The following is a 247,969-nucleotide window of genomic DNA, read 5'->3' as shown; positions in this document are numbered from 1 at the left end:
AGGGTGATGAATTTCCTCCTCCTGGTGATCAAAACCTCTCTGTGGCGACGGTTATAGCTGGGAAATTCCCTGCTGGTAACGCTAGCCTCTTCCAAGGGCTTCTCTCATGGACAAGAAAGTGGCTTCATTGACTCTGAGCTGCTGCTCCTCAATATTCAAGAAGATGCTTCTGTGATTCGAAAGTGGTTTGTTTGGGTTTTTTTTTTTTCCCTGGAAGCTGGGGAAAAGACAACAGCCCTGCAGCACTGCCTGCCTCCCCTTGTTCCCCAACAATTCCATCTCTTATGGCCAACAGTGTCCCCTGGATTTTCTGCTTGTTGTTCAGGTTTGCTCTTCAGCTGGGGCTGAGCAGCAGAAACAATTGGGTATTTTAAATAAATCCCCCTGGGAAGCGCTGCTGCTTCCCCTCATGGCGTTAGGGGCAGGGGCAGAGGGGAGCACCCAAAGGAGCAGCTGCCCTGCCAGCACCCACGGCTCGTAAGCTGCTCTTTGGGAGCTGCCAGCACCATCCTGTGCTCCACGCAAACCCCTGAATTACCTTTCGTGACTCCCATCTTCTGGATGCAGAGCATCTCCTTTAAACCACCCCCACCAAAAACCACACCAAAAGCCAACCACGAAGCCTGGATTCTTTTATAAACCACCCCAAACCTCCCTCCGCCAGGCCTCTGAGACGCAGAAGGGGGCGGCATCCCAAAATCTTGACGCTGGCGATGGACTTTGTGGCAGGGTGGATGGCACGATGCGACTCAGCAGTGATTCCTCTGGGGATGGCCACCGCAGATAGCACGTCGATGGGACGCAGCCCAGCTGCTGGATCTCATCTCTTTGCCCTCCATCTCCCCCTCCGATGGCTCCAACCATCTTCCCTTCCAGGAAAACTTCTAGAATACATCGCTCTGCATTTCCATGGCAACTGGCACGCGACCAGCGGTGCCGTCTCCGCTGCTGCGTCCCTATTCCTGGCGCCGCAGAGAAGATGCTCGTGTGACAGAGGAGACAACCCAGGGAGGGTGAGAAGGAGATCACCACCACCCCCCGGCCATGCCACCAACGGCAAAGGGATGCTCTGAGGATCTTTAACAAAGAACATCTTTCTCCTCGGGCATGCCCAGGCAGCCTCAGCAGATTTAAGCAGCACATGAGGCTCTAGGAAATGTCTGCCAAAAGGGGCTTTTTTTTTTTTTTTTTTTTTTTAATTACCGGGCACGAGGGAGGAATTGCTGGCTGGAATTTCAGAGGCCGGGCACGGTGGGAGGTCGGGATGGATGGCTATCTCGCCCCAGGTTTTATGTTGCTGTACATCACCATATTCTCCAGGTGCTCAGCTAGTGATAACAGCTCATCCTGGCCCTTAAAATGTACAGATCGCTTCTCTTTGCTTTTTTATTGAAAGCAGCTGAGCTTTGGGGTAAAATCCCTCCCATTTGGCTGCTACCTGCAGTTTAGCCGAGGGGAGTGACAGCCTGGGAGTGCCTGCATACGGGGACGGCAGAGCGGCTTGCCAAAGCGGAGAGGTCGCCGCAGCGCCTGCGATGGCATCGCCTCGCCTCCTAAAAATAGGCTAGAATCAGAAATAATCTCATCTCCGGCTCCCCCCGGCCCCCCGAATAATAAAATCGAGCCCAATGCTAAAGGCAAAGCACTAACGCTGCGAGCTCTCGGAGAAGCTGGCGGAGAGCAGAAGTGGCATCGCTGTTCTCTCCTTCATCACACGTCCTAATCACAATATTTTTAGCATGTGCTTTTGCATGCGTCGGGCAGGGGCAGGAGGGTTAATTTGGCTCAGTATAAGCACAGGGATGAGGCCAGGGCTGTCAGGAACACAATGATTTGGCTGTAATCAAGTAATAAAGCAGGAAGGAACAATTTTCTCAACTTCTATCTAAATTCACATCTTTTTCTAAGAGTCTGTCTGCCTCGATGTATTGACTGGGAAGCTGCAAACACTCCTAAGCAAGCTTGCCTTCCAGTTTGAATGAAATGATTCACTGAGCCCCAAATAAGTCTTTCTCCACTCATTCTCACACTGGTTTTAATCATCTCTAAAAAAAAATAAATGTATATTTTTAAACAAAGCACTCTTCAAACCAAATTATTGGATGTTTCTTTAGAAAAAGCCTGAAGCAAAACATTTAGACTTTTATTTTTCAGTTTCCAGGGGGCTTGGACAGGAGCTCGAGCTCTGAAACGAGCCCTGAATGTCGTTAGGCTTTATCCTCATCAGGCTGAGGGACATCTCATTCCCCACCGTGGATGAAAACCGAGAGGGTTGTTTGTCTTCTCTAGGCCCCTTCTGCCCAGGCAGGTTTCGTTAGGGCAAGCAGAGGCTCGCGCAGCACCCAGCAGCCTCGGGGCTCCAGCTTCGCAAGTGATACGGCGGAGGTGTGCCGGATGAGACGCAAACAAATGTGGGTCAGTGTCGTCAATCCGAAAGAGAGCCGCCTTGCCATCAGATAAAGGCGTTCATTAACAAACCATTGGAATAAAACCCCTTTCAAGGACAGGGAAGAAAAGCTCAGCTGGCTGGAGAGGGAGGAGGGCGTTTTCTTGCCCAGGGAAAGCAAGAAACCCTCGAGGTTGCTTCGCCTCCACCCATCCCTCCCGCCCCGAGCACCAAGCTGGTTTCGAGACCCAGTTTCTCAGTGCCCACAGGGATTACTGGGAACTGGTGTCAACCCTGGGGATGGGCAAGGGGCTTCCTCAAGAGGCTCGGAGTTAAAAGGGCTGTTGGTGCATCCACCGGTGCGAATTAAGTGAAGCGGGCAAGGAGGTTGCAGAGAGCCTGTTACAGAGGTTGGAGCTAAATCCATGTTCCCTGCAGCCCTTCTGCAAACCGTGCCCGTGAACCATGCTCAATTACTTACCTCTCTGATTGCAAAGAGGGACACACACACACACCTGGCCCGGTGCCTGCTCGGAGATGAATTTATCCGACAGCTTTTCATTTGTGAGTGTTATTTGCTTCCTTGACCAGCTTGCTGCACCTTTTCAGGAAAGTTTCCAAGAATCCAGAGAGACGCTCTCCAGAATCATTAATCAGAGCAGCATGAAGATTTATTAACTCTCCTCTCCATGAAATAAACCCAACAGCCTCCGAAGTCGGCTTTCTATGCCATCAATTCTTCCCAAGTAAATTTAAAGGCTGTCACTGTCAGCTGCTAATGAAGGCAAATCCATCTATCAGGTTGTGATTTGTTGCTTGTGGTTACAGTATCGTGATCTCGACTCATATCCAAAACACGAGAGTGAAATGATAGCAGTCCTTTTTTTTTTTGCCATTAGTGTTAATTATGTTAATAAAACTTAATGATATTCATGCCAAAGGTTGGAAGCGCGTGGAAATTCATGGAACTCTTCAAATTAACTGCTCTGGTCTCTTGGCATATAATTAGGAAAACTATTAAATATAGTATGGCATGTAAATTAATACAAGTTATATCTATTATATAGTTCAGCTATGAGAGGAGCAGAATTTGCCATCTCACTTGCAGGAATCCGGCTGCCTAACCCAGGTAGGAATGGGAAAAGTCTGCCTCTAAAATATACATCCTAGAGTGCATTTTTTACCCCAACATACCACGAGAGAACGCTGATTTTACCTACTCTTAAAAATGTCTTAAGCTGCATCTTGCAGCCAGTTGCTACAGATTGCCAGAACCTGGAAGGATGTACCAAGGGAATATGAGTGCAGATGGACACTCCCTTGTACCTTCCTCTAGGCATCCATCAGTGGCCACTGTCAAGGGACGAAGTACGTGGCTAGACTGGTCTCCAGCTTGACTTGGAGAAACCAACCCTATGTTCCTGCTCCAGGACATCATCCCGTCGCGATGGTGCAGGAGGAAGGATATCCCCTGCTGTTTTGTGACAGTCCAGCATCCCCTGCTGAGCTTTTACGATCGGCAGCATCTGGGCATCACCCAGTTTGGCAATGGGTTTGAGTCCTGTTTGTTCCTGTGAAGACAATAATTCTCCAATCCAAGGTTTGTCCTTCAGGGAACAACGTGGACTACTGTGACTCAGCATGCGTTGAGGGGAATAACTTGGCTGCATCAGGTCTGGCTATATTTGCACACAAAGACACAGCTGGGTCAAGACTTCCCACATGAGCCCAGTATGGGGAAGAGTTGATGCATCCCCTCTCAATCAGGCTCACAGCAGAGCTTCCAGCACATGGTACAAGCCAGAGAACCTCCTTCTAGAGCAACCTGGAAATTTATGTGTGCCAGTGGCTTTTTGGGCCATACATCACCTTTTTATGAGGATCAGCTGGAGCTGGGAACAGCTTATTAAATAACGTGGTGAGGAAGACATATACAAGCATTAGTCTGATCTGGAGAGTGAGGGACAGGGGTTGAAACCTTCCTATAAACATATGAATTATCATGATGCCACACTCATGTAGCCTGAGAGTCAGAAATAGGAAGTATCTCCAGACAGTTTCACAGGATTTCTCCGAGGGTGTTCATGCCTTTGATTTCAGTTCATCCCTGAAGTTAACAGAAGGGTCTTTTCATTCCCTTAGATCTGGGGGAAGAGGGATTCGAGCAACGCTGAACATCCCACCTTGATGCAGGAGCCTGCAGGATGAGGCCATCATGGAGAGCTTCTCGCATCATGGAGAGCTTCCCACATCCTGGGCTCTGAATATTCTATTTGCCCACTGGTTGTGCTCCTGATGGATCTCCCCTGACTCATTGGCTTGCATCCACCTTTGCCTCCACTCCCTGCTCATTCCTGTCACCCAGAAGGGCTTCACATTTGTCAGCAGCAGGGTGGGGAGATGGACAGACAGAAGGAGACAGCAGCTGTCAGTCCTGTGCACTCACAAATTTACATCAGTAAATACTCCTGTGGTCTCTGTCAAGAAGCTGCAGGGATCAGAGTGTTCCATTTAACGGTGGCCCCAGGACGCTCCCTACTGTGAAGGTTCAGATGATGAACAAGTCTCCTCTTGTCTTAACTCTCTAGTTTAGCCTTCAGCTCTCTCCTTGGCCTCCAAGCTTTCCTCAATGCTCACTCTGTTCCCACCATCCCCTGAGGCGGGTGATGCCAGCTGGGACTAGCTGATGGCAGCTCATTCACGTGGAAGTCCACCTCAGTTAATGACTACAGCCGTTAGCATCAGTCACACAGTTTACACCAAGCTAGAAATAAGCGCAGCAGTTGAGAAGTCACTAGTGATCTAAAATCGGGAAGTAACATGGTGGTTTGCGGGCAGTCACTAGGGGAGTGTCACAAAGCACACACAGGTTGTCTTGGAGCAGGGACATCCCACGCACAGTCTATGGGACACATCCAACCATCCTAATCAACTCATCCAATGCTTTGGGCTCTGTGGCACCCCTTATTCCTGCAGCCTGTGTGCATCCAGCACGGGACCAAACATAACCCTGCTATGGGACAGGTTTGCAGCCAGCTGTTCATCCAGGACTCTCCTCTCTTTGCAGAGGACTTGGCCAAGAGCTGCAAAGAATCAAACAAACCCTACATGAAAGCGCTAGTAGAAAACAACGGCGTGCCTCCTTCCTCAGTGCCCAGAGCTCTGCTGGCCGGAGGCAGGGGGAATCCTGCGTTCCTCCAAAGGGATGGAGCAGGGCTTAGCCCACTCTGGCTCACTGACAAATACAAACAAATATAACTGGCACGAAGCACAAACTGCCTGCCAGGACAGTGCAACGTCTCCATAGAAACCCCCCGACAAGAGAACCTGACGCTAATTTAACAACGGCAGGAATAATGCTGTAGCCTGTTGATGTTGTAAACTTCCTCATCTGAGCCCTCTCTCTTTTTGTTGCTTTTTTTTTTTTTTTTAATGGAAAGTGGGATGTAATTGCAGGAGACAATGCTGGATGCAGGGCAAGGGATGGACACAGCGTTCCTGGTGTTGTGACAGCTAGTGGTGACAGATGCATGCTTCGCTCGCACGGATTTCTCCTTCGCTGTTCCAGTTCACAACTAAAAATAAGCAGAAGGAGCTGAGTCTGCTTCAAGGAATTGTGGGGCAATTTTTCTGGATAAATAAAAATAAAAAGTGGTGTTCCTGAGTGGAGACGATTCTAAAGCTAGATGACCTCCTTCAGTGCTAGCCCTCCGCCCAGGAAAAATCACCAAATCAATGAGTTCCTGTGAAAAATAAACATTCTCTTCCCATACAGCCAGGAAAAATACCCAGACATGAAGATGCGGTCAGAACTGTGGACCCAAAGCATTCAGGAAACACAAAGGTGACTCCCCAGATTGCTAGATCATGGTTTCTTCTTCTTTTTTTTTTTTTTTTTTTTACATTTGCTGTCTGCTTTCCGGTCTTGAGGCAGTGCTCACATTTGTCTCTGACCACTGTGATTGCAAGAAACTAGGTTAGACAGTACCGACATACCTGACTGAGGTTATATTTTAACAGGGAAATCCTTTGGAAGTCCTGAATCTGATCTCTCTCACTCTCGGGGTCCATCCCAGCTCCATATCAAGGCGAGCCCTGGGCATGCACCGACCTAATCCTCTCCTCTTCTTCATCCCCTCAGCCTGGGGACACCAGAAAGGACACTGAGCTGCAGTGAGCTCTGACTGTTCAGTTTAGGTGTTGGAGGGGGATCAGGATCCCATGTCAAAAAAAATAATAATCCAGCAAGTTCATAGTGGGGCACTTTGAATTGTGACCTGGAATTAGCAGCTTTTCCTACCAGCTGAATAGTGAGATTTGAGCTCCCCATCAAACATTTAATTGCCTCGAGTTAGCTGGGGTGCCTCCCTCTCCCAGCAGGTTAGGTCCCCACTCCCTCTGCAACTTTTCAGCCTCTGCTAATTAGGCAAGGTTTACTTTGTGCCTTGATCATGCCTCGGCTCCCTGATGGGAAAAGACCTGGTTGAACATCATCCCTCCATGCCCTGGTCACGCATAGAGAGGAAACGGATGTAGATGCTCCCCAGCCATGGGGTTACCCAGTCTGACTGGCTGAGGCTCGGGGACTCCAGAGACGACTAAAACACACCAGAGAGTTAAACATGCAGGGGAACTTGGGCACCGAGGCCAGCTCGTTAATAAACACCTCACTCTTTGAACGAGGGGGGAATTCCTGCAAGCTGCCTCCTGGGAACGGTCCCTGGCCCAGCTCCCAACCTCTGCTAACGCAGAGAGGAGCCAAAACCGGGAGGATGTATTTGATCGTTGTTTCCTGTGTTAATAAAACCCAGCAGAGGGAAAGAGCAGAGCTACAGCCCCGCACTCCCTTTGAGACCAGGCTGGGAAATGTTATGGCTTACTGTAATGTGGAGAGGACGAGGCGGTTGCCTGGTGGGCCCAAAGGCTGGGGGTGGATTTGCCATCATAACAGTAACGACCTGAGGCAGAGGAATGCTGCAAAATTGAATTCATTAATGCTTAAGAAGTGTTTCAGAAGGGCCTATGAGGTGAAAATCCTCTGCCCAAGGTCGTGCATGCCACCAGTCACCCGCAGAGCTCTAACTAAAAGGAGTTGAGACCTGGCTTCTGCAGGAACCTGCTGGTGGGAGTTTCGCTGTTGACTTCAGGGACAACATTTCTGGTAGGTTTCTGCAATACCTCGGACTTTACACACACAGAGATATTTGATGCTATATACAGTTGTTTGCTTTGTGACTGCTTGGTCTGAATTCTCCTCTCCAATTAAATAAATAAAGCTGATTCTCAGGAAATACCCATTTCCTGATCTGTCCTAGGCATATTCCAACTGTCCTCAGGGTCTGGATGTGATCACAAGTATTACTCTCAGCTCTGAAACACAATCAGTTTTGCTACAGAACATAGTAATATTTTCTATTTCAACTTCCACATGGCATTTTCTCTTTTTTTCCCCCTCTTTTTAGGCTTCAGATTCAAACAGTGATAGTAAAAGGTCTAAAAACCACAAAGCACTGGAAGCTCAAAGGTTTCCGAGGAAGAAACCTGTCTGTTGTTTCCAGGAGATGAAATGAGGCCACATTTCATTGGGGCTGCTGTGACTTACCCGCGGTGAAACACTCTGAAGGTGTATTAAATCAGAGATGGTGGGTCGGCACTTTCTCCTCGTTCTCTTTAGTGATTGTAACCTCTCATTACTCCAGCCTCCTCTGCAGTCCCGGAATAAGGTGATTAATAACATTTGCTACTTCTCCGATGTGTTAAATAAAATACCGCGCTGTTTTGCAAATGTCAGGCTCTTGCCTGAACTGAGCCTGGAATGTTTGTTTCTGACTGTCAGGTTTCACTTCCCCTTTTGTCATGTTTAAGTCCATGAAAAACAGGCATTACATTTCGATTTCCACTGAATCACAGGGCCAAGCCAGTCACAGGAGCCAACCAATTGACACTAACCAAGGAGCTGACTCATGAAATTGGCTGGCATTGAATTACTTTCCAGAGAAGACTAAAAGCTGAGGCTTTAACTCCCCAGCGATGTTCAAAATCCAATTGTGCTCTTTTGCCAGAACGTCTGTATTCGCTTTTCATTATCACCCCCAGCACTTGTTATATCAGGATAATTTGGAACGAAAATTCGGCAACACGTACATTAAGTGCTTCCAATCCTGTTATTCCGCCATTCACACAGATATTTCCTTCAGCGATGCAAACGCTATCTGCATGCACAGCACAAGACCTCGGAGAACAGATTGTCCCAAACTGGGAATGCCAGAAGTAAGGTTGCCTGTCCGGTCCTTTGCGGGATGACACCAGACTATGTCAAAAGTGGTACAGCATGCCTTGAGGTCCTGATCCCCAAATGATCTACCTCAAGGGCAAGGCTACAGCGAGGTGTACATCCTTCCTACTTCATCCACTTAAGCTGTTCACTCCTGGAGAAGGACTGAGCTGCTCAAACATCTGGAGTCATTTGAGGTGTCCCCTGACATCTCCAGAAATGATGGATGGTCCGCAGAAGACCTGTGCCCTCCTGGAGCAGCAGGTGGAGCTCAAGCAGGGCACCTTGTCATGACACCAAATGCCAAGGTTTAAGCCCCTGATTCCTGCTCCAGTCTCTTCTATTACCTACTCCGTTTCTGCCCAGCTCATCTTCCCTCTCTCTTTCCTTTCTCCCAATCTCCCTACCCTCTTGGTCCTCCTGTATGAGAGACATGTACCTCACCCCTCCATGTTGCCTTGGGAAGAGGCAGACAGCCTCCCGTTATTCATGTCAGCTCTTGCCCATATCACACTTGTCAAGAAAGTTGCCTTGAGCTCCTGTGTTCCTAACATGTGTCCCACGTACTGTAGGAGCAGGCAGCAGAGCACATGCTGTTCACACTTACAAGCTGTGGAGAGCTGAGACAGACCCAACCACATTCACAGAACACGCCTGCAAATTTGCCATAGATCTCACTGAACACAAGGAAAAAAGCCAGATGTTCCAAAGGTGTTTACCTAAGCATGTTCAGGTGGATTTCCCTGGGATAGGTATCTCCTTGATCGTTTTATAACACATTTTATAGCACTTCAAAATATTTTCTAATCTGGCAAAACAACATCTTTTTCTCCTCCCCTCATTCCTAAAAACCACAGAACTGTTTTATCTGAAACTTTACACAAAATCTCGTCTGGAGAGAGACATTTGTCCCAGAAAATTCTTGTCTGAACAATTACAGTTTGGCAAAAGTTCTGAGCAAAGGAAAGCAGACGTTGGAAATGGGAAAAGCCAGGCTGCCTTAATGCGCAGAGCAGCTGGAGCAAGCACAACCAGCAACGGACTCTATACGTTATTTACAGTGACAGATTCTTTAGCATTGCATCCATGAAATAAACTTCATTTTAAACATTTGGCTTCTGTAACGGCAAGACCATCCTCGTCAAAACGTTGTAACACAAGTGCACTTACTCCTTGTCTGCACTGTGTGGAGTCTTGCCTCTTGCTTCTTCATGGTTGCCCTGCTCCAAGGTCAAAAACATGGATATTGTGGCCTTTATGACTGAACTCTATTTAAGCAGTGAATGAAGCCAAAAAGCAGGTGTCTTCTCTTTCTGAGGAGGTGGGATTCCAGGGTCTTCTAGAGATCTGTGGTTAGCCATGGCAGGCTTTGTTTTGCAATAGAAAATCTTGAACTTGAGCTGCATGGATTTTCAAAGGAGCTTCTAAAACCTTAGTAGAGTGGATGACGAATATGTAAGCCAAGGGCATCTTGCTTCACAGATGGAAAGATACAGAAATCATGCTGATAAAATTACTGAAAACTGTAACACACCCACAACACACAGGCTACCATATTTTTTCTGCACACAAATTCCGGGTGATCCTGTAGCCAAAAACGGCAACTAGAAAAGCAACCTGAGGGGACGCAATTCCTCCATATAACTTTGCGTCCAAGAATAATGATATGTGTCAGTTCTGTGGATATGTGCTGAACCAGCCAGAATGATTCAGAACGGTTGGCAAAACGGAAGCGTTAGTCACTGCGAAAGATCAAGAAGTTAGTGTTGGCATATCGTGGGCATGTCAAGGAGAAATGAAAACCAAATAGGGAAAAGGGTAATGTAATGGAAGAGAAGCTGAGAAGGAGATGGAGGTGGAAAGGGTAACTTCTCAAGTCAAGAATACTCTGGAAGATGAGAGTAGTGCTGGTACAGGTAGGTCATGGATGGCACACCGTGGTAGCCTGTGTTTGAGCTCAGAGGAAGGGTATCTCTGACAAAGGCAAGCTGGCAACGAGGAATGCAGCTTGCTCAAGGCATCAAGTGCCCTCAGATGGGTTACCCTGCATCCTCAGCCCAGCATTGCTGAATTTAAACCCATGGGCAGGCACTGCCCTCTTAGATCTGACAGGCAACCGTAGGTCACCAAATTCTCTGCGCCAGATGCTGAAGCAGGCTCAAAAGTAGCCTTATGCACGCCAAGATCTCCCACCTCTTCTTTCTCACTGTGGGCTGTAGCTTGGGCTGAATGTCTGTTCCAGCTTGGGATGAGCCCTCTTCGGGATATCTGTTGAGGAGGCAGCTGGCTATTTGGCCTCATACTCTGCTTGGAGAGCATGAACTGGAACACGGTCCTTCCCAAAGGTGCAGAGGCTCTCTTTCTGGAGAGGGGTTTGCCCAATGCCTACCTAACACTAAGCATAGACTTATGTGCTGGCTGCAGATGGGAGAGAGCGAGCTACAGTGGGGCATGGAGTGTTGCTTGCCTTCTTTGCCAGACAGGTTTAACTTGAGTGTAATACTGGGAAAGCAAGGCCTCCACACATGGTGAGCTTTGCCCACAGAGTGTGATGAACCGTGTAAGCGAACAAGGTGGACAGTGATAAGTAGAACCAGTGAAGCCTGATGTCCTACAGAGCTGTGGCTCTTGATTGAGCCCCCTGCTTTCTTGTAAGGCTCTAATTAACAGCCTCTATAAAAATCCTTCCATGCTTGGGACATCCACAACATTTGGTTGAAGCTGCCCAATGGTTATCAGCCGGTTATTACTTTACTCCTTTAAAATTAGGAAGATGAACAGACAGACGGGTGCATCCACAATCACCTAAGCCTTGTTTCCAAGGAAGCCAGGCTCATAGATATCTGAGATAGCTCGAGGAATTAGGACGGACATCTTACACCTCTCAAGTGTTGATTCATAAACCCCCACACTAGGAGTGACCTGCCAGACAAGAGTCAACATCATGCTTTCTTGGCAACAGGCTCTGACAATGCGCGCGTGTGTGAAATACTAGCCTGGCAACATCCGAACAGGCATGAAAGGGAATAAAACACACTTTTTAAATCCACCACCATTTTAGATCGGTTTCTATACTGAAAGGAGCTGGGGAGAGCAAGAAAAGGTTGAGGTAGCATAGACAAAGTGATTCACCAGGAAAGTGAGGGTCAATAGGTGGGGACAGACTACACATTAATCTCTGTGCTGGGCTTTCAGGGATATAAATGAGGAGCTGATGATCCTCTGCAACATAAGTGGATGTGTGACCCCTCCTATGGCTCCATTGTGGGTTTGCATTTTGTCTTTGCAAATAAAAATTACAGCTTAAAACTTAAGAAAGAGCACGCTGTAGATATTTGGTTCAGCAAGCAGAATTCGCAGTGGGCTATTACAAATTTGGGTGGGTTTCTTTTAAGTAAGTAGATGAAGTTCTATGCTGGTATAAACAGGCTTTATGCCTGCGGCCCCACATGCACCTGATCTGCTCAGATCACAGAATCATAGAATCACAGAATGGTCAGGGTTGGAAGGAACCTCTGGAAATCATCTGGTCCACACCCCTGCTAGAGCAGGGTCACCTACAGCAGGTCACACAGGATTGCGTCCAGGCAGGTTTTGAATGTCTCCAGGGAAGGAGACCCCACACCTCCCTGGGCAGCCTGTTCCAGGGCTCTGCCACCCTTAATGGAAAGAAGTTTTTCCTCGTGTTGAGGCAGAACCTCCTGTGCTCCAGTTTGTGCCCATTGCCCCTTGTCCTGTCACTGAGCACCACTGAGAAGAGCCTGGCCCCATCCTCTTGACACCCACCCTTTAGATATTTATAAGCGTTGACAAGGTCCCCTCTCAGCCTTCTCTTCTCCAGGCTAAAGAGCCCCAGGTCTCTCAGCCTTTCCTCATAGGAGAGATGCTCCAGTCCTCTCATCTTCGTAGCCCTCCGCTGGACTCTCTCCAGTAGCTCCCTGTTCCTCTTAAACTGGGGAGCCCAGAACTGGACACAGTACTCCAGACGTGGCCTCACCAGGGCAGAGTAGAGGGGGACAACCTCCCTTGACCTGCTGGCCTAAAGAAGAGCACAGCAAATATAAGCAACAATTTTAGAGCATGTGAACTGCTCCTCAGGCTCCATTGCCTGATCTCCGTGGACGACATGGGAGCCTGGATCCCTGCATTCACGTGTAGACAAGTTAAATTGGGTCATCCTGTGTGCCTGTTTTCTGTCAGCTTAGATCAACTGACTTGGAGTTGCGTTTCTGTAGCTCGAAGCCCAAGGGGAAGCAATTCTTTGTTGGACTACTGCCAGGACCCAAACAACAATATCAATGATAATAACTAAAAAAAAAAGGACTGATCCAGATCACACCATATATTCTAAGTCATCACAGGGAGTCCAAAGGCCTGCAAGTGAGAATTTACAGGACTTGTCTTCAATGGATGGCAGTAACAGAGAATTGGTTGTCTAAGCACTCACCTCAGCACCAGTTGCATTTTTCTTGTCCACTCTGGAAGACAGCAGTGGGCAGGAAGGTTATCTAGAACCCAGGGATGTGCACAAAGAGACCCCTCTCTTTTCCTGGGTTGATTACAGATTTATTACCCAGCACTTCTTCCCAGTTGCCAGCACTGTCTTTAGACACAGACAAAGTAGGTGGTTACTTAGAGCAGCAGAAGCTGAGCTTCAAGCAAGAGGAAGACCATCACAGCAGCGACCCCAGCTCTGCCCAGCTTATGCTGGCTCAAGCCAGCAGAGAGTCCCCCTCAGGGACTGCTGGATCTGCAGTCTGAATGAAGTTATGCTGGCAAGAGGTGCTCCAAAGCCTCCTGCCTGCTTGTCTGACCTTGCTCCATGCCTGCATCTCTGCAGTCCGCGGAGGGGAACTAGCTCGTTCAGAGCAAACTGAATTTTGCCTGCAGCGCTGCGAAGCCTGTAGCCAGCTCTGCCAACTTCTCTGCCTGTGGAATGAGGGAGTGATGATAGCGATATTCAATGTGAATTCCCACCTGCCTCACACGGCTGTTTTGGGCTTTAAATAATACTCACAAACTGCTTAAAAAGCCACATATAGGAGCTGTTATGTAAGCACAAGTTATTATTATTAAAAAAACATTATGAGCGAGTTATTAGACTGACAGATGGAATTATCAGCGGAATTCTATTTTTATCAATCATCTTTCATTTCATTTCATCTCATCTTTCTTTTATCACCCTTCAGCTCTAGGCTGGCAGTCCTAACACAGCCTAAACAGACAGCGTTATTGAACGTTGCATCACCCGATGGCTCTCAATGGCACAGATGAGTAAGCGAGCTCTTCCCAGGCAGCAAAGAGACCATGTTGTAAAACTAACCAGGATCCATCTGTGGGTTGAAACGAGCACAAATGATTTCGAACCGCCGATTGCTGAGACTTGAATATCATTTCCCTCCCCAAGGCTGGCTCTCAGCTTAGGCAAAGCAAGTGGCTGCCACCCTCACGGGGAGCTGTGGGCTGCGAGAAGGAAACCTGCCAATGGGAAACATTTACTATTCCCCAGCAGTAATTGTTCTTCATTAGAACGGGCGAACTGCTGTGACGGCAAAGGCTAATTTTCTCTCTTATCTTCTCGAGATGTTGGGAAGTCAATGGCACTGTCACATAAAATCTCCTTCCAGAGAGCTACCAATCAGTGCGCGTCTTCAAGGCAGGCTTGTGTACAATGGGAAGCAGCACAGATAAGGCTCCAAGTCCTTGTGCTCTGCTCTATCCTCCATGAGAACCTGTTGTGACCTGTCGCAATGAGGAGCTGGGGGCAGGAGTTGTGAGGATGATTAGGAAGAGCTCACAACTGCTCTCATGATGGGAACTGCAGAGGAAGCTACTTCCAGTAAGTCAGTGGTGAAGCAAAGGTTCATGGGACTCTTCAACAGCCAAAGCCCCCAAAGAGATGCCTGTCCCCACCACAGCGCAGTTTTAGTAATTACTTCTTGTCTCAGTCTTTGGTGGGTAACTCTGTAGACCAAAGGTCTCCTTCCTCCACTTGGACAGTGCCTAGCACTTTGCTCCTGTCTGGGGCTTTTACTATGGCAAGACAGAAATATTTCTTTTTATTATTAGACTTCCTCGGAGTGAATCTGTATCCAGAATCTGAAAAGTTTCCAGGGTATATATCAAGACTGAAAAAAAAGGGGGCCCACGCAGAAAACATCTACTGATAACATAATTCTGTTCAAGGAAATCCTGTTTCCTTCTTGACTGTAGTGGGAATGACCAACTGGGACAACTGGATCCTATTATACACACACTTCGGACTATGTTGCTTTCATACTACTCTCCCCCTGCCCAACCACTCCACCCGTGAAAACATTCATGTATCTGTTATTTGCTACACGTTTTCTTTTAATTGCTCCATTTAATTTATGTTGCTATTACATTCTAAAATAGATAAGCTGCTTGGCAGCATGTATTCCTAAAATAATCAAGTTCATTAATATGATTAAGAGCAAAATCTTTTACTGCTTCTGGTACTCAATATTACACTGAAGAATGAGCATTTAAATAGACAGTTTCTCATGCAGGTCTCTTATTTTTACAAAGTATAAAAACTCAGTTAATTTTAAAGGTTTCTATCCAAAAATAGTAGTGTACTGTACTTTAATAGTAAAGTAATAAAACCCCCCACCCTTCCATGAAGTAAGAAAGAAACAAAATGTTAAGCATTGTAAGTTCCCAGACGTTCATTGTATGACTAATGCTGCAACGATGATTTTCAACCAGTTAGAAACCAAGAAATAAGGACACTCTATAACATCGAACTGTGAGAAGAAGATGATCACGTAGTGAACATGGGGTGACGGTTTATAGTTTGTAGGATTTTAGTTACTGGGCTAAATTTAAAATCTTTAATTTGCTTAAATTAAAATTGCTCAGTCTGGTTACATCCTTTTCTTAGCCAAGTCTGAAAATGAACTACAGTTGCACGTTATTAGTCTTATTTTGGAGGTTTATAATTCTGACATAAGTAATTTAAGGACCATCGGACAGTTAAAACCGAGGAAGTCTCCTGTTACCCCTGAAGAGGGTTTGGGGAGGTCAAGTCTTGTACAAATTCAAGGCCTCTATTCTTTCTCATGACCGTTGAAGGCTAGGCACCCACTGCTGGGGGCTCAATAAACTAAACTATTATTTTATTGAACGTTTATCATTAAAGTGTCTTTGAGCCCTTCTCACAGACAAGGGGCACACTGTACCATGCGCTGCACAGACACAGAAATAAAAAGGACAGTCTCTGTCTTGCAAAGGCTACGGTCTAAGGATAAGGCAAGGTACAACAGATGGAAACAGACAGATGGAGGCAAGCAAGAAAACAATGATACACTGTCAGCCAGCATGACGGGAAGTCAGCTCAGCACCCCAGTAGTCTGTTAGGCAGCTTTTTGCAGGAATTGCAGCAAAACGCGGGGAGTGGCGTGGGAAAGAGCACGAAGGTTCTTGTCTGCACGCCAGCAAGGAGATAACGAAGGCTGGCACCGCTGGCAGAGCGAGCTGGCTTCCTGATGCTGATGAAAGGTAAGGGATGCGCCGAGAGTAAGTAAAAAAGGCTTTGAAAATGAAGAGCAAGCCTTCGAGGTGGAGGCAACAGAGAGGAGGGAGACAGAGGACGCAGGGCATTGGAAGCACAGTGTTAGGTTTTGCAGCCACCTCTTGGGTAAGTACCGGTGGGGTTAGGGTGTGATGTCCAGAGCAGGGGATATCACAGCATTTGGGATGGGAGATGGCTGGCTGCAGGTGACTGCATCTCAGAGCCTTCAGATAGAAAGAGTCAGAGACATTTAGACAGCTTGAGTGAAGGGACTAAGAGGAAGACCCAAGTCAAAGATGGGGCCCAACTGAACAGTCTCAGTGGCAGTCTGCTAGGAAAAGTAGAGGAGGGCTGGCAGAGCTTGAATTGACATCCAGAATATGAGGATACCAACCTCAGGCTGGGCTTCTGCTCCAGGCTGAGGAGGGCAGGCGGAGTAAAGGGCTGGACCTGCGAGTTGCTGACACAGAGGGAGTACCTGGGTTTGCGTCTGTGAGATTCTTCTAGAGGAGATGTAACAGGGAGACCACACAGCACACAGCACATAGAGCCCCGTGAGACCTACGCAGAGAGCCCGGGGCGAGAAGAGAAATATTCTCAAAAGTTCATGTTGAAGGATCCACTGGAGAAACAGGGAGATGCCAGAGAAGGACAAGATTTCAAGAAGTTCAGTGTCACTTCTGGAATTGACTGACAGGTTAGGAAAGGTGAGGATGAAATATTGGTTTTGAGATTTAACTTTAAAGAAGTCACAAGGGACTTTGGAATGAGCATTTCTTAGGCACTGAAAAGGATGAACACTGGAAGAATCCAAGATAGGTTTGGTATGTCCGTCCTTGGAGACATTCAGAAATTCCCTGGACAAAGACCTGAGCAACCTGATCTAGTCAGACCTGCTAATTGCCTTCCAGTCCTGAACTATTCTGTGACTCTGTGGCAGCAATTGATCAGTGCGTTCAATGAGGTTAGAAGTGGAGAGAGAAGGCAAGGTGGGGCAGGAAGGGAGGTGGCCAATGGGTTTCAGAGTGAAGGTTTTTGGAGATGGTAGAACCTAAAGCATGATTTGTACTGTGAGAAGAAATTAGTAGTCAAGAACGATGGTGTAAGGACAGAGTAGGGGATGGGATAAAAGTGACTGCAAAGGAGACAGCATGAGATATTTGAGGCATGCGTGGTGTTGATCAAGAAGCTCCTACATTGGTGGCCATGGAGGAGAAGAATGAAAGGCAGATGGAGGTCAGGGAAGCAGAGGTAGGGAAGGGTCACAAGATACGTTGTCCATAAACTCTTAGGAGTATTAGGCAAGGTCCTGTCCTTGGAAAGAAGCAGAGCAAAGAAGAAAGTGAACCTCAAGGAGTGAACCATGCAAGCGTGTATCAGTCAGGTAGCAGAACTCGAGATTGAGTGAATCCATTCAAAAGAATGAATATATAATGGATGAAGTCACCCTTGCTCTTCATTGTTGCGATTCATCAGACCAAAGATAGATTTTCATAGCACAGATAGCTCCATTTGAGCAAGTCACCCTGAGTTCTCTTTAAAGTTGAGAACAGAAACTTTGAGGGCATGCTTCATCTCATCCTAAAATAGAGATCTAAAACAGATCAGCTGACTCATGCCCTAAAAGAGTATGATTTTTCCCCACAGATTCTAAAAGGGAGCTTACACACCTGAGTTCAGATTACAAATTTGTACTGTAGGAATATAACTTTAGGTAACTGCCATGCTGCCTGTCCACCCCAAACACTCTGTAGTCTGAACACGGGAGCGGAGAACTGGTCTCAGGGATGAGCTAGGACTGGGTAACCTTGCAGCGGGACAAAAGGGCAGAAGGGTCAAATGCAGAAGAGACTGAAGGGTGGAGACAAGAGAGCGGTGAGCTGGCTGAGCACAGAAGACAATTAATTCATACTGGTCATCTGGATGTCATGGAAGAACTGACTGTGGGTTTACGGTCAACGCTGAAAGACAGCAGGTTGCTTCAGATACTGCCATCAGAGAAAACACATCTCAAGAGTACCGAGTGTGTGGCTCCTCTCGAGAGTGAGAAAGTTGACTAAGAGTTGCAAGTACAAGCCTGGGGCTCCTGAAACAGGAGCATGTGAACACGTGAACACCTGCATCTGAATGAGGTGTCTGAGCTCCCTTTACGGTCAATTAAAATCTGAGGATCAATTCTGTTGCCCAAACACAGGCATCTAGTGCTACTTGAGATGCCCAGTGGTATCACATCTCCATTTCCCTAAGGGCACAGGTCTCCCATAGGTCTGGTGTCGGATTTAGCAACTCTGCTAAATGTCTTAGGCACTCTGCTACATCTCAGGTGGCACTAGGTAGGTAACAAGAGTTGAGCCCAGTGAAGTGTAGGAGTGATTCAGCTGACCATAGAGTACACAGCCACATTTCGGCAGGTGAATGCCTCAGGAATCACTAAAAGCTGCTATTGCAGAAGGGTAAGGGACTTCCCCTGCTCCCCAGCTCCAGGCAGATGTGGAAGTACCTTGGACTGAACTAGGTGCTCTTTTTAGGCAACTGGATCCCATCCTGCATTGCCACCAATTGTAAAGGTGTTTAAACACACAATCCACATGTAGAAACACTGTGTAGAGACTTAAACTCAGGTTAAAGTCATCTGTCAGCTGAACCTCATCCTTGGTCTGTAATTCAGATACCCTGAGCATCAAGGCACGAGGGCACTGGTGTGGCGGATGGACTCAGGAGTCTGCTACTGAAGAAGACAGATTGAAAACTTAAATAGACTCCTCAACATTTCAAGCATAAACAGACGTCTTGGCTTCCACAGGCACAGCCTCAGAGCCCTGATGCTACTGCAGATTTTACCTGGAAGATCAATCTGAAGGACTAGGTAGCCCTGGCACAACCAGGGCCGAAGTGCCTAAAAGCCACCAGTACCATTAGCAGAGACAAATGGATTTCTGGCAGTCCCATGCAGCACCGAAAGCGAGGTCTGAACGGGCGACAGAGTGCAAATGATTCCGCTGTCAGAGCAGAAGCACGCTGATGGGATGGCACAGACAGAAAGTGTACTGCAGGAGCTATTCTGAACCTGCGGGTAAAATAAAGACTCTGATTTCCAGAACTGCCAGTTTGTCATTTTTCATCTCCACTAAATTCACTTACTTATTTTCTTGTTTAAACTTAGCACATAACTCAAAGAACGCAACGTTTTAGCTTGACAAGTGGTTTATCCAGGCAGCTGATTTACCAATTCAAAGGCTACTCCCTACAGACTCCTACCAGAAATGTAAGCGTTCAGTTGTAAACCTCTGATTTAATTAAAGAAAGACTTAGCCTTCCAAACATTATCGCAGCTGGAAAATCCATAATTAGCTGTACATTTTTCCGAAGGAACTTTCCCCCGATTTGCCTGAAACCTGGGGAAGGGCTCCATACATCTATCATAATTTCCTACCGCTTTCAGCTCAGGCATTAGAGACGCTGTGTGGGCAGATTTAATAGGTTCTTTCTCGCTTCCTGGTGAGGAGAAGGATTGCATAAGATGTGAGTCAAGACACCAGTCCTGAATCTGTGACTGCGATACTTGCAGGAGCTGCACTGTCTGCGTGCCGGTTGGGATGCCAATAAACAGCAGACTCTGCAGCAGCGACACCAGCCTGCTTTGGGTCACTGGAGACAGGTTCTCCTTTTGCTCTCCTTTTGCTTGAAACTGGGGGCTCAGCGTTACCCGCTCTTTGAGAGGAAGGCGTTGGGGTTCCTTTTCTCATCCCAGCTTACCCTTTCACATTCCTAATTGCATCCTAAGCTTTCTGAGCCCTAAGATAAAGCTTTCTGTGGTGACAAGTCTTCTTAATCACTCTTAGGTTCCCTGTTTATTCCCAGTAGCCTCTTTGAGGTTGTTTTTCATCTGGGTCCAGAGCCTTCTGACGCAGGGTTTTCCCCTCTTGTATACGGAATAGAATTTTAAACAACTCACGCACCATTGACAGAAAGAAATTTCAAGATTTCTCCATGTTCAGGTCCCCAAAGCTTGGGTTTGTTTAACCTAATTTAGGGCATCTCACCAGAGTACCTAACTCAGGTGTTATTTGTCTTCGACACCTTCTGGGGTCACTGGAAGGCAACACATACCCTCAGAGAGTGGATCTTAGGCATGCTGAACCTTTTTTTTTACAACGAGGGTGGTGGGACACTGGACTGGCCCAGACTGCCCAGAGCAGCTGTGGCTGCCCCCTCCCTGGCAGTGCTCAAGGCCAGGCTGGATGGGGCTGGGAGCAACCTGGTCTGGTGGGAGGTGTCCCTGCCCATGGCAGGGGGTTGGACTGGATGATCTTTGAGGTCTCTTCCAACCCAAACCGATCCTCTACCTCAGTAGGGACTGCAAGAAAACCATCATCCCAACTTAAATACCCCAGCTGGGTGCCTGAGGTTTGCTGGAGTGATGCTGGGCCCAAGCTCCTCTGATCGCTTTATCTCATTAAACAATTTTCTTTGTTTAATCCCGATTTTGCTCTTTTGAGATCAGAAATCGCAGTTAAGCCCAGACTCTGTTTATCCCTCAATCTGATTTAGACAGAATCAGCTAATAAACCCTCCTGCTTTAGCCGACAGCATTTTCAGATTATTAGTGCTACCTCAGACAGCGAGGAGAAAAATCTTCCAGCTTTCCTCAAAGTCATGTTGCCCTACACGGGTTCTGTTGCGCCTCTTCCAGCTCCTGTTTCTCCAGCCCAGTAAACCACGGCATGTAGCGCAGCCTCCCCTTTCACACATTTATTTCCACCTGCCCCGAGCAGCACTGACTCTTTGGTGCCTGTGCTCCAGTCATGAGCTCTAACTCATGATTATCATCGTTATCCTAATACCCGGTTTCATGTCCTGCATCCGCAGTTTGAACTCCTTCCCTTGCACTAATACATACACATTACAGCTCTTCTTTTAATGGAGCACTCCCACTGTCCTTTCACTAATTGAGTCACCCACCTAATCAGTCGGCTCGTGTACAAGCACTTTCTGTCTCCTTGCTGCCCACCCTTCTGCCCACTAACATGCTTTATCTTCACCTTTTTTTTTAACCAAGACTAGACGTAGAGATTACCTGGTTCTCTCCCACTAAACCACAGAATTTTTTTCAATCACAAACCGGGGAAAGACAGAGCAGAGCCGGCTCCACTGGGTGTAAGTGTTCTCGAGAAATACACAAACAATAAAATAGCCAAGATGTTCCAGAACAGCTGAAGAATCCTGTTGACCAGATCTCAATGAGTTTCCAACTACCTCACTGCATCCAAAGTCGACAGCTTGAAAACTCAATCAGATCTTGAGCAACATACTTGAAAAACAGTTTAGTATTTTGCTGGCATGCCGAGAGGTCGGTTAAAAAGTGCTGTAGTTGAGGATATCACAACCATTTGTAGATTAGGTTTTATCCTCTCAGGCTGCTTGATACCATCAGCTGCAGTAAGGGACAGAGAGTCTTAATTAACAGGTCGTAATATTCACAATACTGAATATCTGCTTTTATTAAACACTTCCACTGAGGTCATATCCAGAGTCCTCTGCTGCCTGGGCACTTCTGTGCTAGATAGAAAGAATCCCCACGTCAAAAGCTTCGCAATTAACATGTCATTGGCACAAGCCAGGACCTGATTTTTAAATAGTCCTTTTTTCAAGATATTTGCAGTTATGAGGAACACCTGTATTTGATATTCTCCTCTGGAATTAGCACATTAATCAATGGCTGTGCTTTAATACACTATATCTCACCTTTAAAAGCCCTTGGGCATTACAAAGCTTTGGGGGAAGCTGAACCAGGCAGGGCTGGTCAGGCCTGGCTCGCTCTGCAAATCTTCCACAGTGATGGCCTTTTGAAAAAATCCTCTCCCATTTCCATTTCAAGTGACATTATATTGGAAAGGATTTTAGCATATGACATCTCAGACTGAGTAAGTCGCTGGATATTGTTAGAAAATTAATAAAGAATGTGAACAGCTTCCTGTATGATGTGTAAGCGATAAACATTCAGAAAACCCTTCCTCCTCCCCTCTCTGCCTGTGAATTGCTCTTCTAAAAATAAAGGGAATGACAGAATTTCTGTATTGTATGACAAGAGGAGCCCTTCAGTCACTCGCAGCAGTGAAAAGCAAATGGCAAGCTTTCTCACAGATGACATTTGGAACTGTTATTAGCGCTACAACCTACGGGCTAAATCCTGCTCTCCCTTGCACCGCCGTAATTAGGTGGAAAAGGCACGGAAATCGAGCAGGCTCTTCCTCGTCCTTCCCAGGGGAAGCAAGCCCGGAGGCGCTGCTTCCTGCAGCGGTACTGACTTTTTGATGGCCGCCTCTTCTCTTCCTCACCCAGTCACCCCAGGCACGCACCCCGATCCCTGTTACTTGCTTAAGCCTCACTCGTAAATTATCAGGTGATGATTTTGGGGGACATGCATAAACAAGGACTAGGATAGGCTGAGCCCGGCCAATTTAATTGCGTTTGTAATAGGAGATGGGTTCGGATATAAAGCTGCATTTTCCTGTCAGCATTTTAATTATTTTGAGGAATGTTTGCCTTGACGCACTTTAGCGTTCTGCTTTATCTAGTGCTGAAAAATAACACCCAATTCACTGCAGAACCAACGCAGACAAAAATGAACATACACTGCCTTTTGGGAGAAGTTACGTTGGATACATGGCAGATAACTGCTATGAGGAGAATAAATAACTCCGGAGACGTTATGGAGGCACCTTTTATTTTTCAGTCTACTTCAGCTCCCCTCTGCTTAGTAGAGAATGAAACTGGTGCAGTTATTTATTGTGTTATATGGAGAGAGGTGGACAGTCTGGGGCTATATTCATATGGACAGCTGGATCTATTGCTTATACCAACACCAGAAAATCTTAATTGCTTTTGAGAAGGAGCTCAATAACTTTATGAAAGATTAAACGATGCTCCATCTGTGAAACATGGATCATGAAGCTGCAATCAATGACCCTGGAGGCTCCTCTCACTCCTCTGTGCCTCTCGAGCCGTGGGGGAAGGACTGTCAGTACCGTGCCAGATCAATGATCTGCATCTTCTGCTGCTCCAGCTTCAACTGTCAGTGCTCTTGGTGCTTTAGAGGAAGAGGAAGTAAATAAAATAAAGATGGACAATCATGATTTTAGGGGGAAGCTCCTTCCTTGCCCCTGCTGACAACCAGCTGAAACATGTTAGTCAGTACTTGTACTGAATGCTGGAGGGACAGCATGATGGCTGTGTCAGGGGGAAAGCAGAGCTCCTCCTTCCTTCTGATACAAAATTCGGAGCTTCCAAACCCCCTTGCTTTCTAACACTCCTCACCGAGGTGGGAGGCTAGGTGCAGCTGGGTAAGGATTTCGAGATGAAAACTCAATAACAACAGAGTGTTATTAAGCAGGCATTCTTTATTGAAGCACTGGGCAGCACTTGGGATGTTCCACCATGAGTGCTCCAACGGGCTAGCAAAACACATCAGTTCACATACACAAAAATCATACATATACATCAGATTTCCTGAGAAGGGCAGTCTTGTGGTGATAAGTTCCCAGAATTCATTTACATAGTCCAAGCATGTGCAGTAAATTTAAGGTTAGGGTCTTTTCATCCTCCGGTGATCGCTCATAATCTTCCTCGCATTAGTTGAATCTTCCTGAGCACAAGCCAGGGCCCTTTTTCTGGTGCAACTTCGTCTTGTAACAAGCAGTCCTGTAGATGTTTGCTGGGGGGTCCTTAATGTCTGGCATGTGTAGGTAGCTTTATCTCCTTGATATCTGGAGCTTTGTCTTCTTGGTGTCAGGCAAGATGTTATCTATTTACCATCTTTGCTCATCAAATAGATAAAACATCCTTGTGGGGGAAGGAAAACTGAGGGAAACAAAGACGCAAGTGAAACTAAGCAGATAACAGTGAGGCCTTAGTCAGGGATTATCAGGGTTTAGCTCTTTCACTTCATGGCACCTGAAGGGAAGCAACGAACGATTGCAGGGAGCCCACTAACACCCACACCTAAGGGGTCCTTCCAGAGGTTCATCTCAATTTCTCTGCCTGCCCAGGGAGCAGGCTATCCCCCCTCAACTCGTGGCCTGTCTTTTCGCCAGCCTGACTGGGAGAACGGTCCCCAACAGACTTCCACGGACAGAGCCCCTCTCCTGCTGGAGCCGAACGGATTTCCCACCAGGAAAATCACACCTCATTCCCTGGCAACACCAAAAATACTTCAAAATGTCTGCCACCAGATATTAACATATACTCATCACCAAGCTACGACCAGATATCACCTCTCAACAAGCAGACTGGTACCCAAGAGCAGGGGAAACGGCGCCCTGCCACAGGAACGGCACGCAGCCACCACGCTCAGGCGAAAAACCTCCCCCTCACAGAAGTTCCCCCTCACAGAAGTTCCCCCTCAGTGGGGCCGCCCTCAGAGCCGGCAGGGAAGCGGCCGGGGCTGGAGGTTCCGCCGTGTGCGGAGGATGCTACCGCCCAACTACCCTCCCATCCGGGTACTTTCCCCGGGCTGCGCGCCAAAAGGCCCGCGCGCGCTCCCGCCGCCGCCGCTAGGCGGCGCGTTACCCTCCCCGCTTATCTCATGGGCCGCTCACGGCGAGCGACGGAGGCGGTGCCCGCGCATGCGCAAGACGGGAAGGAGTCCCTAACGACGGGACGGGTTGGTAGGGCGGCGGCGCATGCGCAGTAGGGCGGAGACGGGGGGCGGGTTCCCGCCGGTCGTCGCTCCCGCGGCGGCCGCTGTGGGGATCAGGGGGCTGGCGGCCTGCTGCTGCTGCCATGGAGCCGGGAGAGGAGGAGGAGGAGGAGCGGGAGGAGGAGGAGCGGGTTGCTGTGAGTACGGGGTCTGCGGAGGGGTTCGGGCAGGCGGCCCTTGGGGGCAAGGCGGCAGAGAGGGGGGAGCAGCCCTGAGGAGCCCCTGCGCCCGGCTGCGGCCCTTGGGGAGGGGCTGGAAACGGGCCTGATCTCACCGTCTGCCCCGGGAAGGGGCTGTCGCTGCTTGGTTCTTCTACCTCAGAAACAGGGGGGGATGCAGCTGACGCGTGGCCTCCGCTTTCTTTCCCCTGCCGTGGAGAAAAGGGGGGGCTGTGAGCAGCCTGATCCTGCTCCGCCTTCTGCATTCTCCCGTGGGAGAAGGGTGGCCTGATTCTTCCTCCCTTCCTGGTGCCTTTGTGCCTTACTGTGCCTTGGAGAGGGGTGGGTGAGTTGGCTGGGTCACTGACCCCCCTGGGAAGTCAGAGCTCGCGGGGCTGGAGAGGCCCCGTGGAGCCATTCGTGCCCTTGAAGGGCTCGTACGTAGCTCCGTGCACTTTGCTGTGTTTGTATCAATGAGGGGCTGGTCAGAGGAGGTGTCTGGAGATCATGGGTGTCCTGTCACATCCTGCCACCCCCATGTTCTGGAAATAACGTCTTCCTGAACTTGCCACTCGTGAAAGCGTTGGGAAGCTTCCTGCCTGTGCTGTTGCACTGTTCTGGCACCTGGTCTTAGCTGTCCCACTGTTCTCACGGAGGGTTCCAGGAGTGTAAAGGGCTTGTAGCACGAGTTCTGGCTCTTGCAAACTGTTGGGAGGCATCTTTGTGCAGCGCACTTGAACAGCTGATGCCGGACACTTGGGTTGGGAGGTGTTTATGGATGTCACGTCCGCAGTTCTGTATTGGGAAAGCTGTAAGGGGACAACTCAAAATGAAAAGTTACAAGGTGGTGATCACTCCAGAGCTTCGTCCCAGAGCTCTGAAGGAACTCAGATGCCAAATGGCATGTCCGTTTTTACAGACTGGCACAGGTTTCAGTTGTATCAGGAGAAAAACCAGAAACTAAACCAAACAATAGAAACGTCCACATGAATAAATATGACATGTTAAGGGCAAGTCCAGCCCAAGCGAACATGGGAACTCAGATAGCGTAGTCTTAACTGGGTTTCCAGAAGCCTTCTGCTGAAGGACCTTCACCGTATGTTTTCAGGAAGGCTGATTTGCCCCAGAAGGGACGGTTCCTGCGCTGCTGTGTGTTCTTGTCTGTGTTTAAGTAGAAATGAAGTTCATTTGTACGCTGATTTACAAATTTCACAGTGAACTTTGTGATTCTAAGCTGTGTGTGATGTTATAGACCAGTGAACTTGCCTCTTGCTTCGTGTTTTACCTTCATGATTTTCACCACAGGTCAGTTTATTTTGATCCTTTTTGGGTGTGAAGTTTTGTTGTTTTACAGTGGCCGTTGCTTCCTTCTCTGCGTTTGTTTTGCCCTGTGGTTTAATTGCTGCTCTGACAACCAGAGCTCAGCTCTGGGAATACCAGATGGAGCTGAGCCAAGCTTGTTGCTAGTGTACTGCTGCCCTTCTGAGCCGAAGGGATGCAGGTGCAGATAGGTGGTAGGCCAGGCGGATCTTCTGTCTGTCGTAGCGTGGCTGCTCTTACAGCTTTATTGCCTATTTCTGGTGCCACAGACTATTTTAGCTACCATTTTAATTCACAAAGAGAGAATAACACTGACAACCTGTGCTTGTGCCTTGTGACGTGCAAGGCTGTAGTTTCACAGGGGCTGTATAAATCAGCAAGCCCCAGCTCACCTGCCGGGAGTGACGGGTGCTGCTGTGCCCTGGTTCCTTGTCATTGCCCCTGTGTTGCTTTGTCACATACTCCAACTGCCAGCAAACCAGCGCAGCCAGGCAGCGGACTGGTAACTGCGGTTAAAACTGGCTTAAGAAGCATCTGCTCCTCTCTTACCTCGAGTTTTTGCTTACTGAAGAGAGACAGGGGCTGTCTCTTCCAGCCAAAGTGCCAGTTTATGATCATTCAAAGGCGTTCTGGGACTTTTGGCATCGTGCTGTAAGAGTGAGAGGAAATTCTGTAACCGACATAGTGATACTTTTTACCCTTCATACTATTTCTTGTTTTATTGGTGACAATACTTTGTCTGTTTCACCTTTTAGTTCCTTTTTGATTATGAAAATGATTTAAGCACTGTCCTGCAAACTTTTGGATTCTACATGTAGGTAAGAGTAACTATTACAGTAAGATCCAGGACAAAAAAATTTTTGGTTCTCGTTCTTAAACACTGCAAATTGATGACCACTTTCCAGAAAGCCCTTCATTAATAGAGATTTTTCTTTCTCCTTTGTCTTTTTTAAAGCTCCGTAGAAACATCAAAGTAAGGTACCTCCTGACAGAGGTACCTGTTATTTCAATGGCAAATTAGTGTGGAAAAGATAAAGGAATGAGCATTTTCTTAAAACTCAGAGGACGGTACAACATAATTTACAGCTCTCGTAAGTTTGATCTAAACAAACAAAAATTAATTATGAATCAGGGAATACTCAGTGCTTTTTCAGTGGTCCAAAGCTGAGCGTGTAAAGAAGTAGTTGACCTTCTCATTACATAAAAGCATTCAGGAGCGCTGTTCAATGTTCATTTGGGAGTTATGATTTGGACAGCAAGCGGTTAAGGGGTTTTTGCAGAGGAATGAAGATAGAATGGCTGAGCTACCTTGTGTGAAACTAAATTTTGTCTGTATTTGCAATAAGTAGGACGGAGGTTGATGCTTGGAGGAAAGTTAATGGTTTTGGTTATTAGCTGTTAGATTGCTGAAGTGGCTGTAGCCGTGTTAACATCTTTAGTATGTTTTTATGATTGGAAATTAAGCTCTCATCTAAGCTTCCTTTCCCACGAGGGGTTGAACCAGATGGTCTTTCAAGGTCCTTTCCAACTGAGCTATTCTATGATTCTATGAAACCCCAAATAATTAGTTCTGAATTAATAGAAAGAGGAATCCAGCTTCAGTTGCAAAGAAATGGGATAAACGGCAAGTTTAATTTAGATCTTCCTTACTCTGTGTGCTCAGTGGAAGGGCTTGTGGGTGAGAGGTAGTGCCTGGGGTGGTGGGGGCTCAGGAAAGTGACTGCTTGGGTAAACTGGGGTTGCACCAGTCCGTAGGGCTGGACAGTTACACTGGGATTACATGAGGAAAACTTCTTCCTCAGGCATTAAGGTGTATTACAGCAATCGGCTTTCAGATTGCCTCGCAGCGGCTGAGGTGTGGCTGTGGACAGAGCGTGCTGTCGGCCGTGGAATCCTCACTTTCCTGGGAAACTGAGCCAATACTAGGCAGACTTGTTGCAGATCAGCAGTGATTAATTTTCCATTTGTTGTTTTAGGACACTCAGTAAAGCTATTGCTGTCATAAACTTGACAGAGGAAACTACTGTTTTTAAGAGATTCAAAATGAGGCACTACCAATCCTTGCGATGGCCGTGTAAATGCACAGGTTACCTGACAGTTTACTGTGTCGTGAACCTTCCCGTGTTGTATTTGAGATCTGCTGGGCTGGTTCTCATCTCTCACGGCCATTCGAAAGCCCAACGTTTGTTGCATGAAAGCGATAAAACCGTCCAGGGTTTACACAGCGCCTGATGTACTGGTCGGTGGTGCCTTCGTGGCGGGAGGGAAGGGCGTGGGTCTGAAAAGTGCTGCTAGCGCCCCAGTTCTTACTGAAAAAACAAGGGACAGCTGAAATGATTTGTGTTTCTTATCCCTGACAGCACCAAGTCATTGTTGGGTTTTTCTGAATGACATTTTTGAAATCTATGTTATTTACTAGTAGGTTCATAGATGAACTTCTAGTGCTGAACTACTTGCAGACAATGGGAATTTTGTTTTTCATCTCAGCAGCTGGACTGAAATGCTAACAATTTGCATACAACTTGGGGTCCTGGCCAACAAAGCAGCTCTGATGTGAAAACTTATTCTGCATTTGAATGATAATTTTTCTTTTTCCCACTTTGTGTTCCAACACACAAAGTAGGGTTGATACGGACTCTGAAGCCACGAGAAATGAAGTTGTTGGGTTATGGTGAAATGCAGTCGCATTTATGTGGCATTAAGGGAATTCTGAGTTTGCCTGTCGCCTCCGAGGTGCTTTTGCACGAGTTGCTTTGGTTTTCCTTGACCATCCATTGCAAGCTGATCATCGCACGGTGAAATGAGCAGGGAGGTGTCAGATAGCCTGACCTACGTCCTTTGTAGGTCTGGCAAAGTTGTTTCTTTACTCTTCAGGAGCACAGTGGTCATTTCCCGGTTTTACCAGGTAAATATGTGCCTGTTTCTGCAGGTTCCTTTGCTCCTTCCCCGCAGCTGGGGAGGGAAGGCCCTGCCCTGCAGCAGTGGGTTGCTGACTCCAAGTGGCATGAGGCTGGCACTGCACTGCCAGCACTGCAGGTGGTGGGAGGGAGCTCTCACCTTTTCCTAGCATTTAAAAAGTTATCCCCGCGTAGAATTTGAACAGAAACTCAGGGACAAATAAAAACTGGAACATTTTAGTATGTAGTACAAGTTGTGCAGCTATGAAGAAACCTCCAGTGAAAGGATTTCGAACCTACATCTGTTGGGTCCGGTTATTTCTGCATCTGTATTCAAAACTAATTGTGTAGACAGACGGTCAAATTCGTGCTTGTCTGAAATCATAGAATCATAGGTTTGGGTTGGAATATAAAATGTTTATTTAATTAGTCATTAATTGCTTTTTTTAAAATAATTGTATGCTTGTTTATCCACTTGGAGTAGGCAATGAAAACACAGAAATGCAAGAATTTGGAACAAACTATTTGAAACCACTTGAAATGAATTGTTAAGAAAATACCCAGTGTGACTGTTAGGGATAATTGATTTCAAACCCATTTAATTATCATCTTTGAGAGGGCAAGAGACCTAGTAGCTAAAGAGGTGGCGGGCTATGATTGTATCGTGACCTCAGAAGAGGGTTTGATCTTGGGATGAACTAAGAAAATATGCAGCAAGTTTGGAAGGCATTTCAAGTCCAGCTTTTGGTGTTTTTTCCTGTCTCGCTCCTGTTAAGTGTTTTCATTGACGAATCACATGATTAGTAGATGGTGAGACCTAGAAAATAAGCAGATAAGGCTGTGCTGGGGAAAGTGATAAACGCTTTGGAAAATGGTATCAGAATTCGGAATGCTGTTGACAAAATGGTGAAAAGCAAGTCCTGCAGTTTGCAAGATGAAATCCAGGACTGACAAGTTCAGAGTGGGATCGGCCTCCAAGCCCGTGACGTGATCACCTTAATTTGGTGTTAATTCTCACCGATGTTGGAAGAGTTGGTCCTGAGCTGCCCGGCCGGTGTGTGCAGGGTTGATGCAGCTGCATGTTCAGATGGATAAGGGAACTGAAACACAGATTTATACTGAATTTACTTGGCCACGTACCTCTGATTTTTAGGAGGGAGGAATGAAGTGTTTGGAAGAAATTATATTGCTTTTCTGATGTTTTGCGAAGATGAGATTGTTCGAATTACTCATCTAGGGAGTTCTCTCTCTCCTATCTATCTAGATTGTTTTCTTTGTTGTGCTGTGTTCTATTCTATGGTATTTTTACTGGGATATTTTCAGTGGTCAGTGGGTCAGAATAAAGTAAGGAGAGCTAAGCCTGGAGATTCAAAATTTGAGTAGTTTGAAACTGAGAAACATTCATATTTCTCTGAAATGTAGCGTCAGTTGAGGATGCCAACCAGGAGCTGCTGTTCCTACCGTTCAAGTTAATGGCAGTGTGTTGTGTGGGGGTTGGTTGTAGTTGTTCAGCTTTATTTTTCTCTTTTCCTCTCATTATGTATTTAGCAGCAAAAGCTGATGTTTGAGGTATTGGATTTCAGGAAGAGAAACCTTGTTAAATTTTCTTCATTTGAGTTTAATTATACGGAAGCCCTCGGAGATGATTGTACTCATTTGCTAAATCCTAACTTCTTGCTTGCCACTGCTTTGTTGTGTACCCTGTACCCTGGTGCAGACAGTGCTAACATGTGGCAGATTTCTTCCATTGTGCTGTTTCTTTAATATTGCTCTTTGGTGTGAGGATTAAAAATGAAATAATGCAGCAGAAGGTGCTGTTGCCTGTTTGCCTCCTTCCAGCTGCTAACGCGTGAGGTCCTGGTGACTTGGCTGTCTTTGAAAAGGAGAGATTATTTCCTTTACGGTGTTTTGTTAATGCCATGTCAGGTTCCTTTCCAGAGCGATGCTAAATGCACAGCACAGCCTTCTGCCTGAGAAACCACAGCTGGTGAGTGTGTGGGCCTCAAGCCCTGCTGCTTTGAGCTGGGGCACTTGTTACCTGAAAACACAACTCAAGCTCAAATGAAGCTGAGGTGCTAGCAGGAGAATCCTACTCCTGTGGGAGGTATTTGAGCTCAGGAAGGGATCAGCTTTCCTTCAGGTCCTCCTTACGTGCTTCTCAAGCATGGCTGGGTTTTGATTCTCTTTGGTTTCAGATCATAAAGTTTGGATGTACGCAGTTGTGTAAAACTTGCTTTTTTTTTGTTTGTTTTCTTTCAAGGAAATTTTGAAAGAGCAAACGCCGAAGAAGTCTTAGATTTTTCTGGGAAGAATTTTTGAAATGTATTGGTACAACTAATATAGTTGGAGAGAAGCGTGGACAGGGTTCTTGTGATGATGTGCAAGAGCTGACAGATGGAGATAGCGGTATGGGAATGGGTGAAGGGACTGGTGTCACTGAGCGTTAGCTAGGTGGGCTGCTCTGCAGCTGGGGCGGTAGGATTGCTTCTTGATTTGTAGAGCTTTTGGCTTATTGGGTGGCTGATTTTTCAGGATGGTTGCCTTCCTAAGAGAAGCAGTCATCGATGATAACTTTTTCTTTCATGTGGTATTTCTGGGGTTGAACGTGGCTGATGTTTTCTGAGGAGCACGTTTCAGTGGAGAATTCCTGACTGATTCAAGTATATTGCTTTCTCAGGGGTCCTGCTTCATCTCCCTTCCCCTGCCCCCCCCCCCCCCCAATTCAAAAGCTCTTCCCCTCCCACCCCCCAATAGCGTTACAGACAGATCAGTAGTTTTTTGGTATTTTCGTAAGAAATGTTGGCAAACAGGGAGCTGAAAATCAGAGCTGGTAAACCTGGATGGAGTTGGGAGACTAACAATGAGTGTTTCTTGTTTTTCTATCCTATTTTTTTCTGCTTGCTTAAACAAAAAAGTATGCTGCTTGTTTAGATCGGAGGTGTGCGCTGCAAAATCATTAGAAATATGTCTTGAGAGGAATTGACTCTGTAAATGTCTTTTCTCTCCAGTTCTGCCGCTTTCTCTCTTCTGCAGTCTGCCACTGTGCAGACCACTTTTTGTGTTCGTGATGCATCCCTGTGACAATGACAGCAGCTACTTACATGAAATATTAAAGTAGGTAAAGGGTATCGCGTTCTCTAATTGTGAATCAAGTGTTTATTCAGGTCTTGTTTCATGTTCTCATTCATGCTTTAAATCTCCTTGGCTTGTGATGCTGTAGGTGTTCTTCTTTTTGACCTTCTCTCATAACCTACAGGCAAAGATAGATGGACTTTTACGCCTCAAAGAAGAGATGTTTGCTGCATTATGGTCAGATCAGACCACTCGGGGAAGCAGCTCTGCTGCTGATGTGCTGTATTGTTGCACACCGAGTTCCCTGTGCCTACTGAAAGGAGGATAAATATTTATCGTGCCTGTTCTAAAGTGGTGCTGTGAATCGGTGTCTATGAAACATTTTTGGGTCTTTGCATGGAAAGCACTGTCTTAGTACTCTTAGCAACAGTAATACTACTTTAATCCCTCCCTGCTCTTCTGGGTGCCTGAGTATTTGAGCCGTTGGTAGCTCTGGATATAATTGTACTCTGAATCTTCTAGAATATTGCTATTTGTAGTAATCGCATCATAACTCATTAGCATTTCTCCACCGATTTATTCTTGAGAAATCTGTATGTGATCCGTCTCTGGCTCTGTTTTCCCAAAATAAGACTGGTCGAACCTATTCCAAGTTCTTGTGAAATGAATGGGTTTAGAAAACTGTATGTGTTAAGGGAGCGTTTGGGAGGAGGAATTACTTCTGGGAAAGAAGTTTCCTGCAAGTGGAAGCTCAGTTGTACTTTACCCTTCTATCCTCTCGTTTTATCCCCATTTGCCCAAGACTTGTTCCAGTTGAATTCTCTCTCCAAGGAAGATTCTTGCTGACTTCAGTTGATAGCGAATTGTGCTTTTTTTCTTTCTATAATAAAACATTTTGGTAAAGGATTAGGATATGAAGCTGCAGGTGGGAGGAACCTGTTCAGATGATGTTTTTCATGTTACTTTTCTTGCAGTGTTGTGACAAAGAATACGTCACTCCAGGTGCATTGAAACTGTACGGAAAAAGGCTCAAACTCAACGTTTGGCTCTAAGGTGTAAGGAAATTATTACCTTGGTCATATTTTCATGAGGTTGCCAGTCAGTTTTTCCCCTCCCTCAAAGCAAGTTCATCAGTAGGCTTTGGGACTAAAGAGTTCTCGTCATGCAAAGTGGTTCCTCTGGCCTGCTGGTGGGTTGAGTGAGGGGAGTCTGCGATGCAACTGCTGCAGCGTAGAGAAAGGGTTTTATTAAGGGGCTGGCAGGTATACGAGTAACTGAATGATTTTGAGAGGCATTTGCTCAGCACAGGCTGAAGAAGGTCATTTTAGAGGGGAGAACGAAGAATAACCTGCGCAGTTTGGTTGTTTAGTCTTTTGTTCATCGTGTGCATCTTGAGTGCTGTCGTTACTCATCCCTTCTGGTGTCCTCTAGAGCACCCACTGAATTAGCTATGCTCATCATATCTAAATAAAATCAGTATTTTTTTTGAATTAGTTTTCTAATCACACTATGGGCCCCTTACCTAATGCTATTCATTTCCAGTACCTAACGCTATTAATTGCCAGGTGGATTAATCAAATTGCCCTTTTCTGAAGATGCATATTGTAAACCCGAATTTTCCCTAATAGGACTCAATTAGATTACCAAACAGTTGTTGGAACGCTTTGCATTCAGAGCTGTTGTCACGTACCCTTCAGTGCTGCTTCTTTTAATGGCTTGATTAGTATGAACAATAGGAACTGGGGAATGCAGTAGGCGTTGAATATGTGCACGCAGGCTACAGTTATCCGTAGTCCCGATACAAAGGCACAACAAACTTATTTTGTGCAGGGCATTAATTTGGAAGAGTAGTTTCTGCCTGGCTGAATCTTTGTTTCATGGAAGATTTACAGGTGATCAGTAATAAACCTCTTCCTTTTGAGCTCTGTAGCTCTTTTAAACTTGGACTAAAATATTCTTGTCGTTCCAAGTGATTTACTTGACAGTGCCGACCTGTATAGAAAGCTACGTCGTGTTTTTCTTTCAGTGGTGCTATTTTGTGGCAGGATTTGAGATGGCATTTGGTACTGAAATTCTGGATACCGCTGGCCTTCCAAAAGCTAAGATTTGATATGACTGGGTAGAGTTGAGGCTTTTGTAGCTGTGCCTGAAAAATGCAGAGGTGTTGCCCCAGTGATGTTCTTTCCTTAAAGGGAAAACTGGGCATTTAAGAGGTAAAGGGAAAAAAAAAAAATTTGAACTGGAACCCTGTCTTTACAAGTGAGATGGGCTGCAGCTCCTGGGAAGAAAGAGTTGAAGGGTTCCCTGTTGTTCACGGGCAGAATTGGGGCTGAAGCTAACGCCAGTCCGTGTGGTGCTTTGCCAGGGGGTCTTGGCAGTCCCCTGAGCAAATGCTCGTTCAAGGCAAGAGGAGTTCAGCCTGTCTTCAGCTCTGCGTGTTCTCCAACTTGGGAAGGGTGAAAATAAGCTGCTCACTGGGAGCTTGGATGCCTGGTAACTGGGAATTGGAGGGAAGGCCCAAACTCCTTCTCTGTAGGTGACAACCCAGCCACTGGACGGGGATTGTTTCAGGGGTCTCCTGAACAGGGGAGTCAGAACTGAAGGGTTTTCCTTGGCTTGTCTCTGAAATTTTTAAATCCGCTGTCTCTGTGGCAGAACTAATGGCTTCTCAGGAACATAAAAGATGGATAAAGATTCATTTGTGATGGCTGTAATTTATTTTTTGTAGATGGATTGAAGATGTTGCTATATTTTGTATAAGCATCCCGTTGAACTGAAGTGCCATGAATAGTCAGGGCTGAACTCGCCTTTCTTAAGTTCCGATGTGGACTAGCAGTCTTGTAGTAAACTAAAACCAAATCTGAAGTATTTATTCACATCCTTTCCAGCTTTTTAGTGCATAAGAAGAATGAAACAGGATTCAGGTGTCAATGTAGCTAATCTAGTAGGTTATATTCGCATTCAAAGACAAGAGTCTCACATGCTGAATTTTATGGGTTTCTTTTACATTGAAACAGGTCTGTGTTCTGGACTTTTCTCTAAATTTGTGTCTGATCTTGTCTCTTAGAATGTGATTGATATCTTCATGAAAACTCTCATGGCTTGCTTTTCTTCGTGATAAAGGTTGCTCAGTCTGTCAAGGTAGATCTGTGCTGCTGAGTGGAAATTTCCAAATGAATATTAGACCAATTTATCAGAAAATCTATTTGAAAAGAAAAAAAGGCAGTTGTCACTGGAGGACTTCATAACTGAAGGCACACGTCCAACAGTATTATAATTATTCATGTAGCAGTCAGGCTTCAGGGAAATCACTTGCTTCTTTCTGACTGACCCTCTCCTTTTCTCAGTCTGTGACCTTTTAACTCTGCCCTTCACGTGTTGCTTGGCCACGCTATGGGTCATAATTCTCAGGGCAGCCAGATGCCACCGGGCAGTAGATGGATCATTCCTGGTACAGGAGTAGGTGGTGGGGACCTTCCTCCTGCCCCTGCTTGCGCTCACTGCTGTGTTCTTCAGATCCTGCCATTTGCTGACTGAGTCACGAAAAAATACCTCCAAGGGTACTTGGCTTTTAAAAAAATTGTTATTAGTGAGTTAAATTGGAACTGGGGTTGACATGAGGAAGAGGATGAGGGCAGGGAGGGGTATTAAAGAGATGGGGGAGCTACAAGTCTTTCTTCTGGTTGAGGCTTCGTGTTAAATTGGTACATTAATACTATGACCTGATGCTCTCCAGCACTAGTCTCCAGGGGTTTTTTAACTACTTTCCTGGAACATTTTTGTTTGGGCTGAGCCTTGGTGTTCCAGAAATGGCTGTTTTCACAATTCTATACCGTTGTGTTCGAGCCTGGCTGGCTGTCTTGTCTGGGGAAAGCTGTTAGAGTCACTGTGACCTCAGGCATGGGATATTATAGAGGAGAAATTTCATCCTGACTGCAGAACATCTTCCTTTGTTACCTCGAGGGAAAAAAATGTTACAGCTGCTTTTCTGGGCAGCAGTCCAATTTAACTGCAATTCATGCCTTCAACGGATGTCAGGTATCACTAAATTGTAATCTAGAGATCAGCCTAGACTGGCTTTAGGTTATTTACATTAGAAGGCTTTTAAAATTTAGTTTGCAACATTGATATAAGTAAAAACTTTCTGGTTTTAATAAGAAATAAATATTTTTAAAAAGTAAAAAATACCCCCCCCCCCCCAGTAAAAAACCGCAACAACCCCTGTTGATAGACCAGACAGGACAAATGCCAGAACCTGACTTTGTTCAAGCCGATGAGTCTTTTTGGTATTTTGTGATTTACTCAGAGCTGCATGTACGTGGGTTGGGAATGAGAAATAAATTTCTGGCCCTCAGAAATTATTGGCTAAAGTGCAGAAAGTCACGCTCACTGGCTTTTGGGATCTAAAGTGGCAAATGATCCTGCCCCTTTTCGATAAGTTTTGGGGCTCCGGATGGAATGTAGGTCACTGCCTAAGGACGTTGAGGTAGATGCCCAGCTATTGGTGTTGGGGATGGCTTGAGTGTTTTACGTATTTCCTTGTCCGTTACTTAAGTATATACATATTGAAATAGGAAGAAATTATTTTCTGGTTTAAAACCACATATTGTTTCTTTTAGCCTATTGCAACAACTCCACCGCGTCGTGGCTGGAAGGAGGACTCCTTAAGTCGCAGCAGCAGCGAAACCCAGGCGTCGGCTGCCAGCGGGATCTCCCTGGGAGAAGCGATACGTCGGAAAACTGCCCTTAACTGGGTATTTGTCCTGTGCTTTGTTTTGCTTGTGGCTGAAGGTTAATTATGTGATTGAAAATAATATGAAGTGCTTTATCTGCATAATTTAGACTTCCACCGTCCTCGCCCTGTAAAGGTCTGTGTTTCTGTACCTTGGAAGAGCAGAGAAATAGGGCTGTTGTCAACTCAGACAAGCCATCTAATCTGGTCGTGATCCAAGTGCTACAAACCTTTTTGACCTGTATCATTTTAGAACTGCATCCCCAGTAGTTTAGTGATTTTGTTTATTTATTTATTTTCCCCCTCCCCCTTCCCCCCTGCTTCTCTTTTCTGGTGATAAACCTAATCTATTTCCTAGTGTGATGTTCTTTGCAGCAGGATCTTTGATCTGTGTTCAGTTTGTAATTTGCTGTAAACCTGGTCCTGCTGCTGCCTCTTAAATGGTCAGAGCTGAAAACAGCCAGTGTGCAGGTCAGCCCGGAGCCATGCTTCAGCTCACGTGAGCTCTGACTGCTTTTGGAGCTCAGTTTTAATGTCGTGTTCTGTATGTGGTTAAGGAAATCTCTGCTCACACCGTGATACGTAGTAGTTCTATCTGCTGGGTATGCTGCCAAATATTTAATTACCCTGAGAATAGCATAAGACCATGATTGTTTTGAAAATACTGAGTTGATAAAATTATTTCCAAATGATTATAAGAATCCTGTGCAAAAACAGTTCATGTAGCAAAATTCTGGTATGAGATACCAAGTCACTGGGATGCTTTCTTGCTTACATTAACATCTATGTAATTATAAGTTATATGTTGCTGGTGATAATGGTTTGCCTTATAAACAACTGATATTCTTAATTCTCTGCGCTTTTTTGTGCCTTTTCTGTAATTAAAATGTATCTGATTAATTACTTCCCCAGTAATCCCAATGCGAATTCTTCAATGAATTGTGTGAACTAAAGAGGCTCCTTTCCGTTTGAACACAAACTGAAAGTATTTTCTTAAAATACAGCAAAGAGCTGACTGGGATTCTCGGGCATTATCTGTGTGAACTCAGAATTTCTGTAACTAGAAACTGAATTTAAAGACAAAGCAGAAACTGTTCTGCTTGTTACTCCCCGGTTGTGCAATGCAAAGCATCTTTCCTGTGCAGTGTCGGGAACTGTATTGGCCCAGCATCCTGCAGAAGCGTTTGTCCTTACCAAGATTTGTCTTTCCAAGTGAGAGATTTCATTCTGGTTTAGAAAAAGTGCTCTGCAGAGGCACGGCTTGGAGGTGGAGCTCAGTTTCAGACAAGTGATGGAAGGCTGGTGGTCAGATAGTGAGCGTGGCAGCTTAGGCAGTAGTGAGAACTGACTGTGGGCTTGGCAGGTCATGGTGCATCCTAATTCCTTTACATTTAAAACTGAGCATTTGTATAGGAAATACAACGTAGAAGCAATAATTCCATTGTTGCAGAGCTTTGTCATTATTTCCTTGGGAAATATGTCTTATACAACTTTCTTGATGCTTGAGCTTTTTTTTTCCCCTACCTGTTCTTAGGGAACTGAGCCATGGTATCAGCTTGCAGCAGAAGTGGATGCCAGCCGTTTAACTGCTGCCTCGGAGACAAAGCCAGGCCTGACTTGTGACAGAAATGACCTGACGGAGTTCCCCACGCTGGAGGAAGGAGCGCTGCCGTCAGCAGAAGCATCCAGGAGGCAGGCTCCTGGAGATACAGCACATGGATTACTGCTGGGTCAAAGATGCCTTTTGTTTAACTGCTAAACAACTAGGGTTTTACTTTTCCTTTTAAATCAATCCCTAATGTGGATTTGACTTCTTTTAGCGAGAACTGGTGTTTACAAAATACATTCTGCGTGAGGCTGTTGTTAAAGCCCATCTTCAAAATGAGGTAGAAGGCTTGTGTACCTTCCCTGGATCTTTTAACAGGTGAACCATTATCTTTGGTCTCAGGTAAAACTATAGGCTTGTTTTCCTGTAGAATGAGGAGTAAACCTGCGTAAAGTTTGAAATGTTGGGGGTTCTCTCTAGGCGAGGTGATAATTCTCTGTGTCCTTAAAATCTGTGTTATAGTCAAAAATCTTTGCTAATTTCCAAATGGTAAAGTAGATCTCCCTGTATTGATAACGTGAAAACCTGTTTGTGAAGAGTGTGTGTGTACTCGCACCCCTTTCTTGGACATTCAGACTGCTGGGTGCTGCTTCTGTGTTCCACTGCTGCTTCTGGTATTTCTTTATAGACAAAGTAATCTCCAAAACCAGCTTTAAAAAGTTTTCAATATCCCTTTACAAAGGTATCTTCTGTTACTGCTCTTTAACTAGTCAGTATATGTATTCCTTTTCAGATAAGAGGAAAAATGAGCAATTTTAGCTAAAAGTACTGTACTACTGCAAGATTTAACACAAACTATCCAGATAACGGGATTTGCTTGTGTAGGAAGTTAGCATAGTATTACCTCTATTTGTTCATATTTTCCTCTTGCTTTTTAACCTCAGGCTTCAGCTGTGACAATTAATCTGTAAAGAATGATATCTTTCTTTTTTTGTACCTGTGCATTTAACAAAACCAAAAGCAGCAAAAGCAGAACGAAGCAGTGTATAACTAACAGTACTCGTCCGGCTGAAGTGGTTTGCTTTCTCTTCTGTGCCACCTATGGAAGACAAAACTAGCCAAGACTGTTATCGATGGCTCTTTTGGTTACCCAAACTGGAGCCTTTTTCCTTGCTTGCCTCACTTCAGTTGTGTCATTTCCATTTATTGCAGTTCTCCTTCCTCACGCATCCACGTTACCGTGCTAAACAACTGTTCACCAGACCCCCAGACGTGGCTGTTATCCTTAAATTAGCAGTTGTTGCATTTAGGCACAGATTTCAAATTTCTTTTTTTCCCCAAGTCTTTAATGCTGGTTCTAACATCGGGTTTGATCCTGCACTGTATGTTGTCTCTTGGCTTTCAGAGCGAACTCTGTCTCAATTCCAAGTGAGTCGTTAATTTTTCCCGGGCAAACCCTCGTGCATGTTGACTCAACTTACTGTTATGTCATCTGTTAACTTCTTACCTGCTGATTCCTTTTCTTGTCCGCCTTTGTGACACCCCACCTGGACCCTTTTACACAAATACTTGTGTACGCTTCCTTGGGAATGCCTGACCTGACAGTGCTGTTCCTAAGCCCAAAGTGTTTCTTTTTGTGTTGATGTCCCTCAGAGCATCACTCCACAAAATCAAGGGTTACCCGGCCCATGAGGTTGTTACGTTTGTGACTCACTTGTCCAGGATGTAACTGAAATTGCTGAATAAAGGTCCTTCTAAAGCCGCTTCCACCACATCACTTTTTGGTGAACAAACACCATTTTTATAGGCAAATAACAGGATTGCTTGTGGTGTTTTAAAACAAACCTGCGTTGCTTCTAGTTAACTGCAAGTCCAGCTCGCGGTTTGCCATCCCTGGACCTGCTTGTGTGATCTTACTTGTGGGTGAGTTGCTTTTTGGGTTTTCGTTTGTTCTGAAGTCAAGCAGCTGCTTGAAGGGATGGAGTTGGAATTGCCTTGGGAACAGCCTGGTAGGTGTTTGCAGCAGCTCCTGAGGGTTTTGTGAGTGGGGCTGTTGTTACAGTGTGCGGCTCTTGCTCGTTTTCGTCAGGTTTTGTGGTTATTTTGATAATGCTTTGGTCTGTGCTTTGTGAAGGAGCCCGTAAGGGGAGAGAGAACATCTGTGTCTGGCGGATCTGGATCGAGAGGTTCTGGTTCATACCGAACCCCTCTGAGGCCCAAGGCTCAATGCCTTCTGTCACAGTTTGAGGCTGGGCTGGCCACTAACAAATGACAGAGGGTCTCTATTAACCCCTCTCTCCTCCCAAAAAGGGAAAAAGAGAGAAAACAAGGGAGAGAGATTTTACAGTTTGGAAAGGAAAACTAAAACATCTTTAATGAAATTTTAACAATAAAAGACAAGAATAAGAATAAGGAAATAATGAAATATATACAATATGTACAAATAGATACACCACCAATACTGAACCCAACTCCTCCCACCCTGATGACGACACATCCCCACCACGCTGCAGGGCTGGCACTGGGGCAGTCCCAGGCTGGACTGGGCAGCAGACAGGGACGGGATGCAGGAGCTGGACTCAGGCACTGGATTCAGGGATGCACGGATCAGGATCGACAGACAGACAGACAGAGCCCTCCTCAGATGTCGGCCATCCAAGAAGAGAGTGAGACCCTCGTGACCCCTCAGCTTTACACTGACCATGACGTCCATGGGATGGAACACTCTGTGGGTCAGGTTTGAGTCAACTGTCTGGTTTGCTCCTCCCTATAGGTATGACCTTTTTTGTGCTTGTGACCCTTTTCACTTCCAGCACCCCAACACGGACCACAGGATTTAGCAGTGACCTTGGTCACTACAAGAACAAGTACAAGCCAGGGCCTCTCTGCATCCCATTCCTTGGTACGAGCTATACACATCAGGGGTTATCACTGCTGGGAGCAGTCACTGCCTGGAAAAACGTGCTGCTGTTTCAGAAATTGCCGTTAATTAGAGGAGACTGAACTGAAAAGTTAAAGCACTCAAACAGAATTAGTTCTGGTATAGCCCAAACCAGGACAAAGATCTAAGATAAATACCTCCCTGAGTGACAGCTCTCAACACCGGTTTCTGACCCAACTGGAGAAAGTTTGGATCCTGCCTTTGGATAAGGAACATAATACATCCCAGTACTTCCAGAAGGTTTATACGGCAGCAGTAAGGGCTGATCTGTGGGGATGGCAGGCAGAGCAATTAACTGAAGTCAGGCTTTAGTCCTTTAATGTAACTGAAGATAAAAGCAACAGATCACTACCCAAGGAGACTGCTGAAGTCGTTCACTGGGGTAAATCTGCAGAAATATCCCGTTCTTTAGGAAAATAAATTGCAATTTAAATTATTTCATTAGTTAAATGTAATTATTTAATACCCACCCAACGGTTAGAACGTTGATTCTTGCTTAGCTAGAAAAAATAGCTTACCTACCTATTCCACAGTCAATTTGTGACCAGGGTGATGAACACTGACTCAAAAAAACCCCAAACACCAACTCACATACCCACATAGCTCCCAGTTGACCCATATGTAATGAAATAACTTTAAATGAGCATGGATAGGAGGGTATCTGTCCCTCAAGTCAGTAAAACCGTGTGCTGACATAACAGAATTCCAGCAACCGTTTGGACCAGAACACTAGCTGACTTCTAACAGCAAAGAGAAGAGGTGATCAGACAGCTGAAACATTTTTTTGTGCTCTGATATAATGAAAGAATCTGTTCTCTCAGCCCGTACTAATTTAAACAGCTGGAGAAGAGAGATACAAAGCCTGGAGCCCAGGAAAAATCATGACAACTACACAAGTCTACACACATCAGTAGTATCAGACACCACTGTGGGAAACCACGGGGCAACATCCACATTCCTCTGTCAACAGATTTTAAAAGCCCTGGACGTTTTTCTATTTTATTCTATTGAAAAGAGCAATGTGCGTATTTTCCTCCTAGTTTTTGTACTACCTTGTACTAGAGAGCAAATGAGCAATCGGGTAAAGCTCCGCATAAACTCTAAGCAGTGAACCAAATCAAATTATCTAGAAACAAATGTCAGAACATGTTCTGGAACCAGATTTGTACACAACAAATTCAGTTCCAGATAAACCTGAACGGAATCACAACTGTATCAATACCAACTCGCTACCCACAAGACTGTAGAGCCCAAGTTTAAGGGTTCGGTTTTATCCCATATGAGCAACTTGAAATATAAAAATTATCTCAAGAATGTTATTTCCACAGAAAAGCTGGGTTTGGGTTTCGATACCTATAAACGTTTCAAAATTAAATAGATGAAAGTCTACATATACATATAAGACATAATTTGCTCACCACCCTGCCTTGGGAAAGAGGGAATCTTGTTAAGAGATGAAGTTGTGCTGCTGGGAAGTTCCTGTCCTTTCTGGAGAGACAATTGGCGGACAGCATTTTCACTGTCTTGTGGATCAACATAAATTTCTGCTGAAAAGGTGGTTTTTTCAGGCCTTTCTGTGGTTATCTGGGTGGTAGCATCAGAAGTGCTTTTCCCCATTTTTGCAGGAACTACAGAGTTGAAGGTATTTTTCAGACTACATCCCCCTGAACCCAGAACAGCGACTCGTGGGCTCTCACTGCTTTGCAGAAGCAGCTCTTGCCCTGCGGTGCTTGGAACAGAGGACAGCGCTAGGCAGGGACTTGCTGAAGACACTGGCACTGGGAAAGATGAAGATCTTGGATCTTCTGGAATAAGGTCACCCATTGGTAATTTAGAAACACATTCTACTAAAGTTTCTGGAGTTTTTAAAGACACTGGTTGAGTATTAACTTCAGGTTTATCCCAGGATCTCATCTCATTTTCAGTATTCACGTTGGTATGCGGCTCCGAGTGATTACACTTTGAGGAAAGAGTTATGTGGACACAAGACACAACTTTCTTAGTTGGTGATGAAGGAGATACAGACACGGTGGATAAATTCTCATCCACAGATGAGCGGCGAGACGTACCGATTTGCTCTCTCACAACCTCGTTCTGAACGAGAGGTACTTCATCAGAAGGACTTTTCTTCTCCTCTTCCAGCAACTTAACACGGCTCTTCAGCAAATCAGCCTCTACGGCTGGACCTGAGCCTTCTAAGCTCTCGTACAACTGGATGTGTCCAGGCGGGCTGCTCTTCTCCTGCTGGTAAGAGCTTATAGAACGAGGCTCATTAAAGCTATTCGTATCTCGACTGAATCTTGTATCGCAGTCAAGCCCCACAAGTCTGGCACTATGCCTGCCCAGTTCAGTCACATCTTGAGGCAGAACATCAGAATCTTTTCCACTAAGGGTCTGTCTTTTATCAGCAGGGATGCTTATGGAATCCTGATCTGACAAACAGTCTGTTTCTTGATCAGCTCCAACTCTGTTACTGTCAGCAGAGACAGGATGAAACCTGTCTTTCCCAGCAGGAAAAGCAATCTCATTAGACACCGAGCCAGCAAGCTTTGGACTTGAAGGAGGACAGGTCTTAGATCTTTCCCAAGGTTGGCTGCCATGGCTCTGTTCCTCACTGCTAGCAGAGTCAACCTCCAAAGGCATTACCCCATCAAGGCCATCTCTAGTGAGACTGCTGCTGAGTGCCATGGAAGTCAAAGGGGACTGCAAACGTTTTCGGGATGAAAAGGTGATCGAAGTAATTTGCTTGGCCATATCCTCATAACACTTTTCCATAGGCAGCCGCTTCTGAGCTGGCAGATGGGCTTCTCTTTGTACGTCAGAAGCAGCTGCAGACCTCACTGCATATGTGTCCCACTCCTTCTGCAGTGGGGGATGAAGTTCAACGACAGCATCAGAATGACGAGTTGCAACTGTTGGGTGTTGGTTGCAGACAGGCGTTTGAACGGCACTCGAAGTTTTAAACTCTTGCCTGCTGAAGGGGATGCAGTCAGAGGGATCAGCTCTGTGTAACGGCACGGCTTGTCGTAAGCTTGACTCCAAAAGGTCCTTAGTCCTGATGGCTGGTGTCTGCCTGTCAGATTGAAATCTTTTGTCACTTGGAGCTTTGTAATGCTCGATGTCCTGCTCCTGGTTACAGCTATATTCAGAAGCAGCTTCTGAAAGACACACGCATGGATCCTGAAAAATACAGAAGAATTCACATAGGTTATGGGGACAACCTCCTGCCCTCGCCAAAATCTGGATTGCAGCATTCAAAGACAGACCAGTGCTGTCAATAATCAAGAGTCTGTCATCACGCTTTCTCTGGAACTCATCTGTTAATGGAACTAACTAAAAAAATATCTTAAGTGCCAGCAAATTAGCTAACCTGGATTTGATGCTGTAACAAACAGCAGCAGTGACATCCATATAGAACCCTTTAGTTTTGTGAACTACAAAGTTGTAACTCTGTTAAACAGGCTAAGTCGTAAATACCTCCTCAACGCCACCCCACTCACTGGAAAAGAAGAACAAAGCTGTCTTCCTTTCTATCAGTTTGCTTCAGACACAGCTGGACATTTGTTAAACCCAGTTCATCACATGCTAGGAATAACTATCTTTTGAACAAATATTCACGATCTAAATTCACTAAGTTCAAAGGGATTTAGAGCGACACACACATCTGGCTAAATCTTTGCGATTTCAGTGATAATTTTATTAATTAAGAAGACAGCCAATTAGCCATACGAAATCACAGAAACACTTTGGTTGGAAGAGACCTCTGGAAGTCTCTAGCCTGACCTCTCGCTCACAGAAGGGCTAACTCCACCATTGGAACAGGTTGCTCAGGGCCTGGGCCCATCAAGTTTCAAAAATCTCCAAGGACGGAGATCTTGTGTCCAATTTAACCACTCGTGATCTGTAAATTGCTGACGAAGGGCGTCCCTTCATAGCTCCTTGGAAGAACAAAACAACACCGAAACTCACGTTTACTCCCAGCTGGAAGTACTCAAACCGTAACCAAGTATGTGATGTTCAGTTCTGGTGACCTCCGAGCAATCAGGTAACAGACACACACTAAAACTCTTCTGGTTTGGACCAGAATCCAAACACACTCCACGTTATCAAAGCACTACAGTACGTGACATTTTAGGGTTACAGGGATACCTCTGCACCTGATGTTTTGCTGTGCCATAACTATCACTCTATGAAAGAGAACTTGATGTAAAAGTTTTTCCCTTGCACTTGAGTTGTTTCATTCTAGCGCTTGTGAAGCAGAACTAAAATGAAAGGAACTCAGTTACCTGGGAACAAGTGGGAAGAAAAGAAAGCTGTTCTTCACAAAGCGTGAGAAAATATTTCATTAGAAAAGCTTTAATTTTCCATAATTGACTTTTCTCTTTTCCCCTAAAACAAGGATGCCAATTTCCCTCTCAGACAAGAGCTGTAATAAATCTTTTGATTTTTATGGTCACCACCCACTGCTGACAGTAATTAAAAAATGACTGAAAACAATCAGAGCTTTGATTTGGTCTTTAAGGTAAAGGATAACTTGTACAAACTTCCCAATTCTCAGGTGCAGATCATTTTCATTCTCCCATCAAAACAGGCACGTTTGCCACAAATACTATTTTTTTGTTTGCAAAGCCGGGACAGTGCTGCAAGAAGAAGGAGAAGGTATTCCTAGCAACAGATAAGACACTGGTCCCACCAAAACCGAGGAAGTTCACTGCCAGTTATTTTTAAAATGATTTTATGAGCAAAGACAAGTTGCATTTACACCCTTGTCTGACCATGCAAATTGTCCCACATCTGTATCGCCCCCCCTCCAGTATCAGGGCCACGACTCTGCTATTTGACTGCAGGTATTCAGGCATCTCTGGCATGTACTTTACACACCAGTATAAAATGCTGTGGCTTAAGTTACCTTACCTCATTTAGGAAACGGAAACTAATACTTCACTTAAGTACTAACTTCTGTCCTGGTTTCTCTGCCTGATTTCACTACCCCTTCCCATTTTCAGCACGCTCTCCAGTCCTCGTTGCTTCATCTTCTCCTGTATCTCAAGCCCCATTCCACCATCAAAAAAAAAAAAAAATCCCAGCAGCAACAATCGACAGCAATTTATCACAGCAGGTAAATAACATTAAAGCAACGTATGCTAGAGCCCCTCAGCAGAATCAGAGAAAAAAGGAAAACTCCACGCCCGACTCTGAGCACACTCATCAGCTGGTGTTGCCTTTCAGCTGCCCCTTAATGAGGCAGATTACTGACACTGCAGTTCACTGGAAAATTCCCAGGGCTACAGCACCTGCTCCCTAAGGAACCTACACCTTCCGCTGGCCTCTCAAAGTGCAACCCGATTTCTCGACACACCGTTTGCAGACAAAGCACTAAATACACCATAGAGAGATAAAGGTATGAAGGGTCAGCAAATGACTCTTGGTGCTTGCCAAGCAAAGCAGAAATTAACGTGTCTAAATACTCAATGAAGTTTGGATATTCCAAACTCTTCTTTCCACTCAGTACAAGCAGCAGATACTAACGAGGCACAGTCACTGTCTGCAGAGGTTTACTGAGATCAAGACAGACAAGCAAAGCGTGATCCTCTCTCTCCGACTGGCTCACCACCCTCACCTCCCCACTTTCTGCAACTCCCCGTGCATGTGGAGGGATCAGGAGGGAGGGATGGACAGGACCTTTGCTTCCAAGACTTTTCTCATCGCAGCAGAAGCTCCTCAATGCTGACAGTCGATCTTTGCAGCAACTTACCTGACTGGCCTAAGGAGAAGGTAGTTTGGAAGAAAAGAAATGCAAACACCTCTAGAGTAAAGATCACACTACAAACGAGTGAAGAAGACATCACGCTCCCAGATGCATGCAGAAAACCTGTTACTCCAAGAGCGCAGAGAAAGCCTTGCAAGTTCAACTGGGAAAAGTTACCCCGCAGTAATTTATTACTGTCAGCATCGATGAAACAACTGCAACAGATTGTGCCCTGAAGCAAATTAAGGCAACCACTCACCTGATCTGTTAACACTGCACCTCCAACAGAACAATGGGGCACCAACCTTTGGAAGCAGCTGTATCGATTCTAGAGACATGAACATTTATCTACACACCAAGATTCCCCTCACTTAGACACGCACTAACCAAACCAGGTTATCACACAGTGAGTGCCGTTCCTGACAGAAGACACCACACCACGCTTCACACACCATGCTGGAGAGCAGCTCCCTCTTACATTATTTCACCCCGATTCTTTTTGACGGGCCAGTTTAGTGTCACGGGTAGTGTCATGGTTAGTGAGCACTGGAAAGGGACAAGACAAGAGACAAGTAATTTCATCAGCATCCAAACCTTACATCCAAATCATCAGAGATCATGTTAGTGTCTGTGAAACTATAGCCCACCAGTCTTCTTTAGAGAGAACTTAAGTGTGGACATCATTTTATTAATCCATCAGCATCTGCACTTCCTTAATTTCAATGGTATTTAAAATTACAATACTTCCATTGAGGTGCAGAGAGCAAATCGGAGAGAAACACACTGCCATGGAGAGGGGCCAGAAAAGGTTATTTTTTTTTTTTTTTTAAATAAAATTAAAAAAAAAATCTAGGCTATATTTATTTTTTCCTACTGACTGGAACAACTGTGGAAACAGCAGAGTGTATTTCACTAATGAAGTGCAACACAGGTCCCTGGATGATTACATCCTCAGCAGCCAGTTGGAATTTGGAAATAAAAATCAGTCAAAGACATTTCTGGTGTAAGTCACAAAGTATAAACAAGAAATACAGAGCAGATTCTCCATCCTTTCTACATCCCAGCTGTCACCAGCACTAAACTACTTCGGCAAGGTCTGGATTAGTATTCCAAAGCAGCACTTTTCTGTGGCTTTACCTATTCTAAGCAAGTAAACTAGTTCATTTGGCTTCCCGTATTTCCTGTAGCCAAGAGGGACAACAAGGGATTGTAGAAGAACGCAAGGACACAGAGCAGCCCTGTGCCAGGGTAGGGGTGCTCCGGACACAATCTCCTCCCTAAACCGCATACCAGTTCAACGGCTTGAAGGAATACACAGCAACTCCTACTACTGAAAGCAAGCACAGAAGTTGCTATAAACTCATCTTCCCAAGCCTTTCACATGTTTTATTGTGCTTGTTATGTGTCATCTTTCCAAAAAAGATCTGTATGGCATATGATCCACAAGAGATTGCAGTGCAAATTTATAGCTACAACTCTGTGAACTTCCTGAAAAAGTGAGAAAGTACAAGGAGTGGAAAAATACAGCACACAGTGGAAGAACACAGTATACAAAGGGGGAACGCTCCTATGGCACCCACAAAAATACAAGTGGGGTAATAAGGTCCTCGATTTAGAAGGAAAATGCTTAGGTTTAATATGCTCAAACTGTACTGAACATCTAACGGCAAGTCAAACCCCTCAATCTCAACTGGGGGACCAAAACAGATGTACGTGTCCAAATGGCACACGAAGGTGGCTCAGTTTGAAAACAATGCTCCTGGAACAGCAGACCACATACAAGTCTTTGCCTTTTCCCCGTTATTCTCTAAATTCTTCCTATCTGGAAACAATCTAATGATTTGAGTGGAAGAACAGTAACAGGGCTGATTTCTGGAGCCTAGGATTGACTTTTCAGATGTTTTTCCTAAAAATCCCAGCAAACATCATGTGGTTCATGGCTCTCTGTGACTGAAGAGCAACACCCATCCGAGGGTTAAACTCCTCAAGCCTCAAAAGAGGAAAGACTCTACTGCCAGCTTACCTGCTAAGTCGAAAACCAGACCTCTAGAGCCACACCAGCATCGACACATGTAGGAATCATTCATCAAACAGTGACCTATCTATAGGAAGGTCTTGGCAACTCTCTGCCTCCCTTCATAACAAACAAGTGGATAGAAGAGGGCCATCAGTTTATCTTGTGTTTCACAACACCCATCTCTGGACAATCTGAAATGTCACCTTTCTTGGGCCCCTTCACAAAGCATTTGCAGTTAATAAATCCGCAGCCTTTGTCTCCTTTCCCTCCTGAAGGAGCCAAATGCACCTTCTCTTTCCAGGAATGGCCAATTAAAACCTTTAGGAAGAGTCAGTATGGAATTTAGGGAAAAAAACACAACCTTTATGTCAAGAGTTCCATGTTTGCCATCTATTCCTAAGCATTTCTGCCAAGCTTTAGTGTTTATTAGAAAAGCATGACAGCGTGAGCAGAGTATTTCTCTCCTTGTGTAACCAAAGAGCTATAAAACCGACAGGAAGGCTCCACAAACGAAGCGTACAGAAAACAGATTCACTACGCAAGGTCTGTCAGTTTTACAGCAGAGAAAGCAAAGAAAACACAATTCCGAGTTACACTCACCAGCATTGCTTGCTATTAGAGATACGTCTTCAAAATTAAACTTTCATATTGAACGTTCCCTTTTTGGGGCCACTATTCAGCTGAGCACTCGAGCACGTGTTTGGAACCCATTTATGTGCATCTGTCCCAATCACCTCCTCAAACACTCTGCTCAGCTGCAACTTGAGAATTCATTATGATGCTGCTTTTTTAGAGCGTCTGTTAGCACATCACCAGTGACAAACCGCCATCAAACAGATACTCGACTAGCTCAAAAGATGGAACAATCTTTAGAATAAAAAGATCACTGAGAAAAACTCTCCCAAGCTGTCCTGCTCCTTCCTGCAGGGAACAATAAAATATCACAGTGGTACGGTATATTTCTCGAGTTGTCACCTACAGAAACGAGAGGCAGAGTCTAAACTCTCCAAAAAGAGCACTCATCAGAAGCTGCACCAGAAGCACTAAATAAAGCTGACGGTCTGACGAAGGAATTTTTGACTTGAATGCTAGAACAGTTTGTCTCTCTCAGTCTTTAAAGTTTAGTAGAAGGAAAATATCTTCTCATCATCTTTGTTCTGTTCGTTTTAAGTCAGTGCGTGGCCAGCTTTGCTCTATAAATTCAACAGGTACTTTACAGGCCAGTTTCCATTAAATTCATAGTAAATCATTTTGTCAGCAACAAAACTGGCCGCATTTTGTTTTTCAGTTAAATAGTTTTCAACGATCTGTATTTTTCAGTAACATATTCTTTTGCTTGCAGGTAAAAATACATTTGTCATAAGTATAACAAAAGCCACCTTCATTCTGCAAATTCAAAACCATTTTTTAATCTCAAATTAAAGCCATTGTAGAGCAAAAACATTTTCAAGATCAAAGCAGAAAGTGTTGTCGTTGACCTAAAGCAATTCCTTACAATCTTGGCTTGCAAAACTATGATTAATTTTTTGTTACTCTAAACTGGGATAATTCGTGGCTGACACTGAACCACATAAAGGTAAAAGTAACACGTTAGGGACAAAGCTGTGCTCTAACAAAATCTAGAAGTTGGGGGGAAAAAAGGCTTCAGGGCCTCTAGTTTCTGTTGAGTAGATTGAAGCAAAAATGTATTTGTTTTGTTTTTCTTTTTTAAGAATGGTCTGAACTTCTAAGCATAAATCAAATTGTTTAAATACTTTTTTTTTCCCCCCAGGCTCTCCAGTCAAAGATCACATCTATACATGAAAAACCAAAAAGTTTCATCTGTTGTTTTTATGAACCTGATGTCTACATTACCAACACTGTTCATGCCCAAGAAACTACAAACACAAACACCAACTACTCTTAAATCTCCCTGTCCTTATCTTGACCCACGAGCCTGTTGTTATAGTTTTCTCTCCCCTGTCCAGCTGAGGAGGGGGAGTGAGAGAGCAGCTTTGGTGGGTACCCAGCATCCAGCCAGGGTCAACCCACCACAACAGTCAACACGAGAGAGGAACAATTTACTCCCTTCCTCCCTGAAGCACCCTTTCAAAAATAAATCTACAACTCCTTTGCAAGCCTTTCAGAACACAGGGGAAGTAACACAACAAACACTGCTATTACCCAGACGATATCGCATTGTACAGAAACTTCTTCCACAGGAGGAGGAGTTTACACGGCACCATCAGCCCATGCATAAATATTTTGTGAAAAGCACAACTCGGGAAGCCCATCAAGAACCGTGAGCTGTGTGCGCTTTCTCACCACAAAAACACCAGTTCTTCCATCACAGCATCACTGACCTCATCTCTGTCCTTCACCCCTTCCTTCAGAACATCATCAGCTGTGTGCCACCTCCCTACACCCCAAACCCTTGCCCAAGATATCTAACTACTCTCTGGGGAAAAAACCAAAAAAACCTGCAACCGCACGTGCCACGGCTGGTCCTAAAACACACGTAGGAACCGACTAAGCCAAAACAAGCGTCTCCACTACACAGAGCTCTCATTCGTTTGCATCACCAATCTTCAAAATATACTGCAGGAATATTATTCATCATTTTAAGATGCCAGGCAAGACAGTAGCAGTTATCTCCCACTTCAAAACTTTTCTCCAGAGCAGCTGGTTTCTGTATTTTGTACCTTGGATGGCGCAGATTTCTTGGCACGCAGAAGCAGCTCTGCCTTTATTTCCTCTATTCTGTGTTGGTCCTCTTCATTCAAGTCTGACACAGATTCCTCAGACTGGCTGGCCAGTTTTAGCTTCACCCATGCTACGCAAAGAACATAAACCAGAAAGCAGGTCCCTTTTCATTTGCTTACATCATGTATGGAAACAGTTTTGTAACTTAAAATCAAAACTTCGCTATGCATTTCTAGCTACCGTGACTGAGGGAACAAAGACCACCAACAAAAACCAGAGCTCCTGGACTGACCAGGAATACAATTCAAAACGGGCCTTTTGAATGTTTCTTTGGAAAGATGGATCCAAGACCCATTGCCTGATTCTGTCATCTTTACAGTCTCCGACTCGACACTCTTTCAAGCAATCCCTTCCCAAATTCTTAACCTAGCACATGCCCAATAGCTATGTGGACACAACGCTTTCTCAGGTCAATGTTAGACAAAAAGTATTCAAACTGGAAAAGTCCAATTCTATCCCATTCTATCCTACTACATAAGATGAGTAAAAACCATTGAACATTTAAGCCCTGTCCCATTAAAGCTTATATTAATAATACAGTATCACCTAAACTCCTTTAAAATCAGGGGAACAGACTCAGATGACCTCAGATGTCCCCTTACATCCATGCCCCTTCATTTCAAAGCAACCCCTTAAACATATACTTAAGTAAAGACTTGATAAAACACAAGTGAGACATATTATTACCTCGTGATCTCCTCTCCTCTTCGTCTGCACTCTTCAGAATTTGTGTTGTGTGTATCACAGGCGATCCGCTTCTCAGAAGGTTTTTGACACGGGCAGCTAGTGAATCCCCACTGCTACTGTCCTCGCTCTCTCATGTGCCTCCTGCCTTCCTTCCCCCTACACTAGCTTTAGACAACACGCTCTGGAAGCCTCCCGTGACACCGGGGACGCTGCCTAGAGGCTCCGAGGAAGAAGGATTCCCCAACTCTGATGTTCTTCCAGTGCTGGCTTCACTACTTGCCTTGCTTTGTGCAAGACCCACAAACCCAGGCTGATTTCGGTCTGTAGTTACACTGCTACAGCCTTCTGGCTCAGACCTTCCTACAGATTTTCCTGGCCTAAACTCTCTGGTTATTTCCTTCATCATCTCTTCGCTACGGTGCAAACTGACATCAAAGGAATCTTCCCATCTTAAACCGCACGCGTTGTAATTCGGAGGCTTTATTACCGACCCCTCTTCTTGCAGACTGCTTTGGGCCGTAGTCTCATCCCGGGACAGTATCTTCTGAAACTGAGGGACGCTGTCTTTCACTAACCTGGAACCTTCAGGGCCATCCTCCTTTCTAATCAGCGCTGGGGAAGACTCACCAGTGTCTCTAGAAGAGGTGCTGGAAAAGACAGGATCACCCCCCCTGCCGGCTATATCCTGTACCGCTGCCAAAAGCTTACGTATTTCTTGCAATGCACTGGATCCAACCAAAGAATCACTTTCTCGACCCTTATTTCTGTTACTACCCACACTGGCAGTTCGTGATCCTCTGGCAACTTCCATTTCACTTTTAACTCCAGCCAAACTACTGGCAGTCCATCTCTGCAGGCTGCTATTCCCATCTTTTGGCTCATTTTTAGCTAGCAGATCCTGAGCACGTTCTGCAAAAAGCATGAGACCCTCTCCGTCAGAATGGCAGTCAGGTGAAACAGACTGCAGCTGCTGGTTTGGTTCAGCTAGTTTGGAGACAGCAGAACACTCGGCCTCCTGTCGCGTGGAAAGCGGAGTGGTCGTCTCCAGTTCATGGCATGACATACTGCACAGGCTCACTGGTTTGTCTCTGAAAGATCTTGAGAAGCGGGGAGAGAGTTCATGGGGTGACAGAGTATCTGAGCCACCTTCTGAATTCATTGGTATAGACATACTGTGAGTGGAAGCGCCCAAGTTAAAACTTGTTTGCGTAATTTCAGCTGCTGACAGCAATTTACCTACGAAGAAACAGAAGATTCATTAAGCTTGGGGCTCCAGAAAACAGCTGCATCAGTAAACACTACTTCTTGTACTAGAGGAATTCAAATATTTGAAAACATTTAGGAAACTGTTTTAGAATAAGGCTTGAGCTAAGACTGCACGAGCAAGAAGTGTGACACCTCAGAGGAGACTGGTAAGCTTCAGCCTCACCCATCTAAAATGACATGTTGCCAATGGCAAGGAGAACACAAACGTTTGGTTTAAAAACCTTTTTCCTCCCCAAGTGATTGCTGCACAGAAAACATGATCGGATTTGGAAAGTCAAGCTAGGCAGCAGGGAAGTTCCTCGCCATGAGCAAGTCTTCAAGGGAAATAGTTGGGAACCCTTTTGTCAGAGCTGGTTAAAAACCACAAAACAGCTTCGGTGGCATTGCTGCAGGGAATAAACTCGTACTGGCCAGGGAGTGCCATCCCTTTCTGCTGTTTACAGCTCTGTGAGGAAACACAGGCAGTCTCATATAGAACTGCCCATCTACTCAGTGGCCTGCCATGAACACATTTCAGCAGCACCTCAAAAGCTCCCTGGCCATGAAACCGTTTCTGGATACAATCTACTGTGCTGCTTTAAGTCTATAAAACGTAGGGTACTCAAGTGTACAAATCTACGTACAGCCAAGACTTAGTTTTACTAGCGCAGCTACAGCACTAAACCCCTTCTTAGTAAAGACAGGATAAAACCCACGTCTTTTTCCCTTTTCCGTAAGTACAGAACAAATACACACAAGCGCTCTTGGCATCGGTATACCACACACATATATACATATTGCTGCCCAAGTATAACTTCATTAACATTAAACAAAGCAGTTAGTTTAGAGAAGCCAAACGAAAACCATACTCAAAACCTAAAACTCTGTGATATACCAGAGAAAAACGTTCCGATGAGACCACCTCTCTGTGCAACATCCAGGAGATTGGCAGTTCAGACACACGCAGCAGCATTAACATCTTTTGAAAGCTGGAGGAGTCTCGTGGGGGTAAAAGCCTACCCAAGGCTGTCTAGGATCTCCTGAGAAAGGAATTTCCTCCCTTTTAGCAGAGCATCTAAGTTGACATACAGACATTATATGCCGAAAAAAAGACCCAAAATTTGCCTTGACTGGACTTAATTTCAACTCATCTATACTACGTCTTAAGCTAACCAACAAAGTGAAATATATTACATTATAGATCTTAGCCAGCTCTATTGCCTAAGATTTTATTATCATCTTACATATTAATAGCCATATATGTGACCTAATCTCCTTCACATTGCAGTGATTTATGCAACCAGAATTCCTCAGAACTAGGCCTGCAGAGCAGCCGAATTACAGCCATAAAACCCAGGAGGTAACAGACAACCTTTACATCTCATCAATCTCATTTAAAATATCCTCCCTACAATATTTATATTTCTTTCAACACGTATTTGCAAAGACAACTGAGAGAAGAGTGCTTCTAAAACACAGTTCCAAAGGCCTAATGATTATAGGAGTCATCTTGTGAGGGGAACAGCCACTTACTCAGAAGATAATTACGTGTTTATCACTAACATAAATCTGCATTTAATTTTCTCTAACAAGACTCAACAGCTATTAGAAGAGTTAACATGGCTGACACAATCTGCCCTCCGTTCTCACCAACCACCCTAAAATGGGGAAGGGAGGAAAGAAATCTGCGTTAGCCAAATTAGACACAAAGGAGGAAAGGTATATGCAGAGGCCTTGAAAATCCTTTATGAGGAATATACAAAGAATCAAGAATTTATGCCTTAGATACTGGAACAAAGTGAACAAGCAAAATGAGTATTTATAGGAAAAAAAAGGCAATTTGATTTGCTAAGGAGTTCTGTGTTGCTTTTGCTATTCTTGCAGATCCGTGGGTGTGTGAAGTTCATCTCTTTCTCCTGCAGCCTAGCATTTCCTTAGTCAGCAGTTGAGTCTCAACCTCATGTTCGGATCATTATAACCTGATCTTTTGAAAGAATCTGGAAGATCAGAAATGGCTTATCAATGCTCTGCTAAAAGAGCTATTGCCGATTGATTTACAAGTCTTGGCTCAAACAGATTGCACTTTTTATCACTAATACTATGTCCTGTTCTTGTGTCCTTTATGTTCCACCACCATCAGCTGCCAACCTTTACATTTCTCCTGCATTGTTACCACGATACTATCATCTATACTTGGAAACCCCCTCCCCAAAAAATCTTTCCCATGTCCAACCCCTCCTTTGCCTGTGTTAAATATAATCTAAAAGTTACTTTTTCCCCCTCTGTATTTACGATAAGCTGAACTAGTACCAGTAGCACAGAGCAGCATGAAACCACTTCATTTAGTCTGTAGCGATGCAGACCCTACCAGAGTCTCCTAAAAGAACAGTGAACAAGAACAACTCATGGCCACTCAGGAAAAAAGGTTTGCGTTCTGTCATGACACCAGGTCACTTTATCCTACCTTAAGGGAATAAAATCCATTTCTGATTGCTGGAGAAGTGTCTCATCCGGAACTCTTTGGCCTCGTGTTGAAGACATCAGCAGTGGAAGACAGGGAGAGAACTGATCTGTTAAAAACAACAATAACACAGCAATAAAAGCTTGCCAGGCAATCCCTCTTCAAACTGCTCTGCCAACTAATACAGCCTTCAAAGTTCAAAACCATGCCAATTGCAGCGAAAACGATGTAATCCCATCACTGAAATCCTCGGCTGAGGCACGCTCCCTCATGTACTCAGTTCAGCTTAGCACCCATCAAACTCGTGTTTCTTCTCGTCGACCTCAAAACACGACATGACACCGACATCTCTGACTCACCCTCGCACCCTTAACTCCCTTCTGCGCACACCCCCGTCCTTGCCCGCTCACCAGTCAGCGCCTCCCCTTGTGATTTCCGCGCAGCCTGTGTACATCAGAGAATGCCCACAGCGCTTCCACCCAGCTCACCATGCGCTTCTCTAAAACCCACGAATCCCCACCGATGCCTTTCCCAGTATCCAGTTTTCCCTACATTTGATGACAGAGGAGGTAGACAGGTTTTTTCATAGGTAATAATAAAACTCAGTCATCACAGTTATACTAGCAGCCCTGTCTACTACCGTAGCAATAAATTTTAGCTCCTATCACATCTTTCTTTGTTCTTTCAGGTAGTTGGGACTTTGTTTTCAGTTTACTGCTTACAGAAACAAAACAAAATGTTTTATACCACAAGAATAAAACCAACGATAAGCTGGTATCTGTTAAGGTAAAAGACTACTTTCAGGTTTGATGGATGCAAAAAAAAATGCTTCCAGTGCTTTGATAAGTAAGCTTTTTTTAAAGCCAAAAAACCAGTTTCTCATCACAAGTATGACTTTCAGACCCAGAATTCACATTCATTTCATTTAGGCTCACTAGATTCCAACCACCTCAGACAAGCTATACTCTGCATCACTTACAGAAGCATAATCACATCAGATAAGATGACCATCACACACAAATAAATCCAGTTTACATTACGTCAGCTCTACCCTGAGGCCTTCTACAGCCTGTGTCATGTCACCTGATGAGTGGTATCCAACCACAAGATGACCTTTCCGATTCATTTTTAATTTAATACTTCCAATCAACGCTTTTAAAATTACTTTAGAACAATACGTAGTGAGAGGATAATTATATGGATAGAAATAATTCTGCATCACCCAGCAAAGCCGCCTCAAAAGTTGGATGCCCCCTAGTCCCACCTCAGCAGCAGCTACAAAAATAACAACGACTGCTATACAGTTCCAAAGAGTCCCTTCTACCTCAGCAGCTGTCTCCACCACGTGGCCAGCCTAATGTCTCCTAGAGGAAGCCAAATTTATACTGTAGCATCTATAGTACGGATGGCACAAACATCCTACAGCAACTCAAGTGGGGAGCCTTTGGTTTTCTAGCACCCAGTACCTCTTTAAAGCTAAACACTCACCCTTACTTTACAAGATAAGTAAAGAAAAAAAAACAGCCACCTGCTTTTTTAGAAGTTTATAGGAAAGGAAATGACAGGTACCTTAAAAAAAAAGAAGGTATGAATAGCTATTCCTGAGCAACTCGCCAGGAGGAGGCACTCGGAAAAGGCTCCAGTGTAGACTGCTAAGCACCTGGGCAAAGCTGGATGAAAAAATAATTGTAACACACATGGAAATGTAGAAAAAGGAGAGAAAATGGCAGCATCAGCATAGAGGGAGCAGGAAGAAGGTCAGGGATGTCTCATTTACAATGTACCAGTGTCTTGGGGCTCTGTTACACCACAGGGCACAACCAAGACTGAGGTCTAATGTAGCAGGCTGATTGGTACTTACAGGATTTTAATCACAAATTGGATCACAATTTCAAATCATGGAACAGGAGGTTGATCTAATTCATTGCAATCTCCTTACCATTTCCTTAAAATGTACTTTACAGAACAAAACAAACCAAAAACCCCAAAAAGGTTTGTTTTCAGTGGCTGAACTGACTCAGAACCAAACAGAGCTTGCACCTGAGATTCCTTATTCCCATCCACAAACTGGGACCAGACAACATTTACAATCCATTTATTCTATTTAGTGAAATTGACTCAAACTTTTTTTGTTGTTACCGAGTAGATTAACCATCGCTAGCTTGGATACAGAATTGCATTAGATGCAAAACCAGGTATTTTAAGAAACATCAAGCAAGCTGGAATCTAAACTGTCTTAGCTGTGTTAGATGTTCTTTTTTTCCTTCCAAATCTTGCTTTACATTTAAAATTATATTAGTGAACAAAGGCAACAGTAATTGCAGTTATCAAATTAGACTTGTCATCTCACACCATGATACACTTCGTGTCTTAAGACCTGGCATCTCATTCTTATTCATACAATAGAAGAGGAAAGTAAGCTTTCCTGATTTTCAGCTTAACTTCCTCACTTTGAATCAAAATGTGTTTTCCAGCTAAACTGAAAATCAGGTGGGATTAAAGAAAAAGCTTTTCCGCACGATAAAGGCTGGGTGTGCTGTCTTTGTAATTGAAGAAACAAAAAAGACTGAGGGAGGGAACCAGAAGTAATTAGGAAAAAGAAAGCAGCTGTCAAATGCTGTCAAAAATAGATCTTCCCAAACCATTTTTTAATGCATCTACCACGTATTGATAAAATAAATGTGCATATACATATATGCACACACACAACCCCCAGAAGTCACAACATTTGCTGATAAAGCAATGCTTTCAAGATATATCAACAAAATTTAAGGACGCTTGTATTAAGAAAGTCAACCCAGCACTCCAACAGATGAAAAATGATTTAGCATTCTCCAAGCAGAGCTGCAGACAGGAATTCCTCACAGCGTGGGTAGCCTCAAGGCAGCCCCTTCAAGAGCCCTTCTTGTCCCTGCCCTGTCTGAAACTTCAGCAATCCCCACGCTCTTCCAGAGAAAGCCCGCAGATGAGGCGGGTATCTGCCAAGCAGCAAATACCTCACGGCACAGACCCCTGATGCGGGGCAGGCTGGGTCACCTGCCGTCACAGCGGGGCAGAGGAGCCACGTTTCAGCAGAACTCAAGGCCAGCCATAGGCTGCTGGGATCAAAGCAGCCCAGCAAATCGAACAGAGTCAAGGATGACCTCAGAGAGCAGCCCCTCGGACGAGGGCTTGGGGGCAGGACGAACAAAGCACCGACAGGAGGCCAGGGCAGTACTGTATCCGAAAGGGCAAGCTGACTTTTCATATATATAAAAAGAAGAACGATGAATAAGTAGTAACAAGGACTGTTCTTTCCAGCCTTGGACTCAAATTACCATTGAAATGGTATTTGCAGGTTCTGATGACCATAACTCCATAGTTGTAAACATCACAGGAGGATCCGAGAAAACGATTGCAGAAAACTGATTCTTGAAAAAAATCTCGTGAAAAAAAGATTGAAGAAACAGACCTCATCACAAGAGCCTCCTGGAACTAAATCTGTCTACTGTAATCAAAGAGGAAATCAAGGGTGACTTGATTATATTTGTATGTACGTATGCAAGAACAGCAATTTGGTCATTAGGAGCATTTCAGCTGACATCAGATATAACAAGAATCCAACATAAAACACAGAAGCCATGCAAACCTAGGCAACAAGTAAGACACTTCTGACATGATACAACAACATGGCTGGCTCTCTGCAACGTGTGCAAGGTAGTTCAGACAGATCATTAACGCCTTCCAAAGTTATTGGAGCAGCACAAATAATTGAAACAAATTTTCTTTCAATTATCTCCTCCCTCCCTCCTCAGCCTCTTACATCCCTGAGCGACACCCTCCGAGTTCTCCAGCTCCACTTGACCCAGTAAGACTGCCCCGCAGCAAGAAGGGACAGCCCCAGTCTCTCCCTCCCAGCCCAGACATGTGCTTCCCCCTCTTCTTTTTATTTTTTTTTTTGCACAGGCAAGAGAAGAGAGCTCTGATCCAGCTGAAACGTAACCATCTCCATTCCCAACCCGACCATCACATTTCAGCCTGAACAGCCAGCTGCTCCGATTGCACCAACCCTCGTGGGGGGTTTAGCAGAGGGGATGCCGCAGGAGCAAGTATCTAGGGCAAGGAAAAGCCAGACCCTTCCTTTTCAGGAGCAGTCTTTAGCTGACTAAACACCCTGCAACACCGTACCCTCAGACTAGCCTCCGTTTCAGGCAGTCCTGCTCCCCTGGCTTCTCCACAGAACGTTCTGGTTTTGCCGCGTAGCAGAACTGCGCCTTAGGCTGACAGTCCCCTGCCCGCCCCAGAGGTTTCCAGTCGGAGGAACTGTGCTGGTGATCGCTGACTTGAAGCGGCAGATGACTGACAAGGCCAAGGAAGAAGACTGAGGAAAAAAAGGGAACAGAAAAAAAAAAAAGCACGGAGGAAAGAGAATAGTCGAGATTCACTGCAGCCACATCCTCGGTGGAAATCCTCTCTGCCAGCTCGCGCCCTGCAGCGACCCGCAGAGACGACCTGTAAAAGCACCCTTAAAGGGTTCCACAGATGACATTTCACGGGGGCTACAAAATTCATTTTTTTCATATATATAAGATGTAACTCCAGCCATGTCACTTGTTCTACCTCCTCTGTCTTTTTTTGACCATTTTCTCATCTTACAGCACATGAGCTCTAATGTTTTCAGTAACTTATTTTCTTCAGCAGGCAGAAAGATCATTGTGATCATATTTTCACGCTTACAATGATTTAGGGGCTCATTACGCCCAGACATAACCCAGGTTCTGCAGGCAGAGAAGCAGGTGCTCGATGCTTAAAGCAGCGAGTGACGTCAGTACAACACTCTTCGAGCATCCTGTGTCAACACGGTAATTCTTCGCGCTGTCGCTCTGAAGGTCAAAAGCTTCCTCGCAGCTGAATTCACCAAAAGCAAAGCTGGGCATGCTACTTTACCTTACAGCCTGCTGGCAATTCTGAATGCCAGAGTCAAGCTGCCATTTGTGGAAGACAAAAAAAGGAAGGCAAAACAAAAACAAAACCTTCTCGGCTTTGTCAACCTGTTCCACAGTGTAGCAGGAGCAATTTCAATACAACTGTCATTGTGATTTTCCCCGCCTCTCTAAACAAAATTCAAAACACTTTTTGAGGAGAAGGAGGAATAAATTAGTATTATAGCTTATGTTTCTCTCTTCCCTCTCACCTTTCCTCCCATATCTGGAAATTTAAGTGCAAATAAAAAAGCCTGGAGCTGCTGGCATGCTCTCTACAGAGCCACAAACAAAATAGCAGCAGTACAGAGAATTGTTACATCTTTGTACCACATTAGAAAGCTTTATGCTGTCTCTGTAATTCCAGTTGCATTTAAGATGCAAACCTTGACAAATATCAGGAAATTCTTCTTGATTAAATGATTTCAAAGTTCTGCAAACAACAATAACGTGGACAAAATGCTACAAAATACACTAAACACAACAATCCTACACAGAGGATGTAGGCAAAGACAAAGCATGTCTAACCTACCGTGTCCTTCTACATTCTAGTATCTGTCTTAAACCTCAATTTCCTACAAGGCAAAACAAAAAAGGGGCTTTATTCAATATGAAGCAACTATAGCCAGACAGCAACTCCCTGTGACGCACACATGGCTCGTAATGGCAAAGCTGTCTGCAGGCCCAAACAGGAGATAACCAAGAGTGCTTTTTATTTCATAAAGCAAAAAAACCTCTTTAAAAACATCTCAGGAGTAGCTCCAAATCCACAGCAGCCAGCAATTAATTCAGCCATACCAAGCTTGTCTGCCTGTGTTGTTATGCTAGAACAGAACCTTACTTCATCTTCCTAACATGTGGGCTTAAAAAAACACAACCCACAACTTAGGGCAGCAAGTGCAAGGCTTAGTGCTCAACGTACACTAAAAGCAAAATATTATCTCTGTTGGCAAATGTTTGGGATTTCCAGTAAATTACCTGAAGTTTCTAAGAAACCAAAACAAGCACTGGTCTTTCCTTTCATGCCTCTGTATCACACACAGGATTTTAAAGTTCCTTCAGCAGATGTGTAACCTCTACCAAAGCTAACCTCATCCGAGATTCTGCCTTTACAGGTATAAGTCATCTTCTGTGATGTCCTTCTTCATGGAAATCCATGTATATTTGCCACCATAAAGTCAACAGAGAACCACAGAGAAGAGAATCCCTGAGCAAGCAAAACAAGAGGTTGAAGCAGAGAAACAGCAATTTTTTGGAACCAGATAATCCAAGTTACCAAAACCAAACTCAGTCTTTGAAGAAAGCATAAGAGGGGACACAAGGGATTGTGGCAGCCATCAGTGCGAGACCTGCAGTGGAAGGCGTTGAGCCTTGGGCCTCAGAGGGGTTCGGTATGAACCAGAACCTCTCGATCCAGATCCGCCAGACACAGATGTTCTCTCTCCCCTTACGGGCTCCTTCACAAAGCACAGACCAAAGCATTATCAAAATAACCACAAAACCTGACGAAAACGAGCAAGAGCCGCACACTGTAACAACAGCCCCACTCACAAAACCCTCAGGAGCTGCTGCAAACACCTACCAGGCTGTTCCCAAGGCAATTCCAACTCCATCCCTTCGAGCAGCTGCTTGACTTCAGAACAAATGAAAACCCAAAAAGCGGGTGCAGACGTGCAGGCATTTGTGGTGCAAGCTGCCATGCAGGACCTGTCTGGCTATATGCCTGAAGAACTTGGCCTCTGCCACAGCGTAGCTCTCTGACCATGTTGTGCTTGGGATGGAGAGGGCCTCTGTAGCCTCACTGCTCAGGAAGATGTCTGAGCGGCCTTGCTGCACCCCAAACAGAATCTCAACAAAGAAGGTTCTCCCAGAGGCATTCGTCAGCTGCAGCTTGCAGGAGCGTCTGGAGGGCAGCACCTCCATCTTGTAGCGACGTGACCAAGGCAACGCCACCCAGGCTGACCTCACCGACTTCTGGAACCAGAGGGCAGTTTTGTGCACATCTAGGTAGGAGTCAGTGCAGAAGGTGCCAAGGAGGCTGGGACCCTGACTTCTCTGCAGCTTCGACTTGGCGTGGTGGAGGAAGCACAGCGTGTTCTCCACCAGCTGCTCCCTGGTGCAGGTGCACTCCAGGTCCACGCGGATGCGGGAGTCCTTTGCCGGCATGTCCCCCGTGGTGCCCAGCTCCAGGTGGAAGGCGTGCCCATCGGGGGGCTTCAGGGGCACGAGCAGGGAGTAGACAGCCTCGGCCTCCTCAAGGGGACTCCAACCTTCAAAGGCACAACCCACCCCAATTGGGGACTGCAGTAGCGGTACCGGCAACGAACTTTCTGACAAGATCCTTTGGAAGACGTTGAGGAGATTTTGCACCACCTCCTCCACCACCTGGCTCCTGCACGCCAGCTTCTTCATTGGCCACTGGATACGTCTTGCAAAGATCCTGTCCAGATCCCTCTCGTCATCAGGACCTTCATCTTCACTTTCTTCCTCCTCCCAACCTTCTTCCTCCTCCAAACCTTCTTCCTCTGTCTCACTGATGGAGCTCATCTTGTCTCTGCTTCTTTGCCTGAGCCACCAGCAGAGCCAGACGAGCGTAACCAGGACTGCAGCACCCAGCCAGAATTGCCAATGCCGCAAGACAGCAAAGAGCAGGGCTCCCCAGTCTGTGTGACTCTGCTCCTGGGTCGTCTGCTCATGGCTCCCTTTGTTGAGCTCCTGCAGCAGCTGAGCCATCTCCTGGCTCAGCTGCTGGGCACGCAGCTGCATTTGCTCTGGCGTGGCCTCATCCGACCCATCATCGACCATCAGTGGGAGCAGGAAGAAGGTTTCCAGGAACAAGGCGACGGAACTTGCAATCGTCTTGTAAGCCATGGCCTGCAGAAGGAGGGAGAGAAGGGTTTGAGTGGGGTTGGGAGGGTGTCCTGGGTTACAGTGTAAAATGTGCCAAAAGAAAAAAATATATTCTATTACCATCTTCAGGAGCTGTTGAGACCAGGTGGGGCGGTGCTCCCTGCCTCCCCCCTCTGGACTATCTCCTGTTACTGGGCACAACAATGCCTTATCGCCTGACCCATCGGTAACTCGCTCCTGGGCTATCTCCTGTTAATGGCCCATCAAGGAACTGCCTCACGACTCCCCATCCCATTGTGAGATACTCCGCCCGGGGAGGGGGGGGAAGGAGCCAAGCAGTCCATGCCAAATAAAAACGGAGATTTTGAACACCCTAGCAGCCTTTCTTCCACTGGATTCCCAGAGGAGCTTTTCCCCCCACTGAAGTTCCAGAGGACAAGAGCTACCTGCCGACCACTGGACCTTCGGAGGAAGACCAGACTCTTTTACCTGATTGCTGCTTCCACAGAACTACACCCATCACTTCAGGAGGACTGCAGCCAGCATCTTATTGGACTGCTACTGCCACCCTAACAGGGTGTCAGGTTGTATTCCTGACTCTTGTCAGTGTAAACCAGTGGGTTGTTTGTTTTTCCCTGCCTTGTGTTATATATATATATATATTAGTAAAGAACTGTTATTCCTATTCCCCATATCTTTGCCTGAAGGCCCGTTAATTTCAAAATTATAATAGTTTTCCTGCCTTCCTCCACAGACACCTGTCTTTTCAAACCAAGACAGAGGGAGGGAGCTGGGGGCAGGTAGGAGAGGGGATAGGAAGCAGCTGGGGAGGCAGCAAGGCCTGCACCCAGCCCCAGCCCGGTGGCAGCGGCACCGTGCCCTGCCCGAGGTGCTCTCGTGAGTGACTGGGCCCTCAAGGCAGGGTAAGAACCCAGCCTGAGCTCTGGGACCCGCATTTTTGCCCCGGCCCTCGTCCAGCCCAGCCTCCACCCGCGTGCGCGCTCACCGCTAGCCCAGGCTCTTCTGAGACAGCACTGCCTGTTGGCGCCCTTATATTTGCTGTCCAATTGTGACTCATCATTTGTGATGTCACAGGCTCCAGATGACATCACAGGCACGCCCGCCAACCAACCCCAGCCTTCAGCAACACCTCGGCTCAGCCACTCACAGCTCTTGCTAGGCACTGTCTTTTCCAGGTCTAGGACGTTGACTTCTGTCATACCAACTCCCTGGGGAGGGTCAGGAAGGGTCAGATTCTTCTCCCGGGCCCCAGTGAACTCACAGACGTACAGCAGTGGTGCAGCTCTTTCTTATACTTTTTTCCTAAGCATTGCATGCAGCTCATGGTCAAGGCACCAGTGGAGGCTAGATGGACCAAGCCAGAGCCTAGAGCGTCTGCTCTTCTGCAAAATGCTCCCCGACTCTGTGGCAGCTGAGTAGTCAGCAGCCTCTGCCTTGCGCTGCCCGACAAAGCGATGCACAGACACTCACTGAGATGCAGCATTTATTCAAAGAATGCCATTTGTGGCCAACTTTGCACAATGGAAAGCTCCCACAAGGAACGGACTCTGTGGAAGAGGCGAGAGCAGTTGCTGTCCGGGTGGCAACGGCAGTCTCTGACACCAGCCTCCTTCCAACGGCCCCTCTTCAGCTGCATGGGATCTGACTGCTCAGAGGGTGCTTTCGGTGTAGAGGAAAGGCACAGCAGCGCTTCCCACTGCCAATGGAGCGGTGTCTTCTGCATGTCCTGTGTGCTTGGTTCTGTGGCTCCAGCTCCCCGGGGAGCATGGAGGATGAGGAGATTCTCCACGTGGGCCCCAGCGAACACAGGGAGGCAACATCAGGGCTGCCTCTGGCTTGGTCCCTGCCCAGACGGAGCTGCCAGCGAGAACTGGTGGGCCCAAGCGGAAGGCCGTCCGGGCCACAGCCGGTGCGAGCAAAAAACAGGGCGGAAGTTGTCACCTTTGTCGGCGCTGTAGTCGTCACCGGCTGCTGTGCTGAGGACACGGTTGAGAGGAGAACACTGCTGCACTTGGCAGAGGGCTGTGGCACAGGGTTTTCCCTTTCCTCTCTGCGTCCTGACTTCTGCCCTCTTCTTCCCTCCTCTGCGAGGTGGCTCTCTGGCATCAGCTGGGACCTCTGCAAGCACGCCCGTTTGGCGCATGAAGGCCTCCCTTACTGGCCGTAGAAGAGCAGGCTTAGGAGCCGATCTTGCACTTTGTGGAACTCGCGCAGTGCCTGGGCGTGGGCGTCCGGATCCGTCAGCAGGTGCTGGAAGAGGTTGTGTGGCTGGGCTGATCGGAAGGCTGGGGGCAAGTTTATCACCCCGGGCATGTTGTCATTGCCAAAGAAGAAGTGGTTGAGGCGTTTCTCCTCCAGGCAGGTGCCCACGTAACGCAGGATATCCTCCAGCCGCGGCAGAAACAGCCCCCTGCACCAGCCTGACAGGGGAGTGGTGGTCAGGAGGTGCATCAAAACCGTCTTGAAGTTATAGGGGGACAAGGCTGTGCCCAGCAGGACGCGGGTGCAGACGTGCAGGCATTTGTGGTGCCAGCTGCCACGCGGGACCTGTCTGGCTATATGCCTGAAGAACTTGGCCTCTGCCACAGCGTAGCTCTCTGACCATGTTGTGCTTGGGATGGAGAGGGCCTCTGTAGCCTCACTGCTCAGGAAGATGTCTGAGCGGCCTTGCTGCACCCCAAACAGAATCTCAACAAAGAAGGTTCTCCCAGAGGCATTCGTCAGCTGCAGCTTGCAGGAGCGTCTGGAGGGCAGCACCTCCATCTTGTAGCGACGTGACCAAGGCAACGCCACCCAGGCTGACCTCACCGACTTCTGGAACCAGAGGGCAGTTTTGTGCACATCTAGGTAGGAGTCAGTGCAGAAGGTGCCAAGGAGGCTGGGACCCTGACTTCTCTGCAGCTTCGACTTGGCGTGGTGGAGGAAGCACAGCGTGTTCTCCACCAGCTGCTCCCTGGTGCAGGTACACTGCAGGTCCACGCGGATGCGGGAGTCCTTTGCCAGCATGTCCCCCGTGGTGCCCAGCTCCAGGTGGAAGGCGTGCCCATCGGGGGGCTTCAGGGGCACGAGCAGGGAGTAGACAGCCTCGGCCTCCTCAAGGGGACTCCAACCTTCAAAGGCACAACCCACCCCAATTGGGGACTGCAGTAGCGGTACCGGCAACGAACTTTCTGACAAGATCCTTTGGAAGACGTTGAGGAGATTTTGCACCACCTCCTCCACCACCTGGCTCCTGCACGCCAGCTTCTTCATTGGCCACTGGATGCGTCTTGCAAAGATCCTGTCCAGATCCCTCTCGTCATCAGGACCTTCATCTTCACTTTCTTCCTCCTCCCAACCTTCTTCCTCCTCCAAACCTTCTTCCTCTGTCTCACTGATGGAGCTCATCTTGTCTCTGCTTCTTTGCCTGAGCCACCAGCAGAGCCAGACGAGCGTAACCAGGACTGCAGCACCCAGCCAGAATTGCCAGTGCCGCAAGACAGCAAAGAGCAGGGCTCCCCAGTCTGTGTGACTCTGCTCCTGGGTCGTCTGCTCACGGCTCCCTTTGTTGAGCTCCTGCACCAGCTGAGCCGTCTCCTGGCTCAGCTGCTGGGCACGCAGCTGCATTTGCTCTGGCGTGGCCTCATCCGACCCATCATCAACCATCAGTGGGAGCAGGAAGAAGGTTTCCAGGAACAAGGCGACGGAACTTGCAATCGTCTTGTAAGCCATGGCCTGCAGAAGGAGGGAGAGAAGGGTTTGAGTGGGGTTGGGAGGGAGGGAGCTGGGGGCAGGTAGGAGAGGGGATAGGAAGCAGCTGGGGAGGCAGCAAGGCCTGCACCCAGCCCCAGCCCGGTGGCAGCGGCACCGTGCCCTGCCCGAGGTGCTCTCATGAGTGACTGGGCCCTCAAGGCAGGGTGAGAACCCAGCCTGAGCTCTGGGACCCGCATTTTTGCCCCGGCCCTCGTCCAGCCCAGCCTCCACCCGCGTGCGCGCTCACCGCTAGCCCAGGCTCTTCTGAGACAGCACTGCCTGTTGGCGCCCTTATATTTGCTGTCCAATTGTGACTCATCATTTGTGATGTCACAGGCTCCAGATGACATCACAGGCACGCCCGCCAACCAACCCCAGCCTTCAGCAACACCTCGGCTCAGCCACTCACAGCCCTTGCTAGGCACTGTCTTTTCCAGGTCTAGGACGTTGACTTCTGTCATACCAACTCCCTGGGGAGGGTCAGGAAGGGTCAGATTCTTCTCCCGGGCCCCAGTGAACTCACAGACGTACAGCAGTGGTGCAGCTCTTTCTTATACTTTTTTCCTAAGCATTGCATGCAGCTCATGGTCAAGGCACCAGTGGAGGCTAGATGGACCAAGCCAGAGCCTAGAGCATCTGCTCTTCTGCAAAATGCTCCCTGACTCTGTGGCAGCTGAGTAGTCGGCAGCCTCTGCCTTGCGCTGCCCGACAAAGCGATGCACAGACACTCACTCAGATGCAGCATTTATTCAAAGAATGCCATTTGTGGCCAACTTTGCACAATGGAAAGCTCCCACAAGGAACGGACTCTGTGGAAGAGGCGAGAGCAGTTGCTGTCCGGGTGGCAACGGCAGTCTCTGACACCAGCCTCCTTCCAACGGCCCCTCTTCAGCTGCATGGGATCTGACTGCTCAGAGGGTGCTTTCGGTGTGGAGGAAAGGCACAGCAGCGCTTCCCACTGCCAATGGAGCGGTGTCTTCTGCATGTCCTGTGTGCTTGGTTCTGTGGCTCCAGCTCCCCGGGGAGCATGGAGGATGAGGAGATTCTCCACGTGGGCCCCAGCGAACACAGGGAGGCAACATCAGGGCTGCCTCTGGCTTGGTCCCTGCCCAGACGGAGCTGCCAGCGAGAACTGGTGGGCCCAAGCGGAAGGCCGTCCGGGCCACAGCCGGTGCGAGCAAAAAACAGGGCGGAAGTTGTCACCTTTGTCGGCGCTGTAGTCGTCACCGGCTGCTGTGCTGAGGACACGGTTGAGAGGAGAACACTGCTGCACTTGGCAGAGGGCTGTGGCACAGGGTTTTCCCTTTCCTCTCTGCGTCCTGACTTCTGCCCTCTTCTTCCCTCCTCTGCGAGGTGGCTCTCTGGCATCAGCTGGGACCTCTGCAAGCACGCCCGTTTGGCGCATGAAGGCCTCCCTTACTGGCCGTAGAAGAGCAGGCTTAGGAGCCGATCTTGCACTTTGTGGAACTCGCGCAGTGCCTGGGCATGGGCGTCCGGATCCGTCAGCAGGTGCTGGAAGAGGTTGTGTGGCTGGGCTGATCGGAAGGCTGGGGGCAAGTTTATCACCCCAGGCATGTTGTCATTGCCAAAGAAGAAGTGGTTGAGGCGTTTCTCCTCCAGGCAGGTGCCCACGTAACGCAGGATATCCTCCAGCCGCGGCAGAAACAGCCCCCTGCACCAGCCTGACAGGGGAGTGGTGGTCAGGAGGTGCATCAAAACCGTCTTGAAGTTATAGGGGGACAAGGCTGTGCCCAGCAGGACGCGGGTGCAGACGTGCAGGCATTTGTGGTGCCAGCTGCCACGCGGGACCTGTCTGGCTATATGCCTGAAGAACTTGGCCTCTGCCACAGCGTAGCTCTCTGACCATGTTGTGCTTGGGATGGAGAGGGCCTCTGTAGCCTCACTGCTCAGGAAGATGTCTGAGCGGCCTTGCTGCACCCCAAACAGAATCTCAACAAAGAAGGTTCTCCCAGAGGCATTCGTCAGCTGCAGCTTGCAGGAGCGTCTGGAGGGCAGCACCTCCATCTTGTAGCGACGTGACCAAGGCAACGCCACCCAGGCTGACCTCACCGACTTCTGGAACCAGAGGGCAGTTTTGTGCACATCTAGGTAGGAGTCAGTGCAGAAGGTGCCAAGGAGGCTGGGACCCTGACTTCTCTGCAGCTTCGACTTGGCGTGGTGGAGGAAGCACAGCGTGTTCTCCACCAGCTGCTCCCTGGTGCAGGTACACTGCAGGTCCACGCGGATGCGGGAGTCCTTTGCCAGCATGTCCCCCGTGGTGCCCAGCTCCAGGTGGAAGGCGTGCCCATCGGGGGGCTTCAGGGGCACGAGCAGGGAGTAGACAGCCTCGGCCTCCTCAAGGGGACTCCAACCTTCAAAGGCACAACCCACCCCAATTGGGGACTGCAGTAGCGGTACCGGCAACGAACTTTCTGACAAGATCCTTTGGAAGACGTTGAGGAGATTTTGCACCACCTCCTCCACCACCTGGCTCCTGCACGCCAGCTTCTTCATTGGCCACTGGATGCGTCTTGCAAAGATCCTGTCCAGATCCCTCTCGTCATCAGGACCTTCATCTTCACTTTCTTCCTCCTCCCAACCTTCTTCCTCCTCCAAACCTTCTTCCTCTGTCTCACTGATGGAGCTCATCTTGTCTCTGCTTCTTTGCCTGAGCCACCAGCAGAGCCAGACGAGCGTAACCAGGACTGCAGCACCCAGCCAGAATTGCCAGTGCCGCAAGACAGCAAAGAGCAGGGCTCCCCAGTCTGTGTGACTCTGCTCCTGGGTCATCTGCTCACGGCTCCCTTTGTTGAGCTCCTGCACCAGCTGAGCCGTCTCCTGGCTCAGCTGCTGGGCACGCAGCTGCATTTGCTCTGGCGTGGCCTCATCCGACCCATCATCAACCATCAGTGGGAGCAGGAAGAAGGTTTCCAGGAACAAGGCGACGGAACTTGCAATCGTCTTGTAAGCCATGGCCTGCAGAAGGAGGGAGAGAAGGGTTTGAGTGGGGTTGGGAGGGAGGGAGCTGGGGGCAGGTAGGAGAGGGGATAGGAAGCAGCTGGGGAGGCAGCAAGGCCTGCACCCAGCCCCAGCCCGGTGGCAGCGGCACCGTGCCCTGCCCGAGGTGCTCTCGTGAGTGACTGGGCCCTCAAGGCAGGGTGAGAACCCAGCCTGAGCTCTGGGACCCGCATTTTTGCCCCGGCCCTCGTCCAGCCCAGCCTCCACCCGCGTGCGCGCTCACCGCTAGCCCAGGCTCTTCTGAGACAGCACTGCCTGTTGGCGCCCTTATATTTGCTGTCCAATTGTGACTCATCATTTGTGATGTCACAGGCTCCAGATGACATCACAGGCACGCCCGCCAACCAACCCCAGCCTTCAGCAACACCTCGGCTCAGCCACTCACAGCTCTTGCTAGGCACTGTCTTTTCCAGGTCTAGGACGTTCACTTCTGTCTTACCAACTCCCTGGGGAGGGTCAGGAAGGGTCAGATTCTTCTCCCGGGCCCCAGTGAACTCACAGACGTACATCAGTGGTGCAGCTCTTTCTTATACTTTTTTCCTAAGCATTGCATGCAGCTCATGGTCAAGGCACCAGTGGAGGCTAGATGGACCAAGCCAGAGCCTAGAGCATCTGCTCTTCTGCAAAATGCTCCCTGACTCTGTGGCAGCTGAGTAGTCGGCAGCCTCTGCCTTGCGCTGCCCGACAAAGCGATGCACAGACACTCACTCAGATGCAGCATTTATTCAAAGAATGCCATTTGTGGCCAACTTTGCACAATGGAAAGCTCCCACAAGGAACGGACTCTGTGGAAGAGGCGAGAGCAGTTGCTGTCCGGGTGGCAACGGCAGTCTCTGACACCAGCCTCCTTCCAACGGCCCCTCTTCAGCTGCATGGGATCTGACTGCTCAGAGGGTGCTTTCGGTGTGGAGGAAAGGCACAGCAGCGCTTCCCACTGCCAATGGAGCGGTGTCTTCTGCATGTCCTGTGTGCTTGGTTCTGTGGCTCCAGCTCCCCGGGGAGCATGGAGGATGAGGAGATTCTCCACGTGGGCCCCAGCGAACACAGGGAGGCAACATCAGGGCTGCCTCTGGCTTGGTCCCTGCCCAGACGGAGCTGCCAGCGAGAACTGGTGGGCCCAAGCGGAAGGCCGTCCGGGCCACAGCCGGTGCGAGCAAAAAACAGGGCGGAAGTTGTCACCTTTGTCGGCGCTGTAGTCGTCACCGGCTGCTGTGCTGAGGACACCGTTGAGAGGAGAACACTGCTGCACTTGGCAGAGGGCTGTGGCACAGGGTTTTCCCTTTCCTCTCTGCCTCCTGACTTCTGCCCTCTTCTTCCCTCCTCTGCGAGGTGGCTCTCTGGCATCAGCTGGGACCTCTGCAAGCACGCCCGTTTGGCGCATGAAGGCCTCCCTTACTGGCCGTAGAAGAGCAGGCTTAGGAGCCGATCTTGCACTTTGTGGAACTCGCGCAGTGCCTGGGCGAGGGCGTCCGGATCCGTCAGCAGGTGCTGGAAGAGGTTGTGTGGCTGGGCTGATCGGAAGGCTGGGGGCAAGCTTATCACCCCGGACATGTTGTCATTGCCAAAGAAGAAGTGGTTGAGGCGTTTCTCCTCCAGGCAGGTGCCCATGTAACGCAGGATATCCTCCAGCCGCGGCAGAAACAGCCCCCTGCACCAGCCTGACAGGGGAGTGGTGGTCAGGAGGTGCATCACAACCGTCTTGAAGTTATAGGGGGACAAGGCTGTGCCCAGCAGGACGCGGGTGCAGACGTGCAGGCATTTGTGGTGCAAGCTGCCACGCGGGACCTGTCTGGCTATATGCCTGAAGAACTTGGCCTCTGCCACAGCGTAGCTCTCTGACCATAAGTCCCTTATGTCCAAAGTTTCATAACAGTCCCTCAGCTGGCAATACTCTTCATCGTGAATATTTCAGCAGTGGATACACTTTTAAAGTCTCAGTTCTAGGAGTTACATGATTACGCTATTTTTTTCTTTCCTCTGTAAAACTAGTTTGTAAAAACTCTTGTAATTATGGAGGAAAGCTGAAAAGTGAGACCTCAAGCAGCATGAAGACAACCAGGCTGATAAGAAGCATGCATTCTAGGTCTTTGTAAGAAAAAAAGTTTAACCTCAAGCTGGTGATTTGGGAGAGGAGAGTGGGTCAGACTTGTGCTTTTTTAACTGCTGGTGGCACTGTCTTCCCCAGCACACTGTCTGCTTGAGTCTTTTTTATTGAAAAGTCCTTTTTAGGCCCTGAGTAAACCTCTGATTCTCTTCATGCATATTGGTTCAGAAACAAGGGAGTCAAAGCAGTATCACATCTCGTTTATGCAGGACATTGAAGGGGACGTGTGATAATAGCCTGTTTCTGCAATCAGAGAAACATCTTAATGATAGCAGGAACAATGTGCAGTTTAGAGGCAAAATGCAGCTGCAATAAACTCCTGAAGAGCAATAATGCCCGTGTCCTGTACAGCATCCGCCATCAATGATTTTAGGGAGCAATTCAGAGAAAAAAGAAAATGAATCTGGAAAGGTTTATGGCCACATTATGATGCAAAGCCAGATGTTGCCCCTTGCTACAGTAATAGGGTAGCGAGCACTAAGCTTTTAAGTACCTTTTGCAAAGACCACTGTGCCCTCCCACAAAGCCTTTTGAAGCACAGTGTGAAGACAGTTTAGGCCTTTATAGAAGACCTGCCCACCAACACAGTTCAATCTGCACTGGTCACTTTTCAGTTTTCATAGGCAGGAAAATGCCTAGAAATGTCACAGCAAAAAAAAATCAGTCATCTTTTGTCCTGAAAAGAAGGCAGGCTGGGAGGCAGAGGGTGGGACAGCTGCAAAATTAAGCCGTTAATCTTTTCAACAGAGGACAAAACAAGAGATATTTGCCACCAACGATCTTTTTAAGAGGGTGATGGGAATAATGATGCATTTTTCCTGCTTGTTTTGCCAGTCCTGCACAGAGGCAAAAAGCAATGAGGTACGAGAGGAGCTTTGCAATCTGGTTACCTGTCATCTTGGGAAATGTGCACGGTGCAAAAATCAGCACCTCCTTTGAGTGGGCTGGGGGAAAAGCGCATTCCCCCACTGTGTTTAGTGTCCCAGGTCAATCATTGTGGGCCCTGATGTCTCTCCTGACTGTTCACCTACTGCCATGCAGTAGGAGAGGGAACCTTGTGCCCTGGGCTCTTGGCTGGGACACCCTTGGGATACCCCATGGCAGAGGCTGCCTTGCACCCACAGGAGTTGTCCTGAGTGCCCTACAGAGACTTACAGGGTGGACCACCTTCATCTCACCTGGGTACAGGTGGGGCAGCTTACATGGGCTCTCCATTCAAGGGGTCCAGCTCACAACCGCTCAAATTCCTGCCCTCCTGCCAACTCCAGCAGGGATTTAGGGAAAAAAAAAAAAAAAAAAAGAGGATAAAAAAGAAAAAAAAAAAAAAAAGAGAGGAAAAAAAAAAGATTAAAAAAAGAGGGAAAAAAAAAAAGAGAAAAAAAAAAAAGGCCTGGTGTGCTGCTTGATAAAAGCTTATAGGACTTCCAGGACAGAATCAGTAAGACCAAACTGGTCTAGGTCTTCTCAGCTGTGTCTTTGGCACTTCTGATTTCTTACCAGCCAGGAGTTAGGTACAGCCAGGACAATGTAGAGCAGTGGTCTCCAGATTGACTGTGGAGCTTAGCAGACCCTCTAAGTCTTTCGACAACCACCCTCAGGCTTTCAGTTTGGCTGCAAATTCTGTCGAAGTAGGATGTTTTCGTGGTCTACCTACTATGGCCTGTGGACATCAAACAGGGCACTTTTCTGGTGCAGCTGCCTGTCTAGAACATCTAGAGTGACAGCCAAAGAAACCAAAACAAATTAAAAAATGAAACAATTCCTACAGAATAACACTATCTGCTGGATGCATGCACTTGCTCCGAGACAAAAAGGGGAGCAGGGTGAATTGCATATGACAGAAGTTGTCACTTAGGGTAGGATTCATTTGTTCCCATTTGGATTACTATGACCTACTTTCAGATGTCTACCTGCAATAAGATGAGCTGCAGCCTAGAAAGAGAGCTGAGACAAATGGGTATGTGTGTTGTAAATATCTGAAGTTATCAGAGCTGTGAGACAGAAATAGAGGTGATAGGAGAACATGAACAGATCAGTGTTTCACATCATTACACCTGGAAACGTTCATTTGCCGAGCAGGAGCCATCCTGTTTCCCTAAGTTTTCTTTTTGTCCCTGTGGCCCCATGGATGCACCTGCATCCACCGCCTTACCACATTTGGCTTTCTCTCAGGCCTTCCCTGTCCCTGTTGAATGCTATTTTGGTACCAAACTGGGTCCAGAAGACTCCTGCAGAGCCATCCTGGCTTTGCACAGCCTGGTCCTGAGGAACAAACTTTGCACCAGACTTGGAGCCTCACCGCTGCCTGCACAGGCAGTTGCACCAGGACGAGCCGAGCTTGGCGAGGTCTCGCCTGCAGCCTCTCTCGACCTTCCAGGGACTCCACAAAAAGCAAGACACTGGAGAAACAGAGAGATGAACTGGGGCCTCAGTCTCTATTTTGTGCATACTTCCAACACGGTAAAAAAACCTTCCAGGAGCTGCAGCTTAGTCCTTTCAGCAGGTCTAGGGCTGCAGCTCAGAGCTGCTAACTCATGATGACAACAGTTGTCAGCTCCTATTAAGATCAGGATAAAGGCTTTATCAGGCAAATTGGTGTGGATGCTGCTGCCCTAATGTTTCTTTCAGTGACTCCTTCTCCATTACAGGGAGATTTTTGAAAGACAGGGGCTACCGGTCCAAAGCCGAGCCACTGGGATTCAGGCTCTGGCGGCTAATCCTCTTCTTACAAAGAAACCTCCCCTCTGTAGGAATCATGTCCTTCTTCTCAACAGTCTGCATGACTATTCCATTTCCTTTCAGTGGACAGCATGTTTCAACACTTATTAAATTGCTGTTTCTCTCAGCAGGGTCTGGGAGCCTGTTCCTTTGCATCCCAAGAAGCACAAATCTCCCCCTGCGTTGCTGATAGCTGGTATCTGATCAATAGCAATGCAATCTTCTCTGCTGAGGTTTAAAGGCATTTGGTTGGGCTAAAAATCAGTGAGAGTCATTTGATTCCCTTGGAGGGATGCCCTCTTACACCACCTGAGGATATGGTCTCCATATTCTCTTTATACAATTCAGACCTGTCAGACATTCATTTAACAGCAGCTAGAGAGCAGCATTTTGAAACGTCTAGGTTGGGATATCTTTTGTCATTGCTGTTTTTGTAAGTGCTTCATAGGGAAAAGCTCCCCTGAATTAGCTGTAATGTGTGATACCAGGAAAAAACCTTTCTTCTGAATAGCATCCAAAATCCTCAGCTATCTGTCCAAGCCTGTAGAGCTGCCCTGTAACAATGGTTCTTCTGTAGGTGGGTTGGTTGGGCATTTTTGGCACAAGAGGAGCTCGGTGCTGGCCTCTCTGATGAGAACAAGTGTCCTGGGTCAGACCAAATATCTTGCCTATCCACTGTCCCACTGGATGGCTAAGACTGATGCTCTGAAAAGCCTTGCAGGACCTAGCATGAAGTGGTCTGCCCTCAAAGGCTGCACCAGCCTCCAGCAATTTGGAGGTTAGAGAATTAGCTGAGTTTGGTGACGTTTAAAGCGGAGATAGTCCAGGTTACTGTGAGAAACAGAAGTGGGCAATGCTTGCTGGGGAAGGCTCTGACTTTTTCTGCTTTTATTATCTAGGTGGCTCTCTGGTAGCTTGTCTCTGAAACAAGGAAGGAGGGATGGCAGATGCTGAGATGTCTGCAACATCCTTAAGGCTGCTTCACTAGCTTGTGGGGACATTTGCTGCCCACACAGAGGACACAGAGTAGGGCTGATCCACGGAAACTAACGGGACTCTTTCAGTAGGTGCAGGTAAGCATGACAGCCTGTGGGCAAACGACTGGCTCAGACCCATGGAGCCGTCTCTCCTCACCCATTGCAAAGGTGTACCAACTCTAAGCTGATCTACTCAGCATCTCTGAGGAGAAACAGTGTTTGATGAACTACTCTTGGGAATCTGAATATGTAAGAGATTTGGAGATTGTGACCCGTGTCATTAGGGACACAGGGAGGGTATCCTGTGGATCCTCCTGGACCAAATGTCTTCTGTGATCCCAAGCGTTCACAGCTGAAAATCCATCTCATGCATCACCAGCACCTCCGTTCCCCAGTACACCGAGGCAGCAGTGGCATGGCACCTTGTCCTGCCACCACCTCAGGGAGGACCATTTGCTCCAGAGCCACCATGGCCTGACCCACAGCTCCTTGCAGCGGGCTGTCTTCTGCTGCCCTTTGCTGAGAGCTTTATCACTGCTGAGCAATACAGAGAATTACTTGTGGCAAGGCATTGCTGGTGACTTCATTCAGGGTGCCTACCTTCGTTTTGCTGTTGTACAGCAAAGTACTTGCTACACTGAAGATGGGAAGGGCAGCGGGGTTGTCTCTGACAGGAGCAGCTTTTCCTCTCTGTTCCCATTACAAATGCCCTATTTCTTGGAATTTGGCCATCTAGGAGACTCATTCTGGCTTTCAGCCTCTGTGTGGGAGGTGCTGAGCATTGGGCTGCCCATGGTATGGAGGTCTGGTCTGCAGAATAATACAGAGCTGGAAATCCTCATGCAGATGGATTAGAGAATGTTTCTGTTAAAATCCTGCCTGCCTCTCCACTTTGCAGCATAAATATCAGTAGTGTGAGTGGCAGGATACTGAGGGCTCAGGAGAAATGCTCAGTAGACCTCAGCAAAACTCATATCCCTTTTTAGCAGACTAGGCAACTGCTGCCTATGTGCAAAACTGGTTGTTAAAGAGCTGCAGAAAGTTAGAACGAGTCAAAAAGCAGGGAGCAGGTGCAGAAAGCCAGCAGCAGGCTTTCAGATCCATGCTTCTCTATGCAGCGAGCATGGAAGACCCAAAACCAGGCTGGTGTTTAGGGTCTGGCAGACAGGGAAGGCAAAACACCGTCAGCACAACACTATGACAGTTTGACACAAGTATGGGAGGTGGCTGGCTGCTGGGACAAAAAAAATGCTCCCAGGCACCAGCTGCTGGCAGGCTTTTTGGGCAGAGAGGGGCAACCAGTACTGCCGGCACGGACAACCACGTCCTCCTCCCCTCAGGTTGCTAACACACATCCCAGCTTGCCACAAAAACCCATCCTGCACTGCTGGGTCCATACCCGGCTCCCCAAGCTGGGTAACTTTCTGACCCCTGGCAGGCTGCAAAGGAGCTCAAGCCAGCAAGCAATTTTAGGCTTGCCAAAACAAAGGCCTAAGAATGTGGGTTAAAAGGTAAACTGCTTTAGAGGTCAGGAGTAGCACAGTCCCTCTAGACCACGACACCGACATCAGCAGGAGGGCTTATAAGCATTACAAAGGACTCCTTGCTTTCGCCTTCCCCCTCTCTCCAAGAAAAATAAAACCAGACATAACCATCAGATGAAGTAGTGTTAAGGTTGTAAAGCATAAAGCTGGGAAATGCTGCCTGCAAAGCTCTGTATAATCTGCATTCCCCCCTCCACTGTACCTACGATGTAAAATCTACCTGATGATGACACGCCGCTTTTTCCATTTGCTCCCTATTGCAGAGTATCATGTGTAAGAGTCAGTCCAAAACCAGCATTCTCTCAACCTTGTCATCAGGAATATGGACTCTGAAAGTCAGGCTAACACCTTGACATGAGTCTGCAGCGGCCTGCCTGAGCAGCAGTTGCTGATCCTGAATGCCAGGCTTGTGAGGTCATTATGCTCTGGATAGAGCAAGGACGAGAACTGAGCAACTTGTTCATCTGGCAGAAAATAGCAAAAGGATAAGAGATGTTGCTGTCTGCTTCTCCCTTCTAGAAATCTTGTGGGGGGAGATAACAGCCGAAGGAGGGAGCCTTGCAGAGGCAAGATGGCTCTGTTTTGGCGAAAGAGTGCTGTGCTGTTCTGAGGTGCCAGGGACGAGCCTGAGAACCGTTATCAAGAAGGATCGATCAGCATCGATGGAGCCCAGAAGAGGCAGAGATACAGAGGAGCAACAAGGGGTGCTGCTTGGCATAAAAAGGGGCTCCTCAGCACCCGAACTTTGGAAGCTTCCCCCACCAAGGATCACGATGATCGTTAGGACTGTCAGGATGCTGCCTGGACCTGGGACCATAGGGACGCCTTGGACCTGCGGTGGTAGCTATTGATTTCTTTCCTCTTTACTTTCTCCTTTCCTTTCGCCCTCTTTACCTATTGCACGCCGCTTTACGGGCAAACAATAAAGTTTCACTGTTAGATTGTAGCAAACCCCTTTGGTGTGGTCGCCTTGATTTTGCACTTCAAGATCACAGCAAACAAACCATCATGAGTCCACTGAGTGGACCGTGACACCATGGCAAGAGAATTTCCAGAACAAAAGCTTTACCACAAATTGATGAATACAGGCAAACCAGAAGATATTCCCAGATTATATATATATGTATATCCCAGATATTCCCTTAACCTTGTTCTTAGAAACAACTGAATGATTTCTGCAATGAGGTCATAGAATCATAGAATCATTAGGTCGGAAGAGACCTCTAAGATCATCAAGTCCAACTATCAACCTAACACCACCATGCCCACTAAACCATGTCCCCAAGTGCCACATCTACACGGAGGTCACTCCACCACCTCCCTGGGCAGCTGGTTTCAATGTTTGACCACTCTTTCAGTAATGAAATTCTTCCTAATGTCCAATCTAAACCTCCCCTGGTGCAACTTGAGGCCATTTCCTCTCATCCTATCGCTTGTTACTTGGGAGAAGAGACCAACCCTCTTCTTCAGGCAGCTGCAGAAAGCGATGAGGTCTCCCCTCAGCCTCCTCTTCTCCAGACTGAACACCCCCAGTTCCCTCAGCCGCTCCTCACAGACCTGTTCTCCAGACCCTTCACCAGCTTCACTGCCCTTCTCTGGACACGCTCCAGCACCTCAATGTCCTTCTTGCAGTGAGGGGCCCAAAACTGCACCCACCATTCGAGGGGCGGCCTCACCAGTGCCCAGTCCAGGGGCACGATCCCCTCCCTGCTCCTGCTGGCCACCCCATGGCTGACACAGGCCAGGATGCTGTTGGCCTTCTTGCCCACCTGGGCACACTGCCGGCTCGTGTCCAGCTGGCTGCCAACCAGCACCTCCAAGGCCTTTCCCGCCGGGCACTTTCCAGCCGCTCCTCCCCAGCCTGTAGCGCTGCGTGGGGTTGGTGTGACCCAAGGGCAGGACTCAGCACTTGCCCTTGTTGACCCTCATGGCATTGGCCTCAGCCCATCGATCCAGCCTGTCCAGGTCCCTCTGCAGAGCCTTCCTGCCCTCCAGCAGATCAACACTCCCACCCAATTTCGTGTCATCTGCAAACTTGCTGAGGGTGCACTCGATCCCCTCACCCAGACCATCGATAAAGATGATAAACAAGACCGGCCTCAACACTGAGCTCTGGGGAACACTGCTTGTGACCAGCCACCAGCTGGACTGAAATCCAGTCACCACCACTCTCTGTGCTGGGCTGTCCAGCCAGTTTCTAACCCAGCTTAGTGTGCACCTGTCTAGGCCATGATCCACCAGCTTTCTTAGGAGAATGATATGGGAGACAGTGTCAAAGGCTTTGCTGAAGTCCAGATAGTTGACATCCACAGCCTTCCCCTCATCAACTAGGTGGGTCACCTGGTCATAGAGAGAGAGATCAGGTTGGTTAAGCAGGACCTGCCTTTCATGAACCCAGGCTGGCTGGGCCTGAGTCCCTGGTTGTCCTGCACATGCCGTGTGAGCACCCTCAAGATGAACCGCTCCATAGTCTTCACTGGTACCGAGGTCAGGCTCACAGGCCTGTGGTTCCCCAGATCCTCCTTCCGGCCCTTCTTGTAGGTGAGCGTCACATTGGCAAGCTACCAGTCATCTGGGACCTCTCCCATTAACCAGGACTGCTGATAAATAATGGAGAGTGGCTTGGCATGTTCCTCTGAAAGCTCCCTCAGTATTCTCAGGTGGATCTCATCAGGCCCCATAGACTTGTGAGTGTCCAGGTAGCAAAGCAGGTCAACAGCTGCTTCTTCCTGAATTATGGGGGGGCTATTCTGCTCTCCATCCCCATCTTCCAGCTCAGGGGACTGATTACCTTGAGGATAGGTTGTCTGACTATTAAAGACTGAGGCAAAGAAAGCAAAGAAGGCATACCTCAGCCTTTTCATCATCCTTGGTGGCAATGTTCTCAACTGCATCCAATAGCAGATGGAGATTCTCCTTGGCTCTCTTTTTGTGGTTAATGTATTTGTAGAAACATTTTTTGTTGTCTCTCATGACAGTGGTCAGACTGTGTTCTAGCTGGGCTCTGAGCAACCTGATCTAGCTAAAGATCTCCCTACTCACTGCATGGGGAGTTGAACTAGATGGCCTTTAAAGGTTCCTTCTAGTCCAAATTATTCTATGCTTCTATGGTATCTACACTTGACTTTGCTGGGAAGTCCCTTTATATTGTCACTTGTACAAACCATGATTGCTGGAAACAGTGACAGAAATAGGGATCAGTGGCGGATGTTTTTCAGGCTGTGATATATCCAAGACCTAACAGGTTCGTAATGGGCTGAACTAGTATCAGAAGGGACAGTATGCCAGCTAATTCCTTCCCCAGTTGTCGATATGCCTGCAGGTCTGGGTGCAGTCAGTGACAAAACTCATACGCTGAGCTGGAAATAGCCTCGATGAGCCAAGGCCCACCATCCAGAAGATCTCATTGACTGCACAGGTCCATCTAGCCTCCACTGGTGCCTTGACCATGAGCTGCATGCAATGCTTAGGGAAAAAGTGTAAGAAAGAGCTGCACCACTGCTGTACGTCTGTGAGTTCACTGGGGCCAGGAGAAGAATCTGACCCTTCCTGACCCTCCCCAGGGAGTTGGTAAGACAGAAGCAAACGTCCTAGACCTGGAAAAGACAGTGCCTAGCAAGAGCTGTGAGTGGCTGAGCCGGGGTGTTGCTGAAGGCTGGGGCTGTTTGGCGGGCATGCCTGTGATGTCATCTGGAGCCTGTGACGTCATCTGGAGCCTGTGACATCACAAATGATGAGTCACAATTGGACAGCAAATATAAGGGCGCCAACAGGCAGTGCTGTCCCAGGAGAGCCTGGGCTAGCGGTGAGTGCGCACGCGGGTGGAGGCTGGGCTGGACGAGGGCCGGGGCAGAAATGTGGGTCCCAGAGCTCAGGCTGGGTTCTCACCCTGCCTTGAGGGCCCAGTCGCTCATGAGAGCACCTCGGACAGGGCACGGTGCTGCTGCCACCGGGCTGGGGCTGGGTGCAGGCCTTGCTGCCTCCCCAGCTGCTTCCTATCCCCCTCTCCTACCTGCCCCCAGCTCCCTCCCTCCCAACCCCACTCAAACCCTTCTCTCCCTCCTTCTGCAGGCCATGGCTTACAAGACGATTGCAAGTTTCGTCGCCTTGTTTCTGGAAATCGTCTTCCTGCTCCCACTGATGGTCGATGATGGGTCGGATGAGGCCACGCCGGAGCAAATGCAGCTGCGTGCCCAGCAGCTGAGCCAGGAGACGGCTCAGCTGCTGCAGGAGCTCAACAAAGGGAGCCATGAGCAGACGACCCAGGAGCAGAGTCACACAGACTGGGGAGCCCTGCTCTTTGCTGTCTTGCGGCATTGGCAATTCTGGCTGGGTGCTGCGGTCCTGGTTACGCTCATCTGGCTCTGCTGGTGGCTCAGGCAAAGAAGCAGAGACAAGATGAGCTCCATCAGTGAGACAGAGGAAGAAGGTTTGGAGGAGGAAGAAGGTTGGGAGGAGGAAGAAAGTGAAGATGAAGGTCCTGATGACGAGAGGGATCTGGACAGGATCTTTGCAAGACGCATCCAGTGGCCAATGAAGAAGCTGGCGTGCAGGAGCCAGGTGGTGGAGGAGGTGGTGCAAAATCTCCTCAACGTCTTCCAAAGGATCTTGTCAGAAAGTTCGTTGCCGGTACCGCTACTGCAGTCCCCAATTGGGGTGGGTTGTGCCTTTGAAGGTTGGAGTCCCCTTGAGGAGGCCGAGGCTGTCTACTCCCTGCTCGTGCCCCTGAAGCCCCCCGATGGGCACGCCTTCCACCTGGAGCTGGGCACCACGGGGGACATGCCGGCAAAGGACTCCCGCATCCGTGTGGACCTGCAGTGCACCTGCACCAGGGAGCAGCTGGTGGAGAACACGCTGTGCTTCCTCCACCACGCCAAGTCGAAGCTGCAGAGAAGTCAGGGTCCCAGCCTCCTTGGCACCTTCTGCACTGACTCCTACCTAGATGTGCACAAAACTGCCCTCTGGTTCCAGAAGTCGGTGAGGTCAGCCTGGGTGGCGTTGCCTTGGTCACGTCGCTACAAGATGGAGGTGCTGCCCTCCAGACGCTCCTGCAAGCTGCAGCTGACGAATGCCTCTGGGAGAACCTTCTTTGTTGAGATTCTGTTTGGGGTGCAGCAAGGCCGCTCAGACATCTTCCTGAGCAGTGAGGCTACAGAGGCCCTCTCCATCCCAAGCACAACATGGTCAGAGAGCTACGCTGTGGCAGAGGCCAAGTTCTTCAGGCATATAGCCAGACAGGTCCCGCGTGGCAGCTGGCACCACAAATGCCTGCACGTCTGCACCCGCGTCCTGCTGGGCACAGCCTTGTCCCCCTATAACTTCAAGACGGTTTTGATGCACCTCCTGACCACCACTCCCCTGTCAGGCTGGTGCAGGGGGCTGTTTCTGCCGCGGCTGGAGGATATCCTGCGTTACGTGGGCACCTGCCTGGAGGAGAAACGCCTCAACCACTTCTTCTTTGGCAATGACAACATGCCCGGGGTGATAAGCTTGCCCCCAGCCTTCCGATCAGCCCAGCCACACAACCTCTTCCAGCACCTGCTGACGGATCCGGACGCCCACGCCCAGGCACTGCGTGAGTTCCACAACGTGCAAGATCGGCTCCTAAGCCTGCTCTTCTACGGCCAGTAAGGGAGGCCTTCATGCGCCAAACGGGCATGCTTGCAGAGGTCCCAGCTGATGCCAGAGAGCCACCTCGTAGAGGAGGGGAGAAGAGGGCAGAAGTCAGGACGCAGAGAGGAAAGGGAAAACCCTGTGCCACAGCCCTCTGCCAAGAGCAGCAGTGTTCTCCTCTCAACGGTGTCCTCAGCACAGCAGCCGGTGACGACTACAGCGGCGACAAAGGTGACAACTTCCGCCCTGTTTTTTGCTCGCACCGGCTGTGGCCCGGACGGCCTTCCGCTTGGGCCCACCAGTTCTCGCTGGCAGCTCCGTCTGGGCAGGGACCAAGCCAGAGGCAGCCCTGATGTTGCCTCCCTGTGTTCGCTGGGGCCCGCGTGGAGAATCTCCTCATCCTCCATGCTCCCCGGGGAGCTGGAGCCACAGAACCGAGCACACAGGACATGCAGAGGACACCGCTCCATTGGCAGCGGGAAGCGCTGCTGTGCCTTTCCTCCACACCGAAAGCACCCTCTGAGCAGCCAGGCCCCATGCAGCTGAAGAGGGGCCGTTGGAAGGAGGCTGGTGTCAGAGACTGCCGTTGCCACCCGGACAGCAACTGCTCTCGCCTCTTCCACAGAGTCCGTTCCTTGTGGGAGCTTTCCATTGTGCAAAGTTGGCCACAAATGGCATTCTTTGAATAAATGCTGCATCTGAGTGAGTGTCTGTGCATCGCTTTGTCGGGCAGCGCAAGGCAGAGGCTGCTGACTACTCAGCTGCCACAGAGTCAGGGAGCATTTTGCAGAAGAGCAGACGCTCTAGGCTCTGGCTTGGTCCATCTAGCCTCCACTGGTGCCTTGACCATGAGCTGCATGCAATGCTTAGGGAAAAAGTGTAAGAAAGAGCTGCACCACTGCTGTACGTCTGTGAGTTCACTGGGGCCAGGAGAAGAATCTGACCCTTCCTGACCCTCCCCAGGGAGTTGGTAAGACAGAAGCAAACGTCCTAGACCTGGAAAAGACAGTGCCTAGCAAGAGCTGTGAGTGGCTGAGCCGGGGTGTTGCTGAAGGCTGGGGCTGTTTGGCGGGCATGCCTGTGATGTCATCTGGAGCCTGTGACGTCATCTGGAGCCTGTGACATCACAAATGATGAGTCACAATTGGACAGCAAATATAAGGGCGCCAACAGGCAGTGCTGTCCCAGGAGAGCCTGGGCTAGCGGTGAGTGCGCACGCGGGTGGAGGCTGGGCTGGACGAGGGCCGGGGCAGAAATGTGGGTCCCAGAGCTCAGGCTGGGTTCTCACCCTGCCTTGAGGGCCCAGTCGCTCATGAGAGCACCTCGGACAGGGCACGGTGCTGCTGCCACCGGGCTGGGGCTGGGTGCAGGCCTTGCTGCCTCCCCAGCTGCTTCCTATCCCCCTCTCCTACCTGCCCCCAGCTCCCTCCCTCCCAACCCCACTCAAACCCTTCTCTCCCTCCTTCTGCAGGCCATGGCTTACAAGACGATTGCAAGTTTCGTCGCCTTGTTTCTGGAAATCGTCTTCCTGCTCCCACTGATGGTCGATGATGGGTCGGATGAGGCCACGCCGGAGCAAATGCAGCTGCGTGCCCAGCAGCTGAGCCAGGAGACGGCTCAGCTGCTGCAGGAGCTCAACAAAGGGAGCCATGAGCAGACGACCCAGGAGCAGAGTCACACAGACTGGGGAGCCCTGCTCTTTGCTGTCTTGCGGCATTGGCAATTCTGGCTGGGTGCTGCGGTCCTGGTTACGCTCATCTGGCTCTGCTGGTGGCTCAGGCAAAGAAGCAGAGACAAGATGAGCTCCATCAGTGAGACAGAGGAAGAAGGTTTGGAGGAGGAAGAAGGTTGGGAGGAGGAAGAAAGTGAAGATGAAGGTCCTGATGACGAGAGGGATCTGGACAGGATCTTTGCAAGACGCATCCAGTGGCCAATGAAGAAGCTGGCGTGCAGGAGCCAGGTGGTGGAGGAGGTGGTGCAAAATCTCCTCAACGTCTTCCAAAGGATCTTGTCAGAAAGTTCGTTGCCGGTACCGCTACTGCAGTCCCCAATTGGGGTGGGTTGTGCCTTTGAAGGTTGGAGTCCCCTTGAGGAGGCCGAGGCTGTCTACTCCCTGCTCGTGCCCCTGAAGCCCCCCGATGGGCACGCCTTCCACCTGGAGCTGGGCACCACGGGGGACATGCCGGCAAAGGACTCCCGCATCCGTGTGGACCTGCAGTGCACCTGCACCAGGGAGCAGCTGGTGGAGAACACGCTGTGCTTCCTCCACCACGCCAAGTCGAAGCTGCAGAGAAGTCAGGGTCCCAGCCTCCTTGGCACCTTCTGCACTGACTCCTACCTAGATGTGCACAAAACTGCCCTCTGGTTCCAGAAGTCGGTGAGGTCAGCCTGGGTGGCGTTGCCTTGGTCACGTCGCTACAAGATGGAGGTGCTGCCCTCCAGACGCTCCTGCAAGCTGCAGCTGACGAATGCCTCTGGGAGAACCTTCTTTGTTGAGATTCTGTTTGGGGTGCAGCAAGGCCGCTCAGACATCTTCCTGAGCAGTGAGGCTACAGAGGCCCTCTCCATCCCAAGCACAACATGGTCAGAGAGCTACGCTGTGGCAGAGGCCAAGTTCTTCAGGCATATAGCCAGACAGGTCCCGCGTGGCAGCTGGCACCACAAATGCCTGCACGTCTGCACCCGCGTCCTGCTGGGCACAGCCTTGTCCCCCTATAACTTCAAGACGGTTTTGATGCACCTCCTGACCACCACTCCCCTGTCAGGCTGGTGCAGGGGGCTGTTTCTGCCGCGGCTGGAGGATATCCTGCGTTACGTGGGCACCTGCCTGGAGGAGAAACGCCTCAACCACTTCTTCTTTGGCAATGACAACATGCCCGGGGTGATAAGCTTGCCCCCAGCCTTCCGATCAGCCCAGCCACACAACCTCTTCCAGCACCTGCTGACGGATCCGGACGCCCACGCCCAGGCACTGCGTGAGTTCCACAACGTGCAAGATCGGCTCCTAAGCCTGCTCTTCTACGGCCAGTAAGGGAGGCCTTCATGCGCCAAACGGGCATGCTTGCAGAGGTCCCAGCTGATGCCAGAGAGCCACCTCGTAGAGGAGGGGAGAAGAGGGCAGAAGTCAGGACGCAGAGAGGAAAGGGAAAACCCTGTGCCACAGCCCTCTGCCAAGAGCAGCAGTGTTCTCCTCTCAACGGTGTCCTCAGCACAGCAGCCGGTGACGACTACAGCGGCGACAAAGGTGACAACTTCCGCCCTGTTTTTTGCTCGCACCGGCTGTGGCCCGGACGGCCTTCCGCTTGGGCCCACCAGTTCTCGCTGGCAGCTCCGTCTGGGCAGGGACCAAGCCAGAGGCAGCCCTGATGTTGCCTCCCTGTGTTCGCTGGGGCCCGCGTGGAGAATCTCCTCATCCTCCATGCTCCCCGGGGAGCTGGAGCCACAGAACCGAGCACACAGGACATGCAGAGGACACCGCTCCATTGGCAGCGGGAAGCGCTGCTGTGCCTTTCCTCCACACCGAAAGCACCCTCTGAGCAGCCAGGCCCCATGCAGCTGAAGAGGGGCCGTTGGAAGGAGGCTGGTGTCAGAGACTGCCGTTGCCACCCGGACAGCAACTGCTCTCGCCTCTTCCACAGAGTCCGTTCCTTGTGGGAGCTTTCCATTGTGCAAAGTTGGCCACAAATGGCATTCTTTGAATAAATGCTGCATCTGAGTGAGTGTCTGTGCATCGCTTTGTCGGGCAGCGCAAGGCAGAGGCTGCTGACTACTCAGCTGCCACAGAGTCAGGGAGCATTTTGCAGAAGAGCAGACGCTCTAGGCTCTGGCTTGGTCCATCTAGCCTCCACTGGTGCCTTGACCATGAGCTGCATGCAATGCTTAGGGAAAAAGTGTAAGAAAGAGCTGCACCACTGCTGTACGTCTGTGAGTTCACTGGGGCCAGGAGAAGAATCTGACCCTTCCTGACCCTCCCCAGGGAGTTGGTAAGACAGAAGCAAACGTCCTAGACCTGGAAAAGACAGTGCCTAGCAAGAGCTGTGAGTGGCTGAGCCGGGGTGTTGCTGAAGGCTGGGGCTGTTTGGCGGGCATGCCTGTGATGTCATCTGGAGCCTGTGACGTCATCTGGAGCCTGTGACATCACAAATGATGAGTCACAATTGGACAGCAAATATAAGGGCGCCAACAGGCAGTGCTGTCCCAGGAGAGCCTGGGCTAGCGGTGAGTGCGCACGCGGGTGGAGGCTGGGCTGGACGAGGGCCGGGGCAGAAATGTGGGTCCCAGAGCTCAGGCTGGGTTCTCACCCTGCCTTGAGGGCCCAGTCGCTCATGAGAGCACCTCGGACAGGGCACGGTGCTGCTGCCACCGGGCTGGGGCTGGGTGCAGGCCTTGCTGCCTCCCCAGCTGCTTCCTATCCCCCTCTCCTACCTGCCCCCAGCTCCCTCCCTCCCAACCCCACTCAAACCCTTCTCTCCCTCCTTCTGCAGGCCATGGCTTACAAGACGATTGCAAGTTTCGTCGCCTTGTTTCTGGAAATCGTCTTCCTGCTCCCACTGATGGTCGATGATGGGTCGGATGAGGCCACGCCGGAGCAAATGCAGCTGCGTGCCCAGCAGCTGAGCCAGGAGACGGCTCAGCTGCTGCAGGAGCTCAACAAAGGGAGCCATGAGCAGACGACCCAGGAGCAGAGTCACACAGACTGGGGAGCCCTGCTCTTTGCTGTCTTGCGGCATTGGCAATTCTGGCTGGGTGCTGCGGTCCTGGTTACGCTCATCTGGCTCTGCTGGTGGCTCAGGCAAAGAAGCAGAGACAAGATGAGCTCCATCAGTGAGACAGAGGAAGAAGGTTTGGAGGAGGAAGAAGGTTGGGAGGAGGAAGAAAGTGAAGATGAAGGTCCTGATGACGAGAGGGATCTGGACAGGATCTTTGCAAGACGCATCCAGTGGCCAATGAAGAAGCTGGCGTGCAGGAGCCAGGTGGTGGAGGAGGTGGTGCAAAATCTCCTCAACGTCTTCCAAAGGATCTTGTCAGAAAGTTCGTTGCCGGTACCGCTACTGCAGTCCCCAATTGGGGTGGGTTGTGCCTTTGAAGGTTGGAGTCCCCTTGAGGAGGCCGAGGCTGTCTACTCCCTGCTCGTGCCCCTGAAGCCCCCCGATGGGCACGCCTTCCACCTGGAGCTGGGCACCACGGGGGACATGCCGGCAAAGGACTCCCGCATCCGTGTGGACCTGCAGTGCACCTGCACCAGGGAGCAGCTGGTGGAGAACACGCTGTGCTTCCTCCACCACGCCAAGTCGAAGCTGCAGAGAAGTCAGGGTCCCAGCCTCCTTGGCACCTTCTGCACTGACTCCTACCTAGATGTGCACAAAACTGCCCTCTGGTTCCAGAAGTCGGTGAGGTCAGCCTGGGTGGCGTTGCCTTGGTCACGTCGCTACAAGATGGAGGTGCTGCCCTCCAGACGCTCCTGCAAGCTGCAGCTGACGAATGCCTCTGGGAGAACCTTCTTTGTTGAGATTCTGTTTGGGGTGCAGCAAGGCCGCTCAGACATCTTCCTGAGCAGTGAGGCTACAGAGGCCCTCTCCATCCCAAGCACAACATGGTCAGAGAGCTACGCTGTGGCAGAGGCCAAGTTCTTCAGGCATATAGCCAGACAGGTCCCGCGTGGCAGCTGGCACCACAAATGCCTGCACGTCTGCACCCGCGTCCTGCTGGGCACAGCCTTGTCCCCCTATAACTTCAAGACGGTTTTGATGCACCTCCTGACCACCACTCCCCTGTCAGGCTGGTGCAGGGGGCTGTTTCTGCCGCGGCTGGAGGATATCCTGCGTTACGTGGGCACCTGCCTGGAGGAGAAACGCCTCAACCACTTCTTCTTTGGCAATGACAACATGCCCGGGGTGATAAGCTTGCCCCCAGCCTTCCGATCAGCCCAGCCACACAACCTCTTCCAGCACCTGCTGACGGATCCGGACGCCCACGCCCAGGCACTGCGTGAGTTCCACAACGTGCAAGATCGGCTCCTAAGCCTGCTCTTCTACGGCCAGTAAGGGAGGCCTTCATGCGCCAAACGGGCATGCTTGCAGAGGTCCCAGCTGATGCCAGAGAGCCACCTCGTAGAGGAGGGGAGAAGAGGGCAGAAGTCAGGACGCAGAGAGGAAAGGGAAAACCCTGTGCCACAGCCCTCTGCCAAGAGCAGCAGTGTTCTCCTCTCAACGGTGTCCTCAGCACAGCAGCCGGTGACGACTACAGCGGCGACAAAGGTGACAACTTCCGCCCTGTTTTTTGCTCGCACCGGCTGTGGCCCGGACGGCCTTCCGCTTGGGCCCACCAGTTCTCGCTGGCAGCTCCGTCTGGGCAGGGACCAAGCCAGAGGCAGCCCTGATGTTGCCTCCCTGTGTTCGCTGGGGCCCGCGTGGAGAATCTCCTCATCCTCCATGCTCCCCGGGGAGCTGGAGCCACAGAACCGAGCACACAGGACATGCAGAGGACACCGCTCCATTGGCAGCGGGAAGCGCTGCTGTGCCTTTCCTCCACACCGAAAGCACCCTCTGAGCAGCCAGGCCCCATGCAGCTGAAGAGGGGCCGTTGGAAGGAGGCTGGTGTCAGAGACTGCCGTTGCCACCCGGACAGCAACTGCTCTCGCCTCTTCCACAGAGTCCGTTCCTTGTGGGAGCTTTCCATTGTGCAAAGTTGGCCACAAATGGCATTCTTTGAATAAATGCTGCATCTGAGTGAGTGTCTGTGCATCGCTTTGTCGGGCAGCGCAAGGCAGAGGCTGCTGACTACTCAGCTGCCACAGAGTCAGGGAGCATTTTGCAGAAGAGCAGACGCTCTAGGCTCTGGCTTGGTCCATCTAGCCTCCACTGGTGCCTTGACCATGAGCTGCATGCAATGCTTAGGGAAAAAGTGTAAGAAAGAGCTGCACCACTGCTGTACGTCTGTGAGTTCACTGGGGCCAGGAGAAGAATCTGACCCTTCCTGACCCTCCCCAGGGAGTTGGTAAGACAGAAGCAAACGTCCTAGACCTGGAAAAGACAGTGCCTAGCAAGAGCTGTGAGTGGCTGAGCCGGGGTGTTGCTGAAGGCTGGGGCTGTTTGGCGGGCATGCCTGTGATGTCATCTGGAGCCTGTGACGTCATCTGGAGCCTGTGACATCACAAATGATGAGTCACAATTGGACAGCAAATATAAGGGCGCCAACAGGCAGTGCTGTCCCAGGAGAGCCTGGGCTAGCGGTGAGTGCGCACGCGGGTGGAGGCTGGGCTGGACGAGGGCCGGGGCAGAAATGTGGGTCCCAGAGCTCAGGCTGGGTTCTCACCCTGCCTTGAGGGCCCAGTCGCTCATGAGAGCACCTCGGACAGGGCACGGTGCTGCTGCCACCGGGCTGGGGCTGGGTGCAGGCCTTGCTGCCTCCCCAGCTGCTTCCTATCCCCCTCTCCTACCTGCCCCCAGCTCCCTCCCTCCCAACCCCACTCAAACCCTTCTCTCCCTCCTTCTGCAGGCCATGGCTTACAAGACGATTGCAAGTTTCGTCGCCTTGTTTCTGGAAATCGTCTTCCTGCTCCCACTGATGGTCGATGATGGGTCGGATGAGGCCACGCCGGAGCAAATGCAGCTGCGTGCCCAGCAGCTGAGCCAGGAGACGGCTCAGCTGCTGCAGGAGCTCAACAAAGGGAGCCATGAGCAGACGACCCAGGAGCAGAGTCACACAGACTGGGGAGCCCTGCTCTTTGCTGTCTTGCGGCATTGGCAATTCTGGCTGGGTGCTGCAGTCCTGGTTACGCTCATCTGGCTCTGCTGGTGGCTCAGGCAAAGAAGCAGAGACAAGATGAGCTCCATCAGTGAGACAGAGGAAGAAGGTTTGGAGGAGGAAGAAGGTTGGGAGGAGGAAGAAAGTGAAGATGAAGGTCCTGATGACGAGAGGGATCTGGACAGGATCTTTGCAAGACGCATCCAGTGGCCAATGAAGAAGCTGGCGTGCAGGAGCCAGGTGGTGGAGGAGGTGGTGCAAAATCTCCTCAACGTCTTCCAAAGGATCTTGTCAGAAAGTTCGTTGCCGGTACCGCTACTGCAGTCCCCAATTGGGGTGGGTTGTGCCTTTGAAGGTTGGAGTCCCCTTGAGGAGGCCGAGGCTGTCTACTCCCTGCTCGTGCCCCTGAAGCCCCCCGATGGGCACGCCTTCCACCTGGAGCTGGGCACCACGGGGGACATGCCGGCAAAGGACTCCCGCATCCGTGTGGACCTGCAGTGCACCTGCACCAGGGAGCAGCTGGTGGAGAACACGCTGTGCTTCCTCCACCACGCCAAGTCGAAGCTGCAGAGAAGTCAGGGTCCCAGCCTCCTTGGCACCTTCTGCACTGACTCCTACCTAGATGTGCACAAAACTGCCCTCTGGTTCCAGAAGTCGGTGAGGTCAGCCTGGGTGGCGTTGCCTTGGTCACGTCGCTACAAGATGGAGGTGCTGCCCTCCAGACGCTCCTGCAAGCTGCAGCTGACGAATGCCTCTGGGAGAACCTTCTTTGTTGAGATTCTGTTTGGGGTGCAGCAAGGCCGCTCAGACATCTTCCTGAGCAGTGAGGCTACAGAGGCCCTCTCCATCCCAAGCACAACATGGTCAGAGAGCTACGCTGTGGCAGAGGCCAAGTTCTTCAGGCATATAGCCAGACAGGTCCCGCGTGGCAGCTGGCACCACAAATGCCTGCACGTCTGCACCCGCGTCCTGCTGGGCACAGCCTTGTCCCCCTATAACTTCAAGACGGTTTTGATGCACCTCCTGACCACCACTCCCCTGTCAGGCTGGTGCAGGGGGCTGTTTCTGCCGCGGCTGGAGGATATCCTGCGTTACGTGGGCACCTGCCTGGAGGAGAAACGCCTCAACCACTTCTTCTTTGGCAATGACAACATGCCCGGGGTGATAAGCTTGCCCCCAGCCTTCCGATCAGCCCAGCCACACAACCTCTTCCAGCACCTGCTGACGGATCCGGACGCCCACGCCCAGGCACTGCGTGAGTTCCACAACGTGCAAGATCGGCTCCTAAGCCTGCTCTTCTACGGCCAGTAAGGGAGGCCTTCATGCGCCAAACGGGCATGCTTGCAGAGGTCCCAGCTGATGCCAGAGAGCCACCTCGTAGAGGAGGGGAGAAGAGGGCAGAAGTCAGGACGCAGAGAGGAAAGGGAAAACCCTGTGCCACAGCCCTCTGCCAAGAGCAGCAGTGTTCTCCTCTCAACGGTGTCCTCAGCACAGCAGCCGGTGACGACTACAGCGGCGACAAAGGTGACAACTTCCGCCCTGTTTTTTGCTCGCACCGGCTGTGGCCCGGACGGCCTTCCGCTTGGGCCCACCAGTTCTCGCTGGCAGCTCCGTCTGGGCAGGGACCAAGCCAGAGGCAGCCCTGATGTTGCCTCCCTGTGTTCGCTGGGGCCCGCGTGGAGAATCTCCTCATCCTCCATGCTCCCCGGGGAGCTGGAGCCACAGAACCGAGCACACAGGACATGCAGAGGACACCGCTCCATTGGCAGCGGGAAGCGCTGCTGTGCCTTTCCTCCACACCGAAAGCACCCTCTGAGCAGCCAGGCCCCATGCAGCTGAAGAGGGGCCGTTGGAAGGAGGCTGGTGTCAGAGACTGCCGTTGCCACCCGGACAGCAACTGCTCTCGCCTCTTCCACAGAGTCCGTTCCTTGTGGGAGCTTTCCATTGTGCAAAGTTGGCCACAAATGGCATTCTTTGAATAAATGCTGCATCTGAGTGAGTGTCTGTGCATCGCTTTGTCGGGCAGCGCAAGGCAGAGGCTGCTGACTACTCAGCTGCCACAGAGTCAGGGAGCATTTTGCAGAAGAGCAGACGCTCTAGGCTCTGGCTTGGTCCATCTAGCCTCCACTGGTGCCTTGACCATGAGCTGCATGCAATGCTTAGGGAAAAAGTGTAAGAAAGAGCTGCACCACTGCTGTACGTCTGTGAGTTCACTGGGGCCAGGAGAAGAATCTGACCCTTCCTGACCCTCCCCAGGGAGTTGGTAAGACAGAAGCAAACGTCCTAGACCTGGAAAAGACAGTGCCTAGCAAGAGCTGTGAGTGGCTGAGCCGGGGTGTTGCTGAAGGCTGGGGCTGTTTGGCGGGCATGCCTGTGATGTCATCTGGAGCCTGTGACGTCATCTGGAGCCTGTGACATCACAAATGATGAGTCACAATTGGACAGCAAATATAAGGGCGCCAACAGGCAGTGCTGTCCCAGGAGAGCCTGGGCTAGCGGTGAGTGCGCACGCGGGTGGAGGCTGGGCTGGACGAGGGCCGGGGCAGAAATGTGGGTCCCAGAGCTCAGGCTGGGTTCTCACCCTGCCTTGAGGGCCCAGTCGCTCATGAGAGCACCTCGGACAGGGCACGGTGCTGCTGCCACCGGGCTGGGGCTGGGTGCAGGCCTTGCTGCCTCCCCAGCTGCTTCCTATCCCCCTCTCCTACCTGCCCCCAGCTCCCTCCCTCCCAACCCCACTCAAACCCTTCTCTCCCTCCTTCTGCAGGCCATGGCTTACAAGACGATTGCAAGTTTCGTCGCCTTGTTTCTGGAAATCGTCTTCCTGCTCCCACTGATGGTCGATGATGGGTCGGATGAGGCCACGCCGGAGCAAATGCAGCTGCGTGCCCAGCAGCTGAGCCAGGAGACGGCTCAGCTGCTGCAGGAGCTCAACAAAGGGAGCCATGAGCAGACGACCCAGGAGCAGAGTCACACAGACTGGGGAGCCCTGCTCTTTGCTGTCTTGCGGCATTGGCAATTCTGGCTGGGTGCTGCGGTCCTGGTTACGCTCATCTGGCTCTGCTGGTGGCTCAGGCAAAGAAGCAGAGACAAGATGAGCTCCATCAGTGAGACAGAGGAAGAAGGTTTGGAGGAGGAAGAAGGTTGGGAGGAGGAAGAAAGTGAAGATGAAGGTCCTGATGACGAGAGGGATCTGGACAGGATCTTTGCAAGACGCATCCAGTGGCCAATGAAGAAGCTGGCGTGCAGGAGCCAGGTGGTGGAGGAGGTGGTGCAAAATCTCCTCAACGTCTTCCAAAGGATCTTGTCAGAAAGTTCGTTGCCGGTACCGCTACTGCAGTCCCCAATTGGGGTGGGTTGTGCCTTTGAAGGTTGGAGTCCCCTTGAGGAGGCCGAGGCTGTCTACTCCCTGCTCGTGCCCCTGAAGCCCCCCGATGGGCACGCCTTCCACCTGGAGCTGGGCACCACGGGGGACATGCCGGCAAAGGACTCCCGCATCCGTGTGGACCTGCAGTGCACCTGCACCAGGGAGCAGCTGGTGGAGAACACGCTGTGCTTCCTCCACCACGCCAAGTCGAAGCTGCAGAGAAGTCAGGGTCCCAGCCTCCTTGGCACCTTCTGCACTGACTCCTACCTAGATGTGCACAAAACTGCCCTCTGGTTCCAGAAGTCGGTGAGGTCAGCCTGGGTGGCGTTGCCTTGGTCACGTCGCTACAAGATGGAGGTGCTGCCCTCCAGACGCTCCTGCAAGCTGCAGCTGACGAATGCCTCTGGGAGAACCTTCTTTGTTGAGATTCTGTTTGGGGTGCAGCAAGGCCGCTCAGACATCTTCCTGAGCAGTGAGGCTACAGAGGCCCTCTCCATCCCAAGCACAACATGGTCAGAGAGCTACGCTGTGGCAGAGGCCAAGTTCTTCAGGCATATAGCCAGACAGGTCCCGCGTGGCAGCTGGCACCACAAATGCCTGCACGTCTGCACCCGCGTCCTGCTGGGCACAGCCTTGTCCCCCTATAACTTCAAGACGGTTTTGATGCACCTCCTGACCACCACTCCCCTGTCAGGCTGGTGCAGGGGGCTGTTTCTGCCGCGGCTGGAGGATATCCTGCGTTACGTGGGCACCTGCCTGGAGGAGAAACGCCTCAACCACTTCTTCTTTGGCAATGACAACATGCCCGGGGTGATAAGCTTGCCCCCAGCCTTCCGATCAGCCCAGCCACACAACCTCTTCCAGCACCTGCTGACGGATCCGGACGCCCACGCCCAGGCACTGCGTGAGTTCCACAACGTGCAAGATCGGCTCCTAAGCCTGCTCTTCTACGGCCAGTAAGGGAGGCCTTCATGCGCCAAACGGGCATGCTTGCAGAGGTCCCAGCTGATGCCAGAGAGCCACCTCGTAGAGGAGGGGAGAAGAGGGCAGAAGTCAGGACGCAGAGAGGAAAGGGAAAACCCTGTGCCACAGCCCTCTGCCAAGAGCAGCAGTGTTCTCCTCTCAACGGTGTCCTCAGCACAGCAGCCGGTGACGACTACAGCGGCGACAAAGGTGACAACTTCCGCCCTGTTTTTTGCTCGCACCGGCTGTGGCCCGGACGGCCTTCCGCTTGGGCCCACCAGTTCTCGCTGGCAGCTCCGTCTGGGCAGGGACCAAGCCAGAGGCAGCCCTGATGTTGCCTCCCTGTGTTCGCTGGGGCCCGCGTGGAGAATCTCCTCATCCTCCATGCTCCCCGGGGAGCTGGAGCCACAGAACCGAGCACACAGGACATGCAGAGGACACCGCTCCATTGGCAGTGGGAAGCGCTGCTGTGCCTTTCCTCCACACCGAAAGCACCCTCTGAGCAGCCAGGCCCCATGCAGCTGAAGAGGGGCCGTTGGAAGGAGGCTGGTGTCAGAGACTGCCGTTGCCACCCGGACAGCAACTGCTCTCGCCTCTTCCACAGAGTCCGTTCCTTGTGGGAGCTTTCCATTGTGCAAAGTTGGCCACAAATGGCATTCTTTGAATAAATGCTGCATCTGTGAGTGTCTGCGCATCGGCTTTGTCGGGCAGCGCGAGGCAGAGGCTGCTGACTACTCAGCTGCCACAGAGTCAGGGAGCATTTTGCAGAAGAGCAGACGCTCTAGGCTCTGGCTTGGTCCATCTAGCCTCCACTGGTGCCTTGACCATGAGCTGCATGCAATGCTTAGGGAAAAAGTGTAAGAAAGAGCTGCACCACTGCTGTACGTCTGTGAGTTCACTGGGGCCAGGAGAAGAATCTGACCCTTCCTGACCCTCCCCAGGGAGTTGGTAAGACAGAAGTGAACGTCCTAGACCTGGAAAAGACAGTGCCTAGCAAGGGCTGTGAGTGGCTGAGCCAGGGTGTTGCTGAAGGCTGGGGCTGGTTGGCGGGCATGCCTGTGATGTCATCTGGAGCCTGTGACATCACAAATGATGAGTCACAATTGGACAGCAAATATAAGGGCGCCAAGAGGCAGTGCTGTCCCAGAAGAGCCTGGGCTAGCGGTGAGTGCGCACGCGGGTGGAGGCTGGGCTGGACGAGGGCCGGGGCAGAAATGCGGGTCCCAGAGCTCAGGCTGGGTTCTCACCCTGCCTTGAGGGCCCAGTCGCTCATGAGAGCACCTCGGGCAGGGTACGGTGCCGCTGCCACCGGGCTGGGGCTGGGTGCAGGCCTTGCTGCCTTCCCAGCTGCTTCCTATCCCCCTCTCCTACCTGCCCCCAGCTCCCTCCCTCCCAACCCCACTCAAACCCTTCTCTCCCTCCTTCTGCAGGCCATGGCTTACAAGACGATTGCAAGTTTCGTCGCCTTGTTTCTGGAAATCGTCTTCCTGCTCCCACTGATGGTCGATGATGGGTCGGATGAGGCCACGCCGGAGCAAATGCAGCTGCGTGCCCAGCAGCTGAGCCAGGAGATGGCTCAGCTGCTGCAGGAGCTCAACAAAGGGAGCCGTGAGCAGACGACCCAGGAGCAGAGTCACACAGACTGGGGAGCCCTGCTCTTTGCTGTCTTGCGGCATTGGCAAATCTGGCTGGGTGCTGCAGTCCTGGTTACGCTCGTCTGGCTCTGCTGGTGGCTCAGGCAAAGAAGCAGAGACAAGATGAGCTCCATCAGTGAGACAGAGGAAGAAGGTTTGGAGGAGGAAGAAGGTTGGGAGGAGGAAGAAAGTGAAGATGAAGGTCCCGATGACGAGAGGGATCTGGACAGGATCTTTGCAAGACGCATCCAGTGGCCAATGAAGAAGCTGGCGTGCAGGAGCCAGGTGGTGGAGGAGGTGGTGCAAAATCTCCTCAACGTCTTCCAAAGGATCTTGTCAGAAAGTTCGTTGCCGGTACCGCTACTGCAGTCCCCAATTGGGGTGGGTTGTGCCTTTGAAGGTTGGAGTCCCCTTGAGGAGGCCGAGGCTGTCTACTCCCTGCTCGTGCCCCTGAAGCCCCCCGATGGGCACGCCTTCCACCTGGAGCTGGGCACCACGGGGGACATGCCGGCAAAGGACTCCCGCATCCGTGTGGACCTGCAGTGCACCTGCACCAGGGAGCAGCTGGTGGAGAACACGCTGTGCTTCCTCCACCACGCCAAGTCGAAGCTGCAGAGAAGTCAGGGTCCCAGCCTCCTTGGCACCTTCTGCACTGACTCCTACCTAGATGTGCACAAAACTGCCCTCTGGTTCCAGAAGTCGGTGAGGTCAGCCTGGGTGGCGTTGCCTTGGTCACGTCGCTACAAGATGGAGGTGCTGCCCTCCAGACGCTCCTGCAAGCTGCAGCTGACGAATGCCTCTGGGAGAACCTTCTTTGTTGAGATTCTGTTTCGGGTGCAGCAAGGCCGCTCAGACATCTTCCTGAGCAGTGAGGCTACAGAGGCCTTCTCCATCCCAAGCACAACATGGTCAGAGAGCTACGCTGTGGCAGAGGCCAAGTTCTTCAGGCATATAGCCAGACAGGTCCCGCGTGGCAGCTGGCACCACAAATGCCTGCACGTCTGCACCCGCGTCCTGCTGGGCACGGCCTTGTCCCCCTATAACTTCAAGACGGTTTTGATGCACCTCCTGACCACCACTCCCCTGTCAGGCTGGTGCAGGGGGCTGTTTCTGCCGCGGCTGGAGGATATCCTGCGTTACGTGGGCACCTGCCTGGAGGAGAAACGCCTCAACCACTTCTTCTTTGGCAATGACAACATGCCCGGGGTGATAAACTTGCCCCCAGCCTTCCGATCAGCCCAGCCACACAACCTCTTCCAGCACCTGCTGACGGATCCGGACGCCCACGCCCAGGCACTGCGTGAGTTCCACAACGTGCAAGATCGGCTCCTAAGCCTGCTCTTCTACAGCCATGAAGGGAGGCCTTCATGCGCCAAACGGGCGTGCTTGCAGAGGTCCCAGCTGATGCCAGAGAGCCACCTCGTAGAGGAGGGGAGAAGAGGGCAGAAGTCAGGACGCAGAGAGGAAAGGGAAAACCCTGTGCCACAGCCCTCTGCCAAGAGCAGCAGTGTTCTCCTCTCAACCGTGTCCTCAGCACAGCAGCCGGTGACGACTACAGCGGCGACAAAGGTGACAACTTCCGCCCTGTTTTTTGCTCGTGCCGGCTGTGGCCCGGACGGCCTTTTGCTTGGGCCCACCAGTTCTCGCTGGCAGCTCCGTCTGGGCAGGGACCAAGCCAGAGGCAGCCCTGATGTTGCCTCCCTGTGTTCGCTGGGGCCCGCGTGGAGAATCTCCTCATCCTCCATGCTCCCCGGGGAGCTGGAGCCACAGAACCGAGCACACAGGACATGCAGAAGACACCGCTCGATTGACAGTGGGAAGTGCTGCTGTGCCTTTCCTCCACACCGAAAGCACCCTCTGAGCAGTCAGATCCCATGCAGCTGAAGAGGGGCCGTTGGAAGGAGGCTGGTGTCAGAGACTGCCGTTGCCACCCGGACAGCAACTGCTCTCGCCTCTTCCACAGAGTCCGTTCCTTGTGGGAGCTTTCCATTGTGCAAAGTTGGCCACAAATGGCATTCTTTGAATAAATGCTGCATCTGTGAGTGTCTGCGCATCGGCTTTGTCGGGCAGCGCGAGGCAGAGGCTGCTGACTACTCAGCTGCCACAGAGTCAGGGAGCATTTTGCAGAAGAGCAGACGCTCTAGGCTCTGGCTTGGTCCATCTAGCCTCCACTGGTGCCTTGACCATGAGCTGCATGCAATGCTTAGGGAAAAAGTGTAAGAAAGAGCTGCACCACTGCTGTATGTCTGTGAGTTCACTGGGGCCAGGAGAAGAATCTGACCCTTCCTGACCCTCCCCAGGGAGTTGGTAAGACAGAAGTGAACGTCCTAGACCTGGAAAAGACAGTGCCTAGCAAGGGCTGTGAGTGGCTGAGCCAGGGTGTTGCTGAAGGCTGGGGCTGGTTGGCGGGCATGCCTGTGATGTCATCTGGAGCCTGTGACATCACAAATGATGAGTCACAATTGGACAGCAAATATAAGGGCGCCAAGAGGCAGTGCTGTCCCAGAAGAGCCTGGGCTAGCGGTGAGTGCGCACGCGGGTGGAGGCTGGGCTGGACGAGGGCCGGGGCAGAAATGCGGGTCCCAGAGCTCAGGCTGGGTTCTCACCCTGCCTTGAGGGCCCAGTCGCTCATGAGAGCACCTCGGGCAGGGCACGGTGCCGCTGCCACCGGGCTGGGGCTGGGTGCAGGCCTTGCTGCCTTCCCAGCTGCTTCCTATCCCCCTCTCCTACCTGCCCCCAGCTCCCTCCCTCCCAACCCCACTCAAACCCTTCTCTCCCTCCTTCTGCAGGCCATGGCTTACAAGACGATTGCAAGTTTCGTCGCCTTGTTTCTGGAAATCGTCTTCCTGCTCCCACTGATGGTCGATGATGGGTCGGATGAGGCCACGCCGGAGCAAATGCAGCTGCGTGCCCAGCAGCTGAGCCAGGAGATGGCTCAGCTGCTGCAGGAGCTCAACAAAGGGAGCCGTGAGCAGACGACCCAGGAGCAGAGTCACACAGACTGGGGAGCCCTGCTCTTTGCTGTCTTGCGGCATTGGCAAATCTGGCTGGGTGCTGCAGTCCTGGTTACGCTCGTCTGGCTCTGCTGGTGGCTCAGGCAAAGAAGCAGAGACAAGATGAGCTCCATCAGTGAGACAGAGGAAGAAGGTTTGGAGGAGGAAGAAGGTTGGGAGGAGGAAGAAAGTGAAGATGAAGGTCCCGATGACGAGAGGGATCTGGACAGGATCTTTGCAAGACGCATCCAGTGGCCAATGAAGAAGCTGGCGTGCAGGAGCCAGGTGGTGGAGGAGGCGGTGCAAAATCTCCTCAACGTCTTCCAAAGGATCTTGTCAGAAAGTTCGTTGCCGGTACCGCTACTGCAGTCCCCAATTGGGGTGGGTTGTGCCTTTGAAGGTTGGAGTCCCCTTGAGGAGGCCGAGGCTGTCTACTCCCTGCTCGTGCCCCTGAAGCCCCCCGATGGGCACGCCTTCCACCTGGAGCTGGGCACCACGGGGGACATGCCGGCAAAGGACTCCCGCATCCGTGTGGACCTGCAGTGCACCTGCACCAGGGAGCAGCTGGTGGAGAACACGCTGTGCTTCCTCCACCACGCCAAGTCGAAGCTGCAGAGAAGTCAGGGTCCCAGCCTCCTTGGCACCTTCTGCACTGACTCCTACCTAGATGTGCACAAAACTGCCCTCTGGTTCCAGAAGTCGGTGAGGTCAGCCTGGGTGGCGTTGCCTTGGTCACGTCGCTACAAGATGGAGGTGCTGCCCTCCAGACGCTCCTGCAAGCTGCAGCTGACGAATGCCTCTGGGAGAACCTTCTTTGTTGAGATTCTGTTTCGGGTGCAGCAAGGCCGCTCAGACATCTTCCTGAGCAGTGAGGCTACAGAGGCCTTCTCCATCCCAAGCACAACATGGTCAGAGAGCTACGCTGTGGCAGAGGCCAAGTTCTTCAGGCATATAGCCAGACAGGTCCCGCGTGGCAGCTGGCACCACAAATGCCTGCACGTCTGCACCCGCGTCCTGCTGGGCACGGCCTTGTCCCCCTATAACTTCAAGACGGTTGTGATGCACCTCCTGACCACCACTCCCCTGTCAGGCTGGTGCAGGGGGCTGTTTCTGCCGCGGCTGGAGGATATCCTGCGTTACGTGGGCACCTGCCTGGAGGAGAAACGCCTCAACCACTTCTTCTTTGGCAATGACAACATGCCCGGGGTGATAAACTTGCCCCCAGCCTTCCGATCAGCCCAGCCACACAACCTCTTCCAGCACCTGCTGACGGATCCGGACGCCCACGCCCAGGCACTGCGTGAGTTCCACAACGTGCAAGATCGGCTCCTAAGCCTGCTCTTCTACAGCCATGAAGGGAGGCCTTCATGCGCCAAACGGGCGTGCTTGCAGAGGTCCCAGCTGATGCCAGAGAGCCACCTCGTAGAGGAGGGGAGAAGAGGGCAGAAGTCAGGATGCAGAGAGGAAAGGGAAAACCCTGTGCCACAGCCCTCTGCCAAGAGCAGCAGTGTTCTCCTCTCAACCGTGTCCTCAGCACAGCAGCCGGTGACGACTACAGCGGCGACAAAGGTGACAACTTCCGCCCTGTTTTTTCTCGTGCCGGCTGTGGCCCGGACGGCCTTTTGCTTGGGCCCACCAGTTCTCGCTGGCAGCTCCGTCTGGGCAGGGACCAAGCCAGAGGCAGCCCTGATGTTGCCTCCCTGTGTTCGCTGGGGCCCGCGTGGAGAATCTCCTCATCCTCCATGCTCCCCGGGGAGCTGGAGCCACAGAACCGAGCACACAGGACATGCAGAAGACACCGCTCGATTGACAGTGGGAAGTGCTGCTGTGCCTTTCCTCCACACCGAAAGCACCCTCTGAGCAGTCAGATCCCATGCAGCTGAAGAGGGGCCGTTGGAAGGAGGCTGGTGTCAGAGACTGCCGTTGCCACCCGGACAGCAACTGCTCTCGCCTCTTCCACAGAGTCCGTTCCTTGTGGGAGCTTTCCATTGTGCAAAGTTGGCCACAAATGGCATTCTTTGAATAAATGCTGCATCTGTGAGTGTCTGCGCATCGGCTTTGTCGGGCAGCGCGAGGCAGAGGCTGCTGACTACTCAGCTGCCACAGAGTCAGGGAGCATTTTGCAGAAGAGCAGACGCTCTAGGCTCTGGCTTGGTCCATCTAGCCTCCACTGGTGCCTTGACCATGAGCTGCATGCAATGCTTAGGGAAAAAGTGTAAGAAAGAGCTGCACCACTGCTGTACGTCTGTGAGTTCACTGGGGCCAGGAGAAGAATCTGACCCTTCCTGACCCTCCCCAGGGAGTTGGTAAGACAGAAGTGAACGTCCTAGACCTGGAAAAGACAGTGCCTAGCAAGGGCTGTGAGTGGCTGAGCCAGGGTGTTGCTGAAGGCTGGGGCTGGTTGGCGGGCATGCCTGTGATGTCATCTGGAGCCTGTGACATCACAAATGATGAGTCACAATTGGACAGCAAATATAAGGGCGCCAAGAGGCAGTGCTGTCCCAGAAGAGCCTGGGCTAGCGGTGAGTGCGCACGCGGGTGGAGGCTGGGCTGGACGAGGGCCGGGGCAGAAATGCGGGTCCCAGAGCTCAGGCTGGGTTCTCACCCTGCCTTGAGGGCCCAGTCGCTCATGAGAGCACCTCGGGCAGGGCACGGTGCCGCTGCCACCGGGCTGGGGCTGGGTGCAGGCCTTGCTGCCTTCCCAGCTGCTTCCTATCCCCCTCTCCTACCTGCCCCCAGCTCCCTCCCTCCCAACCCCACTCAAACCCTTCTCTCCCTCCTTCTGCAGGCCATGGCTTACAAGACGATTGCAAGTTTCGTCGCCTTGTTTCTGGAAATCGTCTTCCTGCTCCCACTGATGGTCGATGATGGGTCGGATGAGGCCACGCCGGAGCAAATGCAGCTGCGTGCCCAGCAGCTGAGCCAGGAGATGGCTCAGCTGCTGCAGGAGCTCAACAAAGGGAGCCGTGAGCAGACGACCCAGGAGCAGAGTCACACAGACTGGGGAGCCCTGCTCTTTGCTGTCTTGCGGCATTGGCAAATCTGGCTGGGTGCTGCAGTCCTGGTTACGCTCGTCTGGCTCTGCTGGTGGCTCAGGCAAAGAAGCAGAGACAAGATGAGCTCCATCAGTGAGACAGAGGAAGAAGGTTTGGAGGAGGAAGAAGGTTGGGAGGAGGAAGAAAGTGAAGATGAAGGTCCCGATGACGAGAGGGATCTGGACAGGATCTTTGCAAGACGCATCCAGTGGCCAATGAAGAAGCTGGCGTGCAGGAGCCAGGTGGTGGAGGAGGCGGTGCAAAATCTCCTCAACGTCTTCCAAAGGATCTTGTCAGAAAGTTCGTTGCCGGTACCGCTACTGCAGTCCCCAATTGGGGTGGGTTGTGCCTTTGAAGGTTGGAGTCCCCTTGAGGAGGCCGAGGCTGTCTACTCCCTGCTCGTGCCCCTGAAGCCCCCCGATGGGCACGCCTTCCACCTGGAGCTGGGCACCACGGGGGACATGCCGGCAAAGGACTCCCGCATCCGTGTGGACCTGCAGTGCACCTGCACCAGGGAGCAGCTGGTGGAGAACACGCTGTGCTTCCTCCACCACGCCAAGTCGAAGCTGCAGAGAAGTCAGGGTCCCAGCCTCCTTGGCACCTTCTGCACTGACTCCTACCTAGATGTGCACAAAACTGCCCTCTGGTTCCAGAAGTCGGTGAGGTCAGCCTGGGTGGCGTTGCCTTGGTCACGTCGCTACAAGATGGAGGTGCTGCCCTCCAGACGCTCCTGCAAGCTGCAGCTGACGAATGCCTCTGGGAGAACCTTCTTTGTTGAGATTCTGTTTCGGGTGCAGCAAGGCCGCTCAGACATCTTCCTGAGCAGTGAGGCTACAGAGGCCTTCTCCATCCCAAGCACAACATGGTCAGAGAGCTACGCTGTGGCAGAGGCCAAGTTCTTCAGGCATATAGCCAGACAGGTCCCGCGTGGCAGCTGGCACCACAAATGCCTGCACGTCTGCACCCGCGTCCTGCTGGGCACGGCCTTGTCCCCCTATAACTTCAAGACGGTTGTGATGCACCTCCTGACCACCACTCCCCTGTCAGGCTGGTGCAGGGGGCTGTTTCTGCCGCGGCTGGAGGATATCCTGCGTTACGTGGGCACCTGCCTGGAGGAGAAACGCCTCAACCACTTCTTCTTTGGCAATGACAACATGCCCGGGGTGATAAACTTGCCCCCAGCCTTCCGATCAGCCCAGCCACACAACCTCTTCCAGCACCTGCTGACGGATCCGGACGCCCACGCCCAGGCACTGCGTGAGTTCCACAACGTGCAAGATCGGCTCCTAAGCCTGCTCTTCTACAGCCATGAAGGGAGGCCTTCATGCGCCAAACGGGCGTGCTTGCAGAGGTCCCAGCTGATGCCAGAGAGCCACCTCGTAGAGGAGGGGAGAAGAGGGCAGAAGTCAGGATGCAGAGAGGAAAGGGAAAACCCTGTGCCACAGCCCTCTGCCAAGAGCAGCAGTGTTCTCCTCTCAACCGTGTCCTCAGCACAGCAGCCGGTGACGACTACAGCGGCGACAAAGGTGACAACTTCCGCCCTGTTTTTTGCTCGTGCCGGCTGTGGCCCGGACGGCCTTTTGCTTGGGCCCACCAGTTCTCGCTGGCAGCTCCGTCTGGGCAGGGACCAAGCCAGAGGCAGCCCTGATGTTGCCTCCCTGTGTTCGCTGGGGCCCGCGTGGAGAATCTCCTCATCCTCCATGCTCCCCGGGGAGCTGGAGCCACAGAACCGAGCACACAGGACATGCAGAAGACACCGCTCGATTGACAGTGGGAAGTGCTGCTGTGCCTTTCCTCCACACCGAAAGCACCCTCTGAGCAGTCAGATCCCATGCAGCTGAAGAGGGGCCGTTGGAAGGAGGCTGGTGTCAGAGACTGCCGTTGCCACCCGGACAGCAACTGCTCTCGCCTCTTCCACAGAGTCCGTTCCTTGTGGGAGCTTTCCATTGTGCAAAGTTGGCCACAAATGGCATTCTTTGAATAAATGCTGCATCTGTGAGTGTCTGCGCATCGGCTTTGTCGGGCAGCGCGAGGCAGAGGCTGCTGACTACTCAGCTGCCACAGAGTCAGGGAGCATTTTGCAGAAGAGCAGACGCTCTAGGCTCTGGCTTGGTCCATCTAGCCTCCACTGGTGCCTTGACCATGAGCTGCATGCAATGCTTAGGGAAAAAGTGTAAGAAAGAGCTGCACCACTGCTGTACGTCTGTGAGTTCACTGGGGCCAGGAGAAGAATCTGACCCTTCCTGACCCTCCCCAGGGAGTTGGTAAGACAGAAGTGAACGTCCTAGACCTGGAAAAGACAGTGCCTAGCAAGGGCTGTGAGTGGCTGAGCCAGGGTGTTGCTGAAGGCTGGGGCTGGTTGGCGGGCATGCCTGTGATGTCATCTGGAGCCTGTGACATCACAAATGATGAGTCACAATTGGACAGCAAATATAAGGGCGCCAAGAGGCAGTGCTGTCCCAGAAGAGCCTGGGCTAGCGGTGAGTGCGCACGCGGGTGGAGGCTGGGCTGGACGAGGGCCGGGGCAGAAATGCGGGTCCCAGAGCTCAGGCTGGGTTCTCACCCTGCCTTGAGGGCCCAGTCGCTCATGAGAGCACCTCGGGCAGGGCACGGTGCCGCTGCCACCGGGCTGGGGCTGGGTGCAGGCCTTGCTGCCTTCCCAGCTGCTTCCTATCCCCCTCTCCTACCTGCCCCCAGCTCCCTCCCTCCCAACCCCACTCAAACCCTTCTCTCCCTCCTTCTGCAGGCCATGGCTTACAAGACGATTGCAAGTTTCGTCGCCTTGTTTCTGGAAATCGTCTTCCTGCTCCCACTGATGGTCGATGATGGGTCGGATGAGGCCACGCCGGAGCAAATGCAGCTGCGTGCCCAGCAGCTGAGCCAGGAGATGGCTCAGCTGCTGCAGGAGCTCAACAAAGGGAGCCGTGAGCAGACGACCCAGGAGCAGAGTCACACAGACTGGGGAGCCCTGCTCTTTGCTGTCTTGCGGCATTGGCAAATCTGGCTGGGTGCTGCAGTCCTGGTTACGCTCGTCTGGCTCTGCTGGTGGCTCAGGCAAAGAAGCAGAGACAAGATGAGCTCCATCAGTGAGACAGAGGAAGAAGGTTTGGAGGAGGAAGAAGGTTGGGAGGAGGAAGAAAGTGAAGATGAAGGTCCCGATGACGAGAGGGATCTGGACAGGATCTTTGCAAGACGCATCCAGTGGCCAATGAAGAAGCTGGCGTGCAGGAGCCAGGTGGTGGAGGAGGCGGTGCAAAATCTCCTCAACGTCTTCCAAAGGATCTTGTCAGAAAGTTCGTTGCCGGTACCGCTACTGCAGTCCCCAATTGGGGTGGGTTGTGCCTTTGAAGGTTGGAGTCCCCTTGAGGAGGCCGAGGCTGTCTACTCCCTGCTCGTGCCCCTGAAGCCCCCCGATGGGCACGCCTTCCACCTGGAGCTGGGCACCACGGGGGACATGCCGGCAAAGGACTCCCGCATCCGTGTGGACCTGCAGTGCACCTGCACCAGGGAGCAGCTGGTGGAGAACACGCTGTGCTTCCTCCACCACGCCAAGTCGAAGCTGCAGAGAAGTCAGGGTCCCAGCCTCCTTGGCACCTTCTGCACTGACTCCTACCTAGATGTGCACAAAACTGCCCTCTGGTTCCAGAAGTCGGTGAGGTCAGCCTGGGTGGCGTTGCCTTGGTCACGTCGCTACAAGATGGAGGTGCTGCCCTCCAGACGCTCCTGCAAGCTGCAGCTGACGAATGCCTCTGGGAGAACCTTCTTTGTTGAGATTCTGTTTCGGGTGCAGCAAGGCCGCTCAGACATCTTCCTGAGCAGTGAGGCTACAGAGGCCCTCTCCATCCCAAGCACAACATGGTCAGAGAGCTACGCTGTGGCAGAGGCCAAGTTCTTCAGGCATATAGCCAGACAGGTCCCGCGTGGCAGCTGGCACCACAAATGCCTGCACGTCTGCACCCGCGTCCTGCTGGGCACAGCCTTGTCCCCCTATAACTTCAAGACGGTTGTGATGCACCTCCTGACCACCACTCCCCTGTCAGGCTGGTGCAGGGGGCTGTTTCTGCCGCGGCTGGAGGATATCCTGCGTTACGTGGGCACCTGCCTGGAGGAGAAACGCCTCAACCACTTCTTCTTTGGCAATGACAACATGTCCGGGGTGATAAGCTTGCCCCCAGCCTTCCGATCAGCCCAGCCACACAACCTCTTCCAGCACCTGCGGACGGATCCGGACGCCCACGCCCAGGCACTGCGTGAGTTCCACAAAGTGCAAGATCGGCTCCTAAGCCTGCTCTTCTATGGCCAGTAAGGGAGGCCTTCATGTGCCAAACGGGCGTGCTTGCAGAGGTCCCAGTTGATGGGTCCATGTTCCTAAGATCATTTTATCTCATTAAAAATTTTTCTTTGTTTAATCCCGATTTTGCTCTTTTGAGATCAGAAACTGTAGTTGAGCCCAGATTCTGTTTATCCCTCAATCTGATTTAGAGAGAATTAGCTAATAAACCCTCCTGCTTTCGCAGACAGCATTTTCAGATTATTAGCGCTACTGCAGACAGTGAGGAGAAAAATATTCTAGCTTTCCTCAAAGTAATGTTGCCCTACACGGATTCTGTTCCAGTTCTTCCAGCTCCTGTGTCCTAGGTTACAGTGTAAAATGTGCCAAAAGAAAAAAAAGTGTTCTATTACCATCTTCAGGAGCTGTTGAGACCAGGTGAGGTGGTGTTCTCTGTCTCCTGCCTCTGGACTATCTTTTGTTAAAGGGCACAACAATGCCTTATCGCCTGACCCATCGAGAACTCCCTCCTGGACTATCTCCTGTTAATGGCCCATCAAGGAACTGCCTCATGACTCCGGATCCCATTGTGAGATGCTCCGACCGGGAAGGAGGAGCCAAGCAGTCCATGCTAAATAAAAACTGAGATCTTGAACACCCTAGCAGCCTTCTTCCACTGGATTCCCAGAGGAGTTTCCCCCCCTCACTGGAGTTCCAGAGGACAAGAGCTACCCTCCTACCACTGGACCTTCGGAGGAAGACCAGACTCTTTTACCTGATTGCTGCTTCCACAGAACTACATCCATCCCTTCAGGATGACTGCATCCAGCATCTTATCGGACTGCTACTGCCACCCTAACAGGGTGTCAGGTTGTATTTCTGACTCTGTCAGTGTAAACCAATTGGTTGTTTTTTTTCCCCCTGCCTTGTGTTTTATATATATATATATATTAGTAAAGAACTGTTATTCCTGTTCCCCATATCTTTCCCTGAAGGCCCGTTAATTTCAAAATTATAATAATTTGGAGGGAAGGGGGTTGCATTTTCCATTTCAAGGGAGGCTCCTGCCTTCCTCCGCAGACACCTGTTTTTCAAACCAAGACATCCTGTTTCTCCAGCCCAGTAAACCACGGCATATAGCGCAGCCTCCCCTTTCACACATTTATTTCCACCTCTCCTTTGATATTCTCCCCTGGAGTTAGCAGATTAATCAATGGCTGTGCTTTAATACATTATATTTCACCTTTAAAAGACCTTGGGCTTTACAAAGCTTTGGGGGAAGCTGAACCAGGCAGGGCTGGTCAGGCCTGGCTCGCTCTGCAAATCTTCCACAGCGATGGCCTTTTGAAAAAATCCTCTCCCATTTCCATTTCAAGTGACATTATATTGGAAAGGATTTTAGCATATGACATCTCAGACTAAGTCGCTGGATATTGTTAGAAAATTAATAAAGAATGTGAACAGCTTCCTGTATGATGTGTAAGCGATAAACATTCAGAAAACCCTTCCTCCTCCCCTCTCTGCCTGTGAATTGCTCTTCTAAAAATAAAGGGAATGACAGAATTTCTGTATTGTATGACAAGAGGAGCCCTTCAGTCACTCGCAGCAGTGAAAAGCAAATGGCAAGCTTTCTCACAGATGACATTTGGAACTGTTATTAGCGCTACAACCTACGGGCTAAATCCTGCTCTCCCTTGCACCGCCGTAATTAGGTGGAAAAGGCACGGAAATCGAGCAGGCTCTTCCTCGTCCTTCCCAGGGGAAGCAAGCCCGGAGGCGCTGCTTCCTGCAGCGGTACTGACTTTTTGATGGCCGCCTCTTCTCTTCCTCACCCAGTCACCCCAGGCACGCACCCCGATCCCTGTTACTTGCTTAAGCCTCACTCGTAAATTATCAGGTGATGATTTTGGGGGACATGCATAAACAAGGACTAGGATAGGCTGAGCCCGGCCAATTTAATTGCGTTTGTAATAGGAGATGGGTTCGGATATAAAGCTGCATTTTCCTGTCAGCATTTTAATTATTTTGAGGAATGTTTGCCATGACATGCTTTAGCGTTCTGCTTTATCTAGTGCTGAAAAATAACACCCAATTCACTGCAGAACCAACGCAGACAAAAATGAACATACACTGCCTTTTGGGAGAAGTTACATTGGATACATGGCAGATAACTGCTATGAGGAGAATAAATAACTCCGGAGATGTTATGAAGGCACCTTTTATTTTTCAGTCTACTTCAGCTCCCCTCTGCTTAGTAGAGAATGAAACTGGTGCAGTTATTTATTGTGTTATATGGAGAGAGGTGGACAGTCTGGGGCTATATTCATACGGACAGCTGGATCTATTGCTTATACCAACACCAGAAAATCTTAATTGCTTTTGAGAAGGAGCTCAATAACTTTATGAAAGATTAAACGATGCTCCATCTGTGAAACACGGACCATGAAGCTGCAGTCAATGGCCCTGGAGGCTCCTCTCACTCCTCTGTGCCTCTCGAGCCATGGGGGAAAGACTGCCAGTACCGTGCCAGATCAATGATCTGCATCTTCTGTTGCTCCATCTTGAACTGTCAGTGCTCTTTGTGCTTTAGAGGAAGGGGAAGTAAATAAAATAAAGATGGACAATCATGATTTTAGGGGGAAGCTCCTTCCTTGCCCCTGCTGACAACCAGCTGAAACATGTTAGTCAGTACTTGTACTGAATGCTGGAGGGAGAACATGATGGCTGTGTCAGGGGGAAAGCAGAGCTCCTCCTTCCTTCATGGCACCTGAACGGAAGGAATGAACGATTGCAGGGAGCCCACTAACACCCACACCTAAGGGGTCCTTCCAGAGGTTCATCTCAATTTCTCTGCCTGCTCAGGCAGCAGGCTATCTCCCCTCAACTTGTAGCCTGTCCTTTCGCCAGCCCGACTGGGAGAACGGTCCCCAACAGACTTCCACGGACAGAGCCCCTCTCCTGGTGGAGCCGAACGGACTTCCTACCAGGAAAATCACACCTCATTCCTTGGCAACACCAAAACTACCTCAAAATGTCTGCCACCAGATGTTAACGTACGCTCATCACCAAGCTACGACCAGATATCACCTCTCAACAAGCAGACTGGTACCCAAGAGCAGGGGAAACGGCGCCCTGCCACAGGAACGGCACGCAGCCACCACGCTCAGGCGACAAAACTCCCCCTCACAGAAGTTCCCCCTCACAGAAGTTCCCCCTCACAGAAGTTCCCCCTCACAGAAGTTCCCCCTCACAGAAGTTCCCCCTCACAGAAGTTCCCCCTCACAGAAGTTCCCCCTCACAGAAGTTCCCCCTCACAGAAGTTCCCTCCTCAGCGGGGCCGCCCTCAGAGCCGGCAGGGAAGCGGCCGGGGCTGGAAGTTTCGCCGCGGGCGGAAGAGGCTCCCGCCCAACCGCCCTCCGATCCCGTTACTTCCACCCGCTCTGCGCTCCAAAAAGCCCGCGCGCGCTCCCTCCCCGCTTATTTCAACGGCAGCCTGGGTGAGCGAAAGAGGCGGTGCCCGCGCATGCGCGACACGGGAAGGAGTCCCTAACGACGGGGCGGGTTGGTAGAGCGACAGCGCATGCGCAGTAGGGCGGAGACGGGGGGCGGGTTCCCGCCGGTCGTCGCTCCCGCGGCGGCCGCTGTGGGGATCAGGGGGCTGGCGGCCTGCTGCTGCTGCCATGGAGCCGGGAGAGGAGGAGGAGGAGGAGCGGGAGGAGGAGGAGCGGGTTGCTGTGAGTACGGGGTCTGCGGAGGGGTTCGGGCAGGCGGCCCTTGGGGGCAAGGCGGCAGAGAGGGGGGAGCAGCCCTGAGGAGCCCCTGCGCCCGGCTGCGGCCCTTGGGGAGGGGCTGGAAACGGGCCTGATCTCACCGTCTGCCCCGGGAAGGGGCTGTCGCTGCTTGGTTCTTCTACCTCAGAAACAGGGGGGGATGCAGCTGACGCGTGGCCTCCGCTTTCTTTCCCCTGCCGTGGAGAAAAGGGGAGGCTGTGAGCAGCCTGATCCTGCTCCGCCTTCTGCATTCTCCCGTGGGAGAAGGGTGGCCTGATTCTTCCTCCCTTCCTGGTGCCTTTGTGCCTTACTGTGCCTTGGAGAGGGGTGGGTGAGTTGGCTGGGTCACTGACCCCCCTGGGAAGTCAGAGCTCGCGGGGCTGGAGAGGCCCCGTGGAGCCATTCGTGCCCTTGAAGGGCTCGTACGTGGCTCCGTGCACTTTGCTGTGTTTGTATCAATGAGGGGCTGGTCAGAGGAGGTGTCTGGAGATCATGAGTGTCCTGTCACATCCTGCCACCCCCATGTTCTGGAAATAACGTCTTCCTGAACTTGCCACTCGTGAAAGCGTTGGGAAGCTTCCTGCCTGTGCTGTTGCACAGTTCTGGCACCTGGTCTTAGCTGTCCCACTGTTCTCACGGAGGGTTCCAGGAGTGTAAAGGGCTCGTAGCACGAGTTCTGGCTCTTGCAAACTGTTGGGAGGCATCTTTGTGCAGCGCACTTGAACAGCTGATGCCGGACACTTGGGTTGGGAGGTGTTTATGGATGTCACGTCCGCAGTTCTGTATTGGGAAAGCTGTAAGGGGACAACTCAAAATGAAAAGTTACAAGGTGGTGATCACTCCAGAGCTTCGTCCCAGAGCTCTGAAGGAACTCAGATGCCAAATGGCATGTCCGTTTTTACAGACTGGCACAGGTTTCAGTTGTATCAGGAGAAAAACCAGAAACTAAACCAAACAATGGAAATGTCCACGTGAATAAATATAACACGTTAAGGGCAAGTCCAGCCCAAGTGAATATGGGAACTCAGATAGCGTAGTCTTAGCTGGGTTTCCAGAAGCCTTCTGCTGAAGGACCTTCACCGTATGTTTTCAGGAAGGCTGATTTGCCCCAGAAGGGACGGTTCCTGCGCTGCTGTGTGTTCTCGTCTGTGTTTAAGTAGAAATGAAGTTCATTTGTATGCTGATTTACAAATTTCACAGTGAACTTTGTGATTCTAAGCTGTGTGTGATGTTATAGACCAGTGAACTTGCCTCTTGCTTCGTGTTTTACCTTCATGATTTTCACCACAGGTCAGTTTATTTTGATCCTTTTTGGGTGTGAAGTTTTGTTGTTTTACAGTGGCCGTTGCTTCCTTCTCTGCGTTTGTTTTGCCCTGTGGTTTAATTGCTGCTCTGACAACCAGAGCTCAGCTCTGGGAATACCAGATGGAGCTGAGCCAAGCTTGTTGCTAGTGTACTGCTGCCCTTCTGAGCCGAAGGGATGCAGGTGCAGATAGGTGGTAGGCCAGGCGGATCTTCTGTCTGTCGTAGCGTGGCTGCTCTTACAGCTTTATTGCCTATTTCTGGTGCCACAGACTATTTTAGCTACCATTTTAATTCACAAAGAGAGAATAACACTGACAACCTGTGCTTGTGCCTTGTGACGTGCAAGGCTGTAGTTTCACAGGGGCTGTATAAATCAGCAAGCCCCAGCTCACCTGCCGGGAGTGACGGGTGCTGCTGTGCCCTGGTTCCTTGTCATTGCCTCTGTGTTGCTTTGTCACATACTCCAACTGCCAGCAAACCAGCGCAGCCAGGCAGCGGATTGGTAACTGCGGTTAAAACTGGCTTAAGAAGCATCTGCTCCTCTCTTACCTCGAGTTTTTGCTTACTGAAGAGAGACAGGGGCTGTCTCTTCCAGCCAAAGTGCCAGTTTATGATCATTCAAAGGCGTTCTGGGACTTTTGGCATCGTGCTGTAAGAGTGAGAGGAAATTCTGTAACCGACATAGTGATATTTTTTACCCTTCATACTATTTCTTGTTTTATTGGTGACAATACTTTGTCTGTTTCACCTTTTAGTTCCTTTTTGATTATGAAAATGATTTAAGCACTGTCCTGCAAACTTTTGGATTCTACATGTAGGTAAGAGTAACTATTACAGTAAGATCCAGGTCTTTCGAGGTCCTTTCCAACTGAGCTATTCTATGATTCTATGAAACCCCAAATAATTAGTTCTGAATTAATAGAAAGAGGAATCCAGCTTCAGCTGCAAAGAAATGGGATAAACGGCAAGTTTAATTTATATCTTCCTTACTCTGTGTGCTCAGTGGAAGGGCTTGTGGGTGAGAGGTAGTGCCTGGGGTGGTGGGGGCTCAGGAAAGTGACTGCTTGGGTAAACTGGGGTTGCACCAGTCCGTAGGGCTGGACAGTTACACTGGGATTACATGAGGAAAACTTCTTCCTCAGGCACTAAGGTGTATTACAGCAATCGGCTTTCAGATTGCCTCGCAGCGGCTGAGGTGTGGCTGCGGACAGAGCGTGCTGTCGGCCGTGGAATCCTCACTTTCCTGGGAAACTGAGCCAATACTAGGCAGACTTGTTGCAGATCAGCAGTGACTAATTTTCCATTTGTTGTTTTAGGACACTCGGTAAAGCTATTGCTGTCATAAACTTGACAGAGGAAACTACTGTTTTTAAGAGATTCAAAATGAGGCGCTACCAATCCTTGCGATGGCCGTGTAAATGCACAGGTTACCTGACAGTTTACTGTGTCGTGAACCTTCCCGTGTTGTATTTGAGATCTGCTGGGCTGGTTCCCATCTCTCACGACCATTCGAAAGCCCAACGTTTGTTGCATGAAAGCGATAAAACCGTCCAGGGTTTACACAGCGCCTGATGTACTGGTCGGTGGTGCCTTCGTGGCGGGAGGGAAGGGCGTGGGTCTGAAAAGTGCTGCTAGCGCCCCAGTTCTTACTGAAAAAACAAGGGACAGCTGAAATGATTTGTGTTTCTTATCCCTGACAGCACCAAGTCATTGTTGGGTTTTTCTGAATGACATTTTTGAAATCTATGTTATTTACTGGTAGGTTCATAGATGAAATTCTGGTGCTGAACTACTTGCAGACAATGGGAATTTTGTTTTTCATCTCAGCAGCTGGACTGAAATGCTAACAATTTGCATACAACTTGGGGTCCTGGCCAACAAAGCAGCTCTGATGTGAAAACTTATTCTGCATTTGAATGATAATTTTTCTTTTTTCCACTTTGTGTTCCAACACACAAAGTAGGGTTGATACGGACTCTGAAGCCACGAGAAATGAAGTTGTTGGGTTATGGTGAAATGCAGTCGCATTTATGTGGCATTAAGGGAATTCTGAGTTTGCCTGCCGCCTCCGAGGTGCTTTTGCACGAGTTGCTTTGGTTTTCCTTGACCATCCATTGCAAGCTGATCATCGCACGGTGAAATGAGCAGGGAGGTGTCAGACAGCCTGACCTACGTCCTTTGTAGGTCTGGCAAAGTTGTTTCTTTACTCTTCAGGAGCACAGTGGTCATTTCCCGGTTTTACCAGGTAAATATGTGCCTGTTTCTGCAGGTTCCTTTGCTCCTTCCCCGCAGCTGGGGAGGGAAGGCCTTGCCCTGCAGCAGTGGGTTGCTGACTCCAAGTGGCATGAGGCTGGCACTGCACTGCCAGCACTGCAGGTGATGGGAGGGAGCTCTCACCTTTTCCTAGGTTTTAAAAAGTTATCCCCGCATAGAACTTGAACAGAAACTCAGGGACAAATAAAAACTGGAACATTTTAGTACGTAGTACAAGTCATGCAGCTATGAAGAAGACTCCAGTGAAAGGATTTCGATCCTACATCCTTTGGGTCCGGTTATTTCTGCATCTGTATTCAAAACTAATTGTGTACACAGATGGTCAAATTCGTGCTTGTCTGAGGTCATAGAATCAGAAATCTTGTTAAATTTTCTTCATTTGAGTTTAATTATACGGAAGCCCTCGGAGATGATTGTACTCATTTGCTAAATCCTAACTTCTTGCTTGCCACTGCTTTGTTGTGTACCCTGTACCCTGGTGCAGACAGTGCTAACATGTGGCAGATTTCTTCCATTGTGCTGTTTCTTTAATATTGCTCTTTGGTGTGAGGATTAAAAATGAAATAATGCAGCAGAAGGTGCTGTTGCCTGTTTGCCTCCTTCCAGCTGCTAACGCGTGAGGTCCTGGTGACTTGGCTGTCTTTGAAAAGGAGAGATTATTTCCTTTACGGTGTTTTGTTAATGCCATGTCAGGTTCCTTTCCAGAGCGATGCTAAATGCACAGCACAGCCTTCTGCCTGAGAAACCACAGCTGGTGAGTGTGTGGGCCTCAAGCCCTGCTGCTTTGAGCTGGGGCACTTGTTACCTGAAAACACAACTCAAGCTCAAATGAAGCTGAAGTGCTAGCAGGAGAATCCTACTCCTGTGGGAGGTATTTGAGCTCAGGAAGGGATCAGCTTTCCTTCAGGTCCTCCTTAAGAGCCTCTCAAGCATGGCTGGGTTTTGATTCTCTTTGGTTTCAGATCATAAAGTTTGGATGTACGCAGTTATGTGAAACTTGCTTTTTTTTTTTTGTTTTCTTTCAAGGAAATTCTGGAGGAGCAAACGCCAAAGAAGTCCTAATTTTTTTCTGGGAAGATTGTTTTGAAATGTATTGGTACAACTAATATAGTTGGAGAGAAGCGTGGACAGGGTTCTTGTGATGATGTGCAAGAGCTGACAGATGGAGATAGCGGTATGGGAATGGGTGAAGGGACTGGTGTCACTGAGCGTTTGCTAGGTGGGCTGCTCTGCAGCTGGGGCGGTAGGATTGCTTCTTGATTTGTAGAGCTTTTGGCTTATTGGGTGGCTGGTTTTTCAGGATGGTTGCCTTCCTAAGAGAAGCAGTCATCGATGATAACTTTTTCTTTCATGTGGTATTTCTGGGGTTGAACGTGGCTGATGTTTTCTGAGGAGCACGTTTCAGTGGAGAATTCCTGACTGATTCAAGTATATTGCTTTCTCAGGGGTCCTGCTTCATCTCCCTTCCCCTGCCCCCCCCCCCCCCCCCCCAATTCAAAAGCTCTTCCCCTCCCACCCCCCAATAGCGTTACAGACAGATCAGTAGTTTTTTGGTATTTTCGTAAGAAATGTTGGCAAACAGGGAGCTGAAAATCAGAGCTGGTAAACCTGGATGGAGTTGGGAGACTAACAATGAGTGTTTCTTGTTTTTCTATCCTATTTTTTTCTGCTTGCTTAAACAAAAAAGTATGCTGCTTGTTTAGATCGGAGGTGTGCGCTGCAAAATCATTAGAAATATGTCTTGAGAGGAATTGACTCTGTAAATGTCTTTTCTCTCCAGTTCTGCCACTTTCTTCTGCAGTCTGCCACTGTGCAGACCACTTTTCGTGTTCGTGATGCATCCCTGTGACAATGACAGCAGCTACTTACATGAAATATTAAAGTAAGGTAAAGGGTATCGCGTTCTCTAATTGTGAATCAAGCGTTTATTCAGGTCTTGTTTCATGTTCTCATTCATGCTTTAAATCTCCTTGGCTTGTGATGCTGTAGGTGTTCTTCTTTTTGACCTTCTCTCATAACCTACAGGCAAAGATAGATGGACTTTTACGCCTCAAAGAAGAGATGTTTGCTGCATTATGGTCAGATCAGACCACTCGGGGAAGCAGCTCTGCTGCTGATGTGCTGTATTGTTGCACACCGAGTTCCCTGTGCCTACTGAAAGGAGGATAAATATTTATCGTGCCTGTTCTAAAGTGGTGCTGTGAATCGGTGTCTATGAAACATTTTTGGGTCTTTGCATGGAAAGCACTGTCTTAGTACTCTTAGCAACAGTAATACTACTTTAATCCCTCCCTGCTCTTCTGGGTGCCTGAGTATTTGAGCCGTTGGTAGCTCTGGATATAATTGTACTCTGAATCTTCTAGAATATTGCTATTTGTAGTAATCGCATCATAACTCATTAGCATTTCTCCACCGATTTATTCTTGAGAAATCTGTATGTGATCCGTCTCTGGCTCTGTTTTCCCAAAATAAGACTGGTCGAACCTATTCCAAGTTCTTGTGAAATGAATGGGTTTAGAAAACTGTATGTGTTAAGGGAGCGTTTGGGAGGAGGAATTACTTCTGGGAAAGAAGTTTCCTGCAAGTGGAAGCTCAGTTGTACTTTACCCTTCTATCCTCTCGTTTTATCCCCATTTGCCCAAGACTTGTTCCAGTTGAATTCTCTCTCCAAGGAAGATTCTTGCTGACTTCAGTTGATAGCGAATTGTGCTTTTTTTCTTTCTATAATAAAACATTTTGGTAAAGGATTAGGATATGAAGCTGCAGGTGGGAGGAACCTGTTCAGATGATGTTTTTCATGTTACTTTTCTTGCAGTGTTGTGACAAAGAATACGTCACTCCAGGTGCATTGAAACTGTACGGAAAAAGGCTCAAACTCAACGTTTGGCTCTAAGGTGTAAGGAAATTATTACCTTGGTCATATTTTCATGAGGTTGCCAGTCAGTTTTTCCCCTCCCTCAAAGCAAGTTCATCAGTAGGCTTTGGGACTGAAGAGTTCTCGTCATGCAAAGTGGTTCCTCTGGCCTGCTGGTGGGTTGAGTGAGGGGAGTCTGCGATGCAACTGCTGCAGCGTAGAGAAAGGGTTTTATTAAGGGGCTGGCAGGTATACGAGTAACTGAATGATTTTGAGAGGCATTTGCTCAGCACAGGCTGAAGAAGGTCATTTTAGAGGGGAGAACGAAGAATAACCTGCGCAGTTTGGTTGTTTAGTCTTTTGTTCATCGTGTGCATCTTGAGTGCTGTCGTTACTCATCCCTTCTGGTGTCCTCTAGAGCACCCACTGAATTAGCTATGCTCATCATATCTAAATAAAATCAGTATTTTTTTTGAATTAGTTTTCTAATCACACTATGGGTCCCTTACCTAATGCTATTCATTTCCAGTACCTAACGCTATTAATTGTCAGGTGGATTAATCAAATTGCCCTTTTCTGAAGATGCATATTGTAAACCTGAATTTTCCCTAATAGGCCTCAATTAGATTACCAAACAGTTGTTGGAACGCTTTGCATTCAGAGCTGTTGTCACGTACCCTTCAGTGCTGCTTCTTTTAATGGCTTGATTAGTATGAACAATAGGAACTGGGGAATGCAGTAGGCGTTGAATATGTGCACGCAGGCTACAGTTATCCGTAGTCCCGATACAAAGGCACAACAAACTTATTTTGTGCAGGGCATTAATTTGGAAGAGTAGTTTCTGCCTGGCTGAATCTTTGTTTCATGGAAGATTTACAGGTGATCAGTAATAAACCTCTTCCTTTTGAGCTCTGTAGCTTTTTTAAACTTGGACTAAAATATTCTTGTCGTTCCAAGTGATTTACTTGACAGTGCCGACCTGTATAGAAAGCTACGTCGTGTTTTTCTTTCAGTGGTGCTATTTTGTGGCAGGATTTGAGATGGCATTTGGTACTGAAATTCTGGATACCGCTGGCCTTCCAAAAGCTAAGATTTGATATGACTGGGTAGAGTTGAGGCTTTTGTAGCTGTGCCTGAAAAATGCAGAGGTGTTGCCCCAGTGATGTTCTTTCCTTAAAGGGAAAACTGGGCATTTAAGAGGTAAAGGGAAAAAAAAAAAATTTGAACTGGAACCCTGTCTTTACAAGTGAGATGGGCTGCAGTTCCCGGGGAGGAAGCGTTGAAGAGTTCCCTGTTGTTCACGGGCAGAATTGGGGCTGAAGCTAACGCCAGTCCGTGTGGTGCTTTGCCAGGGGGTCTTGGCAGTCCCCTGAGCAAATGCTCGTTCAAGGCAAGAGGAGTTCAGCCTGTCTTCAGCTCTGCGTGTTCTCCAACTTGGGAAGGGTGAAAATAAGCTGCTCACTGGGAGCTTGGATGCCTGGTAACTGGGAATTGGAGGGAAGGCCCAAACTCCTTCTCTGTAGGTGACAACCCAGCCACTGGACGGGGATTGTTTCAGGGGTCTCCTGAACAGGGGAGTCAGAACTGAAGGGTTTTCCTTGGCTTGTCTCTGAAATTTTTAAATCCGCTGTCTCCGTGGCAGAACTAATGGCTTCTCAGGAACATAAAAGATGGATAAAGATTCGTTTGTGATGGCTGTAATTTATTTTTTGTAGATGGATTGAAGATGTTGCTATATTTTGTATAAGCATCCCGTTGAACTGAAGTGCCACGAATAGTCAGGGCTGAACTCGCCTTTCTTAAGTTCCGATGTGGACTAGCAGTCTTGTAGTAAACTAAAACCAAATCTGAAGTATTTATTCACATCCTTTCCAGCTTTTTAGTGCATAAGAAGAATGAAACAGGATTCAGGTGTCAATGTAGCTAATCTAGTAGGTTATATTCGCATTCAAAGACAAGAGTCTCACATGCTGAATTTTATGGGTTTCTTTTACATTGAAACAGGTCTGTGTTCTGGACTTTTCTCTAAATTTGTGTCTGATCTTGTCTCTTAGAATGTGATTGATATCTTCATGAAAACTCTCATGGCTTGCTTTTCTTCGTGATAAAGGTTGCTCAGTCTGTCAAGGTAGATCTGTGCTGCTGAGTGGAAATTTCCAAATGAATATTAGACCAATTTATCAGAAAATCTATTTGAAAAGAAAAAAAGGCAGTTGTCACTGGAGGACTTCATAACTGAAGGCACACGTCCAACAGTATTATAATTATTCATGTAGCAGTCAGGCTTCAGGGAAATCACTTGCTTCTTTCTGACTGACCCTCTCCTTTTCTCAGTCTGTGACCTTTTAACTCTGCCCTTCACGTGTTGCTTGGCCACGCTATGGGTCATAATTCTCAGGGCAGCCAGATGCCACCGGGCAGTAGATGGATCATTCCTGGTACAGGAGTAGGTGGTGGGGACCTTCCTCCTGCCCCTGCTTGCGCTCACTGCCGTGTTCTTCAGATCCTGCCATTTGCTGACTGAGTCACGAAAAAATACCTCCAAGGGTACTTGGCTTTTAAAAAAATTGTTATTAGTGAGTTAAATTGGAACTGGGGTTGACATGAGGAAGAGGATGAGGGCAGGGAGGGGTATTAAAGAGATGGGGGAGCTACAAGTCTTTCTTCTGGTTGAGGCTTCGTGTTGAATTGGTACATTAATACTATGACCTGATGCTCTCCAGCACTAGTCTCCAGGGGTTTTTTAACTACTTTCCTGGAACATTTTTGTTTGGGCTGAGCCTTGGTGTTCCAGAAATGGCTGTTTTCACAATTCTATACCGTTGTGTTCGAGCCTGGCTGGCTGTCTTGTCTGGGGAAAGCTGTTAGAGTCACTGTGACCTCAGGCATGGGATATTATAGAGGAGAAATTTCATCCTGACTGCAGAACATCTTCCTTTGTTACCTCGAGGGAAAAAAATGTTACAGCTGCTTTTCTGGGCAGCAGTCCAATTTAACTGCAATTCATGCCTTCAACGGATGTCAGGTATCACTAAAATGTAATCTAGAGATCAGCCTAGACTGGCTTTAGGTTATTTACATTAGAAGGCTTTTAAAATTTAGTTTGCAACATTGATATAAGTAAAAACTTTCTGGTTTTAATAAGAAATAAATATTTTTAAAAAGTAAAAAATACCCCCCCCCCCCCCCCCCCAGTAAAAAACCCCAACAACCCCTGTTGATAGACCAGACAGGACAAATGCCAGAACCTGACTTTGTTCAAGCCGATGAGTCTTTTTGGTATTTTGTGATTTACTCAGAGCTGCATGTACGTGGGTTGGGAATGAGAAATAAATTTCTGGCCCTCAGAAATGATTGGCTAAAGTGCAGAAAGTCACGCTCACTGGCTTTTGGGATCTAAAGTGGCAAATGATCCTGCCCCTTTTCGATAAGTTTTGGGGCTCCGGATGGAATGTAGGTCACTGCCTAAGGACGTTGAGGTAGATGCCCAGCTCTTGGTGTTGGGGATGGCTTGAGTGTTTTACGTATTTCCTTGTCCGTTACTTAAGTATATACATATTGAAATAGGAAGAAATTATTTTCTGGTTTAAAACCACATATTGTTTCTTTTAGCCTATTGCAACAACTCCACCGCGTCGTGGCTGGAAGGAGGACTCCTTAAGTCGCAGCAGCAGCGAAACCCAGGCGTCGGCTGCCAGCGGGATCTCCCTGGGAGAAGCGATACGTCGGAAAACTGCCCTTAACTGGGTATTTGTCCTGTGCTTTGTTTTGCTTGTGGCTGAAGGTTAATTATGTGATTGAAAATAATATGAAGTGCTTTATCTGCATAATTTAGACTTCCACCGTCCTCGCCCTGTAAAGGTCTGTGTTTCTGTACCTTGGAAGAGCAGAGAAATAGGGCTGTTGTCAACTCAGACAAGCCATCTAATCTGGTCGTGATCCAAGTGCTACAAACCTTTTTGACCTGTATCATTTTAGAACTGCATCCCCAGTAGTTTAGTGATTTTGTTTATTTATTTATTTTCCCCCTCCCCCTTCCCCCCTGCTTCTCTTTTCTGGTGATAAACCTAATCTGTTTTCTAGTGTGATGTTCTTTGCAGCAGGATCTTTGATCTGTGTTCAGTTTGTAATTTGCTATAATCTTGGTCCTGCTGCTGCCTCGTAAATGGTCAGAGCTGAAAACAGCCAGTGTGCAGGTCAGCCCGGAGCCATGCTTCAGCTCACGTGAGCTCTGACTGCTTTTGGAGCTCAGTTTTAATGTCGTGTTCTGTATGTGGTTAAGGAAATCTCTGCTCACACCGTGATACGTAGTAGTTCTATCTGCTGGGTATGCTGCCAAATATTTAATTACCCTGAGAATTGCATAAGACCATGACTGTTTTGAAAATACTGAGTTGATAAAACTTATTTTCAAATGATTATAAGAATCTTGTGCAAAAATAGTTCATGTAGTGAGATTCTGGTATGAGGAGTAGCTTTTAATAACTTAGGAGTGTTTGAAAAGGTAGAAGAGCTTGCAGCCGTTGAGTAGCGATAGTCCTGTACTTCTACCAAGTCACTGGGATGCTTTCTTGCTTACATTAACATCTATGTAATTATAAGTTATATGTTGCTGGTGATAATGGTTTGCCTTATAAACAACTGATATTCTTAATTCTTTGCGCTTTTTTGTGCCTTTTCTGTAATTAAAATGTATCTGATTAATTACTTCCCCAGTAATCCCAATGCGAATTCTTCAATGAATTGTGTGAACTAAAGAGGCTCCTTTCCATTTGAACACAAACTGAAAGTATTTTCTTAAAATACAGCAAAGAGCTGACTGGGATTCTCGGGCATTATCTGTGTGAACTCAGAATTTCTGTAACTAGAAACTGAATTTAAAGACAAAACAGAAACTGTTCTGCTTGTTACTCCCCGGTTGTGCAATGCAAAGCATCTTTCCTGTGCAGTGTCGGGAACTGTATTGGCCCAGCATCCTGCAGAAGCGTTTGTCCTTACCAAGATATGTCTTTCCAAGTGAGAGATTTCCTTCTGGTTTAGAAAAAGTGCTCTGCAGAGGCACGGCTTGGAGGTGGAGCTCAGTTTCAGACAAGTGATGGAAGGCTGGTGGTCAGATAGTGAGCGTGGCAGCTTAGGCAGTAGTGAGAACTGACTGTGGGCTTGGCAGGTCATGGTGCATCCTAATTCCTTTACATTAAAAACTGAGCATTTGTATAGGAAATACAACGTAGAAGCAATAATTCCATTGTTGCAGAGCTTTGTCATTATTTCCTTGGGAAATATGTCTTATATAACTTTCTTGATGCTTGAGCTTTTTTTTTCCCTTGCCTGTTCTTAGGGAACTGAGCCATGGTATCAGCTTGCAGCAGAAGTGGATGCCAGCCGTTTAACTGCTGCCTCGGAGACAAAGCCAGGCCTGACTTGTGACAGAAATGACCTGACGGAGTTCCCCACGCTGGAGGAAGGAGCGCTGCTGTCAGCAGAAGCATCCAGGAGGCAGGCTCCTGGAGATACAGCACATGGATTACTGCTGGGTATGTTCAAAGATGCCTTTTATTTTACTGCTAAACAACTAGGGTTTTACTTTTCCTTTTAAATCAATCCCTAATGTGGATTTGACTTCTTTTAGCGAGAACTGGTGTTTACAAAATACATTCTGCGTGAGGCTGTTGTTAAAGCCCATCTTCAAAATGAGGTAGAAGGCTTGTGTACCTTCCCTGGATCTTTTAACAGGTGAACCATTATCTTTGGTCTCAGGTAAAACTATAGGCTTGTTTTCCTGTAGAATGAGGAGTAAACCTGCGTAAAGTTTGAAATGTTGGGGGTTCTCTCTAGGCGAGGTGATAATTCTCTGTGTCCTTAAAATCTGTGTTATAGTCAAAAATCTTTGCTAATTTCCAAATGATAAAGTAGATCTCCCTGTATTGATAACGTGAAAACCTGTTTGTGAAGAGTGTGTGTGTACTCGCACCCCTTTCTCGGACATTCAGACTGCTGGGTGCTGCTTCTGTGTTCCAGTGCTGCTTCTGGTATTTCTTTATAGACAAAGTAATCTCCAAATCCAGCTTTAAAAAGTTTTCAATATCCCTTTACAAAGGTGTCTTCTAAGTGTTACTGCTCTTTAACTAATCAGTATATATATTCCTTTTCAGATAAGGGGAAAAACTGAGCAATTTTAGCTAGAAGTACTGTACTACTGCAAGATTTAACGCAATCTATCCAGATAACGGGAGTTGCTTATGTAGGAAGTTAGCATTAAAAAAAAATACAAGGAAGGGGAAGGTGGTAATTATTTACAAAATGTCTAAGTAAGTTGATGTTTACCCACTTCCACTGTTGCACTCACAAGCACTGACTCTTTTTTTGGTTTGTTTGGGGTTTTTTTTCCCCAACTGGTCTAGCTTGCCCGTAACGCAGTGGCCTGCATATACCAGCTATCAAGCCCTGGGGCAGAGCTTTGCTGTAGTTTGCTCTCCTGTTGGGCTAACAGAAAAAGAAAGGAGCTGTGTCTATAAAATGCAGCAGCCTTGTTGTCATCCTCCCGTTGTCAGAGCACAGGACCTTCTGCTAGAGAGTCCTCTGTTCTGGTGCTTAAACAGCAGTTTAGACACATCTTCTTACTTCATTCCTATCAATATTCATGTCTTTGTTGCAAGTCCTTACAGTTCTCTTTGGGTTTGGACAATACCCATATTGGAATGTACCATGTTAATATGGTTATTGGGTGGGGGTTTTTTTCGAATATTTTGGTCACCTGGGCCTCAGAATGCTTTTTCAGTTGGTGTGCTCTCTTCAGTGTTGCTCATCAGTGCTGAGGTGTGAAAACCTGCCTGCAGTGTGTTGGTGTATTACAAGTGTTACCATTAACAATGCCATTTGAAATACAAAAACCCTGTGGGGTGTTAAACACCTAAATGTAATACCGCTGTCAGCACTGGTAGTGAATCGTTAGGGCTCCTGCGTCAATTAATCGTAATAACTGTTGGTTTTCTGACAGAACATGGAGTTTTCTGACTTGATGTTTCCTCGTGCTTGAGCTTCTCATTTAATTTGTTGTGACTCACCAGTAAGTTTGTTCCAGCCCTACTGGCCCCAGTGTAGCACCTTCCGCATCACGGAATTCTGGGTGGCCAGGGCAGGATACGGGTGGGCACGAGTGTGTTTCGTCCTTGGTGTGTGCGGGAAGTCCGTTATGTGTTTTCCACATGGGGTTCAGCTCCCTCCCGGCTGGACACAGGGCAGGAACACGCACCCAGCCGTTTCCAGTCTCACAGGGGAGAGAAACACGAACTGCCGGTTGGTACTGGCGTGCAAGTAGTTCTCGCTGCGTTCAGGTACAGCGTTGTGCAGGCTGTGTTCGTTAGGACAGATGAATTTGTTATAATTCATTTTCCATGACACGTTTTTTATCTCTATTAATACACCATTGGGGATGCATCAAGCCCTCGCTTTAGATATCCAAAGTGACTGATGGATTATTTTCAGCAATGCTAGTGGGGATTGTGCAGCTATTGTTTGGCAGTCGTCTTTATTTTTAACAAAAAAATCTCCTGGGTTTTATTTCTCCTAATGACGTGGTTGTGTTCTGTTCCACGCCAGGAATTTACACCAATCTAGACACTCTGCTTTTGGTTTTCTCTCTGCGCTCTGTGCCCCGTCCTGTTCAGGTTATTTATATTTTTGGGGCAATAAACCACTACATAGAGGGTTTAATATTCTATTAGTAGTCCTTATTGCTGCTACTGTGTTTGGGTGCAATTTATATTGCTGCCTGGAATATTTTCCAGTTCTAACGCCTCTACTTTAGAAGAGCTGAGCATTTCTATTGCTTCCTTTCACATCTAATCATCCCAGTTTAGTTCCAGATTGGTTTGAGAAGTTCCAAGATTTACTATTTCACCTTTACCTGTTCTTGGTTACGTTCATTTTCATCTGTGTGGAGTCAGAGTATTCTGGTCAGTGCTGGTGGTATAATTTTTAGTCCACTGGTAGTAATACATCTTTGAAAAAGAAAACTTCTCTTTGTCATGCAGCATTATTCTCTGCGTCTTAAGATACAAACCACGTTACTGATTCATTGTAATAACTTCCAATAATCCTCAAAATGGTGGAAACGGAGGCGGTCACTTTTTCACTCATTGCTGGTAATCATAGGGAGCACATCTGTCCCCAACGAGATAAACTTACTTCTTTTGGAAAGAAAGCCAACTTTTATCAGATCCTTTTTTCTGCATTACCTCTATTTCCTCATGTTTTCCTCTTCTTTTTTAACTTCAAGCTTCAGCTGTGGCAATTAATCTGTAAAGAATGATATCTTTCTTTTTTTGTACCTGTGCATTTAACGAAACCAAAAGCAGCAAAAGCAGAACGAAGCAGTGTATAACTAACAGTACTCGTCCGGCTGAAATGGTTTGCTTTCTCTTCTGTGCCACCTATGGAAGACAAAACTAGCCAAGACTGTTATCGATGGCTCTTTTGGTTAGCCAAACTGGAGCCTTTTTCCTTGCTTGCCTCACTTCAGTTGTGTCACTTCCATTTATTGCAGTTCTCCTTCCTCACGCATCCACGTTACCGTGCTAAACAACTGTTCACCAGACCCCCAGACGTGGCTGTTATCCTTAAATTACCAGTTGTTGCATTTAGGCACAGATTTCAAATTTCTTTTTTTCCCCAAGTCTTTAATGCTGGTTCTAACATCGGGTTTGATCCTGCACTGTATGTTGTCTCTTGGCTTTCAGAGCGAACTCTGTCTCAATTCCAAGTGAGTCGTTAATTTTTCCCGGGCAAACCCTCGTGCATGTTGACTCAACTTACTGTTATGTCATCTGTTAACTTCTTACCTGCTGATTCCTTTTCTTGTCCGCCTTTGTGACACCCCACCTGGACCCTTTTACACAAATACTTGTGTACGCTTCCTTGGGAATGCCTGACCTGACAGTGCTGTTCCTAAGCCCAAAGTGTTTCTTTTTGTGTTGATGTCCCTCAGAGCATCACTCCACAAAATCAAGGGTTACCCGGCCCATGAGGTTGTTACGTTTGTGACTCACTTTTCCAGGATGTAACTGAAATTGCTGAATAAAGGTCCTTCTAAAGCCGCTTCCACCACATCACTTTTTGGTGAACAAACACCATTTTTGTAGGCAAATAACAGGATTGCTTGTGGTGTTTTAAAACAAACCGGCGTTGCTTCCAGTTAACCGCAAGTCCAGCTCGCGGTTTGCCATCCCTGGACCTGCTTGTGTGATCTTACTTGTGGGTGAGTTGCTTTTTGGGTTTTCGTTTGTTCTGAAGTCAAGCAGCTGCTTGAAGGGATGGAGTTGGAATTGCCTTGGGAACAGCCTGGTAGGTGTTTGCAGCAGCTCCTGAGGGTTTTGTGAGTGGGGCTGTTGTTACGGTGTGCGGCTCTTGCTCGTTTTCGTCAGGTTTTGTGGTTATTTTGATAATGCTTTGGTCTGTGCTTTGTGAAGGAGCCCGTAAGGGGAGAGAGAACATCTGTGTCTGGCGGATCTGGATCGAGAGGTTCTGGTTCATACCGAACCCCTCTGAGGCCCAAGGCTCAACGCCTTCCACTGCAGGTCTCGCACTGATGGCTGCCACAATCCCTTGTGTCCCCTCTTATGCTTTCTTCAAAGACTGAGTTTGGTTTTGGTAACTTGGATTATCTGGTTCCAAAAAATTGCTGTTTCTCTGCTTCAACCTCTTGTTTTGCTTGCTCAGGGATTCTCTTCTCTGTGGTTCTCTGTTGACTTTATGGTGGCGAATATACATGGATTTCCATGAAGAAGGACATCACAGAAGATGACTTATACCTGTAAAGGCAGAATCTGGGATGAGGTTAGCTTTGGTAGAGGTTACACATCTGCTGAAGGAACTTTAAAATCCTGTGTGTGATACAGAGGCATGAAAGGAAAGACCAGTGCTTGTTTTGGTTTCTTAGAAACTTCAGGTAATTTACTGGAAATCCCAAACATTTGCCAACAGAGAGAATATTTTGCTTTTAGTGTACGTTGAGCACTAAGCCCTGCACTTGCTGCCCTAAGTTGTGGGTTGTGTTTTTTTAAGCCCACATGTTAGGAAGATGAAGTAAGGTTCTGTTCTAGCATAACAACACAGGCAGACAAGCTTGGTATGGCTGAATTAATTGCTGGCTGCTGTGGATTTGGAGCTACTCCTGAGATGTTTTTAAAGAGGTTTTTTTTTGCTTTATGAAATAAAAAGCACTCTTGGTTATCTCCTGTTTGGGCCTGCAGACAGCTTTGCCATTACGAGCCATGTGTGCGTCACAGGGAGTTGCTGTCTGGCTATAGTTGCTTCATATTGAATAAAGCCCCTTTTTTGTTTTGCCTTGTAGGAAATTGAGGTTTAAGACAGATACTAGAATGTAGAAGGACACGGTAGGTTAGACATGCTTTGTCTTTGCCTACATCCTCTGTGTAGGATTGTTGTGTTTAGTGTATTTTGTAGCATTTTGTCCACGTTATTGTTGTTTGCAGAACTTTGAAATCATTTAATCAAGAAGAATTTCCTGATATTTGTCAAGGTTTGCATCTTAAATGCAACTGGAATTACAGAGACAGCATAAAGCTTTCTAATGTGGTACAAAGATGTAACAATTCTCTGTACTGCTGCTATTTTGTTTGTGGCTCTGTAGAGAGCATGCCAGCAGCTCCAGGCTTTTTTATTTGCACTTAAATTTCCAGATATGGGAGGAAAGGTGAGAGGGAAGAGAGAAACATAAGCTATAATACTAATTTATTCCTCCTTCTCCTCAAAAAGTGTTTTGAATTTTGTTTAGAGAGGCGGGGAAAATCACAATGACAGTTGTATTGAAATTGCTCCTGCTACACTGTGGAACAGGTTGACAAAGCCGAGAAGGTTTTGTTTTTGTTTTGCCTTCCTTTTTTTGTCTTCCACAAATGGCAGCTTGACTCTGGCATTCAGAATTGCCAGCAGGCTGTAAGGTAAAGTAGCATGCCCAGCTTTGCTTTTGGTGAATTCAGCTGCGAGGAAGCTTTTGACCTTCAGAGCGACAGCGCGAAGAATTACCATGTTGACACAGGATGCTCGAAGAGTGTTGTACTGACGTCACTCGCTGCTTTAAGCATCGAGCACCTGCTTCTCTGCCTGCAGAACCTGGGTTATGTCTGGGCGTAATGAGCCCCTAAATCATTGTAAGCGTGAAAATATGATCACAATGATCTTTCTGCCTGCTGAAGAAAATAATTTACTGAAAACATTAGAGCTCATGTGCTGTAAGATGAGAAAATGGTCAAAAAAAGACAGAGGAGGTAGAACAAGTGACATGGCTGGAGTTACATCTTATATATATGAAAAAAATGAATTTTGTAGCCCCCGTGAAATGTCATCTGTGGAACCCTTTAAGGGTGCTTTTACAGGTCGTCTCTGCGGGTCGCTGCAGGGCGCGAGCTGGCAGAGAGGATTTCCACCGAGGATGTGGCTGCAGTGAATCCCGACTATTCTCTTTCCTCCGTGCTTTTTTTTTTTTCTGTTCCCTTTTTTTCCTCAGTCTTCTTCCTTGGCCTTGTCAGTCATCTGCCGCTTCAAGTCAGCGATCACCAGCACAGTTCCTCCGACTGGAAACCTCTGGGGCGGGCAGGGGACTGTCAGCCTAAGGCGCAGTTCTGCTACGCGGCAAAACCAGAACGTTCTGTGGAGAAGCCAGGGGAGCAGGACTGCCTGAAACGGAGGCTAGTCTGAGGGTACGGTGTTGCAGGGTGTTTAGTCAGCTAAAGACTGCTCCTGAAAAGGAAGGGTCTGGCTTTTCCTTGCCCTAGATACTTGCTCCTGCGGCATCCCCTCTGCTAAACCCCCCACGAGGGTTGGTGCAATCGGAGCAGCTGGCTGTTCAGGCTGAAATGTGATGGTTGGGTTGGGAATGGAGATGGTTACGTTTCAGCTGGATCAGAGCTCTCTTCTCTTGCCTGTGCAAAAAAAAAAAGAAAAAGAAGAGGGGGAAGCACATGTCTGGGCTGGGAGGGAGAGACTGGGGCTGTCCCTTCTTGCTGCGGGGCAGTCTTACTGGGTCAAGTGGAGCTGGAGAACTCGGAGGGTGTCGCTCAGGGATGTAAGAGGCTGAAGAGGGAGGGAGGAGATAATTGAAAGAAAATTTGTTTCAATTATTTGTGCTGCTCCAATAACTTTGGAAGGCGTTAATGATCTGTCTGAACTACCTTGCACACGTTGCAGAGAGCCAGCCATGTTGTTGTATCATGTCAGAAGTGTCTTACTTGTTGCCTAGGTTTGCATGGCTTCTGTGTTTTATGTTGGATTCTTGTTATATCTGATGTCAGCTGAAATGCTCCTAATGACCAAATTGCTGTTCTTGCATACGTACATACAAATGTAATCAAGTCACCCTTGATTTCCTCTTTGATTACAGTAGACAGATTTAGTTCCAGGAGGCTCTTGTGATGAGGTCTGTTTCTTCACTCTTTTTTTCACGAGATTTTTTTCAAGAATCAGTTTTCTGCAATCGTTTTCTCGGATCCTCCTGTGATGTTTACAACTATGGAGTTATGGTCATCAGAACCTGCAAATAACCATTTCAATGGTAATTTGAGTCCAAGGCTGGAAAGAACAGTCCTTGTTACTACTTATTCATCGTTCTTCTTTTTATATATATGAAAAGTCAGCTCGCCCTTTCGGATACAGTACTGCCCTGGCCTCCTGTCGGTGCTTTGTTCGTCCTGCCCCCAAGCCCTCGTCCGAGGGGCTGCTCTCTGAGGTCGTCCTTGACTCTGTTCGATTTACTGGGCTGCTTTGATCCCAGCAGCCTATGGCTGGCCTTGAGTTCTGCTGAAACGTGGCTCCTCTGCCCCGCTGTGATGGCAGGTGACCCAGCCTGCCCCGCATCAGGGGTCTGTGCCGTGAGGTATTTGCTGCTTGGCAGATACCCGCCTCATCTGCGGGCCTTCTCTGGAAGAGCGTGGGGATTGCTGAAGTTTCAGACAGGGCAGGGACAAGAAGGGCTCTTGAAGGGGCTGCCTCGAGGCTACCCACGCTGTGAGGATTTCCTGTCTGCAGCTCTGCTTGGAGAATGCTAAATCATTTTTCATCTGTTGGAGTGCTGGGTTGACTTTCTTAATACAAGCGTCCTTAAATTTTGTTGATATATCTTGAAAGCATTGCTTTATCAGCAAATGTTGTGACTTCTGGGGGTTGTGTGTGTGCATATATGTATATGCACATTTATTTTATCAATACGTGGTAGATGCATTAAAAAGTGGTTTGGGAAGATCTATTTTTGACAGCATTTGACAGCTGCTTTTTTGTTCCTAATTACTTCTGGTTCCCTCCCTCAGTCTTTTTTGTTTCTTCAATTACAAAGACAGCACACCCAGCCTTTATCGTGCGGAAAAGCTTTTTCTTTAATCCCACCTGATTTTCAGTTTAGCTGGAAAACACATTTTGATTCAAAGTGAGGAAGTTAAGCTGAAAATCAGGAAAGCTTACTTTCCTCTTCTATTGTATGAATAAGAATGAGATGCCAGGTCTTAAGACACGAAGTGTATCATGGTGTGAGATGACAAGTCTAATTTGATAACTGCAATTACTGTTGCCTTTGTTCACTAATATAATTTTAAATGTAAAGCAAGATTTGGAAGGAAAAAAAGAACATCTAACACAGCTAAGACAGTTTAGATTCCAGCTTGCTTGATGTTTCTTAAAATACCTGGTTTTGCATCTAATGCAGTTCTGTATCCAAGCTAGCGATGGTTAATCTACTCGGTAACAACAAAAAAAGTTTGAGTCAATTTCACTAAATAGAATAAATGGATTGTAAATGTTGTCTGGTCCCAGTTTGTGGATGGGAATAAGGAATCTCAGGTGCAAGCTCTGTTTGGTTCTGAGTCAGTTCAGCCACTGAAAACAAACCTTTTTGGGGTTTTTGGTTTGTTTTGTTCTGTAAAGTACATTTTAAGGAAATGGTAAGGAGATTGCAATGAATTAGATCAACCTCCTGTTCCATGATTTGAAATTGTGATCCAATTTGTGATTAAAATCCTGTAAGTACCAATCAGCCTGCTACATTAGACCTCAGTCTTGGTTGTGCCCTGTGGTGTAACAGAGCCCCGAGACACTGGTACATTGTAAATGAGACATCCCTGACCTTCTTCCTGCTCCCTCTATGCTGATGCTGCCATTTTCTCTCCTTTTTCTACATTTCCATGTGTGTTACAATTATTTTTTCATCCAGCTTTGCCCAGGTGCTTAGCAGTCTACACTGGAGCCTTTTCCGAGTGCCTCCTCCTGGCGAGTTGCTCAGGAATAGCTATTCATACCTTCTTTTTTTTTAAGGTACCTGTCATTTCCTTTCCTATAAACTTCTAAAAAAGCAGGTGGCTGGTTTTTTTTCTTTACTTATCTTGTAAAGTAAGGGTGAGTGTTTAGCTTTAAAGAGGTACTGGGTGCTAGAAAACCAAAGGCTCCCCACTTGAGTTGCTGTAGGATGTTTGTGCCATCCGTACTATAGATGCTACAGTATAAATTTGGCTTCCTCTAGGAGACATTAGGCTGGCCACGTGGTGGAGACAGCTGCTGAGGTAGAAGGGACTCTTTGGAACTGTATAGCAGTCGTTATTATTTTTGTAGCTGCTGCTGAGGTGGGACTAGGGGGCATCCAACTTTTGAGGCGGCTTTGCTGGGTGATGCAGAATTATTTCTATCCATATAATTATCCTCTCACTACGTATTGTTCTAAAGTAATTTTAAAAGCATTGATTGGAAGTATTAAATTAAAAATGAATCGGAAAGGTCATCTTGTGGTTGGATACCACTCATCAGGTGACATGACACAGGCTGTAGAAGGCCTCAGGGTAGAGCTGACGTAATGTAAACTGGATTTATTTGTGTGTGATGGTCATCTTATCTGATGTGATTATGCTTCTGTAAGTGATGCAGAGTATAGCTTGTCTGAGGTGGTTGGAATCTAGTGAGCCTAAATGAAATGAATGTGAATTCTGGGTCTGAAAGTCATACTTGTGATGAGAAACTGGTTTTTTGGCTTTAAAAAAAGCTTTAAAAAAGGCACTGGAAGCATTTTTTTTTGCATCCATCAAACCTGAAAGTAGTCTTTTACCTTAACAGATACCAGCTTATCGTTGGTTTTATTCTTGTGGTATAAAACATTTTGTTTTGTTTCTGTAAGCAGTAAACTGAAAACAAAGTCCCAACTACCTGAAAGAACAAAGAAAGATGTGATAGGAGCTAAAATTTATTGCTACGGTAGTAGACAGGGCTGCTAGTATAACTGTGATGACTGAGTTTTATTATTACCTATGAAAAAACCTGTCTACCTCCTCTGTCATCAAATGTAGGGAAAACTGGATACTGGGAAAGGCATCGGTGGGGATTCGTGGGTTTTAGAGAAGCGCATGGTGAGCTGGGTGGAAGCGCTGTGGGCATTCTCTGATGTACACAGGCTGCGCGGAAATCACAAGGGGAGGCGCTGACTGGTGAGCGGGCAAGGACGGGGGTGTGCGCAGAAGGGAGTTAAGGGTGCGAGGGTGAGTCAGAGATGTCGGTGTCATGTCGTGTTTTGAGGTCGACGAGAAGAAACCCGAGTTTGATGGGTGCTAAGCTGAACTGAGTACATGAGGGAGCGTGCCTCAGCCGAGGATTTCAGTGATGGGATTACATCGTTTTCGCTGCAATTGGCATGGTTTTGAACTTTGAAGGCTGTATTAGTTGGCAGAGCAGTTTGAAGAGGGATTGCCTGGCAAGCTTTTATTGCTGTGTTATTGTTGTTTTTAACAGATCAGTTCTCTCCCTGTCTTCCACTGCTGATGTCTTCAACACGAGGCCAAAGAGTTCCGGATGAGACACTTCTCCAGCAATCAGAAATGGATTTTATTCCCTTAAGGTAGGATAAAGTGACCTGGTGTCATGACAGAACGCAAACCTTTTTTCCTGAGTGGCCATGAATTGTCCCACATTTGGTAATCAAATAATTACAGTTCTGTGGTCACAGAAATAAGGCAGAGGTGTGGTTTACTCTCTGTTTCGTATAGTGGGAGGCATTGTCAGATCTCTACTCATCTTTTATTTTGCCTTCAGAAGAGTTTGAAGAAGGGCCAGAGCAAGCCTCTTCTGAACTTGTCATCCTGCTGTACCTGAAGAAATTGGGAAAATGAGGAATTCCTTCCTCTCAGACATCTTTTTAGCTTTCTTGGACTATGAAATAAAAAGATGAAAACTCAGATACAACTTGTATTTACAGTAGTACATACATGCATAGATATACATGTAATAATATTGTGGTTTGTGTATACTGGAGTAATACTTGTCATGTGTAATTTAAAATACGTATGTTTATATGAAGTATGAATACATAGAGAAATAGCCATTTTTGTAAAAGGCTGTCCAAGCCTTCATTTCAAGGCGCGTGACAGATGATTCCTTTTGTGCAAAGAAGGCAAGAAATCCTCTGCCCTTTATTAAAAAGAGGGAAAAAGGAAAGTAAGTGTGAGTATAACACACATAATAACGTGTCGTTGGTGTTTAGGCTTCCTTGTGTGTGTGACGGCAGACATTGTTTCCTAGATATGCTGTGCCTTCACTTTGTGGATCAGAACTTAGTTCCATCAGAGCTGGTGATCTCTTTGAATGGAGTAATATTAATTGGGGTTTGATGTTCATTTTCATATAAAATAACTATTAATTCAAAATCCACAATAAAAATATTAGACGTTTATAGGAATTTGTTGCTTGTGTTCATCTGAGACCTGGCTTATTTTATGTCCTTTAAAGAAATAACTGATGTAATGAAACTGAAGTAGGTGATTTATGTTAAAAAAAACAAAACACACACAAATTTCTGTACGTGTTTAAGCAACTCCTGTGTTTTGTTTAACTAATAAACATGCTGTCAGTAAAAAATACTTCAGTCCTAAATAGGTTGAAAAATACTGACATACTAAGTAAAAATTAATATTATTTTGAAACCTTTATTTTTATAGGGCAGTAGGGCTTTTTGATATTCTTTGGACTTTCTTTACATTTCTTCACGTTTTGGCCTGTTCAGGGAATGTATTTATGTGGATGTTGCTGAACCCCAGTTATTTGTTTGCGTGAAGTTCTACTTTTGCCTCTTACATTAAAGCAGAGAATGTAGATGTTGAAATAAAAAATATGGTCAGGAATTCACTGACTTTTCTTGTCTCTTACAGAGGAGTCCCTGATGTTTCTGGTGCGTCTGAGGAGCCTTCAGAGCCTCGGCACATCCGTGGAGCTGCCTCGCTGCCCGAGGCAGGATCTCCCTCCGATGCACCCAGTGCCTGCTTTACTTTGTCCCAGCATCCTCTTCCATTGAGACACGTGGAAGCCTGTGGTGCCACTTGTAGTGGTTGCTTGGCTCGGCAAACTGCTTTTTTTCGACAACTCCTCGTGAGCAAGGAGGCAAATGAAGACTGTAAACATGGTACTAATGAGGAGGCGCTGATTCCCCAAACAAGGGACGACTTAGCAAACGCTTGGAAGGTGCTGCTGGCCAAGGGAAATCGACTGAACCCACTGGAAGCTTCTGTTGCAAAGCAGACCTGTAGCACGTCTGTAAAAGATGAACTTTTCTCCCGTGACAGCCATGTACCGGCTACAGGTTTTGAGCTTTCAGAGAAAGAAAAAGGGTTGCTGAGGCATGACGAGTTCTCATCTTCAGAAAACTCCTCTTGTAAAACGGCACTGACCAAGAATTCAGAGAAAAGTGAGAGAGAGGTGCAAAAGGAAAAGGTAAAAATGGCTGAGAGTGAGTCAGAAGGGTGCATGAGGCAGCTAGAGAAGCTGGAAAAAGAAAAGAAGGTTCCTGAGCTTGATCTGTCTAATAATTTGTCGGATGATTTGAGGAAAGACAATTGTAAAAATTCAGATGCTCAAGATGTTTTTCCTGCAAAGACTTTTGAAACAGACGAAGGAATGTTGAAGGAAGGTGGAGTGGATTTAAATGGCTCTGAAAGCTTGAAGTTCGTGGCTGTAACTGAGGAACTCCAGGCAGCTTTCCGGGATGATCAGGGGAAACAGCAATCTCCTGCAGTGAGATTTGAGAAAGAGGAGTTTATCCCTACTGTGACAAGCACCAGTGATCATGCACCTAAACAACTGGTCGTGACTGATGCGGGTGTTCCTTCTTCATGCAGTGAGGATGCCCCAGTGGAAGTAGAACCTGGAGTAGGCAGGAGTGAATTAACTAGTTCAGATTTTTCCATAGAAAGGGGACATAAAGTTACGGACATTTCCCCTTCCTTTAATCTTGTAGGTGATGGCTCATTCTCTGTGCACTTTGCTCGGCCAAGCTATCAGTCTACTCCAGGGATACTTTTAAAGAAAAATGTTAAGGCAGAAGAGCTTGGTGTTGGTGTCCTTGTGATCAAATCGGATAGTCAAGCCTCTCCTTCATGCTTAAATGAAGAAACTTCAGGGAGCTCCCCTACCAGTCCACCTGTATCTCTCGAGAAGCAACATTCGCTCCAATGTGCTCCGAAAGACAACCATGAACATTTTGAGTCCTTAAAATTGGAATATCCCCACCCTGGAAGAATTCAGTCTCTCCCATCGCTTAGTTTCATGGAGAAGGTGGGGGCTTGGAACGTAAGCCAGCCAGAGGAGGTATCTGATGCAGTGACTTCATGTGACCGGGGTGGAGTTTCTCCTAGGAGGAGAGCCTACAGTACAATTGCTGGTTCTTCAAACAATATTTTGTCAACACAAAAAAGCAGTAGAGACCCCAAAGATTATGTTGCTGCTTCCTCTAGAGAGACAGGTTCCCGGGAAAGTTTGTGTTTTCATAATAAAAGCTTGCTGCTTGTCCACCCTCTCACTAGATCTCAGTCTGACAACGCAGTAAATGTTTCCAGCAGGAGCACATCCTTGGTTGAAGTTATTCCACCAGAAAACTCAACAGAGGCAGTGCAGCCTCTAGAAGAAAAAAGTCATGTTTTAGGAGTGTCTGAAAATAGTTTAGGAGGCTCCACGATACAAAAATTTACAGCTGAGATTGTTTCTGGATGCAGCGGTGAAGATGCGGAAGGTAATAGTACAGGACAGAGTTCAGACCCCAATGTTTTTGTTTCGGGAGAAGGAGTTGCTCAGCTCCTTAGAGAGGATGGAAACTCTCCAACTGATGACCAGAAGAACTGTGATGCTCTTGAAAATCACAGCCTAAATATTCCTCCTGGCCATGTCAGCATGGACAATTTTGGTGATATTTCCCCAGATAGTTTGAATCTTCCTGTTAGTTCTGGGGAAAGTAGACGGGGGGGCTTGGGCTCTGCAGGATGCTCTGCAGTGGTTTCCAGGCACTTCTTCACCAGTGCAAAAGATGATAACTTCCTCCCCTTTGGAGCAACTTCCTTGGAAACTCCAGAAAAAGAAGAGCTTAATATTGAAGAAAGGATCCCAGTAAGTCAGTTACTAACAACAATTCATAACTCTTCTTTGCCTTTTGGTTATGAAGAGATGGGAGCACACTCGGCTGACAGAGTGAGTAGGACAGAAGTGCAGAAGGTGTCACAGGAACGAGACACTCCCATGTTATAGTTAATTTCCTCATATCCAGTCATGTTGGGACCTGTCATCTTCTAGAAATACTAGCAAATATGTGTTGTATGTAAGCCTAAAAAAATCTTAGAAGGCCCTTTATAACTGATTCTAATTTAGACTCTAATTTCAGAATTAGTCCATTTTTCTTCCACTGTTCTTTTAGGAGACTCTGGTAGGGTCTGCATCGCTACAGACTAAATGAAGTGGTTTCATGCTGCTCTGTGCTACTGGTACTAGTTCAGCTTATCGTAAATACAGAGGTGGAAAAAGTAACTTTTAGATTATATTTAACACAGGCAAAGGAGGGGTTGGACATGGGAAAGATTTTTTGAGGAGGGGGTTTCCAAGTATAGATGATAGTGTCGTGGTAACAATGCAGGAGAAATGTAAAGGTTGGCAGCTGATGGTGGTGGAACATAAAGGACACAAGAACAGGACATAGTATTAGTGATAAAAAGTGCAATCTGTTTGAGCCAAGACTTGTAAATCAGTCGGCAATAGCTCTTTTAGCAGAGCATTGATAAGCCATTTCTGATCTTCCAGATTCTTTCAAAAGATCAGGTTATAATGATCCGAACATGAGGTTGAGACTCAACTGCTGACTAAGGAAATGCTAGGCTGCAGGAGAGAGAGATGAACTTCACACACCCACGGATCTGCAAGAATAGCAAAAGCAACACAGAACTCCTTAGCAAATCAAATTGCCTTTTTTTTCCTATAAATACTCATTTTGCTTGTTCACTTTGTTCCAGTATCTAAGGCATAAATTCTTGATTCTTTGTATATTCCTCATAAAGGATTTTCAAGGCCTCTGCATATACCTTTCCTCCTTTGTGTCTAATTTGGCTAACGCAGATTTCTTTCCTCCCTTCCCCATTTTAGGGTGGTTGGTGAGAACGGAGGGCAGATTGTGTCAGCCATGTTAACTCTTCTAATAGCTGTTGAGTCTTGTTAGAGAAAATTAAATGCAGATTTATGTTAGTGATAAACACGTAATTATCTTCTGAGTAAGTGGCTGTTCCCCTCACAAGATGACTCCTATAATCATTAGGCCTTTGGAACTGTGTTTTAGAAGCACTCTTCTCTCAGTTGTCTTTGCAAATACGTGTTGAAAGAAATATAAATATTGTAGGGAGGATATTTTAAATGAGATTGATGAGATGTAAAGGTTGTCTGTTACCTCCTGGGTTTTATGGCTGTAATTCGGCTGCTCTGCAGGCCTAGTTCTGAGGAATTCTGGTTGCATAAATCACTGCAATGTGAAGGAGATTAGGTCACATATATGGCTATTAATATGTAAGATGATAATAAAATCTTAGGCAATAGAGCTGGCTAAGATCTATAATGTAATATATTTCACTTTGTTGGTTAGCTTAAGACGTAGTATAGATGAGTTGAAATTAAGTCCAGTCAAGGCAAATTTTGGGTCTTTTTTTCGGCATATAATGTCTGTATGTCAACTTAGATGCTCTGCTAAAAGGGAGGAAATTCCTTTCTCAGGAGATCCTAGACAGCCTTGGGTAGGCTTTTACCCCCACGAGACTCCTCCAGCTTTCAAAAGATGTTAATGCTGCTGCGTGTGTCTGAACTGCCAGTCTCCTGGATGTTGCACAGAGAGGTGGTCTCATCGGAACGTTTTTCTCTGGTATATCACAGAGTTTTAGGTTTTGAGTATGGTTTTCGTTTGGCTTCTCTAAACTAACTGCTTTGTTTAATGTTAGTGAAGTTATACTTGGGCAGCAATATGTATATATGTGTGTGGTATACCGATGCCAAGAGCGCTTGTGTGTATTTGTTCTGTACTTATGGAAAAGGGAAAAAGACGTGGGTTTTATCCTGTCTTTACTAAGAAGGGGTTTAGTGCTGTAGCTGCGCTAGTAAAACTAAGTCTTGGCTGTACATAGATTTGTACACTTGAGTACCCTACGTTTTATAGACTTAAAGCAGCGCAGTAGGTTGTATCCAGAAACGGTTTCATGGCCAGGGAGCTTTTGAGGTGCTGCTGAAATGTGTTCATGGCAGGCCACTGAGTAGATGGGCAGTTCTATATGAGACTGCCTGTGTTTCCTCACAGAGCTGTAAACAGCAGAAAGGGATGGCACTCCGTGGCCAGTACGAGTTTATTCCCTGCAGCAATGCCACCGAAGCTGTTTTGTGGTTTTTAACCAGCTCTGACAAAAGGGTTCCCAACTATTTCCCTTGAAGACTTGCTCATGGCGAGGAACTTCCCTGCTGCCTAGCTTGACTTTCCAAATCCGATCATGTTTTCTGTGCAGCAATCACTTGGGGAGGAAAAACGTTTTTAAACCAAACCTTTGTGTTCTCCTTGCCGTTGGCAACATGTCATTTTAGATGGGTGAGGCTGAAGCTTACCAGTCTCCTCTGAGGTATCGCACTTCTGGCTCGTGCAGTGTATAGAACATACATTTGTGTAAAAAGGCTATAAGCAGTCAGCTCTTGTCACAAGAACAAGATATGTGACCTCTTTGCTGACCTTTTCCATCATTTCTGGATCCTGTGGAAAGGGCTGGGCACTGGTTTGGTGGTGGCAGGCTGCTGTCCCTTGCTGTCTTTGGCATGTGATGAAGGAAAGGTCAGGAAAGCACCAGGAAAAAACTGTTGGTGAGTGCAAGCTCAAGCTATCACCACCAGAACAGTTCTTGCAACTTCTTTCTGAATTGCTGCCAAACATAAATTAATGATTGGATTGTGAATTGGGTGAAGGAAGGAAGTCAGAGAGTTGTGGTCAATGGGACAGAGTCTAGTTTGAGGCCTGTATCCAGTGGGAGTCCCCCAGGGGTTGGTACTGGGACCAGTACTATTCAATATAATCATCAATGACCTGGACGAGGGAACAGAGTGCCCTGTCAGCAAGTTTGCTGATGACACAGAACTGGGAGGAGTGGCTGACACCCCAGCAGGCTGCGCTGCCATCCAGCGAGACCTGGACAGGCTGGAGAGCTGGGCGGGGAGACATTTGATGAGATACAAGAAGGGCAAGTGTCGAGTCTTGCATCTGGGAAAGAACAACCCCATGGACCAGTCTAGGCTGGGGACTGAGCTGTTGGAGAGCAGCGTAGGGGAAAGGGACCTGGGGGTCCTGGTGGGCAGCAGGATGACCATGAGCCAGCAATGTGCCCTCGTGGCCAAGAAGGCCAATGGCATCCTGGGGTGTATTAGAAGGGGGTGGTCAGTAGGTCGAGAGAGGTTCTCCTCCCCCTCTGCTCTGCCCTGGTGAGACCCCATCTGGAACAGTGTGTCCAGTTCTGGGCCCCTCCATTCTAGGACGGGGAGCTGCTGGGAAGAGTCCAGTGCAGAGCCACAGAGGAGATGAAGCGGGTGGAACATCTCCCTTACGATGAAAGGCTGAGGGAGCTGGGTGTCTTGAGCTTGGAGAAGAGCAGACTGAGGGGTGACCTCATCAATGGTTATAAATACGTAAAGGACGAGTGTCAGGAGGGTGGAGCCGGGCTCTTCTCGGTGATGGCCAGTGACAGGACAAGGGGCAACGGGCGCAAGCTGGAGCACAGGAGGTTCCACATGAACATAAGGAAAAACTTTTTCACTGTGAGGGTGGCAGAGCCCTGGAACAGGCTGCCCAGAGAGGTGGTGGAGTCTCCTTCTCTGGAGACATTCAAAACCCGCCTGGACGCGTTCCTGTGTGACCTGCTGTAGGTGGTCCTGCTCTGGCAGGGGGGTTGGACGGGATGATCTTTCGAGGTCCCTTCCCACCCCTGACATTCTGTGATTCTGTGTAACGAGGAGTAGATTGCAGGATATGTCAGTTGTTCTTTTGGGCTGCACATGGCTTGTGAGGTCTCCTAGCCATGCTAGCTAGAAGAAAGGCTTGTCACTCATGGTCTGAAGACTAGAATAAGCTGGAAATGTTGTCTCCTATGTGGCTGCTTTGGTATTTAGGGTGAACTGTTAGTGCGAGTTGAACATGACTGAAGCTCAAGATGGTTTAAAGCAAGTTGTTTATGTTTAAGATGATGTGGAAAACACGCAACTTCAGAACCCATGGATGTTCTGCGAGAGTGCTACGCGTTCCATATTTCTTCTTTTGCCAGATATATCTTCGCAACCTTGGCATTGATCAGTCACCTGGAACTATACTGACGCCGTTTGTGCCCCGAGGACCCATCAGGGAAATTGAATTTTCCCCTTCAGAGCTTAGAACGCTGAAAGACTCCACTGACACGCTGACGAGGACCGTTCCACAGCCACAAGGTACGGGCAAGGCAGACCTTGTGCTGTGCAAGCCTTCAAGAACACAGAACTTTGCTCACCTGTGAGGTTGCTCTTGGCCTCGTGGTGTCAAGTGTGTTTCTTCTCGTGTGATGCTCTGTTTCACTTGTATCGGTCGATCTTCTCCCATCTCAAATGTGATATTTGGCATTGGAAAAGTAAGCGTTGAAACCTTTGAAAAGATGCCTTCTCGCTAAGGAATCCTGGCTACGTGGCAGGCTCTAGCCAGTGCCGTGGCATTTTATCTTTTGTTTGTTTGTTTTCCTTTATTTCCCTTTTTACAAGAGTTCTTAAAAAGGAAAGGTTTTGTATCTGAAGATTAAAGAAATGTGACCGGACTTTTTCTTCCTGTGAGAGAAACAAGTCTCGGTTTCTCTTTCTGAGACTTCTTGGTGTGTTTGGTGTGACAAAAAGCCATTCACATTTTATAACCGACCAGATCAGTTCATAAATCCATCCATCTCAACGTAAAGAAAAAATAAATCGATAAAAAGACCTTAACAAGCGTTGAGTCATTGCTATATGAAGAACAGAGTGTGCTCAGTTAGGGTTACGGTGTTCTTCAGTGGCATGCCCATGTAGTAGGTCATTCAAATGTGAAAATGTGCATTGCAGCTACTCCAAATGTGTCTTTTCCTTAGCTAATCTTTAGTTTTGGCATTTGCATCTTGTACCCAGTGGGGAAGAGGAGATCTGAAGGCTCTGCACCACAAGCATCTGCCTCACCCTTTCAATGTCTGTGACTTCAAGAATCCTTCACTGACCTGTTTTTCTGACCAGAAGTGATTAAAAGCATCTCTTCTTATGCCTGTTGGGCTCACTTATTTTCTTTAGTTATTTTTTCCTTCTTGAAGTATTGTGGGAGACTTGGCAACTGAAACAACTTGGCAATCGGTGCAGGGGTAGGGTTGTCCTCAACAGAGATGATATTCAACTGGTCTGGGGACTACTTAATGCACTTGAAAATATCAAGGTTGGGCCACAAAACCAAATTGCCTTTGAAACAACTGAAATAGCTGTTGGCAGCGTACCTGGGAGCTGGCTCTTCACTGGTGTGGGTACCTGCCAGCATGGATTTAAGAACAGCATTTGCACTGAAGTTTGGTGCTTTTTTTAATTCTGTTTTTTTGAAAATAAAATTAAAAATTAGGTGTGTTATATCCAAATGCTAAAAGTGCATCTTGTCTACTTCTGGACCTTTCTAACCAGTAGTGGGAAACAAGCTCATTCATAGTGTGTCCTCTGCCTTTTTATGAAATGGTATATTGGAAATACTGCTCTCCTCTTTCTTTTATAATCCAAGTGTTCATTTGGACATTCAAGCAACACTGTGTCATATATCTAAGAACATTTATTTAAAATCTAGTCTAAGCATTTATTGAAAAGCAAGTTATTTGGGTGAAGTTCTGTAGTTTCTTTGATATTTATCCAAAATGGTCTGAGAGATTTCTTTCAGTAGCCGATTCTCATGGAAGTCTTAGTTCAAGCCTCATTCTAAAACAGTTTCCTAAATGTTTTCAAATATTTGAATTCCTCTAGTACACGAAGTAGTGTTTACTGATGCAGCTGTTTTCTGGAGCCCCAAACTTAATGAATCTTCTGTTTCTTTGTAGGTAACTTGCTGTCAGCAGCTGAAATTATGCAAACAAGTTTTAACTTGGGCGCTTCCACTCACAGTATGTCTATACCAATGAATTCAGAAGGTGGCTCAGATACTCTGTCACCCCGTGAACTCTCTCCCCGCTTCTCAAGATCTTTCGGAGACAAACCAGTGAGCCCGTGCAGTATGTCATGCCGTGAACTGGAGACGACCGCTCCGCTTTCCACGCGACAGGAGGCCGAGTGTTCTGCTGTCTCCAAACTAGCTGAACCAAACCAGCAGCTGCAGTCTGTTTCACCTGACTGCCATTCTGACGGAGAGGGTCCCATGCTTCTTGCAGAACGTGCTCAGGATCTGCTGGCTAAAAATGAGCCAAAAGATGGGAATAGCAGCCTGCAGAGATGGACTGCCAGTAGTTTGGCTGGAGTTAAAAGTGAAATGGAAGTTGCCAGAGGATCAAGAACTGCCAGTGTGGGTTGTAACAGAAATAAGGGTCAAGAAAGTGACTCTTTAGTTGGATCCAGTGCATTGCAAGAAATACGTAAGCTTTTGGCAGCGGTACAGGATATAGCCGGCAGGGGGGGTGATCCTGTCTTTTCCAGCACCTCTTCTAGAGACACTGGTGAGTCTTCCCCAGCGCTGATTAGAAAGGAGGATGGCCCTGAAGGTTCCAGGTTAGTGAAAGACAGCGTCCCTCGGTTTCAGAAGATACTGTCCCGGGATGAGACTACGGCCCAAAGCAGTCTGCAAGAAGAGGGGTCGGTAATAAAGCCTCTGAATTACAACGCGTGCGGTTTAAGATGGGAAAATTCCTTTGATGTCAGTTTGCGCCGTAGCGAAGAGATGATGAAGGAAATAACCAGAGAGTTTAGGCCAGGAAAATCTGTAGGAAGGTCTGAGCCAGAAGGCTGTAGCAGTGTAACTACAGACCGAAATCAGCCTGGGTTTGTGGGTCTTGCACAAAGCAAGGCAAGTAGTGAAGCCAGCACTGGAAGAACGTCAGAGTTGGGGAATCCTTCTTCCTCGGAGCCTCTAGGCAGCATCCCCGGTGTCACGGGAGGCTTCCAGAGCGTGTTGTCTAAAGCTAGTGTAGGGGGAAGGAAGGCAGGAGGCATGCGAGAGAGCGAGGACAGTAGCAGTGGGGATTCACTAGCTGCCCGTGTCAAAAACCTTCTGGGGAATCCTTCTTCCTCAGAGCTAGGCAGTGTCCCCGGTGTCACGGGAGGCTTCCAGAGCGTGTTGTCTAAAGCTAGTGTAGGGGGAAGGAAGGCAGGAGACACACGAGAGAGCGAGGACAGTAGCAGTGGAGATTCACTAGCTGCCCGTGTCAAAAACCTCCTGAGAAGCGGATCGCCTGTGATACACACAACACAAATTCTGAAGAGTGCAGATGAAGAGGAGAGGAGATCACGAGGTAATAATATGTCTCACTTGTGTTTTATCAAGTCTTTACTTAAGTCTATGTTTAAGGGGTTGCTTTGAAATGAAGGGGCATGGATGTAAGGGGACATCTGAGGTCATCTGAGTCTGTTCCCCTGATTTTAAAGGAGTTTAGGTGATACTGTATTATTAATATAAGCTTTAATGGGACAGGGCTTAAATGTTCAATGGTTTTTACTCATCTTACGTAGTAGGATAGAATGGGACAGAATTGGACTTTTCCAGTTTGAATACTTTTTGTCTAACATTGACCTGAGAAAGCGTTGTGTCCACATAGCTGTTGGGCGTGTGCTAGGTTAAGAATTTGGGAAGGGATTGCTTGAAAGAGTGTCGAGTCGGAGACTGTAAAGATGACAGAATCAGGCAATGGGTCTTGGATCCATCTTTCCAAAGAAACCTTCAAAAGGCCCGTTTTGAATTGTATTCCTGGTCAGTCCAGGAGCTCTGGTTTTTGTTGGTGGTCTTTGTTCCCTCAGTCACGGTAGGTAGAAATGCATAGCAAAGTTTTGATTTTAAGTTACAAAACTGTTTCCATACATGATGTAAGCAAATGAAAAGGAACTGCTTTCTGGTTTATGTTCTTTGCGTAGCATGGGTGAAGCTAAAACTGGCCAGCCAGTCTGAGGAATCTGTGTCAGACTTGAATGAAGAGGACCAACACAGAATAGAGGAAATAAAGGCAGAGCTGCTTCTGCGTGCCAAGAAATCTGCGCCATCCAAGGTACAAAATACAGAAACCAGCTGCTCTGGAGAAAAGTTTTGAAGTGGGAGATAACTGCTACTGTCTTGCCTGGCATCTTAAAATGATGAATAATATTCCTGCAGTATTTTTGAAGATTGGTGCTGCAAACGAATGAGAGCTCTGTGTAGTGGAGACGCTTGTTTTGGCTTAGTCGGTTCCTACGTGTGTTTTAGGACCAGCCGTGGCACGTGCGGTTGCAGGTTTTTTTGGTTTTTTCCCCAGAGAGTAGTTAGATATCTTGGGCAAGGGTTTGGGGTGTAGGGAGGTGGCACACAGCTGATGATGTTCTGAAGGAAGGGATGAAGGACAGAGATGAGGTCAGTGATGCTGTGATGGAAGAACTGGTGTTTTTGTGGTGAGAAAGCGCACACAGCTCACGGTTCTTGATGGGTTTCCCGAGTTGTGCTTTTCACAAAACATTTATGCATGGGCTGATGGTGCCGTGTAAACTCCTCCTCCTGTGGAAGAAGTTTCTGTACAATGCGATATCGTCTGGGTAATAGCAGTGTTTGTTGTGTTACTTCCCCTGTGTTCTGAAAGGCTTGCAAAGGAGTTGTAGATTTATTTTTGAAAGGGTGCTTCAGGGAGGAAGGGAGTAAATTGTTCCTCTCTCATGTTGACTGTTGTGGTGGGTTGACCCTGGCTGGATGCTGGGTACCCACCAAAGCTGCTCTCTCACTCCCCCTCCTCAGCTGGACAGGGGAGAGAAAACTATAACAACAGGCTCGTGGGTCAAGATAAGGACAGGGAGATTTAAGAGTAGTTGGTGTTTGTGTTTGTAGTTTCTTGGGCATGAACAGTGTTGGTAATGTAGACATCAGGTTCATAAAAACAACAGATGAAACTTTTTGGTTATTCGTGTATAGATGTGATCTTTGACTGGAGAGCCTGGGGGGAAAAAAAAGTATTTAAACAATTTGATTTATGCTTAGAAGTTCAGACCATTCTTAAAAAAGAAAAACAAAACAAATACATTTTTGCTTCAATCTACTCAACAGAAACTAGAGGCCCTGAAGCCTTTTTTCCCCCCAACTTTTAGATTTTGTTAGAGCACAGCTTTGTCCCTAACGTGTTACTTTTACCTTTATGTGGTTCAGTGTCAGCCATGAATTATCCCAGTTTAGAGTAACAAAAAATTAATCATAGTTTTGCAAGCCAAGATTGTAAGGAATTGCTTTAGGTCAACGACAACACTTTCTGCTTTGATCTTGAAAATGTTTTTGCTCTACAATGGCTTTAATTTGAGATTACAAAATGGTTTTGAATTTGCAGAATGAAGGTGGCTTTTGTTATACTTATGACAAATGTATTTTTACCTCCAAGCAAAACAGTATGTCACTGAAAAATACAGATCGTTGAAAACTATTTAACTGAAAAACAAAATGCGGCCAGTTTTGTTGCTGACAAAATGATTTACTATAAATTTAATGGAAACTGGCCTGTAAAATACCTGTTGAATTTATAGAGCAAAGCTGGCCACACGCTGGCTTAAAAAGAACAGAACAAAGATGATGAGAAGATATTTTCCTTCTACTAAACTTTAAAGACTGAGAGAGACAAACTGTTCTAGCATTCAAGTCAAAAATTCCTTCGTCAGACCGTCAGCTTTATTTAGTGCTTCTGGTGCAGCTTCTGATGAGTGCTCTTTTTGGAGAGTTTAGACTCTGCCTCTCGTTTCTGTAGGTGACAACTCGAGAAATATACCGTACCACTGTGATATTTTATTGTTCCCTGCAGGAAGGAGCAGGACAGCTTGGGAGAGTTTTTCTCAGTGATCTTTTTATTCTAAAGATTGTTCCATCTTTTGAGCTAGTCGAGTATCTGTTTGATGGCGGTTTGTCACTGGTGATGTGCTAACAGACGCTCTAAAAAAGCAGCATCATAATGAATTCTCAAGTTGCAGCTGAGCAGAGTGTTTGAGGAGGTGATTGGGACAGATGCACATAAATGGGCTCCAAACACGTGCTCGAGTGCTCAGCTGAATAGTGGCCCCAAAAAGGGAACGTTCAATATGAAAGTTTAATTTTGAAGACGCATCTCTAATAGCAAGTAATGCTGGTGAGTGTAACTCGGAATTGTGTTTTCTTTGCTTTCTCTGCTGTAAAACTGACAGACCTTGCGTAGTGAATCTGTTTTCTGTACGCTTCGTTTGTGGAGCCTTCCTGTCGGTTTTATAGCTCTTTGGTTACACAAGGAGAGAAATACTCTGCTCACGCTGTCATGCTTTTCTAATAAACACTAAAGCTTGGCAGAAATGCTTAGGAATAGATGGCAAACATGGAACTCTTGACATAAAGGTTGTGTTTTTTTCCCTAAATTCCATACTGACTCTTCCTAAAGGTTTTAATTGGCCATTCCTGGAAAGAGAAGGTGCATTTGGCTCCTTCAGGAGGGAAAGGAGACAAAGGCTGCGGATTTATTAACTGCAAATGCTTTGTGAAGGGGCCCAAGAAAGGTGACATTTCAGATTGTCCAGAGATGGGTGTTGTGAAACACAAGATAAACTGATGGCCCTCTTCTATCCACTTGTTTGTTATGAAGGGAGGCAGAGAGTTGCCAAGACCTTCCTATAGATAGGTCACTGTTTGATGAATGATTCCTACATGTGTCGATGCTGGTGTGGCTCTAGAGGTCTGGTTTTCGACTTAGCAGGTTAGCTGGCAGTAGAGTCTTTCCTCTTTTGAGGCTTGAGGAGTTTAACCCTCGGATGGGTGTTGCTCTTCAGTCACAGAGAGCCATGAACCACATGATGTTTGCTGGGATTTTTAGGAAAAACATCTGAAAAGTCAATCCTAGGCTCCAGAAATCAGCCCTGTTACTGTTCTTCCACTCAAATCATTAGAGTGTTTCTAGATAGGAAGAATTTAAAGAATAATGGGGAAAAGGCAAAGACTTGTATGTGGTCTGCTGTTCCAGGAGCATTGTTTTCAAACTGAGCCACCTTCGTGTGCCATTTGGACACGTACATCTGTTTTGGTCCCCCAGTTGAGATTGAGGGGTTTGACTTGCCGTTAGATGTTCAGTACAGTTTGAGCATATTAAACCTAAGCATTTTCCTTCTAAATCGAGGACCTTATTACCCCACTTGTATTTTTGTGGGTGCCATAGGAGCGTTCCCCCTTTGTATACTGTGTTCTTCCACTGTGTGCTGTATTTTTCCACTCCTTGTACTTTCTCACTTTTTCAGGAAGTTCACAGAGTTGTAGCTATAAATTTGCACTGCAATCTCTTGTGGATCATATGCCATACAGATCTTTTTTGGAAAGATGACACATAACAAGCACAATAAAACATGTGAAAGGCTTGGGAAGATGAGTTTATAGCAACTTCTGTGCTTGCTTTCAGTAGTAGGAGTTGCTGTGTATTCCTTCAAGCCGTTGAACTGGTACGCGGTTTAGGGAAGAGATTGTGTCCGGAGCACCCCTACCCTGGCACAGGGCTGCTCTGTGTCCTTGCGTTCTTCTACAATCCCTTGTTGTCCCTCTTGGCTACAGGAAATACGGGAAGCCAAATGAACTAGTTTACTTGCTTAGAATAGGTAAGGCCACAGAAAAGTGCTGCTTTGGAATACTAATCCAGACCTTGCCGAAGTAGTTTAGTGCTGGTGACATCTGGGATGTAGAAAGGATGGAGAATCTGCTCTGTATTTCTTGTTTATACTTTGTGACTTACACCAGAAGTGTCTTTGATTTTTATTTCCAAATTCCAACTGGCTGCTGAGGATGTAATCATCCAGGGACCTGTGTTGCACTTCATTAGTGAAATACACTCTGCTGTTTCCACAGTTGTTCCAGTCAGTAGGAAAAAATAAATATAGCCTAGATTTTTTTTTCAATTTTTTTTTTTTTTTTTAAAAAAAATAACCTTTTCTGGCCCCTCTCCATGGCAGTGTGTTTCTCTCCGATTTGCTCTCTGCACCTCAATGGAAGTATTGTAATTTTAAATACCATTGAAATTAAGGAAGTGCAGATGCTGATGGATTAATAAAATGATGTCCACACTTAAGTTCTCTCTAAAGAAGACTGGTGGGCTATAGTTTCACAGACACTTACATGATCTCTGATGATTTGGATGTAAGGTTTGGATGCTGATGAAATTACTTGTCTCTTGTCTTGTCCCTTTCCAGTGCTCACTAACCATGACACTGCCCGTGACACTAAACTGGCCCGTCAAAAAGAATCGGGGTGAAATAATGTAAGAGGGAGCTGCTCTCCAGCATGGTGTGTGAAGTGTGGTGTGGTGTCTTCTGTCAGGAACGGCACTCACTGCGTGATAACCTGGTTTGGTTAGTGCGTGTCTAAGTGAGGGGAATCTCGGTGTGTAGATAAATGTTCATGTCTCTAGAATCGATACAGCTGCTTCCAAAGGTTGGTGCCCCATTGTTCTGTTGGAGGTGCAGTGTTAACAGATCAGGTGAGTGGTTGCCTTAATTTGCTTCAGGGCACAATCTGTTGCAGTTGTTTCATCGATGCTGACAGTAATAAATTACTGCGGGGTCACTTTTCCCAGTTGAACTTGCAAGGCTTTCTCTGCGCTCTTGGAGTAACAGGTTTTCTGCATGCATCTGGGAGTGTGATGTCTTCTTCACTCGTTTGTAGTGTGATCTTTACTCTAGAGGTGTTTGCATTTCTTTTCTTCCAAACTACCTTCTCCTTAGGCCAGTCAGGTAAGTTGCTGCAGAGATCGACTGTCAGCATTGAGGAGTTTCTGCTGCGATGAGAAAAGTCTTGGAAGCAAAGGTCCTGTCCATCCCTCCCTCCTGATCCCTCCACATGCACGGGGAGTTGCAGAAAGTGGGGAGGTGAGGGTGGTGAGCCAGTCGGAGAGGGAGGATCACGCTTTGCTTGTCTGTCTTGATCTCAGTAAACCTCTGCAGACAGTGACTGTGCCTCGTTAGTATCTGCTGCTTGTACTGAGTGGAAAGAAGAGTTTGGAATATCCAAACTTCATTGAGTATTTAGACACGTTAATTTCTGCTTTGCTTGGCAAGCACCGAGAGTCATTTGCTGACCCTTCATACCTTTATCTCTCTATGGTGTATTTAGTGCTTTGTCTGCAAATGGTGTGTCGAGAAATCGGGTTGCACTTTGAGAGGCCAGCGGAAGGTGTAGGTTCCTTAGGGAGCAGGTGCTGTAGCCCTGGGAATTTTCCAGTGAACTGCAGTGTCAGTAATCTGCCTCATTAAGGGGCAGCTGAAAGGCAACACCAGCTGATGAGTGTGCTCAGAGTCGGGCGTGGAGTTTTCCTTTTTTCTCTGATTCTGCTGAGGGGCTCTAGCATACGTTGCTTTAATTTTATTTACCTGCTGTGATAAATTGCTGTTGATTGTTGCTGCTGGGATTTTTTTTTTTTTTGATGGTGGAATGGGGCTTGAGATACAGGAGAAGATGAAGCAACGAGGACTGGAGAGCATGCTGAAAATGGGAAGGGGTAGTGAAATCAGGCAGAGAAACCAGGACAGAAGTTAGTACTTAAGTGAAGTATTAGTTTCCGTTTCCTAAATGAGGTAAGGTAACTTAAGCCACAGCATTTTATACTGGTGTGTAAAGTACATGCCAGAGATGCCTGAATACCTGCAGTCAAATAGCAGAGTCGTGGCCCTGATACTGGAGGGGGGGCGATACAGATGTGGGACAATTTGCATGGTCAGACAAGGGTGTAAATGCAACTTGTCTTTGCTCATAAAATCTTTTTAAAAATAACTGGCAGTGAACTTCCTCGGTTTTGGTGGGACCAGTGTCTTATCTGTTGCTAGGAATACCTTCTCCTTCTTCTTGCAGCACTGTCCCGGCTTTGCAAACAAAAAAATAGTATTTGTGGCAAACGTGCCTGTTTTGATGGGAGAATGAAAATGATCTGCACCTGAGAATTGGGAAGTTTGTACAAGTTATCCTTTACCTTAAAGACCAAATCAAAGCTCTGATTGTTTTCAGTCATTTTTTAATTACTGTCAGCAGTGGGTGGTGACCATAAAAATCAAAAGATTTATTACAGCTCTTGTCTGAGAGAGAAATTGGCATCCTTGTTTTAGGGGAAAAGAGAAAAGTCAATTATGGAAAATTAAAGCTTTTCTAATAAAATATTTTCTCACGCTTTGTGAAGAACAGCTTTCTTTTCTTCCCACTTGTTCCCAGGTAACTGAGTTCCTTTCATTTTAGTTCTGCTTCACAAGCGCTAGAATGAAACAACTCAAGTGCAAGGGAAAAACTTTTACATCAAGTTCTCTTTCATAGAGTGATAGTTATGGCACAGCAAAACATCAGGTGCAGAGGTATCCCTGTAACCCTAAAATGTCACGTACTGTAGTGCTTTGATAACGTGGAGCGTGTTTGGATTCTGGTCCAAACCAGAAGAGTTTTAGTGTGTGTCTGTTACCTGATTGCTCGGAGGTCACCAGAACTGAACATCACATACTTGGTTACGGTTTGAGTACTTCCAGCTGGGAGTAAACGTGAGTTTCGGCGTTGTTTTGTTCTTCCAAGGAGCTATGAAGGGACGCCCTTCGTCAGCAATTTACAGATCACGAGTGGTTAAATTGGACACAAGATCTCCATCCTTGGAGATTTTTGAAACTTGATGGGCCCAGGCCCTGAGCAACCTGTTCCAATGGTGGAGTTAGCCCTTCTGTGAGCGAGAGGTCAGGCTAGAGACTTCCAGAGGTCTCTTCCAACCAAAGTGTTTCTGTGATTTCGTATGGCTAATTGGCTGTCTTCTTAATTAATAAAATTATCACTGAAATCGCAAAGATTTAGCCAGATGTGTGTGTCGCTCTAAATCCCTTTGAACTTAGTGAATTTAGATTGTGAATATTCATTCAAAAGATAGTTATTCCTAGCATGTGATGAACTGGGTTTAACAAATGTCCAGCTGTGTCTGAAGCAAACTGATAAAAAGGGAGACAGCTTTGTTCTTCTTTTCCAGTGAGTGGGGTGACGTGGAGGAGGTATTTACGACTTAGCCTGTTTAACAGAGTTACAACTTTGTAGTTCACAAAACTAAAGGGTTCTATATGGATGTCACTGCTGCTGTTTGTTACAGCATCAAATCCAGGTTAGCTAATTTGCTGGCACTTAAGATATTTTTTTAGTTAGTTCCATTAGCAGATGAGTTCCAGAGAAAGCGTGATGACAGACTCTTGATTATTGACAGCACTGGTCTGTCTTTGAATGCTGCAATCCAGATTTTGGCGAGGGCAGGAGGTTGTCCCCATAACCTATGTGAATTCTTCTGTATTTTTCAGGATCCATGCGTGTGTCTTTCGGAAGCTGCTTCTGAATATAGCTGTAACCAGGAGCAGGACATCGAGCATTACAAAGCTCCAAGTGACAAAAGATTTCAATCTGACAGGCAGACACCAGCCATCAGGACTAAGGACCTTTTGGAGTCAAGCTTACGACAAGCCGTGCCGTTACACAGAGCTGATCCCTCTGACTGCATCCCCTTCAGCAGGCAAGAGTTTAAAACTTCGAGTGCCGTTCAAACGCCTGTCTGCAACCAACATCCAACAGTTGCGACTCGTCATTCTGATGCTGTCGTTGAACTTCATCCCCCACTGCAGAAGGAGTGGGACACATATGCAGTGAGGTCTGCAGCTGCTTCTGATGTACAAAGAGAAGCCCATCTGCCAGCTCAGAAGCGGCTGCCTATGGAAAAGTGTTGTGAGGATATGGCCAAGCAAATTACTTCTATCACCTTTTCATCCCGAAAACGTTTGCAGTCCCCTTTGACTTCCATGGCACTCAGCAGCAGTCTCACTAGAGATGGCCTTGATGGGGTAATGCCTTTGGAGGTTGACTCTGCTAGCAGTGAGGAACAGAGCCATGGCAGCCAACCTTGGGAAAGATCTAAGACCTGTCCTTCTTCAAGTCCAAAGCTTGCTGGCTCAGTGTCTAATGAGATTGCTTTTCCTGCTGGGAAAGACAGGTTTCATCCTGTCTCTGCTGACAGTAACAGAGTTGGAGCTGATCAAGAAACAGACTGTTTGTCAGATCAGGATTCCGTAAGCATCCCTGCTGATAAAAGACAGACCCTTAGTGGAAAAGATTCTGATGTTCTGCCTCAAGATGTGACTGAACTGGGCAGGCATAGTGCCAGACTTGTGGGGCTTGACTGCGATACAAGATTCAGTCGAGATACGAATAGCTTTAATGAGCCTCGTTCTATAAGCTCTTACCAGCAGGAGAAGAGCAGCCCGCCTGGACACATCCAGTTGTACGAGAGCTTAGAAGGCTCAGGTCCAGCCGTAGAGGCTGATTTGCTGAAGAGCCGTGTTAAGTTGCTGGAAGAGGAGAAGAAAAGTCCTTCTGATGAAGTACCTCTCGTTCAGAACGAGGTTGTGAGAGAGCAAATCGGTACATCTCGCCGCTCATCTGTGGATGAGAATTTATCCACTGTGTCTGTATCTCCTTCATCACCAACTAAGAAAGTTGTGTCTTGTGTCCACATAACTCTTTCCTCAAAGTGTAATCACTCGGAGCCGCATACCAACGTGAATACTGAAAGTGAGATGAGATCCTGGGATAAACCTGAAGTTAATACTCAACCAGTGTCTTTAAAAACTCCAGGAACTTTAGTAGAACGTGTTTCTAAATTATCAACGGCTGACCTTATTCCAGAAGATCCAAGATCTTCATCTTTCCCAGTGCCAGTGTCTTCAGCAAGTCCCTGCCTAGCGCTGTCCTCTGTTCCAAGCACCGCAGGGCAAGAGCTGCTTCTGCAAAGCAGTGAGAGGCCACGAGTCGCTGTTCTGGGTTCAGGGGGATGTAGTCTGAAAAATACCTTCAACTCTGTAGTTCCTGCAAAAATGGGGAAAAGCACTTCTGATGCTACCACCCAGATAACCACAGAAAGTCCTGAAAAAACCACCTTTTCAGCAGAAATTTATGTTGATCCACAAGACAGTGAAAATGCTGTCCGCCGATTGTCTCTCCAGAAAGGACAGGAACTTCCCAGCAGCACAACTTCATCTCTTAACAAGATTCCCTCTTTCCCAAGGCAGGGTGGTGAGCAAATTATGTCTTATATGTATATGTAGACTTTCATCTATTTAATTTTGAAACGTTTATAGGTATTAAAACCCAAACCCAGCTTTTTTTGTGGAAATAACGTTCTTGAGATAATTTTTATATTTCAATTGCTGATATGGGAAAAAAACGAACCCTTAAACTTGGGCTCTACAGTCTTGTGGGTAGCGAGTTGGTATTGATACGGTTGTGATTCTGTTCAGGTTTATCTGGAACTGAATTTGTTGTGTACAAATCTGGTTCCAGAACATGTTCTGACATTTGTTTCTAGATAATTTGATTTGATTCCCTGCTTAGAGTTTATGCGGAGCTTTACCCGATTGCTCATTTGCTCTCTAGTACAAGGTAGTACAAAAACTAGGAGGAAAATACGCACATTGCTCTTTTCAATAGAATAAAATAGAAAAACGTGCAGGGCTTTTAAAATCTGTTGACAGAGGAATGTGGATGTTGCCCCGTGGTTTCCCACAGTGGTGTTTGATACTACTGATGTGTGTAGACTTGTGTAGTTGTCATGATTTTTCCTGGGCTCCAGGCTTTGTATCTCTCTTCTCCAGCTGTTTAAATTAGTACGGGCTGAGAGAACAGATTCTTTCATTATATCAGAGCACAAAAAAATGTTTCAGCTGTCTGATCACCTCTTCTCTTTGCTGTTAGAAGTCAGCTAGTGTTCTGGTCCAAACGGTTGCTGGAATTCTGTTATGTCAGCACACGGTTTTACTGACTTGAGGGACAGATACCCTCCTATCCATGCTCATTTAAAGTTATTTCATTACATATGGGTCAACTGGGAGCTATGTGGGTATGTGAGTTGGTGTTTGGGGTTTTTTTGAGTCAGTGTTCATCACCCTGGTCACAAATTGACTATGGAATAGGTAGGTAAGCTATTTTTTCTAGCTAAGCAAGAGTCAACGTTCTAACCGTTGGGTGGGTATTAAATAATTACATTTAACTAATGAAATAATTTAAATTGCAATTTATTTTCCTAAAGAACGGGATATTTCTGCAGATTTACCCCAGTGAACGACTTCAGCAGTCTCCTTGGGTAGTGATCTGTTGCTTTTATCTTCAGTTACATTAAAGGACTAAAGCCTGACTTCAGTTAATTGCTCTGCCTGCCATCCCCACAGATCAGCCCTTACTGCTGCCGTATAAACCTTCTGGAAGTACTGGGATGTATTATGTTCCTTATCCAAAGGCAGGATCCAAACTTTCTCCAGTTGGGTCAGAAACCGGTGTTGAGAGCTGTCACTCGGGTAGGTATTTATCTTAGATCTTCCAAATGCAAAATGATGGTTGTAGGTCATGGATCAAAAAATATCTTTTTCATATGTAGAAATGTCTCAGCTGAGCTCAGAACTCTTCTGTCCTACCAGTTTAGAGTAAATGTGTTGATCTTAATAGAAAAATGTCTTTGTTCATGTTCACACCACTTTATAACACAGAGATGTACGGAGTCCTGACTGAAGGCTATGGTTTCAATTTCTATGATGAAAGGGATGTCGGTACTCCATTCTGTCAGTGAAAAGGAACAAGGCTCAATGGTTTACAGCTTGGTAATTCTTTACTTTCCTCTGGGAATGACTATTCAGTTTGGACTCTTTCATATCTCTGCCAGTTTTTCTTTTTAGTTTCCTTTTTTATGTACATTCTCCCCTTTTTTATTGATTTGGTATGTGTGTGTTCTGAAATATCTGCGTAATACAACACACATTTCGGAGAACAGCTTTTCAGTACTGAATTTCTTTCCTCTGTGTTAGGGGATTCCAGTGTGGAAAGCCTTTCTACAAACAATGTTATTCATAACAGTGGTTTAAAATATATATCCACCTCTTCCCCACATCCTCCCACCTCCCAGTAAAAAACACTTCTCATTTACTGGAGCAAAGTGTTTACTGTGATTCATCAGCTTCATTTGCTTTCCCTGCTGTTACTTTTCAGTTGTCTCCTATATATAAAGAATGCATCAGTTAAGCATTATAGGCCTTATTTGCAGGTTGTTTTCAGTCAGACCTTTGTGACACCCAGAGCTATTTTGTAGACAAAACTAATATTACAGAGATGTCCGGTGCCTGACAGATGTGCCCCAGGGGAGTAGGTTGATACAACAGTGACAGTGAATCCACGGGTTAGTCATTACAGCCGCAAATTGTGCTCCTAATTGCTGCTCGTTACTTTTTTTCCAGTCTGTCTGTTGTAATGTGGTCAGAAGGAGAGAAACAAATGTGATGCGAGTCTGTTGTTTTGCAGAAAGAAGACAGAAAAATTCAATATGCATGTGAGGCAGCGCAAGGTCCTAGAAAATGTACAGCAGAATTAAAAAACAAATTGTGTTTTTCAGACTCCCTGCTGCAGCTGGGGTTCTTAGCCGTGAGTGGTAGCTGAAGGAAATTGAGTAAGTCCCCTGACTGTAACCAGGTGGTGTTGACAAAGATGATAAATCAGTTAGGGGCCGTTTTTGGTTTCTCATGTTCGGAGATGGCTGTATGACAGTAAGAGAGCTCTGCCGCTGTTGCCTTGAATTCCTGTTTAGAGGTTATGCAGACCTACTCTCGTCTTCCAGTTTTTCTCCTTTGTTATTCTGAGCTCGGAAAAACAGATATTTACATCAGTCAGTGAAAATGTCTGGAATTTTAATGTGAGCAGGAGGGAGCCTGGACATTCCAAGTAGTGTCTGGCTTCCTAGCAGACTTCTCTAATGCTCGCTTTCTTGTAGTCTTCTCAGCTCGTTAGTAGAATAGCTAAAATTTATCTGCCTCTTGGGGAACAACTTTGTCACCAAAGATTATGGAAAACAATGTGGTGCAATACCTACTGCTGCTGGGTTACTCACTAGAACTGCTCACTAGGGATCCTGATTGTTAGTTGGTGAATGTACTGGTACTAATAGTTGGATAATAACTTCCTTTCAGATCTTTGCTGTGAAAATTCAGTATCTGTTTGTCCTGCTTCCTCTTTTTTTCTCATAGTTATTGCTTTCTTTCTCTGCAGGGCCAAGTGATGCCCTTCCTCCAAGGTTTCCAGCAAACATGTTTGATTTAAGGGATGATAATCCTCCAGACACTACAGCTATCAGGCAGAAAGAAGGAATTCACAGCAAGAGGGCCAAGCCCAAGCTAGCCTGGGCTGAGGAGCAAATGATACCACGGGAAGCTTCCCCAGGTAATTAGAGCATGTGTTTAATTTCACTTGTGTTTTCATCCACATGAAAGAAAGTAGAGCAAAAGAATTATGTTTCAGGATCTGTGATTTCTGGTCTCATGGCATTGCTGATAGTCCACCTGAAGAAGCTGATTTGACGCAATTTTCACTTCCCGTCTTTCTGCTTCTCCCTGAATGCCCAGATACTTGGATGTTAGTATTTGCTAGCGTTCCGGTGGCCCCAGAGCTTTTGTAAGATTTTTGGCCGTTTGGGGTTTGTTTTGGGTTTTGCATTGTTTTTTTTTTAAGGCACTCCTAAGTTTGTGAAGAGCAAAGTCTTCTTGAAGGGTAAAGAGGGTGCCTGTGTAGAAAACGACAGGTATTCCCTGGTAAATAAAAGCAAGTGGGATAGCTCTGGATATTTGGTTGCGGTTGCTGCCCACAAATACACTGATGTCTTCTGATGTCATGTAAGATCCCTCTGTAATGTTGGTATTTAATTGAATTTTAATTTGGTTTAACTGATGTCTCTCTCTCTTCCTCCCCTCCGTTAACCTAGTTGGATGGTACTTCTGAGGCGTGAAGGTCAGAGTTTACTACTATAGTAGCCTACTTAAAGGCTTTATTTGTTGAGAATGCTGACAAAATGAAATTACACTGAGCTAACTGATGGTTTTGACACTCCATCTCCTGACAGTAGCTAAAATTAGTCCTGATGGACACTCCTTTTGTACAAAACCTCAATCTGTGATTTTGGATGGCTGATAAACTTCCTGGAATCTGAGTGAGGATGAGGATTTTTGTTGTGTTTCAGAATTGCATCTTGTTCCTGGACAGAAGTGACTGTAAACAGAGAATTGCTGCATGGTTGCCATCTCTCCTAAATGCAGCTGTTCGTTCCTCAGGGAAGGTGTTTATTGCACAGTACAGTGTTTTGCAACGTATGCTACATTAAACAAAGAGTGAGCAAATTGCAAGGAGGTAATATAATTGTGTCTCTTAATGAGGGATGGGACCTGAAACATATGAACAGTGTAATGGATTCTGAATGAGAGAGTTCCTGCTCTCTTCTAGGCAGTCACATATATAGGGGCTTTGAGAGCCCATTTATTTTTCTTAGTATGATGTAAACTTGTTCTATGAAGGCATTTAATGAAACAGATGTTTATGGAGTCCCTCGGTGTGATGATTGTTGTCCTTTTTAAGCGGGCAGCTCAATGTGCCTGGGGTGAGGTCACCCCCTGGAGCAGTGCTGGGGTATTGATAGGGATTCCTTCTGAGGATTTTAATCCTTCTCTTTAGAAGGGGTTGTTTTTGAAGGTTTTCTCTTCAGAATGGAGAGATTTTGGTATTTCCAGAAGATAGTTTTTATTTCCAGAAGATAATTTAAAATGATTGCGTAAGACACACTGAACTCCATTATTTTATGTTCGTTTTACTTTTTTTGGTAAGTGTACATAGGACTGATAGTTGAATTAGTGCAGCAATAAAGATAATGTCATTTTAACCCAGTTTTTCTAGTGGAGGAAATAATTCTCTTGTGAGCATTTATAAAATGCAAGGATAGGGAAACAAGTGGAGTAAGATAGGAAAATGGTTTTCCTCATTCACTGCGGGTAACTCAGAAGAAGAATGCTGGGTCATGGCGGTAGAGCTGAAGAAAGAGCGTGTATAGAAGTGAGCTCTCTGAACAAGAATCTGCAGTAACAAACAAAATATTATACTAGAGCGGAGATCAAGGGATATCTGTCTCTCTGAATAGCCTGGATAAAAATGAAAGAGGAACACAAGTGTTAATATTTAAAAAGAAAAATAAGTTACTAATAATAGTATTTTTCTATAGCCGTGATGGTCTAAAGACACAGGCAAAAAAAGAACTGTAAGTAGAAATGATCTTTTCTTAAACCAGCCAGTACAGTTGGAAATTTAAGCAAGCTTTCTGAAGTGACTTGCATATCTAAAATCTTCTCTGACTTCTTCAGCTATATTTTTAGATGGTCTAATAAAAGATTACCTCTACCCACAGAGCTTGGCTAGAGCTTAAAATTATGCCAGCTATGTATTTTTTTTTTAAAAAAGTTTCTCTATATAAACTTATTTTTATTTTTTGCCTGTTTGCATTCCTTCCATTTTGTTGGTAACTTTTTAAAAACACAGAAATAGCAAAAATTCTGTGTGGTATTCCCAAGCCTGATCTCATTTTTCAGGAGGATGCAGAGGAATCCTCTTACATGAGTGTATAAACATTGACCTTCTACGGAAAGACAAATTCCTCCAGTTTCAGAGTTAGTGAGACTGGGTCTGGGTTATGGTATTCGTGATCTTGACATTACCCTGAAGCGTCTCTGTGTTGGGAAGGGGTGAGATGTATAAAACTTAAGACGAGTGATGAGTGAGTAAGGTTTATGAGGTGGTGTTAACAGTATGAATTCAGCAATCGTAACCCTTCCTGAGCTTGTCTTGCATGACTTTTTCCCATGTGGAATGGAGGTTTTAGAAAAACATAGCTTGTGATTCTTGATGAGGTGGGTAGGTATTTTCCTGCCCTGGTAGGGAGAGGCTTGGTTGTGGCACTTGCCGCCCTTTTGCTGAATCAGGGGCAAAGCTCACTCAAATGAAGAAAGGAAGACCTGGTTTCCAGTTCTGTTTTCATCAGTAGATCACAATCACAGGAACAAGACTGTTTCATAGAATCACAGCGTGGTTTGGGTTGGAAGGGACCTTAAAGATCACGTAGTCCAACCCCCTGCCACGGGCAGGGACACCTCCCACCAGAGCAGGTCGCTCCCAGCCCCATCCAGCCTGGCCTTGAGCCCTGCCAGGGAGGGGGCAGCCACAGCTGCTCTGGGCAACCTGGGCCAGGGCCTCACCACCCTCCCAGGGAAGAATTTCTTCCCAATATCTCACCTAAATCTCCCCCTTTTAGTGTGAAACCATCACCCCTCGCCCCATCACTGCCCTCCCTGATCCAGAGTCCCTCCCCACCTCTCCTGCAGCCCCTTTCAGCACTGGAAGCCGCTCTAAGGTCTCCCCGGAGCCTTCTCTTCTCCAGGCTGAACACCCTCAACTCTCCCAGCCTGTCCTCACAGGGAGCTGCTCCAGCCCCTTAGCATCTTTGTGGCCTCCTCTGGACCCGCTCGAGCGGCTCCGTGTCTGTCCTGTGCTGAGGATCCCAGAGCTGGGTGCAGCCCTGCAGGGGGGTCTCACCAGAGCGGAGCAGAGGGGCAGAATCCCCTCCCTCGCCCTGCTGCCCACGCTGCTCTGGATGCAGCCCAGGATGCCCTTGGCTTTCTGGGCCGTGAGCGCCCATTGCCGGGTCGTGTCCAGCTTTTCACCCCCCAGCACCCCCAAGCCCTTCTCCCCAGGGCTGCTCTACATCCCGTCATCCCTCGGTCTGTGCTGATACTGGGGATTGCCCCGACCCAGGGGCAGGACCTTGCACTTGGCCTTGATGACCTTCATGAGGTTGGCACGGTCCCACCTCTCCAGCCTGTCCCAGTCCCTCTGCATGGCCTCCCTTCCCTCCAGCGTGTCGGCCGCACCACACAGCTCGGTGTCATCAGCAAACGTGCTGAGGGAGCACTGATCCCACTGTCCATGTTGCCAGTACCAGCCCCCAAGGGACGCTGCTCGTCACTGGTCCCCACTCAGACATCGAGTCATTGACCGTGACTCTGAGTGTGACCATCCAGCCAATTCCTGATCCGCCATGTGGTCCACCCGTCAAATCCATGCCTCTCCAATTTAGGATGTTGTGCAGGAGGGACAGTGTCAAAAGCTTCACACAAGTCCAGGTAGATGACATCGGTTGCTCTTCCCTTGTCCACCAAAGCTGTAACCCCATTGTAGGGGGCCACCAAATTTGTTCAGGCACTATTTGCCCTTAGTGAGGCCATGTTGCCTGTTACCAGTCACCTCTTGATTTTCCATCTGCCCTAGCATATTTTCCAGGCGGATCTGCTCTGTGATCTTTCTGGGCACAGAGATGAGACTGACTGGCTTGTAGTTCCCCGGGTCTTCCTTTTTTTCCCTACTTGAAAATGGGTGTTTTGTCTCCCCTTTTCCAGTTATTGGAAACTTCCCTGGGCTGCCACGACTTCTCAAAGATGGTGGATAGTGGCTTAGCCACTTGATCAGCCAGTTCCCTCAGGACCCGCGGGTGCATCTCATCAGGTCTCATGGACTTGTGTGCCTTCAGGTTCCTTAGGTGGTCTCGAACCTGATCTTTTCCTACCATGGGTGGTTTAAAACAAAACAACAAAAATATAAACAAAAAGAAAACCAAACAGTAGGAATGTTGGAGGTCTAGAGAAAAACTAGTAGGAGCGCGATTCCTGCCATTAATGGAGCTTGTTACGCATTTGCTGACAGCTCCCCATTACCTAGTCACTGGTGTTACCATTAGTAAATGGACTGTTCTTTTTTTGTATTAACATTTTTATTTATTTTAAAGTTATTTCTACTTTATAAGGTATCTTTAAACGACATACTTGGCTAAAATGTCATGGAATATCTTGCAGTAAGCATAGGGACTTGGGAAATCCTTCTGGCACTAACATATGTAATTCCTACTTTCTGGCTTCATGGCTTATTATATAATTCAGGCCATTATACAAAGAACATAACCTGAAACACATTTTTACTTTTTAAAACTTGGTATTTTTTTTTACAGTATATTACAAACGACTTCAGTTTGGAGCATGTTCCTGCTAGCACATGCTGCCTGCATACTTAATGTATGTCTATTACAAATGAGTTTATAATTGGATTTCTGCATGTAGTCCTTTGTAATTTCAGATAGGAGCATATTCTGGGGGGAATTTCAGTGCTGCTTTGAACTAAAATGTGTCATCGGAGCTTGAAAGCAAAGCAAAGCTAGATCTTGGTATGCTCGCAGAGGTGGTTCTAGGAAGTGGTACTGGTTGTTTTATACATTGTGCTGTGCTGAGTTAAGAGATAATGTTCAGGCATCACCTTGGGCAACATTTGTATTCCCTCGGCATTAGTCTGAAAAGAGGCAAAATCAGTTGTGGCTGCCTGTTGTGAGTTTCCGTAAATATAAATAAAGACTCGGTCCAAATTTTGGTCAGGGTCGTTACGTGTGGTGTAACTAGATTCCTCCTTCAGATTCAGCTGGATATAATGTTCTCTTGGATTCCATATTGCGAACAATAGAAAATATTATTTATGTATTGCTGAAACTTCATTTCTAAGTTCGTTGCATTTCAGGAATAGGTACAGTGATTCCTGCTTTTAATCCTTTGAAGGGATTGGCAAATGTTAGGATGAAAACCACCCTGTTTAAGATTTGCTGTTTGCTACTTGCTTCCCTGTCAAGAAACAGAAAATTAAAGTGTTTTCTTCTCTTCTAGAACGTGAAGATCATTCAAAGTCTGTAAAAACCACTCATTCAGTCTTCAAATCTGCACAGTTGTACCTTCATCATCCAACACCCATGTGTGAGAGCTACTTCCTGTCTAACAGCGAGCTGTCAGAAGACAGTTCTGGTGCTGCACGTGCTAGACCTTCCTCGAGTGCTGTCTCGCAGAATTGGAAGAAAACACATCGTCATCAACGTGTTTTCTCTGTTCGTCATAAAAAAGATGGTGAAAATGAATTTTTTCCACTTTCTGTGGAAGCAGATTACAGCAAGAATGAGGATCTAAATGTTAGTACCTCCTTGGGGCATGAAACGTCATGGAAGGAGCTACTTCAACGTGGCAGAGGAGAAGCAGAACAAAAGGCAGCTAGAAATTATCCTTTGCCAGGTAGCCAAACAACTCGCCTTAACGAGAATGTGGGGAAAGATCTCCCACCGAGACAGAGAACCCGCTCCGGTGGTAGCTTGGATGAACTCTGGGTAAAGTTTTTGGAGTGCCAGAAGAGACACCGGCACCGTGATTTTGGGAGTAACGGTGAGCTGTCCCTTGTTGAACGCCTCGATCGATTGGCCAGGGTCCTTCAGAATCCCATTAAGCATACACTAATACCAACAGAATCTGAGAAGAATGTTTCTGAAAAGAAAATAAGACTGCCAGAGAAGAGTGTGTCCGAAAGTACTTTAGAGCCTAACGCAATACGTGTTGAAGACAGACCACCTATCACCCATGATAAACACACCCTTGTCAAGCTTGGGAAAAATAGGTCAGGAGAGAAGATTATCTGCCACATGGACAGCGTTTTGGAGCACTGGCAGTACTTGGAAACTCCTAGCGACACTGTGTCGGAGGCAAGGCTTAGTGGAGATCATGGCACCACGATCAGTTCCACCACCTCAGAATCAGATGTGGTGACCCAAACAGAGATAGAAACTGCTACTCAGACCGAGGTGAGCAGTTCCATTTCCACCATTGACACTGCCAGGCTGATCAGGGCTTTTGGGCACGAAAGAGTGCAGGTGTCACCAAGACTCTCCCAGCTGTATTGTACCATCAACCACCAGAAGAGCCGCTGTGAAAAACGGGACAAGGGAAGTGGCAAAGCAGTGGGTATAGAATACGCAAAGCTTTCTTCTGAGAGACACAGGAAAAGGAAAGAGATCCAGGTATGTGGTCAGTTAGACCAAAAGAAAATGTTAACTAATCTTTCCAGGAACTTTTCAACTTGCTGTACCATAGTAGAGTTCCTTTTTCGGAGAATCATTCGATATTTCCCAGAGGGTGTTGTTTACATGGTAGACTTTTGTCTTTGATCCAAGTAGCTCAAACAAGTCTCTCTGCCTTTCCAGGAATAAGGACAAGATCAAAATATCTCAAAACATCAATTGTGCTTTCTTTCCCTTTGTTCTTATTTGTCTTTTTTCTCTTCCATTGTCTTGGGAAGCAGGATCCTGCTGTTTCTGGTTTCTAGTTACCTGCAGGTTCTGTGCTTTAGCCATCCTTAAGGCGGTGGTAAGTTGAGGTTGTAGATTTTGGCTGCATATTGCTCCTTGAGTATCTCTGGGCAACGAAAAATACCATTTCATAAAAATTGGAATTATTCTTTGCATTTTCTTACTGTGTGTCTATTTAAAATCTTGGAATTACTTTGTCTTGCTGAGCGTTGGTTGTAAGCTTATTCAGTTTCTGTATTTGGCAGTTTTGGCCTATCACAAGACCAAGTCTTAGCCCTAAGGGTTCTAGGTGAAAAGTGTGGGGTAAAGCTGTTGACTTCATTTGAATTTGGCCATTGCTTTTTTGAGGAGAAATGAAAATTCATTTCCTGACAGGGGCGCTTGGCATGGATATGGTGTTTATAGTAAGAAATTACAGAGTTTTGCTGTTTTGTACTATACATCAATTCTGAAAAGTATAGGAACAAGTGAGAAATATTTCTTTCTTTTTTTTTTTGTATTACTAGAAGAAAGAGGTATTGTCATCATTACGAATAATTTCATTGAAATGAGTTAGGTTTTTGTTTTATAGAAACAACTCAAACTCAGTCTGAGTGTCAAGTAAGCTAATGAATGCGTGTCTGGGGGATAAACAGTCTTTTTCAAGACTAAATGGCTTTAAAAATGTTTTTATTAATATTTTTAATTATATTTATTTAAAGGTAAAATAAAATTGTCATAGCTTTGCAACATTAGGACCATTAATCAGAACACTGACCATCTGACAGTGAAATTAGGATCCAATGTTTCTTTCATGGTTATAGTACTCAGGAGATGATTTTATTCCATATTCCTTTCATAAGACTAATCTTTCGACGTCTGTTTGGACCTCAGAACCGACATCTAGTCTTTTGCCTGTGAAAATCATCCGTGAGGTAACTGATTGCAGCAATACTGCTGTGAGAATAAAGGCTCGCTGTTCCCGGTGCTTGGTGTTGCATTGAACCCATATGGCTTGAGACAGTAGTAGCTTTTATCTGCTGATGCAGTGTTCGTTTTAAAAATACATATAACGAGACATGTGACCCAGCTCAAATAAGGAGTGAGAGAAAACTGATGGCAAAACGGCGACCTTAGTTTAAAATCCAAATTTTGGTAATTTCTGTAGTGCTTGGCTGAACAGAAATCAGGATTTGATTATTTTTATTTATTTTTTTAGTTGCAAATATCTGTGGTTCAGAGACAGATATTTATTTATAGCAGGAGCCCTACTCCTAGAGAGACTGTACAAACCTTTCAGGCAAGTGCTGCATTTTGTAGCTCAGGGTTTGGGTTTTTTTTATGACAGCCTATTGTCAGCTCTGCTTCCAGAAAACTTGGTTACAGCTTTTTTTATTTATAGATGCTGAACCCATCCCAGAAGGTTTTTATCTATTCCAGTTTCTGTTATTTCTAAAGTGCTCTTCAAGCTGCCATCTGGTAGCAGGTACAAAGCTAAAGGTTGCGCTATTCAGCTGCTGAAGGGCTTTGAAAGCGCTGTGCTGATTATTCTAGTCCAAATAGGAATGTGCATGGCAATATTCTCATTGAATGGCTGCTGATATTTATTCCTGTGGGCTGATGTGCATGTGCATGTAAATGAGTTATCTTGGGTGTTTTTTCCTTACTTTATTCTCTCTTCCCTTTTGCTGAGCACATAACTCAGATTTGCTTCTGTTCTCTGAAAGAAGATACAGATCTACTACATCTGTCTAGTGCACTCTGCTAGAGCTGTAATAGTTTTATGAAACCAAAAAGCCACTTCTTGCCAGGACGCGTGAGAGTCAAAATTGCCTCCTTTTAACGTTGAAATGAAATTATGTTTAGCACTGGAGCGGTGATAGCAGAGGCGCAATAAAAAGGTAATAAAAAAGCCTCTGTTCATTTCTGTTGTGGGTAGTGTTATGAGTTACTAATAGGATACTAATTGGGAAAAAAAAAAAAGAAATCTGTTTCATAATTAAAAATTAAATTCAGAGCAGTTGCAGGGATCAGTCTGTGCCGCACTGTTGGGTTTGAAGCCTGGGGAAGCGCTGTCAGTTAATTGCTGTTAATAAAGCACTAACCTTCTCTCTATTTTATATAACCAAAAAGCTTGTGGAGTAGATGCATTATGCTTAGAGTATATTCCTTCTCAAACATCTGTGAAGGTAGAACATGTCGTAAAATTTAAATTAATTTATTATAACAAAGTTCTGCTGCTTACATCCCTGCAGCGGGCACTTCTGTGCGAACAGTGAAGGTGTGAAACTAGTATTTTGCCTAAGCCGTGCTCTTACCATGTGTCTTCTGTTCCTTGTTTTTATTGAGATTAATTTTCTCCACCTGGAGAACTTTGTATAATGAGGATCACGGGGTGAGAGAACTTCCCGTGTTTCGAAAGGACTTTGCTTTTTCACGCCGATGGTGGAAAACCGGAGTTTGTTGTGAATTTACAAAGCGACACGTTAATCTTTCAAGGCAGTTTATCCCTCCAGCAAACCCAGCAACGTTTAAAGGCTTTTGGTTTCAGAGGGTAGGAATACAGGATTCAGTTTAGATGCTTGTTCTCCCTCTTTCCCCAGCAGAAGTACTTTACACTTTGTGGTCTGTCAGGAAAGCACAGCCAACAACTGAACTTGCCACGGCAAAGGTTTGTTTTAAGTCTGGCTTGACAGGCCACGTTGTCCCAGGAACTTTGGAGAATACTCAGCATCGTACAGAATCTGATCACAGGCAAGCTCTTGCCTGCAGAAATAATGTGCTTTTCTTAGCATAATGGGATGCTGAAAGTGCATTTGTGCATGTGGCTGAAGTCAAGGCTGGCTGTTGTGTGGCATAGCAATAAGAGACACTGAGCGGCCTGTGACAGACATCTAAATAACAACAGAATCAAGGTACAACAAGTAAAGAGTGATGGCTATAACTTTTTTGTTGTTTAAACCCTGCTTTCTGTTCATTTTGGTTAGTATTTCAGGAATGTCTCTTCTCTTGCATGTTTTTTTTTTGTTTTCTAGAATGCAATCTCCCGTTCGTGGGATTCAGCTTCGGCAAGCAGCAGTTCTTGGGGGCCGAGCTCTGCTCTTAGCAACAAGCGACGGACACGGATGCTAAACAAAGGTATCCAAGCAGGTAAGTTGTTGAATTCCAGACTTGGCTTTTCTGTGTGTTTACTTCTGCCTTTCATCTCTTTGGAAACCATTCTGCAAAGTCTGTTGCATGTTCCTGGTGATGGGTATGTACCAGCAGCATTCTTCAAATTCACTTTGAATGCTTTTAGAGGAAGATGCTATATTCTGATTAAAATGAGCCATTTCATTGCCTTTCTTGGTCTGCTGTAGTAGCCAGTTTTTTCACTTACAAGTTTATTAACCTAAGCTTCTGATCCATTTCCATAGCAAAGGTGGACAAACTGTATTTTTAATATATTGTTTTCTCTGCAAGACATCTGTTACAGAATGTATTTTGTAGGCATGTGCTGTTTCAGAAGCAATGTTTCATATTCTTCTCGGTAATATTTTGGATGTTATAGTCTATTTAAAACATAAGCTGATCCTGTCCTGGTGCAGTTCGGCATTTGGGTTTCCCTGGTGGCAATTATCAGTTTCTTCATTGCTTTCATTTACACGCCAACTTCCCATCATCAGCTCGAGCAATGGCTTTGTTTTGTTCACCAGCCATATCAATTACTTATTTATGACTGCTGTTTCTTCATGTGCAAGTGGATTGAATCAGAAAAGTGTTTTCATGGCTTGTTTTCAAGATCGCTTTATGACTTTTGGAATGTTAGTCAGCATTCCACTGTGTATGTTTCTGTTAAATATTTGTGGTGGTGTTTCTGTGAAATGCTTGTAGTGCTGTGGGCAAACGCCAACCTTCTATAGCTAAAACGTAGCCTTGGGTAAACTAATAGGTCCAGAAAAACCTGCACTTCCATTGTCCAAGAGGTAAAGCTGTATGTTGACCTGCCGTTGCGTCTTTCATCAGCAGATTTGAAGTTGACCTTTCTGAGAGTGGACTTGGGTCCCCAGCCAGGGGCATAGTTGGGTCAAGGTCTCTCTCTGTCTCTCTCTGTCTCTCTCTGTCTCTCTCTGTCTCTCTCTCTGCTTCTTTTGCTTGGGGTGCTTGGTTTACACCACTTTAATTGTACTCAGATTATCATATAGTCACAATCCTGAGTCACTGTAAACTCTCCTTGAATTGGCAGTGGGACTATAAAAGGTTTTGCTTTTTCAGGGTGGGGTAAAGAAAGTGATCCTTCAGCTTCAAAGTAAAAACTGAGTCATCCCCTAGGCTATGCATGTCACACGTGCTGATGCTGAAGTACTTCCAGCTGCTCTGGAATAAGGTGTTATTCATTTTCAACTACAGGAGACTTGGAGATTGTGAGCAGTGCAACTAAGAAAAACACTCGAGATGTTGGTGTGACTTTTCCTACCCCAAGAGCCAGCCAGCCAAATCAACGGCCGCAGGAACCCTGGCGTTGTGCTGAAGGTATTTTGGGAGAGTCAGATGGTATGGTCACAGATCATCAGGCAGCAGGAAGCAAGGGTAAGCAGAAGGGACAGCCAGGCAATTTTTTCGTGGAGAAAAGGACAAAAAGGAGCAGGCTGCGTTTGCCACAAGGTCAGTCCAAAAGACACTTTCTCTGCAGACCAGAAAAGCTGTGCATCTCAACAGCAACCAGCAAAGTCGATGAGGAGGATTAGCTGGGACACAGAGTAGTCAGGCACTAGTACAGGCAGCCTCTTACTCAGGTTTTAATCAATGATTTTTAAACAAAACCATTATGTTAGAAGGTTCTGTTAAGCTCTTAGTAACTGGTCACTGTAAGTTGTACTTTGTTTCATATACTGAGCCTTCAAAGAACAGGTATTTTTTCAGGAGTGCTTGAGAGAAGATTGTGGTACCAGAAGAATTAGACTCATCTCCCTCGTTTAGCTAGAGTCGCATTTTGGGGCTGATGGTGTAGCCTCCTGACTTTTAAATTTCCTGTCAGTCTTCACAGTGTCATGATTAAATGTTTAAAAATATTTTCCTTAGTCATTGTTGTTGTTGTAGGGACAAATCATTCTCTCTCACCCTGGTTTAATGTAGGAAATTTCGAATATCTGCTCAGAGTACTAGCTGATGTATTCAAATCCCATTATGTATGTAAACTGTGAGTAATCTAATTCTCATGTACATATTTAACATTTGGAAGATTTAAAGCATTTGATCTTCAAAACTATCTCTAAAAAACCATAGGGCTTAGGACGGCACAGAGGCTCCTTAAAAATGTGTAATTGCCGATAAATAACTGTTCTTTCCGTAAAGAGAGAAACTTGCAAACTAAGCCGTTTTGTGCTTTTTTCGAAAGTGTCGCTTGATAAAGACCTGCTGGCTTTCTGACACTTGGCAGAGGAATTCTTTTGCAACTGCCAAAGGTGTCTGCTACAGAGTCCTACTGTTGTTAAACTGAAGTGAGTGTTTATCGCAGTGTTAGGCCCCGGGTGGTATTTAGCTGAGACCTTGGGCATGAAGGGCCTTAGGTGGGGATGGAAAATAGGAGCGTGTCTTGTCTACAAATCTTTGTTCTCTTCTGTGGTCTTTTAACAGGGATTTCATGGTTTGTCCAAGCAGAAGACCTGAAATCTGAGTCTAGGAAAGAAAACCATTCCAAGGCCTTTTCTGGTCCTGGTCCGTCTTGGTTTGAACCACTAACCAGCGCAAAGCCTTGGAGAGAGCCTCTCCGAGAGAAGAACTGGCAAGAGCAGCAGCACAGCAACACGGTTCAGCCAGCAGTTCCAGACAGGGGTGCTGAGAACAGGCCCTCACGGCCGCTCGTGAAGCTTACGCTACAGGTAAAGGCACGCTGGGGTCTCTGTAGGATTTCGGGAGTTATGTGTCTTGTGGAAACACATTTTGTTCCTTTTTTCTTTCTTGTTATTTCACCTTGAAGTCAACATGTTACAGACTGCTCCTGCTTGATTAAAAAAAGGCAAACGACAAAACCTCCCCCAAAAAACCCAAACCAAAACCCCAAGAAAATCAATTAATTTGTCAGTCCTGTTTGGTTGGGGTGATCTGGCTTTCCGCAGCATGCTAATATATTTAAATTGACCTAATATTTTGGGACTGAAATCATTTGGCTTCCAGAACTAGGGGGAATACAGCTGACATAATGTCAAGTCATACTTGCTTCCATCCGTCTGCTCACCTGCTCAGGGTCTGCCCTGTGGTGGAAAGTGAAGTGTGGCAAAACACAGGTATTAGGAGATCGCTTTCAAAATTCCCCTTCTGATCCAAAACGAGATGCTAATGTTGATGTGCCCACTGATTTGTGGTGGGGGAGACTGTAATGGGCTCAACGTTGTGACCTTTGCTGTGCTTTTTTGAGAAGAGATTTGTGTCCCTTTTGCTAATTATTTTAGCTTTTTTTTTTTCCCTCTAGACAGTTAGTTTGTGTTTGTTGACAAATAACTTGTTAAACAGTCTCTGAGGATCTACCCAGCATTGAGGAGACAATTATTTGTACATTATACTGAATACAACTTTGCTGGAATTTTTTTTTTTTTCCCATGCTTTGATAATGGTGTTAGATATTTTGATGATTCCCTTCCAGCTGTAGGGAGACAGTCTGGCTGCTTCAGGCTTTGTTTTGTGTCATCCCATCTTAGGAGGCTCTAGCAGTGCATCGCCCTGACTTCATCTCCCGCTCTGGAGAGCGTGTGAAGCACCTGAAGCTTGTCATGGAGGAAAGGAGGATACAGAGCGTGCTGCAGTCCGAACGAGAAGAGCTGTTTAATCCTCCAGAGAAGAGAAAGGGCTACAGGAATGCAAGTGACATGCTGCCCGACAGAGGTACCTTCACCATTCTGCTCTTTGTGTTCTGTAGGAATTAATGAATTGCCATGTTACGCTTAAGGGTGTGGGTATTTTCAATAAAAATATTACAATTACTTAACATTATTGTCTATAAGAATCCATAGCTTAGAAAGGAGTCATATTGTTGCAGTCGTATTCTTTGTGAGAAGGAAACTTGTTCACCATTCTCATATCTCAAAATTTTCCATTTAGGTTTTCTGATTAGAGAGAAGAGAAGAACAATTCCAAAGAGTGAAATGGTTCAAAGATCTAAACGGTAAGGTTCAGGAAATTTTATTTCAGGTAGGCAAGTGACCTGAGTAGGAAAGATGGAGGAATTGTATCTGCAGTCAAAGAACTGGGTGCTGGGGCTAACTCTGCTTTTTCAGTGCAAGACGTAGGCACCTTATCAGAGGGAGAAAGCACCTATTTAGAAAACCTGAGAAACAAGATAATTTGTAAAAAATTATTTCTGTCCGCCATCCAAGCACTATGGCAAACTGTGCAAGTACTGGATCCCGAAAAGAGAGGAGATGTAGGGTGTGGGCCACTGGAGCATCTATTCATTAACCAACTAGGTGACTGGTGCAGAAAGCGAGGTACCATTTCACCAAATGACAGTAGCTTTATGTAAGAAATAACTGCCCTCAAAGGAGTGCGGAGGCTTTTACCCTTGAAGAAGACCACCTTATGATAGATTTTGCCTTATTTTTGGCTCAAGTAATTCAGATACAAAGTGCAGAGCACACTAACAACGTACTAATCATTTGAAATACCTATGCTACAGAGAGAGCATGTGAAGGTATAGTAAAAAATGGATTTTATTGCAGCTAGGTTCTGAAAGGGTAGCGTGGACAAGAGGAGGTGGTTGGGAAGAATACCAGCTGAGAAACAGCATAAAAGTCAATTTTTTGACTCATTAAGTCATCTCTGGTAACTTGTAAAGTTACATAAAGATACAGTGATACTGGAAGTTATTGAGAGTCAAAACAAAGGTCAAGAGTGTCCCTGGAGGCAAGGGATACTCAGGAATCTGGGGTTTCTGCACACAGGCAAGTGCTTTGTTGCTTTGAAGTCTTGGAATGTACATGCTACATGCAGGGGAGGGTTTGTGCTACCTGAAAGGGACAATGCTGTGGCCTAGGGCCGTTTCACAGCATCTCCATCAGTGGTAGCAATGGGAAGGAGTGCACCTCAACAGGTTTGGGGGTGATGCTGAACTGGGCGGACCAGCCAATATGCCGGAGGGCAGGTCTGCAGTTTCTAGAGCTCTGTGCAAGCTGGAGGAAAGGGCCAAGAGGAATCTCGTGAAGTTCAACAGTGACAAATACCAAGTCTGGCCCTGGGACACAAATCCCCCCCTGGCAGGGACACCCATTGTGACAGTGTCAGAGGACAGACTGCTTCTGGAGCAGCCCTTCTGGGAAGGGCCTTGGGGGCCTGACAGCAGCTTGAACGGAGCCAGCGGTGTGCTCTTGCAGGGATGAAGGCCAGCTACACGCTGCGCTTCATGCAGGTGGAGGGAAGTGGATATTCCCTCTCTTGGCACTCCCGGGACCACAGCTGGATCCTGTCTCCTGTTCTGGGCTGCCAGGCCCAGAGAGAGGTCAGCAAAGTGGCTTGAGCCCGGTGGAGGCCACCAAGACTGGGCTGGAGCACATGGTGCGGGAGGAGAAGCTGTGGAGTTTGGGTTTGTCTGGCCTGGGGAGGAGGAGGCCGAAGGTGAGGCTCAGGCAGGGGTGCTTCCCTGCCAGAAGGAGGGTTTCGAGAAGGCAGAGGAGGAGTCTTCTTGGAGGTCCGTGGTGACAGGACAAGCAGCAGTGGTGATGTGTTACGGTAAGGAGAAATTCTGCCTGGAGAGAGGGAAATGAGTTTTTCAGGAGGAGGGTGGTGAAGTGACGGAGCGAGGTGGTGGAGCCTGTGTCCTTGGAAATGGTCACAGGTTGAGAGGATGAGGCCTGAGCGACTTGATCTATCCTTGAAGTTAGCCCTGCTTCGAGCAGGAGGTTGGACTAGGTGACCTCCAGAGGTCCCTTCCAACCTCAGTTACACTGGGATTCTACAAAATATCTACTGGAATATGCAATATAGAAGATAAACCCCTTGATATATATGCTGGGAGAGTCCAAGAAGGTGGTTTTCTTTTAATAGCCTTTGGCATTTAAAAGTATTTTTAGGGTGTTAATAGAGAGGTGGCAGAAGTGGTAAATATGGTAAATATGCCAGTTCCCCCAGGAACGCATCTCCATGTGTTTTAGCTGAAGTAGAAGATTTGGGTTTGGGTCACTTGATCTCTGAGATCGATGTATCTGAACTCGTGTATTTTCAGAAACTGATTTCATGATAACCCGAGTCGGCAGGACTTCTGTGGAGACTGATTCAGGAAATCACACTTGGTGACTTTTTTTTTTTTTGTTCTTGCTGCTGTCATACTCCAGCTCTCAGCTGGAGCTGAGAAGTAATTTATTCTGTACCATTCTTTTGAATTCCACACCTATAATGAGTGCAGAAGCTTTTTCTTTTTCTCTGTGAGGGTATAAATGGAATTTCTCATGGCAAATTAGCTAGAGGTAATGAAAACAATTTTCAATGAATTTACCTATAATTCTGCATTGCCCACTTCTTGCTTTAAACATCCTTATGATGGAACGATTCGTCAGGGGTAAATCCTGATCTTTTCATTGAGGGAGCCCTAGAATGGCAAAAGCCTTTAGAGAATGGTGAGACGGTGCGAAAGCAAACCCCAAATCTTGGAGGTATCCCTGCCCCCAGCCGGCAACGCTTGCATAGAGCTTCCAGCAAAGCATAAGAGGAGTAAAATAAACATCAAAAAATGTGATTGATTTCCTCTTTTCTGTAGCAGTAATGTGGGTAGTGACATTTTTAGGAAAGATCATCTCCTAAGAGCAGCTGCACAGAGTAGGAAAACAGCGAGGCACGGGAAGGTAGCTCACTAGAGGGAGTGCAGTTGATTTTTTTTTTTCCTTTTCTTCAGCTTTTTTGGTGTTGGATGTGTATTTGCTTGCTCATCAGTTCCACTGTGAAGTCTGATGGGCAGGTAAACACATTGGGAGGGAGGGTGTAGAAGCTACAAAGTGCGCGGCGCTCTCTGGCTGGTGCTGGTGAACTAGACAAGAGATAAAATTCGATACCAGCTGAGATTTGGATTTGATCTTTGCTTTCTTGGTTCTGCCTACGTAGCTATGTGTTATTGTGCAGCTTCCTACTACTTTGTTTTCCAGTTAACTTCTCATCCTTCTCTCCTTGGAGACACACAAGTGGCACCAAACCTGTACTGACTAAACAGCAAATGGGTGCAAACTGACACACATTTGCCTCCCTCACTTCCCTTGCCCGTCTGAAGTAGGACTTACTTTCCTGCTGGGATTAGTACCAAGGCAACTGTCAAAGATGCCCCACCTGGCTGGTGGGCTTCAAAATGGAGCGTGGTGAAGCGCCTTCAGACGATAGGAGTCGAAGGCGTAGATGTATCTACAAAATATTTGAAGTGCCAACAGTAATTATGCAAAGATACGTTGATTTAAGAATGGAACAGTCTCTAAAAGAGTGTAATGCACTATTTTATCTGTACAAGTCTTTTTTTTTTTCTATTTGCTGATTATCAAATCGGCGTGTTAAGAAAGGAGTTCTGGTAAGATCTGTCTTCCTTTAGAGGACTGAAATTTTGGGACGTCGTTCATTTCTGTGAACCGCAATGTTTTCGGAGCTGCGTGCTTCTCGGCAACCACTGTCATGAAATTAATAAAGCTTTGTGATCTCAGAGGAAGATTTGGGGAGGGCAGTGTGCTGCCATGCCAGCTCTCAGGTCCCTCCTTTGATGGCAGCATGTAAAACAGGCTAGAACAGCACGCTGACTGTGCTGAGCCCCAGCACCTCCTGGTCAGCTGCTGTTTGGCTCTGGTATGGCAGAAGCTCAGCACTGGAGAAGACAAAGCAGTCACCTGAATGGCAACAGTGCTGAATGTTGAAAGTACTGAAGTATTGAAAAGATGCCTAAACCACTTAAATCAGGTTATTCTTGCGATGAAGAGCATTGCTATTGATGGATGAACATGTTCCTCGGAGTCCCCTCCCAGCAATGGGGCTGTTCTGCACTGAAGACATTGACACTCTCCCTTTTGCAGCTGAGTGATCATATCAGCTGTATGGTCATTTTAATGGTCTAAATATTGCTTTTAGGAGGGTGCTGCTTGTAAGAGAAAAGCATTATGGGATGTGGGAATTTCCAGTATCACAACTGCTGTGCGTTCCGCATTTTCTCTGGGTGACACTAGTAAACCCCCAAATAAATGTTTCTCTGACGTGGTGGGCCTTTAGCAGAATGTGAAGATAAAATGGGGGATGGTTTTTTGTATCAATAATTTCCTGCTTTCCAAGTCTCTGGTTTTGATTTTTTTGTATTTACACTTAAGGATCTATGAGCAGCTGCCAGAGGTGCAGAAGAAGCGAGAGGAAGAGAAGAGAAAATTGGAATATAACTCCTACCGCCTGAAAGCACAGCTTTACAAAACAGTAGGTGTTCTGGTCAAGTATTTATTCTGGAATATTTTAGAATTATTTTTTTTCCCTTGAGGTCACAAGCTGTATAGTAATATTTACTAAACGTTAATTCTGTCGTGTTATTTTGCAGCTTCTAGGTGGTTAGGCTAGATTAGCATTTAATCAGGATCCAAGCAGTCAAGCGTAGCAAAACGTGGCGTAAAAAATCCCCCTCCTTAACCTGAAATGCTTCCAGGACCCACACACAGCGTATGGAAAAAAGACAAGGAAGCACAGCCCTGATTCAAGCGTACAAAAAGGGTCTCCTGCAGTGTTGAGGGCAGATCAGAGGGATCATGGAGCGTATTGAAAGAAGGACCACGCTTCCTTGAACTGAAGGCTGCCGGTTTTGCTCTCGCGTGCCCTTGCTGTAGATGGATTTAGCTTACACAGTTCGCAGCTAACTTCACAACCAGCGTTAACAAAAGCTGGAGTCATCACTACGAATCTTGCTTCTGTGGAAAATTTGTGGTCCTGGCAGTAATTTGACTTCAGTGGATTTCACTACTAAGTGTTTGTTCAGCTGATAGCGTGGTCTTACCGCCCTGGCACTGCTCAGCCGAGGATCTCCTCTGTCTGGCAAGCTGTAGAATAAACCAATATCCCTAAGCGTGGGTACAGCTAACTTTGCACCACAAGCACTTATCCAGCAGTTCAAGACCAGTTTCTGTGCTGGGGCCTCACCCCGCCACCAGCAGCAGAGCAAAGGTGGGGTGAGGACTCCAGGATTTTGGTGGGCAGGAGAAGGAAACAGCAGGGCCCGTTTCGCTGGGACTCTGCTGAATCCTGCCTCGTTCTGCCGTGACGCAGTGAGTTCCCAGCTAACAACTGCTGCTAATGCTCTTCCTCCCTGGCTGTCCGAGCTGTGTAACATGTGCTTTGTGTCTGTTAATTAACAGGTTTAATTAATGACAGACAGATTGAAGAACCCTATGCTAGAGACTCACCCGGGTTAAGCACGGTAATAAGGGAGAGAGTCTTCTGTCCCTGTGCCCTCCCGTGCACACACATCTGATTATCTCATATTTCTGTGTAACAAGGAGTATCAGTTTATACACAGCAATGTGATAAATGCCCTGATTAAAACAGCGGAGGACCGTTTGTCCCCTCCAAGAAGTGCATCTCCAAAACTGGCCGGTGTATCACTCTTGGAGCTGTTCTAGGCATCCATATCCTTAAGCCTTCACTTAAGACTTAATAAGAACTAAAAGATGAGAAACAACAGTTTGCAACAAACACTCAGGTTCTAACCTGACTTGCCTTCTTGCTCTTTACCTGACCCCTGTACCAGAAAATGTGGCCTTCTGGAAAATCTGGCAGCGGGCAATAAACTGCCTTGTAAGCCTCAGTGGTTTAAGGATATGCATTAAAAATTAAAAATGTGTTGGTTTTTTTTTTTTTTCCTTTGGATCTTGAGCTTGCAGTTCAGTTTTACCATTGCAACTCTTTCCTGGCTGACTTCTCCTAACAGAGCTGACGTGATAGGGTTGGTTCTTTGTTGGGAACAGCAGTAATTGGATCTTAAAAGTCAGGGCTTGTAACACAATGTATTATCCAGAATACCTTCCTAATCTGATTGTGGGTATTTACCACTGGAATTACTTGAATTTGCTGCTGTGCTTTTGCAGGGTATATTCAGGATGTATTTTTTTCCCTAGTCTGAGAATCTCAGGTGGGAGTTCAGTGAGCTCTTAAGAGTTAAGGAACGCTGGCAGTTGTTGACTTGAAGTAGCGTAGTCAGCTGGAAGCAGAGAGGGAATTGGATCAGAAGTTTTGTATACAAGTGTGATTTTGATTGGAAGAGGGATGATGATTCATTGCAGTAAATACTGTACCCTTTTTGTCTTCCTTGATAGTGCAGAATAGCTGTGGTGAGTAGCTGTAAGTACAGTGAATGGTTTGTTTAGAAATTTGGTTAATGTGTTGCTGAGAGCATCAGTTTCTGAGCAGAGCTGATTGTGCATGAAAAAAAACCCACATGTTTTGTGGAACGACTCCAAAGACGATACGGAGTATTAGGAGGAGAAAACGGCTGATGCAAAAGCTGTACTAAAGCTGTCTGTACTCTCGGGTTGTTCCATTTAAATGTTCTGTAGCACCCTACCCAGGTTTATTGCATCTCAGCCATGATGTACTGGGGCTCTTGGACACCAGTTGCTTCTCTTTCCGTCACTGGTACTGAAGGAGTAGACATGTAAAGTAAAATGAGGCGTACGCAGCAGTACAGCTGGCTCTGAGGGTGGGATTAGGTAGCAGAAAGCGCGTAAGCCATTTCTGCAGGGCGTTGGGGGCTCACAGGTTAGGGGTGATGGACATTTGGGAATTATGTACCCACCCATCTGTACGTGCGTGAACGTGGACAAGTGTGGTTTGCTGAACTACCCTCGCACCAGAATGTGAAGGTGTGTTAGGTATAACTGCAGAGGGATGTGATTTGTGGGCTGGTGTTTCAGAAGAAAAATGAACACCATCGTGAGGAGAAACCAAACAAAATGGTATGTTTCCAGTGTGAGCCACCACAGCTACTCTGTGGGACATACTGCTCTCTGGAGGCAGCGTGTCTCATCATCATTAGCTGCAGGGAACCAAGAATAATGCTCTTAGTGACCAGGTTGAGGGATGAGATGAAATGGAGTTAATTTGTCTCAAAATAAGGCCTCAAATTAGTGAATATATACAAACAAAATTTGCTTACCTGTTGTAAAGTACAAGTGGAAATACTCTCGCAGGACGCCTGAGAAGTAAGGGCTGTCCGTGCTTGTTTCAAGGCTTTTATGTGCAGCGGTGGCGTGTGGGGCAGGGCAGTGGGCAGTGGAGAGAATGAAATAACAGTTTTGGTAGCACTGAGTGAGGACGAGGTCCTCGGGGCGGGGGGGGCACAGTATGGGCTCATGTGTAACGGGGCACTTCTCAAAATTCCTGTGCGAGGAAGTGAGTGGGGGTTGCACAGGCATTCTTAATTTTTCAAATTGTTGGATACTTACCTTTATTAAGGTAGCAAAGTTGTTTTTATCACAGGATGCACATGGGTCCGGGCTCATGTTCTGTCCCTGTATCCCTTTGCTTTTGTACTTTTAATTTCAAATAGAGCATAAAATTATACCAGTCAGATAAGGTGCCCTTTAGTTTTGAAATCTGTATAGTTGAGACGGATTTCTGATCTGAGGGCAGCATAAACCAGAACTCCTCTTCCAACCCCAGTGAAATCAAAATGAATTTTACGAGTTTATCAGATACAAACTCATTCCATTGCTGAAGCTTTTGCCTTAGATGTAGTCATTTTTGTAAACAGGGAGCAGGGGAGAAACCTCCTTAAAGAGGAAAGCAAAGTTAATTAATTTATGTGCTTCCCCCTACCCCTTAAAAAGGAAAAAAGCAGTCAGGAACACTAAACGCTGTTTCATTTACGGCTGGGACGTGTCCTTTAGAGCCTATGCAAGGTCGGGGCCACAAGGTGTCACTACCCCAAAGGAAAAAGCACATGCTTCTAGAGGTGTGAGACTGAACTGCGCGTTGCTTGCTGCTTTAAAGTGTTATTTTTCTTTAAAGTTTGTTTTTCATCCCCTTGGCTACATGTTCCCTCCTGTCAGCAACACCTTAGGGTTTTTTTGGCTTGCAGTCACTTCCTGGAAGTGGAGCAAAGAGGGGAGAGAGCACCTAATCGCTAGCTTTGCTGCTTGGATTGCAAACAGGGCCTGTGAGCCGCGAGGACTGATCAGAGGGTTTGTGGTGTGAGGTGCTTTGAGCCCTCCTGAGGCTTTGAGAAGTGTTGGGGACAGATTCCACACTGCGATTCACGTCGGCAGCTCACATACACAGGTATGTGCGTAAGCAGAGCATGTTCTGCACCGGTATATACACTACATACAGTGTGTGTGTGTGCTGTGCACACACACTGCATACGTGTGTGTGTGTATATGAAGAGCTGAGCTGCGTGGTGCGTTCATTTGTGTAATGGCAGCATCATTCCCGCTGCTGTTAGCAACATATGAGTTACCCAAAAGCTCTTCCTTTATCCTGCACTTCTCCAAAGCCACGCAATATATAGTCTGTGCTCCAAAACGTCCCTGATCTGCCGGCTGAGGCAGCGGAATGATGTGGGGTTTCGTTACCTGGGTTGCCCCTCGCCGTAGGAAGGGGTCACACTAGCGGGTGCCTTGGGAAGAACCCCTTAACAGAGCCAGCGTTCGCAGGGCTGCTCAAAGATGCTCCAGCAGTCGGTGTGGTTTGTGTCCAAGGGGCTTTGAATCCATCCTAGGGTTTTTTTTTTCTTTCATGAATTTGTCTGCTTGCCTTGTGAAGTGTAAACGTCTGGGGTTCGCAGCACCGCAGGGCAGAGTCTCACCGTTTACTGTGATTCTTCACACAAAGCGTGCTGTGTTTTGGTTTAATCTGTTACCAGTTACTGTCTATGGTGCCTCCCCAGTTGTTTCTGGTTTTATTTCAGAACAGTCGGCAAAAAGCATTCCCTTTTCACCTGCTTCAGGCGGCTCAGGGTTGTGCAGACTCTTGTCTCTTCCCTGTCAGTCATGGCTCATCCCTGCCACTGCAGTGAAGAGTCCTAATTTATTCAGTTGTTTTTTTGTAGAAAACACTTTCTGTGTCTTTTGCTATCTTCAACCTTAGAGTTTTTAATTTTTAGAGGAATACTACTCATCTCTGCCGCTTCGTTTTTTATCTTTCAGAAAATCACCAACCGTGTCTTGGGGAGGAAGGTGCCGTGGAACTGATGAAGATCTGCTGTTCAAACGGAGGTGTGTGGCGCGTCGTAAGCTTGCAGCGTGAAGGAGATGGTGATGCGGAGAAGATAATGCAGTAAATGCTCGTGCAGTGAATGGTTTGTGGTATTCACTTGTGTTGTTTTTGTACTAATACAATCTTGCTGTATTTTTAAGGTATTTAAGGATCAACGAGTCGATGTGAATGACTGGTTTTTAAATAAATGGCTGGGTTTGGTAGTGGTACTACCGAAGTAAACATAGCTTGGAAGTACGTGGTTCATAATGAATTTGTAACTAACTGATTGGAATAGCAGTTTTATATATTTATTTTAAATTCTTTTTAACAGTGATTTTTTTTTTATTAGTATTATTTTTTTATTTCCTATCTCAATGTAGAAAACTCACTGGTAATGTTTTGTACTGCAAAAACCCCTGAAATAAATAACATCAGAGCAGTTTGTGGTAACTCTTGCAGCAATCCTGAACTTCCCTGTCCGTGCGGGCAACATCTAAAGAAACCCGGCCGTAACCACCTCTCTCCCTACCCAAGGCAGAACTTAGAACATACGAGGTAACCGTAAGGGCCCTTCAAACTGGATGTTATTAGCCCTGAAAGAGCGGAGGAGTCGGGACTTCACTGCCCTTGTGCTTGGTTCGCTGTCTTTCTGTATGACCCAGGAGAGCGCGATCAGAGACGTTTCTTATGGCGTTAGGCATTTTTAAGCCTTGCCTGGGAGAGTCCCCTTCCCTTCATTAGATGCCTGCGTTCTGCCAGGATACTTGGTTCTGCCTTTGACTAGTGTCACAGTGGCAAAAGATGCAGTTTAAAGACTGTGGTTCTTGGTGATAGAAGCCTGAAGTCTCAGTTTCATTTGCTTATCATGATAGTGTTCATCTGATAGATAAACAGGAAAAGACATCTGAGGAAAACTAAGTGGGTGTGAACAGTGGTTTCCTATTTTCTGTGCTTCAGATGTTCGTAGCCTGTTTGGTTCAAGGAGCAGCTGTAACGGTGCACCCATTTCTGCGGAGGGCGAGGCACAACTCGGAGCTTTGGACCTGTTGTGTTCGCCAAGAATCTCACAGAACTTGTTTCACCCCTTGGCTAAGCCACCCTGCAGTGGCTACGGTCCAGCTCTGCCAGTTACCCCTGGAGTTCACGTTGGGATGTAAGGAATCGATATTGAATGGTGGGAAATAACGTGATTGCCTTGACGGTCGGTAGAACGACACTAAATTAACTAGACAAAGATTTGGCACAGTATTTTCCAAACTGTGTCCTGTGCTGGTGGTACCACGTGCTGTTAAAGCAGCTGTTACATCCCACCCCAGAGTCGGAAGGAAATAAAACTGTGAGAATATATCCGGGTGTAAGATTTATAGTTTATCTGGATTTACTCATCAGAATAGCATGCAAAAAACCCAACCACCACGAACCCACGATCTAATATGTTGGAAGGCCGTGTCTGGTCTGGTCTCAGAAATCTGAAGTTAAAAGTGCAGCTTAAAAATAATACAGTATCCCACGGCTGTGATAAATCAGCTCAGGGAACGGCTTATTCTCTTTAGACCTTTCCACTTTTCAAAATCTGGTTTTACCCGTTTGCTCCTCCCGCTGTCTTGTCCTTGGGGTGAGTTCCGATGCAGGTTGCCACTTCGCCTTTCCAAGCGCTCTTCTGGGGCGAGAAAAGCCGCTTTGTATGTTGCTGAAGCAGAAGGTGCTGAAACTTGGTGGTACCGAGGTTTCTCCTGCGATTCTCTGATATACATATGAATAGACCTGTTCCTTGCGACAAGAAGTTCAGTTGTGTTGGAGTCCTGACAAGATCTTGCCTCACTGAGTGCTCGTTTAAAGCCAGTTAGCTCCTTAAATATGCTTTTAAGCTTTCAGCTGATGAAAAAACAAGAGAGCTTAAGGGCCCTGCTGATGCCTCAGGGGATGCTTGGAAGTCTTCTCAGGGTGAGGTAACAGCAGCCCATGGTTGGTTTTATGTAAATACCCGTAGTGTGCCGGTGTGTGACTCCCTAACAAAAGCAGAGGCCAATTATCAAGCTCATTGCAAATGGAAAGCAGGCAGTGGCAGTCCCTTTCAGCTGCTTGAAGGACCCATCCCCATCGAAGTAGAGAACTACAGATTGTTAAACCTTTTAAAAATAAAAGGAGAGCTGCTGCACATTTTTTTTTGGTGAGTTTTACCTAACTACCAAAGTAACCAAACAGGGGCTGTCCTTCTGTGAGTTCTTAGAGTTGCAGCTTGAAGGATTCAGCGACAAGGAGCTGTAATTCCTCATTTGGTAATAATGTTGTAGCGTTCTTCCTTTGCTAAGGGAGAAGTGTTTGCTTCTGTTAAAAATTTTCTGTTGAGCCACCCTTCAATATATCAGAATATGTCAGAATATGATCTGAAGGCTCTGCCTGGATGTTTGGCGGTGGTCGCGGGCCACACAAAGAGTTTACGCTCTGCTTTCTGAGATAAAGCAAACATTCTCTTTGCACACGGAGGCAGAGGGAAAGAAAGTTTTGTAGAGGAACACTATGAGGTTGTTTGACTTTTCTCCTCGGAGGAGCGAGCACCGGCAGCTCCCGATGAAATTGGGAGGAGCTGCAGCTCCTCAGAACTTCTGATAATGAGGTTTCGCGTGGTCAGGTTTAGAGGAGGCAGGTCTCCCCTTCAGCCCTGTGCTCCAACAGCCTCGTCATCCGTCCTTCTCTTGATTGCCTCGTGGGGGGGACGCAGGCGAAGCTGACTCGCACCCATTCCACTACGGTTCCTTGTTGTCATCGGGTCGGATAAAGCTTGTGCTGGGTGCAAAGCATCCAGTGTTTATAGTTCTATGGAAGGAGGCTGTTGACATTTGGAGTCGTGGGTTCCAACATGCAAAACTTCTTTCCAAAAACTCAGGAAATTAGGCTTGTCTTGTGTTGATTCCAGAGCGCAGCCATCTCTTCTTACTCCACTGCTACACAGACTTTTGGGGTAAGTTTTGCAAATCTTTGCAAGTTTAAGAGTGCAGAACTATCGTTTTGTTTGGTTTTTTTTAACCCTACAGGCTTATTAGTTAATCAGCAACGTCCTTTGATCAGCATTTGCCATACCCACCCCGCACAGTGATTGTTGTGTAGGTACCAAATGCGTGTTTGAGTCTCACCGAAAGGACAGGTGGGGAAAAGGGCAGCACGGTTGTCTGCGAGTTGTCTCCAGAAACCGAACGCAGCTTTGATCTAGTCCCTTGTTCATTGCCAAGTAAGTAGAACGGCTGGTCTTTGGCTTTGGATTGTGGTGTGCTGTCTACAAACTGAACCTGAAGTGAGAAGAGCGATAGATGTGTGGGTGAGGTGGACAAGGCAAGGAAATGGCAGAGAAAAAGGGTGTAAAAAAAGCCACGTTGTGCTTTGGTCCTTATTTTAAGAGGCTTGTTTGCCCTTCAGAAACACCTCCCATTTCCTCTAATGATCATTTCCACTAGTTCCACCTTTTGTATTCCATCCTGGTGGACCTTTTATAGCAACGTGGTAAGTCCTTCGGTTTGTGGTGGGTGTTTTTGGAGTCCTTTCTGTGGAGAACCAAGTTAGAGGGCTGCCGCGTCAGGCAGTGATGGGGCTTGAGTGGATGTTGTCTGGGAGACGTTCTCTCATCGCTGGTAACTGGACAGATCGCCATGGACGCCAGTTGCAAGGTCCGTGTAAAAATACAGTTGAAACGTGCAACTTCCTTGGAAAAGGAAGTTCCCCGCAGAACGCAGTCGTGTTCCTGTGCATCTGTCTCGGTACGGCCTGGCCCGGGGTGGTTGACTCCTGGAGGACAGCTTTGCAGAAGGAACTTCTGCTGTTTGCCTCTGTCGGTGGTAAATCTGTTGTGGAGAACACAACCAAATGGCTTTGAAGAGGAGGAGGCTGAAGAAGGAGATTTGCCCCGTGCAAAAGCAGATAACCTAATCCCTTCTGCTTATCCACGAGAGCATCCTGGTTTATAATTCACTTTTCCTGAAACAATGCCCTAATGAAGAAATTACTTCCCAGCTGGCTGTTCGTTAGTCCAGATCAAGCTTTAATCCAGTAAAGAAGATCTTAATTTATTGCTTCTTTTATGCTGCATTTATTTGTTGGCCCAGCTGGGTGGCTGTACTTCTGTAAAGCTTAAAAGTGTAACGTGAAGTCATTGGATGCGCTCGTCGTAGGCTTGGGGAAGGAATTTGGCTGGACTGCTGTAAATGGAAAAGACACAATTCTTTCACACAAGCGAGGTTTGAAAGTCAAACTTTTTATTAATATTTTTGTCCCTACATCAGCAGATAAACTGAATTCTCCAGGCCAAATTAGACCCTGCGGGAGGGTGAATGACCTCCGCATGACAAATGAAAGCCATGTTGATTAATACCCTTCTGGAAAGCGCTCAAATTCCACGGTGATGAGGACAGTTGTACGAGGTCTTGGTAGGGGAGAAGGGTTTGGTTTGGTTTTTGTTTTTTTTTTTAAATACAATCTAGTTTTATTCACATACCCATGTGCTGCAGCCCTGCCTCTAGCTTTATCAGAAGCTACTTCAAACTTGTCTTCATGATGCAAAAGAAAGGAGAGGCTCCAGCTCATTTTCCCAAAGTTGGGTTGGTTCCTCCGCCCAAGCTCGGTTCCCTACATCCCGTGAATCGCTCTGCCTTAGGGGGGCTTGAGTCATCACGTTGTCATCTGCTGAGTAGCCAGCCCTGGCCTTCCTCCGGAGAGGGGTGAGTCTCTCGGATGCTGAAACATGTCTGTTGGATCTGGAGGAGGCAGCATGCCAGCAGCATGCCGTGGCCTCCTGAACACCTGTGCACGAGGAGTTGAGTTCCTGTGGCATTGTGCGCGGATTGAATCATTATTTGAGTAGAAAATGATGTGAGATTTGCTCTAAGGCGACTGTTTTTTGTGTGGTCTATCAGGGCACAAGTGTTTATGAGCGGCATAGAGCTGGTTTACGTTACAACTGCCCTCGTCCTTTGCAGGAGGACCCGTAACAGGCTAGGAGCGATGGCGTTTGTGCTGATGAAGCGGGGGTGGAAAGCCCAAAGTGTGGGTGCCCAGAATCTTCCCGAGCACACCCCTCCTGTGCTTGTGTACTCGATATGCAGGTTGCCTCCTTCAGGGCTATGAGGAGCGAGTGCCTGGGAGGACAGGAGCGCCCTCAAAATGCGTACCACGGGGCTCTCCCTGATCCCCCGGCCCTGCTTCGCACGTGCTGCTCTTGGCTTACACCGGGACGCAGAAATCCCCCGCCTCGGGCTCAGCTGCCGGGCGGCGTGACCCAGCTGCAGACCACGGCTGGGTGCCACAGCTTCTGTGGGCTTTTGTCAGCGGAGATATCAAGTGATCCAGGCTGTTGGCAGGGGGAAGAACGCCTGTTCCTCTGCACAAAAAGGCCTTTTATGAGCTGCTCTGGATAACCACCAGCCGTTGCCACCCTCAGCCCCGTGTAGGGCCAGGTATTTCTCCGTGGCCAACGGCTACGCTCGGGTTCCCTGGCCGGTGGGAAGCGGAGAGCCTTCTGCCTTCATCTAGCCCTGAGATTGCGCTACTGTCAGGGGTTTGCACGGGTTGAGAAAGTGGAGGAATGGGGAAAAGCGTCGCATAATATGTAGTAACGGTGAAGCTATGCTGGGATTAATGGGCTGCTGGGGGAAGACTGGAGCCTGTTCCTCTGGCTTACGATCCCTACTCCTTCCCAGCCCCTGGCTCACCCCTCCGTGGCAGTCCTGGCCACCAGCTGCCCTTTCTTGGAAAGACTGTCACGGCCCTCGGCAACTCTGCGCAGCCTCGTCCCGCTGGACCTTGCCGAGGGTGGTTTCCTGATGGCTGAAAGCCCGGTCGTGCGTTTGAATCTCTCCTAGTTGTGTGCCAGGCTGCTGCTCTACAGCTGCTCTGCCGAGCTTCCACCGAGCTGCCTGCGGCCGAGGAGGGGTGGCAATGCCCTCTGTTCCTCACCGTGCTTCCACAGGTTTATTCTTTGCGGTGACTTTGTTTTTCGCAGCGTTTGTCCTCTCGTGGAGGGCATGGGACCAGCACGGCCGCTCCGTGGTCAGCCTAAGCAGGAGACCAAGCTTCAGGGGGTCCTTCCTGGTGCTCGGCAGAGCTTTGACTCAGAAAAGGCAGGAGAGGCTTGGGAGAGCTTGTGGTGCAAGTGAGGTGTTGCTTAATGGCATTAACCCACCTGAGAAATGCTGTGTCTGAGACTGGGGTGGGGGGCTGAAGGTGCTGCTGAGCTGGGGAACGCTCCCTAACCCTGTCCAGATGTTTACAGCTGCTGGCTGCATCCGAGGGCCCTGTTAACAGGACCTCAGCACGTGTTTGAGTGCCAGGAGGGCTCTGCCTGTGCTGCTGCCGGGGCTCTGCCATTGAGATTCACCCTTTGTGCTGGGAAACCCCAGAAAGGTCCCCTGTCCCTTCCTCTGCCAAAACGTCACCTTGGGCAGGCGTGCCCAGAGGTCCCTAGGGCACCTCGGGCAAGGGTGTCTTGCAGCTGTCCCCATTTTTAGGGTACAAATCGTTCGCAAAGCTCTAATTACTGGCATTAATCGATATTATTATGAGGGCTTCACTAACTATTGATGAATCCTTGCCCGCAACTACGGAGGAGAGATGGGTGACCCCAGGAGAGGACCCAGAAGGGCTGAAGCAGCGCAGGGAAGGTGGTGCCTGTGTGCGGGAAGGCAGGCGAGCAGCACCCCTTCCCCACGCAGGGCGCTCGGCTCTGCCACCCGTTGCTCTCACGGGGCTGGATGAAAAATAATTAATAATAATAATAATAATAATAATAACAACCATCCCTGCAGGGTGTATTGCGGGTCACGGAGGCGTCTCCCCTCGCTGTTGCCCTAGGGGGGGTGTGGAGGGGTGTGGATGGGGTTCTTTAATTGCCTTTTTCCCCCCCTTCTCCTCCCGTGGGGGGAGCCCGGACGGGGGGGGGGGGGGGGGGGTCGGCGGTTGCCGGCCCGGCTGCTGCGGGCAGCCCCGGCGGGGGGAGCCTGGGAGCAGCCTTCTCCTCCGCTCTGCTTTTCATTAAGCGGGGCCCGGCTGGGCCAAGAAACACAGCAATAAATAAAAGCGAACAATGCCCTCCTCCCCCCCCCCCCCCCCCCCCCCCCCCCTCCTCCTCCTCCTCCTCCTCCACCCCTCCCCTCCCCTCCCTCCGGCCGCCCAGCCCGGGATCCAGCCGGGCGCCTGGGCAAGGGGCGAGCGGGGCCGGCCCGGGGCGAGTGAATGGGGCTGGAGGGGGGAAACCGAGAGGAGGGGAGGGGACCCGAGAGCATAAGAAGGGAAGGCAGGGCCGGTACCGACGTGCAGAGGCGGTGACAGCCCCGGGGAACGCCGGCATGGCCGGGCGGGCCCCCCTCCAACCCTGCGGGGGCTTGGCTGCTTTTTGGGGGAGCCGCGTCGTCTTCTTGGTGGCGTTGTTGGTGCTGGTCCCCGGGCGGGGGGATGCTTCTGGACAGCGAGGTAAGAGGAATTGGGGGGGGGGGGCTGTGGGGTGTGAGAGGTTCAGCCCCTGGGGAGGGTGTGGAGGGGGGGGATTTGGGGTGGTAGGTGTGGATTTGGGGGGGGGGGGGGGGGTTGGCGAATCCCTGGGCTGTGGGCAGCGATCCCTCCCTTGCGCCTTATCGCCCTGCTGAGGATATGTCCCCCCAAATCTTGCCCCCACCCCAAAAAGCCCCATCCCAGCGCTGCCCATGGCGGCTGGGCTCCGCGCTCGGACTTTATATGGTCCGGTTGGGATGGGAGGGCTGGGACCAGCCAGTCACCCCCCACCCCGTACCCCAAGAGAGAGAGAGAGGGGGGATGGATTCAGCCCCCCCCCACCGCCCCCAACACCCCTCGAACGGCAAAGCCACCCCTCGTCTCCCCATCCTTGAGTCCCTGCAACTGTCCCCGCTACGGGCGGTGGTGCCTTGACAGGGAGCTGGCAACGGTTTGCGCTGCCGGTGCGTGTTTTTGGGGTGAAACTTGGCTTTTGGTGATGTTGCGGAAGTATGTTAAGTGTCCCTAGAGGTTCCTATCACTTTTCAAACAGCGGGGGGGGGGGGAGGGGGTGTTTGCCAGGTTGGGTTCAACCTCCTGTAGTTTCTCTTCTCCATCCCTAACTCCTTCCACAACCCCACCAAGAAGCTGGGGCCGATGCTTCTCCACGCAAAGCACAAGTTGGATTTTCTTATTTTTTTTGACTTTCGAGCTTTGCTGCCTTCTCTGCTGCTGCTGCAAAGAAGTTTTCCAGCAACTCCGAGAGAGCCCCGTGCGAGTCGAACAGGGAGGGTGGTGGGAGCCAGAAACCTCGTTTGGATTAAAAAGGAGCGGAGGGGCAGACTGGAAAGCCGCATGCTTTGACTGGGTGCTGTGGGCACCGGCATCTTCGGGCTCTGACATCCCCCAAACGTGGGGCTGCCCGGCCGCAATGGTGCAAACATCCCCAACACCAAAGAAATGCTATTCCCGACGCAGCGTTCCCAGAAAGGGCTTGGAATGAGTGTGTTTTCCAGGAAAAAAAAAAAAAAAAGAAAGAGAAGGGGTGGGTGGGAAACCCCCTCTGCACTGCCTTTGGGTTTATTTGACTTAGATTTTTAAGGCCCTATCTCATGCTCTGAGTCTTTCTTGATTCCCAGCAAAAGCTAGAATCAAAACAGCGAGGAGCTTAATATAATAACCAAGAGGTTTTTACGTCGTGGCCCAAAGCCCAGCCCAGTAATCCCAGCAGAACGGCTGCCCCTCGTGTCCCATCCTCTCCCCAGACAGCGTGGGAGCAAGATGGGCTTTGCAGGAAGCCGGGAGAGGCAGCGTCTCCCTGCCTTTCTCCCTCTGCGAAGGAAAAATAGGAGTTTTTTCCCCCCACACTTTTTCTCTGTAATGGGAAGGCAGCAAACCCTGCTGGAGCTGCCCACCCTCCATGGCTGAAGGCAGGTCGCGTGGAGGCCGTGCCTCAGTTTCCCTCAGAAAACGAGGCTTATATACGGCTGGGGGGGTTGGAGGGCCTCGCTAACGCTGTCGGAGGAGGTGAGAAGGTAACTGGGATCGTGCCACCACCTTATCTGCAGTTATTCCTGGAATCTGATTCCATGTTATATATATCATGAAAACTGATTAAATGCCACTGTGCGATAGCGCCGGGCGCGTCCAGGGGCCTGGTGGGACAGACGTGGCCGGGCTGGGTAGCTCGAGCATGTTAAACACTCGAGCTGCAATTCCCCACCAATAACTCCAAATTTTTGTTCTTTTTACTTTTCAATAACTTCACCTTCCCTCCAGCCAAATCCCCCCAGATCATTGCACGGGGAAACCAAAATAAGCGTATAAAATTATAAAGCCGTAAGCCCTGTTATTCCACTCCCTTGGTAAATAACTTTGTCCTTTGCTGGGGAAGGTTGTTAGATCTGAGCTTTCACGGACAACATTTGGCTTGGCAAGGGGGTTCAACCCTTGACATTTTTGTTAGACCTCATCCCCTCTCCACAGCATCTTCGGATTTTATTTTTTCTTCTGTCATTGTCCAGGCTTAAGTCATCAGTAGCTGCTTGCTCTGCTGCAAACAAATACAGCCACATTGTTTAGGAAAAAAAAAGATTAAAAAAAAAAAAATCTTAGAAAGTCTGCCTGTCTCTAGTCGAGCCAAGGAATTGCTTGGACTGCTCTGCCCGGGGGAGCTGGGATGGCTCAGAGAAACCCGTAACGTGCTGCGGCTCTTTGAGCTCCGCTGCTCTGGCTGGAAAGACGATGGCTCCATGTCTGGGGGATGGAACCACGCTGCCCCATCCCGTAAACGGCGATGGTCCATGGTGTAAAAGCATGAAACCAAGAAAAAAAAACCCCAAACCTGTTTGTGTGGTTTAGGAGAGGTGGAGCGGGCAGGAGGATGCTCTGCTGCCTGCGCGGCCCCTGCCCTTGTCCCGGGCTTGGGGGCTCTGGGGGTTTTTGGTGGGGTTTGCCTGGGCTGGTTGGTGATGGCCGGGATGCGAGCGGGGCTGGGGAATGCCACCCGTGTGGCGGGTGCATCTCCAGGGTGTGTTTCAGGGGATTTAGGCCACCAGTTTGGGATTGGGGTGGGCAGCGATGCTCCTGGGAGCAAGGCTGAGCCAGCGCTGAGGGTGGTGGCCTGGGGAGGGGGCGATGCTTTGGCTTCGTGCTGATGTCCATCCCCCAGAAACACCTAAGAGGTGGCCTTGGATTTTGGTGAGAGTGCTCATGTGTGTCCCTCCCCCCTATTTCTCTCTTAATGTGGCTGCGGAGGAGCTCTTGCTCTCTGGGGCTTGCAAGGTCTGTTCATGTGCTCATCAGGTCTTCTTTTTCCCAGGGCCACTGTCCCATGGAGAGCGGGTCACCCCACGCTGGATCCTGGGGGGCCGTACCAGACGAGCCGTCAGCCTGGGTGAAAAGGTGAGGGCACCTCTCCCCTGCACCGTGCGGCCGGGTGCTGCGCCCAGAGGTGCTCGTGGTGGGACTCGGGTGGAGGTGTCGAGTTTGCAGCTCCCATGAGCAGGATGTCGAGGTTATAGGACTCGTTACCCCGTTCAGGTCATGAAGAGGGAAAGCAGAGGATGCAACAGCGAGTTAATTAAATGTGGTCTTAAGTATTGAGCAGTAGGAAGGATGGCCAAGAGCTATAGGGTGTGTGGAAAGGAGCTGGGCAGTTTGGAGAGAGGAGGTGGAGGTAATTTGTCAGACTGGTGGTTTGGCCAGGATAGACAGACCAGCAGCATTAGCCAAAGGGAAAATGCTGCAGGATTTAAGAGCGATGTCCTTGAGAAGACTGCGGAGAAGCTGGGCACAGGGAGGAGAGGACGTCGCTTCCCAGAGCTGCTCTGCTGGCCTGTCATACCCTCCCCGCCACCCCCAGCATCTCCAAATCTGCTTTACGAGATGCTTGTGGTGACCCTTGCTTGGGTTCAGCGCCTTGCCTGGCTCTGGGGTCAACCAGCTCCGCAGCTACCCATCGGCTGCAGCAGCTGGTCCTTGTACCCAGCAGCTGGGAGGGTCTCGGGGGGCTGTGGTCTCCTTTAGGGCAGATCAACTCGCTTCCCAGCACAACGAGCACCGACGTGGATGGTTGCAGGAAACCGTTGTGTTTTGGAGCTGAGCAGATTTACTGCTGAGAGGACTCAGTGCTGGGAAGTGACCTTCCCTGGTGACATCTCCCTGGAGCAGTAGCTGAGGATGCAGCTTTGAAGCCACCTGAGATGCCTCCAAGCGAGGCCTCCTTGCTCCAGGCAGGAGATATTGATGGGGGCAGTCAGTCCTGCTTCCCGGCAGCAAAAGCAGAGAGGGGCTTTGCACTGCCCTGCCTCCTCCGAGGCGCTGGGTGATGCCTTTTCCCATGGGAATCAGGAGCATCGCTCCTATCGGAATCGTGCTCCGCCGGGAGATGCAATAGCCCATCGCGTGGGGGCTGCTGTGGTCAGCCTGCAGAAATGTCCCCTCCCTCCCTAGCAGCCCCGGATCGGGCTATATTTAGGTTGGGGGGCACTTGAGATGGGGAACGCGTGGCAGCAGGAGGGTTATTTATACTCTTGCTAACACCCCGCTGCCCAAAATTGTGCTGGGTGGGTGCCAATCGCAGGCGCGCAGGGCGTTTTTGGGAGTCACCGGGGGCACCCCAGGGCTGGTGGGGCTGGGACGGCCGCTGGCCAGGGTTGGGCAGGTCTTGGCGTGTTTCCTGGCATGTGCTCTGTCTCCGCTGGCTCCAGCCGGCCCGAAACAAGGAGGCTCCTGTTCCTCGGAGGGGAGGGAAGGCGGCGAGAAGGAGGGTGGTCGCAGCCGGGAGCTGGGAGGCTTCGTGAGGGGAGAACGGTGGCGACCAGACAAAGGAAGAGGTAGGGGGCGAGCAGGCTCCCCGCTTGTGGACAGAGCCCCAGGCCAGCCCTTTTTGCCCTGGTACTGCTGACGCGCGTATTTTTAGGATCAATTTTGTCCGCCCCGTCCCCGCCCCGTCTCCTCCTGCCCTCCAGCAAAGATCCTGGAAATAAATACAGCTGTGTGATTGCCGCCAGCCCACTCTGTTTGTCCGGGCACGGCTGGCTTTTGGGGAGGGAGGCTGCCAAGAGGCAACATCCGAGCACGCTGAAACGATGGGTTCAAGCGTGGCGACCGCCCCGAGGCTCCTCCATCCCTTCCCCAGGGGCTGCTTCTCTGCACCACGGGTGGGATGCTGCGGGGTGGCCCGTGCCACGGTCCCCCTGGGGACATCACCCCGTCTCCTTTCCCTCCTGCCGGAGGAGCGAGGTTGAGCCAGCGGGACGAGGAGGATGATGGTGATGGTGGTGGTGGCCCTGCGGTCCCATCATGTGCGGGCTGGCATGGTGCTGGGGGGGGGGGGGGCTGGACCCTGACTCCCCTCTCTACACCCTCCTCTCTCCTATTGTTCGGGGCTGGACTCCCCGTGGGTTTGACGGCTCCCAGCACACATGGAAGCGATTTCGGAGAGGCCAGGGAGGAGGTCGTGGGGACCCTGATTGCAAACAGCTCCCTCATCGCTGCTGGCTTGGGGTGGGATCCTGCCCTGCTGCTGCCGGCATCCTCCTCCTCCCACTCCTTCCTCGAGGCTCCGGGCATGGAGCGAAGGCTGCTGGAGCTGACCATGGCCTTTTCCAGCCCTTCGGAGCTGGAGCTGGAGGTTGTGCCCAGCAGCTTGGCCTGGGTGTCCCACCAGTATCCAGCCCTGAGGCACGGGAGTCCCCTGTGCCCACCCTGGGGACCCAGCCAGCCTGGCGTGCTGCCTGGGGTGTTCCCTGCCTTATTTTTTTCCCCTTGTAGTTGCTTTTTCCCAAGCGTGGCTTCTCACTGCAATGGTTTCACACTGCAAGAGGGGAGATTGAGATGAGATCTGGGGAAGAAATTCTTCCCTGGGAGGGCGGTGAGGCCCTGGCCCAGGCTGCCCAGAGCAGCTGTGGCTGCCCCCTCCCTGGCAGGGCTCAAGGCCAGGCTGGATGGGGCTGGGAGCGACCTGCTCTGGTGGGAGGTGTCCCTGCCCAGGGCAGGGGGGTTGGACTGGATGGTCTTGAAGGTCCCTTCCGACCCAAACTGTTCTGTGATTCTATAAATCACGAGGGCTGAGGAGCACCCAGGCAGAAGAGCCCTTCAGCCTCCCTCTGGATCTCTCCTGGCACCCTGTCCCTGTATGGGAATGCAACTTGGCAATGATGGAGCATCGTTCCCCTCACCGCTTCCCCTCACACCCTGGGCTTGTCCCTGGAGCAGCCAGTGTCTCCCTGTCCTGGGGTGGGGGGGACGTGGCCGTCCTCTTCATCCTCGCTGATGAACTCTTGAAGCATCCCCTCCGGTCGGGGTGGGGGTGTGACAGCCCGTGCCTCCCCCAGCCCTGCGACGCAGGGACCTGCCTGGGGAGTGTCACATACGTGTGGGGTCACAGGAGGAGGAGGAGGAAGGGAGGAGAGGACCACCCGTGGTTTGGTGTGGGCTGCAGGTGCCAAGGACACGTGCTCCTGCAATCTGTTTCCTGCAGGGAAGCCCTTTTCCCTTTGCAAGGTGTGGCAGGGCTGAGTGAATCCTGATGTGGTCCCTGAGCCAAGTTTGCTTCGAAACAACCAAAATTCTGCCTCCAGGGCCTGGATTGCGCTGGTTCCCCTGGCTTTCCTGGAGCTGGCTGCCCCCTAGGATGCTTTTCCAATGAGCAACTGGAGTGAGAGGCTTGTCCTTGAGGTCTTGGATCCTGATCCCAGTGTGCCTTTAGGACAAGGTGATGCAGTCCCCAAGCTGGGTTCTTCAAACCCTAACTCTGCTGCTCGGAGCCAGCTGCCCGGGGAGGACCTGGCTCAGCCATGATGCTCCAGCTGCAAAACCCATCACCAAATTCTCGACGGAGCATCTCCTGGTAACTCCGATCCCTGTCTTCCTCGTTACATCCAGGCTTGCATGTGCTTACTTGAGAAACCAGGGCTTATGGGACCTGCCCGAGCAGATGGCCGGGCTGTGATTTGAATGTCACTTTTGGATTTTGGCTTAACTAGTGATTTCCCAAGGAGCTCAGCGCTCTCTGAGCCCGCTCCCGGGTGAGCCGCTCTCCTGCAGGGCAGCAGGAGCTTTCCAGCAAGGATGGAGGAGAAAGCCTGGATGAGGAGGATTGCCAGGAGCCATGGGGAAACAAAGATTGTCTTTCCCTCTCAAAGAGCAACACAACCCCCTTGGCTTCAGCTCCTCTGCAAACATCACTGCTGTTTTTCTGATCAGCGGATTGAAAAAGAAAAATAGACTCGAGCTCAGCCCAGTGGATCTTCTGGGCTGCTCATGGGCTGGGTCCCGGCCAGGGCAGATTCATCTCAGCTGCTCTTTGCTTCTCCCAGCCCAGTCCCTGGTGGGGCTGGCTTTGCTGGGATGTCCTGGAGAGGGGCCACCCCCTCCACATCCAGCCAGGACCAAGAGAAGGTGGTTCCTGCAGCCTGTAGCGGGGACCAGCACGTCCTTTTTGGGGCTGCTGGAGAAAGGAGGTGGTGGTGTTTGAGTGGGGGAGGAAGACGCTGGAGCCCAGGATGATGCTGGAGCCTGGGACAATGCTGGAGCCTTGGACAATGCTGGAGGCCGAGATGATGCTGGAGCCTGGGAAGGTGCTGGAGCCTGGGATGATGCTGGGACCTGGGAAGGTACTGGAGCGCCAGATGGTGCTGGAGCCTGGGAAGATGTTGGAACCTGGGATGATGCTGGAGCCTGGGATGATGCTGGAGCCCAGGAAGGTACTGGAGCCCCAGGTGGTGCTGGAGCCTGGGAAGATACTGGAACCGGGGGTGGTGCTGAAGCCTGGGATGATGCTGGGACCTGGGAAGGTACTGGAGCCCCAGATGGTACTGGAGCCTGGGAAGATACTGGAACCTGGGATGATGCTGGAGCCCAGGAAGGTACTGGAGCCTGGGATGATGCTGGGACCTGGGATGGTGCTGGAGACTGGGATGATGGTGGAGCCTGGGACGATGCTGGAGCCTGGGAAGATGCTGATCCCTGCCCATTCCTGGTGCACAGTGTCTTGACAGGCAGCTTTTGGGGACCCAACTGCCTGCCAGTTAGGCTCAGGGCAAAATTATCAGTGTTTAATTAACGCAGTGACCTTTCCCGGCCTTGGAGCTGGGTTATTTTCTTCCTGCCTGGCACGAGTGGTGCTCACACCCACCTTCTCCCTCTTTCTACCACTATTTCTCCAGGGGCTGAGCTGGTTTCAGCCCATCCCAGCTGAAACTGGGATCAGTCCCCTGCTCCCCACTGCCTCTCCATGTGCGCTCAGGGGAAACTGAGTCGCGAGGAAAGGGAGAGCTTGCGATGCACAGATCCCATCGGCAGTGGTTTGGTTTCCAGCCTTTGGCAGCCTGGGAGGTGGGATGGTGCTTGCACGGGGATCTGCGAGTGCCGGGATAACCCTGTACACACACGTGTCCCTTTAAGACAGCAGCTGGGAAAGAGCCTTTTGCCAGTAAAGGCCCTTAAGTCGAGGCAGGGAGTAATTGCTGGGGAATTCAAAACCGGGAAGGAGCCGACGGGGACTTGGGGAGGAGGAGGAGGAGGAGATGGGCTGCGGGGAGCGGGTGTTAGGGAGATCAGAGACGGGGAGAAACAGGCTTGAAAAAAGGGAGGGTAAGAGGGGGAAAGAAAGGAAACGGCAAGAAAAATGTACAGACCATGTTTGGCCAGGGAGTGATGTTTGTATAAGATCATGTTCTAAAAATACAGCCCGTTCCCACCATTGCTGAAGGAGGGGACCCCTCTGCCCTGGCTTCCTCCTCCCTGCATCACACAGGGCCCCTCGCTGGGACTGGGGGACCGTGGCCACGCCGTGGCCATGGCGTGGCCGTGCTGAAGGGGCTTGCCAGGAAGACGCAGGGCCTTGGACTCGTCTTGCTTTGCTGTTGGGTTGGTTTTGGGTTTGTGCTTTTTTTTTTTTTTTTTTAAGTGCCGTGTCTGGTCTCCTTTTTTGGAGCTGGGAAGACAGTGTTGGAGGTGGTGGGGGGGGCTTGGCCAGCCTGACTCCATCTCTGCATCCTCGTGCTGCCGCAGGCTGTGGTGACCGGCACCCCCGTGTCCTTGGGAAATGGGGGCCATAAGGACTTAGACCCACGGGTCTCCCTGGGGCCAGAAGCATCCCCATGGCCGATTCGAGCCGCTTGACAGGCGGCCTCCACCCCTAGAGCTAAATTTGGGGTGGACATGCAGGAACAGGAGCACAAAGCTTGTGTCCTGGGGTGCAGCAGCGGTGGTACCCAGCTGCCCTGCACCCCGAAACGCGTTGTCCCGTGATGCTGCCCCTTATAAGCGTGATATTGCCCAGGAGGGTGGCTCTGGGGCTGCCAGACTGGAGGTCCCCCGATCTCCCCAGTACCCAGGGCACTGGGTTACATATGGAGCAAAGCCTTACTGGCCATCTCCGTAGGGATGAGAGGGGACAGCAGGATTTGACCTTTGTTTTAGCCCAAGCTGGGAATCCCTCGATTTTACCCCCGCCCCACTGCATTCCTGGTGACCAGCTGCAAAACCCCACGATGCTAAGAGCAGCCGAAGCCAGAGCTTTGTGGGGATGGCTCCTTCTTCTCCCCTTTCCCTCCAGAGCTGGGAAAACCTCACCAGCTCATGGCCAGGGCGCCGGGGTCCCATGGTGGATCCTGAGCATGGGGCCGAGGGCTGGCAGCCTGCCGGGCTCCCTGCATCCATCAGGGATGAGGAGGGACTGAGTGAGTGGGACAGAGGCAGCCACGCCGGCTGGGCCATAAACAAGAAGACAGGGGGATGCTTTTTGTGTCCCCAGCACTGGAGCCAGGGAAGGGATGTGGGGACATCAGAGGAAGGCAGCACTTTTGGGCTCCAGCCCATGCCATCACGTGCAGACAAGCCGTGCTGGTGTGGATCCCTGCGTAGGGGTTCCCATTTAACGCTCTCCAAAGTGAGGGAGTGAGTAAAACCACCGGCATCCTGGGGAAGCTGAGTCAATCGTTTCCTCTTGCTGCCCCGTGGTATTTTTATCGATGCAATTATCCGGTGCCCAGGCAGTTGCTATTTATTTCTGTACCCTGCAGGGGTGCACGTTAAGTGCCGACCCACCCAGGGACCAGCCTCTGCAGGCGATGAGGCCCTTTCCCCTGGCTCAGGATCTCTGGTGGGATGGAGCCACAGTGGGATGGAGTGTCCTGCTCAGGACACTCATGGTGGTGCTTCCCATCCCGTATCAGTTCTCCCTTGCTGCCTTTCCCTGGGGAAGCTGCAGCAAAGTTGGGATTTGCTGGCTCACCCCCATCCTTGCAAGGTGAATCTCAGCACAAATCCTCTTTTATCCCCTGCTAGGCTGGGAATTTATGGGAAATCAGGTGGGAGGGTTTATTTCTCACCTCCCGTGGGCTTGTGGCAGGGGATGGAGTAGGCAGATCAGATCCACAGAGGAGAGGCTGGGATGCACCCTGAGCTGGGAGCAGAGGAAGGTGCTGGGGACAGGGATGGGCAGAGGAGATAGTGTCTGGTGGGAACAGCGCAGCGTGCCCTGTGGTCCGTCACCATCTCAAATCGAGGGCACTGAACTTTTTAGGAGGCGAAAGCTGGTGTGGGTTGTCCCCTGCGGAGTGGCTGGGGACGCTTGGGGACCTCCCGATCCCCATGTCCCCCCCCTCTCACGCCTGCCCCTGCCCTGGGGCACGCATGCTTTCCCTGCTCCCACTGCGTTTTTGCAACTAGAAAAGCAGCTCCTGCTTCTCCGAACAGGGATGGGGCTCAAAAGCCGCTGCACCCGCTGCCCTCTGGGTTGCTAACGGAGCAGTAGGTCCTACAAGGACACAGGCAGGCAAGGGGATGGGCAGGCACCCGGCTGGCAGCACCCTGGGCTCTGTCTTTTCTAACCTCATCCCTCCTTTTCTTCCTCTGTAGGTGCCGGCGCCTGCCCGGGCGAGGGTGGTGGTGACGGCCGAGGGCAGAGAGCTCGTCCTGGTGCTGGAGAGGAACCAGTAAGCATCGGGGCTGGGGCTGGGGAAGGGGCGTTGGGTGTTACTGGCATAGTCCCATGTCCCTGGCCGCCCTGTCCTGGCTGTCCTGCCCACAAGGGAAGGGACAGGCCGGTGTGGCTTCCTGCTGGCTGCGACTGATGTGGCAATTTGGGCCGAAATGCTCCTTTTTCCACTGCCCACACCCGTGTTGTGCAAGAAACAACCTTGGCTCAATGCCACGCTGCAGGATCCAGCACGAGTGCAGGTGATGTGGGGTGCTCAGGGGATGGGGATGTGCCAGGCTCGGTGGGACAGGGGGCTCTTGGGCTGCGGTGCCACTGGTAGGGCTGATCCTGTGAGGTACCTCATGGTGGGCGCTGCTGACTGCTGGCAGTGATGTGGAAACCTCTACTGCTCTTCAGCTGGTCTGTTTTTGGGGTTGGCAGCCTATCACCCTTCCGGGGTGTCCTTGCCGTGTAGCCTCGCTCAACCCTTTTTGGGCTCCTTCTTTGGATGCAGGTGCCAGCAGCATCTGTCCCCTGTGATGCTCACCCAGCCTGGCATCCCCTGGTGCTGGGGATGGAGCAAGGAGAGCAATCACCTCCATCTCCTGCCCTGCTCTCTTTGTCCCTGTCCCCAAGACCTGGTGGCTTTTTGTGCCTTCGGGTCCCTCCCGGTGCCAGGTGGCCCTGTGGTGGAGCAGGGCAGAAAGCTGATCGCTGCAGGATGGGCTTCTGCTTCCGCTTCTGCTTCTCGCCAGCAGCTGTGGGAGGCTCGTGCCTGGCAGAACCCTCTTCCTGCTGCTGTTTGGGTACAAAAGCAGCCACCACGGTGTCCTCCAAACCGCCCTGCCAGGCAGCAGGTCCCAGCGACCTGCAGAGCAGCTTTTGGTGTGCGGGAGAGAGAATTGGGGGGGTTCCCATGCACATCGTGTTTTAGGATTGTGGGCAGTGGGGGGTTGAAAGCTCATGTGCAAAGCTTAGCCTTGTTTCTAGCTGGTGCACCAGGCCTGGAGATGTTTGTGTGTCTTCTCATGACCCTAATTCTGGCTTGGTACCACTTTACCATGCTGAAGGGATGAGGGTGCCCAGGAGGGGGTGAAGACCATCCTGGGTGGCTGTGATGCCTCTAGCAGGACTGGAGGGGCGTGGGGCATTGCAGGGTGCTGAGCTCTGGATGAGGGCACAGTGAAACAGATGAGGGGGTTGGTGGCAGCAAAAGGGAGCTGAGCACCCATGGCGGTTCATGGCACCCAGGATCAGCCATGGTACCCAGGATTATCCATGGCACCCAGGATTATCCATGGCACCCAAAAGCATTCGTGGCACTCAGGGCTCTTTGTGGCACCCAGGACTGTCTGTGGCACCCAAGACAGTTCATGGCACTCATGATAGTCCATGGCATTCAAGATCATCCGTGGCACCCAGGGTAGAATTTGGCATCCGAGAGGATCCATGGCACCCAGGCCCATCTGGGGCACACTGGACCACCCATGGCATCCAGGAACAGGCCGTGACACCCAACACGTGACACCCAAGAAATTCTGTGGCAACTAGGATCACCCGTGGCACACAAAGCAGCCCATAGCACCCAAGAGCATCTATGGCAATGAGGACCATCCATAGCACCCAAGACCATTCATGGCATCAAAGGCAGGCCACATGGCACCCATGATAGTCCATAGCACCCAAGACTGGCTGTGCCTACTGGTTGTGCCTACTGGGGAGACCAATGCAGCCCTGGCCATCTAAACTGCTGTCTTGTGCCAGCTAACGGGGCTACCTTAGCCCTGCTACCTCTTGGGCCAGTGAGGCCATGCTAGACCTCAAATCTTCTTTCTTCTGGTACTGGGAGATGTGGTCAGCCTCCAAAACCATCCTTTGTGGTGTTTTCCAACAAGGCCTTCCCTTGTGCTGGAGGAGAACACATATCTCCTTGCCCTTCCTTCCTCTGGGCTCCTGGTCCTTGGCCTGCCCTGGAGAGGACATGCCAGTGTTCTGAGCTGTGCTGGGACTTGCTGTGCCCCCCGGTTGGGGGATTGGCTCAACCTTCCCAGTTCCCCCATTCCCCAGGCATGGGATGGAGGCTTTTGCCTCCCCACTGTCTTCAGCCAACCCGTCCCTGTCCCCATCCTGCACGGGCAGCTGCCCATCTGTCCCCACGCTGGCTGGGCACTTGTCTTGCCAGACTGCCCATGGGTCCCCTTTCCAGGAACCAGGCTGAGGTCCTGTCTCCTTTCTCCGCTGTAACTGGAGTTAATGGTGTCAGGCACCCACTCGCAGGCAGGCTGGGAAGGCGAGAACGTGCCCACAGCGACATTTTTGGGGCTAAACTGTTTGCAAAATAGAAACCAAGAGGCGGGAGGGCTATTTTGGGCCCGGCTGCTTGGTTTATTTTCTTCTGCTGCAGAATAAAACCCCTGGGACAGGGCCAAACCCCACAAATTGAGGGCCAAACTGCCAGCAGGGGTAAAAGTAGCTGGGCTTTGGCCTTCTTTGGGTGGTTGAGACCCCTGCATGCATGCTGTCCCTCAGGGGACCTGCTGTCCCCACGGTGGCTGGAAGCTTGCGGTGGGGCGCCCACCACCTTGGCATCTGGGCAGGGTCATGCAGCCTTTGGTGGCATGGGAAACCCCCATCCCTGTCTCCTCTCTCCCACCACCTGTAGGGTCATTTCAATGTAAATGTCCCCCCAGTCTGCTCCCCAGGACCCCCAGTCCAAGCTCAGCTCTGGCTCTTCCCCACAGCAGGAAGCAATTTGTCAGCGTGGGACGGGGCTGCATCGTGGGCGGCCCTGGGACCGGCCTTGGTGGGAGATGGCTGGCAGCTGGAGGGAAACTGAGGCACGTGGGGTGAAGGCAGGAGGTTGCAGGCTTTGCTAAAAGCAGCCTGAGCTTTCTCACGATCAGCTCTGTTTTCTTGGGGACCCCCTGCCATGTCGCCTTAGGAGCGTCACCCTCGCTGCACCGTGAGTGAGGTGAAGTGACATGCCCAGGGCTGGAGGGGGTGGCTGTGTCAGAGAGCCCAAACATCCCGTGTCCTTGTCTGGACCCTGGGTATGGGGCTGACCCCTTCTCCCAGCGGGAGGCTTCCCCCTGGGGAGTCTGGTAGTCCCAGAGGGCGTTTGGTCCCTATGGAGTCGCTGTCACCCTGCCTGGCTGCTTGTCCTTGGTGGTGGCGAGGTGGCCCCTGAGCCAGGGGGTGGGTGGGCGGGTGGGCTCCTCCCGTGCAGGTCCCTTGGCCCAAACCAGCAGGACCTCAAAGCAGTTTGGGCAGCCCCTTCCTTGCTGAGACACAAAGGGGGACATTGGACCATCATTCATGTCCCCGCTGGCCATGGGCAACCCCTGGTCGGGGGCCAGCCCTGCCGCAGCGGTGACAGCCAGCGCACTGCCAGCCCCGCTGCCCAGAGCTTTGCCAAGGGGAGGCTGCGAAGGGCGAACCATGGAGACGGCTCGGCCCCGCGTGGCTGCCCAGGGCTGGGCACGGAGGCTCGGCATGTCCCTGTGCTGGGACACCCCGAGCAGCTCGAGGGTCCTCACCCCTCTCCTCTCTCCGCAGGCTGCTGGCTCCGGGTTACACCGAGACGCACTACGCCGTGGACGGGCAGCCCGTGACTGTGGCTCCCAACCACACGGTGGGTGCTGGCGGGGGGGGACGGGCGTAGCTCATCTCTGGTTTTTGGGGTGCCTCGGTGCTTGGGATGAAGCCCAAGCCCCACCGGGCCGAGGCGTGGTGTTTTGGCTGGCGGCATCCCCGGCGCCTGGCGCAGGAGGAATGCGGCAGCACGCGGCTCCTGTATCTCTTGGCCACGATACAGCACCTCGGGAAATAAACACAGGCAGCGCCGGGCTCCAGCAGCCCATGCTCTCCCCGACGTCCCCCCCCACGGGCCTTTTGTCACCCTTCCAGCGTGCTGAGCCAGGCGTGGGGTTGTCTGTGTCCCTGGCTGAACCGCCGGAGCCGGCAGCCTCCCAGCTCCATCCCTCCCCTGTCCCCGGTGCGGAGGGACACCGCTCACTTGGCTGGGAAATGGAAAACAGGTGGTTTTGGGGTTTTTTGGGGGGGATGAGCACGTGGGGTTTGTTGCTGCCCAGCCCCGCGTGGTGGTTTCTTTAACGGAGATCTCCATCGCCTCTCTCCAGGACCACTGCTACTACCACGGGCACGTCCAGGGCTACAGCGGCTCCTGGGTTGTCCTCAGCGCCTGCTCGGGAATACGGTATGGAGAGGCATAGGGCAGGGGGACTTGTGGGGGTGATGAAGGGGGCGGGGGGTTGGATCTGGCTGCCCCCCTCCCCTCTGCAGGGACCTCCTCTGGGGTCAGAGGAGCACTGATGGTTCTCAAGCCCGGCTTTAGATGCTTCACAGGGCTGATTTTTTTTTTTCCATCGCTCCCCTTCTCCCATCCTTCCCCCAACCCCGGGGGTGGGCATTAGGCGGGGGAAAGGCCGTTTTTCTGGCAGCACGAGCTGCCTTCAAGAAAATTCATCTCTGGAAGGAGGCAAGACCCCGCACCCCACAGCGGGTACCCCAGAACTGAGCTTCGCCCCGTTGCAACCACCAGCTGCCATCCTGCGTTCGCGTGCTCTGACTGGCACGGAGGTTTTAATGCTAAGGAAATATTAGCTCGTGGGGCTGTATTGACAGAGACATCCGTCTCCTGCCTCTGGCCCCACCCTGGATATGGACCAAGCTGAGGTGCAGTGAGTTTGTAGGGCCTCAGCAAGGCCTGGGGGAGCCGGATTGAAAGCACCACAGGAGCCATCAGGGGCTGCTCTCCATTGCCAGGGGCCTGATAGTGCTGAGCAACAACGCCAGCTACTACCTGAAACCCCTGGGGACCCTCAAGCCAGGCCACCACATCATCCACCGAGCAGAGCACTTGCCCATCCGAAGTGGGACCTGCGGCCACGGTGACCATTTCGGGAGCACCATCGCCCACATCGCTCAGCTCTTCCAGCCAGTGCGCCACCGGGTAAACCCATCCCCGAGGACCTTTGCTCGCGGAGGGACAGAGGGCTGGGAGCGGGGCTGTCGGTACCTCTGCTAAATGCCTGCAGCTTGTGGTGGGAGGACCCCATCGCCCTGGCATCTGGGCAGGGTTGCGCAGGCGGATGGGATACGAGGGGTCTGCGTGGGCAGCTTACCCGGTTTGAGTTTGAGCAAGAGACCCCAAAGGGAGGACCTGCGGGTTGGGTACCGGTGCTGCATCGTACGGTGTGGGACATGATGTGAGGCGATGTTGGGAATCGCGCTGTAGCCACCTGACTTTTCCTTGTCGCCTCGTGCCTCAGTTTCCCCTCTCAGCTGTCCTTCCTGAGCAGCTCTGCAGTGTCTGGGAAGGCAAACATGCCCAGAGCTGTGGGCTGCCTGCTCCTTCACGCCTCTAAGCCTTGGTGTCTGTCTCGCAGGCGAAGAGAGATGCCTGGAGGACCATGAAGTACATGGAGCTCTTCATCGTTGCCGATCACACACTGGTGAGCACTGTGGGGGACAGAAACCTGGTCCCCCTGCCAAAAAGCCGGGACACCTCTCTGTCTCCCTCCCTGCTCTTCCTCTGGAGACCCTTCCTCATCCCCGTCTCTCTGCAGTACAGGAACCAGAACTTCAACCTGGGCCACACCAAGCAGCGCATCGTGGAGATCGCAAACTATGTGGACAAGGTAGTGGCGCCTGCTGGTCCCTTGTGACCACCTCCATCATTCCCAGTGCACGTGAAAGCACCTGAGCTCGGGACTAGCCTGGGGGTGGCCTTCAGGGACTGTCCCTGTGTCACCAGGACTAGGGGTTTAGAAGGCTGATGTGAGCACGCGGTGGAAAATGCTTTGCTACCCATCGGCTGAGCTGCAGCAGCGAAGCGTATGGTGGCTCTCACCCTGCCGTGGTGATGGGGATCAATGCCGGCATCCTTGACACAAGGAGGGACACGTTTAGGTGTTGTCAGCTGATGGATGGCATCGTGCCACCCTGACTGGCTCCTGTGCCCATGCCTGTGCCTGTAGAGCCGATGCTTGCAGGTGAATTTGGGACAACCATGTCCCTGAGTCACCCAGCTGGAGGAAAAGCGTGGAGACCCACCAGCTGAAATGCTGTGGGAGGGGTGGAGGACGCGTAGCGAATGCCAGTCCCCGTCCCCTCCATCCTTGTCCCCTCCCTGCAGTTTTACAGGTCACTGAATATCAAGGTGGCCCTGATCGGCCTGGAGGTGTGGACAGAGCGGGACCAGTGCGCCGTGACCAGCGACGCCAACGCCACGCTCTGGTCCTTCCTGCAGTGGAAGAAGGCGCTGAGGTCACGCAAGAAGCATGATAACGCCCAGCTGCTGACGTGAGCACCCCTGGGGACTTGGGGACATCGGGGCAGGGGCCTCTCAGATTGGTCTGGGGTCCCCAAACCACCCCTGAGGTGCTTACTGCCCCTCCGTTCTCCTTTCTGGGCAGAGGGAAGACATTCAGGGGGACAACCATTGGCATGGCCCCACTGGAGGGGATGTGCAGTGCGGATAACTCTGGAGGTGTCAGCATGGTAAGAGGGGCACAGGGGTCCTCGCTGCTCCTCCCAGGCTGGAGGACCCCATCGCCACCCTGTCCTGCTGGGGTTCTTCACAGTTTTGAAGGGCCAGCCAGCTGGGGTTGGTCCTGGGATGCAGCTTTGTGCAGTAGGGATGAGAGCGCACGATGATGCTGATGGCCCCTTACCCCTCTCAGACGTTGGCCAAGTACTAAGGAGGGTGAGAAAGGGCTGATTTAAAGGTCTCCCACCCCAGGTACACCCGCAGCTTGCAGTTAGCAGCAGCATTGGGATCTCCTGTGGTGCTTCTGCCCCTCCTATGGAATAACACCTGGTTGTTCCTTGCTTGTACTCTCTGATTTTGTAGGGTCATCTCCGCCCCAGATCTTATCCTGGTCTTGATGGGGTGATGGTAGCCCTGGTGACTTGTGGGCTCTACGCAGGGTGGCGGTGTGGGGCACCAAGGTTTCTGGGGTTTGGGATGCACCTTCTGAGCCCCCAGGTTTTCGGTAGTTGGCTCCAGCAAAAGAGCTCCCTAACAGTCCCATGTGGGACTTTTAGGAGACCAAACCCCGCTTTTGCCATGAATCCTCCTCCATCCCTGTCTCTGTCTCTCCCATGGCATCCAGTTGCAATCCCAGGGACGTTGTGGTCCTTCCACCTCCCTAACCCCGTTCCCTACTGCGGGATCACCCATCGCTCCTGGCTGCTGTGCTGATGCATCCCTCATCCCTATGCAGGACCACTCGGAGCAGCCCATCGGAGCAGCCGCCACTATGGCCCATGAAATCGGCCACAATTTTGGCATGAACCATGACAGCACGGGCTGCTGCGTGGAGGCCACCCCGGAGCAAGGCGGCTGTGTCATGGCAGCAGCCACTGGGTAAGTGGTGATGGGGATGGGATGCGGTCCCTAAGCCTCCCTCAGCAGCCTGTGGTTGCTGTTTGGAGCTGGGTGGGCTGGGAAGGGGGAGGGGGTCCAAGGCACTTTGCGAGAGCAGTGTCCCATTGCAAAGGGGCACTGGCTGGTTGCCCTGCTCCCCTTTTGCCCTGCACATCCCAGTTCCCTGGAGCAAGCACATCCCAGGGCCCAGGAGCAGGCAGCGCTGGTGGTCTCCAAGGGCTAGCAGAGGGTAGCAGAGGGATAGCAGCTCCATCCCGTAAGAGCTAGGCATGAAAGCAAGCGGATATTATCTGGTAGACACACTACAGGAATCCAAGCCTTTTTCGGTGCTAACCCACACCCCAGCACAATGAAATTATTCTTTATTGTAAGACCAGAAGGCCAAAGGGTTCCCAGTCCCCAGTCATGCCAGTGGGGACTCACAGCATTACAGGGCTGCAGTGGGGTGGGCTCACATCCCTCACTCCTACCCCGTTAAATCTGGATGCAGGATGCTTCAGAGTGGCAGTTGTTATCTTTCATGCCCTCTGGCATCCCTCCAGGGTTTGTTTTCCTTCACTTTTACCCTTTAATTTGGCCCAAAGCAATATGAAATCCAGCTGATTGGGGCCACTTTCCCTTCTAAGGTCCTTGTCCTGTTGGGTTTTCCAGCTCCTGACAATACATTCGTCCCAGATTTCCCTGCACTGCAGAAAAGCAGCTGTTCATTCCCCATTATTTGAACCCACTTGTTCTTCCAATGAATAAAAAACAGTCAAAACCCACAGTGCGGTGTCAAGGTGTCCCCAGGCTGTTTCCTATGACTCCCAGGGCTGTCAGACCACGGCGCTAACCCCATGGGGTTTAGTCTCTGCCTAAGGGGACTGTGGTGGGGAAAAGCACCGGCTTTCCAGGACGAGGCAGTTGTGCACTTGTTTGTTTAGTGATTCTACTAATTAATTACCCTGCTCCCACCCACCGGAGCTGGATGCGCTGGTGCAAAGCAGTGGCAGATGCTGTAGCTCAGCTGTGCCCCTGCCTGAGCCCCGGGGGCAAAGCTCTCCAAGCTGACTTCTACCCATGACATTTCTTCCTTCTTATTTTTGCTGAAATATTTTTTTTTCCCCACATGGGCAGGAAACATTTTTGACTGTCTTCTCCTTATTGGTGCGTTCATGTATCAGCTTATGGGTATATTTATTTGCTTCCCCTCCCGTAACTTGCGTGGACTTACAGCTTTCCTTACAGCTTAAGAGCTTTCCCTCAGCTTTCAAAATTGCTTGTAGAAAAAGCCCTCTGTGTCATTTCAGAAATGAGATGGCCTAATATGAAATAAAACTTTTTTTTCAGCGATAGGAGGAAATGAAACCAGCGCTGAGGTGGAGAGCAGTGCACGGCTCTCACTCTCTGCTTCCTCCTTCTTAATAAATCACACGACCCTCCCCCCCGAAATTTGTGCAAAATTATGGAAGAACCACACTCAGAGCTTCTCTAGAAAAGCACCACTTCTCTCCAGCTCTTTACAGGAAGGGCCACGTGGGTGCTTAGAGAAATGACCTTACATATTGCAGGCTCTGAATTTTATTTTTTTTTTTGCTCCTCAGGACTTGTGAATTATTTAATATGTTGTGGGCTTTTTTCGTATGTGCTTCTTTTCCATATTTCTTTAATTTTTTAGAGGGTTTTTCTCCATCTCAGCCTCGGAGGTATTTAAATAGCCCTCAAAGGGTATTTCCCGTTAGCGGTTGAGTGAGAGAGGCACCTATTTAGCAGACATCCTCAGCAGATAGTCACTGCGGATGTGCAGACCCGCCTTGTGGTTAGGACGGGGGGGTCTGCAGTGTCATCCCAGGTGCAGAGGACCGAGGCACGGAGGTGGCACCTACACCAGTGTCAAGCTGACAGAGCCTGCAGGCATGAGTCTTCCCCAGCCTTTGAGGTTCTGACCATGGGGGTCTCCAATCTCCAAGAGGTTTCTTGCTGGAGGGCTGATGCTTTGGGGGTGGTGTACGGCAGGTCTGCTTGTCTGCCCCATCCCATTCTGGAAAATATTTGGGCTCAACCCCTGGTTGTTAGTCTGGTACTCAGCCATGCGAGTTGGGGTGGGAGATGTTAACAATCTTGATGCATCTGGCCGATGCTGGCTTCTGCTCTTGTGCCAGTTTGCCCATGTCCTTATTTCCCAGCTCTGACTGTGCTTTTCCGCCTTCTCCTGGTCCTGACCGCCCCGGTTCCCACCCCTCCCCATCTGTCCCCTGTGCAGACACCCCTTCCCTCGAGTGTTCAGCTCCTGCAGCAAGAGGCAGTTGGAGAACTACTTCCAGAAGGGAGGTGGCATGTGTCTCTTCAACCTGCCCGACACCAAGGACCTGGTGGTGGGACGGAAATGTGGCAACGGCTTTCTGGAGGAAGGAGAAGACTGTGACTGTGGGGAGGTGGAGGTACAGTGCTGGGTGCTGCGTTGCTTTCCCACAGAGGCTTTTGCAGCTCAGCTCAGCTGCTGGGTGGTAGGGTGTGGCCCACGTGGAGAGGGGTATTTCCAAAGGAAATGGGTTTGCTAGTCACCACAGGGACCCCATCCCAAGAGCTCTTCCTGGTCCCTCTTTGCTAAATCCATTTAACCTGGGCCTGGCTTCCTTCTTGACTTTGCCTTAGAGTGCTCAGGTCTTCCTCTTCCCTCCCCATGCCTCTGTTTCCCTGTTGGCAAAATGAGAAGAGCAATGCTGTGAGAAGGTGGAGAAGGGGCTGGGGACAGCAAAGGGATAGAATCACTGACCGTGGTGGTGTCTTCTTCTTCTTCCCCCCACGCAGGAGTGCACCAACCCGTGCTGCAATGCGCACAACTGCACGCTGAAGGAGGGGGCCCAGTGTGCCCATGGTGATTGCTGCCAGAGCTGCAAGGTAAGCCCCTCATCATGCCCACCCGCCTGTCCATGGGCTCAGCAGGGAGATGTGGCCCCCGCCATTCCCTCAGGACTCATGTGCTGCATGTCCATAAGGTCAACCCCCCCCGCTGGTGCCAAATGAGGAGACTTACGCGTAAACTTGTCCCTGCAGGAGAGTCTCTGCTGGCTGCTTTGTGGCTGGAGTCCAGCCCAGGAGTTTGGCTTTATACCTTGATGGCCCCATATAGTCCCACAGGGGACATTCCAAATCATAAAATCATAGAATCATTCAGGTTGGAAAAGACCTGTGAGATCATCGAGTCCAACCATCAACTCTACTCTACCAAGTACACCCCTAAACCATATCACCGAGCACCACATCTAAACGACCTTTAAACACGTTAAGGGATCGTGACTCAACCACCTCCCTGGGCAGCCTATTCCAATGTCTGACAACCCTTTCAGTGAAAAAATATTTCCTAATGTCAAGCCTAAACCTACTCTGGTGCAGCTTGAGTCCGTCCCCTCTTGTTCTATCATTAATTACCTGTGAGAAGAGACCAGCACCTACCTCTCGACAATGTCCTCTCAGGTAGAGAGCAATAAGGTCTCCCCTCAGCCTCTTCTTCTTAAGACTAAACAGCCCCAGTTCCCTCAGCCGCTCTTCATAAGACATCCTCTAGGCTTTTCACCGTCTCCAGCACCTCAATGTCTTTCTTGTATTGAGGTGCCCAAAACTGAACACAACACTTGAGGTGTGGCCTCACCAGTGCTGAGTAGAGAGGGACAATCACCTCCCTACTTCTGCTGGCCACACTATTCCTAATAAAAGCCAGGATGCCATTGGCTTTTTTGGCCACCTGGGCACACTGCTGACTCATATTCCAATGGTTTATGGCCACAAGCTGTGCTGGGAGGCAGCAGCAATCTCCACTTGGCCCCTTTGCTGCCGCTCGGTGCTGATGCTTCTCTTTCCTCCTGCGGCAGCTAAAGGTGGCTGGGACAATCTGCAGGGAAGCAGCAGGATCCTGTGACCTCCCTGAATACTGCACGGGTGCCTCGCCGTACTGCCCGGCCAACGTGTACCTGCTGGATGGCTCATCCTGCGCCTATGGCGAGGCTTATTGCAACAACGGCATGTGCATGACCCACCACCAGCAGTGCGTCCAGCTCTGGGGACCAGGTGAGTCCCGTCACCCTCCTTGCCACCCGTCTTCGGCGCAGGAGCCGCGTTGGGTCTCAGCGCCGTGTCTGCACAGTGGGGTTCCCGTGGCCCCTACCCGTGAGGCTGGAGGGTAGTGGATGGAGGGGTTGTGCTGTCCCTATCCGGGGTTGGGGTCAGCATCATTGAGGCTGGTGTGGAGGGCTGGGGGTGTTGTGCACGCGCTCTTACAGGTGCCTGGTCCTCTGCTGTGCGCGTCTTGTGGTCCCCACACTGCCCATACTTGGCGTACAGCCCCGTGCAGCGGATGATCCCCACGCTGCACATCACTCCGCCTGCTGCAAGCGACCTCCGCGCTGTAGGGCAGCCCGTACTCTACGTGTGGCTCCAGCGCTGCGTGCAGCTCATATGCTACGTAGACTGTACGTGGCCTCCTCGCTTTAGTTAGCCCACGTTCTGCCTAGGACCCTCACCCTGACTCTGGACTGCATGTGGGACGTAGGTGATGTGCCCCTTGCAGTGTACACAGCGTCCATAGCGCTTAGGGACAGATCCTTTGTACGGTTACGCACTACATATGGCTACACACAGGCTGCGCGCGGCCCCCACGCTGCATACAGCCCCCCACCCTGCATATGGCCCCCCAGAGTTCATGTGCTCCATAGGGCAACCTGCTGTGTATGGCCCCCAGGGCCCCACACGTGCTGCACCCTGCCCCTTGTGTGCGCTCTAGTCCCCATACCCCCCACTTCCAACACCCCGCTGTGGCACCCATGGGCACCTCTCTACTGCTCCCACCCCGTACAGGGCACGTAGGTCCCCATTTGCATAGCAGTGCTGTCACCCCCAGGGCCAGCACCTGTGGGTGGCCCCAGGAAATCTGCAGCAGGCGCAGTGGGGAATCCTCCCCCAGGACCAAAATCCTCTGCAAGACCCTGCAGCAAAGAGAATTTCACCCCTCTTGTGCTGTTCTTGGTCTGGCATCTGCAGCAGCAGCTCGCCGAGAGACCTTTCCGTGGTGTTTTCTCCGTGAGCATCCAGCTGCCGCTCCTGGTTTCAGCGTTTCTCCCTGCTGGCTGCTTTCCCCATCCCACATGGGGCCTTTCCTCCCTCTCTGCAGGTGCCTGGCCAGCCCCGGATGCCTGTTTCCAGGACGTGAACATGGCTGGGAACACCTACGGCAACTGCGGCAAAGACAGCCATGGGCGCTATGTGAAATGCGAAAAGAGGTGGGTGCAGCGCTGGCACCCGTGGGTGCCCTGTCTCCTCCTCCCATACCTGCAGCCCCCCTGCTGCCCACCCCTGTGAAGGGACTGGCAAGGTCCTACCTCAGCCTCCTGGCATCACCCCTCAGCTCCATTTTGGACCTGAGAAAGTCCTTCCTGGGCTCAATCCCCATCACCACTGGGAGGTTGTCCCACTGTGCATCACCTCCCAGCCCAGCCTAAAGGGAAAATCAAAGACAGCATCAGCAGGAGATGCTATTTAAGGAGCATGTGCTCTCCAGTATTCCCAGTTAGACCAGGGATGTAAGAGGGACCCCCCACCAGCCTGTCCCCTCCAGCATTTCTCTGTGCTTTCCATGATTTATCCAAGTCCTTTCTGAACCTGCTGAGCCTCTCCCATCACAACCCAACATGGTCATAAATTCAGAGGGAGATGAGCCAGCAGGCAGTGGGGCAGGGGGTGGTGGGGCTGGGAGGGCAAGGTGGCCAGTACCCACATCTCCTGCCCTCACCTCGTCTGTGCCCCTTGCCTAGGGATGCCATGTGTGGCAAGATCCAGTGCCAGAGCTCAGCTAAGAAGCCCCAGGGGACCAACACTGTCTCCATCGACACCACCATCCGCTTCAACGGGCGGGAGGTGAAGTGCCGAGGCACCTACATGTACACCGCGAAGGATGACGAGGAAGACCTCTCCGACCCTGGGCTGGTGATGACAGGGACGAAATGCGGAGATGGGATGGTGAGTACCGCTTCCTAGGGCTGGTGTCTCCTACAGGAGATCATCTCCTTGGCTCTTATCCCAGCTCCAATGTGGACATTGGCTCTTCTCTGCGTTACAACCAAGCCATGGGACATGGTCTCCTCCATGCTTGCAGACGTTGCCCTGGTGACATCTCAACTGGGGCATTTCTAGACATCACCAGATGCTTGTCTGTAGGCCACCAAATTCTTCTCTCTGGCCTCCATGCTTCTTTACTGATTTAATGCATGGTGGAGCAACCCCAACAAGAATTACACAGAATCATAGAATCATTAGGTTGGAATAGACCTCTGAGATCATCAAATCCAACTGTTGACCTAACACCACCGTGCCCACTAAACCACGTCCCCAAGTGCCACATCTACATGTGTTTTGAACACCTCCAGGGATGGTGAATCCACCACCTCCCTGGGCAGCCTGTTCCAATGTTTGATGACTCTTTCAGTGAAGAAATTCTTCCTAATGTCCAAGCTAAACCTCCCCTGGCTCAGCTTGAGGCCATTTTCTCTCATCCTATCGCTTGTTACTTGGGAGAAGAGACTGACCCCACCTCACTACAGCCTCCTTTCAGGCAGTTGCAGAGAGTCTTCCCTCAGCCTCCTCTTCTCCAGACTAAACAACCTCCGTTCCCTCAGCCGCTCCTCACAGACCTGTTCTCCAGACCCCTCACCAGCTTTGTTGCCCTAAGGACATGCCTCCGGATGTGGTGGATGAGGCTTCCTCCTATGAATGAACTGTTTCCCAGGGGAAAGCTGTGTTAGGAAGCCAGACGGCAGGTCCAAACAGATGCTGCTAAGTGAGCATTAGGGTTTTTTTACTGCATCTCCAAGTACTTTACAGAGGGTCAGTTCAGCTGAGAAAGGGCAGAAGCCTGGTGGACAACACGGTAGCAGGGATGCATGCCAGACAGAGTTGGCTGCGGAGATATGGCCTTTGCTATTTGTTGTTTTAAATGTGAAATTTTCATCCTGGTTTGGGATGGAAGGCCAAAATGTCAACATTTTCATGAGAAAAGATGGCTGGTTTTGAAATCCAGTGTTTTTGCCTGGTGCCTGTGGTTTAGAGGCAGGTGGGAAATTCCATCTCCAGGAGCTGCCAGGTGGGCTGTCAGGGGAGGGGGGTGGGAGTGGTGGTGGCTGGTGTCCGCTGAGCCATCCTGGATGGGGGAACGGCAGAGGTTTCCTGGGCTGTGCTGAAAATTGGAATGAAATGCATTGACCTGGAACAGTATGATTTAACCAACCTGCATTTTGCAACGGACAGCATCCTTCCTGAGGACTCCCACCTGTGAAGCCAGAAGATCACTGTCCCCCTTCTCTCAGGTCTTTCTCTAACCTCAGCATCTTGGCTCTCTCTCAGGTTTGCAAAGATCGCCGGTGCCAGAATGCCTCCCTTTTTGAGCTGGAAAAGTGTGTTTCCCGGTGCAACGGCCATGGGGTGAGTTATTGCCTGGGGCCTACAGCAAGCTCCTGAGATGAGCACAGATTCTTAAGCAAAATGCAGCGTCTCCCACATGGATGAGCCTTGCAACGCAGCGGGCATCTGCTTTTCCTAACTCTGTCATGCGTCAGCTATGGGTGAGAATGAGCTGAGATCTTTGCTTACCCGTGTCCAAGTTAGAGGAAGATCATTCGTGATGTAAGGACCATCTGCAAAATTTGGATCAGGGTCTGGTTTGAACTGGAGAGTGTTTAGAGCTCAGAGCAGGTGCCTGTTCCCTCTGAGGGCAAAGCAAGAGTCAGAAACACAACTGGGACTGCAAAAAGGCAGGGCGGCGGTTCAGCGAATAGAAAGAGCCACCCTTGTCCAAAGCTTAAAGGCCGCAAAGATTTGACCTCTGTGGAACGCAGGGCTTTGTCAGATGAGGCAACAACAATGCTAGGGTTTAACGGGAAGGTCCCAAGGGGAAGGTGTTTAACAAACTTCTGGCCTAACAGAAAGTATTAAGGGCGTCGGGCTTGTCTAGTCAAGTGGTCTGAAAACTGAGGGTATAAGATAGCTGTCTTCAAGGTTTCTGTAAAAAGCAGGGAAATAAAAGTATCAGCAAGAAAATATCTCTGTACATTGCAATGGCAGATTTGGAGGCAACACAGACAGGATCCAAGTGATGTTCAAAGGGTGGATATTGGCAGGGGTTCAGCTCCTTCAGCCTTGACTCCTGCCATTGCCTGTCTGCTCTCATCTCCACTGTACAGACCTCGTTTCCATACATCCCTTGTGGTCTCCAGCCCTCCTTCTCTCTCTGCAGGTCTGCAACAGCAACAAGAACTGTCACTGCGATGCCGGCTGGGCTCCACCCTACTGCGAGAAGCCGGGCTTGGGTGGCAGCGTGGACAGTGGCCCTGTGCAGCGCGACAGTGAGTGACGACTTCTCGTCCAGTGCCTTGTGACGCTGCTGGGGCTGGAGCGATGCCACAAGAAGGGGCGATGGGGCGATAAAGCTGCTGTCAGCTCTGCTCCCAAATGTGCTGGGTTGGGTCTGTTCAGGCAGACTCACAGCCTGGCTCTGGTTGCTTGGTGGCCACCCGTTTTTGTCAGATGCCACTGGATGCTGCTGCTCCCCGGTCTCTAGCTCTGGGTGGCTGGGAATGGGCAGATGGGACCAATGGGCAGATGGGACCAATGTTTGCGTTGTGTGGAGCCAGAGGCTGCTGGGTCTCCCAGCCCCGTGCTCATCTTTGTGCTTTTCCTGCCAGATCATGAAGCCATCGTAATCACCCTTCTGCTCATCTTCCTGCTCTTCCTCCCGGCCCTGATGATGAGCATCTACTTTTGGTACCGGCGGGAGAACTCGCTCCTGAATAAATGGATAAAGGAGATGAGGAGGAGAAGCCAAGAGACATATAGGTGGGTGATGTGTCCTAAATCCCTTCTCTCTTGAGGACCCAGTGAGGCCCTGAAACCTTGTTTTCTTATCACTGACAGCACCCAGCCTGGTAGGAACGGTTGTGGGGGAGCTGGTGGTGCACAGGGTCTGTTTCAAACTGGTATGAGACCTGGTTTGAGATATGAAGAGCTCTCTCCTGGGAAAATCTGAGGCGCTCAGCTCTCCCCTGAGCAGAGGACAGGAATAGCTCTCTGGACAGAACAATCCCAGAGAGTGATGGTGAAGGTGGTGTGGTACAACAAGCTTTCTTGTCATCCGCTCCTAGCAGGCTGCAAGAACTGGAAGGGCTCTAAAGGAGCACTGAATTTAGATACTCTCATTATTTCCCCTCCCAGTACAGGTACAGACACACAAACATTTCAGAGGCCCTGCAATAATTTGAGAAAAAAACCTGAAACCAAACCACCTACTTCATTACCCTCATCTCAAAACAGATTTGTCATCCCTGCTCACCCGGCACTGAAAGACTGTCTGTTAACAATCTGTTAACGGAGACAGGATCTCACTGATGTGCAGCATTTCGGGAGGCAGCTGTTGCAAAAACGGTTGCTTTATTTTGCCATCTGTGATTTACGTTTGTGATTCCGGGCAGGAACAAAACCATCAGTCGGAAGTCAACCAGTGGCCATCCCAAAGCTGCTTTCATCTTGCGGAACATTTCCACCTCCAGCCACACTAACAAAGTAAGTAATAACTCACTTTCCAGACTTGTTTCCCTCCCTGGGACTTGATACTTGTGGTTGATCCCACCTACCTCTAGCAACTGGGCAAGCAACTGGTGCTCTGTCCTGGTTTGGCATTGTGTCTACACTGTAAGCCCTTGGCCAGTAGTACACATCCCTCGTAAAAGTGAGTCTGCTGAGCTCTGCCTGCTCAAAAAGACCCTGGTGATTGCCAGGACCCTCTGCTGGGAAATTGCCCATCAGCATGGCAAAGCTTGGCAGGGGTTCTGCAATCCTGCTGATGACTTTGTGCTGGGTCTCTTGGGGAAGCAGATGTTTCTGCTGCTGGTTGTGTCAACTCTGGTGACCTTGGGATGTATAAGCCTGGGGTTGAATTTAGGAAGAATTTAGGTTTTTTTGAGCACGGCCACAGTAGCTGAGAGCAGGGCAGAATGGATGATCTCTCCTATCTCTGTAATTCGGTCTGGTGGAAATCTGGCATGGATTCACCAGAGCTGGCCCTGGTGAGATCTCAGGCCCTCTCCAGATCTCCTGAGACCAGCACCTTTCGCATCCCTATGTGCTCTCATATGGTTAGTGAGGAACAAACGTATTCAGCTTTTGGGCAGGATGGCAAAAGTGGTGGTTCCAGAAAGTGGAACAAACACCCAGTGCTCCTCCCGCAGCTCCCTAGCACCTAGACCCTGAGGGCACATCTGCTTTTCAGCACCCAGGAAGACACACCTAAGATTTTTCTCCATACTTCTGCTTTTCTCATCCCTGCAGGCAACACGGGCTGCGTTCCCCCCCAAAACCAACACTCACCAGCCTGGCTCCCAGCCCGTCAATATTGTCCACCCTCTTCGCCCAGCTCCCCACTCCATCCCGCCACGTCCGAGAGACCCCAAGCCTGCCAGGCCACCTCCACCAGTCAGCAAATCACCCATGGTCTCCACCAAAATGGTCGTCTCCCAAGTTAAGCTACCGCCTCCAAAGAAACCACTTCCCTGTAGCCCCGTGAGGACGCCTCTGGTGAGCTTTGCTGGTTGGCTGTGCTTTCCTGCCAGACTCGTAGAAATTCCCTGGGTTTTGGCTGCCTGTGGCTCTTTTGGGTTGGGCACCATTGAGGAGCTGTGGTGCCATCCTAAGAGATGAATCTGTTGCAATGGTGAAGAAAGCTTATTAGATAATGATAATATTTTAAGGGAGTTTGGGTGGTGTTGTTACATGCTTTGAAGCATCTCAGCTCTGCAGCAGGGGAGGGAGGTTTGTAGGAGGTCACTGAATGCTCCTCTAAGGGTATTGTCTCTCCACACACACTTTGTGATCCCATGTTGTCCCAAAGCACCAGCCCCCCCGTCGGCCGCTGCCTGGAAGTCCTCTTCTGGCCAAAGAGCTGCCTCCTCCACATGGACAGACCCTGCTGGTCATGGTCCCTCCTACCAACTTCAAGGCGTCGGGTACAAGTGTTGTGAGCCACCCCACGAGGCCGTTAAAGTAAGTTGAGAGAGGAGCTGAGCTATCTCTCACCTCTGCTGGGGTCTTGCAGGTGGACACAGTGGTCTTGTGTGTCCCGTCTGGGTGGGACATCCCAAATGTCACTGTGGTGTGCTCTGGTCTGCCCCTCGTGGTGTCTTCACCGTGACCTGTTTTTTTTCTGCTGCTCCACAAAATGGCTGGTGCGTACAGGTCAGTTTACTGAGGAGCAGGAGAAATGCTCTGTGCTCTGGGCTGTGCGGGTCTGTACCCACTGGTGTAGCTACAGAGGAGTTTGAAGTCCACCAGCTTGGAGGCGATCTTTGGTATGAGGCATCTGAGGGCAGCCGAAACAGGTAGAAAGGAAATCAGAAGATATCCCAAATCCTGCTATCTGGGGAGCAACCACAATCAAGGTGTTTGTCCAGATGGGGATCCTGCATACATCAACATCCCTGTGCCCAGGCTCCCTCTTGCATGGTGCAGGAGCAAAGCCTGCCCACCTAAGCAAGGTACCTGTGGGTGTGTGAAATCTGCAGCCATGTGATAGGAGCCCACAGGGTTTGGCCAAAGTTGGCCAGTGGTAACCAAGTTTGGGACTTTGGGTCTTACGGGGTCCTGATGGGTTAAGGGAGACGCTGCCGTCCTTTGGTGGGTCCATACAACCCCTTGTCCCAGAGCACGGAGGGGGCTGTTGATGAGCTGCTGGGGGACAGCGGGGTGAAGGAATGGACATTGATGTTCTGTTTCATCTTTCCTCCCTACAGACCAATGCCACCTCAAAGGTGAGTCACAGACACCGTGTAGGACCGTGGGGGAATGGCCTTTGATTTAGCACTGGGCTGGGACCCAAGAGAACGGGGACTGAATGTCCCCCTTCCCAGAGGCTCTTAGATGAGCAGGACATAGCCCCTCTGGGTACCCAAACAATAGCAGGGCTTGGCCACCTGTGTCCAAGGGAATGGAGGACATGGGCTTTCCATTTTGGAGTTGGGAGATTCAATCCAAGTCCTTTACGATATCACCGCTACTTTCAGCTCTTGCTATGTTGGTAAATCCTCTGGAAATAGGTCGGTGAAGCCTCAGGAGATTGTGCTTGCATCTGCTCCTGTTAGCCAGGCTTGTGGGCCATATCCAGCCATGGAGTGAAGGCACCATGCTGGGCTGAAGTTGGCCCTCATCCCCAGGCAGTCTGCTTTGCTAATTACTGCTTTGATGCTCTTGGACCATTTTAGGTTCCTATGTCTTTGTAGTTGCCACCACAAGGAGGCTGAATATGCCCCAAAATTTCTCAGTGTGACTCAATCCCTATAGCTCATGTGTTGTAGTAGATAAAACAGACCTGTTCCATGGTTCCAAAAGAGAAAGATTTGGAACACCCCGGCAGCCAAACTCAGCTTTCCTCCCCAGATGGTCCTTGCTGCCCTGGGAGCAGGCCCTGGCCATCCTCTCTTGAAACGGTGCCCACGTAAAAAGGTGTTGACTGGCAGGGCCAGACTTGTGCCAGGGAGCAGGACATGCCCGTGTCCTGGTCTGGGTTCATTACTTGACACCACCAACATGGTAAGAGAGGGTCAGGGAACTGTTTTCTTTCCTGGGTGGATGAGGTGAGAGATTTCGTAATTCCCACGATGGCCTATAGGATCCATATTGGGTTGGTTGATTTGATGATGTCTCTTGGTAGTGCACAAACCACCCTGGCAGTAACCCCTTCAGGGACGTGGCTCCTGCAGTTGGTGGGCTCACAGTTCTCACCCCTGGGTACTGCCTGGTGCTACCACATGCTTTGGTGGACTCTGCATCCTCTCAGGGTTGTGAGGGTACGCCAAAGGGAAACGTCTCAAAATGATACAATTTGGGATTGTATTTTTGAGAGAGGACATGGGTGACCACGACAGTCCCAGGTCCCCTCTGGTCTCAGGGACAGCAGCTGGTCTGTCTTCCCTGGGCTGTGGAAGGATGGTCGTGGTGGAAGTGGTGGATGCTTGGTCTCTGCACTCAAATGAGTTGTCTTCTTTCTCTTTCTTCTTGCTTTAGGCCAGTCCCAGCCGTGAAAGTCCAATCAACCTCCTTCCCCTTGAAGAAGTGATAAACCAAGGACACCTTAAGCCCATCCTTCCTGAGCTGGCTCTCCTGATTTGCACTGCTGCTGGCGACAGGGATCTTTTATTCCTCTCTTGTTTTATTTGTCTTTTGATACCAGAGGACTATTTTTATAAGACGGAATTATGTATTCAGCACAAAAACTGTAGTGGTGGGGGGAGGAGAGGGGAAATTGGTACCATGACATAACAAAGGGTTGGAGTAGGCTGGTGTTGGGGTTGCCATGATGGAGACTCCATCACAGCTCCTGGCATCGCTTCCTTGCCAATTTACCCCCCAGCTTTAGTTTCTTCTTGACGTTGCACATGGGCTGGGATGGGGTGACTTGGGGTCAAGAGAACATCCAGCACTGACTTAAGATGCTGACGACTGGCAGTGAAAGCCATGTAATATCCTTCTAGCTACCTCCTCCTTCTCCTCCAGGCCTGGTGAGACCCCCACCACCACCCACTGACACCAGAGTTCAATGCTGGGCATTGTCTCCAGGGAGACATTTGCCATGAGAGAAAGGTGATTTCCAGTTTGGACTGTGCCATACAGTGCTGGGACATTTCCATGAAGGATCCAAGTTCTCAGGCTCCTCCTGGCCTCCTGCCTGATTGCACAAGACAAAATGGTGACAATCCTGGGGCCTTACCTGGAAGGAGAAGCTGTCTGGGAAATGGTTTAATGTCTGAAGTGCTGGTGGCAGCTGGTTACCAGGGTGCTTTCAAGGGGCTCAGGAGCCCCCCATGAACTTTACATGTTCCTCGCTCATGGGGCAAGCCCAGCAGTGGCTCTGTGAGCTGCTAACACTCTGCTGTCCAAAGGGGAAAGGAGCCACAAGCCGGGAACAAGCGCAGGAAGACCTCCTGCCTGTGTCATTTGCTTGCCCAAAGGCCTTGGCCAAGCCATTGCGTCTCTCTGTGCCTCAGTTCCCCTCCGTCTGTAAAACGGGGGGTAATACCTACCTCACAGGGGTGTTGTGAGGTTTAACAAACTCATGTCTTGAAAGGGCTTTACAATCCTCAGATGAAAGGTGCTGTTGACCTGCACAGTACTATACCGTGCCACTTTCCTATGACTTGACATGCGGCTCTGTCAGGGTCTGAAATAAGAACAAAGGCTTTGTACAGTCCTCTGGCTCCTCTGTCTCTTTTCTTCCTCAGAAATTCCCTGAGCCTTCGGACACCAAGGATGCTTGGTCTCCCACCACACCAGTGCAAACAGACATCCCTGGAACCTCTTCTGTTAGCCCTTAAACCTGGGATCATTCCATCCAACTGTGTGTGCCATCTCAGCTACCCTGGTGTAGATCCCATCTGCCCTAGGACTGATTTTTTGAGATGTGTCCAACCAATGTAAAGGTTGTTCATGATGTAGGCTCAGGGACAAACCTCGGGAAACTGTTCTCGTGTTTCATTATCCCTGATGTTACAAAAAGGGCTGCTAATTGCAGGTTGTGGTTAAAGCCACCTTAACCAAAGCTTTCCTTACTCTTTTATGATCAGATTTTGTTTCAAAGTCTTTGGTCATGCACATGGGTCTTCCCTGAAGCATGTCTGGTACTTCCATATTTTTCTAGGTTGGAGGATATCCAGGTGGGATGTAGGATCCAGCAGCTCCTCTTACTCTGGTAACGAGTCGCAAAATCACAGAGTCGTTTAGGTAGAAAGAGACCTCTTGAGATCATCCTCAGATGACCTCCAGAGGACAGGAGAAATGAACTGGTCCCTAAACCTTCCCAAGGTCCCATTCTTTGTAGTGATCTCCCGAGGACTTCTGACATGGTCAGACTTGAGGAAGAGCCTGCTGGGCTCCTAGAGAGGGGAAACCCTGCTCCCTGCCTGTGAATGCCCTCCCTTCTACTGTCCAGTATAGGTGTTTGTTAGCAGAGGGTTAAACAATTGGGGAGGATTTGGAGAAGTTGCTGCAATGATGAAGGGGTTGGAAAAAAATGAGTTAGACTGTTTAGCTTAATGACAAAGTGAGGGATGACAGTGCTGCAGTCAAAAAAACCTGCCTTACGGTGAGACCAGCAATTGAATGGTCACATCAAACTGATGCAATGTCCCTGGGCTTGGATTCTTGCCCGTTAACGTCACCTATCTGGCCATCACACTCCCCTTCATCTCCTCATGTTGCTAGTGGGGAGGGATGAGGAGTTCATCTTCTACAACTACCCAAACTTCACAAGTGCAGAGCTAGGACATGCACATTTGAGGGCTAAATTTGAGCTATTCAGTCTAGAAAGGGGTTGATAGAAACCCCTATTTCTGATCTCAGGGATCCTGCAAAGATGTGCTGGTCAAGGGCTCTGCTCAGCAGCACAGTAAGTACTCAACAAAGATATTTTCACCCTTCTCAAAGACCCTTTCTCTGCCTGGGAGATGTCCTTGCACACCCCAGCAGATTTTTCTTCAGGCATATTGGCTGTGCCATGGTGCAGAATGACCTGTTACATCCCTTTTCCCAGGCAGAGCAGCAGTGCCGAGACCAGCCCTCCCAGTCTGCATGTCCAGACCAACCCAGCTCCTCTGCCCTTGAGCTGCAAGCTGGCTCCCTGCTTGGAGTAGACGTATGAAGAAGCTCGTCGTTTAGGGGTGATGCAGGACGGTCTGTTTGCTGGCTCTGTCCAACCTCAGATGGTCGCAGGGAGGGCAGATGGATGTTGTCCATCCGGATGCATCCACAAATGTGAGGCATGGCTTGTGGTCCATGGGACAGACAGAATTTGAGGCCTGATTAGAGAAATTCACGAACCCAGGGAGGGCTTTTGGGTGTCCTTCCGACACTAGATGGCAGCAGATGACCATAAAAGCCTCTGCTCAGCCTTGCCTCTGAATTGTGGCTGGGATTTCCAGGCACCAGACCTTTAAGTGCAGCTTGTCCCCTTGCTCTTTCCCCCCATGGAAAGACCCTATCATCTGCAATCCATTAAAAGCGTGAGCTGGGCATGAAAGCTGCCAAGTGCCTCTGGTGACTCGTTGAGCTTGAAGTCCATCCAAGTGGAGCTTTCCCCTTTGTACAGGGGTCCACTGCAAGCTTGGCTACTTTTGGAAAATGATGATGGAGAGCTGAAAAACCACAGCCCTTCACCGTACCGTGTCTTCAGCATCAAAGGCACCTTCTTGGGTAATGGAGCCTCGCACAGGTAGCATGTGCTTGGTGAAGGGGAAAGGAGGAAGCTCCTGCGGTGCCTGTCCCGTTTCAGTCATTCCACTGAAACCTGGGGCACTGGGACCGGTACTATTCAATATATTCATCAATGACCTGGACGAGGGAACAGAGCGCCCTGTCAGGAAGTTGCTGATGACACAGAACCCCAGCAGGCTGCGCTGCCATCCAGCGAGACCTGGACAGGCTGGAGAGCTGGGCGGGGAGACATTTGATGAGATACAAGAAGGGCAAGGGTAGAGTCTTGCATCTGGGAAAGAAAAAACCCATGGACCAGTCTAGGCTGGGGACTGAGCTGTTGGAGAGCAGCGTAGGGGAAAGGGACCTGGGGGTCCTGGTGGGCAGCAGGATGACCATGAGCCAGCGATGTGCCCTCGTGGCCAAGAAGGCCAATGGCATCCTGGGGTGTGTTAGAAGGGGGTGGTCAGTAGGTCAAGAGAGGTTCTTCTCTCCCTCTCCTCTGCCCTGGTGAGACCCCATCTGGAACAGTGTGTCCAGTTCTGGGCCCCTCGATTCCAGAAGAATGGGGAACCGCTGGAAAGAGTCCAGCACAGAGCCACAGAGGTGTTGAAGGGGGTGGAACATCTCCCTTCTGATGAAAGGCTGAGGGAGCTGGGTCTCTTGAGCTTGGAGAAGAGCAGACTGAGGGGTGACCTCATCACTGGTTATAAATACGTAAAGGGTGAGTTTCAGGAGGATGGAGCCGGGCTCTTCTCGGTGATGGCCAGTGACAGGACAAGGGGCAACGGGCACAAGCTGGAGCACAGGAGATTCCACATGAACATAAGGAAAAACTTTTTCCCTGTGAGGGTGGCAGAGCCCTGGAACAGGCTGCCCTGAGAGGTTGTGGAGTCTCCTTCTCTGGAGACATTCAAAACCTGCCTGGATGCGTTCCTGTGTGACCTGCTGTAGGTGGTCCTGCTCTGGCAGGGGAGTTGGACTAGATGATCTTTCGAGATCCCTTCCCACCCCTGACATTCTGTGATTCTGTGAGACGTGCATTGTGGTCCCATCTGCTGCTTAAACGTTTTTCATTCTCCCTAAGGCTAGGTGGGGTGGGGTTGGGATAGAGGATCAGACCAATTTTACCTTCATCACCTCGACACTTCTGGGGGCTTGTCCCAGCTTTGCTGCTGTGTTGGCAAACTCATATATCATGTCTGTCCCTGTACACACTTTACCAGCACCAGTGAGTACACTGAGTGCTGTAACCTGCTTTGGCCCATCTGCATTTTTTGGCATTGGCCTGGATGTCTCTTGCAACAGAAGTGTCCACAAAATGCTGCATCTGCTGGGAGATTGGGCCTCACCGTTTCCCCTCTGGTCAGGTAAGGGAGAACCTGGGACTGTGATTAGAGAGATGTGTGCTGAAACTCTGTCTCCAGCAAGCTCTTGAGCAAGGGCTGAGGCTGAGAGACTCAGGCTGATGCGTCGCTATTGGTTTGAGTGAGCCCTTTGTGTGCACATTTCTCATTTACCCACGTGGCAGAGTTTGTGAGATTGAAATGGGGAAGACAAAAACTTCCTGGCTGGCTCAGGAGAAGATGTCTACCTCAAATGGCTTTACATTGTACATGCTGAAAGAGCAATGATGCTTTTAATTCCCAGTAACATCTTGGAAGACAGGATGGGTCCATCTCCTTAGTCCATCTAATCTGATGTCTGGTTTCCAACAGCAACAAGATCCACGCATTTCAGAAGACAGGTAGAGCAAAGCCTAGCTCCTTTCTGATTTTAACCTGATCCCTGATGGAGCTTGCTGCCGGCTCTTTGCTCTGTCCTGGTATAAATGCCCTTATGTTCTTCAACCCTCCAGCGATGCAGAGCCCACACCACTCCAGGGACCTTCTTCCTGTGCCTTCCTCCCTATGGTACAAATGTTTTCTCCAGCTTTGGTCTGATTTAACAGTGTCTTCCTCCTGCACTCCAGGTCCTGTGTGAATGAAACGGGGGAGAAGTTAAGCTGGGGTAACTTGGGTGAATCACTTCCAGCGATGCCTCTTTCCCTGTGCAGCTGCTCTTGTCTTGCTGTGTCTTGGTGCTGTCAGCATTCTTGCCAAGACTCCTGAGGTCCCTGCACACCAGGCACTTTGCAAACAGTGAAGCTGAAAGCGTGTGATCCAGCCTACTATGAAATTAGCAGCGGGCCTCCAGGCTTTATGGACACTTTCTCTCTTACCAAGAATGATTAAGGGGTGTAGGAGTGTGTGTGGGGGTGTTGTGACATCTCCAAGGCTTACTTTTAACACGGTGGCCTCCTTGGAACTAAACATCCAGGTCATACGACAGTTTCAAACCAGGAGAAAGGTCCTGCTGAACTGGTAGTGTTCGTTTGGACCCAGTCTGGTCCTGGAGGTGGCCAAGCAGATGTGATACTGTAGGGAAACAGCTCAGGTAGCAGTGGAGGAGAGGCTACAGCTGGCTTCATCTCCTTGCCAGCAACTCAACCCTGAGACTGAGCTATTGGTCACAGGTAGACCTGGCCAGGACACTGGGCCTTGGTTAGGTCCTGTGTTTGATGTAGCTTGCTGGGAGGAGGACACCACGCTCTGTGAATGCCTGGCCCCAGAATGACTGGCCCGGCATGTTGATGTGCTCATTGGGACTGGCTGCTTTTCCCTATGGAGCAGAAGCAAGCCCAGCTTGCAAAGGGACACGGGACTGTACCTCCCTGGCCATTTCAGGGATTTCTGTCACCCACCACACTTGTGATGAAGCTGGCAAGATCTCCTTGCCCTTGGGCAAGTCGTCGCCTCAGTCCCCATGCCTTGGTTCCCTTCAGTTTGTGAAATGGAGCCATCAGTCCTTCATCTGTCCCACCCGTGCCCTGTTGTGCCCAGTCACCCTGGTGTGTGGGAGCCACAGCAAGGGGCCAAAACCTGACCCACAGCAGCTCCACGGGCTTCTGGCCTAAGTGGGCTCTGCAGGGGTTTCCAAGGGATGAAGAAGGCTGTGGAGGGGACAGGAGAGATTCTCCAGCAATTGGGTGGCTTCCAGTGAGCTGCAGAAACTGGGAGGCTTCCCAGGAGCACACTGGGGAAGTCAGCCTGGGACAAGAAGTGTCCTGCTTGGCTCCCTGGAGCCTGAATTTTGAGGTGCACCAAGTTTGCTGCGGGTGTCGTGGCATCAGGTAGGCTCTGTCCCATGGCATGCAGCACGAGGTGACATTGCTCGTGTGAAATGTAAAACCATCTTCTTTTTATTTTTTCTCATTTAATGCTGCATCCTGGGGTGGGAGAGATGAGGGGGATGGACACCTGAACTGGGACCACACAGCTGCAGGCAGGCAACAGAGTCACGGGCATACAGAGCTCCAGGCAGACAGACACATGCACAGAGCCAAAGGGAAAAAAAAAAAGAAAAAGAAAAACAAAGAAAAAAGGCAAAAAAAAAAAGCAGTGAAGCGGTTAATGAAGAGGCTCCTGCAGCTGAGGAAGTCGAACCATTCATCATCTTCCAGTGCCTTTTCTTTCCTTTTACTTTATTTGTCTTTGGTAGAAGACTATTGCTCTCTCCACCCGTTCCTGCCATTCAGAGGCTGATAGCTCTCTCCTTAGAGCCAAGAATGGTCCCATTAAAAATGAAAGTATAAAGCACAGCTTGATTTTAATTCACTGCATCATCGTTTCTATATATACAGAAAGACGGAGAGAAAAGAATTTATAATATTATACACACACATGCTAAAGACTGAGGTCCTGTTGAGTTCTGTCACTGAAGTGTCGCCTAAAGCTGATGTCTTATCTCTCTAATTTCCAAGTGTTCCTTAAAGAAGTGAGTCTTTCAAGTCCCAGCGCTATGAAGTACAAAGCGAGCTTGGAGATGGAGCACTTTTGTGTCAGCAGTGTCAAAGCAGGATGCGGCTCTCCCTCTCCAAATTTCCTTTCTGTTTTAAATCCTCGCTCAGAGAAACAAAGGAAGAAATCGGTGCGAGGCTGGACAACGTTTGGAGCTGAGGAGAAGCCCTGCCCCATGGCTTCATGGTGATGTGGCCTCTTGATGCAAAGGCACTGCTTCTGGCATCCACTGAGGTTTGAAGAGCACCGGTGAGTGGAGGCAGGGCTGTACCTGGATATCAGATGCCTGTTTTGGTCCCACATGCTCAGCTAAGATAATCAAACCAAGCCATTCTAAAGAAGTAAAATGAGGAAGTTGGAGAATGTAGAAACAGGGGTGGAAACACCACAGCGTGGCTTCAAATGCGCTGCATGAGATCCAAGTGTCCAGCTCTTGTCAGGTTATAAATGGAGGAGCTGTTCTGGCTTAATTAGCAAAGACAAACTGAATAACTGGCTTGAGAAACACATCTCAAAGCTCTTTCCTGGCCTCCTTTACACAGTGGCCACTGATGATATGCTATGAGATGTTTGCAGAGGACAGTCAAGGCTAGCCAGGGACTGGACGGGGCTTGCAGTGCCCAGGAGAATGTCTGAGTTGGCTATCACCCCCTCAGCCCCCGCTTCCACTGTGCTTGCCTGCAGCAAAGCACTGAAGGTCAGGGTGTTGCTCACCAGCCTTCCTACTTGGATAGGGAGAGCTGGTGGGGCACTCACCCGGGCACAGAAGGCTGTTTATTGCTATTACTGCCACTTCTTTTGTACCCAAAGGTGCTTTAAAGCAACAGGCATAAGATGAAATTTTTGTCGTAAAAAGATCATTTTATCTTTATTGGGTTTGCATAAAAATACATAAAGAAGCTGTTTCAGTCCCAAGTAGCCTCCTGTGACTGAGGGACTTAACGCACTTTGTGTTCTTGAGACTTGCAGAGCAGGGAGCTTCTGTCATGTCTGTGCTTGTAGATTAAAATGTGCTTGGGAAAGTTTTGGGGGTCCCGAGGCCAATGGCACAGAGCAGTCTTCAGCTGTGTTATTAAATTCTCCTGCCTTCAAAGCAAAGTGGCCATCAGCAAACTGTCCACTGGGATGATTCATGGGCCGCGTAACCGGCTGACCCATGCAGGAATCATATAGTGGTTTGTGCTAAGGCCAGACGGGTGTCAGGAAGGACTAACAATTCGGCAGCTTGAGTTCAGTCCACTGTTCATGAGTAACAGACACAGCTTTTGGGAGTAGGCTGAGAAGGAACATATTTCATCTCTGTGGATCTCCTCAACCAAGGAGGGGCCATTTTTGGCCCTCCTGCTTCTGGCTGTGGTTGGTAGTGAATGGGTGAAGGCAGATGAGAGTCCTTAAGTCATCTTAGACAACAGCAGTGCAAAAGGTCTGACCTAAGAGGTACATCTAAAAGCCTAGATGAGGAGTCCTGGGTGCCAACATCCACTTTCACTGTGAGAAGCCAGTTATCCCTGTGGTCAGTGGTGTGCACGAGGAACAAGATAATGTTAGCACCCTTGCAAGGCCCCTTTCATATATGAATAATCACCCACCTGGATCAACTTGATAAGCTTTTGGTTTAATTTTCTAGCAAGGTGTGAATTTACCCTGTGGATTCACAGAAGGATTCCGCTAACCTGAAGAAGGTCAGAAAGCACAAGGGGAAGGTCAAGGCAGAGCTTACAGCTGTAGGACTAAATGGAGAGTCTCCAGAGCCCAAGGCCTGCTCTCATGTGGTGGTTCCATCAAGACTGCTCCTTCTGTGCAAAGTTCTCCAGCCATAGATATATTGGTTGGGGCAGGAACTGAGCTGAGTCTATACATCAGGTCAAACACGCAGGACAGAGGTACGGGTGTCATCCAGGGAACATGTGACAGGAGGTACTTGGTCTCCATTGGACTGGAGGTGACCAAAGGCCAGAGTCCACCCTGCCAAGCCATTCTGCTGGCTTTACTTAGTGAATCCAAAATGAGCCACATTTCGGATAAACAGTCTAATTTTCTCCTGGGCATAGAAACAAAGGTGGTATTTTCAACTATTTTTTTTTTCTGCTTCAGTTTGTTGGGTTTTCTCCCCCTGCTGGCCCTTTCCAGAAAGAAAAGCCGTGACTGCGAGACAAAGTTCAGTCATTCTTTGAGTTTCAAATCATCCCTGGCATGATTTTTTCACCGCACAGTCTCCTCAACAGTGTCTTTCCCGGGAAGGTTTTGAACACGTGAAGAGTTTGTATTGCAAGCATCTCAGGACTGAGTCAAGGTATTATTGTCCATTCCTGTGCCTTGTCTCTACAGGGCCCTGTTCCTGGGCACTTTATTAGCATCAGTCATGCAGTTTGGTCTTTGCATGTTTTTCGTTTTTATACCAGCAGTGAAAATAGCTCAGTTCCCTTTGATGTTCCCTTGGATGGAGCGCTTTTTTTTCTTTTTCCCTTCCCCTTTTAGAGCAGAAGCAGAAGAAAATCAATTTAAACAAGATGCAGAAAGGTTTCAAAACACAGCCTTAATCAAGTCAGCTTTGCACCAGATCTTCCTCCGGCTCAGCTCTGAACCACCCCCCAAACCTGGCAGTTAATGACAAAAGAAAATCAACGATGACACACTTTGAAATCCTTGGCACTGAGTGACATGCACAATACTTTTAAAAAAAAAACAACACACCAGACAATTGGCTGGAGAACTTTCTCCACTGAACTTCAAAAAACACAGTGTTTTCTGGGATGGGAAATGGCAGCTCTTCTTTTCTACTCTGACTGGCTCGAGAATAGGCCCTGAAGTATAGCTAAATTGAGCTCTGCTGTATTTTCAGCAGGTCAGTATCTTCTTCAGGACTTGCAGAGCTGTGACTGGGCCATCCCAAACATCCAGATGATGCTGTCCCTTTCAGATGCCCTGCAGCACACTGGGAATGTGTGGCAGGGTTTGAGGATGGAAGAGCACAAGTGAAGTGTCATGGCCGCCCTTTTGGATGCCCATGTGCTGGATCTCCAACACTATTCAGACAAAATCTTGGTGTGAAAAGCTTTGAGAACTGCTCGTCCATTTTTTTCTGTGAAATGGTCTTGGTAGCTCCACACCTGGTCTGAACTTTACTACCTGGACCTTGCTAACCTGCAGAGAGCAGAGGTCCTTGGAGCTCTCCCAAGTAGAGCTTGCAGTGCTGGTCTCTCCTTGAGAGCCAGGGAATAACCATGGGGTTACTGGCAACCACTCCAGGGTAAGCCCTGCCTCTGATGGGCATCCCCTTGTGCTGCAATGCTCTGTGACCCTCTGGATGAGACATGAATTTCATCCATCCCGAAGAATCACAGAGGTGCTGGTTGGAAAGACTCTCTGTCAGATGTCTGGAGTGTTTACTCAGAGCCTTTTCTCTTTTTCTTTCTAGGAAAAGGCTGGTGGTGATGGCACTTAGGGGCTGGTCAATTCTAACACCCCTGCCAACTTCAAGAAGAGAGTCTTATAAAACCTGCTCTATGCTGGAGAGACAAGTCCCATGCTGAGTAAGAGCCAATCCTTCCTTGTAAGACTCCTTGGGGCCCCTTGTGGCCCCTGTCCCCTGAGTGACAGCTGTATGTGCATGTGTTGGGTTACACCATCTGCTACAGCTCTGCTGTTCCGGCTCCGATGGTGGTGATTCACTTTTTTACCATCGCGGGTCTGCAAACAACACAAGGACTCTGCCAAAGGCTGACCCAGCCCCAAGGCCTTGAAGATCTAGCACGTTACTAGCTTTGCCACCGTCCACCTCCAAAACAACATCACATTTGAAGCCCTCATGACTCCAGGGCTGGTTAAGCCTCCATCCCAGTTATTTCCCCTCCTTACAAGCACACAGCAGGAGTTAATGCATTTAGGACCCCGCTTGCTTGCTCTGCAGAGGAAGGAGGGCCGAGCAGACTTTGTGCAAGAAGCGATGCAAGATGGACTCTGTGCTTTCTCCTTGATCCCTAATGACCAGCAAAACTCAGCCTGGAGTGAAAGCAGGAGACGGATGGTTTGCAGCAGAATACCAATTTTGATGATTATACGCTGTACCGACACGCCATCAGAATAACGGGGGCAGCTGATGGATTTGGTAGCACTGGGCGCTTAACGTTCTGCCTTGTTTTGCCTCCTGTCATTTTGTGGTGCTAATGGCTTCTCCGTGATTTGTTAGATTACATGACCTCAAGGACACCCAGCTGCCTCCTTCTTTTCTCTTCCCTCCTTCTCTTCCCGCATGTGTGGACGTGCACTTTTGTTTTAATAGAATCTAAATGACATGTCTCTGCTTTGGACAGAGTTCAGGAAAGCCATTGCAAGGACGGTGAAACCACAAGTGTCCTATGAATTATTTCAGCCCTCCCTTGATAAGCAGGTGACCTGTTCCAGCGATGAAGCTGGGGGGCTATTGATTCAGCTCAGGGCAATTGTGCAGGTTTTTGCTGAATTGGCTTGGCGCCGTGGCTGGAGATTACACCTATTTTCATGACAAGAATGAATAGCTGCTGAGCTGTTCTGCCTGCCTGCTGCCCAGCGGGGCTGGGAATGGAGGAACTGCTCTGGGAAAAGTCAGGGTGTCAGACATATACTTGATGCATTTCCAGTCATAGACCTTTCTTCACCATCACCATCTCATGGGATCAGAGAAGGTGCTTGGGTTGGGGAAGCCAAGGCCTTCCTAGTTCCCAAACCCAAAAATACGTCCTAGCTAAATCCTATTTTCCATGCAGGAACAAGACCTGGGCATGCATTGTGCCACCTCACAGCCTGACTTTGCTTTCTGAGCACAGAAAAGCCTCTTGTCTGGTTCAGGGGGGAACACTGCATGAGCACAGCCTGCAGGAACGGCAGAGGAGGACCCTGGCTAGGGGCAGGGGCAGCCAGACACCTCAACTGTGTAGATCCAAGCAGAATGGACCCTCCAGACACCCAGCAACCTTTGTGCTTGTGCCTCCCTCCAGATCAGCTCCTGCAAAGGAGTCTTTTAAGGAGATGCAGGATAGAAACAGAGTTTGTGATACCCTGGACATGGTTCTGGAGGCCACTATGAAATTGCCAGTCTTTGAGTCTCACCTGGCTGCTCTGCTGAAATCACTGGACCAAGTTCTCTGCTGGGATGACACTGTGGCAGCAAAAGGTTTTGCTCCAGGACCAGACTGAACAGATGAGTTTATGAACTGATGCGGAGCTGCCTTCGTGTGAGGATCAAGGGCTTTTGCACAACCCACAGAGCTGGACCATGGTACAGACAGCTGCTCAGGGGAATTTGGCTCTTGTCCCATCCCTGCTGACCCATCTGGCCTGGCCTCACCATACTCTTACCCTCCTACCCCCGAGGCCAGGAGGAATCCAGCGAACAGCTGTGCCTCTTCGCTCCATTTGGGTTGACCATGAGCAAGAGTGGCTCCTCTTCTCGTGCTGCTCTGCCCAAATTTTGCCTCTCCTTAAACCGAGCTGGGCTTATCTCTTTTGCAGGAAGCTGGGTAAATCACAGTGCACATATCTTGCTGGCATGGAGAAGAATCGTTGTGATACACACATTAAAAAGACTAATGGGGACAGCTATTATCTATTGAGAAGCTGATGCCACCTGAGACCAGCCATCTAGGTCGTACGTTGATGCCCCAGTGTAACTCACGTGTCCTCTATGTGCCGCTCCAGAAGGATGCAAGTGCCTTGCATGCCTTGGGTCATCTCGGCTGGCACAAGATGCCAAACTTCTGGTAACTAGACTGAGCCTTTGGTCTCCACTGGCTGTGACAGGAGCATAAGGCACCCCACACTTAGATGCTGAAATTAATGTGTTCCCATCTATCAGTTAATCCCGCCTAGTGATTCAATGTGGTTGTTAATAATAAGTGTTGAGCAGGGCTGGAAGGAAGTGTCTCAATTATCAGGCTTAGTCAGCCTTGAAAAAAATCATTGCTGCACTGTTGGGTACCTGCAGTGATGGAGCTGCTTGCAGGATGTTTCAGGAGATGGCGGACCCTGCAGGTTAGCTGTGGGGGGCAGTGGCTTGAGCATCTGGGCTGGAGTGAATGTGCTGGTTTTGGCTGGGATAGAGTTAATCTTCTTCACAGTAGCTAGAATGAGGCTGTGGTTTGGATTTGTGCTGGAAACAGTGGTGATAATACAAGGTTGTTTTAGTTGTCGCTGAGCAGTGCTTTACAGAGTCAAGGTCTTTTTTGCTCCTCACCCCACCAGTGTGTAGGCTGCGGGTGCACAAGGAGTTGGGAGAGGACACAGCCAGGACAGCTGACCCCAAATGACCACAGGAATATTCCATACCATATGACACCATGCTCAGCATATAAAGCTGGGGGAAGAAGAAGGAAAGGTGGGACGTTCGGAGTGACGGTGTTTGTCTTCCCAAGTGACTGTTACACATGACGGAGCCCTGCTGTCCTGGAGATGGCTGAACCCCTGCCTGATGATGGGAAGGAGTGAATGAATTCCTTGTTTTGCTTTGTTTGCGTGCGCATCTTTTCCTTTACCTGTTAAAAGGTCTTTATCTCAACCCAAGAGTTTTCTCACTTTTACCCTTCTGATTCTCTCCCCCCATCCCACCGAGGGGGGAGGGAGTGAGCGGCTGTGTGGGGCTGAATTGCTGACTGGAGTTAACCATGACAGCGAAGCACAGATTGCATTAAGGCAGCAAGGGGAGGAGGTGGAGAGCCCACAGCTGGGCTTTGGCTTGTCCAAGGTGAGCAATGCACGTGCTCGAGGGGCTGGCTGGGAAGCTGCAGCTGCAGCAAACAGAAGTGGTCCCACACTGCAGACCTGCCCCATTGCCTAGTGGGGAAGGCGAAAGGGTTTATGCAGAAAGCTGTGGACCAGCCCAGCCCCTGGATCCCCCTCTTCCTTACAAGGTATAATCCTGTTGCCTTTGCAGTAGAATTCACTCTGCTCCCGGTTTACTCCTTGCTTTGCTCCCACCCTCGCAAGAGCAATTATTCGGTGGTGAATAGTTGCAGACTGCTCTTCTCTGGCTTCGGCAGCTCAGTCAATAACAACAGCCCCCCGTGTTGTCCCTCCTACCGCATGGGGCTTTTTCCTTTCTCTTTTGTCTTCAACTTCCAGATTCCTCTTAAGCTTCAAAACTGCAAGATCCCTGTTCTCTGTCCTTATCTGCAAGGTGAAAGGAGGGAGAAATTGTCTTCTGCCTTTGGAAAGATAAGTCACGTTGGAGTCTTCCTCTTTAGAAAACTCTCTAATGCCATTTATCAATTAATTACTAGGTTGCATTTATGCCCATTAATTCCCCCTGCTGTCTTTCATTTTTGGAAAGGTCTGTGATGCTCAGGATCTAATTGTCCTGGTCTTACACTGCTTTCATTTCTCATTTTCAAGTGAAGTGGATGCCAGAGCCTTCTAAGGCTGCTCTTGTATTTCCCCTGCAGATTTCTCTGCCCCCACTTCTCCTCCACCCCAGTCGTGTTCAGAGAGGATTTTACTGGGTTTGGGGACAGTGGATTAAACTGTGTGGCCCCAGCTTTAGATCCTAATTCTGCTTGTGAATCAATTGTTGCTGAAGGCAGGAAAACATTTTCACCTGGAACTTTTTATGCTGAAAGATACACTTTCAGGTCACCTGCAACATGCTGTGGTTTTATATCAATCTCAGTTCGTTGTTTGGGTTGAAATAACCAAACCAGACAATTTTGAAAAAGAAAAGCTTCAATTTACTTTCCTCCCCCAAATAGTTTGATGTCTCCGTTTGAAACAATATTTCGCTTCCTTCACTTCAACTTAAAACACAGAAGTATTTATTTTAAATGGAAAGCAGTCCCCAAGTAAACAAAATAGGCTTATTTTGTTCAAATGATTTGCCAGCGAAAAATTGAAAAGTATACCTTTCAGATAGATCCAAAAGAATGTTTTTCTTCAGTTCAATCATTAGTCACAGAGCTTTTCCTGCCACCCCCCACCCCACAATCACCATCCCTGGTGTCACTGAGAAGTGCAGAAATGCTGCCATTTAAGCCCTGTTTCAGCAGGGAAGGATTTTCTAATCTGTTTGGTGTTAACTAAGCCAGCTTTTTAGAGATCTGAGCAGGGTCAGTCCCCTGGGGAAGGTGCTAGACACTGAAATTCAGCAAGAGCTCAGCTTTTCAGGATCCTTTTCCCAGGGTGCCCTATGGAATTTGGAGGACATTGTATTGAAAGCCAATTAGAAGAAAATCTTTTGTAAAAACCCCAGATTTGGTCAGAAAGAAAAGGGACGGAATTTTTCTAATGCATCTAAATCCTTTTGGTTCCTACTGAGATACAGATGTGTCTGGTGGGCACAGACGTGGTTGTGCCAGAAACTGGTGGGGTTAAAGCCGTGTGAGTTCTCCTATTGCCGTGTCTCTCTGAAGATCAGAAGGAGATGAGCTGTAATGCAAGGAGAGGGCTTTCTTCCAGGGTGTCTTCACCAATGACCATGGGTGGAATGTTGCTTTTGCTGTCTCCAGCAGGTCATGAACCCATTTATCTTAAGCGGGGAGAAGCGGGCATGTCTGTGGTTATTTTCCTTCATTTTAGCCCACCAAAACATGAACCATGTTGAGTGCTCTCCAGTAATGACCCCAGGAGCCCAGAGAGCTCAGCAGAGGTACTGATGCACCACATACAGGTTGTCCTGGCTGTAAAGTAGGTGCAGCAGCTATTGTGTGAAACCAGTAGCCTAAAAGATAGCACATTGCAGGGCTATAATCCCCCTGGCAGGTGGGCAGACATCCATGCTGCATCCCCTAGGAGCTGGCACACCAGCCAAGGTTACTGGTTTGGAGGTGGCTATGGTCTGGCCATGCTGGATGACTGGGACCACAGGACAGATGTCCCTGGTCTCCTTGCTGTTGCTGCTACTGATAAGAAGTGCTTCAAAAAGGAGAGGATCCAAACTCACAAGGTGTGAATCCAAATGCATCTCTCAAACCAAGCATCTGGAGTTGGGAAATCATTGTAAGCTCTCCTTTTAGAGGTAGATCAACGTGTCTGAGCTAGTCCTAGCTTTGGACTTGCTGCCTGGATTGTTCCCCGCTGCTCATGGGGAATGCTCGGAGCAGGGGAATCATAAATAGAGGTGCTGAAAACTCAGTGAAGTCTGAAAACTAAGCATTAATAGGATTAATGTTTACAAGCAAAAAAACTCCCACTCCAGAGAAGGGGAAATTTATGCCTGGGTTTTGCAAATTCAAAAACATTTGTGAGTGCCAGTATGTGGCTGTTCCTTGGGTCGAATGGGACAGATATTTAAAAATTCACTGTTGGATGGGGTGCAATGGTTGGGCAGAGGAAAGACAACCTGCTGAGGTGGAAAGGGGTTGGTAAACTGGGATGTAAGAGAGGGAAATCCACGCCTGCACGGCTCTGGTGTGCTCATTATGTTTTCGAATTCAGGTTGAAATTGTGCACAGACCTGATGCAGGCTCTTACACCGGAGGTGAGTTTCACCTGAGGAGAGCAACAAAAGCATGCTAGCAAAGCAGGATTGTGAAGGGGCTTTAAGTTAACTGGCTGTCTAATTAGCGAGTCTCATTCCCCGTTTTCCACTGAACTTCGGTGGCGCTTGAAAGCAGCTGCCATCAATGGTGGCTTTGTGCCTGCTGCCTCCATGCGCAGCCTTCAAGCAGTGGCAACCTAGGGAGATAAGCAACTAACCTTTCTTTCCCGGTGACTAATGACAAAAATGGGCTGTTTGAAAGCCTTCCCAAATCCTGGGAGGAGGTGGTGGGAGTGGGAGCAGAAAATGCAGCACTCATTGCTTAGGGTTGATCTCCCATCTACAGAAGACAGCGGTCGTTCTTCAGGGACTGAACAGGGGGGAAAAAAACATCCAGGCGCCGTTAACCCCAGAGATGCTGCACCCCATGGCCAAAGCCAGCACCCCAGGGCCATCTCTGCGGTGATCCCCATTTGCTCCCTGCTCAGAAGAATTGGATTTCTCACCATCCATCTGTTATTCAAATCCTTCCATCTTTCAGGGTGAGTTATTACAGGGCAATGCATCTGTCTCCTAGATTTGCCTCTCTGCGTGGGAGGATTTATTTGCACTCATCCCAACTGAACTGTATCAGTGATCACCACTGCACTTCAGGTTCCTCAGTGGCTTCATATTTGGTGCTGGGTTTCTCCCCTGTGTGAGGCCATGCTGCTTGATGAATGGAGACCCTTGGAGGACCCAAAGCCAAAGCCATCCCATAAACATTACCCCACCGTTATTTTTTTTATTTTGAAAAAGCTCATATAATGCAGAACTAAAGTTGCTCCTTGCCTCTGTATCTTCTTGCTTTGTGACAATCAGCTTCTTGTTGCACTTTCAGACATCTTTCTGTTGCATTTGTGGAAAATCAGATGGATTTGCTAAGCTGTGGATGTGGCTGCCATTTGGGAGATTTTAGCAGACTCTTCCTTTGTTCAAACAGGAAAAACAAAACCAACAGTATTTGTTCCTGCTCTTACTGAAAGAGGGAAAGTGTGAGAAAAGGAGTGTTAATTGGTGACAGCTCAGTTCCTCCGGGGTGGAGAGTGAAAAATGAAGCATGTGGCCACACTGCCCGGAGAGCTATTAACTACCCGTAATTGTCTTTGGCTTCTCATGTCAGGGTGGAGCAGAGTGGACACAGCAGAGAAGGCCAGCTCTCACCCCCAGAAAATGGAGTTTCTTGTTTTTCAGGATGTTTGAAAAATGGTGGGATGCAACTCAGCTAGGATCAGGTTCAGGAGGAATTATCATGGGGAATACATGTGAATTTCCATTTATTTCCTACCTTCCTGGTGTACCACAGTGTCAGAAGAAGGCAGAGAGGTTAAGCTGATACCTGAGCGGGGAGGACAAGGTGAACCTGTCTGTGGACAAGTAGGTGCAGCTGGACCCTGTGATGGGTTTAGAAAGCTTCACTGAAAATCTGGCCTTTTTGAGATATGTGAAAGAAGAATCATCTACACCTGCAGTTTTCAAGCCTTTGTGAATCCCCGACATGCTACAATAAAAAGGCAAACCTATAAGGCCCTCCCAGTTGAACCTACTTTTCTTGGGCATATTGATAAGACCCCTAGAAAAAATATAGGTCCCTGGGGAATCTGCAGTTTGAAAACCTCTGGAGGACACAGAGAGAGGGGTGGAGAGGAACTTGCGTGGCAAATCGTGGAAGGAGAAGACTAGATGTGGAAAAAGGAGCAGCTGTTGCCATGCATTAAGCCTTAGCAAAGCCACTTTCCTAGTGGGGTGACAGGAGCTTGAATAAATCACCTGGATGGCTGGAAAGAAGTGGGACTGTGCTCTGCCTTGCTCAGAGCAAGAGGGTGAGCGAATGCTGTTTACATGGCAGGTTGAGTAATCTTCATCCACCGAGGCTGGGGAGCTGCAGCTGCCGGAGGGGAAGCTTGCAGGAACTGTGGGAAAGGTCCTTGGGGGAGGGCATCAACAGAGAGATGGAGGAGCAGGTTAGCGAGTGAGGTCCTCTGCTGTGGTAGATCTCAGCCCCTGCCAAGGTGAGATTAGGAGTCATCACCCCATCTTGCATTATCCCTTGGTGTTTTCTGTGTGCACGTGAGGGTTGTGCTCTTAAGCAGTGCTAGCTGGGGGCACGATCTGCTTGTGCAGGGTGGGAATCAGTTTCCTGAGCCCAGGACAGTCCTACTAAGTCCATCCACCCCGCCTTACTCCAGCCCCAACTTTAGGCTGCGTGTAAATCCTGACTTCACTACCCAGCGCCCCCCACACTAGATTTAGGGGTGGCAAAGGGTGGTTATTTTTCTTAGGAAGCTGGGGAAGACCAGGAGCCACCTTTGCCAGGTTAATGCGGACTGCCTTCAGTTAGCCTCGCCACCTGGACTTTAATTTTCTCTTCCAGACCCTCAACCAATGGTTCCTTCTTCCCTCCAGGTGGGAAGGGCAGAGAGCAAAATCCATCCTTTGTGCTGGCCCCTTGCCATTCGTATTTTGGAGCAGCAGCTGTTGCCCACTTTACTGCACAAGCCTTTGCTTGCCTTCCTCTTTGCTCCCTTCACCCTCCCCCTCCCTGCTCGCCTTGCTCTTCCTCCTTCTCCTTCTCCTCCTCCTCTGGCTGCTAGCCGATGCCAAGCCAGAAGCCTGACAGCCAGAGTGACACTGTAATTTTCTCCCTGGCAAAGGAACTGCAGAGATCTGGGTTGTCTGAGGACATGCACAGCAAAAAAAGGTGGTGGTGGGGGGAAGAAAGGATGGGACCTGCTTTGTAGAGCTCACTGCAATTTTGGAGGGAGGCCTGCCCAGGGAATGTGCTGGATTGTGGTTCCCTCTGGACTGGAAGGCAGCAGATTTGATGATGGACCCTCATCCTCTTTGACTGGGTGATCAGCGCTGCCCCTGGTTTTCACCATCACTTTCCTGGAGGTGCTGCAGACACAGCCGTGCTGCAGCCCCACGTGTGATCTCCATGGGCAGGTGGTGCATAGAGGCCTGCAATGGCCTTAGGATCACAGAATCACAGAATCATTTAGGTTGGAAAAAACCTTTAAGATCATCAACTCCAACTGTAAACCTAATGCTGCCAAGTCCACCACTGATCCGTGTCTCTAAGCACCATGTCTTTTAACTACCTCCAGGGATGGTGTCTCCACCACTTCCCTGGGCAGCCCGTTCCAGTGCTTGAGCACCCTTTCGGTGAAGAAATATTTCCTAATATCCAATCTGAACCTGCCCTGGCACAGCCTGAGGCCGTTTCCTCTTGTCCTTTCATAGCACTGCTTGGATGCTCCTGGGGACAAGAGGCTGCTTCTCCAACGGCGCAAAAGGAGATGCAGTGAGGCCCGCAAGCTCCCTTTGTAACCAGGCTGCCTGCAGGCTGGGAGTGCTAATGCTGGCACACTGAACTAGTTTGGGGATGGGACCGGGACTATGGGGCCTCCTGGGAATGCGTGAACCTCCTCTGCACTACCCCTCTAACCCACCTAGACAAAATCATTATAATCCTCCTTGGCAGGTGCCATTCCTCTCCATTTCATGCAGATGATACTTGCTTTCCATTAATGCCCACCTTAAATAACTTTCAGGGCGGTTCTGCAATTCCAGCAAAGGCAGAATCTGTATGTGTGAACGGGGGGAGACGGAGCGAGTGTGTAATTGGGCTTAATCTTTCCACACTCAAGGAAGCAACAAAACATCTCTCTTCGTCTATTTAGTCAAAACACAGCAACATCATTGCTCTATTGCTCAGGCACAATAAAGATGCAAATAATGTGAACACCTCCCAGGCTTTTGCCAGGATGGTTACTGGGGAGAATATTATTGCGTTCTGATTACTTTGTATGAAATCCACTATCAGCGCCTGTGTGTGGCTTTGCTTCTTGAGGATGCTGAACTGAACTGGAATGAAAATGAGAACCACCATCTCTGCTCCTTGGCCTCCACGCTCTGACGTATGTTTTCGCTCTGGAAGTAGAGCTGGGGTCTTTAGCAGTGCTGGGGGCAGAGAGCAGGAGCACATGTGTGGTTTGTGTTGCAGGGCTTGTGCGTGCATGTCTGGGGGTGGAAGGGTGTCTGGTGCACGTCGTGGTGTATGGTGCAGAGTGAAGGGAATGCAGTCAATAAATTTCCAGGCTCCTTCCAGTCTCCTTGGCTGCACTGTGACTAAGTTTAACACGCATTGTTTGTGGGGTGACCCAGGAAGGCCACTTCATCCCCTTCCCCCCAGTTTCCTGGGGATGGGGAGTCTCACATGCTTTGAGATCAAAAGTAGACGGAGCCTCTCCACCTCCTTACCATGACCTGGGGACATACCTAAGGCAGGTCTATGCTGCAAACAGGAGCAGGATATGGGTGAGGATGAGGTCTATCCATCCCTGAGTACTGGAGGAGCTTAGCTGCAGCAGGAGGGAGAAAGGATGAGATCTTAGTCTGAAAAACAGTGGCAGAGCAAGCTGTCAGCATTTCTGAGTTGCGTCCATTTCCTTTCACTGGTGGGAATTTTTGGGGCCTAGTTTTCCTTTTGGCAGTCCCTGGGACATGGTGTTTTGGGGACTTGTAGGAAAACAGTGGGCTGAGCTATGATGAAATGGCTGGGTGTCACCGCCACCTTCTCTTCTGCATGACTATATAAGGCAATTAAGCTTAGTTATATCTGTCCAATAAATATATGTATGGACAGATAAATACTTGTATCTGAGCCATACAGAGCCAGAGGGATGGGATAAGTCACCTGGGCAGGGGGAATGAATTGGGTTGGATGGGGATGCATAAGGTGGCCAGTGTGAGAGGCCAGTGGGATGCAGCTGGAAGGACAGAGGACATTTGAACAAGCAAAAACCAGAGGTTTCCTGGACACAATGCTGAGTGGAGGAGGTTGGGGCCAGGGAAAGACCTCCCAGAGGGAGAGGGTGACCTTAGTAAGCCAGGCTGCCTTGCCAGCTCCAGCATCAGTCTCCTGCTGAAGTGAATGAGTCGCTGTATTCCAGGAACAGCCTGATAGTGGGTCCCAGTGGCCTCTCTGTCCTGGGAGGATTCAGGAGCTGCTGGTGGTTTGTGTCAGTACAGTGACTGTCAGCTCCTTCCCCAAAAGAATTTGCTACCCATCAACAACAGCCACGAACCGCTCATCACCTACGACGATGAGAGCTGCATCATGTGACTTTAATTACGGCTGATAGGAGGTAGTGACACATATTTATCCAAAAAAAAAGAGTCCATTGCTCCTGGAAGAAATATTTAGCTGAAAAGTGAATGACATCTCTGATAGAGGAGTTGAAAAAAATTCAAGAAAAGAGGTAGAATGATGCATGGTAACCAGGTATCTGGTACATGCGTGAGGTTCATATTCTAATATCTAATGTAGGAGGTTTTCTCAGTGTCAGCGTGCTGCTCTAGCTGTGCAGAAGGAATAATTTCCCAGTAGCACGGGCTGGTTGACAAAACTTTGATTTCCAAACACTCTCTCCCCAGAATAGTACTGATACAAAAGTAGAATTAAACTTTAAATGGAAAGACTTGATTGTTTTGGCGAGATATTTAGAAACAAAATAAGATGTGCTTTTCAGTTTGCCTTGAACTGAATTACCATTTTTAATTGTTGAAAAGTTGGGTTTTTCCGGAAAGTGAAAGGCATAAGGCTCATATTTTAAATGCAAGAGTTTTCCTGGATATTTCCTTAATTCCCAGCATGAGAATAAGAAAAGATGAAATAGGACTGCTCTCCCTAGAAAACAAAATTAATGAGCTTTTCATTTGCAAACACCGATGCATGTGGATCTGAAATCCTGTTTGGCTCTATCAAAAAGACTGATCCTGTGTCTGCTCTTTTCCCTCTTGCTTCATTTCATGTTTCTCTCTTCCCCTGTTGGGGGAGGAATTACATGATAAATATTTTACTCAGTTGTGTCCCAAACCAATGAGTTTCAAAGGGACTGTTTGATTTGTCCGGTTTGGTTTTTTTCAGCACTGCAGGAGCTGAAGGTTGTGTTGTGGCATGTGCCTGCACTGTTGAAAGCCAGTGAAAAAGGTCTCTAAAATCTGAAAGAAAGAACAATGTAGATGCCTACATCCACTTTGAAAAGAGATTTAGGCTGCTTAGGTCATTTCTGTGTCTTGGACTTTCTTTGCCTGGTCCTGCCTAAACACCTGCAGTCTTTTGCTACCTACTCATTACAAAACACAACTGCCCTGACGGCCCTGTTGGTGCAGATTGTCCCATGGTATGTTTCCAAACTCAGATGGTTTCTAACTCTGGCACTGCTTTCTTGCCCATTCTCTCATCAGTTCGTGCTCCAGACTGCATTTTACTGTCCTTCCTCTTACTCCCCAGCCCTTTGCTTCAGCCATTTATCTCACAGATGAAGCCTTCTGCGGTGCTTTTTGAAAAAAAAAATCACAGGCTGAGAGAGTAATTTTCTTCCGATACCGCAGTAGTGATGTCTTCAAAGATGTTTGACAAATGACCTGAGTGAGACTTCTTGTCCCTGTGCTCGAGCTGCTGTCTTTAGTCAGGGCAGGGTTTTATCTGGCCTTTCCAGGGTCTGCATGGCTTTCCGTGGTGTTTAACTTGCTGAACACAACCGAAGAGGTGCAAACCAAAAAATGATGGAGGTGGGTTATTTATTTCGCTCTAAGACTAATGTTCGCCCCGGAGAGGATGGCAGCTCTGGGGGGAGCACAGGAAGGGTTTGGCCTTTCCTACTGACTCCAGGGTTACAAAACTCTCCAAGGATAAGGGACCTGTCTAACCTCACCCCCATCTGTTACCCATCATCCCCTAAGCCCCATCACACCTCTTCAGCAACCTCTGCCTTCCATTATTTTCATTGTCCTCAGGTGCAACTGGTGTACTGCCAGCCATTCCTGTTCTTTTATTGGATCTCCTCTTCCTCCTCCATGCCTCCCACCACCCCATCCCTATCATCCATATTTCACAAGATGTGGGTGCTTCCCACCATTCAGACTCTCTAAGATTTCCAAGGCATCTTCTCAAGGGAGGCAGACACGATGTGGCACAAGGGGCAACTCGTTTCAAAGAAGAAGCTGAAGGGCAGATAGGTCACCCAATACCATCTCCAGTGGCACTGGATGCTCTGGAAGGGGAGTGAACTCAATGCCCAGTTTAGTTGCTTAAGCATTTCTACTCCCATTGAATATCCTAGGGTACCCTGCCTGGCCTCCATCTGTCCTAGGTTCCCCAGCTATGCAACAGGTATTGAAGCTCCTGTGTAACTACTAGAGATCTACAGATCCACTCAACTTCCCAAAAATTAGAACTCTCTGGTCAACGGAACAGGTCTCCAGGATCCCTTGACTGTGCTGACTAGGTCTGGAGTCAACTCAATCCAATGTGGGGATCGAGTGCACTTGCAGTAAGGTTGCAGACAACACCAAGCTGGGTTGGAGTGTTGATCTGCTGGAGGGCAGGAAGGCTCTGCAGAGGGACCTGGACAGGCTGGATTGATGGACTGAGGCCAATGCCATGAGGGTCAACAAGGGCAAGTGCCGGGTCCTGCCCTTGGGTCACACCAACCCCAGCAGCACTACAGGCTGGGGAGGAGCGGCTGGAAAGTGCCCGGCGGGAAAGGCCCTGGGGGTGCTGGTCGGCAGCCGGCTGGACATGAGCCGGCAGTGTGCCCAGGTGGGCAAGAAGGCCAACAGCCTCCTGGCCTGTGTCAGCCATGGGGTGGCCAGCAGGAGCAGGGAGGGGATCGTGCCCCTGGACTGGGCAAGGTGAGGCCGCCCCTTGAATGGTGGGTGCAGTTTTGGGCCCCTCACTGCCAGAAGGACATGGAGGGGCTGGAGCGTGTCCAGAGAAGGGCAACGAAGCTGGTGAAGGGTCTGGAGAACAGGTCTGTGAGGAGCGGCTGAGGGAACTGGGGGTGTTCAGTCTGGAGAAGAGGAGGCTGAGGGGAGACCTCATCGCTCTCTGCAACTGCCTGAAAGGAGGCTGGAGTGAGGTGGGGGTCGGTCTCTTCTCCCAAGTGACAAGAAATACGATGAGAGGAAATGGCCTCAAGTTGCACCAGGGGTGGTTTAGATTGGACATCAGGAAAAATTTCTTCACTGATAGGGTGATCAAGCATTGGCTGCCCAGGGAAGTGGTGGAATTTCCACCCCTGGAGGTATTTAAAAGACATATAGGTGTGGTGCTGAGGGACATGGTTTAGTAGTGGGCTTGGTAGTGTTATGTTTGCAGTTGGAATCAATGATCTTAAAGGTCTTTTCCAACCTAAATGATTATATGATTCCAAAGTCTGCAATGGGTACTCAGACCCTTGGATAACTACATGAAGATATCAAAATGTGGGCACTGAGATCAGTAAATTAAATCCCTCCTGCAGTGAGTGGGCAATGAGCTATACTTGACCATCCACACTCAGACCCTGAGCTGTAACTTCACAAACCCTTTGCTAGGCAGGAAGTGAAGAAACACGCTCTTCATCATCCCTACCCTTCGTTGCAGGCCATGATGACTAACGGAGCTGGGAATCTTCCAGAAAACTTAAGCAGAAGCAAGCTCTTGTGATGTTCAAAACCAGTTGAGCTCCTGTGCTTTAAAGAGGTATCACACCATGGTAACTGATCTTGCAGACGCTACTTTAGGATGTGGTGTGGTCCTCATTGAGGAACCAGGTGCTTGATGTTGCTGGGTCTTAAATACGCACTTCAGCTTACTCAGTGTTATCAAATGGGAATGTTTTCCTTAAATCCATTGCTGCCCACACTTTTCCAATCTCTTCGGGTTCTTCCCCCAGCCCGCGGCCAGCTGTTCCCTCTCATGACAAATCCTCCCTTCCTTTGCACGCACAAATGCCCACACTGGTATGGCTACTTGCCCTCCAGCAATACTTGAGCAAAACATCCTGAAATGGATGTTCTTATCTGGCGTCTATTTTGTGCAGAAGGGAATGGATTCCTTGCTGCTAATTGCCAATGCTCTCTGCAATTTGTTGCACATTATTTCTTTTTCCTCCTCTAATTGATGATTGCTTTGTGTTCTCTCTGCTTGTTTGTGGCTTTCATTCTTTTTCTCCAGCTCAGTCTCTTTGCTATGTTTTTTCTCTGACGCTGCTTCCTCCCCTCTCCTCCCACCCAACATCATCTGTTTGCTCTCTTGGGGTGTCTCTTACCAGCTAAACCACTGCTGTTTCCAGCACACCAAGTTGGTTTTTTTTTTTCACATCTACTTCTCTCTTTTTTTTTTTTTTTTTTTTGTTGTTGTTGTTGTCCTTTTGATTGCTTTCTCCTCAGCCGTTTCTTAAACACTCCTTGCATTTCTGCTTCCAGAGTGTGCAGAAATCGTCCCATCTCCTCCAGTGTGGACTTGGGTTTACACTTCTAGAAATTGCCCTGGATTTTCTGGTTTGTTTTGTTTCTACAGAGACTTCTAGTGGATGGTGTTTCAGATCAGGCATCAGGCTGGCAAGTCCTGAGGGACCTTGGACATGTAACAAGAGGGTATTCAGAGGGTCAAATATGCCATCCTTCTCCAAAACTGTTGACATGAGTAGTTGAATATGGAGTCCTTGATTCAAAAAATGCATTGACCAATTTGGAAAGAATTCAGGAAAATGACACTAGAATGATCCAAGTTGTGGCAATCTTGCTGTGCAGGGAAGGACATGGGTTATGTGTCAGCACAGATTTCACTCTGCTTGTCGTTGGAGCCAATTGCAAGACAGCTCTGAGGCAGAAATGAAGATTGGCAAGCACAATGGCTTTCTCAGGTTATTAAAGCTCAGCAGTGCTCAAACTAAGCTATGATTTGGGTCAGACCTTGCTTGTGCAGCTGTGCTGAATATGGACACAGTAAGCTCAGCTGTGCCTCAAGAAAAAAATCCTGCAGGTCTGCCAGTGGTGGCAGAGAGCCCTCAGCAGAGGACTTCCACCTCCTGACCTAGTTGCCTTCCCTAGGCTGTGGCTCTGCTGGGACCTGCAGGTCCCTCCCCAGCTCCTGGGGCTGGGTGTTTTCTTGATGGAGCCTGCTGCTGGGTGAAGGAGATTCTCACACTTTCGTCCTTGCCTTCCCCCATCTTCCCCAGGGACATTGTGCCTCTGCTACTGCCTGCTTCGGAAGTGTGGGCAGATGTGCTTCACCCCACAGGAGCAGCAGTCCTGCCTCCCTCCCCTGTCTCAACCTGTTGAAATGCCTGTACAGTGCTGGCTCTTGCAGGTTTGCAATGCACCGGGGGGGGGGGGGGGGGGGGGGGCTGTGGGCTGCTTTGATTGTCCCAATACAGCATTTGGAAGTGTTTTCAGTCCAGCAGCAGCAAGACAAAAACTGGTGAGATCTTTGCACAACAGCTTGCTTTTCTTCTGCGAGCAAAGAGGCTTTGAGGAAGCTTGGACCTCTCTTTAATCGATGCTGGCTTTGCTGCCTGCTGAAGGCAAAGTTTTGTGTTCCTCAACTCAGGACAAGCCAATCCTCCTTTCTTTGCACATTGGCATGTTCACCACAAGAGAAGGCTGTCCACAACAGGTCACCATATATCCTGCCTCTGGGAGTGACTGGTAGCAGATGTCAAAGGTAAAGGAAAAACAGCTCAAGGATACAGCGACACTTTTGCAAAAAGGATCCAGGAAGTCTCCAGTCATCAGCAGGCTGTAGCTCAGGACTTTTCTGAGCCAAAATATGGCCTTGCTGTTTGCCTGGTGGGGTTTTCCTCCACGAATACGTTCCCAAGTCCGTCATCAGGGGAGCTGCACTGTCTCCAGAAATGCTGCAGGAAGCAGGAGCTATGGTGTACAGCCCCGACATTAGCAGACAACCAGCCTGGACTAACCTGTATCTTCCTTTCTTCCACCTCTGAAAATCCAAGGATGTGAGAGATGAAGCAGTGAGTTGTTCCTTCACAGATTTGGAGGTTGGGTTGGTTTGCTGAACAGCTAGGGGCTGAAATGTGAGATGTGAACGCCCTGTGCATAATGCTTGATCGGCTTTCTGGGTGTATGGCTTTTGCTGTGACATGTTCATGACTTCACACGTGGGGGCCAGGACTTGTGGTCACACTACAAACATGTGGCTAAGCCAGGACTGGCATCTCCAGATTTCCAATCCAGTGCCTTCTTCCCGGGACAATTTGTCAGTTTGCAGGCACACAACTCTTCCCCTGTTGATGGGCTGTAAGTCAGTGAAGGGCGACTCCGACGGCTGCCCGTGCAAAAGTCAATGCCATGGTTTAACACGAGCAACCAGCTGTTCTGAGTTGAAGATCCCAAATGCTCAGCTAGCCTCCAGGAGGTATGTCCTTTCCATCCAGATGCCAGGGGCATCACTGCCTTCTTTCTTAGGAAGTCAGATATTTCCTCCAGATTTTATTTAATCAGTCGGAGATGATAGGACAGAGAAGCCAACAATCCCGATTTCTCACCTGCCAATCTAAGCAGCACCCCAATACCAAGTCATTCTCTAGCAAAAAGTTTACTTGCCCCTGTACAGCTTCCAAATCCACGTGTCGATGCTGCTGTTTGGAGATGGGAAAGAGAAGGTCGAGTGAGGACCTGCTACTGACATCTGGGATGAGGACACAGGCCTGTCTCCTGGCTTGCTTGGGCACATACAGCTTGGAAGGGCAGAAATGCTCATTCCTGGGGTCTGAGCTGTCACCTTGGCTTGAACAAAAGCTGCAAGCACTGTGTGAGTCAGGAGTGCCATTGCTGTAGTCCTCTACTTGAACTGCACAGGGAGGATTCGCTTGTGGAGGGTTCAGTCAATGGCAAGTGTGAGGTTTCTGAAGATGTAGCTGGCCAAGCAGTTATCTCTGACACTTTCTGCTGCAGGACTGGCGTGGATGGGAAGGAGAAATACCCCACAGGTCACACTTTAAGCCCTTATCCTCTTACCTTCATAGCCTCACTATAAATCTGGTCTTCTATAAACACAGCACCTCCAGGCCTGCTGTGTTTGGGGAGGAGCAAAGCCATTTCTTGTGAAGGAACATGACCACCCAGGTGCAGACTTTTACCTATGGCTTCTGCTCTGTACTCACTAACGGAGGCCATTAGGTACCCTGCCGTGCCGTGGCAGTAATGGACTGTGGCAATCTAAGCATTTCCCTGGGTAAATGTTCAGCATTCCCATCTGCTGCTTTAAGATAATGCAATTTAGCCTAATTTTTGGTGTCAAGGCATTTGGTTAGGGAAATTATATTCTGTCACCAAGGTGTCAGGCTTGTCTGGGTTT

The 247,969-nt window shown here is 49.0% G+C and overlaps 15 protein-coding genes across 15 annotated transcripts; 12 read left to right on the top strand and 3 right to left on the bottom strand.

The window, feature by feature from the left end:
- The first annotated feature begins 24,960 nt into the window (after positions 1–24,960).
- Positions 24,961–40,381, top strand: LOC147415734 (centrosome-associated protein ALMS1-like). Its single transcript, XM_086464412.1, has 3 exons — positions 24,961–25,029; positions 36,959–37,093; positions 38,606–40,381. Exons 1-3 carry the CDS (start codon positions 24,976–24,978, stop codon positions 38,828–38,830), a joined length of 414 nt encoding a protein of 137 aa, XP_086320538.1. The 5' UTR covers positions 24,961–24,975; the 3' UTR covers positions 38,831–40,381.
- Positions 40,382–41,682: 1,301 nt separating this feature from the next.
- Positions 41,683–56,796, bottom strand: LOC147415733 (uncharacterized). Its single transcript, XM_086464875.1, has 5 exons — positions 56,753–56,796; positions 53,462–53,850; positions 52,006–52,136; positions 42,977–44,738; positions 41,683–41,825 (listed from the first exon to the last, which is right to left on the bottom strand). The coding sequence occupies exons 1-5, from the start codon at positions 56,794–56,796 to the stop codon at positions 41,683–41,685; spliced, it is 2,469 nt and encodes an 822-aa protein (XP_086321001.1).
- Positions 56,797–66,445: 9,649 nt separating this feature from the next.
- On the bottom strand, positions 66,446–68,002 carry LOC147415732 (inositol 1,4,5-trisphosphate receptor-interacting protein-like 1). The gene has a single exon (XM_086464874.1). It carries the CDS (start codon positions 68,000–68,002, stop codon positions 66,446–66,448), a length of 1,557 nt encoding a protein of 518 aa, XP_086321000.1.
- A 1,437-nt stretch (positions 68,003–69,439) lies between these two features.
- LOC147415731 (inositol 1,4,5-trisphosphate receptor-interacting protein-like 1) lies at positions 69,440–70,996 on the bottom strand. Its single transcript, XM_086464873.1, has one exon. The coding sequence runs from the start codon at positions 70,994–70,996 to the stop codon at positions 69,440–69,442; it is 1,557 nt and encodes a 518-aa protein (XP_086320999.1).
- An 11,462-nt stretch (positions 70,997–82,458) lies between these two features.
- On the top strand, positions 82,459–84,015 carry LOC147415730 (inositol 1,4,5-trisphosphate receptor-interacting protein-like 1). Its single transcript, XM_086464872.1, has one exon. The coding sequence runs from the start codon at positions 82,459–82,461 to the stop codon at positions 84,013–84,015; it is 1,557 nt and encodes a 518-aa protein (XP_086320998.1).
- Positions 84,016–85,471: 1,456 nt separating this feature from the next.
- On the top strand, positions 85,472–87,028 carry LOC147415729 (inositol 1,4,5-trisphosphate receptor-interacting protein-like 1). Its single transcript, XM_086464871.1, has one exon. The coding sequence runs from the start codon at positions 85,472–85,474 to the stop codon at positions 87,026–87,028; it is 1,557 nt and encodes a 518-aa protein (XP_086320997.1).
- A 1,456-nt stretch (positions 87,029–88,484) lies between these two features.
- Positions 88,485–90,041, top strand: LOC147415728 (inositol 1,4,5-trisphosphate receptor-interacting protein-like 1). The gene has a single exon (XM_086464870.1). The coding sequence runs from the start codon at positions 88,485–88,487 to the stop codon at positions 90,039–90,041; it is 1,557 nt and encodes a 518-aa protein (XP_086320996.1).
- A 1,456-nt stretch (positions 90,042–91,497) lies between these two features.
- On the top strand, positions 91,498–93,054 carry LOC147415727 (inositol 1,4,5-trisphosphate receptor-interacting protein-like 1). Its single transcript, XM_086464869.1, has one exon. The coding sequence runs from the start codon at positions 91,498–91,500 to the stop codon at positions 93,052–93,054; it is 1,557 nt and encodes a 518-aa protein (XP_086320995.1).
- A 1,456-nt stretch (positions 93,055–94,510) lies between these two features.
- LOC147415726 (inositol 1,4,5-trisphosphate receptor-interacting protein-like 1) lies at positions 94,511–96,067 on the top strand. The gene has a single exon (XM_086464867.1). It carries the CDS (start codon positions 94,511–94,513, stop codon positions 96,065–96,067), a length of 1,557 nt encoding a protein of 518 aa, XP_086320993.1.
- Positions 96,068–96,585: 518 nt separating this feature from the next.
- Positions 96,586–100,338, top strand: LOC147415725 (inositol 1,4,5-trisphosphate receptor-interacting protein-like 1). The gene is made up of 6 exons (XM_086464866.1): positions 96,586–96,675; positions 97,012–97,234; positions 97,336–97,361; positions 97,501–99,126; positions 100,005–100,227; positions 100,322–100,338. Exons 1-6 carry the CDS (start codon positions 96,586–96,588, stop codon positions 100,336–100,338), a joined length of 2,205 nt encoding a protein of 734 aa, XP_086320992.1.
- Positions 100,339–100,496: 158 nt separating this feature from the next.
- Positions 100,497–102,557, top strand: LOC147415724 (inositol 1,4,5-trisphosphate receptor-interacting protein-like 1). Its single transcript, XM_086464865.1, has one exon. The coding sequence runs from the start codon at positions 100,497–100,499 to the stop codon at positions 102,555–102,557; it is 2,061 nt and encodes a 686-aa protein (XP_086320991.1).
- Positions 102,558–103,488: 931 nt separating this feature from the next.
- LOC147415723 (inositol 1,4,5-trisphosphate receptor-interacting protein-like 1) lies at positions 103,489–106,558 on the top strand. Its single transcript, XM_086464864.1, has 3 exons — positions 103,489–105,258; positions 105,990–106,212; positions 106,479–106,558. Exons 1-3 carry the CDS (start codon positions 103,489–103,491, stop codon positions 106,556–106,558), a joined length of 2,073 nt encoding a protein of 690 aa, XP_086320990.1.
- Positions 106,559–106,562: 4 nt separating this feature from the next.
- Positions 106,563–108,038, top strand: LOC147415722 (inositol 1,4,5-trisphosphate receptor-interacting protein-like 1). Its single transcript, XM_086464863.1, has one exon. It carries the CDS (start codon positions 106,587–106,589, stop codon positions 108,036–108,038), a length of 1,452 nt encoding a protein of 483 aa, XP_086320989.1. The 5' UTR covers positions 106,563–106,586.
- A 3,629-nt stretch (positions 108,039–111,667) lies between these two features.
- On the top strand, positions 111,668–180,963 carry LOC104342142 (centrosome-associated protein ALMS1). The gene is made up of 19 exons (XM_086464143.1): positions 111,668–111,736; positions 121,818–121,952; positions 123,544–123,743; positions 126,657–126,664; positions 133,983–134,088; positions 135,395–137,618; positions 141,830–141,989; positions 143,621–145,021; positions 145,638–145,768; positions 153,030–154,791; positions 155,943–156,068; positions 163,335–164,497; positions 167,800–167,914; positions 169,154–169,408; positions 170,381–170,625; positions 171,442–171,625; positions 171,842–171,905; positions 176,062–176,161; positions 180,874–180,963. The coding sequence occupies exons 1-19, from the start codon at positions 111,683–111,685 to the stop codon at positions 180,916–180,918; spliced, it is 8,478 nt and encodes a 2,825-aa protein (XP_086320269.1). The 5' UTR covers positions 111,668–111,682; the 3' UTR covers positions 180,919–180,963.
- A 7,293-nt stretch (positions 180,964–188,256) lies between these two features.
- Positions 188,257–220,451, top strand: ADAM33 (ADAM metallopeptidase domain 33). Its single transcript, XM_086464862.1, has 24 exons — positions 188,257–188,380; positions 191,220–191,302; positions 198,770–198,846; positions 202,386–202,461; positions 202,970–203,046; positions 203,616–203,802; positions 204,239–204,304; positions 204,419–204,490; positions 204,988–205,154; positions 205,268–205,352; positions 206,078–206,220; positions 208,484–208,661; positions 209,032–209,121; positions 210,093–210,288; positions 211,388–211,496; positions 212,028–212,232; positions 213,613–213,690; positions 214,502–214,610; positions 214,950–215,100; positions 215,733–215,823; positions 216,589–216,829; positions 217,131–217,299; positions 218,046–218,063; positions 219,316–220,451. Exons 1-24 carry the CDS (start codon positions 188,257–188,259, stop codon positions 219,365–219,367), a joined length of 2,844 nt encoding a protein of 947 aa, XP_086320988.1. The 3' UTR covers positions 219,368–220,451.
- Positions 220,452–247,969: the final 27,518 nt, after the last annotated feature.

The sequence above is a fragment of the Leptosomus discolor genome, chromosome 4, assembly GCF_034619465.1.
Source record: "Leptosomus discolor isolate bLepDis1 chromosome 4, bLepDis1.hap2, whole genome shotgun sequence".
Taxonomy (NCBI): domain Eukaryota; kingdom Metazoa; phylum Chordata; class Aves; order Leptosomiformes; family Leptosomidae; genus Leptosomus; species Leptosomus discolor.
The sequence above is the reverse complement of the archived record's forward strand: the minus strand, read 5'-3'. Positions and strand labels throughout refer to the sequence as shown.

What these genes read in the sequence shown, in the direction of transcription:
- LOC147415734 (XM_086464412.1), top strand. Translation starts at nt 24,976, where the DNA reads ATGGAGCCGGGAGAGGAGGAGGAGGAGGAGCGGGAGGAGGAGGAGCGG. An exon ending in AGGAGGAGGAGCGGGTTGCT is followed by an intron (nt 25,030 to 36,958) that starts GTGAGTACGGGG and finishes TGTTTCTTTTAG; the next exon opens with CCTATTGCAACAACTCCACC. An exon ending in GGAAAACTGCCCTTAACTGG is followed by an intron (nt 37,094 to 38,605) that starts GTATTTGTCCTG and finishes ACCTGTTCTTAG; the next exon opens with GGAACTGAGCCATGGTATCA.
- LOC147415733 (XM_086464875.1), bottom strand. Translation starts at nt 56,796, where the DNA reads ATGTCGTGTTTTGAGGTCGACGAGAAGAAACACGAGTTTGATGG. An exon ending in CAGTGCATTGCAAGAAATAC is followed by an intron (nt 52,137 to 53,461) that starts GTAAGCTTTTGG and finishes TTCTTTGCGTAG; the next exon opens with CATGGGTGAAGCTAAAACTG. An exon ending in AGAAATCTGCGCCATCCAAG is followed by an intron (nt 44,739 to 52,005) that starts GTACAAAATACA and finishes TGTATTTTTCAG; the next exon opens with GATCCATGCGTGTGTCTTTC.
- LOC147415732 (XM_086464874.1), bottom strand. Translation starts at nt 68,002, where the DNA reads ATGGCTTACAAGACGATTGCAAGTTCCGTCGCCTTGTTCCTGGAAACC.
- LOC147415731 (XM_086464873.1), bottom strand. Translation starts at nt 70,996, where the DNA reads ATGGCTTACAAGACGATTGCAAGTTCCGTCGCCTTGTTCCTGGAAACC.
- LOC147415730 (XM_086464872.1), top strand. Translation starts at nt 82,459, where the DNA reads ATGGCTTACAAGACGATTGCAAGTTTCGTCGCCTTGTTTCTGGAAATC.
- LOC147415729 (XM_086464871.1), top strand. Translation starts at nt 85,472, where the DNA reads ATGGCTTACAAGACGATTGCAAGTTTCGTCGCCTTGTTTCTGGAAATC.
- LOC147415728 (XM_086464870.1), top strand. Translation starts at nt 88,485, where the DNA reads ATGGCTTACAAGACGATTGCAAGTTTCGTCGCCTTGTTTCTGGAAATC.
- LOC147415727 (XM_086464869.1), top strand. Translation starts at nt 91,498, where the DNA reads ATGGCTTACAAGACGATTGCAAGTTTCGTCGCCTTGTTTCTGGAAATC.
- LOC147415726 (XM_086464867.1), top strand. Translation starts at nt 94,511, where the DNA reads ATGGCTTACAAGACGATTGCAAGTTTCGTCGCCTTGTTTCTGGAAATC.
- LOC147415725 (XM_086464866.1), top strand. Translation starts at nt 96,586, where the DNA reads ATGCAGCTGAAGAGGGGCCGTTGGAAGGAGGCTGGTGTCAGAGACTGC. An exon ending in CAGAAGAGCCTGGGCTAGCG is followed by an intron (nt 97,235 to 97,335) that starts GTGAGTGCGCAC and finishes TTGAGGGCCCAG; the next exon opens with TCGCTCATGAGAGCACCTCG. An exon ending in ATGAGAGCACCTCGGGCAGG is followed by an intron (nt 97,362 to 97,500) that starts GTACGGTGCCGC and finishes CTCCTTCTGCAG; the next exon opens with GCCATGGCTTACAAGACGAT.
- LOC147415724 (XM_086464865.1), top strand. Translation starts at nt 100,497, where the DNA reads ATGGCTTACAAGACGATTGCAAGTTTCGTCGCCTTGTTTCTGGAAATC.
- LOC147415723 (XM_086464864.1), top strand. Translation starts at nt 103,489, where the DNA reads ATGGCTTACAAGACGATTGCAAGTTTCGTCGCCTTGTTTCTGGAAATC. An exon ending in CGACTACAGCGGCGACAAAG is followed by an intron (nt 105,259 to 105,989) that starts GTGACAACTTCC and finishes GACCCTCCCCAG; the next exon opens with GGAGTTGGTAAGACAGAAGT. An exon ending in CAGAAGAGCCTGGGCTAGCG is followed by an intron (nt 106,213 to 106,478) that starts GTGAGTGCGCAC and finishes CTCCTTCTGCAG; the next exon opens with GCCATGGCTTACAAGACGAT.
- LOC147415722 (XM_086464863.1), top strand. Translation starts at nt 106,587, where the DNA reads ATGCAGCTGCGTGCCCAGCAGCTGAGCCAGGAGATGGCTCAGCTGCTG.
- LOC104342142 (XM_086464143.1), top strand. Translation starts at nt 111,683, where the DNA reads ATGGAGCCGGGAGAGGAGGAGGAGGAGGAGCGGGAGGAGGAGGAGCGG. An exon ending in ATGGATTTTATTCCCTTAAG is followed by an intron (nt 134,089 to 135,394) that starts GTAGGATAAAGT and finishes TGTCTCTTACAG; the next exon opens with AGGAGTCCCTGATGTTTCTG. An exon ending in GACCGTTCCACAGCCACAAG is followed by an intron (nt 141,990 to 143,620) that starts GTACGGGCAAGG and finishes GTTTCTTTGTAG; the next exon opens with GTAACTTGCTGTCAGCAGCT.
- ADAM33 (XM_086464862.1), top strand. Translation starts at nt 188,257, where the DNA reads ATGGCCGGGCGGGCCCCCCTCCAACCCTGCGGGGGCTTGGCTGCTTTT. An exon ending in GATAACGCCCAGCTGCTGAC is followed by an intron (nt 205,155 to 205,267) that starts GTGAGCACCCCT and finishes CTTTCTGGGCAG; the next exon opens with AGGGAAGACATTCAGGGGGA. An exon ending in CGTCCAGCTCTGGGGACCAG is followed by an intron (nt 210,289 to 211,387) that starts GTGAGTCCCGTC and finishes CCCTCTCTGCAG; the next exon opens with GTGCCTGGCCAGCCCCGGAT.